At 37.3% G+C, this 255,000-nt stretch overlaps 1 protein-coding gene and 1 long non-coding RNA gene across 9 annotated transcripts; one reads left to right on the plus strand and one right to left on the minus strand.

Moving 5' to 3' along the window:
- The first annotated feature begins 14,905 nt into the window (after positions 1 to 14,905).
- LOC103104310 (uncharacterized) lies at positions 14,906 to 31,182 on the plus strand. Its single transcript, XR_470213.2, has 2 exons — positions 14,906 to 14,973; positions 30,861 to 31,182. It is a non-coding gene; the product is annotated as an uncharacterized LOC103104310 (long non-coding RNA).
- Positions 31,183 to 67,555: 36,373 nt separating this feature from the next.
- TLE1 (TLE family member 1, transcriptional corepressor) lies at positions 67,556 to 184,722 on the minus strand. 8 transcript variants are annotated; one of them, XM_056805940.1, is made up of 21 exons: positions 182,639 to 184,722; positions 182,197 to 182,280; positions 180,949 to 181,049; positions 179,406 to 179,469; positions 179,250 to 179,294; positions 148,827 to 148,889; positions 146,027 to 146,101; positions 125,623 to 125,824; positions 124,848 to 124,864; positions 111,720 to 111,836; positions 108,024 to 108,077; positions 107,219 to 107,371; positions 104,799 to 104,943; positions 103,222 to 103,412; positions 101,312 to 101,388; positions 78,541 to 78,790; positions 76,273 to 76,520; positions 71,670 to 71,817; positions 69,333 to 69,483; positions 68,323 to 68,399; positions 67,556 to 68,181 (listed from the first exon to the last, which is right to left on the minus strand). In XM_056805940.1, the coding sequence occupies exons 2-21, from the start codon at positions 182,218 to 182,220 to the stop codon at positions 68,074 to 68,076; spliced, it is 2,310 nt and encodes a 769-aa protein (XP_056661918.1). In that variant the 5' UTR covers positions 182,221 to 182,280; positions 182,639 to 184,722; the 3' UTR covers positions 67,556 to 68,073. The 8 variants fall into 8 exon arrangements, with proteins under 8 accessions (XP_056661918.1, XP_056661917.1, XP_056661916.1 ...); XM_056805939.1 differs by having other exon boundaries at positions 125,623 to 125,827; XM_056805938.1 differs by having other exon boundaries at positions 103,222 to 103,409; positions 125,623 to 125,827; positions 145,997 to 146,101.
- Between the last annotated feature and the right edge of the window lie 70,278 nt (positions 184,723 to 255,000).

The following is a 255,000-nucleotide window of genomic DNA, read 5'->3' on the forward strand; positions in this document are numbered from 1 at the left end:
GGAGAAGAAGGGAGTTTTTACTTAAAAGTTACTCTCAGGGAAATCAACTCTGAGAGGGAAGAACATCCAGATCCATTGGGATCTTGAATTCTATCTTAGCCAACAAGGATAGGGAGAAGGGAAAACCAAGGGGGGGGGAGGGGAGAGGGAACATAAAAAAGGGAAGGAAGAAGAGGGAGGTGGGGGAGGGAACAAAAAGGGAGGGGCTAGAAAGGGAAATATATCAAGGGAGGGGACAAGGGGGGCTGATTTAAAATAAATCACTGGATTAAAAAGTTAGAGCTGAAAAAGAAAGGTTAGAATTAGGGAAGGATATCAAAATGCCAGGGAGTCCACAAGTGACAATCATAACTTTGAATGTGAACGGGATGAACTCACCCATAAAACGTAGATGAATAGCAGAATAGATTAGAATCCAAAACCCTACCATATGTTGTCTTCAAGAAACACACATGAGGTGGGCAGACACCCACAAGGTCAGAATTAAAGGATGGAGTAAAACCTTCTGGGCCTCAACTAACAGAAAGAAGGCAGAAGTTGCAATCATGATATCTGATAAAACCAAAGCAAAAATAGACCTGATTAAAGGGATAGGGAAGGTAATTACATTCTGTTAAAAGGGACTTTAGATAATGAGGAAATATCACTAATCAACATATATGCACCAAATAATATAGCACCCAAATTTCTAATGGAGAGACTAGGAGAATTGAAGGAAGAAATAGACAGTAAAACCATATTAGTGGGAGACTTGAACCAACCATCATCAAATTTAGATAAATCAAATCAAAAAATAAATAAGAAAGAGGTAAAAGAAGTGAATGAAATCTTAGAAAAATTAGAATTAATAGACATATGGAGAAAAATAGAGACAAAAAGGAATACACCTTCTTCTCAGCACCACATGGCACATTCACAAAGATTGATCATAGGCTAGATCACAGAAACATGGCATACAAATGAAGAAAAGCAGAAATAATAAATACAACCTTTTCAAATCACAAGACAATAAAAATAACAATCAGTAATGGTACATAGAAAACCAAATCAAAAACTAATTGGAAATTAAACAATATGATACTCCAAAATTGTTTAGTTAGAGAAGAAATCATAGAAACAATTAATAATTTCATCGAGGAAAATGAGAATGGCGAGACATCCTTTCAAACCTTTTGGGATGCAGCCAAAGCAGTAATCAGAGGTAAATTCATATCCCTGAGTGCATATATTAACAAACTAGGGAGAGCAGAGATCAATCAATTGGAAATACAAATAAAAAAACTTGAAAGTGATCAAATTAAAAACCCCCAGCAAAAAAACAAACTAGAAATCCTAAAAATTAAGGGAGAAATTAATAAAATCAAAAGTGATAGAACTATTGATTTAATAAATAAGACAAGAAGCTGGTACTTTGAAAAAACAAACAAAATAGACAAAGTACTGGTCAATCTAATTTAAAAAGGAAAGAAGAAAAGCAAATTAACAGCATCAAAGATGAAAAGGGGGACATCACCTCCAATAAAGAGGAAATTAAGGCAATCATTAAAAATTACTTTGCCCAATTATATGGCAATAAATACATCAATTTAGGTGATATTGATGAATATATACAAAAATACAAACTGCCTAGACTAACAGAAGAAGAAATAGAATTCTTAAATAATCCCATATCAGAAAATGAAATTCAACAGGCCATCAAAGAACTCCCTAAGAAAAAATTCCCAGGGCCTGAAGGATTCACAAGTGAATTCTATCAAACATTCAGAGAACAGTTAATCCCAATACTATACAAACTATTTGACATAATAAGCAAAGAGGGAGTTCTACCAAACTCCTTTTATGACACAAGCATGGTACTGATTCCAAAACCAGGCAGGTCAAAAACAGATAGACCAATCTCCCTAATAGATGCAAAAATCTTAAATAGGATACTAGCAAAAAGACTCCAGCAAGTGATCAGAAGGGTCATCCACCATGATCAAGTAGGATTTATCCCAGGGATGCAGGGCTGGTTCAATATTAGGAAAACCATCTACATAATTGACCACATCAACAAGCAAACGAACAAGAACCACATGATTATCTCAATAGGCGCAGAAAAAGCCTTTGATAAAATACAACATCCATTCCTATTAAAAACACTAGAAAGCATAGGAATAGAAGGGTTCTTCCTAAAAATAATAAACAGTATATATCTAAAACCATCAGCAATGGGGATAAACTAGACGCATTCCCAATAAGATCAGGAGTGAAACAAGGATGCCCATTATCACCTCTACTATTTGACATTGTGCTAGAAACACTAGCAGTAGCAATTAGAGAAGAAAAAGAAATTGAAGGCATCAAAATAGGCAAGGAGGAGACCAAGTTATCACTCTTTGCAGATGACATGATGGTCTACTTAAAGAATCCTAGAGATTCAACCAAAAAGCTAATTGAAATAATCAACAACTTTAACAAAGTTGCAGGATACAAAATAAACCCGCATAAGTCATCAGCATTTCTATATATCTCCAACACAGCTCAGCAGCAAAAACTAGAAAGAGAAATCCCATTCAAAATCACCTTAGACAAAATAAAATACCTAGGAATCTATCTCCCAAGAAAAACACAGGAACTATACGAACACAACTACAAAACACTCTCCACACAACTAAAACTAGACTTGAGCAATTGGAAAAGCATTAACTGCTCATGGGCAGAATGAGCCAATATAATAAAAATGAACATCCTACCCAAAGTTATTTATCTATTTAGTGCCATACCCATTGAACCAAAAAAATTTCTTTACTGATTTAGAAAAAACCATAACAAAGTTAATTTTATATCCAGGGAAATAATGAAAAAAAAAACTACAAATGATGGGGGCCTTGTAGTCCCAGACCTCAAACTATATTACAAAGCAGCAGTCATCAAAACAATTTGGTACTGGCTAAGAGACAAAAAGGAGGATCAGTGGGATAGACTGGGGGCAAGCGACCTCAGCAAGACAGTATACGATAAACCCAAAGATCCCAGCTTTTGGGACAAAAATCCACTATTCGACAAAAACTGCTGGGAAAATTGGAAGACAGTGTGGGAGAGATTAGGAATTGATCAACACCTCACACCCTACACCAAGATAAATTCAAAATGGGTGAATGACTTAAACATAAAGAAGGAAACCATAAGTAAATTGGGTAAACACAGAATAGTATACATGTCAGACCTTTAGGAGGGGAAAGACTTTAAAACCAAGCAAGACATAGAATCACAAAATGTAAAATAAATAATTTCGACTACATCAAATTAACAAACAAAACCAATGTAACTAAAATCAGAAGGGAAACAACAAACTGGGAAAAAATCTTCATAGAAATCTCTGACAAAGGTTTAATTACTCAAATTTATAAAGAGCTAAATCAATTGTACAAAAAATCAAGCCATTCTCCAATTGATAAATGGGTAAGGGACATGGATAGGCAATTTTCAGATAAAGAAATCAAAACTATTAATAAGTACATGAAGAAGTGTTCTAAACTCTTATAATCAGAGAGATGCAAATCAAAACAACTCTGAGGTATCACCTCACACCTAGCAGATTGGCTAACATGATAGCAAAGGAAAGTAATGAATGCTGGAGGGGATGTGGCAAAGTAGGGACATTAATTCATTGCTGATGGAGTTGTGAATTGATCCAACCTTTCTATAGGACAATTTGGAACTATGTCCAAAGGGTGATAAAAGACTGTCTGCCCTTTGATCCAGCCATAGCACTGCTGGGTTTATACCCCAAAGAGATAATGGGGAAAAAGACATGTACAAGAATATTCATAGCTGCGCTCTTTGTGGTGGCCAAAAATTGGAAAACTAGGGGATGCCCATCAATTGGGGAATGGCTGAACAAATTGTGGTATATGTTGGTGATGGAATACTATTGTGCAAAAAGGAATAATAAAGTGGAGGAATTCCATGGAGACTGGAACGACCTCCAGGAAGTGATGCAGAGTGAGAGGAGCAGAACCAGGAGAACATTGTACACAGAGACAAACACACTGTGGTATAATCGAACGTAATGGACTTCTCCATTAGTGGCAGTGTAATGTCCCTGAACAATCTACAGGGATCTAGGAGAAAAAACACTATCCACAAGCAGAGGACAAACTGTGCGAGTAGAAACACCAAGGAAAAGCAACTGCCTGACTACAGCGGTTGAGGGGACATGACAGAGAAGAGATTCTAAACGAACACTCTAATGCAAATATTAACAACATGGCAATGGGTTCGAATCAAGAACACATGTGATACCCAGTGGAATCACGTGTTGGCTATGGGGGGTGGGGGGGAGGAAAAGAAAATGATCTTTGTCTTTAATGAATAATGCTTGAAAATGATCAAATAAAATATTATTTTTTAAAAAAAGAAGCTACTGCAATACTCGAAACAGAAAGGAAGGGATGAGTGAGAAAGATATTGAACCAAGACCATGAGGTGGCAACTAGAATAGTAAAAGAACCAGAAACTTACTATGAATTTTCGACTAATGACAATTAGTAAGAAAAAACAGGGATGTTTGCCCTGAAGGAGAGAAGTCTTAGGGTGTTGGAGAAGGAAAAATGTGGTCCAAGGAACTATGATAGAAGTCTTCAAATAGTTGAAGAGAAAACATACTCAGACTTGGTCTTCTTAGCTCCTGGTGGCAGAACTAGTAAGTAGAAAGGCTAAAAGTTCCAGAAAATCTTGAAAAAGGAAAGGTTAAAGTGTAATGCAAATCGTCCAAAAGTGAAATGAGTATTTATCTCTTATGTCTGTGTGTGTTTGATGGTAATTAGTTTCCTCCGTTGGAGGTCATCAAATGAAGCCTGAATGTCTACTTGTCAACAATATTATAACAGGGATGCTTGTTTACTTTCATGTACATAAAACTAAAGAACTTCCAAAGTCCATTCCATTTCTTAAATTCTTTTTTTTTTGGTAGGGGATGGAGAGGATGGTAGAGGGCAGTAAGAAAGGGGGGGGGAGGAATATATATATGTGTGTGTGTGTGTGTGTGTGTAGTGCCATGGAAAATAAAGTTTAAAAAGGGAAGTGCTTCTAGCCCTCAAAACATTGGATTTCAAAGATACATTTAAGTAAAAGATATGTCTTCTGCAAAAATAATCTCAAGGTACAAGTCTTAAGACACCTATCAGAAGTTTTCACTGGTTTCTCATTGCCTCAACTACTCTGTCTTACTTAAGACCCTCTATGATCTGATTCCTCTTTTCTTTTTTATTGTCATTTTATATTATTCCTCTTCAAACTCTCCATTCCAGTCTCTTCTGATTTGATAACAATTCAACAACCATATATTAAGTGGCTACTATATTTATTTAAGGTATTGTCCCAAGCCCTGCAGAAAGTGGATTAAAGACTACACTTGAGATTTCACTGATACAGGGAACTCTGGGTAAGTGCGCTTCTTCTGATGCAAGTTAGTACACACCCCCACCCCCACCCACAACTTATAGTCTTAGAGAGTTACCTAGAGCACTGAGAAATTTAGTCATTTTTCATAGCTGGAAAGCACTGAACAGAAGATGGGATGTGAAATCTAGGCAACTAAATCTTGAAGCCAGATTGTGGATGGCTTTAAACAGATGTGGAAAAAACACTTGCCTAGGCTGATTTCATACTTCTGGGATGAACAAGTAAATTGTATTGAAAGTGGGATTGGGAGGAAGAGGAAGATGAAAGAACAGGTATGAATGAATATTACTTTGGGGTCATGATATTCTTCATGGACTGCAACAATCAACCACTGAGCCTTACTTTATTACAGTGGCTCTCAAACTTTCCAAGGTTTAGGGATACCTTTAAGGATCAAATTTAATTTGTCAGTGACTAGTAGTAGCCATTCAATCAACATCTGTTGATTGATTAATTGATAAAATATGATAAAAATGAATAATTGTCCATTGGTCATGCTTAGTAGATTTTCAAGCCTCTTTTAACAACCTCAAATGTTCATTGCTTGGGGTCCTTTGCTTTACAATTTAAACAAATTCATACAGAAACCAGAATTGCTGACCCTGTTTGCTTTTCGGATTGAACTCCTCCGAGAAGAGATAAATAAGAATCTGCCCCTATGTAATATACAGACACAAACATAGTAACATCATTGCCATTAATAATAATTTAATTATACATACTAATTGTTATATCTTATATGCTCTAATGAAGGCAATTTAGCCATCTTTTGCCATTAAAATATGAGGATGCTGTGAAATTGCAATTCAAGGTGACAAGATTAATGACTCTGGCTGACAAAGTGGATTTATATCTGGAAAATCCAGACAGCCTATTTGGTGTGTTTTTGCAGGGAATATTTATGGGGGTTTTCTTCTCTTTCTTTCTTTTTTTTTAAGAGAAGGCAGAGGAAAAATTCCTACCACTACTATTGAGTTTCCCCAGTGGCATTTGGGGCACTAACCCTTCAAAATTAGCTACCAATCAACCCCAATTCCTCTGGTAACCATTGTAATAACATTAACATGATGAAGTAATGGGATATTAATGTGGCCATAATAGGCATTTCCATAGGAGTTCCATTGTAATTGAGTAGGTTAATAATGTACTGTAATCTGGGCTTGGCAAGAGTGATGTATGATACATGTAGAAAAGCAGGATTCTGATAGCTTTCAGCTTGTAAGTCATTTACTCCTTAAAAAGAAAGGGAGAAACCAAAAAGAAGCAGGTGCAGGAGTGAACAAGTACTCCCAAGCAAACTGAGCTCAGCCGGGTTTCAACCCATAATCCTCCTGGCATTTAGAAGCAGTGTATATATTTAGCTTTTTTTTCCTTTTAATTTAAATCTTCAATAGATTTTTGGCAGTTAGTTCTTAGGATATTTATTTATATGGTTAAATATGCATCAGGTAGTTTATTCATTTATGTGGCTTTTCCTCTATAAATATTTAACAAACTGTAATTATAGATGGCAGCGAATTGGGAAGTCAGCCACAGTGGCATCAGTGATACTTTGAAAAGAAATGGGGGATGGGGGGAGGAGAGAAACACTGAAGAGCTGGCTATTGTTTGAAAGAAATAAAGGAACTGGGCCAAGGACCTGGAAAGAAAAAAAAAAAGAAGGGATGTGGAGGTGGGAAAGAAAAAAAACGAAAAACAAAAATGCCTTTGAAAAGCCTGGCTATGCAGAGGCTTTCAGTTGCGTTCAAGAGGATACCTGCAAATAACCCTGGTTTGAACTCTGTTGAAAGACTGAGAGAGAGAAAAGAGCAAGGCCTTTGTATAATTATTTATTCCAGCAAACAACAGCACATGGCCACACAGAGCCCTCCTAGTCCCTGAGCTAATATTTGGAAGCCATTGTAACTCAAGGGCAATTTCTAAACCTTCCTCCTCCCTCCAAAATGAACAGCAGTTAGAGGCAGAGGGGGGAGAGAGGAGTATAGAGAATGGCAAATGGAGGTTTCATTCATATGAAGACAAGAACAGTGATGAAATTCCATGTTGCCCATGGCAGGCAAACAATTGGGAGGAAACTGCATCAGCTTTATCCCAGCAATGCCTGACAAAGAGAGGATGCTACTAGGTGCTCCCATATGTTTGTTTGTTTGTTTGTTTTCAAAAAGACATTCTGTTGTTTTTGTTCTCTTTTGTTTTGGTTTTTTTTAAACATAACTGTCCCTATTTTGGTAATGCTTTAACAAGGAATGCTGTTACCCATTCCAGTCATCTTAATCCTCTCTGTAGGGAAATTTTTTTTTTCCATACAGTTTAACAAATATATCAAAGAATCTAAACTTTATCCTTCCTACTGACAAGGTCCCTTCTATAGGGCCCTTCCAGAATTCTGTAACGTTAGTCTCTAGACTGTGCTTAATTTAAGTGTTATAGCCTATATAATAAGGCCATAATGGATTCCTTGCCAGGTACTGGGGCCTTCCTTTTCTCCACCAGCACTCTCAAACTACTTTGTGTTTATTAATATGTCTACATGTTGTTCTCTTCCTACTCAGGTTAAAAGCTCCTTGATGGCAGGGGTTATTATTTCCACCCTGGTATCCCCAGGCCTAGCACAGCTTAAAAGGTGCTTAGGAAATGAATAAGGAAAAGAAAAAGCATTCATAAAGCACATACTATGTGGTACCAGGAACTGTGCTAAGGACTGGGGATACCAGTACAAGCCAGCAAGGAAGCTACATTCTAATGAGGGATGGCTACCCACACTAAAGAGAGCTAGAAAGGGAAAAAAGAAGAGTGTGCCCTCTGTTGCATGGGTTCAAAATAGCCAGGAAATGGCTTACAAATCAGAGAAAATACTCATCCATCAGGGTCAGGGACTCTTGAGTTAGAATCTAGATCACAAGACCCCAGACAAAGGATTTAAATAGCTTTATCTTTTCCCTTATACTTTCATTTGAAACCTGATTCTCTAAATCTTAAAAACAGCTCCTCTCCCTAAAACAAACAAACAAATAAATAAGTAAAAAGGCAGCTTCCTAGGACATTGTTTTAATTTTAATTATATAAAAACTTTCAATTATTTAGAGTCTAACTGTCCAGTGGGCAGAATATCTCATCTCTTACTTTCCTCCATTCGTTTCACCCAATATTTCAGTGCATATTATTAGTTTTATTAGTCCTCTAGTTAAGGAAGGAAGGAAGGAAGGAAGGAAGGAAGGAAGGAAGGAAGGAAGAAAGAAAGAAAGAAAGAAAGAAAGAAAGAAAGAAAGAAAGAAAGAAAGAAAGAAAGAAAGAAAGAAAGAAAGAAAGAAAGAAAGAAAGAAAGAAAGAAAGAAAGAAAGAAAGAAAGAAAGAAAGAAAGAAAGAAAGAAAGAAAGAAAGAAAGAAAGAAAGAAAGAAAGAAAGGAAGGAAGGAAGGAAGGAAGGAAGGAAGGAAGGAAGGAAGGAAGGAAGGAAGGAAGGAAGGAAGGAAGGAAGGAAGAAAGAAAGAAAGAAAGAAAGAAAGAAAGAAAGAAAGAAAGAAAGAAAGAAAGAAAGAAAGAAAGAAAGAAAGAAAGAAAGAAAGAAAGAAAGAAAGAAAGAAAGAAAGAAAGAAAGAAAGAAAGAAAGAAAGAAAGAAAGAAAGAAAGAAAGAAAGAAAGAAAGAAAGAAAGAAAGAAAGAAAGAAAGAAAGAAAAGGTAATGTAGCTCTGGATTGGTTGAGGAGGTAAAGGAAGGTTCCAACAGGTTAGATGACTCCTTACAATGAATTTATGGAGGCCATGATTGAGAGTCCCAAAAGATGGACAGACAAAGATGGGCTGCAATTTTGGTCACTTATTAAGCATTTATTCAGTGCCTACCCAAAACCCAGGAAGGAAAATCTAGATGGCTAGATAGTCAGTATTATCAAATGTTGCTCAGAATTCAAGAAGGATGAAGATTGGGGAAATTCCATCATATTATAATAATATATATTCAATAACATAGATAATAATATTTTCCATAGAAATTTCACAACATTATCATGAAAGTAAAATGAGAAAAAATTTTAATGTATAAGTACAAGAATAAAAATTAAACATATAGTTTATTAGCTTTAATAGTATACTATCAGCTTAATAATAGCAAAATATTGCTTTGCTAATTTTTTGATAGTGTTAAAATTGGCAAAAATGAACTTTCTTTTTTTAATGTCTTTTATGTTGCTCTTGGTCTTTATTTATTCTAAGGCTTGATTAGGAAAAATTTGGAAGTTCTATTAAAGTGACTGATTCCTGAATTGAATGCTTTTTTTTAAGGTACTTTGTATTATTAAACTCTATTTTGGTCTTCTTACCTTGTGTTAAGAACCACAAATTTCTGCTTTTACTAAATTGTTAAATAAAGTTATAACAATTTTTAAAAATATACTTTCCAGGGATGTACGCATAGATAATGAGATTGATGCATGCATTACTAGAGCTAGCTCAGTGCTTGGAAGGTTCCAAAAAATGTGTGGGAGAGAAGAGGTATTAGGTTGACTACAAGAGCCATTGTACCGACCCCATTACTGAACGTCTCCAAAATCTTGGAGAGTATATCAGCATCATGTTAGAAAATTGAACCACTTCCATTTGAATTGTCTTGGGAAGATTCTGAAGATCACTTAGCAAGATAGGGTACCTGATGCTGTGGTTCTTTCCGGAGCTAATCTACCAACCTTTCAAACTCTACTGAAGAGAGACCAACTCTGATGGATTGCCTATTTTGTTTGAATGCCAAATGTATATTTACTGAAAAGACTATTTGCTCACACAAGGCAAGAGCTCACAAAGAGGTGAGAAGAAGCAATTATAAGACACTCTCAAGGTGTCTCTGATGAATTTTCATATAAATTGTGAGACATGGAAAACACTGGCACAGGACCATCTGACATGGAATGCCCACATCAAAGCAGAATTGAAGTAGTTCAAAGGAAACATGAGATGCCCAAATGTAGAGATATCTCCGCTCCAAATATTTACAAGAACTCTTTGTGACACTGTTGTCCTGAGCTCATATTAGTCTGATCAACCACAGTCAGACACAGTGTACATTGACTTCAACATCATGATGTCATTTTGTTCTTCTTGGAGTATGAAGGAGAACAACTAACTGTTCAACAAAGTATTCCTGGGTCATATTCATAAATGTGAAACTGTAAAATTGAGAAGTATTTGTACAAATTTAAACATATTTTCATTTATTTTAGGTACTCATACTTTTTCTCCTCAACCCTTACCTTCCACAGTAGAATCAATGCTGTATATTGATTCTAAGGCAGAAGAGTGGTAAAGGCAAGGCAATGGGGGTTAAGTGACTTGCCTAGGGTCACACAGCTAGGAAGTATATGAGACCAAATTTGAACCCAGGACCTCCATCTCTAGGTCTGGCTCTCAACCACTGAGTCACATGGATGCCCCCACACTAATGCTTTTTAAATTAATAATCTTTACATTCTCAACAATCTTTTTATCAGTTCTAACATGTTTCAGTTCTGTCTCTCTCTGCTCAAGGAAAAGGTCAATTAGTGGTTAATAAACAGACTAAAGGATATAGCAGAATGTCTGGGGCATCTACAGATTTGTAATCTGCTAAAAAATAAATGATCATTGGGATTAGCAACATGTAACCCTGGGCAAATCACTTAACCTCTCTAAACCTCAGTTTCCTTATCTGGAAAATGGAGATAATAACACCTTCCTCAAATGAATATATTAAGAATAAAATTAATAATATGAGCCTACATATACCTTGGCAATATACCTGAGAGTCAACTCACCCACTGCAAAAAGAAGCATTTCCACTGGCCCTTCACTGCAATAAGAATGCTACCCCAGGTATGCTTGGCCACCAGACCCAAGGTTTATGAATAAGAGGGTTCTTTGCAAACCTTAAAGCTTTATGTAAATTATTATTATTAATTATTGTAATTACAAATGCTTTGTCTACCAGACCATATTGGTATTTGAGAAACAAACCTATAAATTCAGCTATACTGCTCCTTCACTATACCTCTTGCCTTTCCTCTGTGTATTTCCTCCTCCTAAAATGTTTTCTCCTCCCCAGTCCTCTCTCCATTCCATCTCTCTAAAATTTATCTTTAAGGGTCACTTTTTCTGCAAAGTTTACCCTGTCCACACCAGAAGCCACAATTCTTCTACCTTGTTCCCCAGTCCTCCACTGTGAGCCAAGTCGAAGCTATCCTGCTAGCATTATCATGACATCACACTCTCAAAGTCCTTACCCTTCCACTCCTCTCTATCTCCAACCCTGCCTGCTAGGGTCTGGACCCTGAGGAACAATCATCTCTTCTCCCAGTGAGGCTACACCACACTTTTCAATGGTCTGTTTTGCCTCTGCCAATCCCTCTAAAAGAATTTAATACAAGTGCAAAAAAAAAAACTTAATTAAGGCTCCATTTAGGACTCATGACGTACAGCCTAGCATTGCTAATCTCAGTGTTGCTCTATATCAGGGAGATGAGGAACATACTACCTCTAAAGATTTGTTTTAATGATTATCAGATTATCACACAAAGGACAATGAGGAGGCTCTCAGAGGGTCTGGGCAGGTTGCTGCATCTAAAGAATGAGAAAGATTGGAGAATAGCAGTAAAAGACATTATGAGGAATTATGTGGCAAGAAGAGAAGATGGGTTGGCCATGTGGCAAGAAGAAATGACTAATGGAACAATAATTGCTTGGACCCTGATAATGTCGGTAGAAGGTGAGGAAGGCTTTTAGAAATCCAAAAGATAGACCTCTGGTAGTGAATTTATGAGAGGGAATGATTGAGAATTCCACAGGACAGACAAGCAGAGAGATAGGTGACAATCTGTCCTTCAGTAAGCCTTTCTTAGGGGGTTAACTCATCTCATGGCATTTTATTAAGTGCTAGAGATACAATGAAAGGTAAAAGATAGTGCCTGCCCTGCATCATTAGAGGGAACTCCCAAGCCACTGAGATCACAGTTCCATTTGAACATCTGAGAACTATTTGATCTCCCCCCTAGATGGTTAGCATCCTAGAGTCAGGATCCTTTTGTTTCTCAGCAATTATTTGTTGATTTGTTTGTTTAAAGACTGGATCTTTGATTTCACTGGAAAGCTGGATGGTGACAACTCCCAGTCAGGGAAAAATGCTTCTGCCAATGAAATATCGGCCATTGGTTGAAGCTTCCTCAATCCAGCGAGAAGCCTCAAAGTAGGAAGATAGAGGAAGGATAGAAGTTCTGTATGTCGCGAGGAGGGTGGCGGAGCCAAATTAAGAGATATGAGGTGGCAGGAATGAGTCAGAAATCCAGGCCTTATTAATTATCAAGGAGCCACAGCAGAAACTCCGATTGGTGGACTACTCAGAAAGTTTATACCCGTCCAGTGATCCAGATTTAATACCACACAGTTCAGAGATATGATAGAGAAAAGAGAGTGCCTGGCCGAAGGCCAGGTCCCAGGTGGGAGAGGTAGATCAGGAAAGGAATCAAAGATGGAGCTTGGCCAGAGGCCAAGCTCCAGCAAGGACAGGCATCAGTGAGAGCTGAGATCCAAGTGAGGAAGAGAAGAGGAAGAGAGGCAGAGCTTGCTGTGGCTCGGTATTTAATCTCTTTGATATGACACAATACATAGGGATGATTATCATTGGTTAATGACAAGGTATAGGTGTGGTTTCTCTTAGCCAGGTGAACACAAAGAAACTTGTTTTCCCACCTAACCTGGGGGAAGCTGGGGTCAAGGGTCAGAGGCTTTCCTAGCCATGCACAAGACTGAGCATGCTCAAGACTGAGCATGCACAAGACTGAGCATGCTCAAGACTGAGCATGCTCTCTTCTAAACCACTCTGTACATACTAACTGTTTCCCTTGCCCATAGCTATGGGTGGACTGCTACATCGGTCATCTTAAAAACTTTCCTGGAGTCCCAGAGAAGTTGTGATTTGCTCAGGGTCACATAGGCTGTATATATTAAAGATGGAATTTGAACTCAGATCTCTCTAATTCAAGTCCTGCCCTCCGCTCAGAAGACCTGCATTGGAATTCTAGCCTTTGTCCTTCCTTGTTGAGTTTATCATATGTGTTGTTTGGTATTATCGTTATTTGTATATTTCATATATCCCCTTACTATAATGAACTCGTCATAAGACCTGGTATTTGTCTTATGCCAGCTTTCTATCTCCTCTAGGACCTAGCACAGTGCTCTTGACATGATAAATGTTTAATAATGTTTATAGGATTTATAATTGCTTAATCTTTTGGAGCTGGGGTTTCCTCACTTCAAAATGATGATAATTCAGCAGTGAAGGAACAAAAGAGAAATGAATGTCATGTTGGAGAACCTGGTTTCAAATACTGGTACAGCCATTATCTGGGTGACTTTAGTCACATCTTTTAATTCCTCTGGACCTCAATTTCTTCATCTATAAAATATGAGGTTTGGACTAGATTATAACTGAAATCTTTTCCAGCTCTAAATCTGAAACCCTACTTGGTATACATCCTCACAGAGACTGCTGTTAGGATCAACTCAAGTAATATATGTAAAGCACTATATGTAGCTTGTAAAGTGCCTCACAAATGTGAGTTACCATTAATTAGTGCCTACTTTCTTACCATGCTAACTTTTCAACATTTACATGAGAGAAGAGGAGGCCAGAGAATTAATATGACATAAGTTTCATAGAAGGATGGACTAGGAACTGGGGTTTAAACATGTTTAAAAAAGAAAAGCAAATTATTCCAAAGGCAAACACAAAGGTAGCATACTAGATGCTAAAAAAAAAGGCATTGAATATAAAGCATCTCCCTCCTGTTTGCGGAAGTATCTCCTGTCCCCTTCCCTTATTCTGGGTTACCCAGAGATATAATTTATGATGGGTTCACAAACAAAATGGTCAATGGTTCAGTACAAACCAAACATGAGCAGACACATTTCTAAATCCAACCGTCATGCTGCTTACACAATCTGTTGATCCATTGAACAAATATATGTTGAAAGATTAGGCGGGAGTTGACTGCCATTCAGTAAGATAAATGTAGAGTAGACTCATTTTCCGCCTGAGTTAATGCTTAAGGATTTGTATGAGAAGTGGGGGGTGCAGGGGGGGGGGGGGGGGAGGATGGGAGGAAGGGAAATTCCAGTCACCTAGGTCTTTGGAATGAGATTATCTGGCCAAGGACCTCACACAGAGGCAGTTACCAGCCATCTTTCACACACTGAACTGTCTTTCTCTCTTATTCTTTTATTGTGGAAAAAAAAATCCGAGGAAATAAACCAGTGCTCTAGGAGCACTTGCCTTGGCTATTCAGGCCTTGTTGATGGAACGATAGGAGACAGAATGTTTTATATAGTTCAGTTTGAGATTTAAAAGGGGGAAAAAAAGAGTCAGCCTGTCATAAAGGCTCATTGTTACACAGCTGTCTCATAAAAGGGCTGTGAACCATTAAGCTATAGTGAGAACGGAAAGCCTGAAGCTGGAAAGGCAGTGTTCACGCTGGTGTGTCCAATGCCATCCCCTGGCAGAAAGCATGTATAACCTTTATTCAACTCTTACTTGTTGACACTTTCCTCAATTAGGGTGTGAGGCAAGTCTTCTGGAGTTGCATTTGTCCAGCTTTGCTCAGCTGAAAAAAAGACAGCACTTCACTGTTATTGATCCTTTTCTAAGTGTTTGGGCTTTACAAGAATGCTTTGTTTCAAAAAGGGGGTGGGGGGAGGGAAAAGAAAAGGGTAGAAAAAGGAGGAATTCAAAAGAAACCAGCCATTTGTACAACATGAGTGGAATTTCCTTGATTTGTAAACCTGGGGCATGGTTACAATACAATCCTGTAACCATGTGGCACTCTTGTTTAGCAAGCTGAGAACAATTTTCAGAGGCATCCAACAACTCAGACCTGGTTGGGTATATATTTGAAAAGAAAAAACCACTGAGAGCTCAAAAGACAGAGAGAGAGAGAGAAAGCTTTTGACCCACTAGAATATATGTGCTATTAAATGTACTTGGAGGCAAGTTGATTTAATGTTTATTGAATGCCTATAAGGTACATGGCCCTATAACGGACTGTTGATATTAAGAGAAAAATTGTGGTCCTTGTTATTCCAGTAGAATGTATGTTCCTTGAAGGTAGAATCACTTAGTTTTTGACTTTTTATTCCCAGAGCCAGGCACCTAGTAAGCCCTTAATAAATGCTTGCTAAATGTAATTGTCCTTACAGGGTTTATCTAAGGGAGACATAGGGAAATGTAAAGAATAAAATATATTTTTAGTGAATTGAGATTTCTCTCTCTCCTGAAGCATGGTGACAGATAGAATCTAGTTGAATTAATTTCAACAGACACTTATTGAATGCCTACTGAGCGCAATGTCCTGGAGGGAGCTCTGGGAATATAATTTAAAAAAAAGTGTTTTCCTAAAGGAATATATATGGTAGATGTAGTAATGGCCTGAGTTTGAATCCTGGATTTAATACTTACTAGTTGTATGATGTTAAGTCAGTCTCTTAACCACTCTGACTTCATTTCCTTATCTATAAAGTAGAGATAAAAATTCCTGTAGTACCTACCTTATAGGCTTGTAGGCCTCAAATGGGATGATTTATACAAATTTATACTTTTGCAAACCTTAAGACTATACATAAATAGTAATTATAATTCTATTGGAGGATAATACTTTATACGTAATAGATAGTAGGGGGTTGTGATGGTTATAGAGACAGTCAGAATTGGGAGTTCTTATACCAGAAGTAAATTAAGGAAGTGGTAGGGGGAAAGTGACGACACAAAGAACCCAAGGTAAAACTGGACCAGGAGAAGGTACAAGGGAGATAAACACAGAGAGGAGCACCATAGCAACAGGACCCTAGAGATGGTGGACAGGCTGTTGGAAGACCCCAACCTGAGACAAAGGACCTCATTCCCCAGGGAAGGGCAGCACATGTATGCCTTCATAGGTATCTGAGTCCAACTAAATATTGGTACCTTTGTGCAGACCCTTTAGTAAAGGCAATCACTAGGGGACAACTACGTTAAGAGATTAGAATGGCCAATCATCCAGTAAAAGAGATTGAGAAAGGACAGGGAAACAGGTAAGAGAACAAGATGAATATAGGAACATAGAAGGAATCCAGAGCAGGTAGGAATATATAAGATGGGTAGTGTGAAAAGTTCTAGCGAAAAAAAAGAATGGAGAAAAGACTATTCGATTCAATAGTAAAAAGATTATTGGTAACTGTGGTGTTATCCATCAGTCAGCTGTTGGGATCAGAAGCAAAATGGTAGGAGTTTAAGAAGTGAGTGGGTAACAAAGAAGCAAAGGCAGCAAACATAAACAATCTTTGTAGGAGTAGTTAGGGGTTTCTTTTTGGCACTTCAGTCCTCTCAGAGGAGAAAGGCTTTGTGGGCAGTTAGAGGGAAGAAGGCCTTACAGGAAAAAAGGGAATTGTTTTGGTGGCTGTTAAAGAATAGATTATTGTAAATAGAAATGATGGTCAAGGGATAAGTTCAAAATCAGTAGATGTAACAGAATCATAAAAAGGATAAAAATAAATCAGTGAATGAATAGATGAATAAGTGAATGAGTGAATAAAAAAAACAAGTAAATAGGTTTGCTAGGCTGAAACAATAGCAATAGATGGTGGGAGAGAGTTCAGGTATTGCTGGCTAATGAGGGACCTTGAAATTATTTTCAAGCAGGCACAGTATCCTTCACTTTTTTCGGTTTATTTGTTTTGTTTAAATGCCTCTAGCTGAAACATGTTAGAAACCAAACTGATCTACCCATGCCTCCCAGCAAGGCTTCCTCGGGTTCTCATTCATTCCTTTTTCTTCTCCTTTCATATATTTTCTGCCCTGACTCCTATCCAGGTCACCAAACAGAAGAGGTTAGTAATCAACACATCACACAGCCCACTACTTCAGGTGGTTTAAACTTCACTGTAGGTCTTAGCAGGCGTGAACGATGATGTTTGTACACCACTTGGGGAGTTAGAACGATTCCTTCAGCACAGCACCCATCCTCTCTTCAATTTCTCCTGTTAATAGGTCTATTTCTCAGGTCCACTTGTCTTGCCAGTAAAGCTAACTTTCTACCCAGCACAAGGCCTTCTCAGCAATGCTCTAATGTATGACCCTGCCTATCTGGATTTTATTTTATGCTGTTTGGTTTCTTTACCCAAATGTCAGTGACTGTATCTTAAATAATGTTAAACATCTGATCACTTCTCTTTTTGGAACAATAGTACTTGGCAAGCCCAAATTTTAACTACTAGGCAGGAAAGCTCCAATGTGGTTCTAATGAATTCACTGGAGACAGTTTGCGTTTTAAAGAAAACACATAAACTTGACCATCTGGATTAAGTTATAGTAGGTTATGGGGAAAGGATTTGTGTTTTGTTTTCTGAACTCCTGTCCATACCTCTTACTACATATGTCTGGTAATGCTGTATTGGGTATAGTTGGTGGACTCTGACTGGTGACAAGGGCTTCTTTTGTCAAGCTTCTCTCTTTTGACTATCAAACTTCAGTAATAGGTGAATAATGGGGATTGGAAAGGCTCACTCGATTTACACTATCCAGTCGTTTGTTGAACAGCCTCTAATTCATAGCCCTTTTCCTCCCTTTCTGCCCTGGAGTAGGAAGTGTGCATCTACTAACAAATCACAAGTTGACCAGCAAAGTGGCCCCATTCTCAGAAGGCTCCATTTTAGAACGTAAGGCATAAGAGAACCTGATGGGCCTTTTCACTTTGGGGGAAGAACCTGGTCCTGGTTCCTTTGCCTAATGTAGACACATTATTAATTATTAAAATTAACATAATTAATGTGGATACATTGTATACATATGTCATAGAGTTATATTCTGAATGGATCTGAGCCCAGCCCACTTTGGCTAGAATTCTAACTGGCACTGGTAGGACTTGGATGAATGGAGAACAAAGAAACTAAAGAGCTGGTTGTGATACCTTAGAGAGAATAAAAGTCTATACCACTAGCCAAAAAACAAAACAAAACACTCATTCTGTCACAGTAACCCCATTAGTACCATTAAAAGAAAAGGGAAAGGGAAAAGATACAGCCTAAATTCTAAATGCCTGAAAAGATCTGCCTCGATGGTCCAAAGTTATCCCGTTTAAGTTAATATCATGTTGTAAAAAGCAACTTAAAGGAGGTGAGTGTTTCTTCATTAGGTGAAGGTGAAAACTGTGTGTCCTCTTGGATATGAATGGGAGAAAAATTAAGCATATTTTTTAGAATATTGAGGCCCAAAGTCAAGTCTTAGATGTTATTATTAGAGATTGAGACCTGGAAAGAATTTTAGAGGTCATTGAATCTAAGCTCTCCATTTTTATAGATAAAGAAATTGAGGAACAGAGAGGTTCAGGTAGCTAGCTGGGACAATGTTGAGAGTGCTGAGCCTGGAGTTAGGAACACCTGAATTCAAATTCAGCCTCAGGCTCTTATTGGCTATGTGACCCTATGGTTAACTTAAACTCTGTCAAATGTTTCCTTGGATGTAAATAATAACAGTTGGTTGTTGAAATGATAAAGAGACAATATTTGTAAAATGATTAATACAGTGCCTGGTGATGGTTCACATCCCTCCCCTTGTAGAGTAACTTGCCTAAGGTTATATATGCAACATTAGACAAAAGACTTCAACCGTTACAAATGGTTTTTACATGTAATTAGAAAAAATAAAATATTCTTAAAAGTAAAAAAAGAAAAGATTTGAAGAGTCCTCTGACTCTAGAAGCAGTGTTTATTACTCCATACCATGCAAAGTGTATACTATGACTTACTATTTTACTATTACTTCCTAGAACTGTGCTAAGAAATGCAAAATTGAAACAGTGCTTGCTCTCAAGGAACTGATGCTTAGTTTCATTTTTATACTATTTGAAATCCTCCTCCTCAAATCATTTGGTAAATCCTAGTAATAAGGGAATTTATAAATAGTTTATGGTTTTGTGTTTTTTTCCTTGTTTTATTTTTCTACATCACACATTTTTAGGTTCTGAAAGAAAAAAATATATATTTGAAGCACCAAAGTGGAAAGTTAACTAGACAGTTCACATTTTGCATGTTTATTAATTTTTTAAGATGCAAGAACTTCTCTTTATTATTCATTCAATAACTGAATATATTGAGAAAGAGACAGAAGAGAGAGAGAGAGAGAAAATGAAAGAGAAAGAGACACATAACCATATAGAAAAAGAGGCACCAGATATGCTAGGACATTTTTAGAATTTGCTCTATACTGTTTGGCCACAATTAAAAGCCTGGTGAAAAACTCAGCTTTGATACAATGGTCTGCTGGATTTGAATTATTGCACCCATGGAGGAGCCCCACAGTATTTGAAAATACCTGAATCAGCGGAAGGAAAGGAAAAAAAGCATGAAGGCTGTATTTATTATGTCTTGAGACTACTCCATAGGTCACTGCTGCTCTCTGTATACACTGCACTGACCCTTAAAACTCCGGGAGCAGTTTATTCAGCTGTGATCTACAACCAGGAATATATGTGAGATGTCGTCTGCTTTATCTCACTGCTGTATTCATAAAATGGGCCAGTATACAGACAGAGACACTTCAGCAAGGATCAAAGAACAGTGAACCTGTTTTCCACCTCTACATGTTGGCCTCAATAATAATTTATGTGTCTCAGGACACAGGCTGAAAGAATACTCCTAATAGACTTGATGTTAACAAAGTGATTATGCCCACTCCACACTGTGGTAATTGGAAACGGAGCATAGAGAAACAATCCTATGTCTAGGTCATTATTTCACCCCATCCCAATTAGGATGTGTATATATACTGAAGTGCAATATAATCCTTTTTGTAATGGCCTCTGTCAACTTTTATACAAAGGGTTATTTGGGGTCACCAAGCTGTGATAGTAATGTAAACACAGGCAGCTTTCTTAAGGTTTAAAGTTTCTTCCTGAGCTGCCTAGCTTGGGCTTCTTTCTTGGGATGCTGAGGCCACCTGATCAGCTTACACACTTGAGCAGAAGTTGATTTACCTTGCTCTTCTTCACCTGGAAAACTTGACTCAATTGCTGCAAAAATTAATTTTCAGTGGGTCTCAGTGATGCTAGAGGTGGGTTTAAAATACTGTAGATTCTTTTTAGGGCAGCTTAAGCAAAAATGAAATCCAGTGGATACTTAGCCAGGTTTCACGCTCTAGTGGTAAACTGTAATACTTGTAAACTTGTTATTAAAGACCAATGTCTCCTGGGGACAAAAATGCCTCTGTGACATCTCTTTGTTCTCCTGGGTCCCATCAGACTACGATGGAATAGTCCCCTTTTCTTTGAGAAAGAGGAGATGTAAGGTCTCCTGACAGCCAAGAAGTCAATGGTTTGAGGGGGTATAAGGAGGTCCAAGAAAATCTTGCATGCTCCTTCACTGAAGGGTATAGAGTATAGTCTGAGGACTCTGAAGGAACCAGTTCTCATTCAATGACTATCAAACTTCCCTTAGAGTTCCTCATCTCCTTCCCTCAACCCACTTATGAAATTTTCAACTCTCAAGCTACTTCAACTCTACCCACTGTCACAGGCATAAGATAAAGTCATTCATTTCTTGGACCCTGAGGCCTTAAATACACAGTCCTCCATAGACACCAATCACCAGTGATCTGCCACACTTGAAAGATCTATTAATTCTTTGATGAGACTCCTGCTGGTGAAGGCATGATTCTTGTCCTCTACAAAAACCCTACTCAAATGTCTTACCATGGAATAGAGGTGGCACTAGGCTGCCAAAGGTAGACAATACACAATAAGTGCTCATCAGTTCTATCAACCTGAATGGGCTTCAGATAGGTCCTGGTCAGAGTACAGTAGAAATAGAAAGACTTCTGGGCTCTGGGGTCAGAGGACCTGGTTTAATTCCAGCCTCTAATGCTTATTTCCCAGGCAATCATGACCAAACCACTCAAACACCTGAACTTCAGTTCCCACAACTATAAAGTGATATTGAAATAGATATGGCACTGGAGGCACTTTCTAGCTTTATGTTTATGATCATATGACTTCCGTCAAAGAAGGAACTAGTTAAATATTGAGGGAATTTTGATCACCAATACATTGGCAATTAGATGAGAAATTCTTTGGTCATCAAAAGCCATGTTCCAGAATCATGTGTGACAAAATGATTTTTGTAAACATTTCAGTATAGATACTACATATGGTAATGCCATTAAGATAAAGAGATAGGCTAACTTTAGAGTAAGAAAGATTTGTGTTCAGAACCTTTTTTCTCTTTAAACACTTACCTTTTCTCTTAAAGTCAATACTAAGTATCCAAGGCAATTCCAAAGCAGAAGAGTTGTAAGGGCTAGACAATTGGGGTTAAATGACTTACCCAAGGTCACACAGCTGAGGTCACACTGGAACCCAGGACTTCCCATCTCCAGGACTGACTCTCTATCCACTGAGCCACAGCTGCCCCTTCAGGCTCTCTTTCGATACATACTGGCTATGACTTTACTTCCCCTTAGGGAACCCTCTATAAGTCACACATCAGTTGTTCTAAATCGGCAGAGGGAGTCCCCCTACCCAAGTTCTCTATTTCAATGAAATCAAAGGCCCAGACATTCCCATTCCCAACATTACCCCCAATATCTCAGAGATGCCATAAATCCCAACTAGGTTCTAAGGCAATTCCATGGAAAGTCTTTGAAAGCAGAGCTCTGTCTCCTACTATTCTTATTTAGTAGTAGTGACAACAAACCCTGAGCTTTGTGACCAGTGGGAGTAAATCTTCCTTCATTTGTAAGAACCTCTTGTTTCCTCCAAGTTTTTATCATGTACTATGATGCCAAGAGGGTGACAAACTTTGGCAGAGAGGTGAAATGTCATTAGGATAGAATCATCAGAGTCCTTCAGGAGGAGCCCAAAAAATACCAGATGAGGGAGAAGTTATTTCAGCAATGGAAAAGTAAATTAACATATTCCTCCCAAAAGAATGCCAGCTAATGGAATCTAGTTAATACCAACCTGACTAAAATAGGCATTAATGCAATTCTTATTTATTCCTTAATATAGTATAACTGGATAATGAAATTATTTCTTGGTCTGATTCCCCAAAAGCAAGAAAATAGTATAAAACAAGAACAAGCATTAAATGAAAGGACAATAGCTGACCATTAGAAAACACTTCCCCCTGCCCCCCCAAAAAAAGATGCTGAATAGCAGGTTTCTTTTGTCTTGGTTGTAATTAGATGTAGACGCTATAATAACACCATAATAACAATATTAACTAAAACATTTCTAAAGAATTTTAAATTTTACAAAGAACTTTACAAATATTAGTTCATTTGACCTTTCAACAACTATAATTACATCACTTTATAAAGCCCTTCCAACAGGCACAGGAGGTAAAGGTTGTAAAAGAAAATTAAATAGCCAGATTACAAGAGCAGACCATGACATGGGATGTTATCAGGTATAAATATACCTTAAATGCAGAAATCAACCCAAAATTTTATTAGCCACAAAACAGTTATTAACTTAATCCATGTTCTTTGGGGTTTCTTATCTCTTAGTAATTGTCCCAGTCTGCTTCAATTGCTTTTTGAGCAGAGGAGGAGAACCTAAGAGATTTCCGCAGAAAAATCAAACTATCCAATAATGCAAAAGGTATTTTATAGACACATGTCTTGCCCAAGAAAAGATTCTTTAGACCCTTAACTTGAGGGACATGGAGTAGAAGGAAGGAAGGAAGGGAAAAGAAGTAAAGATACCTTTGAATCAAGGTGGAGGTGTGGAACAAGGGAGGAACCCTTGGGAGGGTAGGAGGAATGATTCCTCCTTAGACCCAGCAGCAAAATGAAGGGGATAAATGATCTAGGAGATAGGTAACCTCCTCCCCAGTACCTTTAGTTTTTCAATTGAGAATGCCAGGACTATATCAGACAGCAGAATCACAGTATGTTTTACCGGATGGAATAGGGTATTATTCGGATGCATCTTATAGATTCTGAAATTGGTGCCTGTAAGCACCAGTTACCTTGGAATCTAAAAATTCCCATTAAGGAAAATTTTAGACATGGAGTTCCAATGAATCACACTAGATCAGACAATGACAGATTGAGAGGGGGAGAAAAACTGAAAGGCCATCTAGTCCAATTCCCTCATTTTATAGAGAAGAGAACAGAGGCAAGGGATGTTAAGTCAATCAGCATTTATTTATAAAAATCCTACTGTGGGCAAAGAACTGTGCTAAGCATTACATTTTAATGGGTGAGATGGAAAGTATAAGTAAAAATGTATATAGCATAAATGTAAATCAAATAAATTCAAATAGAAACCTAGTACTTAAATGCAGAATTTGGAAGGGAGAGCATTAGCAGTGGGGAAGTTGGGTTTGGAGAAGGCAAATCAGGCAAGATTTGGCTCAAAACAGCGATCGTGAGCTGTCCTCAAAAAAGAGGTACTCATTTGGGTGGAAGTAAAGAGGGATTGTACTCCAAATGTGTGGGATGGCCAGTACAAAGGTCCAAAGATGGGTGATAGAAGTACAGAGAGAAATTGCTGTACCATACTCCCTCTCTAGAACCTTGAAAAGGGATTAAACACCTCTCTTGGTCTCTGGAGCAAATGGGACATTTGTGAAGTTGGTTTATGATTGTTGTTTGTTTATTTTTCACTAGAAAAGATAAACAGACTCTTCTCTTCCCCCAAAAAAATTATTTGAAATTGGGAATCAATTTCTTAAATAAAAAGCAAAAGGAAAACCCAGGAGCAAGAAATCATATAAGCTGCAATTAAATTAAAGTTATTTTTCTAAAGGGAATCTTGAGGTCCTTGGGATAGTCAGGCAATTGATCAGCACTGAAGCGGTCTTATTGTTTAATTTCTGTTTTCTTTCATTTTGCTCCTCATAACACGAGTAGCTTCAGAGTGGTGCAATGGCCTGGACCTCCTAAGGAGCTGGAAACACGGGAAATAACTGGCAATGTTTTACTTTTGATGAAATGTCTTGCTCGTGGCGTATTTTCAGGCTTCATACCAAAGCAAAGGAAATTGCTACGGATAAACCTTAGACTTTAAAGTTGTGAAAAAAAGAAAGACATTTGCTATGTTTTTAAAAGCTCCTTTAAAAAAAGAAAAAGAAAAATAGCACAGCTGACATGTACTGAATAGTCTTGGCAGAAGAGGGTTCTAAGTTTTCCTTTATAGGATTTAACTGGGGAAAAAAAATCACACACCACCACCCCAAGCTGAAAAGGCAGCAATACGGGGCATATTTTGTTTTTGTGCTGTGCATCCGTCTGTTCAGCAAGGAAAAATAAAATCAATTGCAATACAAATAACTAAAATGGCAATGCCTTGTGGGAATAGTCAGAAGCAAGTGGTACAGCTTAAGGCTAAACTGGGAATGCAAATACTGTACCTTATCAAATAATTCCCTGAGTGCCTGAACCAACACATCATCCCTTTCTACACACTTCTCTACCCCTCCCACTAAAACACCCATCACCTCTTTCTAAGGCCTTGGTAGCATTACTAAGGACTCAAGATTGCTGTACCTCGCCCCACAACACCCCCTGAAGTGTGGTGCAATCTCATGCAACCATGATAGAATGTGCCAAGAAAGGATTTCTCTTCCAAAAGCAAATGTGATCATGTGGCACGTCAAAAAGGAGTGAGTACACATTTACTAAGTACCTGCTATGTACCAGGCACTCTGTTAAGCCCAAGGGATGCAAAGAAAGACAAAAAAAAAGTATGACCTCAAGGAACACACATTCAAAAGGGAGAGACTACATACAAGCAATTATGTGTAGATTAAGGCATCTGCAGGGTAAAAGGAGGAAGAGGAGGAGGAGGGTCAAGTTGTAAAGGGCTTCAAATGCCAAACAAGTTTTATATTTGATCCTGGATATAATGGAAACCATTGGAGCTTATTATGGCATGGTCAGCTTTGTGCTTTAATAAAGTCACTTTGCCATCTGAATGGTAGATGGACTGGAATGGCTACAAGAAACAAGGCAAGGAGACCAACCAAAAGGATGGGGGACAGTGACATTGCCCCCATCTCTCATTCAAACAACTCCTATGGCTCCCTACTGACTCTAAGATTAGATATTATTTCATTTTTATCTCATGCTTGGGTTTTATAATGTACATAATTATTAGTATAGTCATATAGGTATATAATTTATATATACGTAATTTATACATATCCTAATTATATACATGTTATATAGAGTATATATTCAAAAATGTTTTCCAGATAAGGGTGCACAACCAAAAAAAGTATTTACTCAGGAGACTAAGCCCTCATCTCTTTACATAAGGGCAGGGCAGATAACAAGTGTATTGTCTAAATAGATACAAATTTTGTAACATGGAAGCTGTGGTGAATAGAATTATGGGCCATAGAATGTGTGGAAATGATATTAATTCATATCCCTTTTTGACTCCCCAAATATACTTTTGATTTTAAAGCTAAAATGTTTTCATTTTAGACTGAAGCTACAAACTGGCTTCTCCCCTTAGGCTGAAGCCAAGAGTAGAGTCCTCCCTCCTTTTGTCTACATCTTTAATCTTCCATAAGGATTGACAAGGTAGAAACAAGTTCTTTGTTTCATCTGTAAACAAGGATTCTCATAGATAACAAAGCCAATCAGCTAAGCACCTTGCTGAGAAACACCTAGCCCTGTGGGGGTAAGTGCACGCCAATAGTTATTCTCGACATCCAGAAAACCTGACTCTTGTCCTGATTGAGGTCTGAATCTTCCAATTAGAGAAGCTCAGAAAAGGGACCTCATAAAGAACATTAATTGACAGAGGAGACAAGTGGGCCCTTCTTCCAAGAACTGGGGACTTAGGAAGGTACATAGTCTGTCTCTGGCTGGGATGCTGCAGACTACTTGCCACTATGGCCAGCCTTTCTCTCCCTTTCTCTGGCCCACTTTTTGCTAATTAATAAAAAAGTATAAAATTAAGATAAGGTCTCCAGAGAATTTTAATCACAACAAAGGCCAGATAACAAAGTTAGTACTTTGCCTAGATTGGGCCACTAAGTTTTGATATTCAACTTACGAATTTCAGTAATAGCTTGCTTTTTTTGCTTCCGTTTATGTTGTAGTATTATAGGATCATCTGATTGAGAACTGAAAGGATCTTGGGTGCTATTTGAGTACACCTTGTTCATTTTGTAGTTGAAGAAGCTTATGGTTTAAGAAGTTATGGTTTGCCCAAGGACATACACCCTGTTAGAAAAATGTCAAGATTCAAACTCAGCCCTTCTGACTCCAAATCCCCTGCTATTCTCTGCCCTCATTATTTCCTTGATATTCAAAGAAGTAACTAAGCAACCACTGGACCCAGCTCCCAGAAAAATCAAGCCTGTACTCTGCTAAATATATACATTTCAAAGAACATTCGGCTGATCTTTCTGAAGTCTGTGGTATAATGAATGCTCAGACACTTGTAGAGTCACTTTTGGAGAAGCACAGCACTGGACTTGAAGTCAAAAGAAATCAAGATTCAAATATCACTTAGCTCTCAGGGTTGTTGTGAGAATAAAATAAGACAATATTTGTAAAGTACTTTACAAGCCTCAAAGTGCTACATAAATGATAGCTATTATTATTATTGTTGTTATACTTATTGCTATTATGCTCAAGGAATCAAAGAGATGAGCTAGGGAAAGTCAGACTTGGCTGGAAGCAAAGTAACAGTAAAAAGTATATGAGCAAGGTGGTTGTGTGGATTGAAAGCCAGGGCTAGAGGCAGGAGGTCCTGGGGCCAATCAAATCTGTTCTCAGACATTTCCTAGCTGAAATGGTTATCAACATTTCTTGTGTCAAAAACCAAAGTGAATCTAGGAATGAGAAGCATGATGGGGGTGGGGAAATATAACACGATTTTCAGTTTTTGAAAACTTTTATAGCAACTAGGTATTTCTAAACAGTGAAATATTACATTGGAGGCCACGTACAGTGTTTTCATGCAATCTGTAAGTTGTTTACCTCTGAGTAGAAGACCGTATCTTGAAGTCAAGAAAAGCTAGTTTTAAGTACTGCTTTTGACATCTGCCAGTTGTATGACTCTGGGACAAGTCAGTTAAATCTAGGAAACTCTTTGAAACTTTAAGTTAAAAATAATGTTGTGTAAAACCCAGTGGAGTTGCTTGTTGGCTATGAGAGGGAGTGGGAGGAGGGGAGGAAAAGAACATGAATCATGTAACCATAGGAAGATATTCTAAATTAATTAATTAAATAAAAATTTTCAGATAAAAAATGTGTTGATCTATATCAGTGGAGGAAGTTTTTGCCTTGTGAATCTACCATGTGAATGAAGTCATAGGTACAGGCAAAAGAATATTGTTTTATTTCCAATTTATCCTGTATATAGTGTGATTATAAATAGATATTTTCATGCTATCTCCCCCACATTAGACTGGGAGTCCCTTGAAAGGAAGGACTTTCTACAGTGCCTGGTACATAGTAGGCACTTAATAAATGTTTATTGACTGACTGACCTTCCTTCCTTCCTTCCTTCCTTCCTTCCTCTCTTTCTTTCTTTCTTTCTTTCTTTCTTTCTTTCTTTCTTTCTTTCTTTCTTTCTTTCTTTCTTTCTTTCTTTCTTTCTTTCTTTCTTTCTTTCTTTCTTTCTTTCTTTCTTTCTTTCTTTCTTTCTTTCTTTCTTTCTTTCTTTCTTTCTTTCTTTCTTTCTTTCTTTCCCTAAGGGATGGGATAACCATAGTCACTTTTGTTTTTAACCATTGTCTTGTCTAGGGAATGTAGTCTTGCAAAGGTCATAACAGAATTGGATTAACCCTCTCATTTAACCTTTCTTAAAACACAATGATGAATGAAAGCACCCTAGACTGGAAGTTAGGATTCAGAACAAAAGGAAATAGAATTGTTGATCTCTCTCAAGAGACAAGAGATTGGAAAGTGTTTATTGAAAAGGAGAAGAATGGTCTTCTGGCAACTAGCATTTACTTAATTATTTGACCAATGAAAAGCAAGTGATGATCTCATCCACAGGGGCTAGAAAGCAATCTGTTTTCTCTCCTGGGACTCTGTGAATGCTCTGTCAACTACTGAGTTCCATTTATGTTTGGGGAGTGAGCAAATTTCAATCTTGACTCCGACATCTGTTATGGTGGGGCCTTTGGTAAGATGAAACTTCTCTAAACCTTAGACTTTTCAGTTGTAAATTGGAGGTAATTACCCAGCCTCATAACAGTATGCTAAGCTGAGACAGAGACAGAGACAGAGATAGAGACAAAGAGAGACAGAGAGAGGAAGAAGAAAGAAAGAAAGAGAAAGAAAGAAAGAAAGAAAGAAAGAAAGAAAGAAAGAAAGAAAGAAAGAAAGAAAGAAAGAAAGAAAGAAAGAAAGAAAGAAAGAAAGAAAGAAAGAAAGAAAGAAAGAAAGAAAGAAAGAAAGAAAGAAAGAAAGAAAGAAAGAAAGAAAGAAAGAAAGAAAGAAAGAAAGAAAGAAGGAAGGAAGGAAGGAAGGAAGGAAGGAAGGAAGGAAGGAAGGAAGGAAGGAAGGAAGGAAGGAAGGAAGGAAGGAAGGAAGGAAGGAAGGAAGGAAGGAAGGAAGGAAGGAAGGAAGGAAGGAAGGAAGGAAGGAAGGAAGGAAGAAAAACAAAGATCACAAAATCAGAAATCGTGGCAAACATTGCCACTTTGGATTTCCATGGACGTAATGAACAAGGCTGCCATGCCACACATTTACAAATAAAATTGAATTAGAAATTTGTCCTGAATGACTGTGAAACTCTTCAAAGTGATTTTTATGAGTACTGTAGAAAACGAGTAATCAAAATTAAAAAATCTTTATTCAGCTGAGCATCTCCCTTCCTTTAGCCCCTTAAGGTGATGTTAAGGTTATATAGAATTAGACAAGCTATATAGGATATCATGAATGGTCAGAAGTGACATTTAAGTGTCCTGGGGACTGTAAGAGGTTTGAGGTCTTGGAAGGAAAATAAACTTGGAAGAGCTGCAGGATTCTACAGCAGTGGGGGATGGGCAAAAAAGGAACAGAACTTTGAAGAGGGGGGAGAGAGCTCATCTAGGCTGCTGGAGAGAGACTTCGTCAGGAAAGGCACACACCAGAGAAGTAGGCTTCAGCTAAATCTCCAACTCGGCGATCTCTCTCCTTATGATCACGGACCCCAAAATCCTCCCAAGAAGACAAGCCAGTGGACAGGATTGAATATATAAGCTGTCCATAAAGAAGATCTCCACCAGCCTCTCTGAACCCTGAACTTGGGAATACTCATTGTACAGCCAAGAAACCAGGGTTTCTTACCTTGACCCCAAGGGGTTCAGGTTGACCGAGACATGATCTGCCTGACTTTGAGGGGGAGGGTATTAGACAGTTACGGACACCTCCTCCCTCCTCCCCTCTTGAACCTCAATTTCCTGCTCTTTCATCTGCCCTGTCCCTTTTTCTGTGTCCCTCAAATAAATTCAGTTAAGAGGACTCAGAGACTGTCACCACAAGCCTCTTCAAACAAGATCCTCAGAGAACCCAGTAGTTAGGAGTTAAGGCCACCATAAGGGGAGGCTTGTCAGGGAGAGCTTAGGGGGTAAAGACAAACCCATCCTCCTTCTCTCCTTTGGCTTATCAACATCACCTCCTCATTCTGTCCCTGCCTTAAAAGGAAGAGCCTCCATTCCCATTCTCCCCCATTTCCTCTATTATATTACAGGACTTCCTCCCTCTTTCCCCTACCCTGATCTCCTGCAAATTATCTGGAGGGTAGAGTCAAGTCCCAATCTGATTTTTAAAGGCATCTTTCAAACTAAATTTTGATAGAAATACAGTTTTTAGGGAAATTGGTTTGAATAAGATCTCTCCAAACTAAAATTTCTCAAGGCATGCCCAAATGTAATATAGGTTCACAAATTTGTTGCTTGAAGAGACCTTATAGTTTATCAAACCCAATCCTCTCATTTTACAGTTGAAGCCCAGATAAATAAGTAATTTGATTTAAACCCAGGTCCTCTAGACTTCAGGACCATTGCTCTACCTACTATTATCATGCTACTTCTCTATCATTAATCATTATGGGAACACAGATTGGGTTGTCTTGTCTTTGGAACAAGAACAGTTTCTTAAAATCTACCCCAATAATTAGAGGATGGGGATGGAGGTAGCTAGGAAAAATGACTAGATAGCACTAGCTGGCTGTGGTGCCTTTGTAGGTAGGACCTTCCTGAAACTACAAAGTCAGCATCACCGCCCCACCCCTTCTCCAACAGCCCTGCCTGGTGTCCTTTGGGAATGTTCCCAGAACACTGGCATGCTACCTCCTTGTTAAGGCATGCTTCTTCTTTCTGTGACTACTTAACTTAGCACAGTGTTTGGCATATAGAGTAGGTACTGAAGAAATGCTTATTGATCTAACCACTGTCTCCTTATTTGTCTTCCAGTGTCATTCTCCCCAGAAGAATCTTTGAAGGATAGGCTGCTGCCCTCCATTGTAACTAAGTCTTCTCTGATGCTAACCACTACCCTCCTAAGCTCCCACATCCCCTATCCAGCCACACATATATTGGATTGTGCTCTGTGCTCACCCTCTCCCCTTTAATGGACCGAATTAGACCTAGGGGCAGCTCAGCTCTCTCAAGGTTGCTAGTTTATGAAAACACATCTTCCCAGAGCTTTCTTGGTCCTACTTCACAATCCTTGTCCAGCCCCACAATCAATCGTCCCACCTGATTAAACATCATTCACTTCTCTGTTAACTCCTGATTAGGAAGCCTGGTCTCTTGATTTTCTTTTGTTCACACATCTTCATGTACATACCAAACATGGTTGTGCCCATAGCTGCCTCTTAGAAAATGCTGTTTGATTAATTAATTGCCTTCAACTGCAGCTTGAATACCATTAGGGGATGGAAATTACAACCTTGGGTTTCTGGGTATTTTCTGTGATGCCTATCCGGAGAATCGGGCACTTAGAGAAGGGAAGCACTGTATAATAGCGTAGGAAATGACATCAGAGGACCTGTGTTTGAATTTTAGCTCTGCCACTATTTGCTCTAGAACAAGTCTCAGGCCCTCTCTCAGTTTCATATTCCTTATCTATAAAACGAGAGACTAGAAATGGATGACATCGAGGGTCTCCGTCAGCTCTAAATCTATGAGACATGAGAAGATTATGTATAATGTTAAGATCTTTTTCTGTCTTATGATAGTTAATAGATGAGCAACACTATCTTCGGATTCAAATTTGAAGGTGATCTTAGGGTTACTTTTCCATTATCTATAGAGCTTACATATATAAACCAGGATTTATGGTGATGAAGACCTACAGCATAGCATAGCTCCTTTTCAACTCTGGACCCAGTAGCCAGCAGCACAGATGGTAAAAATGCCTTGCATGCTGCAGAGAACAGTCTATAACTTGCTGGACTGAACCCTTTTGTACCCTCTCAGGAGCAGCTGCCCAGCAGCTGTATCATTCTACAAAGATTCCTCAAGAAAGGAGAACTTGCGTCTCTGTAGGTAAGAGTGCAAGACTGTAAATCGCATGTCAGAATCTTTATTTTTAGTTAAAGAAAGTTAATGAAGCTTCAAATATGCCCTCTACAGATCCCAGTGAAACACTGTATCATCTTTATTTTCTAACTTCTGAAGCTGGTCTTTGAAGAAAATAGTTCTGAAATTAGGAGAGACAGGACAGGAGGATGAAATTAGGAGGGGGAAAATACCACATGCAGCAAAAATTAAACTCGTGCAAAAATAAAGCCATGCATGTAGGTGCTTTTTAAAAAAATTATTGACTTCAGAGATTTGGGGCAGGTGGGGTGTGGGGTGTTGTTTTTTGTTTGTTTGCTTTAGAGATTCTTCAATAGACCCTTTTGATAATTTCTGACCCAGGAAAAGGTATTTTAAGTATGACATAACCAGCCTATCATCCACTTTCAGTGTCCCAACACTCAAAGACTCCCCACCAAAAACAAACGCAAACCCCCTCTAACTAAAGTTGAAGCTTTGAAAAGCAGGTTGGCAGCAAGCCTAGCTAGGATAATCATTTGTACCCTCCTTTGGCCACATATAATACAGTCTTTATTCAGCAAATAGCCAAGTCGTTTCCTCGGCAAGTCAAAGGTCACTTTTTGCTGTATTAATAGCTGCTCTGGGAGGGTCAGTGTTGTGCTATCCCACATTTTTTCCAGGGCCTGGAGATGCAATTTCCTACAATCTGCAGGCAATTTCCCACCAATTTTCTTGGGGAGCTAATAGGCTGTGACAGGAGATGGAGCTAGCAAGCAGCAGGCGACTTCAGAAAAGACAAATTGCATCTCTGCCACCTAACTGGGCAATCTAGATCGACAGAGTTTATAGCTTTGTAGTGTTATTGGGCCCCATGCTAACAGCAAATCATTCAAGCTGCTCTCTGAATTCCATATTCCTCTCCTCCTGAATTTATCATCACCATCTCCTCTCGTTGTAGCACTTTCCTCGGAAATTTACCGTTAAAAGAGGATCGTGTATATTAGCAACTTAGCACTCTTTTAAATACCTTTGTAGAAATGATTAATATTCAAAACAGAGACATTTGTACCATCATGAATAAATTGGAGATTTATAAAAACATTGGGCAGAAAGGTGGCTGGAAGGAGAGGCAAAAAAGTTTTTGGACAGCAGGTCCAATTGAGGCCTTTGGCTAAAATAAAGAGAGCCTTGAGCATGGATGGCAGGAAAGATTCCTAATAGGGTTTGCACAGCTGCATTGTACATAAAAATGAATTTTTTTAACTGTCCAAATAAGATGAACCACTGTTCTATTGCATCACCTTCAAAAAAGGGTAGAGGAAGGGATTACAAAAGCTATAAGTGGAATTAAAACATTCAGTGTAGTACAGTACAAAAAAAAAAAAACAAAACCCAATTCTTGAGTTGGAGGCTATGGCTTCAAATCTTACCTCAAATATTAATTATTTGTGTGATTTGGGGGCTCTCTAAACCTCAATGTTCTCTACTGTTAAATCAGGGGATTGGAAAAGATAGCCTCTAAAGGTTCGTTTTAGCTCTCTCATCTTGAGTTAGCAGAATAAAAAACCATGAAAAATAAAATGCCAACAAGAATTCCTGACACTCTTCTTTTGTTGTAATCATTATTATTATTATCACAGCACAGAATATTCCCTTTGTAGTCTTCACGGATAAACAACTACTGAGAAAAAAGTGAGAAGCAATTGACTAAAATGAAAATGATGGGTAATATTTGCTGCCTATATTAAGTTCATGAACTCTCCAGAACTTGGGAGCTGTCAGGGACCTTTGAGACCCTCTTTCTAACCCCTTCATTTTATAAATGAGCAAAAAGTCCCAGAAAGGGGAAAGCCACAAATTCAATAGGGAGCTGTGACTGATACTCGGATTCCCAGATTCACAGTCTCCTTCCACTACCCAGCAGAAGTAATGAGAAATACCTTCGCCTTCCAAAGGCATTTTCACTTTAGAAATCCAACTGCTAATAGTAACAAATATACTGCTCAGTTATTTTCATCTTGAGACTATCAGTTGGAATGTGTAAACAACAATGCTTCGGGCAACATGACCTATGAAGTCACTATTATAATAATATTAGCATAATCACATAAAGTAACATAACTAGGAAGGTGTAAACAGTGCAGCAACAGGGAACACCATGGCAGCAAGGCTCTTGAGTCATCACTAGCCCTTCTCTGGCAATGCTATCAACAGGAAAGATGGAGAGGCAGGTCTCAGGACCCATCCAGGGTACAGGTATTCCCACTTCTGCCTTTGAGGGCATATAACATCACTACTCATAATTGGTGCTTGCCTTGGATGTACTTAAAGCGAGTTATGCCAATTAAGAAAATGTTCAAGCCTCTTCCTTAAAGTTGAACTCATGTGAAATTTCTTCCATAAAGGCTTCTTGGATTTCCATTCCAAGTGATTCTTTCCCCACATGGATACTAGTACTTTCTTCCTCCTTTCCCAATAGAACTTATATTTATTTTATGTTTCTTATATAAACTTATGTTATATACCCTGATAATAATTATAACAAGAATACATTTATATAGTACTATAAGGTTTGCAAAGAGCTTTGCAAATATTACTTCTTGGGTGCTATTATTATCCCCAAATTACCAAAGAGAAAATCAAGACAGACAGAGGTTAAGTGGTTCAGCTATTTCACTTCTGTCATATTTTAAGCACCTAGCATAAGCCTAATACTAGGCACTTATTTATTACTTACTTGATTAATTAATTGATTGATTACTTCTTACCCATATTTCTCAAAGCATGTTATTTCAATCTCATCTTCTCACCCATCTTTTTTTCTCTGATATAAATGGAAGTCTCCCTGGAAAAAGATGTTATATTGAATTTGGGGAGTATCCAGTAATTCAGTTTGCCTGAAATGTCAAGCATATTGAGGACAATAATATGAAATAAGTATGGAAAGGCAGGTGAGAACAAGGCTGGGGAAGGCCTCAAAGGCTGAGGAGTTTATTCTATGGGCAATAGGGAGCCCCTGAAATTTTTGAGTAGGGTAGTAAGTAACATGATGTAACCCAGAAGGTTAATAGTTTAGGCTAATGGTCTATTTCATAGTAAAATTGCCCTTGTTTCTGAATATAGGATCAATGAGTCAATGGGAGATGATGATATCACTAAAAAAGAGAACATAGAAGAGAAAATGGTCTAGAGCCTTAGGGAGACATTCATGCTTAGTGGGTAAGAGAGGATGATGATCATATAAAGCAACCTGAGAAGGCTAGGACAGATAGGATGTAACAGTTAAAATTAATTTCTCTGCTAAAAGTATTATATTTTCAGAGGTTTATTAAAGATTAAGAAATAAAGAAAATACAAAATAAGAAAGCACGTGTCTAGGCCTAGAGAGCCCATTCACAATCACTCACTCTACATCCTGCCTGGTAGAGCCATGTGTGCCCAGACGCGGAAGCCAAGAGAGAGAGTCTTTGGAAGTGGAAGCAGGAAGAGAGAGTTCAGTAGACTTTACAGCCAGTTTAAATAGAAATTTTGATCTCGCCCAAGTGCGAATCTCAGTGAGATTAGAGGGCATCTTGGGAACTAGAGCAAGGACTTCTGAGGATTGAAATCCGGGTTTCAAATCTCCATTTTTACAAGGAGAACCACAATAGAGTAGTAGCACAAAAAAGAGATGCTATCCAGGGACAAGGGGTAGTCAACAATAGCAAATATAACAGAGAGGTCAAGTAGAATGAGGCCTGGGAAAAAGCCATTTAACTGAGCAATTAAGCAATTGTTGACACTTGGAGAGAACACTTGAAGGTAAGTCAGAGGCTTGAAAGCCAGACTATAAAGAACTGAAAAATAAGAAGGAGGAGGAGAATTAGAGACAGCTAGGTAGACAACCATGTATAGGAGTTTGATTGTAATATGAAGGAGAGATACAGCATAATAACCTGAGGTCAAGCAAAGGAACTTTTTATTTTATTTTATTTAGGATAAGGGAACCAAGGGGAAGCACAACCAAGCTGGTAGAGAAAGTAAATGGATCCATCAGATGTCTACCAAATTAACCTCTAAAAAACTATGATATAACACCCTATAATGAATTCTGGAGCAGCATAACCCACAAAAAGTTGAGGTGAAGTAATTTTTTAGCCCAACTTAAAAGGCTGGCACAAGGTATCTATTACACCAGTGTTGAGGTAGAACACAGCATGAGATAGCAGACACCACTATGGCCATAGCAACTGGCCTTTGTTGTAGCTAAAGCAACAGCAAAAGCTTCCAGAGCTCTCAGACATAGATAGTAAGGGGCAGTTGGACAGCTGTTCAGAAAGATATTACAGAAGTCCCTTTGCTAATTTTGGTTGCCAGACTCTTGTTGTACTCCCCATACACAGATCCAGGAGACAGTCCTGGGACCTGCTCTGAGGGGGAGGAAGAGCACCAACGCACACCAGCACTTTCTACCACAGGAGAACAGGAGACCTTAGTCACAGTTCTAACAGGAAAAAAGTGCTTGTGGTTACTTCCAGACTGCAACACAGGCCTGGAGAGCATTAAATACACCTTTCTTTATATCATACAACCTTGGAAGAAGTGAAAGCAGATAGATACCCAGAGCTGACACTGAAGACAGCTGCACAAAGAACCTGAAGCTTGGAACAGTGTTCCCTTCATCTCAGATACAGACTCTAATTTTATCATTTTTAAAATTAAAATAAATGAAAAAGACTATAAAATGAGCAAACAAAAAACAACTCAACATAGAAAGTTATTTTTGTGACAAGAAAGACCAAAACACATACTCAGAAGAAGACAATAGTCAATACTGCTACATCCAAAACGTCTAAGAAAAATATGAATTGCTTCCAAGCCCAAAATGAAATAATGAAGGAGCTCAAAAATATTTTAAAAATCTAAAAAGATAGAAGAAGAAATGAGTGTGATACAGAAAAATCATGAAAAAGGAGTCCACATCTTGGTAAAGGAAGCACACAAAAGTACTAAAGAAATTAATACTTTGAAAAATCGAATGGTCCAAAAATCCAATGAATAGAACTACTTAAAAAGCAGAACTGGCCAAATGGAAAAAAAAGATACACAAATTCACTGAGGAAAAGAATTCTTTATAAACTAGAATTGGCCAAGTGGAAAAGGAGCTATAAAAGCTCATTCAAGACTATCATGCCTTAAGTTAGAATTGAGCAACTGAAAGCAAATTACTCTGAGACATCAAGAAACAATCAAAGTCAAATGAATGAAAAAATAAAAGAAAAATGTGAAATATCTCATTGGAAAAACAACCAACCTGGAAAATAAATCCAGGAGAGATAATCTAAGAATTATTGAACTATCTGAAAGCCATGATCAAAAAAAAAAAAAAGAGCATAGACATTATCTTTCAAAAATGATCAAGAAAACAGCCCTGATATTCTAGACAGGAGGTAGAATTGAAACTGAAAGAATTTACTGATCAATTCCTTAAACAGGTCCCAAAAAGATAACTCCCAAGAATATCATAGACAAATTCCAGAAGTCTCAGGTCAAAGAGAAAATATTTCAACAAGCAGTGAAAAGAAAAATTCACATATCATGGAGCCACAGTTAGGATAACACAAGATTTAGGAGCTTCTACATTAAAGGATTGGAAGACCTGGAAAATGATATCCCAGAGCACAAAACAGCTAGGTCTTCAACCAAGAATTACCCAGCAAAACTGAGCTTAATTCTTCAGGGGGAAAAATGAGTATTCAATGAAATAAAGGATCAGACCTGACTGGAAAATTTGACTCTCAAATACAAGACTCAAAAGAAGCATAAAAAGGTAAACAGGAAGCAGGAGTCAAAAGACATTCAGCTCCAAAGAACTACATTATTATTAGGGTAGTTAGAAGGAATATACATAGACAGTTAAATATTATGTGGGATTGATATAAGAAAAATTAATGTATGGCAGAGAAATTCATTGGGAGGAAGAGGAAATAAAAATGGGATAAATTATCTCATATAAAAGAGGTATGAAAGAGCTTTTACAGTGGAGGAGAAGATGAGGGAGGCAAAGAGGGGACTATGTGAGTCTTACTCTTATCAGAATTGACTCTTTGAGGGAAGAACATAAACAATTAGTTGGGTATAGAAATATGTCTTACCCTACAGGATAGTAGAAGGGTAAGGGAATAAGAGAATGGGGGTGGAACTGATAGAAAAGAGGGCAATTTAAGGGAAATAGTGTTCAGAAACTAAACAGGGAAATAGGATGGAACAGTAAATATAATGGTGCAAAATTGTTCTACAAGTCTAATAAAGGTCTCATTTCTCAAATACATAAAGAAATGATATGAATATATAAGAATATAAATCATTCCCCATTTGATAAATAGTCAAAGGATATGAACAGTCAATTCTTAGAAAAAGAAAATAAAGCAATCCAAAGTCATGTAAAAATGCTTTAATTAAAGAAATGCAAATTAAAATAACTCTGAGATGTCAAACCACACGGATCAGATTGGCTATTGTGACAGAAAAGGAACATGACAAAAACTGGTGGGGATGTGAGAAAATTGAGACACTAATACTCTTATGAATGAGATGTGAAATGAATCAGTCATTCTGGAGAGCAATTTGACTATCTAGATACCCAAAGGACTATAAAATAGTACATAACCTTTGACCCAGCATTACTATTGCTAGGTTTATAGCCTAAAGAGATAAAAAAAGGGGGGAAGGACTTATAAGTCCAAAAATATTTAAAGCAGATCTTTATTTGGGGTCAAAGAATTGGAAAGTGAGGGGATTACTCATCATTTGGGGAATGGCTGAATAAGTTATAGTGTATGGTTGTAATGGAATACTATTATGCTGTAAGAAATGATAGGCAGGAAGAGCTCAGAAAAACCTGGAAAGACTTACATGAATAAAACAGAAAGAAATAAGCAAAACCAGAATATTGTACACAGTGACAGGAATATTGTACAATGAACAATTGTAAATAACAGATATTCTCAGCAGTACAATGATCCAAAAATTTCCCAAAAGACTCATGATAAAAAAAAAAGCCATTTGCCTCCAAAGAAAAAGAACTGATAAAGTCTGAATCAAGACCAAAAAAACCCACCTTTTTTCACTTTCTTAATTTTTAAAAATTTGTCCTTTTCAAAAAACAATTATCATGGGGAAATGTTTTGCTTGATTACAGGGATGGGGGTGAGGTGAGAAGAATCTTGAGAGGGAAAGAACAGAGGTAAGGAGAGAATTTGAGACAACATTCTTTGAAAAATGTCAGAAATTATTTTTACATATAATTGGGAAAAATAAAATAAAATTTGGAAATCAAAATAAAAGATAAGGGAACTCTCTGAACATTTGTCAGCAAAAGGAAAGGGGCTATTTGATAAGAAAAGATTGTAGCTCTAATGGCTTACAAGAAAAACTTTATATTTACCAGTCATTTGAATAAATAATACTAATTGGATGGGAATAATTTATAAAGTGTTTTCATCTGCATTATTTTGTATGATCATAAATGAGGGTGGCTAGGTTGGTGTGAAAGGGAATTTTTATTTCCTTTGTCTATTTTAAGTTAATCAAGAACTTAAAGTACCCCTACTTAACACTTAGTAAGTCACTAACAAAGAAAGTTCACACCCTAAAAGGCCACACAAGCACTGCCTCCTCACCCCACACCATCCCCAGTGCTGGGCAAATTGAAAGGCTGTGATTGATTCCTGAGATGTGAGGAGGAGAGCTGATGAGTGGAGAAAACTGTATATAAGCAGAAGCCTGAGGGAGATTTGGGCTCTTCATTCTTGACTCTTCATTCTTGGAGGCTTGACTTTTCTTGGTGGCCTTTAGTCTAGGGAACGTGAGCTCTGGTGGAACTCTTGGTGGTTCTGGCCTCATGTACGCTAAAGTTCTATCAGTGGTTTTTCAGAGCCTTTGGCTTTTCAGATTTTGTCTTCCTGATCCAGACTTTGGATTCTGGTGAGATTCACTTTGGGATTTGAATTTGTGGTCTGGAAGCACTAGGATCAGGACTTAGGCTATTTTTTTTGGTAGGTGATATTTGCTACCTCCTTCCTATAGTTCCCACTTTACTCCCTCTACCTTGCAGTAAATAAAGCTAACAGCCTACTGACTCATAGTTTAACTTTAACTTTTATAAATGGCAACCATAATTGTTTTTTTAACCATTATTATCTTTGTCAAACCAAATTAGGCAACCAATTTTAATTATTACATTGGTATTAGTAGTTTTATTTTACAGATGAGGAAATGGAGCTTGGAAAGGTTAAGTGACTTGCCTAGAATTGCACACCTGAAAATAATAACTTCCTTTTTTATAATATGCAGAACTTGGTGTTAGGAAGGCCCGGGTTCAAATTAAGCTTCTGACTCTCAATACCCACCATTTGACCAGAAGAAACCATTTATTATTGTTCAGTTATTTTTTCAGTCATGTCTGACTCTTTATGACCCCATTTGGAGTTTTCTTGAGAAAAATCCTGGAGTGGTTTGCCATTTCCTTCACATTGTTTTACAAATAAGGAACTGAGGCACATAGGGTCAAGTAACTTACCCAAGATGACACAGCTAATAAATGTCTGAGGCCAGACATGAACACGGGAAGTTGAATCTTCCTAACTCCAGACCTGGCACTCTATCTACTGTACTATGCAGCTGCCCTTTTATCCTCTATGGGCCTCAGTTGTCTCTTAGGATTTCATCTACAAAGTCATTGATTGCAATCTTCCTAGGGGTGGGGGAGGGAATTTTCATAGTGAGAGTTCCTCACAAACAAAAATAAAATCTTTTTCATGCTATGTAGTATGACTGGCTCTCTTCTCCAATTTTGATTTTAAAGTACTTTCCTCTCAAGAACCATAAAGAAGATAAATGGTAGAATATAGATTAGAAGCCAGGGTCAAAATGAGGTCAGTGATACTTTCACTGGTCAGACTCGATCTGGAATATTTTGTCCAGTCCTAAGTATTACATTTTAAGAAGAACATTAACAAATTGGAGAGGGTCCATAGTTGGGCAATAAAAAATAGTGAGGAGCCCTGAAACTGCCATAGAAGGGAAAGGTTGAAGGAATTAGGGATGCTTTGTCTGGAGAAAAGGAGATTTTGTAAGAACATGATTGCTGTGTTCCAATATTTGGAGGGTTATCATATTGAAGAGTTATTGAAATGACTCAGCTTGGTCCCAGAGGACAAAAATAGGGTTAAAGGGCAGAAGTTACAAGGGGACATAGTAGCTCAATATAAAGGGGGGAATCTTGTTACTTTGCACACCAAAAAATGGAATGATGTTCCTTTAGTGTGCTCCATCCTTGGAGGTGTTCAAGCACATGCTTGATGACCATTTGCTGGGGATGCTCTAGAGGAGATGCCTGTAATGGGAAAATAATTAAACGTGGTCTCTGAGGTCCTTGCAGTTTAAGATTCCTTAATCTTAAACAGGTTCCTTGTTGCAACACTCTTTCCATGACATCGGACAGTCTCTACAAACAAGAATTCTTGGGAAGCAATGGCATTGAATACAAATAGTATGGCATGCCCATTTTTCATAATATGAATAAATTAGGTGGAATTAAAAATATTTCTTATTTAAATTAAGCTTCTCCCTTGGGAAAGAGAATTAGTTTATGCTTAGTATAAGGATACATAAAATTTTACTATAATTCAGCCCTAAGGAATTTTTTAATTACCTCAGTAATGAAAAATGTAAAATTACTGTGAACATGTGCAGGAATCTTTCAACACTCATTCCTCACTTTTAAACCGCTTGCCATTTTAATATCCAATTTCATAAATACTCTATTTTCCAACATGTTTAGCTGTTCAAAACAAGACAGGAGTAGCGGACAGCAGCAAGCAATAACACATGCTTGACAAGAAGGGAGAAAAAAGAGGTAAAACCCACAAGTAGTGCAAATCCAAGCTTGTTGAAAAAGCCAGCTAATCATTCCTTAATCAGCTGCCATGGCAAGATCACAAATTCCATTGCTGCTCTGCCTTCAGAATCATGTTCAACAAATCAAAAATAATGACCCCCCACAAGCTTTTATGGACTGATACCGAATTAGGCACACATCCAAAAAAAATCAAATATTTTCCCCATCAGCAAATGTTCCCATGAATGGATTACGGAATGTCACCAATTACATGTTCCTTTAAATTGTATCTTACATACAAGCACATGTTCCTTTGATTCATTAGCTAACCCAAAATACTGCTCATACTTTAATGGCTTGGAACACCTTCAGGGGATTGAGACAACTCGAGTTGAAAGCCTCGTGGGGCCCTGGTTTATTGCACAGAAAAATGATAAGTCTTTCCTGAGAAGGAATACGAGCCATTTTAATTTTAGATTTCAACATCAGAAAGCGGAATTGGTTGGGCCAAAAGTCATTAGTAATGGCTCAGAGCATGTGAAGCAAATGTAGGTTTGACATGCAGGTTATTTAAACAGCAAGTGGGAAGGCAGAGCTGAATCACAGCAGACCTTTTCCCCAGTGGTGGGGAAAAACTTTCAGAACTTGTAAACAATATGTTTTTTAAACCTGATTTAAGGGATTACTTTGGGTCAAAATGCAACACTCCTGGGATCTTTCACTAGATTTTTTTTTAAAGGAAAGGAAACGTTGGTCCTATTCCAAAATGTCTTGACGCAGTTAACCACAAAATAAGTTATTAGCTTATTGTAACTGCAGCCAGTTTTTAAAGTAATGGAGTAATCCACTGTGGATTGTAGCAAGGAAGTGGAACAAAGAGTGTGAAATGAACAGATGGATTTGATTTTAAACAAATTAGACCCGTGACAAGGGATGTAACAAGTGATTTCTTCGTTTTCTATGCTATGGGTTAACTTTCCTTTGTGACCTTTCCTGCCTGCTCTACCAGGCTCTTTCTTTTTGCTCCCCTCACTCTCTCCACTGTCACTAATACACCCCTTCAGGGAAGGCAGCTTTTCTCTTTGGCAAATGTAAACTGAACTGGGGGCCCAAAGGGTGTCCAGTTTCCATTCCACGGATGCTTAAGTGCCTACTAGGTGCAAAACACTGTTCTCAAAAGGATGGGGGGGGGTGTGAATCTCCACTGCCATAGAGATGAAAGTCTTGTAGGTATCTGAATAATAATATTTCATGACTTAATCTCCAAATTATGTGTTATCTTAATCAGACTTGAACAAGCCCCCAAATACAGATAAAAGAGTTCCCATTAGGGTATACCTGTGTAGCCTAGGGCATGGTGAGGAGGCTAGGTAATTAAGGTCTTCAATGTTGACTGATTCCACTATTGCACAAATGAAAGACTGTGACTCAGGAACGTCAATTGCACGTATTTTTAAAGCACGGAGGTGCTAGACATCTTTTAAAGTCTGAGGATACAAAGAAATTGGGAAGGGAGAGGATTCTTGGTTTCAGGATCCCACAGTCTAAGGAGATGGGAGACAATAATCGAATACTAACTATATGCATACAAGGCAGACACAGTGTAAGTGGAAGGTGATTTCAGGGGGACTGGGGATAAAGGGGGGAGAAGGAAAAAGGTGGACACCGAGAAAGATCTTTTACAGAAGGAGGGATTTGAGCACAGTTATGAAGGTTAGTTAGGTGGACAATAAACAGTTATTCCTTGTAATAGAGGGCTCACAATCTCAAGGGGGAGATATACTGGTAAATATTCTACAACTGACTCTCTAGGAGCTGGGTCAGGTGCATAGATGTTTTTTAGTAGAATCTTTAAGCACAGTATTATTAAAGCTTTATCCATCCTTTTCTTAAGTGTCACAGTCAACCAAATAATCGAACCCCATTTGGAGTTTGCTGATTTCCAAAGTGCCCTCACTAAAGATTTAACAAGTGGCTCTCTCAAGTCAGGTCAGACTGCCTCCAGCACACCCCTGCAACAAGTATGTCCAAATGACAACTACAAGATAAATTAGAGATAATCAACAGAGGAAAAAAAAACAGAATTAAAAGAGATCCGGAAAGGTCTCCTGGAGGAGAGATTTTAGCTTGGACTTGAAGGAGCACCAAGAATTGGAGATAAGGGAGAGAATTCTAGGAATGGAGTGACATGGTCAGACTTTGGCAGCTGAGTGGAGCTGGAAGAGGCTTGTGGCAAGGAGGCTGCTAGGGAAGTCTGGAGGGCAGAACTGAGAAGGGACAGCATTCCAGGTATGGAGGACAGTCAGTGAAATGGCAGTGAGTGGTGAGGAAGCCTTTCAAAGAGCCTTGCATTGGGTCCTAGATCTAGAATGGGAAGGCATCTCAGAGATCATTTAGTCCAACCATCTCATTTTACAGAGAAGGAAATGAGTCTAGGAGAGTCTAGGAGTGACTCCCAAGTTCACACAGGTAGTAAGCTTCAGAGGTAGAATTTTGAACCTGGGTCATCTGACTTCAGAAATAAAGTTCTTTCCACTGTGCCAGCATATAGCAAGATTTTCCCACTATACAAACATATCAGAAGATTTATTTAATTGTAAGTACCTTGAGGGCAGGGACTGTCTTGACTCTTTTTGCATCCCCAATGATTAGCACAGTTCCTAAAATATAGCAAAGGCTTAGTAAATGCTTATTGACTGACTGACTGAATTTTAGTAGATAAGCCCTAGGGAGTCACTTGAGGCCCACAAAGATGAAGTAATTGAACCAGAGTCACAGAGCTAGTATCAGAGGGAATTTATATCAAGGCCTTCCTGACTTCATGCCTAATGCTCTGCTTACCTACGTCATGCTTTCACATTGATATCAAATTGCAAAACTTGGTGACCAGATGCAAACCCAGGTAAAATAACAACAACAACAAAGTAGTTAATTTTATCTCTCACACTCTTCCATCTCATGTTTCAGGCGTGCAATTATCATTCTCTCAGGATATTTTGTATCTGTTCAGACCCATTCCCTCCCTCTCTTCCCCACACCCCTGCATATGGAGCCTTTCCCAGGCTTACCCATCCTGAGATCAAGTTCCAAAGTGAAATAGATATACCATCCCTCCCTTGAAACTCCGAATTCAGTGTGATAATTTCAGCTGCGTGTTAGGAAAAATGAAATGTGATAGAACTAATTCATAATAAGGTGGGGCTAATTTACATTAAAGTATAAATGACTCATTCATGTTTACTCTGGAATATTTTTATTTTGCTTTGTGTATGGGGTTTTCAGGGAGGACTAGTAGCTCTGGTATGAGGGCTCCCCAAGTCCTTTTCAGGGATGCTCATCCACCTTTGATGTCTACCTTTAACTCAACTCTCACCTGTGGCTCTAAGAAGCTGTAGCATGCACAGCAGCCACACTTGGGTAAAACCATCTGGGCAGATAAGCTAAACAAGATTGAGGATAACTGGCAGGATTCAAACCCATTACTTAGGAGTATGAATACCCCAAGCATGTGAAGACTTCCCCCGGTAGAATGGGCAGATGAAAACAAATTGTTCCAATGGCCATGAAGGCAATTGAAGCAGGTGCTGTGAAGTTCTTAGAGCTTGGTCAGATATCAAAGAGCCCAAGGTCATCCACTGAATCCCAGGTCATCTTCAGTAGTCCTGACTTCAGTCTTTTCCCATGACATGAATCTCTTTAGAAGAAAGAGTAAGGTTGATGACTTTGGGCAAATCTGTCTCACTTAAATCCAATAAACTTGTTAATGAAGACTTTACCCCATGATGTCATTGATCATATTTGGAAAAACCAAGAACAAAGAACACAATGATTTTACTATAAAAGAAGAGCTTAAAACTGCAAAGTCTCTCTCTCTCTCTCTCTCTCTCTCTCTCTCTCTCTCTGTCTCTCTGTCTCTCTGTCTCTCTGTCTCTCTGTCTGTCTCTGTCTGTCTGTCTGTCTGTCTGTCTGTCTCTCTCTCTCTCTCTCTCTCTCTCTCCTCCCCCCTTCCCCTTTCATCATGAAGATGATGAAATGCATCATGAAGAGATTAGTTTTGGTTAGCAGGTTATTCTCCTAGTCCTTTAAATCATAACACAGGAAAAGGGAGTTGATCAAAATAGTTAACTTGTTAAGCTTCCAAGGTAGTAACCCTGGTAGGGACATCTGATAATCACATTGAATGGTGAGTGTAGGTCTGCCTATTGGCTTCTTGTTAAGGCAATGGCTTCTGACTAGATTTCAGGGACTACAGTTACCTCCAAGTTGATCTGGTTGGCTAAGGCACTAGGGAAAGACTAGAGAAAGTGTATGTTTGCCCATAGATTTCTAACATATTCAAACTGAGGATAGAATGCCTAAGAGGAGACTTCCCCAGATCATGAAATGGCAATAGCCAGGATGATTAGAATTCCTACAGAAACACATGGGAAAAGCAAGAGTATGTGTTCTGAAAGAGGAATGCATGGACAATGTTCCTGAATCCCATACTCCAACATGAAGGAAGGGCACTTTTGTTTTCCTTGGCAGTTTTACCCTAGACTTTAGCCTTCCAGCCAGAGAAGGAAGATTTCCTGGGCAATGCTAGCCTACATTGTTGCCTTGAAAGTAGCCTCAAGTTCAAGAGTTTAGTGACCTGACCTTCTATAAGCCTTCTCTCAGAAGCATCTCTCTTAGAGAAAGAGTATCTCCCACAGGTCTGAGCTCCTCCAGAGTCTTACACAGCCCTTGTCAAACTCATAGAACTCTCAGTGGTTTATATTCCTCCAAGAAGGCAACCACATTTTAAATTTCCCAAACTGGCCTAATAGTAGGAGAGTTGCCAGTTTGGTGGAGCTCAGGATCCACAAGAATGTTAAAATATTGTCCCAGAAGACACCTTGAATTCAGTTCCTTAGGAGGGACGCTAGAAGAACCATTTTTTTCTGTTTTCTATTTGTGTTTATAGGTTTCTATTTACCCTTACATCTCTGGTATCTGTTCATGCACTCCAGTGAGTTCTTTGTATCTGTATTTTCTGTGGGTGAAATATACATTTATTTCCTTGAATGTTTGAAAGGAAACTGAGGACCCCTTCAACCTATATCCTTGACACAATCTAGCTATATTTGGAGATTTTCCCAGTATAAACTTCAGGACTGGGCAATAAACTAAAAAAGTGAATGTAACACTTTTAGATTAGCCTCCAAGATAGAGTGTGGTCTATATAGGAATAGAGCATGGGGACAAAGTTGTCCAGGACAGCAGATTACACACAGAATAATGCCTAGTCAATATAGTGTCTCCCTGTAGAGAAACAAGACCTTCACAGTTTAGTTACAGCTATAGCATTTACTAGCTGGGCACTCTGGGGCAATCCACTTGATTTTTCCATTCTTTTTTTACATCTGTAAAATAGGACTATAACACTTGTACTGATGGAAGTACGACTTACCTTTTGTATATCCTTAGATTGGACAGGATTAAAATTTTGTGCTGGAAATTAGGGAAATTTATCTCATAATATCTCTCACTTGTATTTATCCCAAGCGAAATAGCATATTTTGTTTGTATTCAAGCAGGTGATAATTATGGTATGGCTTTACCTTTGTATAGTGCTCTTAATAACCCTTTCCCCCAATGTTTTCATTTCTAATATATAATTTTGTCATGTGATTATCAGTATTTTAAGAATGCCAGTGTGGTTGCAAGTTCAAATTTTTCCTGCTTCCAGAAGCTTTCGCCCTCTGCTTTTAAAGATTTTCATGGGTAATCACTTGTCAGCAAGCATGATTAGTGAGTGCAAAGCCAAGCACCAGTGGAGAAGTGCCAAGCACCAAAGGAGAAGTGCCAAGCAGGAGACAAAATGAATCTAAATGACCTTCAATGAACTTGGGAGGAAGACTCTAAGTACAACAAAAAATCAATGAGGGAAAGAAATCAATGGCCTGTCCAAGGAAATCAATGCAACCAAAAGAAACTGACCACAGAACGCTCTTCTCTCACATATAAATGCCTTACCTGACCCAAGGTATGCTTAGCAAATATAATTCTTTCCCTGGATTGTTAATGAATTTATCAATCCTGCTTGTCCTAGCATTTAGGTGGTGGGTGCAATAGATAGAAGGCAGGACTCACTCAGTGTCAAGAAGATTTGAGTTCGAACTCTCCTTGAGATATTTACTAGCTATGTGATCCTGGGTAAGTCACTTAACCTCGGCATGACAAGTTTACTCATTTGTAATAGTACCTACCTCGAAGGGCTGTAAGGATCAAATTAGTTAACATATATAAAATGCTTTGCAAACTCTAAAACATCATATAAATGCTAGCTTTAAAAAACCATTATTAGTCTCCATATCATTATCCTCAACTGCTACAACTCCCAAGCAGGGATAGGGACTGGCCTTGGAATTTCAATTTTTTAAGACATTCCCAGGTGAGGAACCTCCCTCTGTTAATTCAAGTTCGCACCTTTTTTGCAACTTGTGGTCACATAGAATTGAATAGACTTGCCCAGTGACTTTCCCCAAGGTCACATAGTATATATCAGAAATAATGCTTGAACCCAGATCTTTCCTTTTTTTTGAGACTAGCTCAAACTAGGTCTTGCTGCCTCTCTAAACCCTATAATATGGATCATAATTCCTGAGCATCACAAAGCCGTGTGCTCTACTCTTAGCTCACCAGCCTTCCCTCTCTCTACTTTACCCAGCCCCACCACAACAGAGGGCTATACCAATCATATACATATGTCAGTGTGCTTAATCCATCCATTAAGGATGCCACCAATTTGCCTCAAACTACACCAATCATTTTCATCTGCCATATAGATCCCCATCTCAGTTGCTCCTCTTTTCCACTTTCTTCACATTACATTCATCTGCTCTAATCCCCCAAATGTCTTAGGAGCAAGACAATTGTTTAGTATCTTTCCACCCTCTATCCTACCTCTGCCCCCAGAAAACTGAAAACCATTTCCACCTGCCATGGGCTGATCTATTCTTTAAGACAGTTCTTTTGACTGTGTACACATCTCAACTGGCCCCCTTCCTTTATTCTCAATCACAGTTGTATATTTTATTGCCTGTTGTCATCATCAAAGTCTTATGAGATGCCTTCATTCATTTAAATTTCTTTTAACTGTTCCAGAACCTCATTTTTAATTCTTTTTTGCTCTGTAATAGAGTTATCAAACTCTTACCCCACATGTCACACAAGTAAGGTCTGAACCAGATTCCAATATAATTGGGAAAATTTGAACAAAAGATAAAAATACAATAAAACATACTATTATTTTTTATTCTTAAAACCTTTACTTTTCATCTTAGAATCAATACTATGGAAGGGTTCCAAGGCAGTAGAACTGTAAGGGCTAAGGAATTGAGGCTTAAGGGACTTGCTCAGGGTCACTTAGTAATGCTATATTTTAAAACAAAGTTTATATGAGTCCCATGGGGATCATTAAGTAAGGTTTAGTAGCTCCTTTTTCTGTTTTGCATGACTGTCCTAGAATTCCAGAATTGTGGGTGGAACAGATAGGTGCCATATGGTAAGAAAACAGATGATGTTTTGTTTTGTCTTTGTATCCTCAGCACCTAGCAAGCTGCCTTGCACAAAGCAGGTGCTTAGCAAATGCTTGTTATATTATATTGGATTGGATTACTCTTTCATATGCTGATGCTTTAATGTCCCTAATTAAACCATAAACTACTTAAAGGCAAGAATTTTGTCTTATTTGTAGAAGCAAAGAATTTTAGGGTTATAAGAGATCTTAAAGATCATCGAATTTCATATCCCAGTTTTTAAAATGAGGTGGCAATGAAGTAGCCCTTCTTTCCAAGGCCAACCCCCACTTTGTGCCCTTGATTCCATCACCTTCCATCTTCTCCACCTTATCCCCTTTCTCTCTAATCTTTGACATCTCTCTAGCTACTGATTCTTTTCTCGTTGCCTTCGAGAATGCCAAAGTCTCTCCCATCCTTAAAAAAAGCAAACAACAATAAGAATCTCCCCTGGCATCTACCATTCCCACAAGCTCTCATTGGGGGAGGTACTGGAGCCAGCTCTAGAACTCAGAGGATTGTTATATTTTCATTATCAGCATTTATATCATTTATACCTATACTACAAATTAAGATTTTATTTGTCATTTGCTAATTGTCCGGACTCAATAAAATGATTTGGAAAATGTTAATAATGCTTAAGATCAAAAGTGTGCCCTGTGTGTTTAAAGAGCTAGCTGTTAAATGTTTTCCAGCACACTGTCAATTATAGCTCTCCTCCATTTTTAGGCAAACTCCTAGAAAATAAATCTGTATTCCTTGTTTCCACTTCTCTCCTTCACTGAGTCCTCGACCCTCTGCAATCTGATTTCTAACTTTATTATTCAACAGAGACTACTCTCCCCAGTGATCTCATCTGGCAAAACTGATGGTCTTTCTTAGTCCTCATCCTTCTCCTTTCTATTGACTTGATACTGCTGACCACCTTTTCTCATTGGAGAATTCTCATACCTGGACTTCTTTGGAAGTCTGATGAAACCTATAACCCGCTTTTCAGAATAAGGCTTTTAAATCCATAAAATAAATACACAGCATAAAAGTAAATCAATTATAATGAAATACAGTTGTAAAAATATGTTTTAAAAGGGTTCACAAATCCCATGTTAACAACTCTTGCACCAATGGTCCCTTATTACCTTTTAGGTTCAAATACAGAGGCAGGATATGAACCCAAATCCCTGTGGTTGTAGAGCCAGTGTTCCTTCCAATGAATCAATATATCATGAAATGGACTTTTGTAGAAATTATTCTTGATGCATAAGCAAACATGTGTGTCTTTTAATTACAGATGACAAATTCAATCCAAACAACACAAATCCCAGCTGCGTGAAGATACAAAAATCAGAACTATGACAGTCTTTGCCTTGAAGGAACTTACATTTTTTTAACATTTAAATTGTTTTTATTCTTATTTTAATCCTACTAGAAAATCATTCTACATTGCTTTCTTTAGGATGTCATCAATGTCTTTTATTACATTAGTGATTTGGTTTATTAGATTCATCTTAAAGGTTACTGTCTTTATTAGCATTGTGGTGTTGGTTTTAGACTGAAATTAAACATTTATGACACTGATGTGTATATAGTTTGCAATTATTTTCCCATTTTCTCTTGATCTAAACCAAACTGATTTATTTTTTCCTTATTTCCAGATTTTATTTTTTTTTACAGTTAACAAAAACTTATCCCTCCCACCTCAACTCTACCCTTTGGGAGTGGGGACAAATAAAGTGCTTGTAATGAGTATTTATGTTAAGCAAAACAAGATGCTGTGATCATTTGAATAATCATTTTCTGGAAGCAGATATATTTTATACCTGCTATTTTAAAATTTAATTTTTCTTAACTTCTTCAAAGTTAGTTGTTTTTACAGTGTTGTTGTTATATAAATTGTTCTCTTTGTTCTGCTCACTTTATTCTATATCAGTTTATACAACACTGTCTTGGTTTCCCTAAAACCATTTCTGTCCTAATTTCTTACAGCTCATTAATATTCCATTACATTCATATGCCATAATTTGTTTAGCCATTCACCATTTGATGAGAACTCCATTAATTTCCAGGGTTGTTTTTTTTACCACTACAGAAAAAAGCTACTATAAATATCTGTGCACCTCTGGGTGTTTTCTTCTTTCTTTGATCTCTTTGTGATATAGCCATAGTAGTAATATCACTGGATCAAAGGGCATGGAACTATTTTGGACACAAATTAAATTGCTTCCCAGAATGGCTAGACCAATTCACAACTCTACTAACAGTGCATTCATGTTCTTTTTTCCCCATAGCCACTGGAACATTCTTCATTTTCTTTTTTTTATTGACTTTACCAATCTGATAAGAGTATCTGAAACCTCAGAGTTTTCATAATTTGCATTCCTCTACTTATTAGCGATTTGGTGTTTTTTTTTTTAATATAGTTGTTGATAGTTTTGATTTCTTCCGTTTAAAATTGCCTTTCATTTTTTTATACCATTTATCTATTTGAGAAAAGCTTTTATTCTTAAAAAAAATAGTTTTTTGGATCAGTTCCTTCTATATCTTAAAAATAAACCTTTTATCAGAGAAATTTACTGCAAAGATTCTTTCCCCCATTTACCTGTTTCCCTTTCAATTTTAGCTGAATTGTTTCCTAAAAAAACCCTTAATTTTATGTAATTGAAATTTTCCATTTAATCATGTTACATCTTATGTCCATTGAATCTGATCATCCATTTAATCCTCTCTATTCCTTGTTTGGTCATAAATCATTCTCCTATTCATTGATCTAACTTAATTTCTTTCTTGCTCCTGTAAATTTTTAATGATGTCACCCTTTTTGTTTCAGTCATATGCCCCTTTAGAATTTGTCTTAGGGTATAATAATGAGGTGTTGATTTGACTTCTAACTATTTCATACATTATTTAGTTATTTTAAATTCTGCCTCATTGTTCTGGGCTTTGTTGATCATATATTGATAATATAATACTGATGACTTATGTGCATTTATTTTGTATTCTACAACTTACTGAAGTTGTTTCAATTAATTGTAGTTGACTCTAGGATTCTATAAATAAGCCATATTATCTGCAAAAAGTGATCATAGGAAGCTATTGTTCTACAGTGGGAGATATTCCAAATGCATGTAAGCTTGTCTAAAGTATACACAACATTATTTCATGGTGAAAGGATCACTAACAACTGGGGTTATTAGGAAGAGCTCATGTAGGAGTTAGTACATGAGGTGTGCTTTGAAGGAAACCAATATATGTTTGCTGAATTGAAATGACAGGAATTTCCCCATTTCAAATCCTTTCCTTGCATTCTCACATCATAAAGTGATCTTCATTTCTTCCTTGTCAATGTGAAAAGAAATCATATTTCAGTCCTATCCCAAACTTTATATTTCTATAGGTCTCAAGCTTCTAAAATTTCAAAGGCTGCATTGGGGGTGGGGGGAAGTAGGGAAGGGAGTTCAGTGGGGATTAAACTTTAGCAGTAAATGTCTCCTGTCAAGATTTAGAAGGCAAGAAGAAAAGGTCTTCTGTAAAAGGGTGAAGGAAAAAGTACTAAGTCAAAAGTAGGCTTTCCTTTGGCTCTTGAGCAATAACAAGGGCATAAAATGACTCTAAGATGCTTCTAATTACCGTATTTTGAATGATACACTTTGCAGAAATGGTTGCTTACAAATGATCAACTTTCACCACAAATTTCCTTATTACGTTCAATATGAAAGTTCCATAGAGATCAGAAACTAGAATTTAGTCCAGAATGATCTGTCATTTATCCATATTTCCTAGTGTTTCCCTCATCTTTCATTATACAATGAAAGGGGGCTCCCAGCTTGTCCTATGCAGTCATTAAAGCGATTTAGAAGACCCCGACTATCACCAGATTCAAGACTTGAGATTCTTAAGATGTGCTGGTCACAGGGAAAAGAAGTTCAGAGTTCCAAAACAGTATGACAAGATTCATATGAAATGTCAAATGTGGAAAACAACAAAAGGACAAGTACTTTCTTTTTTTTTAACAATATTTTATTTGATCATTTCCAAACATTATTCATTAGAGACAAAGATCATTTTCTTCCCCCCCTCCCCCACCTCTCCCATAGGGACAAGTACTTTCTAGCAGAGAAGGGAACATTTTTGTTGTTTGACTGACCAATTTAGCATTCCAAGGTAGAAATAAGGCTAGTTGTGGAAAGAGCTTACATTGGTAGGCTGGTCCCATAAAGCCTCCAAAAATCATAAGTCGTCTAAAAAAGAAAGAAGACCAGAATGAAATTTGATCATTTGTAAGGAACTATGCCTAGTAGGTGTATCATTTTTAAAGTGGTATGACAGGTAATGGCATTCTACATGCTCTGGCTTTACTCCATTACCAAGGCATAATGGCAGAAGTGTTAGAAAATACCACTCCTTCTGGTAGCTCACATACCTATGAATAAACCTACCATTAAGATTACGCCCAAGGAAACAAGATGTGTGATATTCTGGTAGCATTGTACAGTTATTCAATTATTCAATCTGTGAGTAAGGTTTAGATTTCTAAACATTATAAATCCAGGGACCACGTTCTTAGAAGCCAAAACACCTGAAATCTGAGCTATCACTCCAAATTACAAAGGTAAATTAGATGGTAAAGTGCTCTTCTTGGCATTAATCTAGAAATTAGAGAGAAAAAAGTATTATACAGAATAAAGTTTTAAATCTTTATGAAAAACATAAAGCATCTGGACTTGAACTACAAAAAACAAATTCAAATCCAGATTACAACTTGACTATTTTTATGATTCTGAGCAAGTCATATAACTTTCTTCAGCCTCAGTTTCCTCATCTATACAATGGGGATTTTAATATCTAGAATATCTACTTTTAGGGGAGACTCAAATAAGACAGCATATGTAAGAGCACTTTATGAATTGTAAAATGTTATTTAAATATCAGTTTTTACTGTTTCAATTGATAAATTAGGTTTTTTAGAAGGTAACAAATATTTGGGCTCTTTTTCCACTAGAATTATGTTCATTTTATCTGGTAAAGTCAATCATGAAAATTTTTCTGATTCTAGTACTTCTGTCCTCAAAAGGATTATTATTATTATATTATTATAATATTTTATCATATCGTACCATATTATATTATATTAATTATATTATGTATTTTTCGAATAGTCCAAGAACATACACATGTATTTGTCTCTCAATATAGAATATGAGCAGCTATCACAGTTCTTGACATTAGTTCCAAATAAGAGGTGGGGAGGGAGGTTAACGAGCCCTGGGGAGCCAATACAAATTATCAGGCCAGCCAATAGTCCAGAAAGAGGGCAACAGCTCTACTATCTTGAATATTTTCTATTTTGGCTTTCTTAATAGTATTTTTATTCATGAGTTGTTTTGGGCAATCATTGTTTTAAAAAATAATGGATTTCAAAGAAAATGATAATGGTATACAAAATTTTGTCAGTTGTCAACCAATATAGACTACAATCCACCAAATAACTAATAATTACATATTAAGAATAGAATATTGTTTTATGATAATTTGTAACTATATCACATGTAAATGCATAATATTTATATTGTCTATGTATAATTTTCAAACATAATTTTAAATAATGGCTTGACAACTCATGCTATAAAGCAATTATCTCTTAGTATTTCTGACTCTGTTCTGTAATTTGACAGTATAACCACGCAGACTCTTATGCATAGTTGCAACTTCCCTGAATTGATTGTTTAAAATTTTGTCTTTTTATGAATAAAGTTTTAGTTTGGGAATTTAGGATATCTAATTTTATGGTGTATACATACATTAAAATTCTATGTATTCTTTCATTGCTAAAGATTAAATGGCCTATCTACATATTTTATCAATAACAAGTATTTTAAATACTTCTAACTGTATTTTACTTTAGTTTTCAAATAATCAAGACCTCATAAAAATTATAAACTTTAACATTCTAGTGAAAAATAAAAAGGAGTTGAATTTTGCAACTTGTTAACTTTATGTATGTTTATACATATAGTGATTTATAGCAGTTACAATTTGTAAAAAGGTCTATTTTGCAAATTTTCATTTTGCCCATATTTACTATAATAAAGTCATCTTCTATGTAATTTGATTTGTTTTTGTTCTTTATATTTTTTATTTTTCAATGTCTTTAAAAATAACTTTCTTTTTCTATTCCATGTTTAATTATATACCAGGCAAGATATATTTGTAACCCTTTCACCCATCAATGTAAATCCTGGGTAAAGATTTTTAGGTAGTCAGTGGACTGTCTTCTCCTCTTTTCACTTCTCTCACTGGAAAATTTTTTCCACTGGTCATGAACTGAATCTCAGCAGCGCTGTTTGGCCCATGGAAGAGACTTAATCCATGTTCACTGACTGTTGACTGTTAGTACACAAGAGGGCAAAGATCCATCTCAGACATTTGCCCACTTAACCTATCTAGTCCTTCCCTTAAATAAAGGAAGGTACTACGAAACCTGTGATCTGGAGTGGAATTGTATAAACTGGCATTTACAGATATCATAAAGCAGGCAGAAGCCTGGAGACACATGTGAGTTTACTCTCGGTTCCTGGTTGCCAGTGGCCTTTCTGATCCTGTTTCCATGGAAATTGGCATTAGATTGTTTGGGGGGGGGGGGCGGAATAAAGAAAGAAAAGGAAAAGTTGAGGGGTATTTTTTCTTTAAAAATTAAAAAAGGGGGGGGGGGATGCTGGAAACTCTTAACCTGTTTTGCACCCATCTGATGATGCTAGTTTCCCTGGCAACAGAATCAGAGCTATCCCCACCCATTAGCTGGGATCAGGAACTCTTATTTACTGATCTTAGTAGACAGCTGGTTGAGATGAAAGGCAGCCAGGCCCAAAGCCCCTGATAGCAGCAGAAGGAGGTGGAAAAGGGACAGTATTAAATAGGAATTTTAAGGATCCTGAAACTTTGAAAGAAGGTTCATCTTTATTTAAAGATTAAGGCAACTGATTGTTCAAGATGACTTGCTATACAGGAAACGATTGCTGGCACAGGACTTAATGCATGCTATACATATTAAATAATCTCATGGCTGCCACTCGCATCTATAATCTAAGTATGATTTAGTGCTCTTACTCAAGTCTTTTCTTGTAGATCTTAACCTTTTTTTGTATCGTGGACCCATTGGTGAAGCCTTTCTCAAATAATGTTCATAAAGATATAAGATAAAATACAAAGGTTAGTGGAAAATAGAAATATAACATTTCCCCATCCAAATTCATGGATCCCTTTTGGAGATGGCAGTCCTTGTACCCCATGTAAAGAATTCCTATTATAAGGTCACATTTAGTTTTTCTTCCCACTTTATACAAAGGTCTATTTGTTGGTCCTTATCCATCAATCATTATGTTATTACAAAGGCATTTTATTACAAGTATTGCCACTATATAGTGTGTATTAATTTTTTAAAAACCAATAGTTAGGAAATCCAAAGAGAGTAATGTGGGTCTAGACCTATGACTTCAACAGGAAAGGGAACCCATGGGGTTTTTCCAATGAGGACAACCAGTAACTCACCTGCACCTTAGTCTTAGACTTCGTTTAATTTAGACTTAGAATAGCACCTGAGGCCGCCCAGTCATCACATTGGCAACGTTCACACACACACACACACACACACACACACACACACACACACACACACACACAAAGGGAAAATAACAAATTCTGGAGAGGCTATGGGGAAACAAGTACAATAATGCGTTACTGGTGGAATTGCAAACTGGTCTGGCCATTCTGGGAAGTAATTTTAAATGGTGCTCCAAAAGCTATTAAACTGTACATATCCTTTGATATGTAGTAGTAATAATAGTGCTACTATGTCTGTACCCCAAAGAGATGAGAGGAAGAAAGAAAGGAGACACACATACATACAAAAATATTGATATCTCATTTTGTGGTGGCAAAGTATTTGGAAAGTGAGGGGACACCGATTGATTGAGGAATGGTTGAACAAGCCATGAATACGATGGAATACTATTAGAAATGGTGAAGAAGGGGGCAGCTGGATGGGTCAGTGGATTGAGAGCCAGGCCTAGAGATGGGAGGTCCTAGGTTCAAATCTGAACTCAAGACATTTCCTAGCTGTGTGACCCTGGGTAAGTCACTTAACCCCCATTGCCTAGCCCTTACCACTCTTCTGCTTGGAACCAATACACAGTATTGATTACAAGATGGAAGGTTTAAAAAAAAGAAAGAAAGAAATGGTGAAAAAGATGGTTTCAGAGAAATCTGAGAAGACTGTTAACAATGAAAGCACAGTGAAGTAAACAGAATCAGGAGAATAATTTATATAATAATAACAATCTTGTAAAGACATCAAGACGATGGTCAACCATATTTCTAAAGGACTCATGAGGAAGCATACTATGTACATTCATACACAGGTTATGGACTCACAGAACAGATTGAGGCATATTTATATATCATGGTCAATGTGAGAATTTATTACACTTATTTATTAAAACTGCACTATGTAAATTTTGACATTATTATGTTCCAAATGGAGAATAGTAACTTTAAAAGAGCCATTTGATTTAAGAAAAAAAATTCAGTTATAAAAGACATTTATTTTTATTTATTTATTTATTTATTGAGAGAGTCTGTGTACAGACTGAGTCACACACATATGTATATTATATATGTATTTATACATTTTGAACATGGCCAATGTAAGAATTTATTTAGATTGACTCTACCTGTTTGTTACTGGGATTTTGTTTTTCACACTTTCTAAATGGGAGCAAGGGGGGATGTGGGAGAAAGAGAAGGTAGGCTTTCATTGATTGAAAAAAATTACATTTATCTTAAAATATTTTAAAGTCATCTGACTCCCTGAAAATCATGATTAAAACATTTTTAAAGAAGTTATAGGAGAAGAAAAGAATGGCTATCAAACTAAAACATTAAGGATGGAGAATACTTTACATTCTAAATGTGAAGCTATGTATTAGCACCATTACAATTCCAGAGTGCTATGCAATGGATTCAGTAGGATGGGCAAGTAAATTGAAAAGCAAACTAATGTCTCTTCAGGCACTGGAACCCAGAGAGGAAATCTGCTCCCAGGTAGAAAACGTGATGCAATCAACCAATGAATCTCTCACCTAAAGAGCAGGAGCTTTGTCTTTCCTGTGAATTTTTCTTTGCAGGGGGCAGGCTATGGGTCACTTCATGGAACAGCAGGAAGAAAACCAGAAGGGCAAAGTCCAGAATAGATGAACTTCACTTTGATGCTGATGGTTTAGATTAGAGAAAAGGAAATAGTTTCTTCCTGTTCTTTTTTCTCCCCGTATAAAATACTCTCATGAAACCTTCCACCAGAATTGCTTAGTTAAAAACATTGATCGGGATGCTAGTACTAGGTGGGAACAGTGCCTCTCACTTCATGCACACAATATACAAGAGAGCCACCTTTGGAAATTTAATTGATTTTGCAACCCTTTAATTCAAGGTAGAGGCATATGAGAAAGTGGGGCAGACACCTGGCACAATGGATAGACTGCTGGGCCTGAAGTCAAGAAGGTTCCCCTTCCTGCGTTTAAATTTGGCCTGAGAAACTGATTAGTTGAGTGACATTGGGCAAGTCACTTAAACCTGTTTGCCTCAGTTTCCTCATCTGTAAAATGAGCTGGAAAAGGAATCCAATATCTTTGCTAAGAAAATCTCAAATGGGTTTAAGAAGAGTCAGACATGACTGAAAAACAGACAAACAACGAATATGAGAAAGTAGACTAACCCACAGCAGGAACTGGGTCAATAAGGATTATAGGGTGGGTAATGGGTCATGGGGTTAGAGAGGTACAGTTAATTTTGCCCCCATACTGCTGCTAAAGTCACAGTGATGGTGGGAAATACATGGAAAGGAGAAAAAGAATGAAAAAGTCCCACCACCTTTTTAAAGCACCCTTGAGACATAGCTCCCAATTCAGAAATACTTCTTAAAACCATTGTGTGTCTATCCCTTAGTCACTGCAAAAAGCTGCAAGGAAGATATCTGGATTATGTAAATGATCAAGTTTATCTAGCTCATCCACCCAAAACTAACATGAAGAAATTCAGTATCAAGGGGAAAAGTGGCCCTACTCCTAGCTGGCACAGTGGCTCCTTGAAATCTGCTTCAAATAATAATAGCAGATATAGAGTTTTAAAGTTTGAAATAGACTTTATGTGCATTATTTGACTTGATCTTCACAACTCTGTGAATAAGGTATTGTTATTTACCTTTTATAGATCAGAGAATTTAGGGGCATAAAGCTCAAATGACTTTCTCATAGAATTTGAACCCAGGACTCATGAGCCTGTTACCAAGTCTAGTCCTCTTTATGGCCATACTTCTCCTTTTGAGGGAAAATAAATGATTAGCAATCTTCAAGTTTCTTTCTTTTTCCTCCCTCCCTTCTTTCCTTTCTGCCTTCCTTCCCTCCTTCTTTCCTTTTTTTCCTACCTTCCCTCCATTCTTCCCTTCCTTCCCTCCTTTCCTTTTTTTTCTCCTTTCCTTCCATTCTTCCCCCCTCCCTCCATCTTTCTTCCTTTCTATCTATTTCCTTCCTCCCTTCTTTACTTCCTTCTTTACTTCTTCCTTCCTTCCTTCCTTCCTTCCTTCCTTCCTTTCTTTCTTTCTTTCTTTCTTTCTTTCTTTCTTTCTTTCTTTCTTTCTTTCTTTCTTTCTTTCTTTCTTTCTTTCTCTTTCTTTCTTTCTTTCTTTCTTTCTTTCTTTCTTTCTTTCTTTCTTTCTTTCTTTCTTTCTTTCTTTCTTTCTTTCTTTCTTTCTTTCTTTCTTTCTTTCTTTCTTTCTTTCTACCTTCCTTCTACTCTAGCTTCCCTCCTTTCTTCCTTCCTTCTCCTTTTTTCTGAGTTTGCATTTCCCTATCTCTCCCAGGGTGGAAGTACTCACAGGCTAATCCCACTATTGATTGACACAAAGCCTGGACCTGCAGCCTCGTGACCAACCCCCTCTTAGGGGATCCTCCTATGGGTGCCTGACTTAGTGAGGACACCTGATCATCTTTTAACTCTTCTGTCCTTCAGAACTCTCAGGCTCAAGTGATCCACCAGCTCAAGGCTCTCCGGTAGCAGTGATTAAAGGAATGTACTACCATGCCCAGCTCTCGAGTTTCTAAGAGTAATCCATCACCAGCATTCCAACAGAAACACATTTGTATTCACAGGTGCAACAAGATAAACTTTAAGGAAGGGGCCATGACATTCCCAACTTAGCCCATGTTAAAAACCGTGGTAATGCTCCCTCTAATCTTTCCCCAAATAGCCAAACGATGCCAGCAAACAGTAGACACGTCATAGTTACCATTGGCTGATGAAAATTTGAGGACTTAAAAGCATAAAAATCTGCTTCCTGCTTTATTATGGAGAAGCACACAGCATATGCTTGTTAAGTGGAACACACTTTAAAAAAATAGGCATGTTTTTAGAGGATGAAGTTAGTTTGAGTTCATTTATTTACTTCAAGGGAAAGGTGCCAAGCCAGATGGCATTGGAAACAAAGGCCAGTCTTCATAAGCACCGCCCAATGCATGCTTACCACTGAACAGACTCAGCAACAAGGGTGCCAGTGACAGCAGCGGTTTCAGTGGTGTGGACTCTTCTGTTTGAAACTGGCCAGAGACCATCTATTTCTTTTGCAAGTTACCACCATCTGGTAGCAAGTTCAGCAGCGTGCCAGCCTGGGTCCAGCTCAAAGTGGCAACTTCACAACGAGCTGTGTGTCCTAGGACAAAGCTCCACATCATCCATCTTGGGTTTTGAGGACGAGTAGGATATTACTCACATATCTTTATAGGAGGAAGCTTTTAAATTTTTTAGGTTGGTTTTTTAAAAGGGAAAAGGGCTTGTGTGTACAAGCCCTTGAATTTAACTTTCTTAACACCACTTCCTTTGCTCAAATGTGCCAGTAGCAGGGGTTTTTTCATGATATTTTTCAGCCAACCACAAGGGGCCAGAGGCCTAAAATGATTGTCAATTCTTGTTTTCCTGGCAAGTTAGGGTCCCTCATTTTAAAGCTAATATGATCTTATACAACCTAGTAATTAACTTGTGAGAAAAGTGAGATGTTATGGTGGTGTGTTAGCTGCCATGAAGAAGTTCCTGAATTCCAAAGTTGGAGGGGACTTGAGATGATCTAGGTCTAATCCTAATTTAAAGCAGGAATCCCCTCTCTGATCTTTCCAAGTAGCCATTCTGCCTAGTCATGAATACCACCCAGCGATGGGAAATTAATTGTTTTTATCAAGTGGCCCGTTCCATTTCTGGAAAGTTCATTGTAAGTTCTTCCTTATTCTATATCAAAAATCTACTTTTCAGCCAGGCTTAGAGACGGGAGGTCCTAGGTTCAAATCTGGCCTCAGACACTTCCCAGCTGTGTGACCCTGGGCAAGTCACTTGACCCCTATTGCCTAGCCCTTACCACTCTTCTGCCTTGGAGCCAATACATAGTATTGACTCCAAGATGGAAGGTAAGGATTTAAAAGAAAAAAATCTACCTCTCAAAAACTAGCCTTCGACATGTTATTTTCTCCTATTTGAATGTGAGCTCCTTGATTACAGGAGCTATATGCTTTTCTATATATGCCCAGGACAACACATACACAATCTGAATACAGATTTTTTTTTCATCCTTTCCATCCAGGGCTCAGAAAAAAAGTTAATCTAACTATAAAGTTGGTCAGTCTTGTTTCTTAGAGTAGTAATCCTGGGAATTCTAAAGTGTGATGTACTAATTCACATCACAATTGCTCAGCAATTTATAATCTTGGAAATCATTGGAGTCCTGGGGTTGAATGACTTGTCCAAGGCCATATGGCTAATATAAAGGAGGTAGGTGGTATAATGGATGATAGAACACTGGGTCTAGGGTGAACATGATCTGAATTTAAACCTGACTTCCATGCCCATGGGAAAGTCACCTGCCCCTTATTTGCTTTAGCTTTCCCATCTGCAAAATGGAAATAATAATAGCACCTACTATAGCCCAAGACTATTATAAGCATCAAATAATTGTAAAGCACTTATTAGCAAAGTGCCTGGCACGTAGTAAGCACTATATAAACGTGCATTCTTATTATTAGTGTCAAAGGCAAGACTTGAACCTAAGTTTTTCAATCTCCAAAGACATCCAACTTTCTAAACATAAGGCCACTCTAGTCTATTTTAATAGGACAAATATTTATCTTTCCATGTTGGTTTAGGTTAAGATCAGGAGATAAGTGAGTTATATGAGAACCTTTTTTTGCCCTTTGGTTCTTAGGCTTTATGGTCACTAAAATGTTAAATTAGGTTTTCAAAACCTTGAAGAAGTCGCACATTTCCCAGAGGTGACTTAAAAAAAAACCCTAAAACTTGTTTTTCTAGGAATTCACTGGTACTGAGGATTCCTGCCCTATCTTCATTTTACTTGTAGTTCTAGAATCTGAAGTACAAATATCAAGAGGCCAAGGCTCTTAGGGGGGAAAAAAAAACAAGAAATGTCAGCTATAGTTCAAAGGTGATGGAAGCTGCATCCTACACTCTGTTGCTAATTTGATCCTCTGCCCAAAGGGGAAGGGGGCCCTGAAACTTAAGACGGTGATCAGGAATCCAGGTCCAAAGGGACATCACTCAAAAGAAAGCACTGACAAAAGATCTTGTGTATCAGTTTAGTAAAGATTTTTATCTGTGGCTCAGATAAAGAGTTGAGGGTCACTGGTTAGCCAGGTGTCCAAACAAAGGACATGGCTAAAGAAGTGATGGACCTCTGACTAGTCCCAAGTTTGTTTTTCTTTATAAATTCTTTCAAACAGTTGACAGAACGGAGGAAGGAAGTGATGGCAAGCTGCAGTATCATCAAGAACAATTTCAGCAACTTGGAGGAAAAACCGAAGCCTAAAATATAGGTGGAGTTTCTGTATATAAAGCAATCCACATGCTAGGTAATGGATGAAGAGGGTTTGAGGAGCTTTATTTTTTATGACAAGAGAGTCAGGCTCACATTTTTTAAAGATTTCTTTTCAAGGAGAACAAACCCAGGAATATACCCCCCATCTCCTTCCTCTCTCCTAAACTATTGGGACAACTCAAGAGAGCCAAAAATTTATCGCCACTTTTTCATCTATAAATGGAAATCCCTGCCACTTCATAGAGCATTAATAAGAACAAATTAAATCCTATATATGTTTTGAGTGTACTGCAAGAGTACTGAAATTTTTGTATGATGGAACCAGGTAAACAGTCTTTACAGGGCTTCACTAAGCATACTTCAGGTTTCTTCACTAAGAGGTACATAATAAAAATTTATTTTAGAGATGGGAAAGCCAGAAACTATCCTATATATGAGATCATATTGAACATTCCTATTCATCGCTTGTGAATAAAGGTATTATTGAAAACATAAAAATTGTAAGTATGCATAAATGAAATTATAAATCTGATGGAACAACCTTGGGAACATATTTAAAACTAGATTTTTAAAACCAGCATTCTCTTAAGAATGATAAGAAAAGCTGGTGTAGAATTGTAGCTCTTATAAGGAAAATAAAGAAATTTGGGTAAGGAGAAAGGAGAAAGCACTGGGAGCTACTCCCAAGATATAAGTAAATATTTTGTCAGCCTGTGTTTCAAAATAATAATCATGTTAGACTCTTTAGATGACTTTCAGTATGTGGTATAACATCAAGGAGACTCCTAGCTTCAGAAAACACTGAGACTGCCATGCTGTCATTGGTATTTCTGGCAAAGAGTAACCTGATTGAAAAGAGTTAAGAGGTGAAGACCAATGAGCCTGAGTTAATCACTCAGGGCAGTAGATAGGTTGGAAAAAATGTATTACTCATTGAATAATCAAATTTATAAAGTTTAGGATCCCGTATACTTAAATGGAAGAGAAAGATAAAACGCAAATGCATGTTAAAAGACAAGAATTCTTCAAGACAGAAAAATGCAAAAGGAGGCTCCATTATGGTTTTAGAGATTGACTTGAATATAGAAGAAAAAGAATCTGTGGGGAAATTCTAATGAAGCCATCTTGAAGGATGGATAGAGTGTAAGAAACAGTGACTGGCATTAGCGTCAGAGTGGAAAAAAATTTTAAGAGCCAAAAAGGCACCAAGTTAATATCTGCTAGAGGTACTAGACTAGAAAGCTGTTGTTCTTATGTGGCAGAAAGAATTTAGATGAGCAAGAAAAATCAACTGCATTAAATAGGTGGAATCATTCCTTCACGCTTCTAAAATCACTGAAAGGAACCACAAAAGCTAGTACCAAAGTCCCTAAAAGTATTTTTAAGAAGGTAATACTTAAGAAATATAAACCTATGCAAAATTTAGAAGTGTTGGTTTATCTTAAAGTGGCAAAGCACTTGCCTAATAACCTAATGAAAACATAGAATTTCAAGTTATTTTCAGCATACTGGAAAAACCAGAAAGATGACAGACAGATATAGATGGCAGGCAGATAGATAGATGGCGAGATAGACATACATATCTAGTAAGAAGAGCCAGTTTTGGACGTTATCATACATTCTTCTATAAGGTTCAACAGTAAAAACAACATCATTATAGAAAATAAGTTAAGGAAGATGAACCTTGTGGTCCTTTTGGGCTAAGAAACACTGATTTGGGGGATAAAAGCTATTTTGTGTGTGCATTGTGATACAGCTTTCTTCAAGCTACAAGCTATGAATTTGTTTAGGTTGCTTCATGATTAAAATTAAATCAGATTTTTCTAAAGACAAATAATGTTTCCCATGGAGTTGAATGTGATGAAATTAATCATTATTTAATAAAGAAGTAATTTTGAAAGAAAAGCATGGGTCTCTTGACTTCTCTCATTTTGGAGGTTTGCTTTAGTTTGCATTCATGATGCTCAATTCCTCATTGCACATAAGCTCCAACATCCGCCTTAATCATACACAAAAATGGTCATAACCTTGATCTTGCCACCACCTACACATCATAACAGCAAAAATGTGGGGTTTCAAGACTGTGAATTGCCAAAACTGTAAAGATTTCGGCCAAACTGTAAAGACAAAAAAAAAGTCTTGATTTCTATTTAAAATAAGTGGTCGCCATGGGAAAATTCCCAAATATGAAAAATACCCAAGTCAGCTGGGTTTTATGGAGATATTAATACAAATGAAGGAGTTTAGGGAAGAGAGAGAGAGAGAAAAAGAATTATCTTCAAAGTTTGGCTGAAACCTTTACAGTTTTGGCAATTCACAATCTTGGAAACCCATATTTTTCATGGTTACAACATCTATCATATCTCTACATTCAAGAAATCTATAATCTCCTTAATGGACCACAATCAGCTTTTCACTTCTCCCTCTGTCTTTCTTTACAAAATCCTACTCCTTGTTCAACACTGGCCACCTATCCTTTGACCCCATTTGACCCCAGTTCTCTCCCATTTTCCCTGTGCTAGGCACATTCTTCTCCATCTTGATGCCTTGAGGAATCTGTTCACCCTCTCTTGAATCCCAACCCCGTTTATATCACCGCTTACACCTCACCAAGTCTCAACCTTGGCTCCTATACCTGTGCTCATGAATGAAGATGGAGAAAACCATACAATTATTCTAACTACAAACTGATGTCACACAACCTACCTGGGCCCTCACTGCTGCTAGGGAATACTACTATAACTCCCTTTACAACTCACTTTTCCACTCTCCAAGGCTTTCCATTCCTTCTCAAACCTTCCACGGTTCCCTGTCCCTTCACCTTTCAGTAAAGAAGCCTGTTTTGTGTTTTACACAAAATACTGAGGCCATTTACCCTAAATTTCCTCCTTTCCTCTTCCTCATCTCCTAATGTTCTGATGCCTTCTGTCCCTTCTCCTTCACCTCACTCATTACCAAGACTACCCCCTGTCTGTTCCAATGATCTGATGGTATCACATGCACCCCCTCCCCTAACTCCTACTCAATCACCTTCAGTGACTCCCAGAGCAAATACAAAGTGCTCTCTGGCACTCAAAGCCCCTTTGTCACTGGGCCCTTTCCTATTTCTCCATTCATTTTTCACCCCAGCAGTCTTTGATCCAGGGACACTAACCACCTGGCCATCCCACAAACGCTTTCTCTGGTTGACACGCATCCCTGGAACTGTCTCCTTCCTCAACTCTACCTACTAATTAATATCTGTACCTTCTAAGTGCCATTGGAAATCTCATCTTAAACCAAAAGCCTTTCCCAACCACTCTTCATTCCTGCACCTTCTCTGTTAGTCATTTGCTATTTGTATTCTCTATATCTTTGTCTATAGTTGTTTACACTGTCACCACCACCCCTCCATTAGATGGTGAGCTCCTCAAGGACGGAGACTTGTCATTTGCTTCTTTGTATCCGCAGTATTTAACAAAGGACCTGATGTATAGGAGGCACTCGGTAAATGTTGATAGCTGTTCCTGTAACGTCAGCATTTAGAACCTGGAATGGACTCGCTGCAACCTCCCTCTAAATGCGAGAGTCTTAGGGAGTTACCTGACCCTCGGAGAAGTGAAGTGACTTTCTCAGGATTGTATCGATAATCCATTTCAAAGGTGAGATTTGAACTCTGGTTTCCCTGACTCTGATGTACTCTTGGTGTTCAGAAAGATTAAGTGTTTATTTATTTTAATCTATTTATTTATTTAAGCCCTTATCTTCTACCTTAGAATCAATATTGTGTATTGTTTCCAAGGCAGAAGAGTGGCAGGGACTAAGCAAGGGGCATTAAGTTGCCCAGGGTCACAGAGCTGGTAAGAAGTCATACTTGAACCCAGGACCTCCCATCTCTAGGCTTGGCTCTCAATCCACTGAGACACCTCGCTGCCCCCAATAGTAAGTCCTGTTAAATTAGGTCTTCCGATTCTTAAGTCTAGTGCTCTTTCTACTCCATCACACTTGGCTCCAAGGGTCTGATCTATGAGTTCTAGTCAAGAGAATATGGTAGAGAGAATTTAGAAGAAACACCTCCAGCTTCTTCCCCCTAAAGTTGCATTTATAGTCTTGACGTAAGTCAGAGGCATGTCTGCTGGAGCCACATGAACCACAAGAGAGTTCAAGTATAAATTCATTTAAGAGAACTAAAAAGTAAGTTTAAAATGTCCGTACATATATTTTGGAGTTGCTTATAAAGCCCATATGAATACCTCTGCCCCACTCCCAATACCCTGACAAAGATTTAATAAAGAAGGGGGAAAAACACTTGTTGGTACTAAAGCCTTTACTGTAATAAACCAAATATATTTACAATTTATACAAATGTTTAACCTTCAACAAAAATACAAAAAACATATCACAAGATGCAAAACCAGGGAACAAGTTCATCGGAGACACCACTGCTCTACATAGGACAGAATGCAAGTTGAACTGCAAAGAACAGAAAGGTAATCTCACATATTCAGGCAATGAGAGCAATCTGTAGGAGGTCACAGAGAAAGAAAATAAAAGGCTCCAACATTCTTCAACAGACTCAACTGCTGAATCCTAAGACCGTGGCTATCTGTCCATTCATTTTTGCCTCCATGCTTCCTTCGGGTTTAGGCACGTGACCTATTATTTAGTTTGCCGGATGTTGCCTTCTGTTTGTTGACTTGGAGTAGTTTCATGAAAAGGTTTAGAAACAGATTTCTTTTTGTTCCTTAAGTTACAACCTTTCTACTTCTACAAATTCAAAACATTTTGGCCCAGTTCAACTCTAAAAGTTAAAACCACATCATGTTTTCAATAGATCACTTCGTAGACTGTAGCTTTCTTGTCTCCAGAGCCAGTGACTATGTATTTATCATCCACAGAGATGTCACAGCTAAGCACTGAGGAGGACTCTTTGGACTAGAAAACAAAAAAAGAACACATTACGGAAAGAAGTGGTAAGAACAGACCACATTCATGTCTAGTTCACATAGTGGGAGGCCCAAAGAGATCAGGCACAAGTTCCACTTCCGTAACTAATTCTGGGAAAGGAGGTCCTACCTGGAATATACTGGCTCCATAAGGGGTCCTCCAGGCATTAAGGAGGTTATCTTTTCCAGTACTCACAAACCATTTACCTACAAGTAGAAAAGGTACGTGGTGAGTTTTAATAAGAAAGAAGCTGAAAAATCCCAAAATCTATCATAGATAGCTATGCCAGGTTTAACCCAAGATTTACCTAAACTCATGCACATCCATTTAATACATGGCTGCAATATGAATAGGAAACTTCCTGGTGACAGGAAGGAAGATTTAAGGAGGACCAAGAGCCTATCAATCTGGGGGGATGCCCTTTGCTGAAACAAGGAAGGCTGCAGGGCAAGTTTATGGGAAAGACAGATTCTCTTTTCTGACATGTTTAATTTGAGCCACTACTAGGAGATACCCAGTTAGAGATGCAGGTCTAGAATGCATGAAAGAGATTATAGCTGGATTTGTAGTAAAGATGCCATGATATAATGCAAATTACTATAACTGTATGTGTGTGCGTGTGCGTGTGCGTGTGTGTGTGTGTGTAAGCCTTTACCTTCCATCTTAAAAGCAATGCTAGGTAATGGTTTCAAGGCAGGAGAGTGATACGGGCTGGGCAATGGGGGCTAAGTGACTTGCCTAGGATCACATAGTTAGGAAGTGTCTGAGGCCAGATTTGAAACCAGAACCTGCCAATTCTAGGCTCTCTATCCACCGAACTTCCCCCAGCCAATATATATATGTTTTAATAGAAAAAGTGAGGATAGAAAAAAAGCAACATTTGCTCTTAAAGAACACTAAATCCACATTAGGGCAATTCCATAGTCTGGAAAACATTTCTCATTAGTGAGAATGACTGAAGCAGACATTCATTACTATTTTCTGAGGACTTTATTAACACAATGGAAAAATTATTATTATTATATCCAGCTGCTCAAGAATAGCATTTGTCCTGACATGTGAGCTTCAGTTGTTTTGTTTTGTTTTGAATATAGTCTACACTACAAATGCCCTCTGGATTTGTTTTCTACTCTACTTACCACAGTAAGCAAACTTTAGTGACAATACACAGCTTTCATGAAGATGCAACTGGTATTTGTCTGGTTTATTGACATGTAACACTTCCACATTGCTGCTCTCCATACCCACTGCTAGCCATTCCCCAGTTGGGCAATATCCAAGAGAAAAGATCTATAAAAAGTCAACAAGTTGGTTAATTTTTTTGTACAGAAAGTTTAAGGGGAAAGAGGTTAAATGGTACTAAGATTTATCTATATTCATATTTCTATCCTTATATACTGATATAAATGAAAAAATCAAACTCATTTACTAATATACAAAACATAAAAATGTGTTGCTTGACCTCTAGCAGAAACTCTTTAGAAGCAGTATTAGAAAGAAAAAGGCTTAGAGGAAATGAGCAATAGCTCAATTCAAAGCTTTCACTTTTCTAAAAGCAACAAACACATGAGCATGAGAGGAACAAAGAAAGCCAGAAAGTATCCTTTTTATGTTACATTTTTAAAAAAATAAATTCAGATAAGTAAAGGGTGATGAAATGTTTACTTTGATTTACTTTCTGTTCCCTCTCCCCCACCTTCAGAAAAAAAGATAAAATTCTGGTATAAAAAATTTCACACCTATTTAATTTCTATTTCATCACATCTTCAAAAACACCTAAAAGTTTTGGTTATATTCCCACCATGAATTAAAAGTTCTGGAAATATTACATCCCCTCCCCCAACGTGATAAAGATGGTCCCTATTCCTTTTATTGGGGACAAGTCATGGAGAAACCATTAAAACAGCTGCTTCCAGTCACTGAAGAACCCCAGGATGATCATTTGGGGTCTTTTGAGAGAAGACTATAATAACCCATGGCCTCATTTTTGTTATTTCACTATTTTTGGTTTCATTGATTTGGAGATCTGTTGTAGGCAGGAAAAACTCTTCTTTGCCGGCTTTGCACAATATCTGCAGTATTCTGCTTTTGGTTGAAGTCTTCCTGTCTCATTGTTCACTGTGACTTTTAATCATACATCCATGATAAATAAAATAAATTTACTGCATGGCAAAGTTCACTACAGGGGTTGGCAAAAATAACCTGTTTTCTGCACGTGCTGTAGAATGTTCTTGCTGATGCAACGCAAACTCAAACTATACTTGAGCTAAGAGGCAAATACAGGTGGCTAAAGATAAAGTTGTCTCTCAAGGAACATGTACACGAGAGGGTGCCAATCATCTCCAAGCCTTAAAGGACAACCAGTCCACAGCCACAAATCCCTGATGGATTCTGATCATGCCAACAGCCCAGAAGAGAATACACAATTGATTCTGCAGCTGCTGCAGGAAGGTCTGTTTTATGTTTATGTAGGACTTAAAAGACCTGGTGGGAATGATGATATTGGTACCACGGAGGAAGGCTTTCCCAGCACTCTGATTAGAAAGTCCACCAAAGGACAAGTGGTCTGGGATCTTCTAGATTTGGGGAGAAATATACAGAACTCATCCCAAGAACAGGAGTTTGCTTGAACTTAGATGAGATCATCTCTGAGCACAGAGCTTCTCTTCCTACTTTCAGTCTAGACAATTTGCTCTTAAGAAATCAGGGCCAAATGTTTTGCTGGTGATAGTGTGCCATTACTTTCTAAAGAGAACTATATTTGTCATTCTAAGTCATTAAAAGTAGCAGGAGTGGCCTGGTCCTTAGCTTGAAGTTCTAATCTTCTTACTTCTTCCAAATCTTGATTTAGATAAAGACACATCTACACACCACTCTCGCCATGGGAGATATTCACTATTTAAGTAATTTTCAAAATACCCCAATGCTCCAAAATTTCCTTTTTTTTCACATTTAATTTTAAAACTTCAGTTATCTAATCAGTTACAAATATATTTTAAGGGATAAGTAACAGACTGAGATCTCCTTAGATTGCTTTGCGTTTCTTATCCTCCCTGATGAAAGCAAAATGAATAACTTTCTAAGATAGCAAATTACTTTTTCTCTCCAATGAGAACACTGTTGCATATTTTCCTAACACTATTTATACATTAATCAAATAATTGTCTTTTGACCCATATTAAAATAGAGAGCATATGTACAACAGACATTCGAATGCTACTTAAAGAAAGCAGTGTATTCTTTACTACTCAAATTCCTTGAATGAAATTATGCATAAACAATACAGAGCAGACCGGTTCAACTTGTGCTTCATGAGTCTTGGCCTATGTCACTCTGGAAACTGTAGGTGTTTCTATTTCTTAAAAAAAAAAACTAACAAAAACAAACAGCTTCACAACCTAGCCACTCCTTTGCCTGAGCCTCTATTACCCAGAAGAAACCAACATGCATATTTGAAGGAAGGAAAGACTCATCACCTGTGATGTGAAGTCATGTTGCTGTAACTGCCGCCCTTCTCGCAGGTCCCAGGATCTGACCGTATTGTCCAAACCTCCCGTCCAAAGCTTGGTGCCATCATTCGAAATGTCAATACAGCTGGCTCCATCTGTGTGGCCCTGGAATTGCCTGATAAAACAAACCCGAATGAATAATGATTTCCTGCCAGAGCTCAAGGTAAACAGTGTTGTGTTGTTAGTTTTGGACTCTGCAGGCATGTGTCATCTCTTCTGTGTCTGCCGATGTGTAAGATGAAACTACCCTTCCCTTGGGTAGGACATGAAGTTGCACCTGCAAAAAGGTTTTTGGGATGCAAGCATTAAGGAAATGGGACTATTTCAGCTAACTAAGAAGTTAATTAGTTCCTTATTAGCCTTCCCCAAAAAGTATTCATCCAGAGGTTTCCAAGCGCTCTTGTACCTTTAATATTTTTTTAAAGGGCAACATGCAAAATCCCAAGAACACGACGTAAAAGGATAAGACCTGCTTAATAACATGGATGAGATCCACGATCTCCCAACACTCCTATAGCCATCTGTGAAATGTCACATTAAATACACAAAAGGTTTAGCGACATTAACAGGACAGGGTCCAGAAAACTCAACTCTCCCATTACCATGACTGAATCAACAAAAGGATGCCCTTTGTGCCAGTGGGTTATGAGCTCACATATTTACTCAACTCTGTTTTCAGTGTAAGAGCTTTGCATTAGGAAATCCTAAATCCCAGTAACAAAGGGTCATTCCAAGTTCTATTCAGTCCTCTTGACCTCAAGGTTGGCAAAAAAGAATCAAAAGCCAAATGCTGATGAAAACGGCAGGAATCTGGGCAAGACGTTTCTTTGAGGTGGAGCACACATAGAGTATTCTCAAAGGAATCATACACACTCTCACTTAAGCACCTACGACGTATGAAGTACCATGCCGAGCCTGTCACTGCTCACCAAAATTGGATGTAAATCTACCTCTTTCTTCTCCATATCTTTAGTTACTAGGACAGCACCGTATCCATTTTTTACATTTTTATTTTCAGTTTCAAATGTTCTTCCTCCCTCCAGCTCCCCCCTCACCCACTGAGAAGACGAGCAATAGGATACCCATTATACATATCAATAATCCTTTAGACATTTTAAAAAATCATATTTATCATTTCATGAGAGTAAGCAACTCCTGGTAAGAAAATTCTCTCAAATCATAAAGAATGATAACTGTTTAGCAACTTATAACCTTAGAGAGTTGTCTCATTTACTGTGTAGTTTGCCTCTCAGAAGCGGTGACAGAAGCAGGCTGCGGAGGAAGATCTGACCCAAAATCCAGCGCTGCTTACACTGTACCTGTTCTTATCTCCTAGGACTCTGCCTCTCACTTTATGCATAACAGGAAGATAAATTATTTTTTTGAGGATGATGTCAGAGCACTAACGAACTAGGTCTTGTCATTAAAATATGGAAGAGGATCTCAAAACCTCTTCTGATTCTAAGCTCTCAACAATCCCAAAGCTCGAGAGCTGGAAGGGACCTAAGTGGCCACGTGGTCCAAACCATACAAGAAATAAATCTGTACTACAACACACCCAAGGGTCTTTGCTCAAGACTTTCAAGGGGGGATTGGGATGGGGAGGGCTGGCAGGCAACCAACTACTTCTCAAGGAAACCCATTCCACTTTTGGGCAACTCTTCAACTTCCACTGAACCTGGAACTTCAGAAAGGAGGAAAACAAAAGGGAAAAGTAAGATAACTTTTGTTTACAAATGTAATGGCATCCATACTTCAAAGACCTGTGGTTTCCGCTGGGGTGCGGATTCTCTCTCTTTTTAATAAAAAAAAGCCACCTGGGCTCTGTTTTAGGAGTCTTCATGGGGTGGGGGTCAGCTTTTCACCAGGGCCACACTACAAGCCTTGGCGACACTGCCTACACTTGGTGGTCTATTGGCATAGCTTTCAAGATCTCGAAGTCATCTCCAGATAATGATAAGGCATCAGGGGAAGATTTTTACAGAAGTGGTCTGGAAACTGAACTTCCATGGGAAACAAAGAAAGAAGATGGAAAGCTTTTGTAATTTGGCAAAAAGATCTGGACTCTTCCTTTTCAAAGCCCTTGAAAGCAGGATCAACTGGACCCTGTCACTTCCTGGGTCACATTCTATTCTCAGTATTATCACACTAAAATTGCCTCTAAGACTTATTAAGAGTCATACTTGAGGACATCGAGGTGGCTCGGTGGATTGAGAGTCAGACCTAGAGGATGGGAGGTCTTGGGTTCAAATCTGACCTCAGATATTTCCTAGCTGTGTGATCCTGGGCAAGTCACTTAACTCCTACTGCATAGTCCTTACCACTCTGCCTTGGAAACAATACACAGTGTTGATTCTAAGATGGAAGGTAAGGATTTTTAAAAAATAATCATATTCTAAGACATGAAGCAGCACGATGGATTCCAGTGAATTTGGAATCGGTAAGACTCAAGTTCAACACCAGCCTCAGGCACTTATTACATACGTGACCCTGGGCACGTCATTTAACCACTGTGGGAATAACAGTAGCACTTACTTCACAGGTTTATTGTTAGAATCAAATGAAATTCTGTAAACAAGTATAATGTGCTTGGCAAACCTTTAAAGAGCTATATAAATACTTGTTATTAATATCATCAATTATTTAAAACCTCAAATTTCATCATTTTCATAAAAGGAGAAATTCTTCCTTTCTTTGCAGTATCTAAAACATGCACAGCCTTTGCTTAGTCTTTGGATGCATTTCATTATATATTTGCCAGTAAAAAGTTTTAGTATTTGCTTAAAAGGTGTTTTTCGGGCTTATATATCCTAACTATGCCTATCTAGGAATTTATACCTGAAAAAGAAACTTTTTAGAAGAAAATGCCCATATTAAGTTGGGGGTCTCTCCCTCTGTGTCTGTCTGTCTGTCTGTCTGTCTGTCTGTCTGTCTGTCTGTCTCTCTCTCTCTCTCTCTCACACACACACACACACACACACACACACACACCTTTTCCACATCTGTCCCTGTATTTATAGTATATAAAGAAATCCCATAGATAGCCCAGAACCTGAATCTGTGATTATATGTAAACAGTCTTGTATTAGTAAAAGTCAGATATTTCTAGTCTTATTTTATAAATGCTAAAATTTAAACAAAGAGATCCCCTAAATGTAATTTTCTCTGGTTTCTTTGATTTATCCATCCATTCACCCAATAATTAGGGAGTACCTATAATGGACAGGGAATTGTTTGCTATAAACACTGAAGTAGTATCATCAACTCTCATTTGCTCACCCTGTAAATCAGTAAAATTAATTCTATTACCATGTCAGTATATATGCATAGGAATAGATTTCATGACATTTAACTCATTTCTATAGATGTGGCTTTAAAATAAAATGGGATATAAGAACTTATCCTACTCTCTGGAATATATACTTAAAACATGAGAGCCAAATCTCCAAGAGGGGGAAAGTAATAAAAAAAAATCCCATAACAAGAAATCCAAAAGTAAACATATCTCACATATTTTAATTCCCTTTTTAACGTTTACTTTATTTGAAATGTTAACAATGCTTTCTATAACATTAGGTATGTTATTGTTACTGATAAAGAACAGGGAAGCTACAAAAGAGGAAGAAAGCAAAAATCACTCACTAAAGACCAGAACAAGTATAAAGGTCAAGAGGATTACACACAGAAAGGACCTCGGACAACAGGACTTTGCTAGACATAATAAGCTTTTCATGCAGATTTTATTTAGGGCCTGAGAAACACCAACACTTAAACAAAACAAAAAAAGGGAAAAAAAATCAAACCCATGCTGGGAAGTCATGTCCTTGGAATATGTTCTTCCAGTAATTCCGGACAGTTTACACCATCATTTCTTATCAGGTAGCTTCTAATGTTTGCAATCAACAATTCCAGCTAAACCAAAAGCTCCAATGAAACCCTCTCATGACCTATGCTCATCCTTCCTCAGGCAAAACACAAATAGTAGAAAATTGCAGTGAAAAGGGTTAAGGAGAAATTGCAAAAATTCAGGGCAGGATCGGTACCCCTAGCAATCTTGTGAAGTCTACAGACCTCTCAGAATCATGCTTTTTAAATTCATACGGTAAAATACAAAGAATGTGAATTATATGCTAAAATAAAGTTATGAAAAACAAAAACCTTTGGTCTCGAGAGTGAAATCTTGAACCCCTCTGGCTATCTCTACACCTTTGCATGGGCTCCCCCATCACACACCTCCTGGAAGGCTCTCTCTCATTATTCTATCTCTTGGGATCCCTGGCTTCCTTCAGATTCCACTTAACTGCTACTTTCTGCAGGAGACCTTTCCCAATCTCCCTCTCTCTCCTTCACTCAGGATACCTGCAACATACACCTTTTTTGGTTCATTAGAATTTAAGCTCCTTGATGGCAGGAATTATTTTTGCCTTTTTTTTATACTGTAAGAGCTTGATATATGCTGTTTGACTAACTGATAACTAGCAAAGGCAACCTATGGAGCGTGGGCGTCTGGATGAGCTATTTAAATAATACCCCTCCTGAAAACCCTTCATCCAGGGCCACAGGCACTCACCTGACCAGCGTCTGGTTGTGCAGATCCCACACTGCGATGTTGCCGTCGCTGCAGCACGAGAAGCAGACCTTGGAATCGGGGCTGATCGCCAGGGCATAGCAGGCCGGAGCCGAGGATGTCAGCTCCGCTTTGATGCGCGGGGTGGGGGCTGCCAGGTCCCAAATGGATAACGTACTGGCTTCTCCACCTACTATAAGGGTGCAGCCATCAGGTAGCAATTTACAGGAACGGATGTAATTATCTCTGTTCTGTGAAATAAATACTGCTCAATTACTACAGTGCGCTACCCAGTAACAGATAATACTATGCCTCCTAACAACTAGTTTGGTTTTAGACTTCAAATTTGGGATGTCTCAAGTGCCAAAACAGTATATAAAATAGAACATTCAAATCCCAACTTCTCTTTGCCAACTTCAAAGACCATCACAAACTCACTTTAATGTATAGATATAATAGCTTTCCTGTTCTTCTCCTCCCCAGAAAAACTCAACTAATGGGTCCTCTTGTTCATCTTTCATGTAATAGATGAGGCCAGGTTTAAACTCACTTTCCCACAACTGAAGGTAATACGGCTGCATGCTTATTTCTCTAAGAAGAACTAACTCTTTACTCAGGCAATTACCCTGGGAATAATGAAGAAAAGCTACATAGCTTTTGTTGCATATTGTTGGGCTCTTACTAAAAAAATCTCACAAAGTCTTCTTAGGTAGTGATATTGTCTCCATCAAAGAGGGTATCTGATAAGGATTAGGTTCTCTTACCCTGGATGGGAAAGCTCTCATCTTTTTTCTACTCTCAATATCAGTGAGATTTTATAAAATATATTGAAAATAAAACCAAACCAAACAAAAAGAAGTGAGTTACATCAACAAGAGAAAAGGGTTTTCTCTGTATTTTAAACTACTCCTCTATCTGTTTTATCTTCAATAAATTCGCCTGTTTTTTGAAGTAATACTACAGATATTTCTGAATTATTTCAATGATTAAGAACAGTTGTTGTCAACCATTCAAAGAACCATGGAAACTTTAGCTAAGTGACTTTGTCAACATTTAAATTAAATTTACCTTACGCAGCCCCAAATACCACACACAGCATGGGTTTTTGGTTTGAGGTCTGAATTTTGTCCAGGAAAAGTAAAGAATTTTATTAAATGATCTGGTCAAAAAATGACAGGAATTCCTGTGGCTTAAATGGTAAGATAGCCAATGTCACTAAAAACAAACAAACCAAAAAACCTGTTGCTTGGAATCCTAGCAACATCTTGAACTTGTAATACACAGAAGGCAGCATATAACTTACAGGAGTCTATCTATGATAGGAGAATAACAGCAAAGTTCTCTTGCAGTTTACTTAAGGCAAATGGTATGTAGGGTATAAATCTAAGAGTTATAGTAGAGAACATTCTATCTTTTCTCTATACATATTTACAAAACAACAGTTCTATTCTTAAGATATAAGCTTATTGACTCCCTTATCTTTTTTTAAAATCACATTTTTTTAAAGTTTATGTTAATGTCTTCTTTGGAAAGACATTTCCCATTTTATAGCTCCATCCCTTAAAGTCCTCTTTTGCAACAAAGAAAATACATGAAGCAAAGTCAACTAAGACATAATCTCAACAGTTAACATCTATGACATTTCCTATTCATAGTCCACCACCTCTCTACTTGGAGGCAAGAGATTCATTTCATCAATTACCCTCTGAATGAGTATTTTGTGCTGCTTTTTAAAAGTTTTTATAATAGTATCTTATTATTTTTAACTGAGACACTTGAGAGTCTTTAAATTAGTACCTATTAGTCTTTCCTTGTCAGATGACAGTGATAACTATTCATATACTCCAAAAGTCTCTCTAGAGGTTGTCAATTTTTCAGAATGCTTTTTATACTATTTTGTTGTCCAATTTTTATGAAAAAGTCAAACAAAAATAGGAAGTAAGCTGAATAACCAAGCATTCATGATGCATTTTTAGCTACACTTCCATTCACTAAAAGGGAAACCCTCTTTTAATAAGAATCCAAATAAATGTGAATTATTGGGGGGAGGGGGTCATAGCAGCCCTGGGATTTGATTATTTTAACCACAGTAGTAATAAATAAAGCCTTTAAATTGAAGGAGGGGGAAAAGTCAAGCTAAATACTAAGCACGGGAAACAGAACTGGCCTCTATTTCCTCATAATATGAATAAAATCCAAGCCAGGACAGCTATTTCCTTATTGAGTCTCCAAGGAGAAATTACCCTTGTGCTTAAGTTCCTGCTCACTTACCAGACAGTCCAGCTGAGAAACTGGACTCTTATTGCCAGGTTGGCTGATGTCCCAGACTTTGACGCATCCCTTCCCACCAGTGTACACGTGTCTCGTGGGGTTGCTGATAGTAACTGCACACACTACTTCTCCGTGATTAAGGGTGTTGATCTGACGAGCATGTCGAGGGATTCCAGGTCCAATGAGGGCATCAGGGGGAAAAGGTACGGGCTGCATCTGACCATCTGCAGTAACGTGAAAGGAGTATGCGCTTTTGGGGAGGGACAGGCAGGGAAGAAGAGGAGGTATTGGGTAAAAAAAGCATAAGAGAAAATAAAGAGAAAAAATATTCATCATAAAGAAATCTGTCACTAAGTCAGAGTATTAACTTGAAACATACGGCGGCTAAATGATTCCTATAGTTGATTAAGCTTTTATTTTCCTCTCAATTGAAATAAATTCAAGTTGAAGAATTAAATAGTAACAGAATAAATGTAATATAGATGGCAAAAGAAATTTATCAGCTTGCAAGAAGGCCACCATACTGAGTTATGTCTTGATGAAATAAGATTAAGCAATTATTTTTGTGTGTTTGTATATTTATTTTAAAATAACACAAAACTTTCAAATCATATACTCTGACTAAATACTGTTGTCCTTGGCAAATATTTAGGGTACAATTACAAACAAAATATAAAAGCCAACATATCCACTGTCTGTTCATTCCAAAGATCATTTTGTTAAATGTTTGATTCGAAAATATGACACACAAATAGAATTCCTGTGGTTCAGAAGATAAGACATCTGCCATTCCTAAAAATCTGTGTTGGAATCCCTGGTAACCATTCACTGAGCTCTCTAGACACCAATGAAAAGACATATGAGCAATGATGCCTACATTAAAGAAGTTGCTGGGCAGGCACAGAATGGGTTATTGGGGTAACATAAAGCTGAACCAATATTTTTCTATTCCCTTTCTCTACCCTTGACCCCAATCGAAAACAAAAAACAAAGATGCCACACATCTTGTAGTTCTACTCTTGAATCTCAGAAAAGGCCAAACCACTTGTTCTGCATACCTTAATTTGCCAAAGACATTTAATACTTCCAAAGCTAAACTTTCCATGTTTAACAAGAGCCAATGATTTTATAGCAGCAGGAAGCAAGATGTTATGAGGATTGGGCTAAGATTTGGACTTGGGGTCTAGACCTACTCTGCCACTAACTTTCTGTGTGACAAGTCATTTATCATCTCTCTACCGAAAACAAACCCCCAAACCCAAGACCACAGCCTTCTGATGTTTAACATGGGTTTACTGGTTCTATGAGGATCAAGTGATGATGAAAGCTAATAGAAACTTAAAATATGAAAAGTGATTTATACATATGTATATTTACAAATACATGTTTATATGTAAATATGCCTAGACACACATATACACATATATTGTATACATAATATATAATGCATATATAGGTATGTGAGCATATAAATGTACATAAGCATAAGTATATGCTTGCAGATTATCCCATTTGATCTTGACAACAATCCTGAGTTGTAAATGTTATTATTATTCCCATTTTATGGATGAAGAAACGGAAGCAGACAAAGGTTAAATGACTTGCCAGAATGACACATCTACTAAGCGTATGAGGTGGAGTTTGAATTCATCTCTTCCTGACTCAATGCAGACAGAACTCTATTGTGCCCTTCAACTGTCTATTATTACAAGGATTTATAACTAGAGGAACTTTAACAAGGTCATTTACAAGGTCCAACCCCTTCATTTTACTGGAGAGGAAACTGAGGCAAGAGATTTTAAGAGAGTTTCCCATGATTCTAAACCTAATAAGGGGTAGACCCAGACTTTGAACCCAGGTCCCAAACCCAAATCCAATGTTTCTTCTATTGCACCAATCAGTGAATTAAAAAAATAATCTTTATTAAGCACCTACTGTATGCCAAATATTATCTTAACATATACTTTTAGAAGTATAGAACAAATTTTTAAAAGTCTCCCTTAAATCTTGAATTTTAGAGTCTTGTAGAAGCCTCTTTTATTTTTTTTTTCACTTGAAAAACTGAATAACCACCCTTCTGGCTAACTAAAATGTTTTTTCTTTCTAAAGTATATTTGTAGGTGAAAAACTGGGAGTGCCCATACAATTCTATAAAAGGTTTCTCCCCCACTCTATTTCTATGATAAAATGTTGAAAGGGCTTTCGAAGGAACATAAAAATCATTCTACTCAAGTGTTACCTATAATTTCCTAACACAAGTTGAAAAGGCTAGTCCTTTAATAAGGAAAAAAAAATCCTCTAAACTCTCTTAAATTACTGATGATACACTGCATTCTTATGTTAAAAGCACAGGAAACAAAGCTTCTCAACATACTCCTTTCCATGTTTGGTTATTCAGCTCCAAGTTTAACACTAAGCTACATTCCCATAATGTCGCTCCATCCTATGGCTTCCTGTGCTGAGCAGAGCGTGTACTTTCTTCTACTTTCTTCCATTCGTTCAGTAGTATTTGCCTGCCAAAGAGGTCTTTCCTTTCAATAGAAGTACTTAGCTCTATCGAACAAGACTTTTCCTTCTATCCAAGATTACACTCAATAATGACTTTTTTCTTCCATTTAGAGGACAATTTCCACTCATTTCAACAATCCACCCCAACCCTTTTCCTATGACAAGTGAAAGACTTAAGTATATTGTCAAACGTTTTTCACTAGAAACAATGCCCTGGGTATCTTAAATATTGAAAGGCACAACACCGCCCCCCCTCCAATAATACCCTTTAAACAAAATGCTTGTCCAAACATTTTTTTGCAAGTCAGAAGACACCTGGATTTGCTGCTTTACCAAGATCTATAACCTTAAGCCAACCTACAGCTTAGCTTCTCAAGGACCCCAATCTCTTTATCCTTAAAATCAAGGAGATAGATATAACTATATCTCTAAGATCCCTTCAAGGTTGGGCATTTTGTGAATCCATAATTGGTATTACCCAATGATTATAAAATTTTTAATAATTATTATCCAAGTATTTGTTTAGCTTAGCCCCTGTGTCTTTTAGCCCCTTTAGTCATATCTTTTTCAACCCAGAAAGAAGCTAAATATTAAATTATCTAGAAACTTTGTTCTTCGCATTCATAATAATGAAAGAAGACATTTATATGGTTGGCTTAATGTTTATAAAGTACTTTAAGAACATTATCTTATTTTTAAAAAGTAATAATAATTGGCATTTATATAGTACTTTGAAGTTTACAAAGAACATTACAAATATCTCATTTGATCTTCACAACAACCCTGTGAAGGGGGGGAGTAGAGATTATCATTATCCCCATTAAAAAGAGGAGGAAATCAATTTCCTAATTTAAGTGATATGAATTCAGAGCTAGTAAATGTCAAGAGGCTGGATACAAATCCAGACCTTTTCCAAAGCCAGAGTTCTTTCTTCTATATATATCATACTACTTTCTTTGGTAACTAACTAATCACTATTAGTTAAAATGGGTTAAGATTTTCCATTACTCTATATTTTTTCCATTTTCTTTCAAAGCTACAAATTTTCCTAAAAAGTCTTAAAATGCTTCCTTATCCAGCTAAAAGCATAGATACAATTTTACCTCTTAAAATTTATCTTTCTTACTCCAAATGTTAGAATGCAAGATATCATTTTGAATTTTAACTTTTCCAAATAACTCTAAGTACACATACTGTAACAAATAAGAAATAACAACTTTTTCTTCTTTTTCTCTTCTGTTCTGAACTAATATTACAATCTTTTGAAATCTTTGGTATTTATCACATCCCATGCACTCAAAGGTTGCCTTAATTGAAAGGGCAAAATTCAAATTTTAGATATGAATTCAAACAAGAACTCATACTTTAAAACTATATATATTTATACATGATTCATGAAAAAAAAAATTTAAATGTGAACTGGACACCTATGTATAATTGCACTTAGTTGCTGAGGACAACACAAAGATAAATAAGACAAGCCCTGCTCCATCAAGGAGCTTATAAATAGGGATGCTAGGATACATACACAAGTAACTATCATAGAAAACTGTCTCACAAAGAACCTTGTATGTGAGGATCTTTTTTTAGAAGGGAAAAAAATCATGGAACCAATGATAGTAATTGCACCAAGAGTGCCTGCTGCTATAGGAAACAACATGACAAAAAACTACTAAGAATTTTTATTTTATTAGTAACAACAGCATAGTTGAAATATCTGGGAAGATCTTTATGGCATATGAAAAGCAAGGGGAATCGTAGTGTTTGTCTCTCTAACATGGCAAGCAATTGTTATATGTATACAAAGTCTAAGTTGGTTTCCATATCATTTCAGGAATCCCTTTCCATGTTCCAAGATATCAGGGAGAAGGACATGTTCTTTACAAAAACAGAATAGAATTGTTCAAGGTCAATACAAAGGAAAATGGAATCTGAAGAATGAGAAGTGACTCCTAAGAGGTTAGAAGGTAGAAGAAAAACTAAAACAAAGGGGAGAGAAAGAAGGCCCAATAAACACTTTTAATAATAGGAATAAAGCTCTTTCCTTACCAAGATGCACTTTACCGTCTTTGACAGAAACATGTTATGTACAAGAGGATGACAGATACACTGGTGCTATAGAGGTCATCCAATAAGGCTCAGGGGAAGATAAGGCAAGGGCTAGTGGTTGTGGATTCCATGTTGAAGAGTACTAAAGTAGTTATTTATTTACTTGTCAATAACAAAAAAAAAGTCTTCTTTCTTCCTAGAGTACGAATCCAGAAGGTGACAAAGAGCCTTCTAAGCCTTTTCAAACATGAAAAAGCTAATACTCAGATTGCTAGGGATTATGGTGGGTTGGGTAAGAAATTGTTCCCCTCAGGATCACAGGTGGTGTTTTCCTCATAGTTATTGAGGGGGAAATTGGGCCTTTTGAAAAAAAAATAATAAGATTTTGAAAGGGAAAAGGTAATTAAGAAGATGGAGGATGAGGGGAGATTTTCTATTCCTGAACTATGGCTTGAAACATAGTTCTTGGTGAGAGATGGAGTGAACTGATCAAGGCTGGTTAAAATATACTTGCCTTGAAAATATAATGAAGAGGGCTTTAACCATATTAGTGTATAGGGAACAGGAGGTAGACCAGATTGTCTGCAGTGTGTGTGTGCACACGCGTATGCTATCAGCCTGAAAGGACAGGCTTGAGAGCTAAACAATGAAGGGTTTAAAACACTAAAACAAGTTTATTATTTACCTAAAGGCAATGGGGAGCCATGGCAATGCCTTGGGCAAGAAAGGAAAGATGTGGTCATACAAAACTTTAGTAACATTTATTTGGCAATTGTGGGGATTAAAGAAGGGAAAGCGTGGATACAGACTATGTAACCTACTGCAACAGGCCAGGCCTCTAAGAGGTAGCAAGGAGCTAAAGAAGGATGGCACTGGCTTAAAGATCAAAGAAAAGGACAAATGGGAGAAATGCTGAGGGGGTGTAACTGATGAAGTCCTGCAAGTGCCAGGGGAGAACAGGGATGGAGAGTCTGGGGGGAGAGAAGCTGGTAAGTGAGAGTGAAGATTTGGTAAGGATATTGGGTTGTGACCCTGAGTACCACACAGAACGGTGATGCTTGTAAAGATTAAAATTTAGGGGAGACTGAGGCAGGTAGAAATTAGTTTCTCTCTGCAAGGAGTATTACATTTTTTAGAGGTTTATTAAAAGTTAAGGATTAAAGAAAATACAGGATAAGAAAAATGTGCCTAGGCCAGAGAGGCCTAGACAAGATAATCTCACATCATGGAAGAGACGCCTCAGCTCCAATACGGAAGTCCAAAAAGAGACAGAGAGCCCAAAAGCCTTTGCAATCAGGTTAAATCCCTTCTCGATCTCGGCCCAGGTGAGATTACAAGGCATTCTGGGGAAGTGGAGCAAAGGCTTGTGGGGATTGAAGTCCAGAGTTGGAGTCTATTTTTTACCTGCTATTGATAGAAATAGCAAATTTAAGAGAAAGGAATCATTTAGGAAGAAAAATAACGAGCTTAGTTTTAGATGTTTATAATAGCTTTGGCCTGTAGACAAAGATAACTAGTAGGCAGCTTAAACTATTGGAGACAGGCTATTGTTGTGTGAGGCTAAAGCAATCATCTGCATAGACAAGACTGCTGAATACATGGTAACCAGTCAGAGTACCAGGAGAGTACAGGAGGATGCCTGCTTTAGACCACTTGGCCAGAAGAATGAAATAGATGAGGGATCTGGAAAACAAATCACAAGCTTAGCAGGAACATGTTGTATTGGTGAATGGAAGACTTTAACTGTCTAGACTTTTTTTTTTTTTTGGAATTCTTCTTGCCAAAACCAGAGCACTTAGTAAATTCTTGACTTTCTTTGATACAAATCAATGCATTTTTTCAAAAGGTAGAGGAAATGAAGAAGGAACTCCCATTCTAGATCTGATTCTAACAAGGAAGAAATTAAGTTGATGAAAGAGGAATAATGGGAAATAGTAAACACTCCTCCTTAGAACTTATGATAGAAAAGACGAAGGGTGGGCATAACTGATTCCCTTACAATTGATTCATCGTATCTAATGACAAAGTAAAAAGAGAACTAAAAGACTGATATCATTAGTGAATGATGATTGATACAATTTTTTTAAACTAAAATTATTGGCAAACAGACCATAGCAATATGCTCAAAAAATTCATTATAACCAGGTTGGAGTTAAGTCAGGTATAATTTAGTAAAACAATTAGCATGACAAATTGTATTAAGAACAAAAGAGGAAAACAATCCCTTGATTAAAACAAAAGATATAAAAAGTTCTCAAATAAGAACACACTAAAAAGAATAGAAATTAAAGTGACTTACATATAATATGCTCAAAAGCAGTAATGAAAAACCAAGAGTTAGATTATTTGTATTAGGAAAAACTAGAAACTTTCCCAGTAAAATCAGAAGTGAAGCATGGGGGAGAATGGGAGAGGGAAGAAATAAGCACTTATATAATGTCTACTACATACCAAGTACAGTGCTAAGCATTTTACAAATATTATCTCATTTGATTATCACAGTAACTCTGGGCAATGGGTGCTGCTATTATCTCTACTTTATGGTTGAGGAGAATTAAAGCACATAGAAGGATAAGTGATTCACTTAGGGTCACACAGTTTGTAAGTGTCTTAGGACAAATTTTAATTCATGTCTTCCTGACTCTAGAGCTGGAACTCTGCCCAAAGTCATCATTATTAGTTGATGTAGTATTAGAAATAGTCATTAAAGCAGTAAGATAAGAAAAAAAAGGGAATAGTCTTGGAAAAGAAAGGGCAAAAATAATTTCTATTTGCAGATGACATGAAGATTTTCCTACAAAACCTTAGAGAATCACCTCCCCCTCCCCAAGTAACCATCATTATCTATGAATTTTACTAAAAAGAATTAGGAAGAATGGATAGAAAGAGAAAATGCCATTTTAAGAGGCAACAAAATTCTCCTGGAACTCTGGGGTCTGATTGATGAGATATCACTTTATCTCCCACCAGTTCCAAGACTGTGATGCTAATTCCAGGCCACAGCCAAGTCATGGCACCATGAACATGCATACCCCTCATTGTACACTTTCCCCTCTTCCTCTCATAGGTACTATCTTCCCCTTATTAGCATGTAAATACTTGTAGGGTTCACCTTGCTTGCTCCTATTTGTTTCTCTAGCTCTTACAGAATAGCGTCCCTTATAGTATTAGTTCTTAATAAATGTATTTTCCATTCATTCACTGTATAGCTGGTTATTAACACAACTTGCATAATACAAATACAATTATGGAAAAATGCTTATTATATGTAACAGTCATTTTAAATGCTTATGTATGGACCATGCTAACAAAGATAGCAATAAGAAGTCCTATTTAAAAAAAAAAGCCATAATAGTCAGTACTTTTAGGAAATAAATTGATGAAATTAGAGATTATAGTAATAATTTATGTGGAAATGGCAAAAAAATGTCAAGAATTATAAGGGGAAAACTTTTTTTAAAAAAGAAAGGGAATATGGCATGACCATATTTCAAAATATAGCACAAAATAGTACCTGTCAAAAGCATCTAGTACAAAATTAAAAGATAGAAAAATATATCAATGGAATGGACTAGACATATAAAATTTATAAGTAAACAGTCATCAATGTAGCACATTAAATGGCCAAGAACACAACTTATTGGGGAAGACACTCTTTATTCAACAAAAATGTTCAGGAAAATTAGGTATAATATTGATAGGAAATAGGTTTAGGATGGTGACTTCTAACATATACCATAATGAATTCCAAATGAATAAACTATCTAGATATAACCAATTAAATATTCACAACAAATATAAAGTTATTTAGGCTAGAAAAAATCTGAATGAAAGCTTCTGCACAAATAAAGTAAAAATAAAATAAAAAATAAAATTAAGCTAGAATAAGAGTTTGAAAAAAATTTCACATTAAATATCTCTGAAAAAAATTCAACACAAAATCTATAAAAAATTAACACACATTCTAAGAATAAAAACATTCCCCAATAGATAAGCCAGAAAAAGATCTGAATAAGTAGTTTTTAGAAACAAAAACTATCAGACATCTAAATATTTTTCTAAGTCAAATTGCTAATAATGAGAGAAAGTAAATGAAAACAACTTAAGTATTACCCTATCCTGGTCAATATGGCTGATAAACATGATTGCTTAGAAATTTCTCTTTTATTAGTTAAATATAAAACAGTTCCAACTAACCTCATGTATCTCCTGGACCTTGGGAAGTAATGGATTCCTCCCTCATTAAGACTTCAGGATCCGTTATTAAAGATACTTTTGAAGAAGGAGCCCTATTAACATATGGGCTAGTCAAGAATGACTCTGAAGTCTTTGAAAAACTTGATTCTGTAATTCTATATAATCAGCATTTGAGCTAGGTCCTAATGAATGCGATAGGATTCCAATAGTGGTGATAAGGTAAAGGGCATTTCAAATTTATAGAGATCCTGAGACCTGAAATGTGTCATGTTTGTGAAAAAAAGGTAACTAGTCTTTTGAAGTCACAATATAGATATATAAAGGAATGATTAGATGTATATTAAGAGGAGTACAGGCTTCATTTAGCAGCCAATATGAAATAATTGATAATTGTAGAGCAGTAGGTCATGATCAGGTCACTAGCATTGGAAAGATAAATCAGGTATTTACATGAAGGATGAGCTAAAGGTGGGAGACAAGTTTGGAGGGTATTAAAAAAGTCTCATTTAGCACCCTGAATTCATCCGTTTTCTGTAATCACTGGTCTTCTGGAATCAAGGATGGTCTCTGGGTTGATCAGAGCTCTTAAGACTATTAAAAGTTGTTTACTTTGGCAGTGTTGTACAAATTATTTTCCTGGTTCATTCTTCATCAGTTCAGATGAGACTTTCAAGGTCTCTCTGAAGTCATCTATTTCTTCATTTCTTAGAACAAAACAGTATTCCATTACATTCATATTACAGTCCGCTCAATTATTCCCTAATCAATGGGCATCCCATAAACACTGTTGTATATAGAAGGTCCTTTCCTCCTCATTTGATCTCTTTAGGCTAGAAGCCTAGCAGCATTAAAGATGGTTCAAAAGGCATGCACTGTTTAGCAGCATTTTATGTATTATTCCAAATTGCTTTCCATAATGGTTGGACACATTCACAGCTCCATCGACAGTGTATTAATGCACTGCAGTAGTCTTTTGTGAGGCAGCACGGGCCTGAATCAGAGCAATGGCAGACGGAACAAAAGGAAGATGGATATAAGATATGACTAACTTGAGAATCAGCAGAATATATTCCAACTAGGACTTAAACATATGCATATTTTAGCTTAAACTTAAATAAATTAAACATTTTCTACCAAAAAAAATCAAATATACCTTTTAAAATAGCTGAAAAACCAAAGGAAACCTTTTACATGTTATCTCTTGGCAAACTGATTCTAGTAACGGACAATAAGTGGATAATCTGGCTTGAATCCATATTGTTTGTTACTTTTTACCTGAATAATTTATGTGTAATGAGAACTACACTGATCGTTTGAGAAACAAGTACAAAATGAATGCAACAAAGTCTACCATATTATGCCAGAGAGCCCAAGTTGTTGTCCTGAACTCTCCTCAGTAATATCCCATTTTCACAAGGTGCCCCAACATAAGCATATTATAGCTACTATCTAAAATGGAACATTAATAACACAGTAAACAAGTAATTAGTTTTGCCCTCAGCTAGGAGGTTTAGGCTATATAAAATATAAGCTTATTTTTCCTACAATCATAGATTACAGGATTTAGGTTGTCATATTCTAGCAATAGGAATAAACAAAAAAACAGGAAGAAATAGACAATCATCAAGTCATTTTCAGTTTAAATTCATTTGGCAAGAAAAATTATTAACCCATGGAGAGGAAAATTCTATGGTTTTATTCTCAAAAAAGCATTTGTGTGCTTTCATTTCTCTCTCCGTCCTCCCTAAAGCATGGTGGGCACCACCAGGTTTGGATTCTCACATAAAAGTTTCAGTAGTTCTTTGGACAGTTCATCTTCAAACCATTCAAACTTGAAAGGGGAGCGAAAGGGATTCAGTTTGAATTTGAACCCTGAGTCTTTGTGAGTCAGATGTTCCAGATTAAAAGAGGCCTGTGAGGCATAAATGGGAGACGGATTTCTTATGCGCGTCTCTGGATAACTCCCACTTATCTTCCAGGTGTCACATGCTTTAAATTGTATAGGAGGTCTATGATCAGAATACTGCAACTATTTTAAATGGATTCAGAGTGCACTGAGCGACTGCCAGGAGAAGCAAGCACTCCTCAGTCCCAAGGGAAACCCACATGAATGTTAATACATTAGTCACAGGGGGGCCTCAAAGGAAGCTTGAAAACTGCCTGCTGTGCTGGAAAGCCTAATCAAATGAGCACTAAGCCAGAACAATGTAACTGATTGGTGTTGTCTAAATGATGGGACAGGAACACAAGGATCAATTGGGGGCAAAAGGAGAACAGAAAAAGGAGAAAGGAAAGAGGAGAGCTAGAAAACCTGACACTAGTTACTTACCACTGGAAATAATACTGCCAGCCCTGAGAAAGGGTGTTACTGATATGATACAGATCATAAGTACTTTTAAAAAATAAAGAAATTTACATGCTTAATTAATTAGATCTAACAGGAAGAACACCAGAGGAAAAATGAGAAAGCTGTATAAATAGCAGATGAAATGCATTTCCCTGTCTAAAAGAAATTAAGCAAAACCACGAATAAAGTACTGTAGGTTTAAGTATTAGATAAAAATAATAGTTAAAAAAAGAAGCAGGAAAAGAGTGAGTGTTTCACTAAAAGTTGGAAATCTAAGTTGTTTAGCATGCCTAAACCATGTATGTGTATAGATACATATTTGTGTTTATGGATCTATCATGTATATAATGTGTAGATAGAGAACACAGGAAAAGATAATAAGATGGGTAAAGAAAAAAACGAGGTTGTGAAGCAACACAATCTGAAGCCAGGCTGGGTAGGAACAGAGAAATTTTCAAAATGGGAGATGGGAGGCACTTGGAGACACACAGGTCGCCAAAAATGAAAATCAGAAGAAGGACGTTATTGAGAGACATGTGGACAAGAATGTGGCAAACTACCAATAGATAGAATAATTTACTTCACCGCTTCTAGAATGTTGGTATTGCCAAAAGGAACTAATTGGTGACAATGCAGGCTTAGAGAAATGACACTCCCTTTAGCTTTCAGGGTCAAGTGGCAGTGGGCCAGGGTCACTTGTATTGCTGGAAACTGGATCAGATTCTGAAAAGAGTGAATTCTACCAGGCTCCTTAGATTTAAAAACAGAAATGGAATAAAACTGGTTAGAAGCAAGAGACTTTTCATTTATTAGGTACATAGCAGAAGGTGAAGTAACAAAGAGCAGATCTTCCCCCCATGGGAATTCTGGCAACAGCAGTAGACTAGAAAACAAGAATACGTTCCTAAGAAGCAGTTTATTTTTTTCTCCTCGTAGAAACGGCTACTATTAATAAGAATAAACTGTGCTCTGTGTGCAAAGAAAAAACAGGTGTTTGCCAAGTCATAGGTCTACTAGAAATACATGAATGTCAATCATAGAAAGAACTACCAGTAATAGAGAAATAACTCTATGTGGTGGAGGCCATAGTCTCAAGCAACAACAAAGAGACAGGAAATGGACCTGAGAAGTTTTCTACCTTAAATTTTTTCTGTGTGAAGAGAGATGTTATAGGTCATTGACTGCTATCTTAAATGTCTCTAAATCAGACATAATTTTTTTCTCCATCAAAAGAGGAAGAGTTTCTAAGAATTTGGGTTGAAAAGGTGCTTGTCATGTGTCTCTAAAACAGAAAAGGACAGAGAATCACAGAACTGGAGGATAAGAAGGAATTTAAGTAAGCTATCTGATTGGACCCTTAACATAGATGAATCCCCATTATGAAATATTCAACAAATAATTATCTACTCTACATGAAGACCCTGAAGAAGGAGGAGCCTATCACCTCAAGATATCTCATTCCACTTTTTAAATGGCATGATTTTATTTTTTATTTTTCCCAATTACATTAAAAAACAACTTTTAACATTAATTATCCAAAATTTTGAGTTCTGAATTTTCTCTCCCTCCTTTCCTTCCCTCCTCCCCTTTGAGATGGTGAGCAATTTTTATAGGATATATATTATAATATATATATACATATGTGTCTGTATATATATGTATATATATACACACACATATCTATATATGTGTGTGTGTGTGTGTGTGTGTGTGTGTGTGTGTGTGTGTGTATGAGACCACAAAACACATTTCCATTTTGGTCATGTTGTGGAAAAAGACACATTATTAAAAAAAAAAGAAACAAATAGCCCATGAGGAAAATAAAGTGAAAAATAGTATACTGAGAGTTACATTTGGACTCCATCAGTTCTTTCTCTGCCCATTCCACTATTTGACAGTCATATAATTGTTAGAAAGTGTTTCCTGATATTGAACCTAAACTTGTCTCTTTTCAACTTCTACCCATTATGGCTCTTAGGAAACAAATTATTTATATATGACTCTATTAACAGTATTTCTGCTTTAACAAAAATTTCAAGCGGTCTTCTCAAATGCAATCAAGAGATATTATATTGAATTATCCAAAATGGGGGGGGGGGGCAGGGATTGTAGAAGCTAGAGCTGATCAAAACCAAAATAAACAGAATTGCTTTTAACTACATATTAACTGAAATGTTATCTTGTACTATACAAAGACTTAGTGATGAATACTAATTGAATGTAATGAATAACAGGATTCACCCAGTGAGGCTCAGAAGGTATGGGCACAGGGCTAATGAGGTTGCCTGTTCAATTTGTTAATGCTAGTTTACTACTCACCACATTTGAATGATATAATTACAGATGTGTTTATTCAGAAAAAAAGTGTAGATGGTACCAGAAAAATATAATAGAAAAATGCAAGTGGAATAGACCAAGAATGCGGAAGGTTTGTGCAGGATATGACACAATTTAGAAAACACTGAGATATCTGAAAAGTAAGGCATGGAATGAAGGAAAGGAGGGAGGAAGAAAGGAAAGAGGGAGAGAGATAAGGTGAGGAGAGGAGGATGTCTACCTACTGTGGAACATCCCAAGTGATATAATCACTCAGTCTGGACCAGCTATGCAAAAAAAGAAAAACCAGTTGGATGAAGAATAGTTATTATCCCAACTATGATATGAGTAGGTTGAGTAGACAACCTAGAGATTTTATCCATCTTCAGAACTAACAGAAATGGACCATGAGACAAGGTGGGAATTGAATGGTGGGGAAACAGTCAACCAGACTCCCTTTGGGAAATGGCCAGAATTCTTTAAATGACCCAAACTTTTCTGTGAAACATAGGACAATTCTTTTTTAGCATCAACATTCTCCTATTGGCCTTGTATAACTGGTTGTTAGAGGCATGAAATAAACACTATCCCCAAAAATAAAATTGAAGTTGACAATAACCTGAATGGAGAAAGGAATTGTAGTCATGAATGGGCAAAGCATACTACAAATAAATTATATATAAGGTACACAAGAGTTATCATCAAAGGAATTTATCATTAAAAAAAACAGATAAGACTAGTTATGTGGCCAGCATGAGAGAAAGAATGGAGCTTTGTGTTTCACAGGAATCTTTTCAGTATCAAGAGAACTTGAGAAAGGGCCATAGGACACTGGGTAGCTCCTGCCCTTTAACATGGTAAAATTTTCAGGAAGACAAGAGTCCTACCTCTGAGGATAAAATGAAAAAATATTTGTAAAGTATTCTGCAAACCTTAGAACACTACAGAGAAGCTAGTTGTTATTATTTAGTTGATGGTCAAAACATCTAGACAGCCAATGTGTTTTCTTTATCAATGATATCTTACTGTATGAATATTCCAATTTAAGAATGCGTGCAGAAAGAACAGTTCTTAAAAACAAGAGATCTACATTTTAAATAATAATTTTTCCACTAATTGTGTAACTTTGGAAGGAATCTTTGAATTGCAATAGATGACCTTAGATAGCACCTAATTCAAACCTCTCATTTTGCCATTGAAGAAAATAAAACCACAATACATGCAGTGAAATGGTCAAAATCAGTGACAAACTGAGGACAAAGGACCTAGGTTTCCTTATTTCTAGTCTAGCAACTCTTACTTAACCTATATGAAGCTCAGTTTCTTTATCTTCACTCTTTCATAACAGCTCTCAAATTCTCTGATTCCAGTATTTTTTGGTTTTCACAATTCAAAAATGGCCTTTTTTGGCATCAACTGATAAAAAGAAGGCAGGAGTCACAATCATGATATCTGACAAAGCCAAAGTAAAAATAAATCTAGTTAAAAGAGATAGGGAAGGTAATTACATCCTGATAAAAGACAATGAGGAAATATCAGTACTCAACATGTATGCACCAAATGGTATAGCATCCAAATTTCTAAAGGAGAAACTAGCGGAGCTCAAGGATGAAATAGATAGAAAAACTATACTAGTGGGAGACCTGAACCTTCCTGTATCAGAACTAGATAAATTAAACCAAAAAATAAATAAGAAAGAGATAAGAGAAGTGAATGAAATCTTAGAAAATCAGAGTTAGGGGGCAGCTGGGTGGCTCAATGGATTGAGAGCCAGGCCTCGAGACGGGAGGTCCTAGGTTCAAATCTGGCCTCAGACACTTCCCAGCTGTGTGACCCTGGGCAAGTCACTTGACCCCCATTGCCTAGCCCTTACCACTCTTCTACCTTAGAGCCAATACACAGTATTGACTCCAAGACGGAAGGTAAGGGTTAAAAAAAAAAAGAAAATCAGTTAGTAGATATGTAGAGAAAAATAAATAGGGACAAAAAGGAATACACCTTCTTTTCAACAGTACATGGTACATTCACAAAGACTAACCACGTACTAGGGAATAAAAACATGGCAAACAAATGGAAAAGAGCAGAAATAATAAATGCAACCTTTTCAGATCACAATGCAATAAAAATAATAATCAGTAAGGGTACATGGAGAGGCAAATCAAAAATTAATTGGAAATTAAATAATATGATTCTACAAAGTCGGTTAAAGAACAAATCATAGAAACAATTAATAATTTTATTGAAGAAAATGACAATGATGAGAGAGCCTTTCAAAACCTATGGGATACAGCCAAAGCAGTACTCAGGGGGAAATTTATATCCTTGAGTTCATATATTAACAAATTACGGAAGGAAATAGACCAATGAATTGGGCATGCAAATTAAAAAACTAGAAAGTGAACAAATTAAAAATCTTCAGATGAAAACTAAATTAGAGATCCTAAAAATTAAGGGAGAAATCAATAAAATTGAAAGTCAAAGAACTATTGCTTTAATAAATAAGACTATAAGCTGGTATTTGGGGAAAAAAACAAAATAGACAAAATACTGGTCAATCTAATTTAAAAAAAGGAAAGAAGAAAACCAAATTAATAGTATAAAAGATGAAAAGGGAGACCTCACCTCTAATGAAGAGGAAATTAAGGCAATCATTAAAAACTATTATGCCCAATTATATGGCAACAAATATGGCAATCTAGGTGAAATGGATGAATATTTACAAAAATATAAATTGTCTAGGTTAACAGAAGAAGAAATAGAATACCTAAATAACCCCATATCAGAAAAAGAAATGGAACAAAATGGCCTTTTTTGCTTCTTCCATGGAATTAAGAATTAAGGTTGATTCTAATGTTTAGAGATAAGGGTTTTTTTGCCAGGCCCAATTACAATCTCAGAAAAGGGATACAGCAAATCAGGAAAGAGAAAGCTAAAGTTAGGGATTGAACTCATCAGGGGAAAAAAAAGTTAATGACTCACTACAGAATTCTTCACAGCCAGACTAAGTGTCCTAGTAAAAAAAAAATAATAATGTCTTTGGTCTATTAAAGGATTAAGTACCAACTTTTATAATAGCCCCTCAGAATTTTACATGATTCCCAAACCCATGCCAAACAAAGGTCTTTACCTTCCAGTGTTTGACACAATAACAAAGAATGAGATTTCCCCCTGAAATATAAAAAATAAGAGAGGCAATATGGTATAGTAAAAAGAGTCTGTCTCAAAGTCAGGATGATCAGAACTCTAGGTTCAAATCCTGCTTCTGTCCCACATTGGCTAAGGAACTCTGCTAATTAAGCATCAGAGACACAAGTCTTCCATCTCTATTTTTAGTATTTTCTAGATTGTCCTTGCTCTCAAGGAGCTCATCTTCTAATAAGAGAGACAACATACAAGGAAGGTTTAATTTTAAGTCAGATGGGAAAGTTCCATTAGAATATAGAAATAAAGTAGATGGTAATATACCTTATTTAATGTAATTTTAACTTATAAAATCACATCAGTTTCTGATGTTGAAACATTTGACAGTGCCAGGGACACTGATAAAGACTTTCTTGGGGGGAGGGGGGATTTCAATAGATGGTGGCAGAAGCAGCTTCAGTAACAATTGCCAGGCTGTTCTCCATAAAGGCTGCTTCCCAGGATGATGCCTAAGGGTAGTGGGCTGAAATTATTACTGTTCCCAAGGCTCTTGGATTCACAGTGCTGGTGAGTCTTCATTAGAATGTGAGGGAAGATGGTGGCCAAGATGATGGTTGGGGGGTAATCTGACATGCTGCCTCCTCCTGTTTCTCCCTCAAGAATGCCTTGTTATTTCAGATAGACTGGCATGCTTGCCTTTTATGTGGCAGTTGGTTGGAGAACAGCTGCAGACAACTCTCTGATATTATCAGCTGCAAAACAGTTACTAATCTCCATTGGTATAATTGCCCAATCTTTATTCTCTTAGTAATAATAGTTCCCCAAATCAATAATATCATAGGTTCTGGCCATCTTCCTAACCCTCAAAAAAAAAGGCACAGATGTAGTGCCTGGACTTGGGATTTCATTTCTCTGGGAAATTCCTGAGAAGACCTCTTATATTAAAAATTAGCATCTTATCAGCAAGTTAATCATATTCTAGAATGGCCTAGAACCTCAAAAGATTGCGACTCAGAGCTATATAGTCAGTATACATCTGGGGTAAACCTGAACACATATTTCTATTTCTATATACTACACCAATCAAACCCCCCAAAATCCTTTTGCAAACCAACCACCAAATAATTAATAAGCTCCTGAATTTTACTGCTGTCATTCAGCCTGGCTTTCCAATCAGGAAAAGGTGACAAGAAATTTATTTTGAGAGGAAGGCTGGAAGTAGTTATCCCCCTCTACTAAAAGAAAGGATCAACCAGTATAATTTTCTTCTAAAAAAAAAAAGGCAATGGAAGAGGTGCATAATATAAAATTCTGAATAACTAAAAGGAGAAAAAACATCAGTCTATTGTTATTATTTTAACTTGTCACCAAAACAAAACAGATCCTTAGTTCTATAACATGTCCAATTAGCAGAAGGCAAATAGCATTCTGATTGCCAAGTTAATGGGCTCACTTTGATATTCTTTATTTTTTACAAAAAACCACTCATTAGTATTAAGCTTTTTAATTTTTTCCAAACTGTGTTCATATTTTCTGTTTCATTCCAGTCTTAAGAAACAGGTTGAGCATAGCAATATGTCAGCCTCATTTGGAGATTTTCCACTGGTTAACATTTCTGTTAAAAAGTTTAATATTTTTCAAGTGTAAGACCCAAGAGAAGGCTAAATAGAAGGAGTATTTTGGCTTAATTTCACCACACAAAGTAATTCTTGTCATTTTCAAAAAATAAATACAGAAGCAGGCAAAGAAGGTAAATTAATCATCAAATGAGAAAAATGACTTGATAAAAGGAAATACATTGAAAATATCACTAACTTGGTAAAAAATGCCTAACTTTCAGGTCCATCATTCTAGCCACTGCATCATGAGCAGAATGTTTGCTGAACTGAAGTGAGACAGACTATTATTGTTCTACTGCCCATGAGGGCAAGTGATTTGAATTATTTCCAGCAGTGAACATGGAAGCTTTCTGTTTATCCAAGTACTTATCCTCTGAAGTTGGTGGTATATATATTGCAAGTATAGGCTGAGGTGAAGTTGTCTTTTCCTACTTTCATCATTCAGCAGGGCATTTGTATACTCTGAATTTGCCAAAACACACTGGGAGGGGAGGGAGTGGTATAAATGGGTCTTAGAGGATGTATCACAATTATCCAACAACTCAAATGCAGCAGCTCTTGGAGCAAGGCCAAGACCTACCCTACATCCCAAAGAAATTATCTACTGATTTCCAGTTTGCCAGAGGGCAGGAAAAACTAGCTCAATTAAAACCTATATAGTATCACTGTTAACTTCCCACCACTAAGACATAGATTTGCAGAAGATAATGAACAGAAAAAAACAAGAGTGCCACAGTCAGCAAAAATGGCATCATCCTAATTTTCAAATCCACTAAAGAAAGTAAGTTGGGAAGTCAAGCATGGTAAGAAAAAGAAAAGGCAGTAAAATCAGTTAACAAAAGACAAGTGGCAAAGGAGCACCTCTTCAATGAAATGTCTTTATTGCTAGAAGCCTAACACTATAATCTCTCTCTTTTGTGAAACATATTTTGCTAAGAGGCAATCTTATCTCAGATGAAGTTAAATGCTAACCCCTGTAACTCCAAGCCCCAAAAGGTACCTTTTAAAGATTTATTTAGCTGGGCATGGTGGGGCATGCCTATAATCTTGACTACTGAGAAGGCAGAGGCTAGTGGATTGCTTGAGCTGAGGAGTTCTGAGCTGCAGTAGATCAACCCAAGGCAGGGTCTGTAACAAGTTAAATACCAATATGGCAGCCCTTAAGACTGTCTAAGATTAGGATAGACCATGTTGGAAATGGAGCAGATCAAAGCTTTTGTCCATGTTAATTAGCAGTGGAATTGGAAACAGGGGTGGTCACAGCACTTTTAACCTGGGGGAGATAAGAGATTCAGTCTTCTACACTCAAAACAAAAATTAAGTCCAAAACAGTGGAGCAGCTGATTCCTGAATTACACATGTAGCATCATAAGAGAGAAGAGCAGTTATAAGCTGGAAAATCAAACCAAGCTATTATTAGTTTTTACCACTGATGTCAACAGCATCATTTTAAAAAGGCAGTAGCCTTTAAAAGCACAAATTTGATCTAATTTCTGGATTCTTCCACACATTAATATGTCAAAATAATGTTTATTGAACAAACACAATATATGTAGATCATTGTACTAAGTGCTAGGGGATGTGTAAAGCTTAAATATAACAAATTTCTCCTATTTCCTGGGAAGTTTACTGTCTAATAAATTGATCATTCATTACTTTTGCTCTGGGTGTACCCAAATTTTTCAACCTCCTCCAAATGTGCCACTTAGAAATGAATACAATACTACCAAAAGCTAAAAAAAAATAAGAAAGCTTTATATACAAAAATAACAAAATGAAGTTGGTGAGACCAGAAAAATATACACATTAGCTACAACATAAATGGAAAGAACAACTAAATAATTACACCAGTGCCACAAAACCAGAGAGGCAAAGCCTAGATCCAAACAGGAAATAAGGAAAGTCATCTCCATATGCTTATAGGCACAAGGGAGGGAGTGCAGACCAGAGGTGTGGAATATTTCACAACCAGCATTTTTGAAATATGTTGTTTAGTTTTTTTGACCTTTTACTTTTTTATTCTTTATCAGAAGAGATGGGTGTCTGTGAGAAGGGGCAGGAGTATGATAATAAAGGGAAATGCAAATAATGTAAAAACCAGAGATATCAATAATTGTTTTTCAAAAGGCAAGTGTTCTAATATTTAATTCCATATATGGGCCTTAAGTGAATCCAGCATGAATCTGAATGGGGATAGTAATAAAGAAGTCAGTTAAGGGAAAGTGATAGCTGTCTAACACATTCAAAAGCCAAAAGATGTATATACTTGAATTGCCCAAGCCACAATGATACAGACTTTTCTAAGAGACTTGCTCTCTAATAAAACAAGCTGCCCTGCTCTTTGGGAAATGAATCCCCATAGCTGAATTAGCCTTAAATATTAACTTACAAATCAAAGCTATTTAAATTCAGAGGCAATAAGGTATCGCAAAAAGCCTGGGAGTCCAAAAATCTGGGTTGGAGAGCCAATTCTAATTAGTTATGTGCATGGCTTTGAGCCTCCATGCCCTCAATTTTAATGATGACTAGATGGATTGCTAAGGGCATTTCCAACATGTAGCCCTCTGAGGAGGGGTGGCAAGATCAGCAATGGTCGCTTGCAGGTGGGGGTTTTGTGCTGAGTCTTGAAGGAAGCTGAGAACGCAGAAGGCTGGTGAGGAGGGAAAGTATTCTATCAATGGGAGTCAGCCACAGAAAAGGTATAGTGTTGGAAAATAGTGGGCCATAATTGAGGAATAGGAAGTAGTTCAATGTTACTGGATCTCAAAGTATGTGAAAAGGAGTTTAAAAAAAAACAAAAAAACATAAAACTGCAGGAAAGCGCAGATTATGAAAAGCTTTAAATGTCAAAGGGAGGGCTTTCTATTTGATGCTGAAGGCCCCTTGACCAAGTCATTTCTTCACTGAGCTTCAATTTCTTCGTATATAACCAGTATGCAGTATAGTATAGTGAATAGAAACCCAGCCTCAGAAATAAGAAGACCAGGATCAAATCCTGCCTCTGAAACTGGCTGCATGACATTGGGCAAGTCACCTAACTTTTCAGTGTCACCAGGCAACTGTCTAGGTACCCTACTGCACACTGGCAGAAAGAGTTTACTATATATATATATTTACTATATATATATTTGCTATATTTTATATGTATATACATATATATATATACACACACATACACATACTATATTTGCTATATTAACAAAATAACAGACATATTTTTAAAAATGACAGCAAAAACTAAAAACCATAAAGGATGAACCAGATGATGCCTAAAGTTCTTTCCAGTAAATCACGGTGGGAATGGAACAAGCTGGGGAATGCTCTGGGTTCCAGAGTTAATCCACCCTTGGTTAATTTTTAGGTAGACAAACAGGAACTGCCTCCATACATTTAAAATATAAGCATATCATTTATTTCATTCTTTTCACTCAGCTCTCTTCCCCATACTGAGCTCTCACCATCAAGTTCTTAACTTTTTTTCTACCTAGTGCAGACAACAGCATCATTTAAAAAGAATCAAATTTCACTGTAATAGACATTAATACACATGAAAAGTAGAGTAATGGGAATTTGATTTCTAAGGCAGGTGATGGGTCAGAGATTCAATTTTCCCCTTATATGTACGGGTGGTCTATTTGAAACACAAGCTCCATTTGCAACCACAGTTTGTGAATGGGTGTGTTTTAAATTGACCACTCAGCATAATGCAATAAGACTAATCAATTGAAACACATGAAAAGAATGGAGGTCAGAAATATTTAGCAGTAATATTTGTCATACTGTTGCTAAGTTGTATGTTACTTAAACGTTCAAGTCAAAAAACCTTTAAGAGGGTTTTAATAAAATCTAGATGAAACTACAGTTTAGCTTTGAGGGCAGCAGAAGGCACATACAATAGATAAGCTTGAGGAGAAGCTTCTTAGAACATTAACACTTAAATTTTACTTCAGGAATTTGACATTTAAAGATTTGTTTAAAAGGAATATTTGTGTCATTCTTTTTAAAAGATATCGTAACTCTTTACGTTCTTATAGTTAGATTTTGTTCTACTTTTTATAATAGAGAACATTTTTAACAATTATCTTCCCTTCCCCCCAAAAGCTATTTTACCATTTTATCTCTGCTCTTTTGAATGTGTCAAAGTATTTGTATAAAAGCTGTGAGCACTATCTAAATTTCAAGAGTATCTGGAAGCCCCACTGTCCATTGCAACTTCATTTCTGCCAAAAATAAGGTGGTAACCTGGCTCCACTATTAGCAATGAATAAAAAAGATAACCCTAAATGTTTTCAGTGTGAGGAGCTGATGACAGTTTATTACTGAAAAAGCTAACCTCTGTCCTCTGAATGAGTGGTAAAGCATCCTTCTGGGAAACTGCTTACCTAAGTACATTACATCTTCCTGCAGACTGATGCAAACAGATTCTCTTGAGAAACAGTTAAATTCATGAGGTTACCAACTAGCAGTCACTAAACTAAGACATCAGAAATCACCTAGAAAGCACAGTAATCCCTTTGGGATTTTTGTTTGCTGACACCAATGACTACATCTTCTCTCCTACTTAGAAAGCTTCTAAAGAGTTAAGGGTACTTACGGTTTTCCCCCTGGGATTCCTGCTAGATTTGGAGGGATTGTAGGTACTCTCATGTGAGGAGGGGGATCAAAACCAACCTGAAAAAAGTGGGGGAAAAAGAAAGAAAGAAAAAAAAAGAACATGTCAAACTTCAGGAAGAACTGGATTCAGCAGGTGACAAGATAATAATTTTGACAACTTTTATATGTCTTTATAAGGAAAGAAGTACATGCACATTTATTATATGTCAAGCACTGTGCTAAGCACTTTGCAAATATTATCTCATTTAATCTTCACAAAAACTCTGGGAGATAGTTACTATCCCCAAAGTGATAGTTGAGGAAACTGAGGCACATGTGTCTTGCCAGGGTCCCATAGCTAGCAAGTGTCTGAAGATGGATTTGAACTCAGGTTTTCCTGATTCTAGAGCTATGCATGCATACAGAGGACAAAATGGGATTTTCATTAATATTTGCTTATGATTTCCCCCCCTAACCCACTATGAAAATATGCCAGAGAATACTGGCATTTCTTAAGTGTTTTTTACAAGTCCGCCCACAGAGGCAATATAATTACCCAAACACCACAGGCAACAGAGTTATTTTGAAGAAAACAACCACCACCAAAAGAAACCCGTGTTGAAAATGAGAAGCAACTTAGCACACCATTCTTTGAGACCTTACCATGCTCCATTTGTCCACCCTCTCTAGAAGATGCACCCAAACCCAACCAAGGCCAGTTACATCTGAGAGATCACCTACTTTGTGAATTATCGGTGGCCAGTTTTAATCCCTGCCTCCATTCCCCGTTACCAAACATGCTCCCTGAGCCAGCATTCCCCACTACTATTACCAGAGTGTACCCATAGAATACACATTTACTTTAAAAATCATCAGATTGCAATCAAGTATTTCATACACCAGAGACCAGGGAGAGATGAGTTGGTACTACATACACCAATCCCTTCCCTTTCACTAGTGTGATCAAATCTGCCTTCTGGTCTTCTTGACTTAAAAGAGAGACAGAGAGAGGTAAGACTGGAGGGGGAGAAGAAGAGGGAGGGGAAGAAGGAGGGGAAAGGAGAGAGGATGGGAAGGGGGGAGGAGAGAAGAACAGGAAGAAGGGAAGGGAAGCAGTATAAAGATTTCCCTTTTTCCCCTAAAAAGATATCCCCAGGCATTCAGCTTCTTAAATATTTTTATCCTAGAGGCCTCGGGACACCTCATCTCCACATTCTACACAGATCAGCTCGAGGATTTTTTCTGACCGACATAGGATCTTGGTTTTAGAACTGAAAGGTACATCTGATCCAACCCTTCATTTTAAAGAAGGAATTGACATGCAGCTAAATAAGTGACTTTCCCAAGAACACACAGGCCGAGGTTGGAAATTATGGTCCTCTGACTCCATATCCCAGAATGTTTATCAAGAGTTATAACTATTTTTACTTTTTCTCCCCAAAAACAACAACAACAAGCAGGGGGAAAAAGCCGTGAAAAAGAATGAAAAGCCTTATGTGAACTTTCATTTCAGTCGTCTCCACGCCCCCACCTCTCTCACTGCCACCCCACACGGCCTGTGGTAGAGGAAAACCAGATGTCTCCCACCACTAAAGTCCCTGGTAGCTTCCTAAAACGACCTCTTTTCACCCACAAAATAAGTAAAACAAAAACAGTTTGGCATTTATTAATGAGCCGTAGCGCTGATGAAGGCTGACAGAAAGGAAAACGTATGTAAACACACGGATGCTCTTTGTTTCTGAGGTGTGGGCTTCTGCTCCTCTTGACCATGCAGCCAAGTGAGGCACACAAGGAAGCAGTCAGCCCCCGGCGTTCCTCGAGCCCGGAGTTTGACAGGGCTAAATGAAGCATGCAGCTTTTCTCACTGAACCAAAACCCATCCCACTGAGACGGAAGCAGTGTGTGGCCTACCATGGGGGAGCGTCCGTAGGCCACCACGGCAGCTGCAGCTGCGGCGGCACTCATCTGGGGAGACATGTTGTGTAAACTGGCGTAGGCCGCTCCGGGGCTGGTCAACTCGCCATTCATGCCAGCATGGGGGACCATTCCGAAGGGAGCAGGGTATGGCCCAGGTACTGCCAGGGGTGTCCTCAGGCCAGCTGCTGGAAAGGAACAAACACCAGGGGTGACTCGGTGTCCCAAACGGAATGCATCCTCTACTATCAGTCGCTTTTCCCATAGATGTGACCACTCTGGCAGGGAAGACAAGAAAGGATGCCACCTTGGAAGGTCCATGAAGTCCTTTCTTCCTTGATGCTCAAAATTAGGGGGCAGGATAAATAGGAAAGATACCCATATAAAGCCCTTTCATAAATAGTTTTCATATTCTCTTTCAGTCAGGTGTTATTTTACTGGAGAAGTATGGAAACTGCTTTCATGAAGGCCCATCAATTTGTAATTTATAATCTTAAATAGTTGTCTGGAGCACAGAAAGAGGGAACCTCCTCTCATCACGCTATGTATCAGAAGCAGAACTTGGACCCGAGTCTCAGGGATTCCAAGGACAGCCCTCTGTCCATTTTTAACACACTACCTCTACCTCTCATTTGTCTAGAGTAAGAGTTCTTAATCCTTGTCATGGACTCCGTTTGGTGGGCTGCTGAGGCCTTCTTACAATGCTTTTATGTGTATAAAGCACATGGGATTACAAAACAATTCCACAGATATACAGTTATCAAATTTTTTTTAAGTTCACAGACCTCAGGCTAAGAGCTCCTGGTCTAGACAAAATACCTGCTGACTAGGAAGGACCAAGTCTTCATTATATGCCCATTTTGCAGATGGCAAGTTTGTGGTACAGAAATAAAGTATTTACTTGACCTCATTTCAGAAGAATATTTTCATAGTAAAAATCTAACCTTTCCCCTTGTTCCAACTTTCCATACCAATGAAATGTCAACTAGAGTTCTGTGTAAACTAAAGAACGGTTTTAAAAGTGATTATCCTGGTGTTTATTTTCCTCTGTGCCCAAGCTGTTTCTTTTCTCAATGAGGATGATAAAGTTGAGAGTTAGAAGTTTATTCATAGGCCAGCTTTGAAGTTCAAATATCCCTCCCTTCCTCTGAAGGAGAGAACACTATCTCCGGAGGGACATACCTCCAGAAAACTAACCACAAAAATAGGCAGTAGGCACCCTTGAGCTGAGCAGGCCACGCCACCTCAGCAAATGTTAACCAACACACACAATAATAGATTGGTAAGGAGCTTACATTCAGAATCATTATCAGAAACTTTATTGAAGCTTCTACCATTTGGATTATTTGGAAATAAAATAAGAGCCAAATGTAAACAGTCTGAGGCTGAAAAGAGTGCAGCTGCCGAAAACCAAGAGAGAACAGCTGTTTCTTATCATGGCTTCTCAGTGATAGGAAGGAGAGTGGCAATAAGCACATTTAATATTCATGGAGAAATGACATCACAATAAGATTAAAAGAAGACTCATCAAGCACAGAAAAGAAACAGGAAAAAAAACAGGCAATGTGTTCTACCAGCTTGGTTAACAAGGGGGTCCATTGTTGGAGGCTTGCCGAGGCCTGGACGAAGTCCTGGAGTTGCGCTGGTGCCCGGGGTTGGCACATCGCTTCGAGGAGTTGGTGTGCTGGATTTCAGAACGGGCGTGCTGGCTTTTTCATGCTGGTATCATTAAACAAATTAAATGAGTATTATTTTTAATCCAAGCCATATTACACAATTTATCACAACAGCAGCTGGGACACTGGGCACCTACTAGCTACTCCCTCGGCCAATTTTCATAAATCCACACAATGTTGACAGCATTAACTTGTGAGCGAGAAATGTTGACCTTTCCTCTTCCTGCCAGAATTAAAATTCAAGCTAGAAAAGCAGAACATGATCACACTTCTTCCTCCGCAGATTTTTTTAGAAGTATTTTCCTTCGAGTCTATGTTCCCTGAATCACTGACATCTCAATTAACAACGAGTTGGAGTGATGACCCGGGACCACAAAGGGGAAATTTCACACACCCTCCTCCTTCTGAAACTAAGGCCCAGCTCCCTTTAAGAGGCAGCGCATCCCGCACATCCCTTCTCACTCGTCCCTATCAGCGAGGGGAAGGCCAACCGTGGGGAAGCTGTGGGGCAATCCACTTCGAGCAAGCACAAAAACGCCACTTGGAAAGCAAAGGGTTTGCAACCTAGATGACCATGGTAAGGGAGAGTGCTGTTGAACTAGGAGAAAAGCAGGACCAAGTCTGAAACCTGCCTCAGCTCCTTACTCTCTGCCTGTGTGAGCTAAATCAGTTAAAGGCCCGGTGCTTTAACTTCTTTGTCTATACGATAAGGAAGTTCGCAGGCACAGGATCATGACTCCCAGACAGCATATAGTGCCAACCTCTGGTTTTATATGAGGAAAAGGAGACTCCCAAAGGAATTAGGTGTCTTGCCCAAGGTTACACAGGTGGTTAACGTTAGTCTCTCCATCTTAGGTCCCTCCCAACTCGAGACTTATGATTCTATGAATATCCTGAATAGTCTACTGTGACTCTGATGTGGGAAAACTTGTGGAAAAAAACCCAAAATGAATCATTGAGACATAATAATCTCACTTAACTAAGGCAGGGACTCTTCACCTGGAGCCCATGAACTTAAAAAAAAATGTTTTGATGACTATATTTCAATATCATTTATTTTCTTGTAATCTGATGTACATTTGTTTTGTACATTTAAAAATATTATTTTGAGAAGGGTCCATAGGCCTCACCAAACTTCCAAAGATGAAGAACTCCTGAATGAGAATGATGTAGTATCAACCAGGACTAATAGTAGGAGCTTATACGTTCCCTAACTGTTCCCACAAAATATTAGCCAAGGCTGGCACAGAAAAATGTTCTAGAGCTTACCCCTCTCTAGCGCTCAATATTGGATGCTCTGAAATTGTCTGATAACTCACATTCATCACATCTACATATTCTATGTAAACCATATATATAACGTATGCATGCATATATGTATGCCTGGGTATATGTGAATGAAAGACTTAATTATCAGTAGTACAAGTACTGGCTGTGCATATTTATGTAAACCATATATATAATGTATGCATGCATATATGTATGCCTGGGTATATGTGAATGAAAGACTTAATTATCAGTAGTACAAGTTACTGGCTGTGCATTTTTCATCATGCCACAGATCTCCTCAGTTCCTTAAGTAAAGAAAACATGGTCTGGGGCTAAGACATGATGTAGTTAACTATAATATTTAAAAGAATAAGTACTTTGTTTCCCTAAAGTGGGAAAGGAAGTTTGAGGTTTTCTTCTCGGAATTTCAGAGCCCTTTGCAGACAGCACAAGTTCTCTGAGTAAGACAGCAATATAGTTGGACACTGTTTCTTGTTTTGTTTTTTAGTGTGTGATGGCATACAACTCCGATGTAGTCCTATACTGGAACCCACAGGGCATTTAGCTTGTCATGAACAGATTCCAGCCAAGGGTCCAGACCCGGACTTAAGCAGCTATTCTAATTACCTATTCCTGGAGGAAATTGACCATTACATACCCTAGACTTGGACTCTTACAGAGAAGGGAGCTTTTTAACCTCGTACAGTTTGTCTTTGAAATTTTATACCTGGAGCATCAAAAATAGAATGTAGTACCAAATGAAAATAAATAAGGACAAAAAAAACCCTGTTTGATATATAGAAACAGAAGTTAAGTGCACACAGTAGAGGTTGCTGAGAGATAAAAGTACTCTTTTCAGGGATGGGTATGGGGGTCTAACAACACAGTTCAATTCCAAGTTAGGCTGGTAAATAAAGGGTTGAAGTTTAAACATTTTGAGCCCATTCTGGTAAACTTTCTGCTAGTCAATGTTTTTGATAAGAGATCTTATGGGAAAAAAAAACAGACAAAATACCCTCCACAGAGGGTAGTTAGTTTACAAAACTTACCAAACTCATTTCTTTGGATTTCAAGGAAGTAGAACTTCCTGAGGATGCTGTAGATGCTGGACTGCTCGAGGCATCTTTTTTCAGTAGGCGGTTTTTGTCAATACCATTTTCTCGGGGTGAATGTGCAGGGCTTGCCCGGGGAGATGAGGGATCCTCCATAAAAATAACCAAAATGTTCAAAGATTTAGATGCTATATGACACTTTTAACCCATCCTTCCCATAACCAAATTAATTCCCTAGATCTAAGGGGAAAGAGTGACCAAAATGGAACATTGGTAAACTTTCTGAACTAGGGATTATGCATTTTTATAAAAGGTAAACAAAGATATATATATGTGTGTATATATATATACATATATATATATATGTTATAACTAAAAACAGCAAGTGATTAGAACTGAGTTCCCAGCCATTACTAGGCAGACAGAAAGCCAAGTATTTTACCTTTCCCTCTTATACACATGAGTACCCTTTGTGTGAGTCTAGAAAGTAGTGGTGATGGTTGTGGTGGTGGCAGGGTGGCAAAATGGGTTACGGGCTAGAAAAGGAAATACTACTACAAACCAGACTTGGAAAGCTAAAGGAACAAAGTTAGCTTTGTTTTTTAATTAGCTAAAAACTAACAATCCCATAAAATTTGAGTCAGGTTGTTATTGACTCATCCATGATTACACAATGAGCATTTTTCTTACTGAGTTAATAATGACAGAAAGCACCTTTTTAAAATTTATTTTGGAGACTTATCAAACACTTTTACTCAGATCTCAAGACATTTTTGATGACACAGATTGACAGAATAATTACCTCATTGGACACATCCACAACTAAGTTGTCATCGCTTTTATCACCATCACTGTCCTAAAAAATTATTTTAAAATAGTCCTAGTTAATAGAGTGCCAAAGGTATTCAAATCCTATAATTTAATCTGCATTACCAGAGGAATATTATTGAAGTCACAATCTCCTTTTTATAAGCTAAAAAAAAGTATAATCTGATATATCAGGGCATTTTCCCTTTCTCTTTTTATTTTAAAAAAGGATATCAAAGGCTTTATTGGATACAATACTACTCCTAAAACAGCAATAGTTCGATTCAGTAAACATTTATGAAGCATCTACTACTGTGCTCCTACTGGGGATGTAAAGATTAAAAGGCAGTCCCTCCCCTTTGAGGAGTTTAGAATCAAAATAGGGGTGGGAGAAGAAGAGAGAAATACAGCATGTGAACACATTGAGTACAACATAGGGAGAAACTGGTGGTGCAAAGAAGTGTTCCAGGACAGCCGAAAGAGAGAAAAATCCCTTTCAGAGGGGTGAAGTATTAGGGAAAACTTCATGGAAGAGGGTGTACTTGAACTGGTATTTGAAGGAAGAGAAAGATTAACAAAAGACATGGAAAGAGGGAGTGTGCTCAAGACTTGTTAGCAGGACAGTACAGAAAGGGGAGTGTAAAAAAGGTCAGGAAGGAATATTAAAGAATACAGTTTGGCTTGAATACAGAATTTGGGAAAGAGAGGTGTGGAATGAGGCTGGAAACACAGGGTGGAATTAGGTTAATAATAGAATTGAGTTATCTTTCCTCCAGAATTTTCCCCCACCTTCCTAATTTCCCTATCAAGAGAAGGACCAATTGCAGTCACCCAAGCCTGTAATGTAGGCATCATCCTGGTTCTTTCCCCAGATAGCATTTCCACCTCCATAATATCTCCTGTTCCTTCTCTCCAATAACACAACCACAATTACAGTTCAGGCTCAGATGTACCCTAATAACCTTCTAACTGATACCCCTGCCGAGTTTCCTTCCAGAGTTAGCTCAAATCTCATCTTCTTCAGGCTTTTCCAGGTGTGTGTGTTCTCCCAGCAATTAATGCCTTCACCCTTCTGACTGCTTTCAGTTACTCTGAATATGTCTGGTATGTAACCATTATCTATATGGTATTTCTTCATTAGAACATGTGCTCCTTCAGGACCAGGACTATTTTTTGCCTCTTTTTTATATCCTTAGTTAGCCCTTAATGACTGACATACAGTAAAATTAATAAAAACTTGTTGACTAACTGTGGAGGGCCTCCAACTATTAGGCTAACGTATTTTATGTGAGTAGTTTATCCTACAGAAAACAGGGCAGCCATTTGTAAGTAATCTTCCATGAAGGGGCAAAGTCACCCTCCTTTGTTTCATTCACCAAACTATTCCCTCTAGTTACTGATTGGCATGGACTTTATAAGCAAAGATAAGGAAGCAGCCTAATGTTTTGGTATTCCTTAAAGTCAATTTACATTTCCAAAAATATAACTAACTAAATAAACTTGTTCCTATTCACTTAGCATTTTAAGAGGGAAAATGGACCTTCAGTGGGCAACAAGCAGTAATGCTTTTTATTGGCAATTCAATTAAACACAGATTTACTAAGTACCTATTACATATAAAATATTAGAGAAAGCTAGGAGGAAACACAGTCCCTGGCCTCTACAAGTTTACATTCTGCTATGGAGATGTACCTCATACACATATAATAAGGCAACCAATTCAGTGTCTACATAAAGAGATTCCAAGAGGAAGAAAGCACTAAAAACTAAGATGGCTGGGGACAGGAGAATGAGGGTGGAGCAGCAAAAGGCACACCAAAGGAAGTGGCATGCCTGTGCTTTACTTTAAAGGAAGCTAAAGATTCTAAAAAGTAAAGGTGAGGAAGGAACAGAGAACAACTAATAAGCCATGCGGGAGAAGGGCAACTTTAAGGACGCTCATTCTTGTTGAGTGATTTCAAATGTGTCCAACTCTTCAGGATTTGCTTTGGGGGCTTTCTTGGCAAAGAGACTGCCTTCTCTAGCTCACTCTACAGATGAGGAAACTGAGGTGAACAGGGTTAAGTAACTTGCCCAGTATCACACAGCTAGTAAATGTCTGAGGCTGGATTTGAGCTCAGTTCTTCCTGACGCCAGGCTTGACCTTATAGCTACTGCACCAGCCTAGGAACTCTCAGGCAGGGGAATGATAATAAATAAAAGCGGAAAAGCAAGTAGGAGCTGGACTGCAGTAGGTTCTAAATTTTTGCATTATAATCCCAGAAAGCAGGGAAACAACCTCTCTATAGAGCATTAAGGTTCACCACAGGGGGGAAAATGCCCAAGTTTCTCCTTTTCAGAACCACAAATGGCCAGTGATCCAAGGACCACATATGTAGAACTGGAAAGGCCCTTAGAGATTATCTATTTCAACTTCCTCATGTTACAATGAGGAAATGAGGCCAACAAGGTTAAGAGACTTGCTTAAGGTCACAGCAGTGGTAAATAGAAGAGTTTGGGGTGAACTCCAGGCCTCTGACTCTATTCCAGAGCTTTTCCCGCTATGCCAAGGTATCAAAGTAGCCCCCCATTCCGAAGTCAGTGGAAGCTTCAAAAGCATGGTTGTCTTTCCTAATAGAGATATGGTTTGGGGGAAATAGGGTTCACCATTAACTGGTTCTCAGGCTTCAGGGAAAGCCCCTAAACCCTTAGCTAAGGATCTCCAACACCTCATCCCTACGAAGAGCCACCTATCTAGGGGAACTCGGGGCCATATACTCTAAACACATCACTTGAAGAGATGAAGAAACTGTGGCTCAATTAGGTTCAGCAGGTGATACAAATATTAAGTGGTAGAGCTAGAAAGGAAGGGAAGAAATCAGCATTTATGCAGCACCTACTATGTGCCAAGGACTGTGCTAAGTACTTTTTCAAAAATATCTCATCTGATCCTTACAACAACCCTGCAGATTTAGCACTATTATCCTTATTTTGCAGATGAGGAAACAGAAGCAAACACGTTGAATTTGAACTCAGATCTTCCTGACTCCAAGCCTAATTCTCTTGCCTCTGGAACTAGGCAAGATCAGAGGTATCAAACTCACTAGAAGCCCACAAAATTGAAGAGTGTGGTCAAACCCAATTAAAATTTAACTGGGAAATGTTTAATAAGATCAATAAAAACGTAACCAAGATAATGTTAATTTGAGGTTTTCTAAGTCAATATGCCACCCACAAAGATACAGTTCTATTTGAGTTTGACACTACTGGGATGAATAATCTCAAAAATCCCTTCCAGATCAAATAATCTAATTCCATGATTCTAATATCACTAAGCTATCATTGTTAGGTTTAGTCCTTTACCCAATTCCATTACAGTTCCAAAACGATTTAAATGAACCAGTTTAATACTGAGTAACAGTTTTTTTTTAATGTTAAAGGAAAATGCTGGGGCTTTTTCCCTAACACTGAATTTTAGTGTTGGTTCTCCTATATCTCTAATCCTGAGGGTTATTAAAGCAAAGCATTAATTAGCTGGGACAGGTGGTGTAAGGTAAATATTCTAAGGTACATTGATCAATTCCTTTCCAGAGTGCTAGGTAAACAGGGGGTATAATAATCCCTCAAAGGCCTTCTCCTACAGAGCACCTTCGCTTGGCACCAAATAAATATCCAAATAAACAGGGCACCCTATGGTAGATTATTTACTTACATAGTGACTCGAATCTTTATCATCCACCTTTCTTTTTTTGATGTCACTGGAATATTCAGGTCCATTCCTCCGTTTATCTGTTCCTCTTAGGCTATCTGGTACCAAGAGAGAATTACTCTGCCAAGACAAAAAAAAAGTCAAAAAAGGTCAATAATAATTTTATTTTTTAGGAACTCTGTACTTTCTAAACTTCAAAATGGGACATGACAGATGCTTTGGAAACATGATACCTAACAGCCTTTTATTCCATTTCATTCAAGTCATCATCAAAACACTTTCAAAGCCAATATTTAAAGAGGTTCATACATTTTAGAGAGGAGACCTTGACTTTGTCCAAACCAAGCAATTCAGCGGGTTGACTTTGCACCTATTCAGCTTCCTATTCAACTCAATTCAATTCAATGTTAGAAAGAAAAAGCTCACAATTTATTCATAAAAAATACTTTTTTTAGGGTATATTTTCAGGGATTTCCTAGTAGAGAGCAAAAGAGGAGGGGGGGAAAAAGGCAAATGAACTAAAACTTGGAAGACACAACCTTCCAAAGAATTTTCATGAACACAAGTGCTGCCAGAATGCCATTGAAAACTCTTCAAAAGGAAATGGGTGTGGCTAACAATTTAGCTTCCTAAAAGACAAATCACATTTTCCACCACAAAAACGAAGAAGCCCAGTTGAATTCCTTCCAATTTATTGCTGGAAATAAGATTTGGTGTTTTCAACTTTAATGTTCAACTCACCGACAGCTCTGGAATTTAAGAACAAAAGGAACAAAAAAAAAGTGGTTCTGTCACAGTGAATCTTAAATGAGGAGGCCAGCCTCCCCAGCACAAAAGACAAGAGCAAAGACTAATCTTTTCCACAAACTACATAGCTTCCTTTCATACAGATATGCTAAGTACAAACTGTTGGCTCAAAGAAAACAGGCATTTTAGATATTTGGGGGTCACAAGCCCAGATTCCACAGGCCTTCAATCCCTATCTCCCCTCAGGCTAAAGCATTACAACATGTTACAATGAGTTCTTTTAAAGTGCAGGATTAGCATATGCAAGGGGGCAATTTGTTCAGTGATGTGTTCAGGCCATTAACAAAGCTGAAAGAGTTGTGTGTGTGTTGGGGAGAGAGAGGTGAGAGCAAGGCCCTCCTTTCACAAAGCAGCCCCCTCCCCTTTGGAGGAGAAGGCCAGAGAATTAAGGGAAGGGAAGTGAGGTGCCAACCCACATTTGCATTGCTTTCCTCGGCCTCTTCAAAAACAAACTTTAGCTTAGATAGCATTGGCCTCCAGGGACAGGTGCATGGGGCAAATATTTTATGGTGCATTTTAAAAGTCAACAGTATTTATTCCTTTTGTTGTTCTGATCTTGAGCTTCTTGAACCCATTTGGGGTTTTCTTGGTTAAGATACTGGAGTGGTTTGCCATTTCCTTCTCCAGGTTCATTTTATAGATGAGGAAACTGAGGCACGAGTGATTTGCCCAGGGTCACATGACTCGTGTCTAAAATCAGATTTGAACTCACAAAAATGAGTCTTTCTGACTTGGGGTAGGGAATAGAGGGGTGAGAAGGAGCTAGTCTGCTGGGCTCTGAATGACTCCCCCTAGAAAATCAAAGATGCCACCACTGCAGCTTTCTAGTTCTCTTAAACATTAGCACTCAACAAGGAGGAGGAGGAGGTGGAAGAGAAGAGGAAGAAAGGGGGGAACTGAAGGCAATTGGAATCCTCTTTGGCCTACTTCAGGGGCTGTATTTAAAAAGCTAGCTTCAAACTCTTTTATTCATGACTGCTCAAGCTAAACAAATGCCAGGAGTCTTACATAAAAGCATCAGGGAGGGGGCCCAGTATGATTCAGTACAAAGAAACTCAAAGTAATGTCTTCACCACAGTATTTTGTGTCTGAAAGGTGGGCTTGTTGGATCATTGAACTAATTACCTAGATGAAATGTGTGCTGGAATAGCAGGTCTGTTGGCCAGATCTCCACCCCAAGAGTGTGTGTGTGTGGGGGGGGGGGGGTGAAGCAGGGAGTGATAATCAAATAATCAAATCCTATTACCTCAATATGCAAAGTTGGCTTCAAAGGAGTTTCTTAGTTGTAATATACCAATGTTCCTCTCCACGAGGTGATGAGTACATTTGTAGAAAATTATTACTGCATCCCGATAGAGCAAACACCCAAGATTATACCTCTCCAATAGGCACAATGAATATACAAGGGAACCTACTTGTGAAAGACTCAGAATTCGGAAACTTGGCACTGAGCAATGAGAAGGCAGAGAAGAAAGCCCAAATGCTGGTTTCCCACTAAAATAGGCCTTTATTGAACCCCTCTCCACATGCCTAAACTTAATGCTTCTTTCAGAATGGCCTAAAACTTTTTTGGATTAGAGCTAGGCTAATTAACCTCCCTAATCATCTGCAAATTGGCCATTCCCAAAGCTTTAAAAGATGACATAATCACAAAATCTTCCCCAAAAGTCAAACGACAAGATCTATTGCTAATAATGCTGGGCACATGGTAAGTGCTTTATAAATATAAATCTGATTTAGGATCTGATATAGGCTAGAAGATCCTGGGCTAAGGATTCTTGGTTGGGAGTACAGAACTCAGAGCATAATGATACCAATCCTAGCAGGAATGATCCATATGTATGAATGTCCCGTCTAAAAGTAACTGAAAGGAAACGCAGGGTTCTTTTGTCTTTTACTCCTCTATATTTCCTTATTTTTGTTTTGCATTGACTTCATTATTTTTGTTCAATTGATTTAACTAGGAACACAAAAGAACTTCAATTCACTACAGTTCTTGGAAACCAAAAGTAAATAAGAAATAATTTGTTTAAAAAAATGTTTTTTGAAAGAGGGGAAAGAGGGAAGGGATCACAGACTCGGGAGTTGGAGGACCTGGATTCAAATTCTACCTTGAAAGCTTATTGGGTTATTTGTGTAGTCTTTAAGGCAAGTCACCTTAATGGGGGGAGGGGTGGTGCTAATTTTCTCAGCTGCCAAACCAGATGGCTGGGCTCAATAGCCTCTGAGTTCTCTCCCAGATCCATTAATTATGCTATGACTCAAAAAATACCATAATAATGAATATCAAACTCCTTGTACACTTATTAATGAACTTAAAATTAAGAATTATTAATCTTTCCCTTTTTTCACAACTTGACTTAATCTGAATTGTCATTTTGAGACTTTTTACATATAATTGTGAAAACCTAAAATTGAGTATGGAAATAAGTATGCTTAAAAAAATAATTTTCCCTGAAATATTCTATACATGAGATAATAATAATAGCATTTATATTAAGTTTTACAGTTTACTAAGCACTTTTTACAAATATTACTTCATTTTATACTGACCCTGCAGAATGGTACTATCTTCAATCTCCAGATAAGGACACTAAGGCAGTTAGAGGTTAAGTGACTTGCCCAGGGCCACATTCTGGGCAATGTCCAGTACGTCATTTGACCTCAAGTTTTTTGACACCCAATTCTAGCACTCTCTCTATTCCCAGGCACCCTCATTTATAACCACGAAGATATAAATGAGAAAGGAAAAGACGAAGAAATTGTCTGTAAGTGCAAAATTATTGGAAGAAATCAATATATGAAAGTGTCTCACTATACTTCATATTCTAATGTCTTTATGCTTGGGAAATCACATTTTTTTTCATAGAAAAACTACTTAAAATCTACACAGATCTTTTATATACACACTATACTCAATTTTATAGACATCCACAGTCACTCTGGATGTGTCATTGAGTATTATAAGTGGATTAGTCACCTTCTCAAGTTGTACACCATGGTCCTGTAGGACTGTAAGTTTGCTTTGATCATTTATCTCAAAATAACCAAACATAGAAACACAGAAATCAGTATTCAAGAACTCTCACTGATAAAGGAATCATCTTACAAATCTTTCTAGCTCCATTTGGTGCCCAACATTCCCAAGGCCATACTATATGTTGGGTTTTTTTTAATTAATTGTATTTGGTACCTCTGCCAGCCTGAACCCATAAACTGTGGGCCATTTATGAGATTAGATTCAAGAGATGCTTTGGGAGGAGCTCCAAATATCAGCATTTCCATAGAAAAATAGAGTTAGAGCTAAACAGGACCATTTTGAGCTATAACAATAGTTACTAGCATTTCACTACTTAAGATTTGCAAAGACGTCATATAAAAATATATATATATATATATATAACCTCATTTGAACCTCATAACCCTTGTGAAATGGTTATTATTGTTATTCTTGTTATTAATATATTATTAAATCAGTGACTTCTTGCCCTGATGTCACAGAGCTAGTAAATGTGTACAGCAAGATTCAGATTCTGGCTTTCCTGACCCAAAGTCCAGCATTTTAAGCATCACGGCACATTAGCTGCCCTAATTGTCTCCTTTTAAAAATAGGTTAAAAACTGAGGGCCAGGAGAAGTGAACTGACTTGCTGAAGGTCACATAGTAAATAGTAGGCCTAGGATCTGAATCCAGGTTCTCCAAGTTCAGATTCAGTGCTCTTTGTACTATATTCCATTTCCTCTATTATTTTATTTTCCAAAAATCAATTTTGCCTTTAAATGAAACTATTGTGGGTCCCTTTCCCTTGAGCAATCTGAGTTTCTTTTTACTAGCATGTATGTTTACTTTACAGATAGATCTTAGATATCACTACTAAACCTACCCTAAAAAGATCAAAGGAAGAGGAAATGGACATATGTACAAAAATATTTATAGTAGCTCTTTCTATCATGGCAAAGAACTAGAAACTAAGTAAATGACCCATCATTTGGAGGAATGGCTGAACAAACTGTGTATGAATGTCACGGGATGTTATTCTGTAAGAAATGAAAGAGATGTTTTCAGAGAAGCCTGGGAAGATTTGTATCAACTGATGAAATGTAGTGAACAAAATGAAAAAAAAAAATCTATACAATAACGGCATCATCACAAAAACAGAAAAGGACTTTAGGAGATTTAAGAACTCTGATCAAGGTGATGCCCAACCAAAACTGAGAGAATCCATGATGACGATAGTCAATCTACCTCCTGAGAGGTGATGCACTAAATATACAGAATGATAAGTATATTTTTGCACATGAGCAATGCGGAAATGTTTCTCTTGGTACCACAGCTGGAAACAACTTGCTGGGCTGAATAGATATTAAAAAGTATGAATAGCACATCTTATCTGTACTGATACACATCCATACCACATGCAAAATATCATAACAATGGTGTGAATATGGGCTTGTTCCATCCATGAGAATAGCCACCTGGTAAGTAAATGTGAAATTATGGGAGCTCGTATTCAGCAGGGAATCTTTTTACTTGTGGGTTTTGTGGTTTAGGCAGAATTTCAGTCATGGAGAAGTCCAATGCCAAGGAAGCTACAGCACTGATGAAAGTGGGTGACTTGTGACACAATATAAACAGAGGAGGGGAGAAGGGAAAGAAGTTGGGGGGGGGGACAGAACAGCCCCCTAGCTAATGGCAGGGATGTGATGGATCCAAAGGGGAATGTGCCAGTTAGAAAATGGCACATTGTGAATAAGTGCATGTTTAAAATATCTTAAATGGGCTAATGTACCATACATTACAGAGCACTCTCAAAGCCATTTGTGCAACATAATTTTATGGAGACGTGTACCAGGTCCTCTTCCTTCCTCCCCTGAATGTGCTGCACTATCCAGCTCACCAATTAGGAAAAGGTTTTAATGTCCTGGGTTGAAAGGCTCAATAGATTCTCTGGTTATATAATGGAAATAAAAGTCCAAAGGTAATGGGAAATCATCATTCTACTTAAGTCATGTAGCTTTAATTGAGTAACCTAACAAATGTCAGAGCACACCTGGCTGAGTCAGAATAGGCCTTAAGTTAAACCTGGTTATTCCTTTCCGTCTCCTAGACATCTTGGGGATGCTACCTGCCTGGCTGAAATATAAAGCGGTAAAATATCTACATTAGTGGATTCCAACCTGTAAATTTGATCCTGGACAGCCAACTCAGAATGACTGCAAGGGGTCTGCCTATCCAGAAATTCATGTGTTAACATGCAGCATCAGAAAAATCATCAGATTAAGTGTTCTGTGGACTGAATAACATGCACTGAAAATAAATGCATTTCTATTTTTTGTTAAATAAGACTAATTGAGGAAAATACAAAATGACAAAAAGTTCCTTTTGATTGTTTCCCAAAACTACATTTTATTAAGCAATGAATACTAAGGGAGTAAAACCACTATTACATGGAACACTAAATGATGTTTTGATGTTAACAGGGGGTCCTCATATTCAAAATAGTTAGGAACTGTTATATCAGATGATATATAACATTTGTAAAGTTGATCCTTACATTTTATTCCTCATATTTTTACTTTTCTCCCTTCAACATTAATACTTGTACATATGGGCCAATATGCTTTTGTAAATAACTTGAGGGAAAAAACGAAGTAAACTTAATGAACCATTACTTTCTGTCACTTACCAGAATGTTTGTTCTATACCCTTCAAACATCCTGGGACCTCAAAGCAACTTTTCTGCCAACCAAATTCAAACCATGAAACCATCCGTGGCAAACATAAAAAGGAAAACTCACTCATGGGTACTCAGAGAGCTGGGCAGGTTTCCCTAATGTGAAGATAATGCACATCACTCAAATGGATTTTTTTTTACTGCCATGCTGATTACCCTTGGAGACTTTCTCCAACCCACAAGAAAAGTATCTGTGTCAGAGGTACAGATTGGGAGCTCGCGATACCTCATTTATCCTGTTATACTCAGGCAGTGGGAACTTAATTTGCTAGCACACTCTACACATCGACAATTAACTTTACGCTGAACATTATAACAATTAGGTGACAGTGCACCTCATCACATCTGTGTGCCTTCTTTATCTACACCTGGCAGCAATTAAATAATTGCCACAAGCTGCACTTTTTTTTTCAGTGTAATTGGTCATTCATAGATTTTGCTATACATTTAAAGACTAAATGATTGACTTTCTAACACATTAAGGCAGAATCCTCAGTTATCAGCAGATAGGGCAAAAGGGGAAATTAGCAGCTACAACACACCTCAAAGCCCTGGTTACCCCAATAGATGGATCTGAAAGAAATATATCTACTTAAAATACTTAAACTCAAAATATGGGAAAGTACCACTGTGCTGGTACACAGTATACAATGCTATCATGGTATATATTACTAATTCCTATTAGCTGTGAAATGAGAGGATAAGCAGAATTTTAAACGGTTATAAGAGATCTTAAGTCAACTGCCTTTTTGTGCCTTTATTAACATCCTTCCATCCCTAGCTATCTTCTTGCTTTCCCCAAATAATCCAGCATTGGGCCTTATTTAATGGTAAGCATCATATGATTTCAAAACTTTATTTTTTGTAGCATTTTGCTAAAATTCAACACTATCATTCTCCTCATCATCCAGTAAAGCATGGTTTCAGCATAATGAGATCTATCCCAAAATAGGGGATATAGTCGCAGAACTGGAGCAAGGCTGAGGGTTTTTATGGAATCCGATGTGGAGCAAAAGCTGTGAAATCTGGGCAGATTCAATAGTAGGCACTTACTAGTAAAGCACTACTTGACTGATCCAATGGAAAAGGGCACAGAGTTTGAGGTTACAGACCCTCAGTTCTCTAATGTTCAAATCCTGTTTGCATGACCCTGGTAAAGTCATTTTAATCTTTCTCAGACTCAACTTCCTTATTTCTGTAAAACAGAGAGAGGGAAGGAGAAGTGGGGAATGGGGAATGGCATAGGAGCTAGTCTGAGAAATTGGGACCAATTTCCCTGAAATTCAAGATTAATGGAACAGCTAGGTAGCACCATGGACAGAGCCTCAAGCCTGGAGTCAGGGGGGACCTCAGATACTTCCACGGTAGGACTCTGAGCAAGTCATTTAACCCCAATTGCCTGGCCCTTACTGCCTAACAACCTAAAAGAATATATTGACCTTAACTAGTACAAAAGTTTTCATAAAAGGCTATCTTTTGCCTCCATGTGTGTGCATTCTCAAATATGCAATCTCAAAAGTCTTATTACTGCATGAAGACTTTTGGGACATTCTATACCACCACCACCCCCCCAACCCACCCCACCCCCACATAAAGCAAAAGGGCTTTTAATTCCACTTGAATGTTAACCTTCTCTATTAGAAATATGGGGCCAATAATAGCATCTTCCTCTGACAGGAGTGTTATAAGAATCAAGTTAAAGTAGGCACAATTAATGAATGTTTCTTCCTTTGTCGTTCAGGAATTAAACTTAAGGTGTTTCCCTTCATGATTTTTTTAATAAAAAGAAAAATTAACCATGAAATATCTCAGGCTCTCATCTTTTTTTTCCTAGTGATTCCTTGTTATAGGTAAGTTTGAAAATTATACATAATGCTAAACATCTCTTCCTCCTTTTGTATCTTTTGGCAAATTGAGTATCAGAGTTAGTTACTGAAAAGGAGAGATCAGTGGCATATAACAAGGGTAGAACTATATGACAGTAAAAGCCACTTGTGTAAATGCATCATATCCATCACACATTTGTGCATTTCTGGGCTAGTATTGCTTGAAATGGTTTATATTTCTAAAAGCTAGGCTACAGGAAGACTGTAAAAAGAGTTTTACTGAATGCAGCTGAAGACAGTAATACTAATTTCAGACCTTAAAAATACCCATAAACAACTGTGAAATAATGGATTTAAAACAAAAACTAAATGAATCTTAAGCCCCCAAAATATGGCATTCCTGTCTTCTCTCTGAACTAGACATGGGTATTGAAAAATTAGATTACATAAACAATATAAAAAAACCAGATTACAAGCTTTGACAAGATAGCTCTTTACACTATTAATTTAGAAACTACAGAACACTGACTTTGGAATATGAATTAAATATGTTACGTGTATTTCAAGTCTGGTCTAAACTGTCCTACACTCTAGGAGAAATTTCATTTTATACTTAAAATAATAAATGTTCTTTTATTCAAAGAGCACAAATTCTGTTGTGGTACAAAGAATTCCTCTTCTGTCCACAAAAGAACTAAGAGAAATATAAACCCAACAAACAATTAAAGTGCTACTATGTGTGTGCTAAAAAAGAAAGATGAAGTCAGATCTTTAGCAACAGGTTTTTGGTGGGTGTACTTCCTAAAAAGAACCATCTTAGCAAAACTGTAAAAAGGTTTAAAAAAAACAACTTTGAAAAATAAATTAGCATGGTATAGTGGGGATAACGCTGGAGAAGTTATCCAGAGACTTAATTTCTAGTACCGGATATACCACTAGCTTAAACTAGTCAATCTCAATTGCTAAGATCCATTTTTAGCTCTAAACTTTGATTAAACTCTGTAAATCAATTTTTCACATGTTCTATACTACACTCATCAACTACTCAAGGAGAATTTTAGCTTTAGATGCTCCCCCATACAAGAATCTGGTAAGCCCTTTAGCTAAAGCACCAATGACTAACCATGTTTCCTTCTTCAAAAGTGACAGGGAAAATGCCACTAATTCTACATCTTTCTGTATGGACCTTTGTTCAGTTATAACCAGCAATCAAAGACTTGGTCTAATTTTTTTTCAAATAAAATTCTAAATATTAAGAGTTAAAGTTTTATAGTTGCTACCTGCTGCTGTAGTATTTCCTTGCTTAATGGTCCTACTCTGGTAACTTTTCAAACATAAAAACACCTAAGAAAAAATTTTTAGGTTCTTGGGCCTTTGTGAGATAAAAGAATCTTATAATCAGAGTCTCCTAAAATTCCTATCAATTCACAATTTAAAAACAATTAGATTTAGTATGGCTGAATTATGTGATCTAAAGACCTTGTCCTTGAAACCTCTTAGACTGAACAATAAAATATTTCCCTTCTAGATGGTCTCACTAACTGGTAACTTCTGTTTATATTAAATAAACTTGGTCATAAATGTGATCAAGTTCAATCTTGATTTTCTAATATAAATATAAAACTGTTCATCCTTCCTGGAAAAAATCCATTAAATATTGAAGATGATCGAATATGTCTAAGGCATTCCCTAATACACAGAACTTTGTCCCAATCTAAAGGTCCAACTTTTATTTTTTATGTAAACAATGGGCTAATATGGGGAGAGAAAGGGAAGAAAAAGCTAAAGGGTAACAAAACAGACAGCTCTCCCAAGCCCCCTGTTACTGTTAGTCATCAGTGACCCTCACAATATATATACTCATGTTTCTTTTTACCAGGTACTAGGTCTTAGAATTTCAAACTATAACATTTATTGTTTTTTAAAGTATTGATGCATATTTTCCTAATTACCTACAAATACTCTTTAATTCTTACATTCAACTTGGAATCAAGTGCAAGAATCAAAAATGTATTCCTTTAAAAAGAAAAAAAAGTAGCCAAATCATACTGATGAAAAGGAAACACCATTCATCTACTTGCTATATAGCCGCATTTAAGTCAGGTCTATGAAAAGCTCAGATTACAAAACTGTGATACCTACCTGCTTTGCACTATAAACTAATGAGCTAATGGAGTTATAAGGTGATAGGTATCCTAGCTGTATTCTTAATCTGAAAACACTAAAGCAACCAATACTATGGATTCCTCCTGAGATACAAAAAATAAAGTATTAGGGAAAAAATGCAAAGATCAATGAGCTATGATTTATTGGTTTTTTAACTTAGTTTATGCAATGTCTTTGCATTTTCATTTTGCAATACAAGGGAGCTCAATTCAATAAATTTCTAAAAACAAATAGCATATAGTTACTTTAAAATATTATACAGCTTGTCTAAAAAATTTTAAATTTAAAGTATCATTTTCAACTTTGTTAGATTTCTCTAAAACTACATGCTGTTGAAAATTCTCAATTTCTCAAAAATATATACTAACCTGGGAAATCTAGGGTAATCCCATCCCACCACTGTAAATGTGTAAAATATTTCTTATTTATGCCATTGATGCGACAAAAACAACAACAACTCTGGTTCTTAAAAATTACAGGAAATTGATCCCATCGATATGTCCAAAACCACACATAGCAGTATGTCAATCTATTGCATATATTTGCTAGATAGGAAATAGAAGATGTTACTGACTTTTGGACATCTCTTCATTTCTTCCATTTCCCCACTGGAGTTTGGTCATATTGATATGAGTATTCCAGAGATGCAAATTATAAACCATCCATACCTGCCAACACCATGCAGACCGTGGCCATTTTCATTCATTAGCGCAACACAGGGAACCGATCATTGTGAAAAGCGCCTATTTATCTTATTGGATAAGTATTACCTTTTTAGAAAATTATACAGACTGTGTACATGTACACAGTAGATGGGGCACTAGGCTTTATCTGTAAAAATGGGGGAAATAATAGCACCTACCTTTCCAGAGCTGTTGTTGGAATCAACTAAGATAATTTAGGCATTTTTTAGTCCAGTGCCTGACAGTGTCTTATGTAACTGTTATCATTATATACACATACATAGACATATAAACACACATACATATACATATGCATAGATGTGCTTCTTTATATTCAAGGACACACACATAAACAAATAACCCCTTATATGCTACTTATGTTATCTAATCTAATGGTAGCTTGTACCTTTTGACATTCCAGAACAGACATTCTTAACCTGGGAATCCGTGAATTCTTTTAAAAAATATTTTGATAACTGCATTTCACTATATTGGTTCCCTTTACATCGAGTGTATTTTATTTTATGTATTTAAGAGTATTGGTCTCAGAAGGGGTCTGTAGACTTCATAGGCCTGCCCAAAGGGTCTTTAACACACACACAAAAATCTTAAGAATCCTCGTTCTAGAACAAAAATAGGAATAAGGAAAATGCTAGCAATTTATGGAACTATCCATGGATGATAAAATGTACAGATCCTGACATTAAATACTAAAAGTTCCATTTACCGTCATCATTTGACACCATGTATGTTCCCTAGTTCAGATGTTTTCTTTGCACATTCTGAAGAGAGTATCTGACAATTTATTTTAAAGTAACAGAGGAGTTCACCAAATATCAGTCTCCCTAGCAACAATTCAACCAAACACATTTTCACAAAGATTTTCAAGAGTAACTATTGTTAACTTCTGAGCTTATGTAGAAAAGGGGTGGGGGAGGAATTATTAGGCTTTTTTTTTCATTTTTACAAGCATTTAGGGGGTCTCCTTCCTAGAGCTCCAAAGATCTTTGCTATGAAATGTGATAAGGAACAAAAAGTTAAGTAGAGTATCTTAGTTTACCCCATACAATAATTATCACACATGAGATGACCACAACTCTTCAATCTTCTTAAGTCTCTAAAGTTGGTAGAGGGGAGGTTAAATGGGACAGAGACCAAAGAAAAGAGAAGTCATGATAGTAGGCAGTAATAGCTCCTATTCTTAGTTTCTTTTTATTGTTGTTCTAGTCTCTAAAACCCATTTTCATCAAACAGTGCCAACCAGGAAGGAGACAGGGAGGTACTGTGGAGGATACAAAATGGACCAACACTAAACAAGACCCATATGCACACAGTACCTTCACCTAAACTGCCTGGCTTTCTTAGAATTTACCTCAAATACAAATTTTAATCTAACTTAACTTAAAATTGAAATTTCTGCCAGGGGTAAATACTTAAGGGAAACTATGGGGCCAGGGCAAACCGAGTAGCTAAGTCATATTACAGGGGAATAACTCAGAAGTAACTCACTCCCTATGAATTCAGATTTCTCACCTGGAGGGTTCTCTTAAAAAGAGTCTACACATCTCTTAAAGGCAACCTGAAGTCCATGTACAACTATGAGTTTATTATCCACACCAAACACTCAACAACTACAGCAAGCAATTGCCTGTAGTGACAAAGAGTGACAAAGAGTGACAAAGTGCTCTTTGTCACTAAGGACAAAACTTTTAAGACAATTAATTGTCTTGTAGCCTGACCCAACGAAATCGATCCTTTGGAAGGAAAACCAAGATTTTCATTAAAACACAAAACAAAAATGAACAAAGCAGGACGCTGTGTGTGTGAGTGTGTGTTGGGAGAGAGAAAGAGAAGTGAAGTCTGGGCAAGTGTTGGGAAAATAGATTGTTTTTATGTGAGGAGTTTCAGTACTTACTGTGCCCGGTTCTCTGTCTGATCCCGTGGTTACCAAGAAACGCACAGACATGCCCGTTCAGACACAGAGAGGCAAGAACAGAAATAAAAAAAAGGGGGGAAAAATTAGAACACAAGCCCCGAACAGTTTTAAAAATGGCTTTTATTTATATAAGTCATTGCACATTCCTAATACAGTGATTTCCTGAAAATTACAGTATTTTGTAAACATAAGATTTACAGTTTAACCATACACAAAGCCTATTTTTTAAATTTCATGACAGAATAAATTACTTTTCTTCAAAAATTAGTCAAGTGCAATTTTGCCCAATATTTAATGCATACTAGAATTAAAGCCTATGAAACTAAGTAGTAACAGATGCAATTATCTAACCTTTCATTTGAACACATTCACTTTCAAATTTAACTTTCATTTCACCCCATTTCACAACATTACTTTCTTTGAAAATCACCCAATTAAAGCAGTTAACAGTTTTTCATAATATGGTGCAGGCCACTGACATTACATTAAGCAGTTGCCAAGATGTCAAAAAAAAAAAAAGCCCCACAATCTATAGTGAGAGAAAGCCTCTAAATCCCCATCATTTCCAACACTGAAAACTTCAGTGTTTCAGTGGTTAAAAAAAATTAAAAAAAAAAAGGTTTTTGACAGTTCCTTTTCTCTCATTTTATATAAACTTGGGATTTCTTTAGGAGATGGACACAACTTTGCAGCATTGTATGAATATTCATTTGACAAAGAATGAGGTCCTAATCAGGCTTGCCATGCCTCTCACCTCTGTGGTGGTCTGCATCATGATGTTTCTTGTCATCTTTTATTGCCAAGTGAGACTGCCCGCTCAATGCACTAGAGAGGGCGAGGAGGCCAGCGCTGCTTCCGAGGGGCGGGATCCCAGGAGGCTGGAGTCCCGATGGGTGAGGTGTGAGAGGCACTGGAGGTCCATGGCCATGAGAGAGATGCTGAGCCTGCAATTGCTGCTGCTGTGGGCAGGGGGTTGTTGGCCATTCCCAGAAGAAAACAGAACCGTGAAATGAGGGCATGAGGAGAGAGGAAGGAGAGGTAAAAGAGGGGAAGAAAGAAGACACAGAGGGAAGAGGAGGGAGAAAAAGTAAACATGGTTAGCTCTATGATCAAGGATCATGAGTCATGTATTAATATTTTTTAACCCATACCCAACTCTTCCTGAACTATAATTCCTCCATCCCTAGATGCTAAATGTCACAATGGCCTAGAGTCAGAAGACCCAAAGTTCAAAACCATCCTCAGACAACTGCTAGCTGTGTGATCCTGGGCAAGTCACTTAACCAGTTTGCCTTAGTTTCCTTGTCTGTAAAATGGGGCAATAAAAGCACCTACCACCTAGGGTTGCTGTGAGAATAGCCTGAGACAATAATTAGAAAGCAATTAGCACAGTATCTGACACATAGTAAGTACTATATAAATGTTAACTAGTATTATGTCGATTTACCCTAAAAACATGTTACTTTTAATTACCACAGACCCAACCAATTAGGTTATTTAAATGAGCGAGATCAGTGGCCGGGATCTCCATTTATGAATTTGTTTTATCTCTTATCTCCTTCTAACCACAAACCTTGCATTACTCTAACACCACCGTGGCAAGCTACCAAACTGATTTTTGTCATCTGGTAAAAGGAATAAAGAAACCAGGTGGGAAAACAGTTGCTTTCTTATTGAAGGGCTGTCCTGCAGAAGAGGGGTTAAATTTATTCTGCTTAACTCCTGAGGTCAGAAGGAGGACCATCTCCTGGAAGTAGCATTGGAAGGCAGCAGCTAGCTAGGTGGCTCAGTGAATGAATTGAGGGCTGGGCCTGGGGGCAAGAGTTCAAATTCGCCCTCAGAACCTTCCTAGCTGCGTGACCCTGAGCAAATCATCTGGTCCTGACCACTCTTTGGCTTTGGAACCCATACACAGCATTGACTAAGATCGTAGGTGAGGCTTATTTTTAAAAAAATAAGTTAATAGCAGGGAGGCAGATATGGGTTCGCAGTAAGTTAGAATAACTGAAAAATTAGAACGCCCTAAATAATGGAATTGCTTCCCTGGTGAAGCGAAGTAATGTTTATTAGAAGTAAATGAACAAGAAGAAAATCTGGGTGATTCTTTCCCTGATTTTTGTAAAGAAGTCTTCCTGGCTGGGCATGGTCCCTTCCGCCTCAGAGTGCACTTCTGTGATTGGCCGCTCCCCAGGGAGTGGCCAGTGTAAGTGGTTTATCCAGGAGCCAGCATTTGACAGAGATGGGAGGGGCTACAGGGAACCTCAACCATCCTCATTTACAAAGTGCCTCGACAGTCGGTACAATCCCAGGACACACAGCTAGCGATTGGCAGGCGGGGACAAGGATCCCCCTCCCTTCTCCCCTCCAGCCACCGAACACAACACTCTGCCATCACCCTCTCTCCCCACCCCACAATAAATCTGCCCCCATTTAAAAAGGTATTCTTTTCTCTCAAATTACACTTAATAGCTTGCTGAGTGCAATGAAAAATTCTCAAGAAAAGGCAATGCTACATAAATTTAGCCACATTTCAGCTGCCAGATATAAAACTAGGTTTAGAAGAAAGTAAAAATGATTAAAGCTTAATTTCTAAGGTGCCCTGTCAGATCCCAAAATTAAGGCCCTGATTTGTGGTAACTTCCCTAGGCCTCAACTGCTTGTTTTATTGATGGCTCGCCTAGACTGTCCCTACTGCACTAAATCATGCTCGTTCTTCAGTCAGGGCCCCAAGCACTACCTTCTCACTGATTTCTAAATAGAACAATAAATACTCTCTTCAAATCTCTCTACCTTCCGTGTATAAGGTAAAATTGTGTGATTTATCATCAGAAATCAGGCAAATATTTGTATGGAATTTAAAAATCCATTGCAAGCCTCCCCCTTCCCACCCCTCATCATCTGAAAAACAAACCAGCCGTCTCGGGGAGAGGGGGCCGAGCCCCTCGCACATAAATCTCCCTTACCACCCCTGAAGTAAAGCCATGCCTAATGAGAAGAAAGCCAGGGACCAGGCCGGAGCAGAGACACCGAGGAGAGTACTCTGGAAAAGTGTATCTAAACGAGGCATTTACCATTTTAAGATCACAGTAACAATTACTTTATGCATATAATCACCTTCCTGTCGTTTCAAAGACACTAATTCCTGCTCTGTCACCTGTTAAGGGGCTCAGCAACAGCAAGACATAAAACTGGAGAAGTTGGCAGCAGCCTCACGGTCTGCTAGGCATGCTCATTAGCACTTAATTAAAAACTAGACACCTGCCATAAGAAATGTGCTCAGAGAAGGATGAGTAAAAGGTCTGTCCTAGCACCAATTACTATCATTACTGGGAGAATAAGAGCTATGTCCGGTTTGGGGGGAGGGGCGGGAGGGGAAGGAGAACCCAATGATGCATACACAAGCAACTGCAGTGGTTAATTAACCATGGCGCTGACTATGGGGGAAAAGGGCAAAGTGGAAGTTCAACTACAGTAGATACTACTTCCCTCACCGAAAAGGCTTTCAAAAAAGAACCGAGGGGTTTTAGCTCCATGTCAGCTCTGGTAGGCGTTCAACTCTTGCTTTGCATTCATTACTGTTCCAAATGCAGAAGCAGGCTCTCTCATCTCCCTATGTTTAGAAATAGGAAATCTAAAGCATAAGATGTAAATACTAATATGTCAATTGCTTCAAAATCACCGTGAGCCTATGTTCAGAGGTGGGGAACTGGACCCAATATAGCAAATCAAACAAGATTTCATTCAGTGCCATGTGAGGGCACTGGAAATATCAAAAACTATAAAATAGATATAGCAAGTAAATTAGCTGATTAAAAGTAAGTCTCTTTTTTAATTCCTATAACTAGTCTACTTTTCCCCCAATTTTGATACTGAATCTGCACTTCAATATTCAGTGAAGTTGGCCTTTTTTTAAACAAAAAGCCCATAAATGTAATGCTATACATAGTAGCAACAGAATAACTCACAATCAGTTATCAATTCATTTAAATTAAATATTAAATAGGGCAACTGAGTACATGGTCCAGGGGGTGGAGAATACAAAAAACAGACAAGAGAGAGAGATCCCTGCTCTCAAAGACTGTGTAATCAAGTAGAAAAAAAGATTATAAAATGAATAACTACAATACAGGCATGAATGTTTTTAAGTTCTATAGAGCCAGTTATGTTGTCATGGGAGAATGGAGGGAAATAAGGAGAGATTATTTTCTCCTGGGGGGATCAAAAGTAGATTCATGGAAAAGTAACATTTCGGTGAGTAGAAGACAGAAAATATTGCTAGGTTGTCACTGGGAAAAGAAAAAGAGGGAAAAAGAAAAAAAAATAGCATCCTAGATGCCTAGGAGCATGGAAGGAAGCAGAAGAATGGGAAAGTGAAGGAAAATAGAAAAAGCAATTAATTGGAATTTTTATATAGAGAGTTCTATACAAGTTTACAGACAGCTTGGCATGCTATAAAAATTAAACGGCTAACCCAGAGCACCTAAGATGAAATTTGAGGAAGGTCAAGTTTTCTACAACAAAGTACTTTCTCCATCATACAGTCAAGTTACCGTATGTAAAAATCAATAAACATTCATTATATTTAGACTACAGTACAGTACCCAATATGCTGAATGACATAATAGAAATGGCACTGAAGACAAAAAAGACCGGAAACAATTATACAGATGATACAGATAAATCCATGCTGTGATTCTCAAGATAAGAAAGATAAGAAAAAGGATAGATAAGCTATTGAACAACTTTTTTGTTAAATCACAGATCAGGACAACCAAAAGAGGTTCTGTATAAGGGGTGCTATTTCACTCTGAAGGAAGTCAAAAGACTTCCAAAAGAGATAGAATTAAAGAGTGAGGGAATTCTAGGCATAGGCAATAGGCCAGAAGTGGTGGATGAAATGTCAACTTCAAGAGACTATTTAGTTGGAATATAAAAGTCCACCAAGGAGAACAGTATGTGAGACTTGAAGGATAGTGATAATGGTACTCAATTAACTTATTTGAATAATAATGAAATTAACTTTCATAATACTCACTCACAAGTATATATCCCTTTAAGACTTATAAAGCACTTTCCTCAGAATGACTTTCATGAATTACTTTATGATCTCAATTTTACAAATAAGAAAACTGAGAGTATGAAGTTAAGTAATTTGCCCAAAGGAACAGATGGCAAGTGTTTGTAAAAACTTTCCACCCCATCTTGCTACTGACCTATGTAAGAGGGAGGCAGGAAGGGGGAATAAAGAGTGAATTGTTTGCTCTGTTACTCTGAACTTTCCTAAGGAGATGCTACAGAAATAAAGCAAAGTCTTGAAAGCAAAAAATAGATTTTAATGACTGACAGTCCAATGAAAAAAAATTCTAAAGGTAATTGAAAAACCCACATATCCTTTGAATATCTCTTTTCCACCTTTACAAAAAGGCAAAAGAATATGCATACTATTTAAAATAAATGAGGGGCAGAGAGCCAGAAGAGACTATTAAAATGATAAAAAGTACATATCTAAAACCAAAAGCCAATATTACTTATAATAAAAAAATATTAGCAGCTTTTGGAAGAATTATGAAGTAAACAAAGGTCTCTTTTCTTCACTGTTATTTGACACAGTTCTAGAAATGTTAGCAATAATAATAAAGAGAAAGAAATCAAAGGTGAAAAAACATAGTTGAAGAGGAGACAAAACTGTCCCTAAATGACATGATGGTTTCCTTAGAAAACCTCAGAGAATGAGCAAAGAAACAAGCATAAATAAACTTCCAGTAGAGTAGCAAAATAGAAAAATAATCCCATAAAAATGAAATAAGTAGGAGTGAAGATGGAACAACATTTCCACATTTCAAATACTGTGTGTTATCATCAAAATTATTTGATACTGGATAAAAAAACAAAGTGCATAAATAGAACAGACTAGATAAGGATGGTTCAGAAATGAATGAACTTGATTATTATGTTGTACCATAAACTCAAGAAACAAACAAAAAAAAAAACCTACAGGCAAGTGATTCCTTTGATTCCTAGGAAAATTGTAACATCTTTTATTAAAGGAGTATTTAGTGAATATCTCTAAAAGGGAGCCAAGTACATTAAGAAGAGGTCATGTCAAATTCATTAAATTTCCCCCTCCCCTTTTCTATTAGATGGGATCTAGTGTATGTATCTAGAATACTGAGGTTTTAGCAGAGCATTTGACAAAAACTGTCATCCTTCCTTTTCATGGGGAAAAGAGGAAAAAAGGTAGGAACAGTTATTAGGGGCTGTGTTGATTGGCCAGCCTCAGTAAATGGTTCAATGCCTATTGAACATAGGTAGCCGCCTGCTTATCACATTTTCAGAAGACACACAACTGCAAAGAAGAGCTAACTATAATGGGAACAATTATGATCCAAAGAGATCTCAACAGGCTAGAATACTAAATTAAATCTAAGATGCTGGTTTGAAAAAAAATCTACTTCAGAAGGATAATACGATTCATGTTTAAAAAAATATCTGGGTTTTTAATTGTTATTGTTTGTTCTGCTGTTAACTCTAAACCCAAATGAAGTCAGCTGTAATATGGGACAATCAAAACAAGTTAATGTGATTGTAAGCTGCACTAAGAAAAGCAGAAGGTCCAAAAACAGAAAGTGATAATTCCACTACACTTGCTATATACTGGACTACATGCATCAAAAGTACTTTCTGCATGCCACATTTTTAAGAAAAACATAAGTAAGTTAGGTGGGCATTCAGAGAAGATAAACATTCAGGAGGATGACAAAAGGAGCAAAACATGAAATGACTGAAGAAAATGAGTATCTTTGGCAGACAAGAAAAATACTTCGAGAAGATATAACTGATGTCAAGGGATGAAGTAACTATGGAAGAGAAGGTCTGGGAGGTGGTATGTTATATTTCATTAGAAATCTACAGGCAAGGGGGCGTCTGGGTGGCTCAGTGGATTGAGGATCAGCCTTAGAGACAGAGGTCCTAGGTTCAAATCTGACTTCCGACACTTCCTAGTGGTGTGACCTTGGGCAAGTCACTTAACCCCCATTGCCCAGTCCTTACCACTCTTCTGCCTTAGAACTGATTCTAAAGCAGAAGTGATTCTAAGGCAGAAGAGGAAGAAGGGAGGGAGGGAGGGAAAAAAAGGAGGGAGGAAGAGAGGGAGGAAGGAAGGAATCTATAAGCTAAAGATGGATAAGCATGCAGTATGTATCAGAGAGGAAATCCTTTTTCAGGTATGGAGTTGGATTACAAGGTACTTTCCAACTACTGAATCTGTGCAGTTTGTCTAAGAAATTAAGTAAACTGTCAAATATTATAAATCCCTGGGAAGAAGATCTAGTTCCCCTCCACTCATTTTAATTTAATAAAGAAAGGAATTAGATTTATTTTTGCACCACTTGTAGCTTTGTATAGGACAATAAGCATAATACAGTAGAAAGAATACTAAATTTAGAATCAGACAACCTAGGTTCCTATCCTGGTCCTACTATCTATATAAATTTGAGCCAGTGGATTGATCTGAGCCTCGGTTTTCAAATTTATAAAATCAGAGACGAGGACACATTTTAATCATTCAGGTCCTAGTGTGCCTATTAATGTCCAATATTTCTGGTCCCATCAAGGTTTTGTTTCGTTTTTAATTTAGCTTTTACTATTCCTTTATCCCAAATTTTTTTTTGCAACTCAAAAAAATGTACATCTACTTCCTAGAACTGACTAGTATTGTAAAATTAAAATATGAAACCCTTCACAGCCCTTCCCCCAAATAAGTATCATATTGTCCTGTGCAACACAGAAAAGATTCAAAAGTGGAGCCTTTTACATATTGATGCTGAAAGGCAATTATGAGATGGTTTGGATTTGGAATTTGATATTCTCATTCTCCTCCCCTAGCCTGTCAAATTTATGAAAGACAAGAGTAAAACATACTAAATGTTGGGTTAGTTAATGACACCTCAGACACACAAAGGAATAATGTCTCCTTGTCCGTGTCTTCCAAAGAAAACCTCACACAAACAATACTTTAAATAACTACTTCCCCAACATGGAGAAAACAGTCATGATGGTCACAAACACAGGCAGAAACAGAACCCTTGTTTCTTGCTTTAATGGCTAATGCAAGGAAGGAGGAATTTTATTTTAACCCTTAATCTTCACATAAAAAAATATTCAAGTTAAAAAAACTTACACTCATTTGTATTTTCTCCAAATCACTACACTGAATTTATTGCCAAATCTTTTTTCTTTCATTTAAAGACTTTTCACAATGCAGAGAGGGGAAACAAATGGCATGACACCTTGTACACAAATAGGGAAGAGCTTAAGTACAGTCAGTTCTGCTATAAGGCTTGTTTCAAAACAGGAATTTATTCCAACACGATTGATACATCAGGGAACATTTTGTGTTAGCTTATGTGTGATTTTGTCCTCCAGAAAACAAAGGGAGAACACAGAAAACTCAACCACTTCACAAGGACTCATTAGCTACAATCCTTTTGACACCTAATTCCATAAGCAAACTTCACATCTTTATCAAATCAAGGAGTTGCTCAAGACTGCCGGCCTGCCCTCCTGTGAACTAGAACACCAAGCAGCAGTCCAAGGCTATGGAGAACGCCACAACTTATTGTACTATTTGTGCATTTCTCAGATGCTGTGCTACTGTTTTAACTCAAGTTCTTATCTTTTTCTGTCACTGAGTTGGGTTTTTTTTGTGTGTTGGCTTTGTATTAGTGACGGGTAATTTTTGAGAACGGATATGTACTATTATTGTACTGCTTGACAGGTAGAAATCTCTCTCTCTCATCAAAAGAAAACACAGCATTTGAAGGTTTCTGCCTCACTTAAAGGCCATACTCATAAATAACTGATGAGAAACAATCAACGGGGTATCTGAGTGATTTACACATATCAAAAAGATTTCTAGGCATTAGACCTGTTATTTCCCTAATTCTGAGAGACTCTGACATGAAGAATTCTTCTCTGCCAGGGAGGGAAGCACTTTTTCTACAATTTAGACTCTTAGAGAGTCACGTGGGACATTAAGAAGTATAAGAACTTGCCCAGAATCACACAATTAAAGGGGAGGCTTGAACTCAGGCATAGGTAGGCTAGTGATCAGGGCTCTGGGCCTGGAGTCAAGATGACCAGAAGACAAATTCAGCCTTAGACAATAGCTGTGAGGCCCTGGCCAAGTCCTCTAACCTCTCTGTATCCTCATATGTAAAATGGGGATAATGACAGCACTTACCTCACAAGCCAGTTGTAAGGATAACATGAGATATCTGCAAAGCATTTTGCAAACTTTAAAGCACTAGGTAAATGCTAGCTATCATTACTTTATTATTTCTGACATTAAGGTCAACCCTCCTTTCTATTCATTATGTCATTCAATTGCAACCAAAAAAGTTGGGAATCATTAAGAATATCTTTGCAGAAAAATTGGAAGATGAGGGGATGCCCTCTGATTGGGGAATAGCTGAACAAATTGTGGTATCTGTTGGTGATGGAATACTATTGTGCTCAAAGGAATAATAAAGTGGAGGAATTCCATGGAGTCTGGAACAACCTCCAGGAAGTGATGCAGAGTGAAAGGAACAGACCCAGGAGAACATTATACACAGAGACTGACACTGGCACAATCGAATATAATGGACTTTTCTACTAGCAGCAATGCAATGATCCAGGACAATTCTGAGGGACTTATGAGAAAAGAACATAGCGCTATCCACATCCAGAGAAAGAACTGTGGGAGTAGAAACACAAGAAAAACAACTGCTCGATCACATGAGTCGAGGGGATATGGCTGGGGATGTAGACTCTAAATGATCATCCTATTGCAAATAATAATATGGAAATAGGTCCCAGTGGAATTGTGTGTCGAATATGGTAGGGAAGGTGAGGAAAAAAGCATGATTTTTGTAATCCTGGAAAAATGCTCTAAATTAACAATTAAATTTTTAAAAAAATACCTTTGCAGGACTAACTTAAAACTGACCTAAGACTTAACATGAGTCATATCTATATCAAATAACTTTTGCTTATCTATATATCGAGTCACTACCAGAACACTATGCTCTGCATCCCTTTGGGTCATTTTTTAAAAAACTTTCTGTCATAGAATTGAGACTGTGTATTGGTTCCAAGGCAGAAAAGCAGTAAGGGCTAGGCAATGAGGGCTGAATGATTTGCTCAGGGTTACATTGCTAAGAAGACCAGATTTGAACCCAGGATCTTTCATCTCTAAGTCTGACTTTCAATCCCCTGAGTCACCTAGCTGTTTCCCATTATTCTTCAGATTAGCAAACATAGTCTTGAAATCACAGCAAGTTTAGAATGTATCTTCAGAACATACATTTTTAAGAAATGAGAATCTCTAGTTTGGGACAGCAAGAATCATACTATTAATCTTTCATATTTTTAACAATTTAATTTCTAATTCAAGTAGTAGTATTCTAAAGAACTTGAAAGCAATACAAATTTTATTTGAACTTATATGGTAAAACATCTATCACAGTTTGGAAATGTTTGAACATTAATAATAATCAAATTTATAATAAGGTCATTTCTCCATTTGATAAGGTTGATGCATTTCTGTGAAGGAGAGCTACTTTGATCAAGAAAATGATCCAAAACAATTAAAAAGGGCCCACAAGGAAAAATGCTACCCACTGAGAGAAAGAGAGAGAGAGAGAGAGAGCGAGAGAGAGAGAGAGAGACATAATCAACTTTGAATGCAGACTGAAGCATACTTTTTAAATTTTATTTTTCCTGGGTTTTTGGAGGGGTCTGTGTTATCTTTTACAACATGGCTAATATAGAAATATGTTTTTCATGATATCATATGTATAATTGATATTAAAATGTTCCTACACAAGGAGAGGAGTAGAGCAGGAGGGAGGGAAAGAATTTGGAACTTAACATTTTAGAAAATTCACTCAATGTCAAAATTGTCAATGTCAAAAATTCTTTGCACATAATTGAGAAAGTTTTTTAAATTAAAAAAACATTAAAAATAAAGTCGATGCCTTAACAGAATATTGTAGAAATGTCTAAACTACTGTTAATCAACAATTAGCAAATGCTCTATAAATAAGGGTAACAAATGTCTTCAATATGCTAAAGAATGTTAATAGGAGGGGACAATTAGCATTTCGAACATATTTCCAAGGAGATCACAGAGTTAACTACTCTATATGCCTACTGGAGACACATAATATCATCAAAATAGCCTGACAATACCCTGAGAAAGAGATTAGCCATTGAACCACCATCTTATATCTGATCTCCAAATACTAATTCTCATGGTCTGTAATAGCTTAGCTGTATTGGTCAGATCACTGGCCAATTCACTCCATTCTGTTCCACATCTCTCTCTCTCTCTCTCTCTCTCTCTCTCTCTCTCTCTCTCTCTCTCACTGAATACAATGGGAATCAGGTAAAATTATTGACAATACAACTCAAATTTATCACTACCACTAAAAAATAACTTTAAAAGCAGGCTCCGCTGATTGGCTAGTAATATCTTCATATATGATGGGATGGCAAACTCTATCAATATTTATTTCTACTATTTAATGGGTATCTCTGAGAAGCATTGAGAAAATATATAAATTGATGGAAAGAGAAGTAGAAACAAACAAAAAAAAATATATATATATAATGACTCCAATGATGTAAATGGGGAAAAAAAGGTGGAATAATATGCAACTATAATGACCAATTTGGGTCCATAAAAATATACTTCCCTTCTTTCTTTGCAGAGCTATGAGTAGATAAACCTTATATATAGTGTCAAAATTAGCTGATGTGTTAGTTAATTTTCCTAAACATATACATACACAAAGACACATGCAAATACTCTTTTCTTTTTTTATTACATGATAGCCAGGAGAGAAGGAAGGAATATATTTGGAAATGAAGATAATATAAAACCAAAAGATGTAACAATTGTAGGGGGGCAAGATATAGCACTCTTAATGACTGCTATTATATCACTCAACAAACTGAGTGAATAGAGCACTAATTACCTTGGGCACTAAATCTAGAAGTTCTTGCCACTAACTAAAGATATATGCTGAATCCTGGTTAAGTTTTTGGATCTCAATGTCCCCATATGTAATATAAGCTGGTTCTACTTAATGAATTTTAAATTCCTTTTTAGAACTAAAAAATTGTGCTTTCTCCCTTCTGCCTAATGTCTGTCACACTAAGGCTACCTTTGTCAGTAGACTGTTTAAGTATGTATCAGAGAGTTCTGCTTTTTCCTATCTTTATTTAACTTGTACTTCAGATGCTCTCAATTAAGTGTCCCATCAGAATTTATGTCAGGCCTTGCCCAACAACCTTCCAACAAGAAAATGTACAAAACCCCATGGAATAATTTAACGCTATGGAAGAATACTGAAGATTTGAAGCAAATCCCAACACGAGTTAGAGAATGACTCTTAGCAGTACAATTTCATGTTTCATTCCACTCCACCCCGAAGTAGGATGCATCAAAAGCTTTTTGCAGTTTCTTCCTTTTTCTTTTTTTGAAATTTAATCAATCATCATCCTATTAAGATATATTCATATAAAGGGCTTGGCAGCAAATAGATAACAGCTGACAAGGTTGACCTTGAGTGTTACCATAGCCATTTAGCACATTCTTTATGGTAGTTGTGTGTGTTGTTCTTTTAGGCTGTATTCCTGGCTTTTTTTTTTTTACAAAGAAACACATACAGTCCAGGTATTTATAGGCTTTTCAAGGATTAACTGCATACTCCTAAGAATAAACCCTCAAGAGGTTAACCTCATCCTCTTAAACTTCACACACTACAATCCAAGATAACTGTCAACCATGTCCAAGGGGGGAAAATAATCCAACATTTTGCTAATCCTTTATCCAATCAACTCATGCAACAATAGAAGGGCCCTTTAGGAAGCCTGCCACTCGATCTGTCTTAAGCATGTAATCAGTTAAAAGCATGCATTTTCCAAAAAAATATTAAAAACCTACACAGAAGTTCCTCCCCAACTTGAATAATAAATCAAAAAGCTTTTCCACCCCAAGTACTACGTGAGGCACTGTAGATCCAAACATGAAAAACAAAAGCCTCTGCCTTCAAGATGCCTACATTCTCTCAGAGAAAATAGCAGGAACACAGATAACTACGTACAAAACCTATAAAGCTAATACAAACAATTTTGAAGAGGGAAGCACAATTTTGAAGTTGGGGAGATGAGAAAGGTCACATGTAGATACTTAAGCTGATTTTTGATGAAAATAAGGGATTCTAAGAGGTAGCAAAGATGTGAAAAGGGTGTATTTCAGTCATGGGGGATGGGCTGTGCCAAGAAACAAAATTCCAAGGTAAGTTTAGAGGTTTTGTGCATCACCTTTTATATATGCCTTTATTATTGAACATAAAAAGATGCCCATCTGCCAAACAGTTCATGCTCAATATACCTTCAGGGCATCAGCAATCAATAAGATTTCCTCCAAATTTGGCATAATAAATGAGACTACTGATTAGCAGTGTAGCATGGACTAGCCCTGCCTGACCCAGGGCCAGAGAAAACAAATAGATCAACCCTTCAAAGAAGGTAGGCTATTATTAAATAAATCAGAGTATGGTCAGAGTAATCACTGAAGCTCATTGCCATCCAGACTCTGTGTATCCGCACTAGAAGGATGACAGGTTTTCTGGTGACTATGGTGAGCATATCATGCAGTGGACACCTGGTTTTTCTGGCTACACAGCCAAAACACCCCAAGTGTACATGCCTTTTGCCCTCTTGTTCTTCTCCCTGCATGCATATACACTATGTCCTTCAAATCCCTCCTTGAAAATCTATCTAATTGCTTTGTAAAGGGAACCTGACTATTCTCTCATTGAACATTGGATCCTGAAATCAATGATTCCTTTTTTCAAACATGATCCCATTTATGAATTCTAAAACTATTCCTTTTTGGTCAAAAAAAAAAAAGAACTTCAGAATTTTTTTAACCTTGCTTATAATAGAGTTTGCATAATAGAAAGTGCTAAATGGCTATGCTTTTCTGATCATATGTACCTAAAAAAAATCATTCGTGCATGAAGAAAAGCATCTGGCTCAAACACTCAAATATATGTAAACCCTGTCTAAGAAAATATAAACAGTAGTCTTCAAATTCTAGTAACTGGAGCTTAGAACATTCAGCCAATTACACTCATATTATCTATTTGTGGCACTCAGCAGGCCTGGAAAGATCATGATGTATTTCCTGATATGGTCCCAAAAGGCCTCCCCCCTGTCACGAGAGGGTTGATAATCCCCAGACCAATAATAGCATAAACACAATGGAAGTGTAGCTGAAACTAAACTGAGACTAGGCTTAGAAATGGACAAATGCTACTTTATGTAAGGGGGGCAGCTACGGAGCACTGTGGATAGAGCACCAAGTCCAGAAATGGGAGGTCCTGGGTTCAAATATGGCCTCAGACATTTAACCCTCCCCATTGCAGAGCCCTTGTGGCTCTTCTGTCTTAGAACTCTTAAAAAAAAGTAATGAGACCAATTTGCCTTGTGGAAGGAAAACTCAAATTCAAATCTTACCTCAGACCCATTCAACTTTTAAATTCTGGGCACTGTGGTAGGTGCTGGAGATTCAAAGCACAGAAGAATTTTTTACCCTTAAGGAATTTATATTCTACTAAGAAGACATGACAAGGTTTTATATATATATACATATATATATGCTGAAATAAACATATATATATATATATATACATATATATATATATGCTGAAATAAACATTAAGCAATTTCCAGGACAAAATGAAGGGTAGTTTGTTAATAGAAATGGGATTCCCAAAGTGGCAATGAAAGAGTATTGAAGCATGGAAACCATTCTGGACATCAGACCAGTGTCAGAGGCAACTCTAACAATGTTATAGACTAGTTGCTGATCTACACTGGTAGAGGGAGATAGGGATAAAAACTGATAAATCAACCAGCATGTATTGAGTTCCAGGTATTGTGCTAGCCCATTGAAGCTTAAAGTGCTTAAAGACAAAAACCAAACAGTTCTTCCTTTCAATCAAGCTTACTGTGGCCTATTGGAGGATGGGGGTAGGGGGTGGGGTAGAAAGAGAGAGACAGAGACAGAGAGACACACAGACAGAGAGACAGAGAAGGAGAGAGAGAGAGAGAGAGAGAGAGAGAGAGAGAGAGAGAGAGAGAGAGAGAGAGAGAGAGAGAGAGAGAGAGAGAGAGAGAGAGAGAGAGGGTAAGAAATGGATGTATGAAATAACAGGAAAACACCTCAAGTAGTTAAAATGAAACTGACTATGGGCACATCACATACCTCTGGGGGTTTGCTTCCTCATCTGTAAAAATAGCAAGGATGAGCTAAATGACTTAAGAGTAGTTAGCCAGCAGATTATTTAAAATTCCAATTCTGATCCAATCCAATCCCTTCCAATTCCAAAATTCCTAAGATTCAGATTCTGTGATTTGTGGTAGAAATGTAGAGGGGAAAAAAAGCAGCTTTTGTTCTTGTACATGTAGGATCAAACTCTGAACTTTATGCTTTTCTGGTTGGCTATCAGTCAAGTCAATGCCTGGAGGCTTTTTAACACTGTGAAGGAACAACTGGGCAGAGATCAAAGGAATACTTTTTTTTTTTAATAGAGAGAGGCAATAAGGTTTGGTTCATGTATTTCAAAAGGCAGGTAAGCCTTGTAAAACTTTGGAAGCCCAAGCGAGCCTATTTCTAGAGTGGCTGAAATGCCAAAAGCCTGATCTATGATGTCTATAGAGAAATTTTCAGGGAGGAAAAGACAACAGTTAAACAGATAATCCCTAAATTTCTTTAAGAAGTGGCCCCAAATCCTTCCTAGCTCCCAATCTCAAAAGTTCCCCAAAGAATCCCATGGCATGGACGAAGGTGTTTTTCTTCTAATGTCACAAAAAATGAAGCCACACTAGGAAAGAATTTTGAATCATACAATAATGCTTCATTTTAATATGCATTATAACTGCATTAATCCTGATCAAAGCATATGTACTTTTAGAAAGTTTTTTCATGATAAATTTTTAAGAATGCAAAAGATCAACTAATGTAGGTTTCTTAAACCTTTTGTGGGTCATAGACCCTGTTTGTCAATCAGGTGAAGCCTATGGTCCCTTTTTTTTCAGAAGATTTTTAAATGCATAAAATATAATACATATGTTAACAGAGAAAATCAATTATATTTAAATATATAAAAAATTTTAATTCACACACCTGAGACACATACTTAGGTTTAGCCTCACTTAAAAATATTTTACATGTTTTTTTTTTACAAAAACAATTAGATAAAAAAAACACAAATGGGAAATTTATTACCCTGAGAACATACTATAAAGGGAAAAAATAACTTACTCTAAAGAGAAAAACAGTGGTATAGTGGAGAAGGAGAAGAATTGCCAACTAGTCAGTATATGATCAACTTGGTCAGTTTTTTTTTAATCACAGAAGCCAAATGTTCTTATTAATATGACTTTTTAAAAAATCTTTATTATGGTAACCCTAGCCAAGACTCAGCAGGGCTATGTCAGCTGAGGTTGGGAGCTGGATATTACAAGGATAGAAATAGCTAGGGATACTTTTTTTTTTAAGTCAAGTGAGGACAAAATCCTGGAAAATGGGGTTTCCTGATATTGGGAAATTGTGGGGGGGAAAGTGAAAGAAGTGCTGAGTTGAATAGTGGGGTGATAATCACTATGGTGGGATTGTGTAATGCTAGTTAACTGGTCAAAATATAAGTGGCATTACAGTTTCTCATTAAACTTACATTTGTTTTATCACTGAAAGTTTAAAAAATGTTCTTCACAATGATCTTTGGCAGTGTATAGTACAAATATTGTTAGTTCTTTTTTATCAGATGAGAAACCAGACTCAGGGAATTTAAGGGACTTCCTCCTAGTCCCACAGCCTAATATCAGTGACAGAATTCAGTCAAGCCTCTTGATTCTAAGAACCAGCATTCTATTCCTTTGCCTTGCCACTCAAAGTGAAGATGAAGTTTGGGAACAACTTGCTAACAAAACAAAGCAAGATGGGTTAAAGCCACAGAGATGACTGATGGGTGACTGTCACTTTGCCTGGGGATACCAAATTTGGCAAGGCCTGAAAGTTGCAGTTTTCCAGCAACATAAAAATAGAGCGTGTCAATTAGTAAGCAGTAACACTTAAGATTTTTAAAAGGAAGATACAGGAAGGGAGGATGAGGAGAGTTTCTCTCTTCTCCAGCCTTCTTTACTGCCTCCCTTACCCTCCAACTGGGGACCCATTTATTATTCCTTGGTCCAGGTGCAAAAATGTAACATTTTGCTTTAAGGATTGCAAAGAGCTTTACATGCATTATCTTATTTGATCCTCACAAGCCCGTGAGGTTCATGCTATTGTTGTTTAGTCATTTTTCAATACCGTTTGACTTTTTATGACCTCGTTTGGGGTTTTCTTGGCAAAAATACTAGAGTAGTTTGCCATTTCCTACCCCAGGTCATTTTACAGATGAGGACACTGAGGTAAACAGGGTTGAGTAACTTGCCCAGGGTCACACAGCTATTAAGTGTCTGAGGCCAGATTTGAACTCAGGAAGATGAGTCCTTTTCTGACTTCGGGATATTAATACTTACATTTTATAAGTGACAAAAACCAAAAGTAAGAGATTAAAATTTGCTCACACAGAAAATAAATGTTTGAGTTGAATTTGAATTCAAAGTCTTCCCTACTTCCAAGGACAGCTCTCTACTATATTAGCCAGCTTCCTTTATATATATGTCTGTAGTTATCTATAAAAAATTGAACATCAGTCATGTATATAAGCCCCATTCTACTACTGCTTCCATGACAAAAATTTAGATTTGACTCATGTCAAGTTTAAAGTAGTTTTTCCAGGAATAATAACCCACTAAGTGTGAGGACGGCCTGTAGAAATCTGATACTAAAGTGCTCACATTCATATATATTCATTTCCCAAAGCTCATCTTGTTCCACTAAAGCCCCAGTGGTTTGTGTGTCAAAGCCGACCAAACCCTGAGTTCATTAAGTACTCTGTATTATTAAATAGCCCTTTTATGGTTACAAGAACACAACCCATTTAATAACAAATAGCTTTTAAAAAGCAGCATTCAACAGGTAAACATGCAATCATTATTCTACTGAAGCCATCAAATTTACTTTCTCTCCTTCACCACTGAAATAGTCAAAGCCAAGAAGAGAAAAAACAAAAGCCTTGAATATACATTTTCAAGAGTCTCTCTTGTCAAAACAGGGGGCGAGGAGAGGCTAACAATAAAAGAGAAATAAGTGAACAGATATTGTCCTTCCTGTGACAATTGAGTTCATTTCCAAAATAACATAATAATAATTTGATTCATCTAGAAAGAAAAATTAAAAACTTCCCTTCTCCCCAGAGTGCCGCGTGTGAGATTCAAGTATACATAGATGCTTAAATGGAAGTTTTCTGTTGCTAAGAAAACCTAACCTTTTTCCCACAAGTTTACCTTAAGAGTAACATCTTTAGCACAATTGAGCAGTAAGTTCTTTGACTGCACCTTAAACTGAGAATTTTTTCGCTCATTTGCATTTTAAAGAGTACTCTTTCATGATCCTTCACACTTGTAATAGATGTCTAAACCGTTAAATTACTATTTCTTTTCTTAGCCTGAAAGACGATGCAGTTTAAGGGCATGGCCCCTTCTATTGTTCTTTACACTAAGTCAGGTCCCTGAACAATACTGACAGCTGCTATCAAACCAGGCTGCATTTACTTTGGTGTACAGCTGCTGCTTGTAGGAACAGACAGCCTCCTGATGCCTCCTCCCCTCTGGGGAGACAGGTTGACACACTGCATGTTCAATGAATGGGGTGCAAAGGTCTACTGAATTGTCAACCCAATTTTATGCTGCTCTGATTTTCCAGGATGCACACAATCCCTTTCAAGTAAAATCAGGCATATGTCAAGAGCATGAAACTTACAGTTTAGGATAGGATCATTATTGATCACATCCAACTATAAAAAAAAAATCCCCCTGACAAATTAATACATATGTGAAATGATCCATTATAAAAAATTAGATTGCTAAGTGTACTGAAGATATCTGGCTGTCAGAGGTCTTGTGTATGGCCTGGCTTTTCCTCTTCTTTGTTACCACACTCTATATTTATGAAACATTAAATGCTTTAGAACAAAGTTAAAAAGTAGTAACAAAGAACTAAGTCCTCCACTTCTGAGAAGAACTCTAAACACTGACACCTTTTCTTTTTTTTTTGGAGAAATTTTATTCAAGATTTGACTATTTTTTTTTCTGAGCTTGAAATACACTGCCAATAAAAAACAATTCTTTAGATCTAGGATGACTTTTAAAAGTTTTATGGTTAGTAAGTGGCACTGAAACATATGGATCTTAAATGTATTGAACTCCATACTTGGAGAATTCTTTGCCTACATTTTGCTTTAATCAAAATAAATTCTTATTCTTTTTTGGAAAGAAGTTGTGCTCAAACCAAAAGTAAAATCCACTGTTATTCTTTGAGATAATATTTGTAAAGGGCACAGTTGGCTTACTTAAGTACCTGGCACATAGTAGGTACTATATAAGTACTCATTCTCTCCCCAAATCAAACATTGTACATGCTAGAGCTCTATATGAATATCTTATTTGAACTCTAGAATAAAGCAATTCATTCCCCAAGAAAAAGGTATAGAAGGTTGCAGACAAATGCATATGTAATTGTGTTTTTTTGTTGAATGTGATTAGAGAGCCGACTAAGTAACAGTCAAAATGTGATACTAAGGGGGGGAAAACAGGGCTTGGATTTGGGGGAAGGGGGAATTGTTTATGCAGAGCTAAGCTGTCAAGTGTAATAAAGCAGCTTGAATAAAATTTAAGCTGAAAATCCACTGAAGCTCCCCATTTCAGGGAGGAAAAAGCTATTAAAAGGGAATGAAGGTCACCCTCCCAGTTTATTTCACCTAATTGACTGCCAATAGCTTACCACGGGCAAACCGACTGCAGATCTGCAATTGAGAAACTGATGAAAGGAGAATTTTCAAGCTGAGGCTCATTCTTTTAATCCTCCCTGGCTCTTATGTTTTTTCTCCATCTCCAGTTGGGATGTAATTTTAAGCACAGATGGATCAACTGGTCCCATTGTCTGCAGACGTCATTGGACTATGGCACTGCTAATCCGTAGAGCAGCATGTCTAATTATCATTACAAAGTGTCTGAGGGAACCATAAAGACCAGCAGGGCATCTTCTCACAAGCAATTAACATAAATTGATAAATGAGTAATTTGAATCCGCTCGGGGCGCTCACAATATGAATAAAATCAGAAAGGACGGCTCCTTGTTTCGGCTACTTCTTTCACTTAGACTGGAAGGGCAGAAAACATGAGAAACATTCTGGAGACCCTGTGGCTGGGGGCTGGGGGTGGGGGAAGATGGACTCATGCAGTGGAGGGAATGCATGGTTCACCAAGTTCATTAATGCACAGCCAATGACCTGTGATTGACAACCAGTCACAAGCACAGGAGTATTAACTGATCTCAGCATATTTAAAAGCAAAAACTTGGTGAAAGGCTATTAGAACACTATGTCAGACAATTAACACTTCTTCAAAAGCAATAGACATTTCTTTTCACTGATGTGCCCCTTTAAAATTCATGAAAGTTGCACAAGAAAGAAAGAGGAAGAAGGGTGAATAGTTATACAGGTTCCAAGTAGTTTGAAAAGCAGAAGGCAAAAGCAAAGATAACTAAAGGAACTAAGGCAATATAAAGCTCAGCCTTAGCCTCACTCACTGATCCCATGCCACAGGAGCAAGGGAAAGAAAAACATTTAGAAGGCTGCCTATCTGGAAGCTTTTGTTTAACTAATGTAATACTAAAAGTCTTGTTATTGCTAATGCAATGAATGCCTGCATGGGAGCCAGGAACAAACCACACTGATTACCCCAATACAGAATGTAGTTGTTTTCTTTCCCCTCCCCCTAATCCCTTCCTCCCCCACCAAAAATATGTCTCTAAAAATTCATGATCTATATACAATAACATCAAGCATCAAAAATATCTTTATGACAAACTAGTAATCAATAAGAAATGAAAGCTTTATACACACTGTAGGAGGGAGCCCTGGAAGGCCACGTACCCCGATGATGGCATTCAACTCAGCCATGGTCACTTGCTTGGCACGTTCAACTGCTTGAGCCACTTGTTGCTGATGCTTTGGAAATAAGGAGAGAAGGCAAGGAGTTAAGCCTCAGATAAGTAAGCCAAGAACTCTATTTGTTCCTTCCTAAAACCTTTAAGCATGGAGAAAGTAAACAAGAAACACTTGCTAAACATTGCAGAGAATAAAGGCAGAGATTTTAATTGAACCACTACACTCACAGGCTCTTTAACCTGCATGCTACTTTATAGATGAGAATAACTAGGCAAAGGAAATCTAAAAATGACTTTTATTTAAGAGCCTTATAGGGCAGGGGTACCATGATCTCTGATACCAAGTGGTGATTTTTAGATCAGTATGTGGGAAAGATGTTAGAACATTGGGCATGAATCAGCTATGATGAAATATCAAGACATAAATGTAAAAAATCCTACACTTGGGCTCAAAAAATCAACTTGACAAGTACAAAATAGAGAGGAGGTATGGCTGGACAGCTATTCATTAAAAAAATAAGAAGATCTGATTTTGTAAATGAACTAAATGAATTTCATCTTGGGCTATACATTTAAAAGGGCAGAGCCTCCCATGAACACAGAGGATAATGCCTCACTGTATTATTTCCTGGTCAGACCCGAAGTCTGCAATATTGTTTCAGTTTTAGGTACCATAAGAAGGACTAAGCTGGGAAATTTCACAAGGGTGCCACAGGAGAATGAATGAAAAACTGGGGATATTTAATCCAGAGAAAAGACAACTTGAAGGGAGGGCTTGATAGATATTTTCATACATCTGAAGGGGTGTGCCTTAAAAAAGGAGTTGTATTTGGTCCCCAAAGTGAAATGGTGAAGTGGACAAAGATTTAAATTTGGGCTTACTGCAAGGAAAATGTTCCTAACCATGAGAGCTATGCAAAAATGGAACTGGTTACTCCTGGAAATGGTTGGGTTCCCTTATTTGAACAAATATTGTATGACCACTTTTGGGGCATATCACAGAAAGGATTCTTGTTTAGATATGATTTGGGCATGAAGATGACGATGATGTTAACCATGAACTAGCATTTAGTAGTACTTTAAGGTTTACAAAGCCCTTTATATATGTGATCTCGTTTGATCTTCACAAGGTGGGAGTTGTTTTACCAACTTTACAGACAAAAGTAAATTGTCTGAGGTCAAAGAAATAGCAAATGTCTAAGGCAAGATTTCAATTTAGGTCTTTTGGACTCCTAAGCCCAATACTCTATCCACTGACACCTCAAGTTTCCCCAAAGCAAAAGAATTCTTAGGGTTCAATATTCTGAGGCCCTAAAATATGTAGGAAACATCAGGCAGAGGTGACCTAAAAATGACCCACATTGAGTCTAATTTATTAGGCAAAAGATAAAGAATTGAAACCAAGTAACAGTTCTCAAAAGGGCAGATTTAACTGTTCAAAGATAAAGAATTAAAACCTAGAGCAGTATGTTCTAACAACTCCCAATCTACCCATCGCTTTAAAAAGTTGCCTTGTATAGACTTTCTTTTTATTCTTATGCTTTCTCCCCACTCTCCTAAGAAGACATTTATATATCCATCTCAATCCCCATAATCACTTTAATTTTGGAAATATATCATATTACCCTCAACAGTACCACTTAATAAAATCTAGAACTGTTTTAGAATGGGGGAGGGGGGAGAAGGGATATGAAAAGAGAGGAGAAAGACAAAAAAGCAATGACCAAATCATTTTTAACAAAAGGCTCCTTTTAAAAAAATATATTATTACAAAACTTTTGGAGCTAAGTAGAAACCAGTTAGTTCAAATCTACCATCTTACTTAGGGATGAGAAAAAGTCACATCCCCAGTGACTGAGAGACTCATAGAGTTAGTTAAAAACAGAGCCAAGGACTAAAATTCAGGTATCCTAAAATAATACTTTTTTTTAAACATTATCAAATTTAAAAAGCAAATATAAGATGCCCAATAAAAAGCTCATTTTAATTAAATCAATGAGTGTCATCTATCAAGACCTATGACTTAAAAGGAGGACACTCATCTAGATACTATTAAATTTAATCTAAAAAATACTGGGTCTTTGTCATCCAGTCCAACTCCATCCTGTCAAACTGAGGCCCAGGGTTAAAGTGACTTCCCAAGGTCAGAAAGGCAGTAAAACAGCAGGGTCAAGAATGGAACCAGACCATCTCAGTCCAAACCCTGGATTCCTTCTACAGCACATGTTGTTTCCAAGTATTAGACTTTCAAAGTGCCTTCATGCCCAGTATCTTTCACATGACAGTCAAGTCTATTTTGTAAACAGTGCAGTTATATAAAAGTGAGTTGCCATTATAATTTCAGATGCATTTATACTCTTTAACATTAAAGTTCAATCTGGAATTTAGTAAAATGTTTGTTCACTGCCTATATATATGGAAACAAAAGGCTTTTAAAGCTAACATTAAAGAACAAACTTTTTTTTCAATTAAAAAAAACAGGAGCACTTGTGTGATCAGTAGCTACTACTGCTGCTCAAAAAAAAAAAAAGAAGAAAAGCCTTATCTTGATAGTCATTTTGCAGTTTCCTTCTGAAAAGAATTAATTTGAAGTTGAGCTATTGTCGCCAGTTCTGCAGTTTGCCTTCAGATCTGTTCAACCGAGTAGCAGGGGGTTTGCACACTTCAGCTGTAACAGATGTTCTTCACACTTGTGCGTTGTGATAAAATTAACATCTTAAAACTAGCTAATTTGCAAACAGAGAAGCAACATAATTGCACTTTAACAGCTGAACAGTTTTACTTACTTCCTGAGACAGAAATGGGATGACTTGTGCACAAATTGTATTCAATCTCTTGGCGATTTCAGTCTGTAAATTAAAAAAAAAAAAAACACAATAGCATACAAACAATTAGACTCCTTGGTATCAGTTTTAAAAAATGACAACCACTTCCTAGGAAAGTTATGTATCCCCAAATGCTTTGTATTTCTATATCCTCTCTTAATTTGAGAATCTAAAAATGCCTCACAAAGTGGCATCATTAATCTTTATACCCTCCTAATGAGGTTAAGTGGGTAGCTGAATTTAATCCCACTTTACAGAAAGATAAACTGAGCTATTATGGTTTGCATAGCTTTAATGGTCATTTAATAATAGCAGACTTAAGAATGCTATACTCATGGCTTGCTAACTCTCACTATTTTGCACTAACAAATGGTTAATGTCTAAGGCAGGGCAAAGGGAGACTGGCTTATTTAACCAAGTGATTCTCAACCTTTTGAGAATTAACGACTATTGTCAGATTTCACAGTATATCATTATAAAATGTAGTATACCAACATGTTTTAAAATGAATTATAAACCACCTAAATGTTTCAGTTTGACAATTTTGATACCCCTTGAAGTAACTCAAGGCACCAGGGTGCACCCAAAAAAGTAGTGGAAGAGTCAAGTTCTTTTTATTTTTTAAAACTCTTAAGTAATATATCTAGCCAAAGGAAGTCAATCATTAATAAGCCGAGCATTTCTTCTCCACTGCCTACAGCGAACACAAATCCAGTACAAGATATGATTTAAGGTTCTCACCTGTGGAATAAGAGTACCTGACAAATGAACCAACCACCACACTCTCTCCTATCAGCTTTGTTCCTCAGTGACTTATCAAAATCGGGTGAACTTGAGATTGAAGTTCATCAAATAAGGCCATACACTTAAATACTTACTGGAATGGCTCTAATACCAATATGGTCAATCCAACTTAAAATATCCTCATTACTCTGGTTACAGCATGTTCCTCCAAAGCTGATATGGGAAACCAAAGCATTTTAAATCATTCTTGATGTTGGAGCTGCAAGTGACCTTGCACATTTCATCTAGTCTAACTCCATCAATTTACAGATGAAGAAACTAGGCCCAGAGAAGTAGCACGTTATCTAGTTCGTGGGGAAGGCCCAGCTTCTCTGGAATTTAGTCCAATGATCATTTGAATCATAGCAAGAGGGAGAGGATTACCTTTCTCTCCCAACAAACATTTTCTAACCACCTCCACTCCCCATAAAAAGAAAAAATAATAAGTGTCTATTATGTGCAAGGCACATAACAAAATGCTTTATAAGTATTATCAAAAGCAATAAGATAATTAAAATTAATTTTATACCTTTTTCAGTTGGTTCAGAACAGCTTGGGTTGTCCTGAACTGAAGGACTGAAAAACTTTTTGAATGCTACTCATCTCCATAGAGAATTTGAACTCTCAGTGCTGACTGGAGCATATACTTTTGCAAGATTTCATGTGTATAATCAACATCATAAAGGGGTAGAGATGGGGCAAAGAATAGGAATTGCTAAAAACTTTTTTAAAACAGTGGGAAATATTTAATAAAATAAAAATATGCTAAAACAAAAAAAATTGAGGTGAAAAAATATTGTTGCCACAAAGTCTTGACTCAGGGATTCTTAACCCTATGAAGGTCTGGTGAAACTTACGGACCACTTCTCAAAATAATGTTTTTATAAGCATCAAATAAAATACATAGGATTAAAAAGAAACTAACTGTATTGAAATAAAGATGTAATTTTTATTCCCATCTAAGTTTATAGGCTCCCCAAAATTTATTTGTGGTCTCAGAAGATCTATCGACCCCAAGTGAAGAATATGTTTTATCTGTTTGATGATTTAAAACTAAACCTGAGAATTACAATCAATTAATCAACAATTATGTGTTAAGTACCTATGCTATATAAGACATTTTGTTAAATGCCAACAATAAATTTCAAGCAATGAAACATTTCCTATTAGAAGCTTACATTCTAACAGAAGAGAGAAAATGCATATATAACTAGATGGAGCATAAATATAAGGAGAATAAATAGAACTATCTCCCAGGAAGTTAAATACAAGATATTTTGAGGTAGAGGATTCTAGTAGTTGGGTGACCAGGAAAGGTTTCATCTTAACCCCCATCTTAAAGGAGGAAGACAAGAAGGAAATGCATTCCAGACATATGAGATGGTCAAGTCACTGAGAGGAAGGCAGAGATGGGCGGAATGGCAAAGGAAGAATGGCTCTCATTTAAGACTGAAAAGAAAGAGGGCAGGTTGTATAGGGGTTTTTAAAGCTAAAAGGGGATGGTTATATTTTATCCTAGTGACCCAACAGGAAGCCACTGACTTTGGTTGAGTAGGGGAATCACATCCTCAGATCTGAGCATAAGGAAGGATGCTTCAGCCACAATGTCTATAAATTAACAACGGTGAGTCACTGGCACAATGCTTTAACCAACAAAGGTAACCAGTAACCGCACTGGTCCAAATTTATAAGCTGGCATATAACCCTAAACTACGCTTAAATGATTATTTATTTGAAAGAAAAACTTCGTGTGTGCTTACATGACATTATTTTTAAGTCACATTTTTGAAAGTATACAAACCAGCTCTAAGAGCCATAGAGACTGGGAGGCACAGAGTCAGAAGTCCCAAGTCAATGTCCTGCCCCTCCCCCATAGTGGCCTGTATAACTAAGGGCAAGTTATTTACTATCTCGGGCCCTAGGCAACTCCTGGTCTATACGTTAAAAGCAAATTATTGATCTCTCCCCACGCAGGGAGTCTCTACACTGGGAGCTCCTTAAACCATCGAAAACCCAAGTGGGGAGTGGGAAAGGGTTATCAGTGCCTACATTTTATTTAGACAGTCAGTAAAAACAAAGAGTGCAGCTGCACCAGCTCCAAGGCAGAGATGGATTGGCCCTTACCTCCTATGTGGCCACATATCCCTCAAAGAGGGTTTCTTTACAATCCAGGTTCTCCATTTCTTTGGAAATTGGACATAGGCCCAAGTACAGTGTTCCACAGGTAGTATGTTATCCATTAAAGCTTAATCACTGGAAATGTTCAGTGTACATTAATAAGCTGGGGTGGGGGGGGGGGAGTAAAAAGAACATCGGGTTTTTAGTTTTTGTATATTTTTAGGTGGTTAGCAAGGGAAGCAATGCTTAACATAGGCATGCCATCCCAGAGAAAGAAGACTGAAACAAGGGGACAGGGGAAATGCAGTTATGCTGCAGTAACCAGTATCAAGTGGGTCTGAACTAAAAAAGCCTTAAATGGGAAAAATGAACCAGTAAGAGTTTTGAAGAAGAGAACAGTACCTGACACTTTACAAGAAAGAGTATGGGAAAGAACACTGGATTAAGAAGCAAGAGTGCTGGGATCTAGTCCAAACTACTCCCATGATTAGTGACACCTTGGGTAATCATTTTGGCTCTCTAGAACTCAAGTTTCTTCAACTATAAAATTAAGATGTTAAATGACATGTCTTCTAAAGTCCTTTCCAGCTTTAAAAAGCCTAAGACTTTATTAATATATTAAATGTAAATTAAATAGAATAAAATAAATTAAATGTATAAGAGGATTTTAATATGGGAGCATACAAGGTTTTCTGTTCCTTAGGATTCAATGATCAATGATTTAGAGAAGGAAAGAATGTCAGGCCTCATAGTCCAATCCCCTCATTTTGGCCCAAAGTATGAATGTGACTTGCTCAAAATAAAAAAGAATGAAAAAATATGTATATGCACACAAGCCTGACAGCATTAAGTAACCCTTAAATTAGTAGGTAAAGCAAAAATTAAAGGATGATATTAATCAAGGAAGAGGCTGGACATAATAGAGTGGAAAGCAAAAACAAAATATATTTCAAGTTATGATGACAATGTAAGATGGAAAGAATACTGCCCTGGGAATTAGGAGTCCAGGGCTGTCAGCCCGGTTTGGGCATTTAAGCACCCTGGTGACCCGGTTCAATAATCGTATTACCATTATTCTCATCATTTACAAGAACCACTCACATTTATGATGCCATTTTAAGGTTTACAATCAATTTACCTTGCCTGAGTTATCTCATTATTCTCAAATGATAAATGGAGGGAATTGTGCCCAACACAGTCCCCTTTAGGTCTGATTCAATGACCACAAAGGTTCCTTCCAACTATATACTTAAAAGCAACGGAGCATGTTTGGCCAGAGAAGGTTACTTCTTCTAGGCCTTTAAGTTCCCTTCAGGCATAGCTATGGCTGCTAAAGCAGCCAAGAAACCCAGAAAAGAAGTGTTGCTTGAAGGGAAGGAAAGAAAAAGAAGTAATGACATGTATCATAACTAAGACTTATCAAAAGGTCAAAAGCTAGGCGTCTGCTACAGATGAGACATTAGGTTTCATTTGCTGGATAACAAATGAGTAATTCCAAGTTACCCCAACTTCAGTCCTAGAGAATTCTCCTAAGACTGCTGGCTCATTACAAATTAACAAGGAATTATCTATACCCTTATGATTCTAAATTAGATCAAGTTTTTTAAAAGGGGTGATCAGAATTCCTGACCTGGGTGAAATACCAGAAGAAAAACTGTGCTGCCTTTTGTCATTGTTCTGAAAAGCCCCCACCTCTTAAGAGTTTTTCAGTAGGAAATTATTTAGCTTAATATAAGAATTTCCCCCGAAGGCTTTAGTTTCTCCAAACTAGAAGTCTCAGGGAAAGAAATGTTTTCCCACGAGGGTCAGGCAAGTGTTTACTGCTTGCTACTGATATATTTATTTTATCTTTCTCACATGCCTACATTTTTTAATAACACGCTCAATCCTCAGTATCTATGAACTATTAAGAAACTAGTCCTCCAAGACCAACTGGGCCTCGACTATAGTTCTAAGTACATGAAGACCTCAGCACTATCTCATCTAAATCAAAAATAATTTAAAAAAGAAAGCAAAAATGGGCTCCTATGTAAGCAGAACTCCAATGTTACTAATTAGCCAAGTTTTGAATATCCATCCCAATATCACCCTCCTCCCAACTCTTCAGGTAGAAAGTCACGAATTGATTATAACAATGATAATGATAATAGCTAATGTTTATATGGTGCTTATTTTGGGCCTTACCTAGTTTTATTAAGCTAAGCACTTGATAATTATCTCATTTAAAATCCAAAACCCTAGGAAGAAAGTCCTATTATTATCCCCATTTTATAGATGTGGAAACTGAGGTAAAAGGAAGTTGAGTGACTTGCCCATGGTCACGCTAATAACACGTGTCTGTGGTGGAAACTGAACTCAGGTCTTCCTGACTCTAAGCTCAGCACTCTGTCCACTAGCTGCCTAAGACTACAATAAGATTATTTCTAATCAATACACAAATTGGCCAAGTCTGAGGACTACCTTTCTAAGGACTCTATCTCAACAGATTATAAAACATATTTATTTCCCTTTCCTCAGCGTAAGCATGGGCGCACAGTATGAGCTGGAAGTGTGAAGGAATATGGCGGGAATGGAATAACATTACATACATCATCAGATGCAGCGGCTCTATCTCTTAATTTTGCTGAAATGTTTATCTTTGTTGCAAAGGAGTGGCCAAAAAAGTAAAAAAAAAAGGAGAGTGAATATTCACAGGAAAATAGTGTCATATAATAACAAAAGGGGGAAAATAAAGCATTTTAAATATCCTCTTTCAATACTTAAGGTCAAGAAAAATTTCTCAATCCAATCTCAGATTTTGTCACCCATAAGGGAACATATTATTTCAAAGCTCAAACTGGTAATGCATGTGCCACTCAAGACCAAATTGTCCATTAGTCTTTCTAGGACTTTCTAGAATTTCCAAGAGCATAAAGTGACAAAAATGGCAGCTTCCTAGAAAGTTTTATTCAAAGACTTTCCAGTGAGGAGAAGAAGCTATGGTCTCTATTATGCTATGTAATTCTAACATGAGCACCTTTACCAACGGGTCATTTGTAATATCACTTTTTTCATTTTTTTAAAAATTTGTGGCAAGATCTTAAAATCTGGAGGGCAGCAAATTTCAACATCCATAAGAAATATTTGTTATCAAGTAGAAAGTTTAAATAAGGCAAAATTTATTTATTTATTTTAAACCCTTACTTACTATCTTAGTATCAATACTAAATATCAATTCTAAGGCAGAAGAGCAGTAAGGGAGAAGCAATTGGAGTTAAGGGACTTGCCCAGGGTCATACAACTAGGAAGTATCTGAGATCAAATTTGAACCCAGGTTCTTCCAACTCCAGGTCTGACACTATTCACTGTGCTACCTCGCTGTCCCTAAAATGTATTTTTTATCTTCAAAATATTCTGCAAAATGAATGGCCACTATCAAATTATATATAGAAAAACCCTAAGGGTGAGGCCTTAAAAAATTGCTCAATAACAAAAATGGATAATATAGAAATAGGTATTAAGTGACAACATTCGTACAACCCAGTGGAATTGCTTGTCAGCTCTTGGAGGGGGTTGGGAAGAGGACAGGGAAAGAAAATGAAAAAAGAAACAAATAAAAGAAAAAAGAACAAGCTTCATTATTAATAAATCAAGTGACACAGTAGGTAAACAAATAGTCAAAGGGGTTTTAACCTCTGTTTCTTTGCCAACACTTTCTCTTGGTGCATGCATGGGAGTCTTACTAGCTAAATGACACTTACTAAGTTAAGTGGCAGATACTAGCTAAGTGACACTGAGCAAATCATTTAATGCAGAGCCTTAGTTTCCTTATCTTGAAAATGGATAGGATCATCTAGTACCTACATCTCAGAGCTGCTATGAAAATAAAATGAGATAGACCTTTTTTTCATAGATCTTAAAGTACTACATAAATGGCAACTGTTATTAGTAGCAGTGTTGTTATTGTTGGACTTTATTATCTTAATTTTAAAAGGAAATACTGAATGAAGGAATGTATAAAATATGAAGAACCTTAAAAGAAAGCTGTTAAAATTAGGTTTTAAGGGAAAAAAACTGTAGATAATTATACAAGAAACAAAGGCAAGAGGAATTCTAGGTAATACACATAGCCATCCCTTCCAATCTTTAGCAAGCTATATTCTGAGTGTCCCATTGTACACTTGCTACCTTAGAAGAACAGCAAGATGAATAATGATGACTCCATCTTATTCTTTATATACCCTTCCATGACCCTGGTCTGTTCAATGTAAACAATTCTCATTTATAAAACTTAAATATCTCTACCCAACACTACCCTAATCCTAACTTTAAGCACAGCAACTACTATTGCAAAAAATAATTGTACCCTTTGACCCAATAATTCCATGATTGAATGAGTAATTTTTTAAAAAAGAAGCCTACATGTTCAAAGATTTTCAGAAAAACATCATATATACTTTAAAAGACCTGGTAACAACCTAGATGTCCAAAAAAGTAATGCTTAAAATTATGGTACACTGATGTAATGAAATTTACTTAAAACTGACAAACGTGAAAAGAACAGAAAAGTGAAAAATAGTTTTATGAAATAATGCAGAATTTGGGGGAGAATCAGAACCTAAAGAATGGGAAAATGAATTTTGAAAAAATGAATGTTACTGAATAAGGAATGACTAAAAATGTTACATGATACTTTAACACAGAAGTACTAAAGAAAATCAGTTTGTTTCATTGATGTTCAGTGTTAAAAGTTTTAATAAAATATTTAATTTTTTTAAAAAAGAAATTAAGATATTGGCATATTATCTCTCTCCCCTCCCACTCTTTTAGTTCAACTATGTGGTCTTAGAGACAAGTATCTATAAAATATCTCTGTATTTCCTGATCAATCTAAGTTCATCCATGTTTACACAAGCAACAAATATACAAAATGCTCAACTATGCAAAAAATAGTAAACTTCCTATAGTTTTCCTTCTTTTTCCTGAAAAAAAAACCAAAACTATTCCATTTAACTGCGGATATTTAGATAAGCATTGCTGCTGAGCTAGAGCCCCAATTCTCCTTGCCAATCTGATCCCTTGGGTCATAGAAGCTTATCAGATTGGTTAGGATATGGTAGGACAGGCCACAAGAACCTATTCTCTTGCCTTAAACAAGTCATCTCCTTGAAAATTCAATTCAAAATCTTTTAAGCATGTGTTAAATGATAAGCACTAAACTTACCAAAAATAAATCAGAAACATAATCCGTGCTTAGAGGGATGATCTAGCATAAGGCTAAATAATAATAAATAGCTCACAAACACATACCTCAAATCACACTTTTAAATGCCCTGAAAGACTTGCTATTTTTTTAAAATCCTAAGGTGAAAGGGGGCAGCTGGGTAACTCAGTGGTTTGAGAGCCAGGCCTAGAGATGGGAGGTCCTAGGTTCAAATCTGGCCTCAGACACTTCCCAGTTGTGTGACCCTGGGCAAGTCACTTGACCCCCATTGCCTAGCCCTTACCACTCTTTCTGCCTTGGAGCCAATACACAGCATTGACTCCAAGACGGAAGGTAAGGATTTAAAAAAAAAAATCCTAAGGTGAAGCCTTCTGATTTGAGGGAACAATTATGCCCTAAACTAGTTTGCATATGAAGTTTTGTTTTTGTTTTTTCCTTGCTAGGTTTGTTTAAGACAGAGTACAACTATAGACCAGATCCCATCACCCAGGAAAGAATTCCAACCAACAGTAGCCAGAATGCTCTCGTCAACTGTGAAAATCTCAACTGAGAGTCAAAAGACTTCAGTTTTCATCTTCCTCACCCCCTTCCTTAATACCTATCATGGAAGAAGCCTGCATGCCAAAACCAAAACCCTCCCTATAACTCTGCATGGCTTAACTAATCACAACCCAAGTCCCCTATTACACACGATCATGGGTTTGTTTTCTTTTGTTTTTAATGTTCCATCTCTTCCATTTTTGGCAAGTTCTCCTAGCATTCTCCTATCTGAGCCATCTCCAACTGGATGAAGGCTGCCTTCTAAATGCAGATCCTTCACACACAGCTTTATCTGGAAACAAGGAGGGGTTAAAAGCAAGGCCCCAATGCCCCACACTGCTGAGAGCCTGCTTAGGCAGAGACAGCAACACTAATTGCCCAGCTCACTGGCAAGGCAGATTGCAGAGGCCTGCTTCTCACGAGAAAGCTCTTGTAGTATCTGTATGGCAGCTCTTAGCAGAGCATCTCAAGTGCCCTTAATTGTTTATGTTCTTAATGCAGAGTCTCTTGAATACATTCATTTTTAATAGCAGGCTTGAGTGTGGGGCCTATCAAAGAATGACAAAGCAACTCTATTCATTGGTTCCTGCTCCTGCAATGATGGTCTTTTGATTTATTTGCAAATGACAAGCTTGGCAGGCCCCAAGACTCAAGAGCAGCTTCTTTTTATTTTCCTTGAAGCATCATTAAAATTAACATGAAGGAATTCAGCTGCATTTTGCAAGATGAAGTTGAGTCTGCAACATCGTGCAATTGTGTAATTCTTTTTTTTCTTTTTTTTCCCTTTTGCCTCAGTTCTTTCTAATTAATGACTTAAATGTTTTGACCCAACTGTTGCCAAGCAGAGTGTTTGTGCTTTAATTTGTCATTTCAGTAAAGTTGCATCCTTGACAAAGTGACAAAGGCAAAGCAGCTGTTTCAGTCCATAAATAGCAGATTTCCATTATTCAGACACCCTTGTTGCGCAGTTCAAGAAGTGCTTGTACACATATGATCTTATTGATTTAGTTCCATGTTGTAAAAAGATGGCTTGGTCGGCTTAAAAGAAAGATACAGATTATCTAATGCTGCAATTCAGTTATATAATGGGCTCTTTTCAATAAAAACTCTGTAGGGCAAATCATTAACTATGATGCCAAAATTCCACTATGAATGCAAGACGTATTGCCTGCTTTTTGATTGTGCTTACAAATATTTAAGGGGGCAGATGGAAATTAGCTGTCACATTATTTAAACTAAATATTATGAGCTACATTAAGTTGCCATAAGTGTTTCTACTAAATGCTACATAAAACCCATCATGTCTGACCTACTCCCTAACCCACATACTCACTATCTATAAATCAAAAACATAAATACACAGACTTACACAAAATCCTTTTTTGTGGTTAGCATAATGATAATGACTGATGATGATGACACCACTGGAAAATTTTTGAATGTTTGTGGAAGACGGAAATCTTGGTGCAATATAAATTATCTGAGAAAAGTTTCTTATAGGAAGAAAATTTTAAATAATAAATGAAGGAGGGATAAAAGGAAAAAAGTGATAGAAGGTGTCTTGATACTAGCAGGAGCCTGGCTACAAGAAAGAAAATAAATAAGATAAAGAGATGTCACAGGGACACCAAAAAGTATGGAGGAGGTAGAATAAGCTTGAAATAAGTTCAAGTCTGTGACGATGTAGAAGAAAGATATGAGTATGGTCAAAATCAACAGCTAGCAAAGTATATTACAAAATAGCATTTCAAACTCATCTAAGAACAGCAAAGTCAGAGATAACTGAAAATGTGAATGGCATAATCTTTGTGAAACTTAAAGGGCTTTTGAGATAGCTGTTAAATACTTATGGTCTGCACTACACCAAGGCTTCAAAATAACCACAAGGAAGGAGACTTTTAGTAAGAAACCAAATTTTTCTATAAAGTTATACTGGAGAATAAAAGCACCCCCAGATCAAAATCTGGCTTGCTTTTTGTCTTTGTAGGGCAGGATTAAGCTGCCAAAGTGCCAAGTCAGCATTTCTGCCCAGATCACCCAGCACATGACTTTCACAACAATGCAGAAAAATCACCAGATCAACATCTGATGGGGAGAGCTAAGACAAAGTTACCAAGAGTCATTTCTCCAACACAGGACAGCTTAGGAAGATGGACAGAAGTCTATGGACACTGGGGTGGGGCTAGCAGGGGTCATTTTGTCATGCAAGACTGGTAAGGAGGTGGAAACTGAACACCAAGGCAGGAAGTACCAGACAGAAAGAGATACCAGCGATCCCTGAATCAGCAAAGGGGTACTACTAACAGGTGCCAGCTGACACCTGTTTCTTAGCTCTGGGTCACAGTTACAGGGTGGAGAAGAGTGGTCACAAGCAAGAGAGGTTCAAGCTATATACAAAGAAGGAAGCAAATCTCAAGGTTTTAACTGTGTGGCTCTGAGCCCAAGAGCAAACTAGGGACATCGTTCTAACCTTTAGCCCTGAACATAAGCCTTGGGTGGAATAAACAGCCTAAAAGAACAAAACCCAAGGGAAACCAGCAGTTTAGTCCTAAATCTATAGAATCTTCCAGCAGGTAACAATGGCTGGGTCCAGCAGTAGTCTACTCAGATTCAATTAAATTAGACATATGAGAGGAAGTCAAATCTTTCCCTGGGTCATGCCACTTCATAAGCCCCCAAAATGTATGGCCTCTAAGACTGAACTGTGAAAACATTTGAAGGATTTTTTTAAAATGCAAAAGCCCAGGTCAGACATGCCTCAACCTCTTCCCCTCCCCTCTTCCCCCAACATAAATTTCAAAGAAACAGGCTATAAATATGCTGGAGGGAGGGGGGGAGAAACTGACCATAAAGAGTTACTACAGGGAAGCTCAAGAGAAATACATAAGAAGAAAATGACTTTAAATAATTTACAAGTAAAGCCTCAAAGAATAATGAAGACTGGACATAGGCTTAACAGGAATCCTAAGAGAATGTGAAAGAGATTTTTTAAAAGATCAAAAAATAAAAAACCAAGTAAGAGCAGAAGAGGAAAAAAGAAATGAGAGCCACACAAGAATGTTATGAAAAGAGAATTAATAACATTATTGAAGAAAATTACTTTTTAAAAATGGGGACTGGCTGAATGAAAGCAAATAACTCCATGAGACATCAAAAAATAATAAAACAAAGTCGAAAAGACAAAAATAAAAAGAAGAAATGCTTAATATCTCAAAGGGGGGAAAACAGTTCCTAGATAGAAAATAGATCAAGGAGAGATAACTTAAGGCTCATTGGACTCCTTAAAAGCCATGAATCAAAAGTAAGAGCCTAGATATCATGTTTCAAGAAATTATAAAGGAAAACTGCCTAAATACCTTAGAAACAGAAAGCAAAATAGAAACACAAGACCTCATTGGTCATCTCTTGAAAGAAATCCCAAATTGTAGCCCCTGAATCCAATGCAGCAACTCTCATGTTAAATTCTTAATAAACGTTTGCTGAATTAAATAATGAGGGAAGTCAATTCAAACACAGAAAAGAATGTGAGAATACGTGTTGCATATATGTGTATAACCCTAACAATAATAATGCCTTGGGAAAAACCCACTAGAAAGAGCCTATCCAAAAAAAAAATCATGGTTAAAAAGTCAACTGGTCCTATAAAATGACTACCAATCTCATGTTTACATAAGTTTGAAGTTCTAGTTAATTAAAAAAACTGCTAAGTAGAGACCCCTCAATTGGAGAATGACTGAAAAAAATGTAGTTTTTGTCATGGATATCATCTCAATACAATGTTTTTTAAATGCATAATACAAAATACAAAACGATCATCCTAATGTAAATATTAATAATATGGAAATAGTTCTTGATTAATGACACATGTAAAACCTAGAGGAACTGCTCGCTGGCTACCAGAGGGGGGTGGGAGGAGGGATGGGAAAGAACATGAATTATGTAACCATGGAAAAATATTCTAAATCAATTAATTAAATAAAATGTTTCAAATAAAAAAATAATACAAACTATATAGGTTACAAAGGAAACTAATTATACTGAGTGCAGTTATCAAAAGAGTTTTAAAACAAGTTCATGGGCTTGAGGCTAGGAACCCAGTATAATCAAATATTGTATAATAAGAAATGACAAATATGAAGAAGTCATATGAACATAAAAAGACATATCAACGATTAGAGTGAAGGAAGGAGAAACTGGAGAACATACAAAAGACTACAATAATGTAAATGAAAATAACACAAGGCACAAAATTGCATAGTTGAAACAATCAACTTTGGCCCCAGAGAAGAGATGAACAAACACGTCCTCCCTGAAATACTGATGGGAAGTTACTGGTACAGAATGTTGTACGTATAGTCAGACAAATTCAATACCCGCTGGTTTCTCTTTCCAACAAGGGAAGGGAATAGGGTGGCATATCCAGAAATGACTTCCCTTAATGGAGTCATTGAAGAAAATAACTCCCAGAAAAAAAAAGGCATCAATAAATCTTACTGAAAAGAAAAAAGGAAGCCCACTATCTAAATGACAGAAAAGAAATTAACTTAATTGCATAAATTAGTCAATAAATTTAACTTAAGTTTCATTTTGGGACACTTATAATTATAATTAGAGAACACTTCTTCCCAGTGATGGTAGCTTCTAATTTAAAATTATCTATTTTACTGTAATAGATTCCAGGAAGAAGCAGAGGGTAACTCTAAAGAAAGATGTAATCAAGAACAATTTCTAAGAGTAGGAACCATCCTTAAGTAAATCTCAATAGCTGCCAAAAAGTATCTGCTAACAGAAATTCACATGTTATTTTGTTAGGGGACAAGCCAATTTGCTTTTCTTCTAAGAAAAAAAAATATTGCTTGACCATCTATGATTAATTGCCTAAATACAAAAAGTGTAATGGGGGGGGGGGGGGGTTAGACATGTCAATTCACATTTCTCAAAGCAACAGAAACCAAATTTAACCCAAGATTGTGTTTCACTGGTCTGTACTTGTATGGCTCCCACAGGGGAGGCCTTGCTCAATAATGCTGAACTCCTCCTGGAAGAACAGAATGGACTTCCTGCCATTTATACGGTGAAACACAGTAATCCACCAGGGAATAAAGGTCAATGTTGCACTTTGGGTCATTACTGAATCATTTGAGATGATCTGTGGTGAGGATGAGAGGAAAATCGAAGGCTGTGAGAATGCTGCAAATGGCTTGACCTCAGACCAATTTTCATCTCCATCTGTCTAATAGACATGGGATAAAAAGCTTTCCTTCTGGGCCACCCCGACTGTTTTAAAATCCAACTTACAAGCCAGGAAAATCAGTTAAACGACACATTAATGAGGGAATATAAACCTTTTATACTCCATCTCATTTCTAAACCGATTCAGATTTCCAGCTGAAATTTAGTTTTCTGGTCCTTCAAGCAGTACTCTGGAGAAGTAAACTAACAGAAAAGATTTCAGGAAGATGGAAATGTTTCTGCAATGCAGAGGTGTATCCCCCTACCCCACCCCTACCCCCTGCCAAAAAATGGAGGAAAAAGAAATCTACTTTTACATGCAAATATAGACATGCTTATACCTCCATTCCCTACCAAAAGACAGTTACACAGTTTCCATTTCATCTGTTTACATATACACTGCTATCCAAAGGGGGGAAAAATAGCAGTCTTGAAAACTGAATATAACTCCTCAATAAATCTTTGTTTTTCAGATGTCCTATTAAAGCAGTTTAATCATTTTAGGCATTCCAATCCTTAGAGAACATTCTTAGAAACACATTATAATTAAGTCATGGTCTAACCTTAAAACACTTACACTTTAAGCAGAGCCTCTATTTGGGGGGATTTGACTGGAAAAGCTTTTCCCCCCTTTTTTTCAAAGGCAATGTTGTGCCTTTTAAAAGTTTAGGCCCCCGCAGTATATCAATGTCAAACAACATCGTGTCAAGCCAAGATTCAATTCAGGTAAGTGCCACTGCCAAATTTTCTTGTTCCCAGACGTGCTTTAAGATTATTTTATTGCTTAAAATTTAATTTGTTCCAACTCGTGTCTCCATGACAACGTTGGCTAACCCTGCAAATCATTTGGGTAATTGGATATCTTATCTTTCTATTGCTCTCAAATCGAATGATTCTGCTAGAATTGTAACAGCCAATCAAATTTACAGTCCTCCTGAGTAATAGAGTCAGAAAAGTAGCCACATTCATCTCCTCTTTACAGCCATATTAAGCAGTATGCGACAAACAGTAGAATCTGGCCTTCAAACTATATCCTAAATTATAAACCCTGTCAATACTAATGTTCTCACCAGTAGGAGGTTTGCTCAGAAACCCCCTTTTTTAATGCACCAGAAGACAGGTTTTGATTTAATCTGATAAGCAATTAGTACTCATTCCAAATAAACTTTGAACAATCTCGGCACTAGAGGGAAAACTGACAGACTAACATTACATGATAATCAGAAAAACAGCTTTTTAAAAAATTTGACCTTGTGATAAAATAATGAGCAAATGGATGGTTGCACATGATTAAAGTACTAAATACAATGAGATTGATTTGTGTGTGGCTCTCTGTTTGCAGTGAGTGGGTAAGCCATACTTACAAATTAATTAGGCAGGAAATGGGAGAGTGCAGATTCTACATCTGAATCAAAATCTTTGGATATTCCATTCATTCATTTTTAAGCACTCCTATACTACAGGACACCCAAATCAGTATAATCTCAATTGAGCAGTCCCCTTCCCCTGACCCCCTACACACAGCAGGCACTTAATAAGAGTTTAATGAATTGAATACAGAGGCAGAAAGTCAACCATCCCAGTCAACAGCTGAGTCCAGCTCGGGACTTCGGTCAGCTCCAGAATGCTGATGTTAGATAAATTCCGCGTAGATCATTCTCATCTTCTGTGTATCACTACAAGACTAACCCCTCTGGATCTGACCAAACATTGTAAAACAGCCAGCCCGCTTGTTAATGTAGACATTGCTAGTGAACCTAGACCCCCTGGCTGGACGGAGGAAGCTGTTCAAAGTTTTCTGGGCGGCTCCTTTGATCCCTTTGCTAGTTAGCTTCCTGTACTTTCCTAATATTTCCAGCAGGACTCGCCTTAGAAACTGCCACCTACTCAACTGCCTACCACTTTAATGGGAACATGAGTAGATCCAAATGCACGCACACACACATATGTGCATGCACATGTATGCAGAGTTCTACTACTATTCCCATCCCAAAGAAGTTAAAACACAGAAATTATTCTGTAGCATGTCATCCTTTACCAAATTCTACCAGCCTCAACTGCCACAAGTAATCTGAAGTCTCCTTCCCTCTAAGGTATTTTTATGTTTGTTTCATTATAATATTAGCAATATAACCAGGAGCTCTAAATGCAAAGCCTTTTCCATCTACCTGTATCATCTGACTGAACTTTTCAATAGTGGTAATCAAATCAGGTTTTCCTGTGACACTAACAGGATTTTTTTAAAGGATCCCAGCACTATCATCTGTGAAAATAAATTGGCTGCTCTTCCTTCTCCTAAAACTAAGAAATAACTACAAGTATCTAATTAAATTCAACTACCACTGAATACAGTTTATGGGGCATGCGGCCCAGGATGACTGACTACTATTGGTAGGAGATGAAATAATGGCAGGCACATTTCCTGCCTCTTCATTCCGCCAAAAGTTTTTCCTGCTAGTCCAACAGAGAAAGTTTCCAACTGAGACCTTTTAAAAAGAGTCACCATCTGGGCCCAAAGATAAAATACTGATACTCAGAAAGAAACTGACGCAAGATGAGAAATGTTAAGTTCTTCACTTGAAGAGAAAAATTAAAGTTAGAAGCAAACAGATACAGGAAAGAAGTTCAGCCAAATGGGAGCTATATAGAGAATGGGTAAATACCCCAAGAAACAAGGCAAAATTTGAAGGAGAGAAGCTGGTCAGCCCAGATCTCAGGATTAACAGTAGGTGGAAATTTCAGTGCTAAAAAAGTTACAAGAGAACCTTTAACATTCATGCACATATATGCTTGCTGCTCTTTGCATGGAAAGATAATAGAAATGGTGAACTGGGTTTGAGGATATTTCTGCAGGTGTGGCAATATCAAGCGCGATCAGGTTAATGGCAAAGGAGATAAATCGTCTGATGCGTCAAATGAAAGACTAGATGAAAATTCTGCCCTGAACCTGACTACAATAAGTTATAAAAGAATAGGGTGAAATAGGCATGGATTTAGAGTTAGGGTGAACCCTAAATTCGTGAAATTTTTTTTTAATGAAAGGAGGAAGAGGGTGCCAAGAGGTGGTCAATCAGGGGATCTTAGCCAAAGTATCTCCAACCTTGTAAATACTATGTACCAGGCTGGGCTAAGCATTGGGGATATTAATATAGGAAAAAATAGTCATTGCCCTCACAGAAGCCTACAATCCAGTCACACTACAAATAGGTAGTGGGGATGCCATTTGAACCCAAGTCTTTCTGACTCTAAGTCCAGCTCACTGGACATGATGTCTCTAGTAGTGTGGTAGTGGTATGTAAGATGAGTTGGAGAAAGCGACAGCAGGAAGACCTATGAAGTGGATGGAATGTGGGACTGTGCAAGCTAGAATGGAAGACTATTTGGCAGTAGAAACAAGAGCTAGGTGGTACAGTTAAGAGAATGCTGGGTCTGGAGATGAAAAACCTGAGTTCAAATCCAGCTTCAGATACTTTCCAGCTAGGTGACTCTGGGAAAGTCATTCATTTCTATCTTATCTGTAAGAGAAGGTTGTTGTGAGGACTAAATGAGATATTGTAAAGTACTCTGTAAGCCTTACAGTGCTATATAAATGCTATTCATAGGCCTAGGGAAGTGATTAAATGTGGGGAAAATGATGAGGAAAGAGCAGACTTAAAGGAAATGATGAGCTTAGTGTATTTGAGGCATTTTGTGGGGTCATGGAGACAGAAACCTATAGGTAGGCAAGAGAAGTCAGAGTTGAAGACAAAGGTTTGGGAGTTATCTACATAGAGGTGACAGCTGAAGTTATGGGATCAAACGAGATGGCAAAGGGTTTAGAAAAGGCCTCTCAACAGTTTTCATTAAAGGACTGGGCAAAAGCTCAGGTTTCCCAGTGCATCTGACTTAAATACAGTTACTGAAATGAGTTTCTGAAGCCTCACCTTTTCTTACTTCTATTTCTGCATCACATCCACAGTGTATTCTAGGGTCAAGAAATAGATTTCACAGAGAGGCATCAGCAGGGTGGGCAACCCAGAACCGGTGGAGTTCATTTACAGGAAATGAGGATGATGAGGTCAGAGGTCCAATAAAGATCAAGCCACCCTTTGGCTTGCCTGTTACCTTGGGGAAAGAATGCCTGTGACCAGATTCTGTGAACCCCTTTCTCTGGTCTGCCCTTAAGATATATAGACTAGGAATTATCCTAGCTCTCCCAAGTTCTAATAACCTTTATGGGTTCTCATAATTTCCATCCCTCTCTCCAAACTTACACCTGGCAAATTCAGCATAGGCAACACTTATCCCCATGCAAGGAAGACTTAAAATACAAAGAGAGACTACTGCAGCACATTAAATAACAAAACCCAACTGGAAGAAGCTTTCCATAATTTACTCTATAACCGTAGAAACACTGCATTCAGCTTGCTTCCTCCTTCCTCCCCTCCCCTTAGTTTATGGATTTACTCTCTTCTCACAAAAGCTAAGAACCTGGAGATAAGAAGAGAACAACACCTAGGGACCATAAAATGTGGTCTTCAAAGCTCTGCTCTTTCGATGGCTATTGCCTATATTACCTTTATATCTAGGAGATCTCTTTTACCCAAACCCCTTACAAGTCACTAATTTACATAATTTTTATGACTTCTAACAAAGCAAAACTAATGCTTAGATAGGGAGTCTATCAAGAAGTACCAGGAAGAAAAGGCACAATAGAGTAAAACCTGACTTGCATCAGTGAAGTTCTAGTTATGGGGTTTTTCTTTGAATGAATGAGAAGCCATTGTTTATGAAGCATTTACTATATGCTAAACACTGGGGATACAAATAAAAAAATGGGGGCAGTCCCTGCTTTCAAGCTGCTCACACTCTAACGGGGAAAGACACCACCACAGCAGGGTCAACTGCAGGCTGGCTAGGAAGGCCTCCAAGCCCTAAGGATGCTGGGGCAGGGCATGGCCAGATTAAAGGGTCCTCGTGGTGCACCAGCAGGTCAGAGAGCAGTGCCTGGAGGCATAGAGGGTGTATCACCAGGACAGATGGCTGAGGCCCAGAGGACGAGATGGTAGAACAGATGGTAAGGTCTGGTGGTCTTCCATCTTACTGGAAGGATTAGAGCAGTTCGACTCCCAGCTCATCCAAGCACTGTTTGTTTTTTTTTAAAGAATTGCCTTTTCATTCAAATACATTAAAGTAACTAAAGCCAGACTAACAAGGTGTTGCCTACTGGAGGTCCTTAAGGGACTAGTTTTAATGGATAAGAATGATTCATAATTAGTAAATTGGTTGTTTGCATGTAAATTGGTACTTTTAAAATGCTTGAGGTGCTTCAGACATTTTATTTTCTAAACTAGTTTAACCCTCCCTAACATTATTTGCACTATTAATTAGCTCATTAAACCTTCCCTTTACAGATTGACCAAAGGTCAATTTCCAATTTAGTGTAAGCCAAATTAACACATACTTTCATGTTAACAAAGCATACTACATTATTACACTTTAAACTGTTTGAATGCCTCAGAATGTATACAAGTTTCAGGGAGGCACTACAAATGAATATATGACCTTTTTACCCAGAGCCCCATTGGTGCTAAATTCACTTCCCTTTTAAGAATCATAAAAAATATTAGTTTGTTAGTAAAACATGGAACCATCCAATGTGGGATCCCTGTTATCATTTAAGTCAAAACCCCTCATTTTACTTTCCTACTGTAATGTCACAAAGAGCAAAAAGCTACACAGACTACTCTCCTCCAACAGTTTTATTAGCCAGGCAACAATGACAGTGCCCAAGATCTGGAGGCTCTTTCCCCATCCTGCCTCCTCAATCTTCATACTGCTAATGCCAAAAGACTAGACCAAGATGCAGATAAATAAGCTCCCCTATTTCTCCTAATGCAGAAAGCTACCTTTTTATTTTCACTCACTAATCCATAGCAGCCTTTAAAAATGGCACAAATAAAGGCAGCAGCATTTTGTTCTCTAAATCAATTTTCTCCTCAGCCATCAACGAGATGTTCCAGCACAGAGAAAGAACAGTCCTTCCCTTCTAATTCAAAAATCCATACTGCCATTGCCCTTGCAAACTGCTAAACAAGCAGTATCGGCAATTCACTTGTGTTCTGTAATATATTTACTGCAAATCCCAATGGCTTGCCTCCTAATGCAGTTTTCTATTGTGTCTGTTCTTGTCAATACACTGACTGGTCACCTTACTTGTAAGCTGCTTTGACCGACTGTTTACCCAAGGCATCAAGAGGCTTCTGGAGAGCCCCAGCTTCCTGACCAAGGCCTTTAAGCAGCCTGACTCCATAGGCTAACCACTACACAAACTCGAGATGCTTTGTAGCAGGGACACTTCCAAGCAAAAGGCCAGACTATACTTTACATCTGCAATGACTCCCAATAGCCTTCTTCCCAGGGAACCTAGACTGTCTGTATCATATCTGCAAAGTGCACAGATTTTTGGACTAGCCTTTTGATTTACAAATCTACTTCTTGATGTGTGCAAATGCTCTCGTCTCAAATTCCAGTTAAGCTGTTTTCTAAGAAACAATCATCTATAAGAGTCTAGGGTTAAACCACTAACACCACTAGAATTCTTTGATTATTATATTATAAAATGATTATTAGTCTTGTGGGGGCAAGGGCAAAGGATGTTCATCCATATTAAGAATTTATCTTTACTAGGACAGCTAGGTGGCTCAGTAGATCAAGAGCAAGCCAGGTCTGTAAATCTGGCCTCAGACCCATCTTAGCTGTATGACCCTGGGCAAGTCACCCCCATTAGCTAGCCCTTATTGCTCTTCTGCCTTGGAACAGGCAGGTGAGTGTTAAAAAAAAAGGATTTATCTTTTCTTTGGGGCCTTTCCTGAAGAAAGTTCTTCAACACCCCCACCCCCCGTAAAATTCGTATTTGAGGCCAGAAATTGAAAGGAACTGGCCACATTTTGAATTTTAAACTGAAGTACATAGTATTTTTCCTATCAGTAAAACCAGGTGGAAACAATCCTTTCTACTTCAAAATAATCCTTTAACATTACATAAGCTTATGAATGGAGAAAGGACATCTAACAAATATACCCTACCAATTTGTCCAATAAGATATTTTCAGTGTAAAAAAACAACACCAACACAGAAGGCATAGCAATAAACTTTATGTAAATAACAAACAGAAAAGCATAAAAACTTAGTAAAAACAGTCATTCAGATTGCCTACAATCACATTTTAGTAGATATGATCACCAAAAGCCAGTATTGGACATTCAAAAATCATTCTAGTGTATTCAGTTTGAAAAAAAAAAAAGATTATAGGATAATAAATCTAAAACCAGGAAATCTTCTGTTCTGGTCCCCTCAAACCAGAGATGAAGAAACTGATCCTCAAAGACTTACTGAAGGTCATTCAGATAGTGTGCATGAGAGACTGGATTGCAATGGAGGTCCTTGGACACAAATTCAGAGCTCCTTCTACTATCCTTCACAACCAAAATTCATCACGCAAAACTCCTAACCATGGGGCTTAAAAGTGCTCATTTAGGAGATGACTGCAAACACAGGTCAAGTCTAACATTTCTAACTCAAAGCTCCTTAATGGAAACTCTACACCTCTGACAACTCATAAATTGCTTAATTAATACTTGCTTTCAAGGACCTCAACCCTCTCCCATCTTTTTATCACTAACAGCCTTCTTGTGCCTACTATATGACTAAGAATCACAGGATAGAAATCTCTCAAAAATCAGAATCCCAGGTCACCAAGAGAGAAATGGAGAGAAGCCCAACTGACATATAAAGAATGTAGCATGTCCAACACCACCAATAAAAGGTATACAAGAAGCAGCATCTTTCTGTACATAAACATTTAACTTCTATTTAAAGAGTTCATCAACAGCCAATTAGTAAATGTTTACTACTTGTCAGGCTCTATGCTAAGTGCTGGAGATACAAAGAAAGCCAAAACAAAAGAAAAAACTAATTCCGTGCTCTCAAGACTAATAATAATAAACACATCCACAGAAGCCAAGTCAAAACAAACAAACAAAATGATAAGCATCAATTCATATCAATAGCCAGACTTCCAAATTTCTTACAGAATCTCAAAATTTCAATACTCTAAATCCTCAGTATTTGAAGGGCAAGGTCAAAATGAGATGCAATTTTTTCCATTTTTTAGAATTCTTTTTCTTTTTGGCATGTCTGTATTGGGGGGGGAGGAATATAGAATTATACAGTGAGGAAATTTTGAAATATATACAAGATATAAAGATATTTTTAATATGTGTATTTATTTTCCCCTGCCATGCCACTTCTTTCCAAGAATAAGTTGGAAATAAAGCTTCCAATATATACAGGATATAAATATATTGTTAATAGCTTTTAAAACTTATAAAGTAACTTTTTAGTTTAGTAATTCATAAGCAATAAGCAAAACTTGGCTTGTTCATATAAATCGGTCCCATTTTAAAGTACAGGGGCAGCTAGGTGAAGTGGAGAAACTGCTGGGTCTGGAGTCAGGAAGACCAAAATTCAAACTCTGCCTCAGGGCACTGAATAGCCCTGTGTCTCTGGACAGTTCATTTAACCCTGTTTGTATCAGTTTCCTCATCTGCGAAATAAGTGGGAGAAGGAAAAAGTAAACCACTCCAGTATCCTGGTCAAGAACTCCAAATGGGGTCACAAAGAGACACGATTGAAATGACTAAAAAAGAAAAATTTTAAATGGCATTTTTACTAGCAAATCATTTTAAGTATGCTTAACACAACAAATAGAGCCACAAATAGGGAATGAGATATCAACTAATATTGTTTGTCCCCTGCACTTGTGAGAATCAAGCAAAAACGAACATTGAAGTAAAAACCAAGAAAGTTATTGCAATGTTTTCTGAATTTAACACCTACCATATGAAACTTATTCTAAACACATTAATTTGTAGACTTCTCATCAACAGTAGCTACTATTGTGACATTTCAATGTCATCACTCAAGATTTCTGAAAAGAAAGGCTGACATAGGTCGAATCTCTTTACCAAACCTCTTTATCCTTCATATTACTAAATTTCTTGATTTAATGTTTCCTTAAACAGACCTATTTCTTTCATGTTATGAGATGCAGAAATATGGAGGCAAGAAGAGTCAAAAGCAATGCAAAATATTGCTTTCGTGTTGGAAAAGGTATAGAACTGACAGAATTCTAACCCTAACTTCTACATCAAGTTCCTAAAAGGTTGTGGGTTTTGTTTTGTTTTTCTGAATGATCTCGTCTGCTCATCGGCAAACTTGAGGGTTTACTGGAGTTCTGAAGCCCAGGGACGAAAAGCTTCTCATGCAAAAGATGAGCTAGAGTCATTTTTAGCCCCTTATGTCAGAAGTTACAAGGAAGCCAAATTTTAACTCAACGTTAGGAAAGACTTCTTAATAATTTAAACTGTCCAAAAATGGAATAGGCTATGTTTCAATAGAAACTGTTCTTAATAATAATCATAGTAATGATAATTAATATTAATAATAGCATTTATATAATGCTTGAAGTTTTGCAAAGTATGTTACAAATATTACCTCATTTGATCCTCACAAGAACCCCTGGGAGGTAATGATTATTATCATCATCCCCATTTTACCGATGAAGAAACTGAGGCAGAGAGAGATTTAAGTGTCTTACATATAGTCACACAACTTTTAAGTGTCTGAGAATAAGTTTGGAACTCAGGTCTTCTTGGCTCCAGGTCTAGCCCTGTACCCACTGAACTAGCTAGCTGCCTATTTATTTGTTATAATTCAAGATTTCCATCACATGGTCAGGGATATTATAGATGTGACGAATGGTTTATGTAACCAGTAGACCAGCTCTTTGAGGATCTTTTACCTGATGAGATTCCATGATCCTAAAACTCAATTATGCATCAACACTCTATTCACCCCTAACCTAAGGCCTAAATTTAGGTTCAAGCATTTGTATTTTCAGTCTAAAAAAGTTTCCTTTCCAAAGCTGTCTGAAAGTTCACTTAAAAACTAGTAAGTTGGGGGAAGCTGGGTAGCTCAGTGGATTGAGAGCCAGGCCTAGAGAGGGGAGGTCCTGGGTTCAAATCTGACCTCAGACTAGCTGTGTGACCCTGGGCAAGTCACTTGACCCCCATTGTCTAGCCCTTACCACTCTTCTGCCTTGGAGTCAATACACAGTACTGATTCCAAGACAGAAGGTATGGGTTTTAAAAAACAAACCAAAACAAACAAAAACCAAAAAAAAAAAAAAACTAGTAAGTTGATCATACTTTGAAGCATGAGAACAAAAGTTCCTTGAAGGCAAGGATTCAAGGGTTTTTTTTAATCATCAATATTTACACCACAAGAATTTAATAAAAGTTATTCTAATTTAGTTGAAAGTAAGTCATTCTGACAGTTTAAACGTGGGTCTTAATAATTAAATATACAAAATTTTTTAAAGACCCTCATTGAAAACATTTTTTCCAAAACAACAATCTATTAAAGGATCCTATTAACCAATCAATCCCTGAGATTCAACTCAAACCATCTCCAGGAGACTACAATGTTTTCATGAGAAATCAACAAAACTTCAACCAGTTTCATGAGAAAAAATAACTAAATAAATAGGTTTGCCTTTAGCCTCAGTATCATTCAACAAGGCTTCTTTACATAATATTTACTAAAGGGACAGGTTTTCTTATGGGGCTTATTACTCAACATTAGTTAGGAAAACATTATCTTAAGCCCCCTGGCTTAAGCCTAGCTTCATTGGCATCTGGCTTGGACTAACAATTTCCATTCCGTGTTCCTTTTTAAAAGCTTCTCTGTGTGCAATGTTAGTTTTTACCACTCGTGATGAGAAAGACTCCTAGAAAGTTAGAGCTGGAAGAGAATAAATAGTATTTTATATTCTTCTCTCCACCCCCCCCCCTTTGCAAATGAGGATAGTGAAGCCCAGAGATACTCTGCTAAAGGTCTTGCTTGAGGTCCCTCTCCTGGCTGCTCATAAAATTAAGAAAAGATGTCTCAATAAACCATCCAACCCCAAGAAACAAAGACCCGTCCTCTCTCAACTTCTGGAATGGAAGCAAACACATATTGTTGGTAGCTTATGGTTTTGTCAGTGGGTTCAAAAGTGATGAATCTTTCTCTGGCTGCTTGCCACTGAACAAAGGCTAATCTTACCCCTTAACAAACTAGGCTTTAAGGCACACTTGGAAGCTTTATTTCCAACTTATTCTTTGAAAGACGTGACATGACTGGGGAAAATAAATACACATACACACAATCCCCCCCCCATTCTTATACTTGATGACAGCAAGCCATCTTGTACCACTCTCCTATTAGCACCTGATGGAGTCTAATCCTTGGTGCCAATACTGTGGCATGCAATCATTTCCTAGACATAGATTTCTGACCTGGAAAGCGATCTTACTCAAGTGTGAAACCAAAAAAAAAAAAAGACTGAATAAGTAATAGAAGGAACAACTTTCAGGTAGTGGAAATAAAAATTCACATTCAAGGAATGCATCTATAGGTGAAATCAAAACATATATAAGAAACGTCCACAGAACTCATCTAACAGCTAGCTACATCTGAATGCTTAGTCTAGTCCACTGCATGAGTTATTACAGAAATGATCTCTAAAAGAAAACAAATATTGGATCATGTCTTTTTCCCTGCCACTACCCCAAAAAGCTGCCCTATGGACCCTTTTCCTCTGAAGGGCAATAGTGTCCATAGTCTGCATCAGAGGTTCTGAACCAGGAATCCACAGACTTCGTAGGGGGTTTATAAATAGATTTCAGGGGATCTGTGAACCTGGAATGGGGTGTGTGTGTTTGTGATTAAATCTTTATTTTTACGTCTAAACTCTGAAATTGAGCGTTCCCTTTCATTTTTATATTTTTCAAAAAAATCATTGTGAGAATGGCTTCAACAGACTATAAAAGGGTGACACCAAAAAAACAAAAAACAAAAAAACCCTCTCTACAATTTCCTCAGCTCAGCCACACACATAAAAAAAAAAAGGAATTGTCAACATTTTCTCATGAAGACAGGGACAAATATTATCATCCTATTTTTTGTAAATAAAAATAAAACTGCTCTGTGTCACAGGAAGGGTCACATGGTCGGCAGACCTTCAGCCTTGGGTCCTTTTTGTTCATGTTTCTCATGATGCTAAATTTTAGTCTAGAGTCAGCTTGCTGGTTACAACACTGCGCTCGTGAAACCAAGGTCATGGACCGGGTCTCCTGCAGGCCAGATAGCTGGCCTTAGTCCATAATAATACCCCTAGCTCCATCCTGTCCTCACAAATACCTACCCACTATTGACTCAAAAGGGGAAGAGAGGAAACAAGAATAGAAAAAGGGGGAGCGCGCACGTGCACACGTGTGTGTGTGTGTGTGTGTGTGTGTGTGTGTGTGTGTGTGTGTGTGTGTATGGGGCACAAAGAGCACTCGGTGTCCCTGGCACCAGACCACCTGGACTTGTGTCCTATCCCTGCAACGCCCTAACTCGTTGCCTTGGAGGAGGACCTTCTCCTCCGTGGGCCTCATTTTCAATCTGTGAAACAACGGGGTCGAGTTAAGTCATGTAAGGTCACTTCCAGAGATAACATTCTGTGACTGCTAGATAATCTATCACCACCACCAGAAAAAAGGACTTTAAAAGTTTTTGCTTATCGATATAAGTAGATCAATAGCCTCAGCATCATTCAAAGACAATTTTGCCATCTTCCTCATGGCTTCTTGTTGAAACATGCCACCAAGACCCTTTTGGATAAAGAGCACAAAAATACAGGAGGAACACCCCTGCCCCAAGTTTGTCACATGAACTCACTGCACACAATCCAAGATCATTGACATTTTTAGAAGATTTAGAACATTTAGAATGCTTTCAGGTTTACAAAGCACCTGGCAGGTCCCCTGCCATGAGCAAGTCTGTCAGGTAGATACAAGGATCATCCTCATTTTACAGATGACGGAGGTTGTCACACATAGCTACACAGAACCAGCAGTGACCAAAAAACAGCAATCTCCATTTTTGCTCCTCCTCCTTTCACATAAGCTTTTCTTTATGCCTGTAACAGAACTATGGTATGAAATAATCCTTTTCATATCAAAAGATTCAAATATAAAACAGGGCTCAGACTTCATAAATTTTTAAAAACTAATAAATGGGGGAAGGGAAAAATGTTGACACAATATTAACTTAGATTACCCACAACAAACCAGGTCCTTCACAAGTAGCCAAGCCACAATTAGACCATTCTTGATTTGGATGACAATTCCATTTAAAAACTGCCAGACTTGTGATGACACTGGAGAATACAAAATCCAAGAAATCCACTGAAAGGGGTAGGGGGTGGGGAGAAGCAGAAGGGGAAGAGAAGCAATTTCTCACACAGGAAACAACCCTTAAGAACATTAAAGCCTGCTCTGTGCAAAGTTTCCCCATCACTGCATTTTTCAGTAACAAAGATGTTGTCAGAAATGACAATTTTTTGTGTCCCCTGATGATGCCTTGCTAGCATTTGGTTATAAGCCATAAAGCGGGAATAATTTCAGCCTGTCAGGAGTCTAGCTAATGCCCAGTTTCCCCCTAGAGAGAATTCCTGTCAAACGTAATGAGAGCTCCAAAGGCCTCTCTACAACATAATGAGCACTTAGGCCATGCTGGTGATCAGGCAGCAAAAAAGCATCAATTTGAGCCTGGCTACACCCTAGGGGCTAGACGTCACCAGTTTTAATAAGAATTATGATTACTAGCTACCCAATGTCTACTCAGAACTTATTATTAATGTGTGACATTCAGAGGGTGTTTTTTTTTTTTAAATGTAAGGCCACTTTAACACTAAATCACAGCAGAGTCCACCCTTCACCACTATAGTTGAGGGTCTGTCATCATTTACAATACAAACTGAACTTAAAGGGGTTCAAAATTTGGCTATTTAAAAATATCAATCGTATCAGCCTTTCACATTTTTCAAATTATCAAATAAGCTACACAAAAATATCACATTTTTGTACATGTGCATGTATTATATATAGACATAGACCCAAAATACACATGTTCTCACACATGTTTGCCCATGAAATACATGGACAGAGACATAGTTCTACTCCCAAACACATTTTTATCCCCATCGCACATACTTCTGACACTTTTTATTTCCTTTCTCTTTTAAGGAAAAAGGAAAGGTCATATAATTAAGCATGGGCACAAAAATAACAACAATGCATATACTTTAAACTCTCCAACAAATCTAGTATAAGCATAGTGATCTTATATTCTTGGAAAATGGAAGAGCCAAGTGGAGCCTCTGATTGTATGAGTTTCAAGTAAAACTCAACCTTTTATTACTCATTCTATTCAGTATACAAATCTTGTCTCATTCCATTCAAAACCTAAATTGTCAAGTATTTCAAATTCTATGGCAAAAGTTTGTGAATTCCCAATTATTACCAAAGAAAGACCCCTCCCCCCAAAATGAACCAGGGATCTTTCTAACCAGTACTGTCAATGAGTTTACAATCCCTCTTGATGAGGCAGTTACAGCAAAAGGCCCCAAGAACCCTAAATACATTAAAAAGAAAGTTTATGGCTTTGAAAAAAACTGAAATGAAATTACTTAGAAAAACAATTACAGTCTAAGTAAAGAGACTTAGAATGTTTCCTCCCAAATACAAGCAAAAGCAGGATTTCCAAAACAACACCTCAGCATTATCAAATCTACAACGAATTAAAAAGAATCAAAGAGTTCAGAGTTACAAAAGCAGAATTCAACTCTGAAACACACTTGCTTAATGAAAGTCTTTGAATATAGTGAAGATCTGAAGCCTGAACTAATCAATTTCTCCACTGTGCCCTAGTCGGTCAGCCATGCTCTTTAATTTAATGAAACAAGAGTTTTAGATGAAATAGCACATATACATCAAGCAAGAATTGTATTGTTGCACTTTGAAATGTGTCCAACTGTGCAACTTCATCTAATGATAATTTTTTTAAGAGGCAATCGATTTCTAAAAGACTTATTGTACCAGTCTCCTGATGAAAAAGTGAACGTCAGCATATCTCCCGAATACTTACACCCTGCCATTAATGCTTTCTTTGGCAGACAATGACTACTCAATCGAGGGTCCTTTGGGCTGAGCAATCATTTAGCTTTTCTTCTCTTATGAGGTCCTTAGTGCCTTGTTCCAGTTCAATACTCTTTTTATTCACCATTATAGTAGCCATAAGTGTGAATTTTATGGGAACTTGCAAACTCATAGTCATAACCAGAGCTTTCCCAGTCACTAATCTTTTCAGGCTTTTAAAACCACTAGGAACTCAGCTACTATCAACATATGCTACACCCTATAAAAGGAGTTTTTTTTTTCTCTCTCCCAGATTCAAGACTCCATCTACTAAATTATTTTTAAAGATGTTTACCTACAAACCATTGAACTGATATCTTTATGTGGATCTACACAACTACAAAAGAAAATCAGTGTTTGCTGTACAGATCTTCATATACCTTTTCTACATTAATTAGAAGCTCTTTTACATAATTTACTCTACCACATTTCCAAGAGGATACAAAACTGCCTACAAGTTATAATGGGAAGGTCACTGAAATTAAGAATCAAAAGATATATCAAATCCTTGATCTGCTGTGTGCTATCTGTGTGACTCTGGAGAAATCACTTCCTTTCCCCTAGACCCTTCATTTCCCTCCCCTAAAAATGAACTGAGTATAGTAAATGAGCTCTAAGGCTCCTTCTTGTTCTAGATGTTGTACTACTATTGCTTTTGGGTTTGCAAAGAGCTTTAAATAATATAAAGTTGTCTTTATAACCATTCTGTGAGTCAAGTGCTACAGCTATTATTCCTTTTTTTAAAGATGAGCTAACTAAGACAGAGAGGTTAAGTGATTTGCACTCAGGCCTGGTGAATAGGTATCAGAGGCCAAATTGAACCCCATGTCCTGAGCGCACGTTTACCTTTCCTTCTATTCTGCCACACTGACTCTTAATCCTATGATTCAATGATATGTATATATCATTGAATTCAAGTCTATACACCCATAACATTCAAATAGTCAACAAAACCTATCCATGCATTAAAGTATAGTCAATTTTTATCTTCCTGTAAACAGAAGAGCTTACATTTCCATATCCCTTATCTAGTGATTTAAATTTTTCTGCAAATATTCTGAGCAGCAGAACTTCTGCCAAGTAATTATCGGGACACAGTATGGCACAGAAGAAAGAATTATGAATGTAGAGATTGTCTTAGAAGTAGATTCAAATCTGAATTCTGGGCAACCCACTTCCAGGTCTCAGTTTCCTTATCTGTAAAATGAGGCTGTCCATCTGGATGACTTCTAAAGGGCTATTCTAGCAGTAAGCCTGTGATTCTATGATAAATTGGGAAACTGAGACCTTCGAGACACATATTACCAAAAGCTTTAAGTCACCTATTACTGAAAGCAATATCATGATTACAACCATGAACTGATTCTTGGTCTCAATTTGGGATTTACATAAAAATCTTACCTGTTTATGCATTTCAATGTTTAATCCATATGACATTTCATAATACTATGAAGGAAAAAAAAGAATGAAAACTTTCATTAACTCATGTTTATTAAGTTTAAGAAAATATATTTGTTATGTTGTATGAAAAGAAAAAAACAGATCTTTGATACCTACCATCACATAATGCCTCTGCATTTCTGTCTTTTCACTTGCCAGTTTCTCACATTCCAATTTAAGGCTACAAAAACAAAACAGGCAACTTCATGTAAACATTATGTCACTTGTTTTAACATCTGCCTCACATATTTGCACTTCAAGTAAAAACACAGACCAATTTGGAAAAACTATAAACTATCAAAGTAAATAACCCAAAGCTTTGTCCTTGTATTTAATGGAGTCTACAAGTAAAATGAATTATATGGACAGTTCACCCCATTATGATTCATTCTTAGGATATATACAATCCCTGGAAAAGCCTGGGAAATGAAGTCTGCCCTCAAATTACTAACAAGTAATCTTATCTGTTAACTCTTGGTCGGTTAAATTTTAATTTAGATTCACAGTGTGGGAGAACTGGCCTCTGAACAGAAACCTGAGCTTCAAACTACATATACTGTGTTTGACTTCGCTGATTCAAACATCAGTCTAAGTTTTTTTTTTTTAATTTTTAAGTGAAAAATTAGCATTCCATAATGTTTATCTTTAAAGCATACAGTAAAACATCACTTGAGGCAGCCAATAAAATGGTATAGCCTAGGAAATAGTGTGATTAGATAAGTGTATGCCCTAAACAGAACACAAAAATTGTCCATTTCTAAAACGAAAAGAAAACTGATTGCTATTTCATAAAAGCCATGTATAAATTACCTTGTGCATTCTGCTGAATTTAATTTAAACAGTGATGGACTATACCTGTAAAGTATAAAAGCTAATTTCTGAATTTTGAGGATTATTTTTTTTTAAGCTGTGAACAACTAGCAGGCCACAACATCAATCACTTCTCGCTGTTTAAAATTCCCACTGACTTGGACAGTAAGTCTATACTTGTATTCAAGTGCGATGATGAACTTCATATGCAGAAGCCTCCGTTCAATGAGGCTCGGATGTTGGGAACATGAAATTCTATTTATATTTTGATCCCCAGAGTCCGCCTCAATGTAAATAGCCCAACAATTATAGTTTAAAAGGAGTAAGCTTTCCACAATGAACTTTGCTTTGTACAACTTTATCTTCCAGCATAACCAAGTTATTTCAACAGTACATTTGTCTACTGCATTCCAAGACTAAGACATTGACTGAGCCAGTGTTTTCGGCTCAGCCTGTTACAAAATAAATAAACGAAGGGCAAATATTGACGGTTCTCATGCTATCCAAAACACAAGAAAAAGAGTTCATTTAAACAGGGGCAAATGGGGAAACAATAGGAGGAGGGGATGAAAAAAGGAGAGGAGGACTGAGAAAAGCCAAGAAAATAAAAAGGGGAAAAGTGAATGACAGGTTTTAACTGTGATTCCACACGCCACCGCCTGGACATAAGTACTAAATACAGCTGCCACCCCAGAGATAGGACAGACTGATGAGGAGAAGGAGAAAACCACAAAGCCCCCCCAACCCCCCACCAAGTCAAATACATTCCAAGCTGACATCCAACCCCCAGGCCAGGGACGTACAGGGTCGGCTCAGGACTTAATGCACCCGCTGCGCCGGCTGCACGCACCTGTGATACTGAGCCTGCAGGAACTGAAACTCCTCTTTGATCCGATCCAGGGACTCCGGGATGGTGAATTTAAAGGGCTGACCTGCAGCCTGGTGCGGCGTCTGGAAGGGGTGCAGAAAGGGTATGCACAGATATAAAAAAATAAGAGGAAGAGGGTGCAATATTGCCGGGGAAGAAAAGTGAGCGGGAGGCAAAGGGGAGGGGAGAAAGAGATATTTGATGAGATGAGACGTAACAACAAAACCAAAGCAAAACAAAAGTTACCAGCTATCGCAGGTACAAAAAGAAATTAATTTCTTTTGGTTTACTTTGGGGGAAAATAGGTGGTAACAACCATTTCTCTCGGGCCCTATCTCATTTGCTAAAACTCCCAAAGGCTGCAAGAAGCTGGGTCAAAAATCTATCTCTGTACCCACCCCTCAATCATACTCCTAGGGACACGGAGAGGGGTCTGAAAGAGGTATACCTCAGGAACTTGGGCAGAAGTAGCCCATTTCTCCTAAAGGGCCTGGGAAGGTAGTAGAAAGATGGGTGCCCGCCCCTCCCTTAGGCAATAAAGATAATAGCCCTAGGGAGAGAAGTGGAATAACAAGACACCCCCGGCTCATTCTCCCAGTTCCCAGAGTCGCCACACAAGACTCCCGCCAGCCTCAGCCCCACAGGATCCAGGACTGCAATTGACATGTAAATAAGACAGTGAACAAAGCAGGTACTGAGTGGGGGCCAGCAACTGGGGGAGGGGGGAGGGAGAGCTTAGCACCTCCCTCTCATGTAGGGGGTAGGAAAAGGGATGTGGATGAGAACAAGAAATTTAAGAAGCTTCTCTGTCCCCGTTCCGTCCTCCTACCCCGATAATCTATGTGTCTCCTTTAGAGGTGACAAGAAGGGAATTAGGGGGGGGGGGGGCGCGTCCGGGAGTAAAAGGTGTCAGAGGTTTGAAATCGATTTGAAAACAAAAACACAAACACAAAACAAAACCCACACAGCATCCTCCACCACTTTCCCTACCCCCCCCAAGTGGGAAATAGGGGCCGAGAACTGTACAAGCCCAACCTAAATAGCCCCGATTGGGGGAGGGGGGCGGGCAGGGCAGATATTGGAGAAAGCCCAGCACCTCCCAGCACTGCCCAAGAACGGTACCTTCCCCCAGCCGCAAAAACATTCACCTAACCTCCCCCCCCCATACTCCCCCACCCCGTCGCACCCTCAAGCATACGCCCAGGGGCCCAGGGCCCAGCCGTTCCTTACCGGGTGCCGGCTTTGCGGGAACATCGCTCTGACGGCAGCCGCTGCCTTGCTCCTGGGCAGCTCAATTCTCCGCTCAATTTCCAACTTTAATCCCGCCGAGAAAAATTAAGACAGGAAGAAAGAAAGAAGATCCAAGCGGGGGGGGGGGGGGGGGTGCGAGTTAGACATGCACACACAAGCGCGCGCGCACAAACACTGACATTACACGCACATACAGACACGCACGCACAACAGCCAGGCAGGACCAGAGCTGGAGTTGGGCCACTTGGGCTCCCCAAGGCCGGGCCGCCGGATGGGTCGCTGCCTCCCCGAGCTTAGGGCCACATTTCCCTCTCTTCCTGCTCACCGCCCCCACCTCCCACAGGGGCCAACGTCTCCCGCCCGGACTCAGAGAGTGGGGGGAGGGAAAGAGTTTCTGGGCTTCGAGAAGAAAAGGACGGACCCGAGATGGACAATGGAATCACCCAGTTCCGGCGGTGAGGTGGGAGGGTGGGAGCACAGGTCTTCCTCCCCTACGGCCAAAGCCGGGACCAAGGTTAACTCCCCCACCAGCAACCACTCCCCTCCGAAGCGCGAGCTGCGCAGGTCCAGGGCAAATCAATCCAGTCTTTCTCCCCACTACCCGCCCTTGCTCCGTAGGGGGCAACTTGCAGGTGGCAAAAGAACGCTGCCTCACCCCCAACAAAAACAAACTAACAATCAGGGGCCCGGAAACCCCAAGCAAGCCGGTGACTTCTCTGGTTGAAGACGAGATCCAGGAAGAGCAGCAGGGAGACTAAAGGAAGGAATTGTCAACCCACGCCGCCCAGAAAGGGGTTGGTGAGTGCAAAAAGGAACACAGGATCACTCACAAATAAGCGTAAGCATATATACTTGGGCTGGCTAGGCTCAAAGGTGCTCCCGAGAGGAGGTAGAGGAGACACACACACAAACACACGCAGCCCCGGGTGGAGGCTCAGAGCCAAGTGATCACCAGCAACCACAGAGAGAAGGGTAATGATGCAAGGAAAGTGCACAGAGAGAGAGCGCGCGCGCGAGGAGGGGGTGGCCACGCAGCATATGCACTCAAGCAGTCTTAGAGTGAAGATTGAAAAAAAAAATCCCAACAACTAAAACAAGCCGAGGCGAGGGACGAAGTGGTTGGTGCTGGTAGGAGGCAACAGTCTTCTCGTGCCTTGCACAAAAATCCTCGGTAATAGCAGAAAGAGCAAACCGGCTGGGGCAATTCCCACTGTTACTCAGAAGGGTGCAGTCCTCCCGAGTGCAGCAGCCTCCCAGCAGCCGCCGCCGCCACCACCTCCTCGCGCCTGGAGCACATCAGGGAGCGACTCTCACACACACCCATGCAGCAGCCGCCGCCGCAGCCGCAGCATCTCCTCACAAACATAGACACCCGCACGGCCCCGAAGCCCTGGTGCCTTCCGCCGCTAATCCTTTTTGGTTTTTTCCTTTCTTTTTTCCACCCTTGATCCCCCCTCCCTTTTCGTGTTTTCCTTTTAACAATCCACAGTCCAGCCACAAGTAAAGTTCCCCAGGAATCCCGGGGACAACATCCATAAACCAAGGGGCGATGAGGGAGAATCCACGGAGCGAGCCTCTTAGCTTCCTCTCTCTCAGATAATCTCTGCTCCCCCTTTTTTTCTTCTTTTTCTTTCCTTCCTTCTTTCTTTTTCTTTTTGCAAGCAGACAAACTCCAAGGGGCTATTGGGAGTCACAAAGTGAACAGGAGGGCCGAGCCTAGATGAATTGGTGTGCTCCTCTGACCAAGGGTCTAGACAGCCCGTGACGCCACTGCCACTGCCGGCCCAAGGCAGTGGCACCGAGGGGGTTGTAATCAACTGCCTCTCTAGAAGCGGGACACAATGTATCAGCCGCTGCTGCCTCGGCTCCGGCTCCAGCTCTTGCTCTTCTTGCTCTTCTTGCTCCTGCTCCTGCTCCTGCTCCTGCTCCTGCTCCTGCTCCTGCTCCTGCTCCTGCTCCTGCTCCAACCCCAACCTCCGCCGCCACCGCCACCGCCTCTCGCGCTGGTAACATTAACACGCGGTTTCACACTCCTCTAGCTAACCAGGGCCCGGCCCCGCCCACCCTGGCGCGGGCGGGGTGGGTGGGAGGGGGGCGAAAAGCTGAGGATGGAGTCCGGGTGGATGTAAGGTAGGAGGAGAAGAAGGGGGGGGGAGACTAGGCCCAACCAATCGTCCGTTCCAAGACCCAACGTGGGATCTTGACGACATGCCTCCCATCGTCCTATGGCAGGGCATACTAGGCTCGTCCTTCCGCACCCCCCCCTCACTTCACCATTCTCCCCACCTTCTCTCTTCCATCAGCACTGTCTCCCCTGTCTCCCCTCCCGCCCCCCTCCGCCCAGCCTCGTCCTCCCCGGCTTCGCGAGGAAGCGTTCCTGGAGAAGCTACGGGACGCCCAGGCCAGCCAATGGGAAGCGGGGGAACGCTGAGATTGGCACGGAGGATGGGAAGGTCGGTGAGAAGGAGAGCGGCAGTACTGAGATGTCAATCAAAGTAACGTGGGGAGAGTGAGCGCGCCCGCGCGTTCTAGAGAGAAAAGGGAGAAGAAGGGGAGAGGGGGCGAGGAGCAGTGTCAGGAGGAGTGTGTGGCTTTAAAAATTCTATCGTTTTCTTCTTTTCACTTAAAAAAAAAAAAACCTTCAGATATCTGTGAAAGTAACCCAGTGAGGCAAACCATCTCGTTATGATTGGGAATTGAGGGTAGTTAAAGGAAAGCACATTTTTTCCCCATGGAAGTCACTCGTTTTGATATTATTACTTTGAAAGCCAGGTCACATTCAAAAATGTCTTTAAGGTTTGTTTTTACCAATAGTTACCTTTTCATGGACACACAAAAGAATAGTATGTGCACTTGATGAAAAGGCAGAGTGAAGAAGGCTTGGCGGTGCGCCTCACTCCTAGGCACTTTTACATAAAACACCCACGCACGTTGAAATTGCGTAGCTGTGTGTGTGTGTGTGTAAAAGCATTCTTAAAAGCCACAGTGGCTTTATTTAGCAAAAACCTAGAAAAAGGGCAAGTGACACAAATCACACGTGTCCGAAGAAAAGTCCTGTTACTTGGTTAGTATGAACTCCCTATTTGAAAAATTTAACCAGCCTATGTTGTGAATCAAACTCCAACTATTATGTGTACTGAAAAACCTGTTTTTCTGAAATATTTCAGGTAATACCTGGAGAGTGCTGGGTAAGTGACATAGCTGGAATTCATAGAAGATGGAATTTCAGCTCAGAGGTCTGTATATAAATAGGATGCCCTGGACAGTTCTATCAGTTAATGTAAATTTTTGTATACAAATTGAAAATCTTTAATTTTGCAAATAGTTTTTACTTTTGTTTAAAGTATAGTTCAGTGGAGTTGTTGCACATGCCCCATGTATGAATGTTATCTTTGTCAAATGGTGACATATTCTTCAATTGGAAATGTGCTTCTTTGACAAACATCCATCTTATCTTGGAATTTAGTTAATGAGTCTTTAGCATTAATGACTGCTTTATACCAATTATTGTCTTCTTTTAAACCTCAAAGACAAGTCTTTTTTTAAAAAAAGCATTTGCTATTTAAACAGATGCACTTTATTTAAAGATTCTTGCTTTTACAAAGATCATTCTTCTTAAAATATTTAAAGGATCATTTTATGCTACATTTTTCACTGTTGCAGTTTTAAAACATTTATAAGATTGATTTTTTTCATGATTGTATCAAGCCTCCAACTTCAATTACAAATGAAAAACAAACATTTTTAGGCTGTGTATTTGAAGACTATAGTAAATTCTTAAACAGGTCCAGAATTACATCTCTGCAATCTACTAAATAAGTGGAATTTTTGCTCACAATAATCACAAACATTATTGTTTGTCTTGTTTACATGAAGGAAAAAGGCTCAGGAAGCACTTCCTCTTTTTGTCATCCCGTAAATCAGGCTTGCTCCTTCTCCCCTTTTAGGAATACATTTTATAAGCAACTATACATATGTGCATATCCATATCCATATATATGTATATATTGTGGACACATTGATGTTTTCATGAGAGTAACATCTGGTAGAGGTATTAAAGATCCCCTTTAGTTTGATGGACAATGCCTATATTGTGCCCCATCATGTTCACCTAAAACAAGAAAATCTGCACTCCTAGGATTTTGTTCAGTTTTGTGTAAAAAGTGTGAACACATCACAGACATACATGCATATAGGAGGATAACTGATGAGGGAGACAACCACACACCTGCTTACCCAGCTTTGGCTGGTGTGAATTTTAACCTGCTGGCACAAACTGGTAATTAGATATAAACAGACAAATTAAAACAGTGTATTTTGGAATAGGAACAAAACATTGCTTCTTCCCCCTCTCTATTACCCCCACCCCAGCACAATATATCTAAATGTTCTATAATTTTTTATTAACTTAAACATGTTTTTAATCACTAAGTTTTCCTGTATATATTGGAAAAAACTCTAGGTTTCCCTTTTGACAACTACTTTGTGACCTATGAGAGTCAAGACACCAGGATTTTCAGATTTTCCTCTCTTGTGTTATCTAAGGAAAATTATCTTTTACAATTGAAAGTCTCTAATTATGTGCCCTAATGATGGCTACTTTTCACCAGTTTCTTCTTTTCTCAGAGCAGCATCCCTGCAAGATGTAGAAGGCTCTGCCCCTTTTCAAGGTCATATTTTCTCCTTGATTGTCAGACTGTAATAATTATACTGCAAAACTCTCATCAAACTGCATTACAAATGATGGTGTTTAAACAATCAAGCTGCTTTAATCTTATGTTTTAAATAAATAATATATGTGCAGATTGCCTACAGTATTATTTAAAAGAAAATAGAGAGTGCCTACTTATCAAATCCATAATTTCTACTCTTCTATTTGAAGTCTGTTAAGCGTAATCTTCTTTAACCTTAACATTCATATATAGATGATATTTTTACTTCAAATAATATTAAGTGCAGTTTCCATATAAAACTGAGCTTCTGATGAACAGTACCTTTTTTTTCCCCCTCAGCAAAGGAAACAAAGGATTGTGGTACTGTTCGTTTTACCATGGATGCTCATGTACGGTTTTTTTCCATTCATGTGTTGTTGATTATCAAATCTTCAACCTACCAATAACACAAGTATTTCCACTACAGGTCCAAATGAATACTAGATGTTACAGATACTAGATAGTATTGTTTCCTTAATAGGAGAAAATCTTTTCCTGTGATTTATTCCACTGTTCTGCATTGCAGAGCAATGAAAAAAAAAAGTTAATTGAGGCAGCTAATCATAGAATCCAAGAAATTATGTATCTTCTTAAAACGATTACCTCTTTTTTATGAAACAAATAATAATGGGGTCAGGCTTTTTTAAAAAGCCATTTTCATTATCCTCTCTACTTTCTAGTTAATAGTTACTGCTTTCATTATTCATCATTTAATTTTTTTAGCTAGGAATTTTTCTTTGAGCCTAACCCTGTCAAAAAGGCTCCAGAAGGACTTTTCTCAGCATTACTTTATAACCTTTTACTCACCATGCTCCTTTACTAAAAGAGACAGAAAAGAGAAAAAAGAAAGACTGCAAAGTAGAAAAAAATCAGTAGCAGATCCATGCAGCAGTAAAACCTCAAATAAAATCAGATCCAAAGAATCTCTTGTGGTTTCGCACAATATGGTAAAATTAGAGATTGCAGGAAACCAACAAAATTAAATTGGGAGCATTTGAAGAGAAACGACTAGACTTTATGAAAATGACACATTGACTGGTCAGTATGTTTTTTTTTTATCAACAATTTCTTTGTTAAGGCATAGATCAAAGAAACCTGCACATGTTTTCATTTTATTTTAACTAGAAAATCACATCCAGATGTTTAATAGGCATTTGGTTGGTTTTTCAGCATTGATTAGATATGTTGGTACTGTTTGCTTACAAGTGTAGCCGGATCATTAGCTAATGCAAAGAAATGTTTGCTGTGAGTTGCTAATTAGGTCTTTTGGAAACCCTCCATGCTCAGGAACAATTTGTACAGTGGCCAGAAGAATTTGTGGTACTTGAGAAGTTGTTTTCGTGTGTATATGTGTGAGTGTTGGGGGAAGAGGAGGAGGGGTATAGGCAAGTGAGTCCCTCTCCCTAATCTCCCCTTGCCTACAGGGATTGCAGTTTGATCCCAATGGGTTGAAGTGCAAATAAATTAGGAAAAGAGACCACACATGCACTCACACACACAAAGATAAATGTACTCGTTCTGCCTGTAACTACCTCCATGCTCTTTAAAAAAAAAAATAGCATCTGAAATGCTTAGCACTAACGGGTGGAAAATTCTCAGTGTTAATGTTATCAAATACACAACATTTTAAAGCATACTTTAGAGGCAGATGGGGAAGCCTTTTATGATAAATGAGTGTACTTGAATTCATTACTGTAGTACTTATAATTAAAAATGTCTCCTTTGCAACTTCAGTACTTGTATTGGGTACAAGAAACAAAGCTTAGGAGGAAGGAAAACTTAAGGATGGAAAAAGGTATGAAAGGAAAGAAAAGAAACTCCACAGAGAGGAATGAGACTCTGAGGAAATCCAGAGCTTGTTTTCATAATTTATCCTTTTGTTTACAGTTTAAAAGATGAATAAACTTGCCGGAGATTATCCATTCGCCCAAAGAAATTGTTTTAGGCTCCTTCCCTGGAATTTGATAAGACTCTTGAGGTCGAGGCATCTCTTTTCAAAAGATGCTTGACCATGGCAATGACCTACAAAATAAAGACCCCTACCACCCCCTCAGAATGCCATCTTTTGGCCTTCTTTGAGGGGAATTTTTATGTATTTTAAGGCATAAATCGTAACAGAAGGAATATGTATATATAAGCAATAAGCATAGACACACAGCTATAAATACCAGCACAGCATCTTAATGTGTCTATATATGAACAATATAAACGTATTTACATATTATACACATGGCTGAGTAACTTCTAAGTGTTAATATATTCTGATTAATTTAAGATTTTTTCACACAAATAGAATAGAGACATGATTAGTCTTCTTGAAATAGTTCAAGCAGAGTGCACTTCTACCAGAGCTCTCCACATCTACAAGTGAGATGTCCTTGAAAGACAAGGACAGGATTTGGGCTTTGTAGGAAAAAATGCCATTTGCGCAGACCATTAATAATGGAGCTCACTGAAGTTAGGCACCTTTTCTGAACCCATTCCAAAGACTGATGATAGTAACTACAATGCCCTCTTTCCCTCCACCCCCTCAATTTAGCATTTAGCTCAACAGAAACTGAAAAGCTTTGGGCAGAATAAAGAAAAGTAGCTAAAGAGAAACTCGTTGGACACTTGTTCTGGGGAACTTAGGCCTGCACATGTCCCAAGTGAGTGCAGACCTTGGCCCCTGGAGTTTGATGTAATGAACCTCCTACTCTAGAAGGTCAGCAACATTCTATTTAACCACCATTGTTCAGATATGCCTGTTTTCTGTTAAGTGAAAAGAGTGTTTATGCAATGGGAATGTCACTTTAATTACCTTTTCCTTAAACTTTAAATGCAAAATGTGTGGTTTATCAGTTCTGGAACCAGACAAAACTTTGGTTGAACTTTCCCACAAAAAGTTCATATTCAGTAACAAATGGGTGTTGCAAAAATTCAGATCAGTTTGTTGGACCCCCCTCATTTTACAGAGAAGGAAACTGAGGCTCACAGGGACAAAATGATTTGCCTGAGGTAGTTAAATAGCAGGACTTGTCATGGAACTGAGGCCCTTCTGACTCCAGATCCTGCAAATCATTGCCTCATGAACCCAAGGAACAGATAGAGAAACATATGTTGGGAGTGGTGTCATAAATCTGAAGTTTTAGGGTTTGGGGCTTTCATCTCTCATTTAATTTATATGTTAAGTGGAATTCAGTTCATCTAGTTCAAAGACCAGACTAATAGTATTTTAAACCAAAAAGATAGAAAAGAAATAAGAATTATCTTTTTTTTTACCACATTTAAAGTTCTTACTGAAACAAGCAAATACTCCTGTCAAATTACCATTCTGTTCTCTACCTTAATAATAACTAGCATTTATATAGCACTTTTTTTTTTTTTAGTGGGCAGCTAGGTGGTACAGTGGATAGAGCATTGGGCTTGGAATCAGGAAGATTCATCTTCCTGAGTTCAAATCTGACCCCAGACACTTGCCAGCTTAACCCTCCCTCAGTTCCTCATCTGTAAAATGAGCTGGAGAAAGAAATAGCAAGCCATTCCAGAATCTTTGCCAAGAAAACCCCATATAGGGTCACAAAGAGTCAGACTTTAAGGTTTGCAAAGCATGTTACAGATACTGGCACACTTTATCCTCACCATAACTCTGGGATATAAGTTCAGGGAGCCCCATTATTAATGGTCTGTGCAAATGGCTATTTTTTTTTCTACAAATCCTAACAGAAAACAGAAAACTCTGACTATTATTATTATTCCCATTTTATAGATGTGGAAACTGACTCAGACAGAGATGTCAGTGACACTTCCCCAAGTCCCCACAGCTATTAAATATCTGAAGCTGGTGGTCTTCCCTGCCTAAAGGCCTAGTATAATCAATCCAGCCAGCCAGTCAGATTCCCTTTGGATTCTTTGTTTCATTTCTTATATTTTGATTTTTCATAGCCCATTTCCTTAATTCTTCTATAGAGATTATTTTACCTCCAATGGTTATCTACTAATATAAAATGGAAATCTTTAAATAAATCAGGGCATTACATTGGCATTCCCCTCGTGTATTGTTACATGGAGCATCAAGCTCAAAATCACCAGCAAATCCACAGTAAAAAGGAAGAACAAATTCTCTGGATATTAAGTATTTGGAAACCATGAGATAGTGGAAAATAAAGTTTATTTTCTTCTCAGAGCTGCTCCTCTGCATAGTTGCTTTGCTGGCTTTTTTTTTTCCCTCAGTAAAACACATAGTAAATTGATTTGGGCCGGGTTAACTTTTTCCTCAGTATTTGAAAGACAGTGCAAAAACAGATTATAACTCCTTGTCCTGAGATCTAAAGGTTAATATTGGATAGAAGAGAAAACAGACCTTATTAAATCTTGGACTCTGATGTTGTGTTTATTCAAGATCTGAGAGGCGTATATTGTGTGCTAATGAATGAATATTTCTGCTGCAAAGCAGTGGAAATGACAAGTTTCAAGTGATGAAAGTTGGGGTACCCCACCCATATATTTTTCTAGCCAGATGTTTCCTTACAGCATACTTGTAATTTTTTTTTCCATTCCAGAAGAATATTTTTCCCTAAAGTAATCCCTAGAGATCCCTTTTAGCAAGTAAATTGCAGTTGCACTATCAAATGCGGAAAATCAAGATAAAAATACTTCCAATAGGTGTGGATTAAGAATAAGAAGTGGGGGATAATGGAAAACAAGCACTTTTAATGCACACTGACTAATCAGGACTTAATAGATCTGTCCAGTGCTTCTCACTAGTCTCCAAATACCTAATGATTATGCAAAATGAAAACACTAAAAAGAACTTCTGCATTACAATGACAGAAAAAGCCCCAAGGGAACCTGGTTACCATTCTGGTTTCACCCATTTACAGCCTCTACACTTCAGAAGAACTGGCAAGCTACAATTGGCACTTGAGAAAGTGTTTCAAAACACTGACAAGTATTAGAGAAATGTTGATTCATGTAAACAGCCTGCCTCAAGGAATAATACCTTTCTTTAGATCATTGGCTTTCAAATTAGCGTTTCTATGGAGACAAGTACCTTCAGGTAACTCCTACCAGGATATCCTTAAGAAGCTCCAGAAAAGTACTGGCATGTGGGGAAGAGTTACCTTATTTACTTCTTAGTAGCTAATAGGTAGATGGAACTTCAGAGATCACCTAGACAGAGGGATTGTGTGTGTGTGTGTGTGTGTGTGTGTGTGTGTGTGTGTGTGTGTGTGTGTGAGAGAGAGAGAGAGAGAGAGAGAGAGAGAGAGAGAGAGAGAGAGAGATAGAGACAGGCAGACAGACAGGGAGAAGTGGGGAAAGAGAAGAACAGAAAGAGAAAGAGAGAGAAACAGAAGGGGAGAGAGAGAAAGAACAAATACAGAGGGAGGGAGGGAGGGAGAAGGGAAGAGAGGGATAGAGAGAAAGGGGAAAGGGGAGAGACGAGAGAGAAGGGGAAAGGGGGAGAGAAAGGAAGAGAGAAAAGGAGAAAGGAAAAGAAAGAGACAAGAGGGAAGAGAGAGAAAAAGAGGGAGGAAGGGAGAGAGAAAAAGACAGACAGAGAGAGAGAGCCCATTTTTTAAGTCTTACTATCTTCCAGGAACATTTTCTAAATGTTGGGAAATCAAATGTAAGCAATCAAAACTGACTTCAGAGAACTTACTTCCTAATAGGGAAGACAATGCATAAACAAGTCATTATCATAAATTATCAGAGTTCTTCTCTTTGCTAAATGGGATCTTGCTGAGATGGCAATGTGATAGAGCTGGGCCTATAGTAAAGAATGCCTGAATTCAAAACCAGCAGCAGCTGTTTATTACCTAGGTGACCCTAGGCAAGTCACTTAACCTTGTTTGCCTCAGTTTCCTTAGCTGAAAAATGTAATAATAGGTAATAATAATACCTACCTCACAATGTTGACAGTAGTACCTGGTACATAGCAGGCCCTGCATAAATGCTTATTTCCTTACCTGTCCCTCATACAAAATCTGGAGAAAAACAGTAGATAACTGGCACATTAAATACTCCGGTTTTTTTTTAATAGAGTATTTCCCTAGGACATGTTTTAATAATAATAGTAAACAAAAACTTTTTTTCTAAAATAATTAACTAGTAACTGTGCAAGGGGGAGCAGGAGAATTCTTTTTCACAGAATTACAGACTTGTGAATTCTGATGTGATTTATTGTAGGGTAGACATTGTGTGTGTGTGTATGTGTTTTCACAGCAAAATTGATACTCCCAAAATGTGAAATGCCTGCAAACAGTGCTATGAAACAAGTTTTGTTTGGTCCAGATTGTGATTTCCCCAGTGTAAGGAATTTTTGAGCCAGTCAATTAACATTTATTAAGCACCTATTCTCTTTCTAGCATTGTGCTAAAGCACTGGAAATAGAAAGAAAAGGAAAAAACAAAATGAGAAAATCCCTTTTATCACTGCAGATACAGATCCCCAGCAGTAGAGGCTCAGGAATGGTATGAAGACCAAAACAGAAATTCAACTACTTTGGAGGGTTTGTCATTTAGCATAACAGGACAGCATTTTGTCCAGTATAAATTCACAAAAGAAGATAATCTCTTCCATCAATGAACAACATGAAATTACAATCAAGAAATATTTATTAAGCACCTTCTGTGTCCTGGGCTCTAGGGGTGCAAAGCCTTCAACCTGACTCCCCAAAATGACAACAACAACAAACAATCCTTATTCTCAAGGCCTTTATACCTTCTGGAAGGGAAACTGCATAGAATCAAGAAAGGCTTTAAACAGAAGAGTCTGGCAATTAAGCAGATCCTTGAAGGGATCTAGGTATTTCAAAAGGTCAAGGTGATATGAAAAAACATTCTAAGCATAGCTGATAGAGCCCATTGCAAAGGCTCAGAGGTGGGAGATGTGTACTTTTAACAGGCCAATTTGACTAGACTGTAGAGTACATGAAGGAGAGTAATTAGTCCAGAGAGATGGTCTGGAGCCAGATTGTAAGTAATGATAAATGATAAACATAGAATAATAAATAAGTTGTGATTTTTAAAATTCCTTTATTCCTAAATCTTAACATTTATTTGCTACAATGAAAATTTGATCTGGTTTATGGCTTATTAAAGAAAACTATTCACGTTTCAAAAGTATATTTGAATTTCTTTCTTCCATTTCACACCAAGAAGTCTAATTCAATCAAAATAGTTTATGTACCAGTTATTTTGGTGGTCTAACCCTGTGATTTCACTGGTGTAGGGAACTGCTAGCAACACATCTGTAGCTTATGCTTTTAGATCACTGTCTGAAGGCCTGAGAGGTAAAATGATTTGCCAAGAATCATACAGCTAGTTAGTCTTAAAGGCTGGCTGTGCCAGAGATAAATGTTGAACCCAGGCTTTCATCTAACTCATCATTCTATCCTTTAAGCCATATAGAATACTATTTTTTAAAGAAAGATTTATTTTTGAAATAAAAATATAAATGGAAGAAACCTTCATACAGTTATTAATTATATACAACCAAAAATCAGTAAAGCCTCCCTGACATGATAGAATCTGGAAAGAAGAGAGTTGGGTGGTATCAATCTACAGAGAGCCTCGTGAGGAACTGAGCTTCGAATAGCATTTTTTAAATGTATTTATTTGTTACATTGAAATTCCTATGTATCTCCTTCCCTCCCCTCCCTGCGATAAAGAAGGCATCATTTAACAAAAAGTTTTATATGAATGTATATGTATACATACAGGTGTATATTTACACACGTAACTGAATGGGTATAGATATAACATATATTTTAAAATAACTACGTCGAACTTGTTTCTATCAGTTCTTTCTCTGAAGGTGGACATATGCAGTTCTTCTTTAAACAATATTTCTGTTGCTGTATATAACATTCTCTTCAATCTGCTGATATTACTGTTTTTATGTAGGTATTTTCTGGTTGGCTGTTTTTGGTTTTGTTTTTTTACATTAGCCTGCTTGCCATAACTTATGGAGCAGTAGTATTCCACCACATTTATATACTACAACTTGTTTAGCCATTCCCTAGTTGATGGGCATTTCCTTAACTTCCAATTCTTTGCCACCATGAAGAAAGCAGCTTTAAATATTTTAGAATATAAAGGTTCTTTTCTTTTCCCCTTGATCACCTTAGGAAACAGATCTAATAGTGGTATTGCTGGATCAAAGGGCAAATATATATTTTTATAACTCTTTGAACTTAATTCCAGATTGCTTTAAATGGTTAGATCAGTTTACAGTTCCATCAACAGTGTATTTAGATTTTTGAAAGTGAGAGATAGGTGGCTTAGACGAGTGAATTAAGGAGATGTCCCAAATTTGGAAATGCCATATCTGAACATTTGAAGATTTGAATGCTGAGACAAGAAAAGAACCGTGCAGCAATATAAGAATGTTTATATTTTGTTGCTTATCCTTATATAAATAGATTTCCAGATTCCAAATCCAGTTTTATATTTGAAAATATTTTCTAATAACCTACCTTTTGTGGCTAGGAAAAACTCAACTTTTGCCAACTGTGATGGCTCATTCTTTGTGTATTTTACTGTTTGTTTGAATTTAAGTTGCATACATTTTGGAACCTGAAGGAACCAAGATATCATATTGTCCAATCTCTTTAGTGTTTTATGTGAGAAAAGAAAAGTGAAGTGATTTTTCTAATCATGTTTTATTTTTCTTCTGATCTTTTATGACCTTCTTTTTGTACATGTCTGTCTAGAAATAGAATCCAGAGAATACATTTAAAATTTTTTTACATATTGATACAATTTTTCATTTTTTCTGACATTTTGCAATCCATGTTCTTTCCTTCCTTTCCATCCCACTCCCCTCCCCATAATACCAGATAATATTATATAGGTTGTACATGTGTTACCATACAATACATATTTCCATGTTCATGTTGTGAAAGAATATATAATATTTATGACAAAATGCCTGTATAGAAAATGTGATAATTAATCCTATTTTCTCATTTATTTTTATAAAATTGGGGGTATGCCTTTCAAGGAAAAAAAATTTGCTTCTAAGATATAACAAAATCATGCTTACAATGCAGCAGACCTAATAAAATAATACTTTTACTTATTGCTTAACCATTTTTCTCCCAATGAAATTCAATAATATAATAGGTTTCTGCACTCATGAGTAACATATTTGAATAGAATGTCAGCTGTAGAATAGCAGTGAGTGCTTTTTCCTTTTAGGCTGCATCATAAAAATTTTTTCATTGATTCACTTATTCAACATTCATTCAATGAACATATATTTTGTGTCTTCCATGTACACAGGGCTATGTTAAGAGTTGAAAAGTGATTAAAACTAAAATTGCCATCGTTGGCTGCAAGAAGTTTATCTTCTCTCATACCAAAGGTCCTACTAAGTTCTAATGAAGAAAGAATGGATCTTAAAGTCAATGGAGGCTGTCATCATAAAGGGGAAGAGTAAAGATGAATCGTTTCTTGGGGATGAAGACTGGGATTGGACCTGTGATTTCAAAGGTTTAGGGCACTCCCTATATCAAGGCAGAATGGTACCTTCTCTGCAATTTATAATCTGGGAAAGTCTTCTAAAGCACTGAGAAATTAAGTGACTTCTTAAGGGTTACAAAGCCAGTATATATCAAAGGGAACCTTTGCATATTGAAGGTAAAGAAAGATGAATCAATAGTAGTCAAAAGAAACTGCCCATTGAACTTCATCTCTTGCTCCTCTTTTCAGTATTCCCTCTGTCTTTCACTTTCTTGGGGTAAATGCCTAATAGTGATACCAATAAGCCAAAGCATATAGATAGATAGCTAGGTAGATAGTCTGGTGAATTATCTATTATGATGGCATATCTATATATGCTCACACATAAGCTATTCCCTCTGTCTTTAGCCCTCCTGGGGTATATGCCTAGTAGTGATATCATTAAATCAAAGGTCTAGTGAATTTTCTAATATGATGGCACATTTTTTCTCCAAATCATTGGACTAACATCTTCACCATCAGTGCATTAATTTGCCTGTCTTTCCATATTCATTCTTCAGTGTGTTAAATATTAGAGGTACAAAGACAAATAACAAAATAATCCCTACCTGAAGGGTATGAGGCAAATTGAGTTGTTTTAATATGCATTTCTCTTTTTATTTTCATTTCCCCAGTCTCTTAGACAGAAGATCTCAGGGTCCTTTTATATTTTGGGTCCCTCACACTCAATTAGTCACTGTGTTCCAACAGTGTTACTTCTTACATAGTATTTTTTGAAGCCCTTCTTCCTTTCAGTCATCATTGCCACCAGCTTTTTTCAGATCCTTATCACTCCCTACCCAAGTTATTACAATCTATTAACTGATTTCCCCAGTTTTCACCACTATTTTACCCAATTCATTTTCCATGCCACTGCCATAGTATTACTTTAATCAGTCACTATCTCTGCAATAGAATGTCATGGAATATAACATAGCGTTATATATATATATACACACACACACACACATATATATGTATGTATGTATGTAAATCCCCATCTCCACATTATTGCACATGCATTTCTCCTAAAAATGCCCTCTGAAACCCATCCAGCCTTAAAGACTCAGTTGAAGTTCTGACATCCATTAGACCTTGCTTGACCGTCCCACCACGATCTCTTTCTCCTTCCAAAAGCCTTTGGCTCATTGTTAGGTAAGAATCCATGGCCTGGCATTCTAGAGGAGAAGTCAATCCAGAAATAATATATATCTCTGAAAAATGAAACTCTGAAATTTCAAAGAGAAATAACATGAACTCAAGATGAAACTAAAATGTAAAAGACACCTGCTGAAGATGGATCAATTCCTGGTAAAAGTATAGTATAGTTACTTGATGATAACACCACCACCACAACAGCTAATCTATACCATGTTTAAAATACTTTACCTATGTTTTTCATTTAGTTTAGAATGAGTCTGATGAGGAAAATTAAGGGGGAAAACCAGGGTATTATTACTTTTGTTATAGCAGGTCAAAGAGAAGGAACACAAAATTCATGGTAGAAGGACCAAAGACAATTGAAAGAACGGGGTGCTGCTAAAATCTTATTTTGTGTCTTTTTTCTCTGTCAAAGAAGAATGATGTTTGAACTGGGAAAGAGAATAAAATTGTTTAATAAGGAATTTGTAAATAGAGTGAATAGATCTGTAATTTAGTCACCTTCTCTATCAACAACACAGGTGGGCACCTTTTCTACAACTTATAGAATTAGAGCTTTGGCTACAGCATTAAGAGTTTATGTGGCTTGTTCAGAGTCACATAGCCAGTATGTTTCAGAGATGAGATTTGAACCCAGGTCCTTTGTGTTTTAATTCTAGCTCTCTATTTACTCTGCCACATTTCCTCTATACCCAAGATAAACAAAAAGATAGTAAGACATCACCAAGCAGTCCTTGTTGTGATGGTCAAATGAGATATTTATAAAATACTAAAATAGTGCCTGGTACATAGTAGGTGCTATATAAATGCTTATTCTCTTCCCCTACCATGCATCCAAATTACCTGGAACAGGTGAACTACATGACAGGATACTTAAAGAACTAGTGAATGTGATCATTGAGGCACCATCTTTATCATGAGATTACAGCGAATAAGACTGGTGCTGCAGAACTGATGAAGAGAAAACCTTTTTTTTCTGAATTTCAGAAAAGGGGAATAATGTGGATTCTAAAAAACACAACCACTAGAAAATACAATTGAAGGATAGTTCCTGAAAGTCTAAAAAAAGAAGCAGGTATTACAAAAAGCCTGTTTTGTTTTAGTAAGAAAGGGTCATATTGGATTAATCTCATTTCCTTTTTTGGATAGGGTTACTAAAATGTAGACCATTTTTAACATAGAATTGAAAAATGGAAGAGACATTTGAGGTCAGGGGAATGGTTACAGATTGCCTAGTTTTAATGTCTTAATGTTAATTTTGAAATGCATCCTTGTATTTTGTGAAAAAATGTTATATCACAGTTTTTTCCAGTAACTACTCCTTGACTACACCTCAGATGAGTTTAAATGTTAGCTTTGAATAAAGTTTCCTTAATGACCTTGGGCTATTTACTTAACCTGTATTCTGGCCCCTGTTTCCCCTTCATAAAATGGAGGACTTGAACTAGGCAAGTAGTTTTCAATGCTTTTTATTCAACAGATCGCTTTCAAGAACAACAAAAATGTTTTGTGAACCCCAGGTAATTTAATATATTATATATAATATTCTTTTAGATTTTTTAAGATGTTTTCTATAGCTCCAATGATAAATTTTGTCCAAAAACTCTTTAATTTGAAATTCATGTCTTTATTATATAATGATTATATAATCATATCCATTATAAAATAAATGATCAAAAAGTTATGTAAATCTAGATTTATGTAAATATGAATTATATAAGATCATATGAATATGAAATATTAAATGTAAATGTTTAATTATATACTTTATGAAATTAAAATTTTATTATGTAATTAAATTATGAGGTATCAAACTTATTTTGTCTATAATTATTAAAACTTTATATATAAAACTAATATAAAATATTTTATGTGAGAGATCTTATAAGTAATGAAAAGAATTAATCTATGTAATACAGTTACACTATTATATATAAGAATTCATATTAAATTTTTTTATTTTACAAATTTTGTTGTGCATAAATAACATTCAAAATATTTAACATAATATGATAATTATCTATGAACTTAATTCTAATCTTGAACTTTTTTATCTGAATAAAAGTTACATTTGCTTCAACATGAAACAGATTTAAATCTTGATCTATACAGAGCTTATTTTTTTGTTTGTTTAAAATAACAAAAAATTGAAAATGCTTACTCATACAACTATGTAGTAGAAAATGTTAAGACTTAGAAATTCATTAAAAAAATTTTGGCTACCTATCCATTCAAGGAAAATGAATAGTTAATTATCTAAAACATTTGCTGTTCTATTGGCTAATGATAAGTACTATATTAAATGATAAACTTAAAGCACAATTGTATGTATTGTTTTGTTTTAATAATGTTTATATAAGCTTCCAGATAAACATGGCAGCAGTCTAGATGCAGGTCTCTTCCTCTCCTCACCACCTACCACTATAGTACAGTACGTAGGATTTGGACATTTCCACACCATAAGGGGGTGAAAAAGCTTCCACCAAAACTCAAGTTGATCTACCCTCCCCAACCTCACCAATGGAGCCAGAGTCAGAGCCAGTGTGGGCTAGAATCAGAGAGTGAGCAAGGGGCACCTCTAGAGTGAGTGAGGGGCGTGTCTAGGTTCTTGACAGCTGACTAAGACAATCAAAGACCTACCCCTGAGAGCAGCTAAACCTGAAACCCCAGCAGGCTGAAGGGCGCCCACAGGGAGTTAGCACAGAGAAGGGCAGCAAACAGCAGAAGCTGCAGAGAACCGAGAGCTGGCCTCAGGCAAAATCCTTGCTCCTTAGCTTCATACACAGAGAGCCTACCCTCCTCACTCAGATTTCTGACTGGAAGGGGAAGGAAAAACAACCATAGTGATGGCAAACAGTTCCAAGGAACAACTTCCCAACACCAAGAAAAACAAGAAGAAGGCATTGACCCTGGATAATTTTTACAGAGGAAAAATCCAGACTACAGAGGAAATGACAGAAGAGGAAATCCAAATAAATGCACCAAAACCTTTCCCAAAAAATGGTAATTGGCCACAAGCTCTTGAAGAATTTAAATTGGAGATTACCAAAAAGAAGGAAGCCTTCTGTCAAGAAAAGTGGGAAATGGTTCAAAAAGAAAATAATTCTTTAAAGGACAAGAACTCCCAATTGAAGAAACAGCTGAAAGCCATGAAAAGAAGGATAGACAAAACTGAAAAGGAAAATCAAAAGATTATAACCAAAAACCAGGCCTTAAAGACCAGAATTGGGCAATTAGAAACCAATGATCTTGCAAAATATCAAGAATTAATAAAGCAAAGTCAAAAGACTGATAAAATAGAAGAAAACATAAAATATCTCACTGACAAGATGATGGATCAGGAAAACAGATCACGAAGAGACTGATTTGAGAATCATTGGTCTACCTGAAAACCCAGAAATAAACAGAATCTTGACCTCATACTACAAGAAATTATCCAAGAAAACTGTTCTGATGTTGTTGAACAAAGGGGCAAAATAGACATTGAAAGAGTTCATAGAACACTAAATCCTCAGAAGACAACTCCCAGGAATGTAATTGCCAAATTCAAGAGCTTCCAAGCTAAGGGGAAAATTTTACAAGAAGCCAAAAAGAGATAGTTCAGATATCAAGGAGCACCAATCAGGATTACACAAGATCTGGCAGCATCCACACTAAAGGACCACAAGACTTGGAATATAATATTCAAAAGGCAAGAGAATTAGATCTTCAACCAAGCATCACCTACCCATCAAAATTGACTCTATACTTCCATGGGAAAGTATGGGCATTCAACAAAATAGAAGATTTCCAAGTATTTGTAAAGAAAAGACCAGAACTAAGTGGAAAGTTTGATATCCAAACACAAAGATCAAAAGAAACATGAAAAGGTAAATAAGAAAGAGGGAAAAAATTTTATTCAAACTTTCTTATTTAAGGGCTTTAACAAGATCAAATTGTCTATATCAGTATATGGGAAAATGCTATTTGTAACTCAAAAATTATATTCGTCATTATAGTAATTAGAAGAGTCAGTGACAGGAACAGATTGGGATAAAAAATGATATAAGATGATATACAAAAAACAAAACAAAACAGGGAGGGGGGAATCAAAGATGGCACCAAGAGAAACTTGAAGAAATAAGATAAATAGAATAATCTAACCACACAGAGAGGCACATGGGAAGGGGAGGGGAAAAATACTATTATAAGGAGAGGAAGAGAGTACTAATAGGTAATATCTAAAACTTACTCTCAGTAAAACCAATTCTGAGAGGGAAGAGCATCTAGATCTACTGGGGTATTGAATTCTATCTTACCCTGAATGGAAAACTAAGGGGGACAGAGGGGAAAGGAGTTGGAAAAGGGAAGGAAAGGGGGAGGAAAACTTAACAGACCCTAAAAAAATAAGAAGGGAACAAAAAGGGAGGGGAAAGAAAGGGAAGCATATTACAGGTGGGGTTTGGGGGATTGATTAAAAACAAGCCACTGGCTTAAAAGGAAATAGCAAAAGAAGGACAGAACTAGGAGAGAATATCAAAATGCTGGGGAATACACAAGTGTCAATCATAACTTTGAATGTGAATGGGATGAAATCACCCATAAAACAAAAGCAAATAGAGTGGATTAGAAACCAAAATCCTACCATATGTTGTCTACAAGAAACACACATGAAGCAGGTAGACATGCACAAGGTTAGAATTAAAGGTTGGAGTAAAATATATTGGGCCTCAACTGATAGAAAGAAGGCAGGAGTTGCAAACATGATATCTGAAAAAGTTAAAGTAAAAATAGATCTGATTAAAAGGGATAGGGAAAGTAACTACATCCTGATAAAAGGCAATATAAACACTGAGGAAATATCAGTAATAAACATTTATGCAAGAAATGGAATAGCATCCAAGTTTTTAAAGGAGAAACTAGTGGAATTGAAGAAGGAAATAGATAGTAAAACCATACTAGTGGGAGACCTATAAATAAAATAAAAAAATAAGAAAGTGGTAAGAGATGTGAATGAAATCTTAGAAAAATTAGAGTCAATAGATTGATGGAGAAAAATTGATAGGGAAAAAAAGGAATACACCTTCTTTTCAGCAGCACATGGTACAGTCACAAAGACTGACCATGAACTAGGGCATAAAAACATGGCAAACAAATGCAGAAAAGCAGAAATAATAAATGCAGCCTTTTCAGATCATAATGCAATAAAATAATCATCAGTAAGGGTACATAGAGAGCCAATTCAAAAATTAATTGGAAATTAAGTGACGATTAAAAAAATCAGTTAGTTAAAGAACAAATCATGGAAAGAAGAAGAAAATCTATGGGATAGTAATACCCAATGAAATTGCATGTTGGCTGTGGGAAGAATGGGTGGAGGGGAGGGAGGGAAATGATGTGATTATTGTAACCAAGGAATAATGTTATAAATTGACTAAATAAACTTATTCAAATGAAAAAAAAAGAAATTTTTAAAAAATCTATGGAATACCTCCAAAGCAGTACTCAGCAGGAAATTTATATCCTTGAGTTCATATATTAACAAATTAGGGAGGGCAGAGGTCAATGAATTGGACATGCAAGTCAAAAAACTTGAAAGCAAACAAATTAAAACCCCCTAGATGAAAACTAAATTAGAGATCCTAAAAATTAAGGGAGAAATAAATAAAATCAAAAGTGAAAGAACTATTAAATTAATAAATAAGACGAGAATCTGGTATTTTTTTTTGGAGTTCTTTGACGGCTTGTTCAGTTTCTTTTTATGATATGGGGTTGTTTAGGTAATTTAATTCTTCCTCTTTTAGTCTAGGCAATTTATATTTTTGTAAGTATTCATCCATATCATCTAGATTGCCATATTTGTTGTCATATAATTGGGCATAGTAGTTTTTAATGATTGCCTTAATTTCCTCTTAATTAGAGGTGAGGTCTCCTTTTTCATCTTGGATACTGTCAATTTGGTTTATTTCTTTCCTTTTTTTTAATTAGACTGACTAGTACTTTGTCTATTTTATTTGTTTTTTCAAAGTACCAGCTTCTAGTCTTATTTATTAAATCAATAGTTCTTTGACTTTCAATTTTATTAATTTCTCCTTTGAGTTTTAGGATCTCTAATTTAGTCTTCATCTGAGGATTTTTAATTTGTTTGCTTTCTAATTTTTTTAATTTGCATGCCCAATTCATTGAACTCGGCCCTTCTTAATTTGTTAATATATGAACTCAAGGATATAAATTTCCCCCTGAGTACTGCTTTGGCTGCATCCCATTGGTTTTGAAAGGATGTCTCATCATTGTCATTTTCTTCAATGAAGTTATTAATTGTTTCTACGATTTGTTCTTTAACTGGTTTTGGAGAATCGTATTGTTTAATTTCCAATTAATTTTCGATTTACCTCTCCATGTTCCCTTACTAATTATTTTCATTGCATTGTGCTTTGAGAAAGTTGCATTTATTATTTCTGCTCTTTTGCACTTGTTTGCAATGTTTTTATGCCCTAATATATGGTCAATTTTTGTGAATGCATGTGTTGCAGAAAAGAAGGTATATTCCTTTTTGTCCCTATTTATTTTTCTCCACATGTCTATTAATTCTAATTTTTCTAAGATTTCATTTACTTCTCCTATCTCTTTCTTATTTATTTTTTGGTTTGATTTATCTAGTTTGGATAGAGGAAGGTTCAGGTCTCCCACTAGTATAGTTTTTCTATCTATTTCGTCCTTGAGCTCCTCTAGTTTCTCCTTTAGAAATTTGGATGCTATGCCATTTGGTGCATACATGTTGAGTACAGATATTTCCTCAATGTCTATGCTGCCTTTTATCAGGATGTAATTACCTTCCCTATCTCTTTTAACTAGATTTATTTTTACTTTGGCTTTGTCAGCTATCATGATTGCAACTCCTGCCTTCTTTTTGTCAGTTGGTGCTCAATAGATTTGGGTCCACCCTCTTACTTTCACCCTATGTGTATCTACCTTCCTCACGTGTGTTTCTTGTAGACAGTATATGGTAGGGTTTTGGATTCTAATCCACTCTGCTATTTGCTTGCATTTTATGGGTGAGTTCATTCCATTCACATTCAGAGTTATGAGTACTAGCTGTGCATTTCCCAGCATTTTGATTTCTGATCCTTTACCTACCTTTTCTTCTTTCACTATTTCCTTCTACACCAATGTTTGCTTTTGAACAGTCCCCCTTGTTCCCACCCTTATTTAACTTCCCTTTCTACCCCTCTCCCTTCTTATTCCCCCCCTTATTTTCCCTGTAGTCTTTCTAAAATTAACCCCCACCCCCTCCCTCCCTTGTACTGCTTCCCTCCTCACCAGACCATTTGTTACCCTTCTACTCCCCGATAGAGTGCAAATCTATTCTCTGCCCCCAATGGATCGGATTGTTTTTCCCTCTTTGAGTCAATTTGAAAGCACTTAAAAGTTGAGTATTTCTTGTCTCTGACCTCTTTACCCTTCCAGTGTATTGATGTTCTCCTCCCTCCCACCACGAGCTTCTTTTTGACATATAAATTTCCCCCTGTTTGTTTCTTTTCCCATTTCTTTTAATATTAACCTATTTTTAAGCTCCAGTTATTTATATATATATGTATCTATTTTTTGTTTTGTTTTGGGGCTGTCAGTCTCCCCTCTTGGCAGATATCTTGGTACAGTCTCTAGGGGAGGAATGTTAGCTTCCCTATCCTCTGGAGGCTTTTGATCAGATTAAGTTCAACTGGGTTGGGCTATATGTGCTCTGAGGCCGAAGACTCTTGGAAGGCTGGGCTGCCCAGGCTCTCTCCCTAGAAGCTGGTATTTTTGAAAAAACAAACAAAATAGACAAAGTACTGGTCAATCTAATAAAAAAAAGGAAAGAAGAAAACCAAATCAACAATATCAAAGATGAAAAGGGAGACCTCACCTCTAATGAAGAGAAAATTAGGCAATCATTAAAAACTATTTTGCCCAACTGTGGGAGTAGAAACACTGAGGAAAAGCAACTGCCTGACTACAGCGGTTGAGGGGACATGACAGAGGAGAGACTCTAAACGAACACCCTAATGCAAATATTAACAACATGGCAATGGGTTCGAAGCAAGAACACATGTGATACCCCGTGGAATCACACGTCGGCTATGGGGGGTGGGGGGGAGGAAAAGAAAATGATCTTTGTCTTTAATGAATAATGCATGGAAATGATCAAATAAAATACTATAAAATTTAAAAAAACTATTTTGCCCAATTATATGGCAACAAATATGGTAATCTAGGTGATATGGATGAATATTTTAAAAAATATAAATTGCCTAGATTAACAGAGGAAGAAATAGAATACCTAAACAACCCCATATCAGAAAAAGAAATTGAACAAGCCATCAAATAACTCCCTAAGAAAAAATCCCCAGGACCAAGTGAATTCTATCAAACATTCAAAGAACAACTGATTCCAATACTATACAAACTATTTAACAGAATAAGCAAAGAAGGAGTTCTACCAAATTTGTTTTAGGACAGAAATATGTTAATGATTCCAAAGTCAGGCAAGTCAAAAACAGAGAAAGAAAACTATAGACCAATCTCCTTAATGAACATAGATTGAAAAATCTTTTTTGACTTTTGATTTTGATTGCTCTTTTGAGCAAAAAGACTCCAGCAAGTGATCATGAGGGTTATTCACTATGATCAGGTGAGATTTATACCAGGAATGCAAGAATGGTTCAATATTAGGAAAAACCATCCACATAATTGATCATATCAATAAGTAAACCAACAAAACTCACATGATTATCTTAATAGATGCAGAAAAAGCCTTTGACAAAATACAACACTCATTCCTTTTGAAAACACTAGAAAATATAGGAATAGAAGGGTCTTTCCTAAAAATAATAAACAGTATATATCTAAAACCATCAGCAAACATCATCTGCAATGGGGATAAACTAGATGCATTCCCAATAAGATCAGGAGTGAAACAAGGATTCCCATTATCACCTCTATTATTTAATATTGTACTAGAAACACTAGCAGTAGCAATTAGAAAAGAAAAAGAAATTGAAGGAATTAAAATTGGCAATGATGAGACCAAGCTATCACTCTTTGCAGATGATATGATGTTCTACTTAAGGAATCCTAAAGAATTAACTAAAAAGCTAGTGGAAATAATCAACAACTTTAGCAAAGTTGCAGGATACAAAATAAACCCGCATAAGTCATCAGCATTTCTATATACCTCCAACCCATCTCAGCAGCAAGAATTGGAAAGAGAAATTCCATTTAAAAATCACCCCTAGACAATGCAAAATACTTAGGAAACTATCTGTCGAGACAAACACCGGAATTATATGAAAACAAATACAAAACACTTTCCACACAATTAAAACTAGATCTAAACAATTGGGGAAAAAAAAAAACAGCATCTGCTCATGGGTAGGATGAGCTAACATAATAAAAATGACCATCCTACCCAAATTTATTTACTTATTTAGTGCCATACTCATCTAACTACCAAAAAAACTTTTTTACTGAATTAAAAATAAACATAACCAAAGTTCATTTGGTAGAACAAAAGATCAAGGATATACAGGGAAATAATGAAAAAAAAATTGCAAAGGAAGGGGGCCTTGCAGTACCAGATCTCAAAGTATACTATACAGCAGTGGTCATCAAAATAATATGGTATGGGCTAAAAGACAGAAAGGAGGATCCATGGAATACACTTGGTATAAGTGACCTCAGCAAGACAGTCTTTGACAAGCCCAAAGATCCCAGCTTTGGGGACAAAAATCCACTATTTGATAAAAAACTACTGGGAAAATTGGAAGGCAATATGGGAGAGATTAGGTTTGGATCAATATCTCAAACCCTACACCAAGATAAACTCCGAATGGGCGAATGACTTGAATATAAAGAAGGAAACATTAAGTAAATTAGGTTAACCCAGAATAGTATACATGTCAGATACTTGGGAAAGGAAAGATTTTAAGACCAAGCAAGAGTTAGAAAAAAATCACAAAATGTAAAAAAAATAATTTTGATTACATTAAATTAAAAAGTTTTTGAACAGATAAAACTAATGCAACCAAAATTAGAAGGGAAGCAACAAATTGGGAAACAATCTTCATAACAAAAAAACCTCTGACAAAGGTCTAATTACTCAAATTTATAAAGAGCTAAATCAATTGTACAAAAAATCAAACCATTCTCCAATTGATAAATAGGCAAGGGACATGAATTGGCAATTTTCAGTTAAAGAAATCAAAACTTGTTTTTTTATTAATAAGCTCATGAAAAAGTGTTCTAAATCTCTTATAATCAGAGAAATGCAAATCAAAACAACTCTAGGGTATCACCTCACACCTAGCAGATTGGCTAACATGACAGCAAAGGAAAATAATGAATGCTGGAGGGGGTGTGGCAAAGTTGGGACATTAATGCATTGCTGGTGGAGTTGTGATTTGATCCAACCATTCTGGAGGGCAGTTTGGAACTATGCCCAAAGGGTGCTAAAAGACTGTCTGCCCTTTGATCCAGCCATAGCACTGCTGGGTTTGTGCCCCAAAGAGATAATAAGGAAAAAGACTTGTACAAGAATATTCATAGCTGTGCTCTTTGTGGTGGCAAAAATTGAAAAAAGAGGGGATGCCCTTTAATTGGGGAATGTGGTATATGTTGGTGATGGAATACTATTGTACTCAAAGGAATAATAAACTGGCGGAATTCCATGTGAACTGGAATGACCTCCAGGAATTGATGCAGGGTGAAAAGATCACAACCAGAAGAACATTATACACAGAGACTGATATACTGTGGTACAATCCAATATAATGGACTTCTCCATTAGTGGCAATGCAGTGATCCTCAACAACTCTGAGGGATCCAAGAGAAAGAGCACTATCCACATTCAGAGGAAAAACTGTGGGAGTAGAAACACCAAAGAAAAACAACTGCTTGATTACATGGGTTGAGGGGAATATGATTGGGGATGTAGACTCTGGGTGAACATCCTAGTGCAAACATCAACAACATGGAAATAGTTTCTGATCAAGTGCACATGTAATCCCCAGTGGAATTGCGTGTTGGCTATGGTAAGGGTAGGGGGAGGGGAGGGAGGGAAAGAATATGATTTTTGTAACCAAAGAATAATGTTCTAAATTGATGAAATAAAATTAAAATGAAAAAAGTTTTAAAAATAATGTTTATATAAAATAACTTTAATAAGGTGTATTAGAAAAAGGATAATCTGTGGAGAATATTTCTAGGTGCAGTAAAGGGATACTCTGGCTTTGTTAGAGAGATACTAGGGGAACCTGAGAGTACCTAGTTATAATGGAGGTAGAAATACTTCTGAGAGATAAAGAGATGCTACGAGATGGGAATACTCTGGGGTTGCCTATTGATCACTGCTGATGGTTAATAGATCAAGATATTTCCTACCCTTCCTCCTCCCTTCACCTCCCAGTTTCCACCCACGCCCTTCTGCCTCCCTTTCCCCTCCCCCTGTCTTAGTTCTTAGCCACCTTCTAAGTAACTCAGGGGAACTATGAGCTTTCAGAGAAATATTCTTTACTCTTCTTTTCTCAAGTAAGGGGATTTTTGGGGAACAACAGGATGGAGAACTGAGGTAGAATGAGGTGAGAGGGATGAGTGTTTCCCTAATCTATAATGAGGGATAGGAGGATTTGGGGAAATGTCAGTCCTTTCACAACTGTGACACAAAAGTCTGTCAGGGAGATGGAGGACAACTGGTAAATCTTCTTTCTTCTTCCAATTACACAAAACCACCATCAAAGGTTAATTTCTTCTCAGCCTAATTCCAGAAGCCCCCCCAAGGGTCCTTAAATCTGGAACAGAAGCTAACAGAGATCAGTTTCTCAGCTTCTTCCTCCTTCAGCCAGAAGCCAAGGAAGACTCTCTCCCAAACCAAGAGAAATAGTTAAAAACTAGAAATCCCAGCTTCTTCTCCACCAGCCTCTCAGAGCCACCAAGGTCTCTCTTTGCCTAGATCAGGAAAAAGCCAGTCTCTCCCTTGGTCAGAAAACCCCAAGAGAAGAAGACCCTCAGGTCATCTCCTCTGGCCAGGCTCCAACTGCCTTTCCTGGGAGCATTCTATTTTGGAATCTTCACCTTGATTGACAGATCAGGTCCCCAGCTTTCTATCTTGCATGTATGAAAATTCTCTCTTCCTTCATGCCTCTTCCACAAAGGAAAGAATATTCAGATACAGCTTTCTTTTGATCTATTTCTGACTGCCATACCAACTACACTTTTATAGAAACTTACTAAATTACTGACCTGTGTTGCCAACCTTCATTGACAAATCTTCCAAATAGAAGAATAGTAATATATGTAGAAGATCAATTTAAGTTGGAAAACAGCTTTGATGCTGCAACAAGAGGCAATATAAAATTTGCTTTGCAGAAAGTTTGTGATAGTCCACTATAGTTTCTAGATGGCTTGTAATGTGCATGTGCAGTGATCATGATTTTCAAACAGCCTGCCATTTGCACTGCAAGGATGTAAACATTTGTAATATCTCAATCATGCTATTTTTCAGCTGATGATATGGTTACAGGGTAACAGAGGAGAAGCTATTCTGATGCAGTGTGTAGAATGCCAAAGAGGCAATGAGCACCTACACCGGGAATTGTGATCTAATGTTGAATCCCAATGATGGTTTGGAAATAATTTGATAATAGGTTGAGAAATTATAAGAATGTGTCATACTTACTCAAAAGTGGTTAGATTTTGATGTAATTGCCACACAAACCCTAAAATCATCATGCACATGATGCTTCAAACATGCATATAATTGTTGACAGAGAGGAAAATTTTATTTCTACCATTTAAGACAATCATTTACTATATGAAGTTCCACTAAAGGAATTTTAATATGATCCCCATTGGATCTTCATGAATCCCATAATTATGATAATCACTTAGCGGTTCACAAAAAAACTAAATAGGAAATACTGAACTAAATGATCCATAAGGTCCCTTTTAGTTTTTACATGATTCTTCAGGGATAGCAGAGAGGGAAGTGTGTTTGGTTTCAAAATCTTTTTCAGTTTTCTCCCAAAAATATTTAACCATTTGCGTAAAGTCTACCATTCCCTTTACTATTCCCTTCTCCCAGGCTTCTTTTATTCAAAATGTAAAGAAACAACTGACTTGAGTACCCAACAATCAGATCTTGTTAATTAAAATAGAATGCCTGCAAATGACATCCTTCTTGGAAAGTAATCAGGCTTCTCATCATCTGCTCATGCTTCTATTGGGTAGTACGCCACCAAAAAGTGTTTAATAAATAAATTCTCCTTCTTTCCTTTTTCACTCCTCTGTTTCTCTCCTCCCTCCCTCTTTCCCTTTCCCCTCTATCTCTTCTTTCTTTTCTCCTTTCTCTTTTCACCTCACTTCCCTTCCTTTCATAAGTAGGCACACTTTTGGAAAATATTCTTTATAGCACACTGCATCTTTATCACCAGGAAGTGTAGAAAGCACAAGATTTAGTTATTCACAAAAATAATTTGACTTCCTAGAATAATACACGACCTTAAAGGCCATCTAACAACAAGAACTCACTCATATAATATGTTAAGCACATACAAGATTTCTTGAGATTCCTGCTTAACAGCCTTCTTTTTTTTTTCAGATTTAAATTGAGTTCATTTATTTAATTAATTAATTTAGAATCTTTTTCCAAGGTTACATGATTCATTCAGCAACCTTTTGATAATTGTCAAGTGATGAATTAAACAGGAATATATATGCTTTCCAAAAGGGTTCACTGTTGTCATGGAGAATATCCTACAGAAATGGAAAAGGGATTCCAAGTAGATAATGAGGTTCTCTACAAGCTTCACTTTTGTGAATTGTATTATGTTAATTGAATCCAGCCCTGAACTATTATAGGACCTCCTCAATACAAAATCATGAGTACTCAAAAGAGATTGGCTGAAAAAAACACAAGGAAAATCTTACATGGATGAAAAATGACTATTGACCAGATGATGCCATACCAATTCATTGACTTAGTATCTCAGTATGTATATATGTATTCATTTTGTGTGTATATGCATGCATATATGTAAATGAAATAAGTAATGCAAATGAACAGTGACTTGGGACCGTAGTCAAAAAGGAGGACAGTAACTGAATTATATTTGAGAACTTGCTGCCATACTTTCAAACATCTCCACATTGCTCCCCAGAGCAAAGACCCATTTTTTTAACATAAAACTTTTCCTAGTCATTCCATTTAGTTGCAAGTCTTGGAACTACATGACCTCTAAAAATTATAAATTGCTTGTAACCCAAGGGGCAATAGAAACATGAATTGCAGGAAAAGTAGGTGGCATCCTATTTACAATAATGACCTAAAACAAGAAATGTAAAAGGGCTTCCCTAGGATTCGTGGATTCTAAGGGATATTACAGAGGAAATGAATGATTAGAAAAAGAGGTAGGATAATCATATGATGAGAAAGAGATTACAAGTAAAGCAGTTCATAGTTTTAAGGGTACTTAATTGTGAAAAGACATAGAAGAAAGCTTCTATCGTGTTAGATCTATTGCTTTTGCATGATAGATGGGAGAACAGGAAATGAAGGATATAAGATGAAAAAGCATGGATGAGTTGCAGTCTCTACTGATAGAGGAAATATCCACATCAAGATAATCACTGATTCCCTGAAGTGTTGAATCATAACCCTGGCCATCAGCCAGTGCTTACTTGTACAATGATTTTACTTCTATTTGTGCCCAGAATGTTCTGGCTGAATCCTCCTGTTCTCATCCTCTTCCCTGAAAACAAGAGAGTTGGTTAGCAACGTGAAGCCTATATAGACAGAATGCCCATTGTGGATGACCTCAGTGTTGGGTTAATCTGCTTCATTTTGGAGAGAGAAGATTTGACTACAACTGTACAGTGAGAAACCATTCTTGAAATGAAACAAGTGTTTTACCTCAATGGGTTACTGTGGCAGTCTAACAGGTTAAATGATATGAAAACATCCTAAATTAATAATAAAGGCAAAGTATTATAATTGCACAGATAAGACAGGTAACAAACATTTATTAAGTGACTACTTTGTGCTTCCCAGACATTATGCTAAATGCTTTATAAATATTATCTCATTTGTTCCTCACCATGAACCTGGAACATAGATGCTATTACTACCCTCATTTTATAAGTGAGGCAACTGACATGAAGGTTAAGTGACTTGCTCAGGATTATATAGTTAATAAATGTTTGAAGTCAGATCAGACTTAAATGTGGGTTTTCCTAACTCCAAGTTTAGGGCTCTATCCACTGTACCACCTACATACTGTTCTATTATTATCATCATTGATAGTGCTTCCTTTAATACTTTAAGAATACTTGATTTCATTGGTATGGGCACTCCTTCCTTAATAGAGGCTTTTCAGGAATGTCTGTGGCCAAAAAAATCACTTTCTAGTTTTCTGGTTTTGAGCTAAAATGTGAGTTTGGTCCTCAAATGATTACTGAACTTGTACTTTTTCTTTTTCTTTTTTTAGTTTGGTATCTTCTTCCAGAGTTTGTGCTCTCATGATTCCTTTGAGAACCCTGGTTAACCTCTGCATCTCAGTGGGGCATCAGAGTAAGACTTTAGTGGATTGTAATTGTTATTACTATTGACTGGTCTAATAGTTTACACCTGGTCCAGGAAGCCAGGCACATGACAGCCTGAGCTGTGACACACACTCTTTTCAAGCTTTATTATTTAACAGTGAACACCCAATTAGAAAAGGGAATGATTCCCTTCCATTTTTCTTTTGACCCTTTCCTTCCAGTTTTATTTCTTCCTTTCTTTTCCCTTTTCATTCCACTATCCTCCACTTTAGGGACTGTATCTTTGCCCAAGGGATGAGCCTAGATCTCAAGAATGCTCATCTACATTACATGTGGCATAAATAATTATGCAGGCTTTCAAAATATTTTTGCAAATGCATTGAATCACATAACACTGTATCTCTTTTTCTTTTTTTAGTTTGGTATCTTCTTCTTTTTCTTTTTTTAGTTTGGTATCTTCTTCCAGAGTTTGTGCTCTCATGATTCCTTTGAGAACCCTGGTTAACCTCTGCATCTCAGTGGGGCATCAGAGTAAGACTTTAGTGGATTGTAATTGTTATTACTATTGACTGGTCTAATAGTTTACACCTGGTCCAGGAAGCCAGGCACATGACAGCCTGAGCTGTGACACACACTCTTTTCAAGCTTTATTATTTAACAGTGAACACCCAATTAGAAAAGGGAATGATTCCCTTCCATTTTTCTTTTGACCCTTTCCTTCCAGTTTTATTTCTTCCTTTCTTTTCCCTTTTCATTCCACTATCCTCCACTTTAGGGACTGTATCTTTGCCCAAGGGATGAGCCTAGATCTCAAGAATGCTCATCTACATTACATGTGGCATAAATAATTATGCAGGCTTTCAAAATATTTTTGCAAATGCATTGAATCACATAACACTGTATCTCTTTTTTCACATAGCTTTCTTAGTTTCCCTCTTCATTTCTTAGAACAGTGCACTCCCCAAAAGAGTAATTGAGCTGAAATAAAATGGAGTGAAAGAAGATTTAGAGTTTAGGGAAAACAAAAATGAAGGATGAAATTAAAAGAACCGAAAGAAAGAAATTGGACTATAAGGTACAAAGGAACAAAGGAGATGAACAGAGAAGAAAAAATAGGAGCAATTATTAAACCGGAGAGAATCATAGCAAAGAGATACTTAACATTCAGCTCATGATTGTAGGCATTCCATCTCTCTATGCTGATTGCAACCCATTCATGTTTTCTCAAACTGTTTAATAAGAAAGATAAAGGAAGAAGACCATGTCTTAAATTTTAAATATATACTTCCATTAAGAAATTTCAGAAGGGGGCAGCTGGGTGGCTCAGTGGATTGAGAGTCAGGCCTGGAGACAGTAAGTCCTAGGTTCAAATGTGGCCTCAGACACTTCCCAGCTGTGTGACCCTGGGCAAGTCACTTGACCCCCATTGCCTAACCCTTACCACTCTTCTGCCTTGGAGCCAATACACAGTATTGACTCCAAGACGGAAGGTAAGGGTTTAAAAAAACAAACAACAAAAAAACAACAACAAAAGAAATTTCAGAAAAGACCTTCTTATGCTTTGTGAATTAAAAAAAAAAATCTCTAGAGAAAAAAATTGTCTTCCCATTTCCCATCTCCTACCATCCCTTCTCTACCCTTCTCAATATATCAACTGCTTGAGTAGTATTTGTATGTATGGAAGAAGTCTTAAAAATTTTTTAATTTAGAAGAAGACACAAATTTTGAGGCAGGGGAGAAGAATGAAGAAAACAAACAACCCTGAAACAATGAAAGGCAAACCACAGCCCCCTACTTTTATTGTCTGAATGCTTTACACTGCCCATTTATATAATTTAATTAGAAAAATAATGACAAACATGCATAAGGTTAATGGAATGGGATCCCAATTTTGTTCTATTTGAATGTCACACTATCTCCCCTCTCCTCCCCCAGCTATGAAAGTCTGTGTTTTAAAGATCTTGAGAAATTATACAGCTTCATTAGCCATTCACATGGCTGTCTTTAGGATGTTGATCAAGTCCAAGGTTATTTTTTGAAATCTGGGAATTTCCAGTTTTCCCTGGGAGATTTTTTTCTTTTATAGTAGCTATTTTATTAGCATTAGCTGAATCTTCTCAACTCTGTGAATAAGGTTTAGTGAGAATTGATGAGCCCTGGTTAAATAAGAATCCTAATGGCTGTGGGTTGCTGTTCTATGGTGGAAGTCAAACTCAATTATCTTTAAATTCAACAATTCTGTGTCTACTGAGAGACTCTTTAGAACCTCTTCTACATGTCTCTCTTCATTTGGAATCTTTCATTTGAAATCTGGCCTACTTTGGAAAGATGCAAAAAAAAATCCTCAGTACTCAAAAAACAAAGACTGTTTCATTACAGGCTTGGCTCTTTCCAGTAAGCAAAAAAATGCAGATTGGACAATCATGTTAACTCTCTTGACTTTTCAGGTCAAGCACTGTTTTTGTTTTCAGAGATTTATGAAATACTTACATTGTATAGGAAAATTCCACCAACTTTTATGTGAGCAGACTTTACAAATTTCCTTCCCTTCCCCTATTCAGGCCCCAAATGCCCCTCATGCACCAGCCATGTCAGATATCAGCAAACACTTGCAATGGGAAAGGACAAAGTCTATCTTTATGCTGTGAACAGTGCCTTTTTCACTAGGGGGTTGGGTCCGTTTGTTATTTATTTATTCACTTAATTGCACCAGTTCCATGAATTAACTCATTTATTCATTCTATAAATTATCTCTGAGTACCTAGTATGTGCAAAGCACCATGAGAGAAACAAAGAACAAGATACGGTTATTGCTGCCAAAGAGCTTATAACCTAATGGGTGAAAGAAGACATACACCAATAGCTATAACATAGGGTAGGACAGGAAAATGCAGGAAGTCCCAAACGGCTAGCTCAGAGCTACCTCACTGGTAAAATAAGGGAAAAATTCATGGAAGAGGCTTCCTTTGAGCTGGGCCTTTGACCTCTTAGGAAATGAATAAGCAAAGCAGGAAGAAAAGAACATTTTAGCTAGAAAGAACAGAGGGATCAGAGGTATATTTCAACTCTTCCCACAGTCAGTGATCTCATCTTTCCTGGTTCCTAACAACCCATCCATACACATAACTCATAAATCCTCCATAGAATACCTATCTAACATGTCTAAGACCTTCTAACACCTTTTACGTTTTATTGAAACTAATGACACTGATGCCGTCCCAACAATTATTTCTCACTTTTGATATTGCTGTACATTTTCCAAGTATTTTTTATGTCACTTCTAGAGCAAAAGTCATCCTTGGAAGTGTACTGTAGCTTGCTTATCCTCGTCTCCCCTTTTATCCTTTGGGATCTCTATTAATTTTAATTCTTCTGAGACTATGAAGTTTCATGATTCATAGCTATATTACATCACTGAAAGAATATTGTTATAAATTTCTGTTTTTATGTCAAGATAAAACTTGAGATCATCAAAAGTGCTGTGAGATTTCCCAAATGTAATTCAATTTGTTTTCTTCCTAGTCTAATTCTTTAATTTTATTGAGGAAACTGAGACCCAAGATTTAGTGATTCATCCAAGGCAACATTCGTGATATTTGTGTTCAAGTAATTGGAAAACTGACACATGACAAAGGGAATAGGAGATTTGTTCTATTTGGTCTCAAAAGGCAGAGTCTGGGGGGAAATGGCAAAGTTGATTTTAAGAAAAAAAACTTCCTAACAATTAGAACTATCTAAAAGTGGTGGTGGGTTTTTGCCCTCAATGGAACTTTTCAAGTAAAGGCCAGGTGACTATGTATTGTGATAGGAATCTTTCAGGAAGGCTGATCCCTTCCTATTCTCAAATTTGGTGATTCTGTGAAGCAATAGGTCTTCCACATTGCACGTGAAAAGCAAAAATGGTAAGGCAGCTACACTTTTTAGACCTGACAAAACCCAAATGGATGTAAATTGTGGGACTTTACCTCTGATCAAAACTATAACGTTTCTCTCTCTCTTTCTCTCTTTTTTTTTTTGTCAAATTCAAAAGAGCTAGATTAGAAGTTAGAGCCCCTGTTTGAATCTTGTCTTTATCATTTGCATGATCTTGAACAAATCAAACATTTATTAACTTCCTACTATGTACCAATCTCCTCAAGGAACTTTCTATGGAGGAGAGGGATTCAGGAGGGAATGGCATATACACTTATAAGCAAACTCAAAATATATACAAAGTAAATTCCTGGGGAATGGTAGAGATCTAATTATAGTAATTCTTTACCTAGGATCTGAGAACTTTTTACATAAATATTTTGATAATCATATGTTGTTATAATTTAGTTCCTTTGTGAACCTATGTTTTATTATTAAATTAATTAATGAAATTAGTATTAAAACATCACTCTGGGAAGGGTCTACAGGCTTCACCAGACTTTCAAAGGGGTCTACAACACAAAAGAAGTTAAAAAGCCTTTGGTTTCATAGGAAGGATAATTTGTTAACAATAAAAATAGGAATTCTAGAGGGCACTATGGAAAGACAGTAGAGAATGGGTTAGGAATACCAAGGGATAACACTGGCATGGATAACTATGAGAGAACAAGGAAGGAATTGTTCCATGGCTTAGGCAGTCTGTAAATCAGGATTACAGGGATTCTGAGTGGAGCCAAAGGGCAATATATTGTCATACCTTTCAAAAGAACACAGGTGGGGTTGATTTAATTATCAATTATTCTAAAAGGAGGAAATGGATATAGCAGAGAAAAGTAAATGGTCCTGCCAGATTATCAGGGGTTGGGTAGGGGTTAGTCATGTCCTGGAGGTAGGCTGGTTATGGAAGAAAGAGTCATGTGCTCTCTCTTAGCTATACCATCTTTGCCTTGGGATTCACAGTAGGCTCCAGTGGATTATGGCAGTTTCCTTATCTGTAAAATTATAAATTTGGAGAGTACCTCTAAGGTCCCTTCATGAGTGAAATCCATAATCCCATAAATCTTTTTAGGGTTGAGGACATTGATGTTGCAATTCATTTCCCCCCACCTTCAATGATTGAGTTCATATTCCCAGAATATTTCTCAATGCTTTGGTCCTTTCTTTCAAAATTTATTTCTTCTAGGTTAATTCCCTTTAAGCACTCTCCTAGATAATCTGATGAAACAATTCATGCAGCTTCAATCTGTGTTTCTGGTTTAAGGCATTCTCCCTTACAGATAACAGATCAGTACCTTCTCTCATAAACATTTATCAGCCTTAATATTAATGCAATCACATTTACGTAGAACATAGCTGTGATTTCCTGAGAACAACAACACAAGTTGTTGAAATATTCAAGTTTTGCTGCCCCCATTTTATGGAGGAGGCAAAAGAGAGATAAAGTGACTTCTGTATGTCACACAGCTACAGGGCATCAGCCAAAATTCAAATACCTGTGTCCTGACTCAGTACACTTTGCACTATACCTCACTGCTAATAACAACTTGTCTTCTGAAACCCCCAGATTGACCCTTGTCCTGGGTTGAATAATCAGCTTTAAAGTACCTTTCAATTGCTCAATCCAGAACTAAAGACATTCAAAACCTAAATTACTTGTCCAGATAACCTAGCCTCTGGCTACCACATCTAGGCCTTTTCCAACCACTTTACTGTGGCTAGTGCTTTGTTCCCAAAGGTGACAGCACCTATGCCCCTTTCCCTGCTTCACAAATCTATTTAAGCTCCTTGTCTTCTTCAGTTTAGGGAAATTCCCAGCTGCAGCATCTTTCCTGAGACTGTGGTTGTCCCAGAGCAGTTGGTTCTGTGTGGTGCCTGGGATCAAAGTCTCCCTTGTCCTGAATAAAGTCTTGTTCTAATATAACGAATCTGGTAGTTATGAGTTATTCTTCAGCTTGTCACCACTTTTAAAATGAAAGAAACTAGAGTTTTACAATGTGATCCCTGCCTTCATAGAAGTGATAAGCTAATTGGAGAAAGAGTTTAATAAGCAATAATCCAACAATTTATAAATTGCTAGTCTAGTCTGGTTTCTGTGCAAAAAAATTGTGTAGTAGGTGCTTTTTTTACCCCTTTGAGGAAAATGTTGTCTTTTCAGTAAGATGAAAATAAAAAAGATAAATAACAGTATTAAGGAGCAAAGGCTCATTGCCAAATAAATTGTGTCCAGAAGAAATCTGATGGCAGTGAGAAAGAAAGAAGAGAGAGACAGACAGACAGACAGAGATGGGGGGAGTGGGGAGGAAGGAAAGACTCACTTTTTCATAGAATTAATTTAATGATAATGGACTTTAATAGAATATAAACTCCTTAAGAGCAAAGACTATTTTTTCTTTTTTTTTTTTATCATTGGTGTCTGGCACAAATATCTAGAATGTAGAAAGCATTAAGTATATTTTCAATGAATTAAATTGTTTGTAGAAACATTCTCAGTAACTTATAATACTAAGCATAACTATTGGTGGAAATTTCAGGAAACCATAAGAGAGGATAAGCCAGCCTTTGGTGCCCCTCAAATCATAATATATAGATTGCTGTTGACTCCCTTTATCTCAGAAATATTACTGCCAATATACTAGTGGATTGCCCATTTGTAGGTGTGGGTAAGGCAAATATAAGGCACAAAACAGTAAGGATCAGAGGGAAATTCTTCCTTCTCCTACCACCTGCCAAAGCATTTACAGCAAATTTTGGACCAGAGACAAAGTCTTTCAGGTTGGCCAGCCTCTGAACCTCCTTTTACCTGGAAGCCATACCTTTATACAGCCCTTAAGAATGCTTTAATAACATAGAAGCAGTATTTTCTTGCCCATAATTTCTGGCCACTGGCCTGTATTACTGTTTTTCTATAAAGCTCCTGCAAGGGTCCCTCAGGTTCTTCCAACCCCCCCCCCCCCCCAGAGCAGGATAGAGCAGCAAAAAGGTACTTGGCCACAGCCTAGATCAGGGGTAGCAATGGGGTGAGGGCTGGAATAGAGAGTGGGAAGATGACTAGTCAAGAGATGTCAAGTGGCTAGAGGAAGGGGTCTAACCTGACAGACTGAGAAATATTTGGGTACAGTTCTGAGTTGAAGCCCTGGTGGCAAGTTACACCATCTCTCTATTTGCTCCTCCCTCCCCCCACCCCCAAATCTGGACTTCTGAATATTTGCACAATGAAGGGTTGAACTAGTCCATCCCCAAGTTTAGTGCTCTACAATGCCTTCCAGCTCCAAATTCCATAATCAATGGAATCTCTGGGGGATGTTCAGGATGAGCTGGGTACAACTAACTCTCTCTAGCAGCTCAGCTGCCTGGCTGTGATACTGAATAATTTCCTTACAAGGCAACCTCTGACCTTGGTAGCCTGGTTCTAATTCATTTGATTTGGTCATTGGCAACCTTCTACTAATCAGTCCTGCCAGGAGGCTCCTGGAAGTGCAAGCCAGAGAGGTTTCACTTGTTAAAAGTTTCAAGTTTTATTTCTTTATATTTATAGATGTACACTTTAATAAAGAAAACTCTACAAATATCTAATATTGACTCAAGAAATGGCATAGGCCTATTCAATGCTCTTCGTTTAAATAGTGCAAATCCCCATACTGTTACTTCAATTGTTCAAATGTTCTTATAAAAAAAGGTTATGAGAAAGTTACTGTTCATACAGGTACATGGATAATCTTAAACACTGATAAGCTGGCTGTTTTCCCTCTAGCTTGAGAACAGCAGGCAGTTCATCTTGTAGAAAGTCAGGCCAGCAAATTACAAAGCCAGTTATGAGTAGCAGGAATGCAAATAGAGAATTGGAATCCACCAACTCCTTTTATTCCCGTCACAGACTTACATAATTCAGATGAAGCAAAATGGATTGTTTAGCAGTTGTTGAGAGAGAGAGAGAGAGAGAGAGAGAGAGAGAGAGAGAGAGAGAGAGAGAGAGAGAGAGAGAGAGAGAGAGAGAGAGAGAGAGAAGAAAAAAGAAGAAGAAAGGAAAGAGGAAAGAAAGAAAAGAGAATATTGTCTTGTCTGGCAAAGGTTTTAAAATGGGGTGGGGGTGATTTAAAAAAAAATTTTTTTAAATAAAAAAGTGGGATATATAATGGCAGCAGAGCCTGAGTTCACAATGGAGGCTTGAGCTAGCCTCTGAATGCTCTCCTTGTTGTTAGGCAATGCCTTAGATATAAGGAGATCCATTGTTTTCCAAATCAGAAGTTATCACTCTTTCCTTTATCCTTTCTCTTGGCTCAGTTAGTGTTTGCTTAATCAGAATATTTTAATCTCTAATGTGGTGACTTGTAATTTATCTCGTTAAGCCACTTTTATTTTCTCTTATTTACATGACTAATATTATTGTGTTTTATAGACCTTATATCAACAAACTGGCTCCTTTGTCCCATTGTTTTTAGTTCAGGGCAGAAAAATCAACAAATGAAGGTTTATCTTTCAAATCTTGGACTTCACCTACTTGTCTCAGTTTGTATAGATTGAATGAAGTGTATGTTCCTTTGAAAACAAAGCAAGAATTCATTTTTATGACCTAAAAACAAACAATTAGCAACCTATAAAGGTCCAGGTCATCTGTTTTTATGAGTATAGGCTGAAAAAGACTCACCTTTGAGAAGAAAGGTGAGGGGGGAATACACACACACACACACACACACACACACACACACACATATATATATGTATATATATATATATATATATATATTTACACACACAAACACTTATGGATAGGAAACCCAGAGTCCCTCAACAATAATAGTCCTTCTCTCTGACTTATTTTCTTTCAAAGCATGTACAGTATTACAGAGGAAGAAAAACCTAAGTCTGGGACCTTGAGACATTATCTACTCCATCCTTGTGCCTTCAGGCAAGAGACTATATACCAAAACCATTCCAGATAGAGGAGAATGATATTTTTAAAGGCATCCAAAGGCCTTCCTTGAAACCCACTCAGATATATTTTAAACTGTCACTGTTAGAAAATCTGTCCTACCTAGTTAAATAAATTCTTCAAACTGAAACTGTCATTTCTTCTTTTAGTACTCAGTGGAGATTGGAATCTCCTGCTTAACACCCTCATTTGGTCGAATAATAAATCATTTTTAAGCACCTACTACATGTTGGGCACTTACAGAGAATACAAATATAGGCAAGTCATGATCTTTGCTCTCCTGAAAGCAGTGTTCTTCACTTTTTCGGGTATACCCTGGACCGTTTTGGCCATGTGATGAAACTTATGAATGGACTTTCTCTGAATTATATTTTTAAGTGTAAAAAAAATCAGCTTTATAGAATTACAAAGATAACCAAATATCTTGAAACACACTAATCATAATACATAAAAAAGATTCATGGAAACTCCTTGAAATTTATCTGAGAGCTTCTTGGAGAATTCTGGGATCCCCAGGTTAAAAATTCTCATTTTCAAGTGGAGTTGGGTAAGAAAAAAATACAGCCTATAAAACTTTCAGTAATAATAAAAGCCAGCACAGGAAAAGTGCCACTTTAAGAAGTACCATAGAGCTTTAAAGGCAGGAGGATTTATAGTGGGTTGGGATAAACAAGGAAGGCTTCATAGAGGTGAGCTTTGAAGGATGAATTTGGGATTAGAGAGGTGGAAAGGAAGAGGGACTATATTATACATAGGGGAGGAGTCTCATCCGTGGGAAAGGGAAAGGCTTGTTGGTTGGAGAGTGAAGAAATCAAACTGGCTAGTGAAGAAGCTTTGTGTAAGAGAGGAATATAAGAGGCAGTTGCAATGTTGGCTGAGGCTTGCCTTTAGGTACCCAGTCATTAAAAAAAAAACAACGAAATAGAATTGAGTGCTAGGCTAAGGGGTTTGAGCTTTATCTTAGAGACAATGGGGAGGCATTGAGTGTTTTTAAGGGTGTGTCTGGAAAATTGACGAAAGTGATATTTTAGGAAGAATAATATTCCTACAAAGGGCAGAAGTGTCTGAAATTGCCTGGCACCGCTGCCCCCTCACTCCAGCCAGGTGTTGTTACTTGCCTCTGCCTGCCTGTTCATGCTGGCCCATGCTCTGAAACTACTTCAGCCCATACGTACAGAAAGAACCTGAACCTCACAAAGCAGCTAGTTCAAAATCAAGCTTTGTTTCCACTTTGTCAGTGCCCACTAATTAGACCCATTGCTTAGATCTGGACCTCTCTTGGCCTGTGCTCCCGATACAGTTTTTATAAGAGAAGCAAGACGTCATGGGGATAGAGTGCTGCTGAACCAAGAAGACTTAAGTTTCAAATCCTCCTTTGGATACTAGCTGTGACAATAGGCGTCACTTTGAACCTCAGTTTCTTCATTTAGAAAACAGAATTAATAATGTCCGTATACTTGCCTCACAGACTTATTTTTAAGACTTATTGAGATCAGATAGAAAATACTTTGCAAAACCTTAAAGCACCCTATGAATATCAAACGCGGTTAGTTCCTCAGTCTCCCATTTTGGATCTCTGGTCCCTATAGTCTTCTTCTAGTAAGGTGATCTTTTTTGGCACCTTGATCATTTTCTTACTGTGCTTGCTACTTTACTTGATTACTTTCTGGGGACTTAGTTCACTCGATCTGTATCTCAGGTTCATCTGGAAAATGCAAGTGTTGACCTCCCAAACTCTAAATCTATGAGCTTATTTTCTGTGTCATCCATGCTTCTGTCCACCTGAAATTAGGGCCTTGGACCCCCTTGGCTAGCTAGCTATCACAGCCTCACCTGAAAGAGTTTTTAAAGTAGAGAAGCAGGGGACCAGTTAGGAAGTGATTAGAAGAGGTTTGGGCTAGGCAGCAATGCTTCTCTCTGTCTTTCTGTCTCTCTGTCTTCCCATCTCTGCACCATTTCTCCTGGCTGTGGGTCAAAGTCAGGTAAAAGGATTCCAAACCCCTTTTCAACCTGAAGCCTCTGTGTAAAAGTTCTCCAAGTCTTCCCTCCAGATCTTTAGGTTTATCATTGACATTCAAATGGAGTACAGTGGGTAAGTGCCTCAAGGTAATTCTTGTTTAGACATCCCCAGTTTAATGCTTGCAATAGTCACCTTTTTCCTGTAAAGATTTTTGACTTCTAAAAAAAAGAGCTGACTGATGGCTTTCTTCCATTTTGCCATGGGGCAAGCTCTCTTTAACTTAATGTTGTGAAAACAAAGTGTATATTTAGCCAACACCCAATTTGTATTTTACTCTGTAAGAGTAACTCCTGAGGTATTTTATTTTTTTTTTGGCCTGAGAGATTTTTTTTAACAACTTTTTTTTTTCCATAACAAAAATAAGCTGAGGAATATCAATGCCTATAAAAGTAGTCATTTTGAAGGACCATAGGATAGGAAGGATACTGTATTGGGAACTAAGATACCTCTGCTCTCTATCCCCATTAATTTCAGTGAATGATTTAGATTCAGCAGCTCTTTATAATTTATAACTAGAAAGGACCGGAAGATTATCTAGTCTAACTTCTTCATTTAACATGAGAACATCAAGGTATTAAAAAGGGTAAAATGACTTGCCCAAGATCACCTGGAAATTTAATGACAGAGTCAAAACTAGATGCCATGTCTTCTGAATTTGTGTAACCCCTCTAATTCACAAGTCTGGGTCAGCTTTTCTGGGAGATCAAACTGGGGACCTGTAGTGCTGTCTAAGTGGATCGTCTGACACAATGTGGAGCACACATGATACTATAAAGGAAATTGTTGGAGAAAGACTTAAGAGACAGGCAGCTTGATAGGCAATGCAAACTTTTGAATCACTCTGGAACCCTCAGAACTTCTGATGTGTAGAAAAAGCTGGTCTTTTCTATTAGTCCCTTAATTTCCTACCCATATAACCTTAGAGACTGCTAAAAGTGAACTCCCAGGGTAAGATCTTCTTCTGTCCTTGGCTGAGCTGAGATGTAACTTTATTATTATGTTTAGTAGACTCAACTTTATTAACTTTATTATTATGTTTAGTATACTCAACAGATCTCAAAATTTGGATCTGAGGACCCCTTTACATTCTTAAAAATAATGAGAACCCCAAAGAGCTTTTCCTTATGTGAGTTATAGCTAGTGATATTTATCATATTAGAAATTAAAAATGAGAATTTTTAAAAAATTACTAAATCACTTAAATAAAAATCCATTGCATGTTAACATAAATTATTTATTTTTACAACATTTTTCATGAAAATTTTAGTGAGTTAAACAATCTAACATCGTCTTACATCATTTTGTAAATCTCCTTAATGTCTGGCTTAACGGAAGACCACTAAATTCTCATGTCTGTTTCTACATTCAAACTGTTAGGATATGTTATTGAAGCATATGAAGAAAATTTAGCTTCATACAGATATGTAGTGGGAAAAGGAAGGAACATGCTAGTAGACAAATGACATCTTAGTATTATTATGAAAATAGTTTTGACCTAATAGTTCCCCTGAAAGGGCATTGGTGATCTCCAATTTCCATAGACCATTCTTTGGAGAACAGTTGGTCTATTAAGCATTAACTTTACTTCTGTAACTTCTGTTTACTATTTTCCTTGAATAAATAGATTTACTCCCTATTTGCTGTTTGTGATTATCTTTTGTGTAATTGGTGTGTGGTAGGAAGGAACAAAGTTTGTGATATTAAGTCATTACCTTTTTTATTTTTTGAAAACAATCAGGGAAAGTGGCGTGTATCCTATATCCTGGACTTCCCCTAAAATGTTATATAGACCTTTTAAACACTCACAAGGCAACATTTACTTTTTAAATCTCTAAGTGAGAGTATAAGCCATCAAAACAATCTGGTACTGCCTAAGAGATACAGTAGTGGGTCAATGGAACAGACGAGGCACTCAACATAACGTAATAAATAACCACATAGTTAAATTTGAGCTGTAGAGGATAGATAGAGTTCCATCTCAATGCTCCTCTTTGAGATGGGGAAGGGAAAGAGCAGCTATGACTTCCTGGCCCCCTCAAAGACAGAAATCAGTTTTCCTTGGAGAGGAGTGGACCAGACCCCACATCAGCTATTCATCAATGTCACATGTGAGCCAGCCATATTTATGTATTTGGACAGAACATACTTATCTACTTGATACCAGTCTAGGCCTCTTGCTTACACCACACTGACTGTTTCGACAACATAACAGAGGTTCACTCTAAACACTATTTGCTGTAGAATGGGCATGAGCTTACTCTACCTTGGGCTCTGTCCAGAGGAATTTAATAGCCAAAATAATCAATAGAGGAGCAAACTGGACACTTAAGGGCACGCAGCTAGTGACGGTGGGAGCCAGGTATCCAACACATGCCTTCAGATTCAGATTCAATCCCTTTTCTTTTTCACCTTCTTGGAGAGAAGAATCAGGGCAGACTGCGTCTTATGGACATTTAGCTATCTCCTTCTTGACAGTCTCTAGTCAGACTCTCCTAGGTGTAAAGGGTAAATGAGCTGACTGCCAAGGCTTGCCTCACCAAGTTCTTTCTTGAATGGAGGGGTTACCAGGGCAATCCTAAGAGCCCAAGTTGCAGGGCTCAACTAAGCTCATGCGCTTAGGCTGTGACGGGACAAAGAGTTATTGTCTTTTGCTCTGAATTGATCCTCACTAAACTTTTCTTTTGGAAATTTCATTAAGGTCAGTTCACAAACCCATCTGCTTTGGCCTATGGTTAAAACTAAACAATGACGATGATGACGACAAAAATAGCGTTTCATTAATTTTTCTTTGAATGCCGTTATAACATTAGATTTTCCTTTTTAGGCAACAGCCATTTGCTTGTATTTCCCCCAAGAACTGTTTCTAAGACATTTATAACTTGTGCTTTGGTTGCATGTTAGTATGTGGTGCGCGAATGATTAGTGCTTTGTCTCCCCTCAGAATGAACAAGCCATTGTTCCTCCGAGGATCTTTGTTTTTCTCTCTCCCCCAACAATACCTTCCAAGAAGGGCCTCCTCCATTTAGCGTGAAATAACGCATTCACCATTTCCCCTGTGCTACAATTTTTCTTTGCTGCACATGGCCTCTACAACATGCCACAACCACTCAAGTTGGAAGCTCCACAGTTATCCCATTGTGTAAGAGGGACTACGCTGAGGACTGGGGCTCTGATGTCAGCCCTTTCCCCCACCTACTTAGGTTTACCTATAATAACAAGAGCATTACAAAAGACTGCTGAGGGTGTAGTGTGTCTAGGTAAGGTGGAGCGTTTCAGGGGATTAAAAAAAAACACCCCAGTGGCAAAACCAACTCTGCCTTGCTAGACTCTTGATGCAAACCCAAAGTTCAAGCCTATGCCTCCAGCCATTATTCTTCATAGACCCACCCTAAGAGATTTAAACTAGGAAAAAGACTCGGTCAGGACCATAATCTCCTGCAGAGCTCTTTGAAAGAAGGGAGCTAGAGAATCTCTCAGGGAATGCTGCTGAATTGAAGTACAGGCCGCGAGTGCTAGAATATTCTTACTTTGCAACAGATGGGCTAACAGAAGGAAGGAGTGGAGATGATTTTTCCTTCCATGTTTGAGTGCTCTTGCCAGCTTAGTTTCTCCAGTAATTACTTTATGAGCTTTCCCTCCCGTAGGACAATTATTTATTATTATTATTATTCTAAATTTGGTCAACAAAAAGAAACATTCAAATAAATTCAGAAATTTAGTGAATAAAACAAAACAAAAACAAACATCGTATATGCTTATATATGATTCAGTTTATATATATATGTATATATAAACTGAAAATTTCAAGTTTTACAGTTTGTTAAAATGTGAAGGGCCAGCAAGGTGCTCAGTGGATAGAGATCCAGCCTAGAGATAAGAGAGTCAAATTTGGCCTCAGACACTTCCTAGCTGTGTGACTTTGGGCAAGTCACCCAACCCCAATTGCTTAGCCCTTAACTGCTCTTCTGCCTTGGAACTGGTACTAAGTAAGGTCTTTTTTTTTTTTTAATGAGTATATTGATTTTGACAAGACAATAACAATAGCATCCTATTTGCTTCCATACTCCCTTTGAAAATTTTCCACCTTTTATTGTGCTGTCATAATATATTCATTCATTTTCTTATCTATCATTTCTCTCTTTGTCTCTACTTGCACAATTCTAGTTCTACTATGGGATTACTTCATGCAAGTCTTCCCATATTTCTTTGAATTCTTCATATTTGCAATTTCTTATGGCACTCAGTCCATAAGCATTTATTAAGCACCCACAATGTCTGAGGCCTTGCGCTAAGTGCCAGAGATACCCTCCAAAAGGCAATAGAGAGTCCTGGCTCTTGAGCTCACAGTCTAATGTAGGAGAAACAAGAGGAAAACAACTAGAAATAAGGCATAGAAAGTTAAATTGGAGACAATAGAGGGAAGGTATGATTTACTTCTATTACAGCCATCTATTACTGTTTGTTTAGCTATTCTCCAATTGTCTTTTTCTGTAGCAATAGCTTTATTCTGTAGAAATGGCAGCTAGATGGCACAGTGAAAAGAGTGCTGGACCTAGTTCAAATCTAGCCTCATACACTTACTGTGTGACTCTGGGTAAGCCGCTTCACCTCTGTCTGCTTTGTTTTCTCATTTGTAAAATAGAAATCAACTGCCTAGAGTTGTGAGGATTAAATGAAATAATGATAAATAAAACATTTAGCATAGTGCCTGACATGGTAATCACTATATAAATGTTAGTTTTTTAAATTATTATTAACAACACATCTTTAAAGTATCATCCTAGCAAAATCCTTATTGGGTCAAAAGAATATGGCCAGTTTTGTGGCTCTTTGTATGATACTAACTTGCTTCTTAAAAAGCCTACAGAAATTCATGGATCTTCCTGCATATACTAGTCTTGTGGTTTCTGCAAAGCCTTGGCACCATTCAATTTTATAATTGACCTCTCTTTGCCAGTATAATGGGTCAAAGGTTCTTATGTGAAATCTATTTCTTCTTTCTTTGGGGTTTGAAGAGACTCAACAATAAGTGGTGTTAAACTAAAATAGAAACTGACCCTTGAAGGTCACATCGTGGCTTAAACACCACAAATTAATCTATGTTATTTTCTATTTTATTTATTTTGTTAAACATTTCCCAATTATGTTGTCTGGTTAAGGACCTTACCTCTGATGTATATTCACAAATTTTAAATTATTTGTGTTGCTAAACTGCCTAAATAGAAGTTAAATTCTAAATCTATTTATGTAATTTTCTGTACACAAATAATAAAATGTACTATTAATATGATTATGAACCATGTTTTAAAAATATATGTTTTAATGAGAAACACAATGATACAACCTCTTTAAAACTTTCCAGAGACTTTTATAGCTTTTCAGCTCAGCCAAAGATTTTGATTGTTTTGGAGGATAGATTCAGAAATTCAATCATGCAGAGGCCTCCTCAAGAGATAATCCATATTCTCCTCCAGTCTATTATTCAGTAGGAAGTCCTTTAAGGCAAAGAATGGAAAATTTTCTCCTTTGACTGTATGGATGATAATAAGCCCATTTAAAAGCATATTCAAGAACAAATTAACCATCAAATAGAGAGGGCAGGGGTCATATCTGCTGGCTCACAGATCAATATAGAAAATTGTCTTATGATAACCAGATATTTACTTCACACAAAAAATTAAGAGACTCCATTGAATATAATTTGCAATGATAATACCGGAAAATCCTAGAAGGTGTGAGTTGTAGGTAAAGAAAGCCCTCCTTTTCCTTTACCCTGCCTGAATGAATCAACATCAGTTTCTGTCTCCAGACTTTAGTTCAAACATTCCCTGGTCTGGAATACAATTCTGTCTGTTAGAATCTCTACTTTCATTCAGAGCTCAGAGCAAATAGCACCTCCTTTTTTCTTTTAATTTTATTTTTATTGTCACACAAAACTCACTTCCATATTGGTCATTTTTATAAGAGTAAACTCATATATAATCAAAATCCCGAAAATAAAACCAGAAATATACTGATGTGAAAGATGACTCCAACAGTTCATTCTCTGGAGGTAGATAGCATTTAAATGTCTTTTAGGATTGCCCCAGATCATTGCATTGCTGAGAGTAGCCAAGATGTCAGTCTATCACCATCAATATCGCTATTATTGTGTACAGTGCTTTTCTGGTTCTGTTTGTTTCACTTTGCATCAGTTTATGCAGATCTTTCCAGTTTTTTCTGAAATCATCTTTCTTATCATTTCACAATAGTATTCCATTACCACAATTTGTTCAGCCATTCCCCAATTAATGGACATCCCCTCAATTTCCAATTCTTTTCCACCACAAAAAGAGTAGCTATAAATATTTTTGTACAAGTAGTTTCTATTCCCTTTTTAATTATCTCTTTAGGATACAGACCCAATATGGTCTTACCAGATTAAAGGGTATACACAGTTTTATAGAGTTGTCACTTCCTTCCTGAAGACTTTCTTGATCCTGGCTACTGGAGTCTCCCCCTTCAAATTCATTTTGTCTCCCAAACAATTTAAGCTCCTTTAGGGCAGGGGCTATTTAATTTTTATCTTTTTATCTACAAAGCCCAACAGTCTCTGATACATAGTGGTTGGCTAATATAAAATGCCTGTTGATGGATTCACTGATTTCATTCATTGACTCATTCTTCCTTGGTGAATATATTTTAGCTTATCAATCCATCAAACACCCTCATCTAGAAATTGGTCTGACTGAATAAGGAGAGAAGAAAATAAACATTTATTAAGCAACTACTATTTGTCAGGTACTGTGCCAATTGCCTTATAAAAGTTATCTCATATAATTTTTACAACAATCTTGGGAGGTAAGGGCTTCTATTATTCCTATTTTACAGACAAGGAAACAGGCAAACAAGTTAAGTGATTTGCCCAAGTTCACAAAACTAGTAAGTATCTGAGTTCATATTTGAACTTAGGTCCAGCAGTCTATCCATTTTAACTCCCTTCTGAATATTAAATTTAGTTGCATTTAAACATTAAGAGAATTTGGATACCTTGCTTTGGAGCTAGAGGTTTTTAGACATCTTAGTTGAATATGTCTCCTTCCCCCCCCCTTTTTTTTTATGGATAACTCTTCCATTTTCTTTCTTCTCCTCCTCCTCCTCCTCCTCCTCCTCCTCCTCCTCCTCCTCCTCCTCCTCCTCCTCCTCCTCCTCCTCCTCCTCCTCCTCCTTCTTCTTCTTCTTCTTCTTCTTCTTCTTCTTCTTCTCCTTCTTCTTCTTCTTCTTCTTCTTCTTCTTCTTCTTCTTCTTCTTCTTCTTCTTCTTCTTCTTCTTCTTCTTCTCCTTCTTCTCCTTCTTCTCCTTCTTCTCCTTCTTCTCCTTCTTCTCCTTCTTCTCCTTCTTCTCCTTCTTCTCCTTCTTCTCCTTCTTCTTCTTCTTCTTCTTCTTCTTCTTCTTCTTCTTCTTCTTCTTCTTCTTCTTCTTCTTCTTCTTCTTCTCCTCCTCCTCCTCCTCTTCCTCCTCCTCCTCCTCCTCCTCCTCCTTCTCCTCCTTCTCTTCCTTCTCCTTCTCCTCCTTCTCCTCCTCCTCCTCCTCCTTCTTCTTCCTCTTCTTCTTTTTTCTTTATTTATTTCTTCTTCTTTCTTTCTTCTTCTTTTCTTCTCCTTCTCTTCTTTTGCTTTTTCCTTCTTCTCCTTCTCCTTCTCCTCCTCCTTCTTCTCTTCCTTCATTTAAGTAATAAAGACTCTTGTTTTCTCTCATCTGAACTATAATAGTCTCATTTTTTTGGTTTTCTTGCTGCTACTCTCTCCAGCCTCCAAACTTTTTCACAAGGTTGACCATATAAAAATTATTTAGTGATCTTCCATTGTTGCACATACAAAGTATGAAGGTTTCTTAGTCTGATACTTAAAACCCTTCACAATATGGCTCCAATCTACCTATATAACCCAATTACAAATACTTCTCCTTTTACTTTTCTTTCTATCTTCTACAAAGCAGTCAAATTGGACTGCTCTTCACTAGCCAGTCTTGTCTTCTCTGCCTGGAAAAGATTCCCTCTGTGCTTCTGCCTATTGAAAGCCTTCACTGACTTAATCACACAGCACAGATGCCACCTCTTTTGGGAAACGGAGACAGAAGACTTGGATTCAGGTCCTACTTACTGCCCACATAAACTTGGGTAAGTCCAAATAAACCTGGGTCTCGATCTTGTCCTTAAAAATTAAGGGTGCTAGAGTAGACCTTTTTATAGCCCCCTCTGACTCTAAACCTATCATACTAGAACCTTGTCTTTTCCTTGTTTAATCCCCCACTCTGCTATCTGTAGCCTTTCTACTTCTTTAATTAATAATTAGCCAGATTTTATAGAGTTGGTAATGCTAGAAAATAGCTTGACTCTTTCAGACCTCCAACACGACCATATTTCACAAGTTATTATTTCAGGGATGCCTATCAACGACAACTTGTATTGGAAACTTATACTGTCTTGACATTATTCCTCTTGAATTTAGGGTGTATGCATGTAAGTGTATGAACTCTTTTAGGTCTCTAGGTTTATGCTGTATGTGGTAAGAAGCTATTTTTCAATGTTGTAATTGGACGCCTAGAGGCCTGAAAGATTTGCTACAGCTTCCAACCTAATTTAGTAACCTAGACACTGGTATTATATGAAATATCAATGCAATGTTAAGTTCCTTAATGATGCTGTCTGAAATTGGCCATAGAAAATGATGACTTCCTACAACTAGTTTTGTTTCAGCTTCTCTCCAATGTAGTATTAAACTGTTTGTTCAAATAAGCTCAATCTACTTACCCTTTAGACTGTAAATTTCTTGCAAGCAGGAAATGTTTTATGCCTTGTGTTTGTGTCTCCAGAACCCTAGCGTGGTGCTTGTTACCTAGTAGGTGCTTAAAAAATGCTGTTTTGATTGATTTGCAAAAGAATTCAGGATTTGCCCTCATCTTTTCTCCTATCCATATACTCAGAATTAATACTTCTTCATTAATCAAGTTCTTTAAAGTAAGGTGCATTGTAGGGGGAAAAAAGATCCAAGTAGCCTGCTTTAAAAAATATACCTAGTAAACCCAAAGGTGAATGAAATAAACATTAATCTAAGGGCCCAGGTTGCATTGCAGCTAAATTTATATAAGATTGGAAAACCTTTGTAAAATAAGCTAGAAAAATTACCGAGATGTAGGTCACTAGATTGAATTCTTGAAGTCTAGTCCTGCCTCAACATCATTATCTCTGCCTCCTAAAACAACAACAATTATACTACCTAAATTAAATAAGTATTTATTGAGATTTTTATTTTTTAATTTGCTGATTTATTTATTGGCAAAATACCAGGAGAAACTCTAGATTACCTTATAGTTCTCCTCCCCTTTCTCCTTCTCTTCGGTACTTGAGCAGTACCTGCAAATCATGCAAAAGTGGGCCCAGGAAAACATCACTCCCCTCCTTAACAGGAATGGAAAGCTATTAACAAATGACTCTGAAAAGGCAGAGGCTTTTGGTGTGATTTTAAACCATCTTTACAACAAAAAATTCAACAATGATAGGAAAGATAGGAAAGCAAGAGTAAGTGCCATCTGTGATGGGGTAAGAAGCCAAACTAAGAGAGAGAAGGAAGTGATTGAAGAGTACTTAAAAAACCTGAATGTATTCAAATCAGCAGGGTCTGATTATGCTCACCCTAGAGCACTTAAGAAATTGGCAAATGTCCTTGCAGAACCACTAGCCCTTATTTTTTTAAACTTGTGTTGGGGCCTGAGGATGGGAAATGGGCAGAAAGAGTGAGTACCTACCTTTTATAACAGAGAACAGGACAACTGGAGTAATTAGAGTCTATTCAGCTTATCTTGGCTACCTGGGAAGATACAAGAACAAATCATACAACGATCAATTTACAGCCATCTCAAAGAGCACGAGGTGCTAGGTAGTAATCAACATGATTCTGTGAAGAACCAATCATGCCAGACCAATTTAATTTCCCTCTATAGAGTGATGAGCCTGCTTGAAAGGGGGTAGCTGTAATTTATCTGGACTTCAGTAACAATTTTGATTCTGCCTTATCACAATATCAACAAGCTAGGACAAGATGGCCTGGATCATGCCACTGGTAGATTGGTGCACTTGTCATCTAGAGGGTGGCAAGAAAAGTGTCATTAGCAGAAGTTTAGTATCAAGCTGGGACAATCACAATGTATTGAGCTGCGGCCTGATGGAGAAAAAGATGATGGTGATGAATCAAAGATGTGGCGTCATGGACAGAATGTTGGCTTTGGAGTTCCCAAGACCTAGACTCAGATCTCACCTCTGACCCACTTACCACTTGTGTGATCATGGGCAAGGGATGTTGATTTCAAAAAGCAAATTAAATTAATAATTAATCTCTTGTCCCTCAATTTCCTCCTCTGTCAGAGAGTCATAACAATAGTACCTTATAGGGTTGCCAGAAAGATCAAATGAGATAATGTATATAAAGCTCTTTGTAAATCTTTAACTGCTGTATAAATGTCAGTATTACTGTGCAAATGTATATTACGCTGTATTCTACATACTGTATAAATGTATAAATGCCAGCTATTGCTATTGTTTATATTGAGGCAAATGGGAATTTGGTCAGACATAGAGAAGATGTATTTCTGGATCAGAAGGAAAATGAAATACTAATGATCTCCCAGTAAAAATTATGAACTCTTTATTTCATTCTGAACATTTCTAGAAAAGAGGACCACCAGATTCTTGGACATGGGCCTGTCTAAAGGCAAAAGGCTGGATCCCATAACCTCTGCAGGTACCTTCTAGCCTTGTGGTCCTATGGGATACCAACAGTTTAATGTATAGCTCTCTTTTCTTTACCCGAGTCAATGGCTGATTTCCATATCCCCACCCCCTCCCCACTTCTGCTACTAATTAAACTCTCTCATGTAATGAAAATCCAAGAAAAGGAGTTCAAGGAAAATATTTGGCCTTGATCAGTCAGATAGCATATGTAAGCCTTTGCATGAATAGTCCCATTGGAAGTTGCAACAACTTTTTTGCAGGTCCACTTAAGCTTTGCCTCCTCTTTAGTTTATTAGCTCGAAATAAATTCACTGTTTTAAAAGTTATGACCAAGATCAGAGCTTCTCAAATTATTTGAGGGAAGAAAATTATTTTGATAACAATCCATTTTTTTTCTTCACTCTTGTACTGGCAAGTGATATTGATTTCAGCTTTTAACCTTAGCCAATAATCTTGTCAATAAGTATGAATGGTAACCTTTAACCTTCTGAGGTCTTAATCTTCTACACCAATGTTTATTTGCATGTGTCAATCAGAGCCCATGTGCTCTATACCTTAACCCTTTACTGTCTTGCTCTTTTAATTATATAGGGATGTTGATTCCTTTGTGAGCTGAGAACAAACAAGTTGAAAGTGAAATTGTCAAAATATTGACTTGGAAAACAAAAAGGAAATGTGGTTTAGTTATATATATACAGGCATTTTTATTTCCATTTTACCAAAAAAAACCAGATTCTGAAATGTTAACTGGATTACTTGGGCAGGGTCACATAATTAGCAAGGCATCTCAAACTGAACATGTCCAAAACAGGACTTATATTTCCCCTTCAATTCATTCTTCCTCTAAGCTTCACCATTTCTAATGATGGTATTTTACCATACTTCCCATGAATCTGGTTCACCCCTCCCCTTCAAACCTTTTTTCAATTATTTCCCAAGTCTGGTCAATTCTACCTCTGCAACATTTCACGTCTTCTTTCTCACTCACATAATCTCTCCCCTAATTCAGGCCCTAATAATTTCACACAATGCTAAGTGGTTCCCTATTCTTTATGGGACAAAATAAATAATTGTCAGCCTAGGATTTAAAAAACCTTTCAGTTTGATTTATCTATATTTTAGTGTTATTTAATATAAATTATTTTACACACTCTGCATTCTAGTTATAAGTTGTTACTCTTACAAAAAATTCCATCTCTTACTTATATATTTCTTTGCATTAATAGCCCTATATGTCTTGAATGTACTCCCTCCTCAACTCCACTTCCTAGAATTGCTAGTTTTCTTCAAAAAAACAACATAAGTTCCACTTCCTACATGAAGTCTTTCCTTATTGCCTTTGATAGCACTACTTCACTTTTGAAGGCACTTTATACTATTTTGTTCTATATAAAGAAGTGGAGATGGCACCAAAGAAAATGAATTTGGGAAGGACAATTAGCCTTTCCAGAAGAAATCAGTGCTCAGAGCAATATACAATTTTCAAACTATCTTGAAGAAGGGAAGATACAAAAATAAGGTGGGGGGAACTCATTAGCATCATTTCCCTCCAAAAGATGTCATGTTGGGAAAATGTGTTTCTTAATGAGAACTATGCTAGTGTATTACCAGAAATTATCATTTAACTATTATAATAAAGTATTGGCAATTTCTCAAAAGATTTGAAAAAAGTTAAGTATTCTATATTAGCCAGTCTGGTAGGTGTGAGTTGCTACTTCAGTGTTGTTTTAATTTGCATTTCTCTAATGAATAATGATTTGGAACATTTTTTCATATGAATAATGATATTATTAATTTCTTCACCTGAGAATTGCCTATTTATATCCTTTGACCATTTGTCAATTGAGGACTCCTTTGTATTCCTATACATTTGATTTATTTCTCTATGTATTTGAGAAATGAGACCTTTGTCAGAGACAATTCCTGTAAATTTTTTTCTCCCAGTTTGTTTCCCTTCTAATCTTGATTGCATGTTTTGTTTATGCAAAGTCTTTAAAATCTAATATAGTCAAAGTTATATATTTTACATTTCATAATGTTCTCTTTGTCTTGTTTGGAAGTAAATTCTTCCTTTATTCATAGATCTGACAACTAAACTATTCCATGTTCTCCTAATTTGTTTATAATATTGCCCTTTATTTATAAATCATGTATCCATTTTGACTTTACCTTGGTATATGGTGTTAGGTGTTGGTAAATACCTAGTTTCTGCCATACTATTTTCCAGCTTTCCCTGCAGTTTTTGTTGAATACTGAGTTCTTCCAAAAGATCTTTGAGTTTATTAAACACTAGGTTACAGTGGTCATTTATTACTTTATGTTGAGTGCTTAATCTATTTCTTTGATTCACTCCTGTATTTCTTAGTACCAGATTGTTATACTCTAGCTTAGAGGTTTAAGACATAAATGTTGCAATGTTAGTGTTTAAATGTCTGATTTTGACTTCAAATCAAATAATATCTCTTAGAATAAATGTAAAAATTGATTCAATTCAGTGGATCCTGAATTCTTCATTTTCTACCTTTTTTTTTTTAACAACCATGCTCTATAGAACATTTACAGAATCTCCTAGATGAGATACCTAATCATTTAAAGGAATTTGGTCTAATCATCTACTCAAGAATTGCCCAAAGTTACCCAGGAAGTAACAGTACCAGAGACTGACACCAGGTCCTTTCATATTAAATATAACATGAAAATTTGCCAAGTGATTTGCTTTTGAGAAGGGTTTCATTTTTTGGAAAATACATGTTTTGAAGGTAAAATACTTTAAGGTATTTAGTCAGGTCTCTATTAGTGTGAATAATGAATACCATAAAGTGGTTGCACTATTCAAATTTGCACTGCATATTTTCATTGGGCTGAAATCAATTGCCATATTTTACATAATTATAATGCTGAATAGTGCAAATTTGATTACCTGCGACCACTTCACGACATTCATTATTCACTCTAATCAGGACCTAGCTGTACTATTATATTTTTATCTTGAATATATTTGCTACTCATAGATCTCTTTCCTTGATTTAAAATACCTACATGGGAACCTAGTTTCTTGGAGAGGCAGCATGATACAGGGGCAAAGGGATTTAATTAGGAGTCAAAGAACCCAAGTTTAACATCCAGATCTGTCTCATACTATTACCTCTGAGACCTTTCTTTCTGAGACTTTCTCTCTAGACCTTGGTTTTCTTAATTGTTTCTGGGATGACCAGACTTGATGACCTATAAGAACTCTTCCAGCTTTAAATCTATGAAATATCATTTCCTTTTAATTTCCTGAACTAATATAAATTTCAAGGACTCTCTACACAAGTTGAAAAAGAATCAGTGAAACTATTTCCATTTACCTGCTAACTAATTTTTGGCTGGCATGCAAAAAGTTATGTCTCTTAAATTTTTTATTTTCATTTTTTCTAGATTACATATTGATACAATTTTAAATGTTCATTTTTATGACATTTTGCAATCCATGTTTTCTCTCTCCCTCCCATCCCAACCCTCCCCCTTCCCCAATAGGCAGGTAATATAGGTTATACATATATTATCATATATATGATACATATTTCCCTATTTGTCATGTTGTGAAAATGTGTTCCTTAATGAGAACTATGCTAGAGTATTACCAGAAATTATCATTTAAATATTATAATTAAAGTATTGGCAATTTCTCAAAAGATTTGAATAAAGTTAAGTCTATTTAGGCTACAAGACATTTCTGAGGTACACACAGCACATTCATTGTGTCAGGAGTAGGGGCTGGACCTGTCCATCAGGGTTTATGTAATTGTGCATTCGTAATCTATTTACCGTGTCTCCTGCTTTTACAACCTTCTGCATTAACAACAAGATGAACATATTCCACAAAAAAGCTGTGCTCCCTTTCATCAAACACATTTGACACAAGGGGTTAATAACGGTTTGGGAGGCCAGTGTGCTTAACATATAACTACCACGAAGCAATGTTGCCTTGATTAATGAATTTGCATGAGATGAACCATTATCTTGTGAGTGCTTCTCTTCCTTCTCTTCACCTGTAATTCCTCTCTGATTGCCTGGTCTTTAGATTAACTCTATAAATTCTTTCCCCACTTCCTAACTTGCCCTTTGGAAGTAGCATCTCTAACCTTGATTCAGCATGGCACCTAGCCGGCTTGCCCTGGGCATCCTGAGCACACCATGGACCATTTCTTCCTTCCCTGGGAAAGCTTTTTCTTTGAGGTTTTTTTTTGGATTGTTTTTAAGGACCAGCATGAGATATCATGAGAGATGACTTGATATAAGTGACAGAGAGCTAGCCTCACAAGACCTAGGTTTCAGTTCCATTTCTGACACATGCTGACTTTGTGACCGTGGGAAGTCAGAAAAAAGGTTTCATAACAGATTCCTATTTGCCCTGGAATAGAAAGTTTCCTTACCAGGAGTTTCCTACAGCAAGGAACTATGTTGAACTCATTCTCCGGGAAAAAGAAGAGCAGAAATATGACTTCAACATAACTTATTCTCTTATCTAGGTAGAATGTTTTATTATGAGGCAGCTAGGTGATGCAGAGGATAGAGTGTCAATCTTTCTGAGTTCAAATCTGGCTTCAGACATTCACTAGCTGCATCACCCAGGACAAGTCACTTAACCCTGTTTGCCTCAGTTTTCTCATATGTAAAAGGAACTGGAGAAGGAAACAGTAAGCTACTCTAGTACCTTTGCCAAGAAACCTACAAATGGGGCTATGAAGAGTCAGATATAATTAAAAAAATGACTAAATAATGCTTTATTATTGTTTTTCCTTTTTTTCTCTTTTTGCTACTCTTTTTCTGATAATATAGCAATTTATCTTATTGGGTGTTAAATAACTTAAAGCATGGCTCTTCAGAAGCAAGATATACTTTTAAAAGTAGCCCATAAGAACTGCTAGCTCAGTGTATTTGGTATCTTTGTTGTGGAGGATGGCCATCACAAAAGTGAAGAAAGGAAGATTTCATATAGATTAAGGTTTAATTTTTTTTTTTGTATGATAGATTCCTTTGGCAGTCTGGTGAAGCCTCTGAATCCTTTCTCATTATCATTTTAAAAAGGAGTAATGATTAAATAATAAATAATAATTGAAAGGCATAAAATACATAGGATTATAAAGGAAACCAATTATAGTAAACAATTTCTTAAAGAGTTCACAGACTGTAAGGATCCTTGCTACTGAACTAGGAGCACAATTTATACAATAACAACATTATGGAGAAAAATAACTTTGAAAGACTTTAGCATTCTGATCAGTATTTGAGAGTCTAACTTAAAATGTAAACCAAGTCATACATTCTCAGATGTAGCTAATGTGGGAATTTGTTTTCCCAGGTTATACAGATGTGTATTGAGGGAGTTGGGTTTTTCCCTTGTTTGTTTTTACGTTTGTTTAATTTATTACATGAAAAATTTTAATATAAATTAAATTATAAAAATTACCTGAAAAATTTTAATCTAAAATAAGTAAAAATTTAAAAGAACCCCTGCTATAGATAGTGAAAGTCTCAGTTTTTTTTTTCTTTGCAGATGACATTATACTGATTGCTTCAAGGCTAAGAGTGCTGCAGAGCCTCCTAAATGAAGTCCATCACCATTCAAAAGTATTTTGGCCTAACTGTCCACATGGGAAAAACAAAATGTATGAAAAATACCTATTTTTCAGACTATGATGTTTAGGTAAGTAGGCAACCCACAGAACTAGTTCAACAGTGTTTGTATCTTAGACAGACCCTGTGGATGTAATTAAATGGAAGAGGGAGAGTGCGGTCTAGACTGCTTTTTGAAAACTGCAATTCTTTTTCCCCCCTCTTTTATATAGAATATTTTTCCATGGTTACATGATTCATGATCCCCCACCTCCTTTTCTTCCCCCTCCCAAATCCAACAAGCAGTTCCACTGGCTTATACATGTATCATTGTTCAAAACCTAGTTCTGTGTTATTCATATCTGCAGTAGCACGATCCTTTAACATCAAAACCCCAATCATATTCCTATCACATTACATGATCAATTACACATTTTTCTAATGCAGAAAACTGCAATTCTTAAACAACAACAAAAAAAGATTTATTTAAACTTTCATTTTAACATTAAAGTTAATTACCTGCCCTATCCATCTCTCCCTCCTTTGTTATAGAAACCTTCCTCATGACAAAGGAACACTAGAAAATCAACTCAATATAACCAATGGACAGTGATGATATATGACGATATACAAATATATGTATACAGATACATGTATATGTGTGTATACGACATTAAGTATCATTATTTCTTCTTTCCATTTCTGTTTCCCAATCCCTAAGGAAAGGAGGAATACTGGTCATGAACAATATTTTTAGTAACACCAAACTTTTCTGTGAGAGTGGCCTGTTTTTTGAACAACAATATTTTTCCAGTGATGTTATAGTACCATAGAAAAACAATAGAATTTCTAAAGAAAGTTAAAAATCAATAAAAAGATGGAAATATATATTAAGAGCTATAAAGCTGTTCACATGCATTGACCTAGGGATCCCATTACTAGGGTTAGGCCCTAAGGGCATCTTTAAGAGGGTAAAAAGTTGTGTTATATATGAAAATATTCATGGAAGCTTTGTTTGTTATGAAAAAATAGCTGGAAACAATACCAATGCAATGAATGGGAGAAGTGGCTGGAATAGATTGGATATTTGAATGTAATGGATTATATTATACTATTAAAAATGACAAATATTGGAAATATAAAGAAAATAAGGGAAACATATAAAGAAATGAAAAAGAGAATAAGAACAAAATATACCATGATTACATTTTTTTTTAAACCCATACCTTCCATCTTGGAGTCAATACTGTGTATTGGCTCCAAGGCAGAACAGTGGTAAGGGCTAGGCAATGGGGGTCAAGATGTGACTTGCCCAGGGTCACACAGCTGGGAAGTGTCTTGAGTCCATGATTACATTTTTAAAGAATAGCCACAAATTCAAGAGAAAAAAGTATCCAAGTAAAACACATACAAAGGGAACTCAAAAGCAGAGAATAGTTATATTAGCATACAAATATAATTTACATAATTTTAAACAAATTATAAACAATATGGAATTTGTGGTCTTGCACATGATTTTTTTAATACATTTGTTTACTTATAAAGTTTTTTTTTTGGTGGTGGTGGTAGTTACTAAGTACATAATAAAAATAAATAAAAAAAGAAAGATATGGAGGGTATGAGTAGAAAGTCAATACAGGACAGTGGAAAGATCACTGAATCTGAAGTTACAAGGTCTTGGTTCAAATATCAACTCTGTCACTACTGGATAATCTTGAGGAAATCATTTAGCTTTTCTGGGTCTCAGTTTCTTCTTATTTAAAACGAAGGGGTAGAATTGCATAATCTCTAAGGTTCCTTCCAGCTTTCAATCTATGATCCTAAGAATGGATCACAGCATTAAGGGTATCATTGGAGAAATGTGTGCCTGGAGAAGGATACAGATCAGCTATGTAGCAAAGAGGAAGGGTAACTGAAGGAAAACACATATATTTCGTACAAAGGAGATATCCTTAGAAAGTCTGCATAGCACAGAGGAAAGATTACTAAATTTGGAGTTGAAGTTCCTGGAGAGAGCTAGAAGAAGGTCCCTATTATATTAGGTAACCCACCTTCTATCCTGCCAGGAGGATGTAGAAAAGAGTGATATACAAAAAGGAAAAAGTGGGTTCTAAACTGTACTATTGTCAAAAGTAAAGTTGCATGATACAATGGAAACAACATGACATTTGGAAGCAAAGAACCACGGTTCAAATCCCTATTTTGCTACTTATACCTGGGTGATGGTGGGCAAATTGTTTGACCTCACTGGACTTTAGTTTCTTCTGGAAGATTATGAGATTGGACCAGAATGATGCCCCAAGATCCCTTCTAGTTCTAAAGTTATATTCTAATGAGATCATGGATCCATTGAACTATTAAGTTTAGACCACAAAAATGAATACTGGATTTTAAAATTAATCTCCTTGAGAATTTAATCATTTATTCTGATGATGATGTTGGCATTTCTCAAATTATTTTTGGAACTTTATTTCACAGACACACACACACAAATCATTCTTAGGAATTTACATTCACACCTTTGTTTTCAACCCAAGCTGTGTTACCCAGCTTGATCATCCACTTTAATCATGAATTTTGGCTCTGAGGGATTTCTGATTTGCCATTGTTGGGGATTTTTTAAAAAATGTGTTATGGAATCTGAAGCTAGTTTCAATTTTTTTAAACAATGGATGTGTAATTGAAATAAATGGGTACTTCTCAAGGTAACTATTTGAAGAGGACAAATCTCATTTACATGTAGAAGTTCTGTCTTAAAAAAAAGAATGCAGTTATATTTCTTTTAAAGTCACTCTTCATATATTTTATAAGACTTTCAAATGTGGAAAGTGACCCATTTAAAATATGGTGCACAGGACCTGTTTAACCATAGGGTAGTAAAACCTATTTAAGCTTAAAAACAATGACATTGAATTAAAAAATTTCTGAGAAAATATAAAAAATAATACATCACAAATTAGGAAACAATTTAGTAAATTGAGTCACATTAATTTTCAGATTGAGCATAAGGCTTTAATTGATTTTAGGCTGTTTGATAAATAAAGTATTTTAACATGAACTTTCTTTTTGCCCCTCACTTCCCCTTTGAAAAAACTGAAAAAATTATTTTCTGTGTTTAAAATCTGGTCATAGTTATCATAGTATCTGTATCTGATATAGTAGAAGTAGTCTCTCGGTAACCGAGGTTGATGATTGTCTTTGTGAGCTTTCATCTGTGATGTAGCTGAGTGTGCACAAAAACACTTGTGTGTGAAGGAGATTTGAGTGGAAAAGTCGATGCACAGAGACAGTCCCACTCTCTTGGCATTGGAAGCCTGGGTCCAGTGGCACGAACAGTCGTTACACCTAGAGACTTCCTCAGCTGCAATGGATGGCCGTGTTGTCCTTTGTGCTCCAACGCGCCCTAAGCACTCCACAGTGCTTTGCTGAGTCGCCCTCTCAGTCGTTGAACCTTCTTATTGGTTTCTTCTGCCTGTTCCGCTGAAGCAGTCTTCACATGCTGGGTGAGCAAAGCCCTGGTTCACCAGGGGACGACCCGATGGCTACCCTCACAAGGGTTAGCCGGCCTGTTAAAGCTGTTGCCCGGGGTGTGGCCACTGCCGCATGTTAGCAGCTACTGGGAGCCACAAGTGAGAGCTGGGTGTCAGAGGCTGGAGAGCTGCCCTAGGAGGGTACAACAAACCTTCCATACCAGAGATACTACTCCTCCCTGAGCACCCCATACACCCCATCTGATATATAGTGGATTATAAATAAATGTTTGTAGGGTGATATATATACATGTATGTGACATCTATGTATGAGCACATATATACACACACATATACATATCACAATACTTTAAAGATCTATTATATCATTGGTGGGTTGCATTGCACAAAGGTATTGAATTAGATGATTTTTAAGGCCCCTTCCATTTTGTTTTCTGTGATTCTGAGATACTTTGGTGGAGACAAACATTATTTTCCTGGTTGCTGTATTTGTGGAAGGTGTGATGGAAGAACACATAATTTTTTTGGAAGAAAGAGCAAAAAACTATTTGAAAACATCATCTGCCTCTCTACCTCTGCAACCTAATATTATCTAAGCCTTGTAGTTAATTTTAAGGCTATCCACCTAATCTCAAGATTATCTAGATAATCTCAATGTTAGCTCACATACAAACTTTGAATATGAATCAACAAATAGCTATAGCTATGACACAAATATGTATGTGTATCCTTTGGAAGTCAGAAAATGCCAGGTTCTATTTGAAAGTCCCAGAACAGATGCAAAGTATAAAAGTTCAAAATATAGTATAGTTGGGTAGAAGTCTGACTAGTAATAATTACCCATAATGTGTTAGAAAATAATCTTTTGTTAGTTTTATTATTGGGTTTTATAACTATATTAAAGACTGAATTCTAGTTAATAGTCATTTTAAGGAAAAGTCAGTCAATTCATTTTTGTTTGGCCTTTATTCCATAAGCTTTTCTTTTTCCAGGGTAAAGGCTTTACTTTCATTAGGGCTTTTTGTATATGAAAGCATGTTTACATTTGTATAATCATGTTTGTGTTCCTCTTGGCTTACATTTCATATCTAGGGAACTAAGTTTAGCAAATATATTTTCATGTGCAAATGTCCCTGATAAAGGCAGAAGCTCATACTTAAATAAAGGATTGCCTTTGGGAATAGACAACTTTTTGACTCCCATTTTTTCAAATTTATTAAAAATTTTTTTTAACACAGGAAAGGACAATGAAGAAGTTTTTCTCAACAATAATTTCAAGTTAAGCAATGCCAAATACTGATTCTCTGGATGATGATAGCCTGGAAGTAGAATTTTCTCCTCTAGTTACTCCTAGCTCCCCCTTCTTTATAGGGTAAAGTACAGAGTTTTGCCTCTGAAAGTAGCACCAATGTCCTAAGAGGCATCATGGTTTGAATTAGTTTATTTGTTTAAAACAACAGTTCTCAAAATTATTTGATCTCTCATGTCTTTTTTATCCTCTTGAAAATTATTGAGAACCTCTTCCAATAGCTTTAGTTTATGTGAGTTGTATCCATTAATATTTACCATATTAGAAATTAAAACAACTTCATATTATTATGAAAATGATTTCGATCTCACAGACCCCTGAAAGGATCTTTTGAACCCCTAGAAGTCCCTAGAATAAACATTGAGAACTGAGAAAAATCTAAGTGAGCCCCAAGTTCAAGTTTTAGTCCTGCTTCAGAGAGTTATAGGATCATTCAGAAAACTAGCTTGTGACTTGATAGTACTCAGGGTGGTATTTAATCTCCTAGCTGAGAGCCGTAGAGTCTTATCATAGATAGACTGTGAAATACAAAAACCCTCAGGGCCAGTCTCCATACACACTCTGATTGTAAGCTGGCATCCCCACTGTTTCGCTTCCTCAGATCATGTAGCCTTGCTAATGGTTGGACCATGTTCATGCTGCTGGAGCCTCCTATACAGATGTTTTCTGTTAGATTTGTATAGCTCAGGAGGCTATCTTTGTTGACTTTCTCTTCAGAATGTACATGCCCAGGAACACACATACAAGAATACACATTCTCTAAAAAGATATAAACTCCATCTTTTGTCACTTGGGCATAGGGAATGCACCCATCCTATGCTGTGCCAGCCTAGCATCAGGGGAAGTAAAACAAAGGATCATGTGGACAGATGGTTTCTGATTCAATAATAGACAATGCTAGCCCATTGATTGGCTAATCCTTGCACTCAGCATATTCCTTCTAATTACATATCAAATTTCTTAAGAGGCAGCCTCAGTTTTTCATATAAAAATTTCTATACCACTAAAGAATTAGGTTCCTCAATTCTTTGTCATTTACTTTCCACTTCTACTACCCATCTAACAAGTATCTTTTTTTTTTTAATGGTATCTCCTGCTCCTGTATTGGAATTTGAACTTTTTGAGGGCAGGGAGCAGGCTTTTGCTTTTCTGTGTATTTATCTTCAGGACTTAGCAATAAGCCTGGCACAAAGTGAGCTCTAAATAAATTCTTATCAATTGACTGTAATAATAGGAACAAATTTATTTACAAAAAATATAATTAGACTTACAAACTATTATCTGCATCTGAGATAGCACAATATGATACAATTAAAAATTTTTTTGTTATTGTTTTTTTTTCAAAAGTATCATGGAGAGAAGAGAGAGGTAAGGAGGAGGGAACAGTCCTCGACTTCTTGGGAAGAATCCATTGCTGCTTAGGCTTTCTTCCAGTTCTCTGGCAACACTCCTGTTATCTGGCCATGGATGACTCTATCCACCCCAGGCTGCTTTCCACCACAAAGGCCAGGCCCTGCTTTGCTTCTCTATGTTAGTGACAACAGTTCCTACTTCTCCCTAGTCCAGCTGCATTCCCAGCCTGACCCTCTTCCCTCAAGCCTGATGATCTTATCCCAATTCCCCAAATTTTGTTTGAGGTTTCCTTCCTTGTCTCGTAGGGTAAGGAAAGGGTAGGAGGAATCTGGGGAAAACTTACTTTCCTAAAAGACCCAGAAGTCAGAGTTCACAACATTTGTCTTTGAGATTTTCAGCAGATGGGGTGTTACAAGAGACACATGCTAAAGGAAGCAGAATGACAAATACAGAACATTCAATTTTCAATTCTATTTTATTTCTGATGCCTTTCTTCTTCCCAAACTCATTTCCTTTATCAGAAGTATGGCAGTGATGGAGAAAGGATATATAGCGAGTTTTAAGAAAGACATTTAAGGCAGACAGATTAGGCTTTCCTTACTCTTGGAGGCAATGAAAGAGGGAGAGGAGAGAGGACAGAAGAGAAGAGTTTATTTTCAAAAGAAAGACAAAAAGGGGGAAAAAAACTAATGTTCTTCTGTAAGAATGGAAAGAAGGATAGAGGAAAGAAGTGGGAGATAGAAAAAAGGAAACAAGGGAAAGGAGAAATAGGATGAAGGAGTGAAGATAATAACTTTAAAGACTTAAAAAAAAAACCCTTACCTTCCGTCTTAGAATCAATACTATGTATTGGTTCCAAGGCAGAAGAATGGTAAGGGCTAGGCAATGGGGGTCAAGTGACTTGCCCAGGGTCACACAGCTGGGAAGTGTCTGAGGTCAGATTTGAACCTAGGACCTCCCGTCTCTAGAGCTTACTCTCAATCCACTGATCTACCTGCTGTAAAGACTTTTAACAGTGAGATTCAAGCAACTTCCCTGACATTACTCTTGGGTCCACATTTAAAATAGTATATATTTATTCAAAAATCTTTTTTGAATTTTTGTTATCATAGTTGTTAATACTGGAGAGGGATGAGTAAGATCTCCAATAGTAATATTTTCACAATTGGGGATTGTATTTATAATAGAATCCTAGAAATACAATTTCTAAATTTTCTAGCACCTTATGTTTTGACTGAAGACATATAGAGTCAGTCTTCTCAGAATAACATTCTGCCCCCAGCTAGGGGGAACATCTATCTCCTACCTAGATATCTTTAGTCTGCATGCTAAAAGCAAGCTAACAAGGCATGGAACACAGGCAATATATTATACTCCAAAAGAATAACAAAAGGAGTCATAGGCAAGCCTGTTAAAGATTAAAAAAAACTTTTTTTTTTTCTGGTGAATCCCCAGGAGGTTTCAGTTGCTTCAGAGTTATAGTGCCCTACTCATGTTGAAGACCTGCCAAGGGGGAAAGAACCTGAGGTTTCTACAGAATCCAGATGACTTCCCTTCTGGTAAGTTCTACTTTCCCACAGTGTATAGAAAATTCCCATGATTCAGCACTAGTGAAGGGTAAGGTGTGCATTTATTTGTTCATACCTTGGCTCTGTGCATTGTGCCATGTCTCATCAGTGTCGTTCAGGAACTCCCTTGCCACTCCGTGATGGGCTTCTATAAAGTTTGGAGATGTTGCTTTTTTCTTGATACAACTGCAGTCATCTCTCAACAGTTATAATAATCGTTCAAATGAGATTGCCTGTGGTCAACATGCCTTGGAACCAGTCAACATATTTCCAGTTATTTTGTTGCCTCAATTCAATAGTGTATTGATTAGTGTTTAACAATTGGCTCTCTGGGAAAAAATGTACTCAGAACACACTGATAATTTTAATCTGCATTGTTATCAATTTCTTTAGCACTATCTTAAGTGTAGACAATCAACAAAACAATAAACTAATATGTGGTGTTTGCAGTTTGTAAACCTTAAAATTTCCCAGACCCTACTTTATAGGATTGGATTAAGACCATTCCCCATTTGGGCAGTGAACTCTACTTAAAGCAGGAATGTGAGAATTCTACTTTACCTACTTGGGTCTGCCCTAGGGGAAGATAAAGTTGTAAACTCTTTTCTGAACAATGAAAAGTACTAAAACCCATACTTTTCTTAAGCTAAGTACCTATAAAGGTCAAGCAACTTGTGAATTTACAAGGAACAAAGAACTGGAAAACTTACTCAGAGCTTTCCTGGTGTGAATTACTCAAAAATCCACACCTTCTGAGGTGTGGACTAAGAATGGGCGGTCCTTTAGAAACATCTACAGTGATTGGTAGATGTAAGGACTTAGGGGAGGTGACAGAGGAAATTTTGCCCTTAAAAATAAGAGCTCAGAGAAGAGCGAGGGATCTGGTTTCTGATTCTCATTCTGAAGGAGAGCTCCTTGAGGAGCTCCTCTGAGGGGCTCTGTCCCTCTGGGGTAGGAGCTCTGGAGGCTCTTGAGAGAGACCCTTTGAAACAATCTCTGGCTGGAAGACTCTTTGAGGAAGAATGCTGGCCTGGTGTCATTAGAATTCCTTACTTAGACAGATCTTATTGTGAGTTATAAAAAACTGACTGATTTCTCTTTTAAGACTCAGGTCTAGCCTGAACAGAAAATTCGAAGTCCAACCACAGAATTCAAGAGAATCATCAAAAGGTAATTAAAAAAGAGGGGAAAAACAACAACAACAACAAAGGTTTTTTTTAAGAGACTCAATAAGTTAAAATGATATGTATCCCTATAAGAAAAGAGGTCATTGGCAACTCTTAAAAACTGTTGCTATCACCTAAGCAGCTAGAAGAACTACACTCAGAGGGAACAGTGACAAACTGTATAGGATGAAAGGACAAGACATAAATAGGTATATAGAGATATGCATGCATAAATACATATACATGTGTATGTATATATATATACATATATATACATGACTAAAGCTAAAAAAGAAGAGGTTATGACTAAAAGAAATGGGAAAAGAAACAAATGGGGGTAAATTTATATGTCACAAAGAAGCTCATGGCGGGAGGGGGGAGAACATCGATACACTGGAAGGGTAAAGAGGTCGGAGATAGGAAATATTCAACTCTTACGTACTTTGAAACTGACCCAAAGAGGGAAGAACAATCCAATCCATTGGGGAAGAGAATAGATTTGCGCCCTATAGAGGAGTAGAAGGGTAAAAAACAGACTGGTGGGGAGGGAAGCAGTACAAGGGAGGGAGAGGGTGGGGGGGGGGATTTTTAAAAAGACTACAGGGGAAAATAAGGGAGGGAATTAGAAGGGAGGGGGGTAGAAAGGGAAATACAAGGGGGACTGATTTAAAGTAAATCACTGGACTAAAAGGTAGAGCTGAAGAAGAAAGGTTAGAATTAGGGAAGGATATCAAAATGCCAGGGAGTCCACAAGTGACAGTCATAACATTGAACGTGAATGGGATGAACTCACCCATAAAATGTAAACAAATAGAAGAATGGATTAGAATCCAAAACCCTACCATATGTTGTCTCCAAGAAACACACATGAGGCGGGTAGACACCCACAAGTTCAGAATTAAAGGATGGAGTAAGACCTTCTGGGCCTCAAGTGACAGAAAGAAGGCAGGAGTGGCAATCATGATATCTGATAAAGCCAAAGCAAAAATAGACCTGATCAAAAGGGATAGGGAAGGTTATTATATTTTGTTAAAAGGGACTTTAGATAATGAGGAAATATCACTAATCAACATATATGCACCAAATAATATAGCACCCAAATTTCTAATGGAGAAACTAGGAGAATTGAAGGAAGAAATAGACAGTAAAACCATATTAGTGGGAGACTTGAACCAACCATTATCAAATTTAGATAAATCAAATCAAAAAATAAATAAGAAAGAGGTAAAAGAAGTGAACGAAATCTTAGAAAAATTAGAATTAATAGACATATGGAGAAAAATAAATAGGGATAAAAAGGAATACACCTTCTTCTCAGCACCACATGGCACATTCACAAAGATTGACCATACATTAGGTCACAGAAACATGGCACACAAATGCAGAAAAGCAGAAATAATAAATGCAGCCTTTTCAGACCACAAGGCAATAAAAATAACGATCAGTAATGGTACATGGAAAACCAAATCAAAAACTAATTGGAAACTAAACAATATGATACTCCAAAATCGTTTAGTTAGAGAAGAAATCATAGAAACAATTAATAACTTCATCGAGGAAAATGACAATGGCGAGACATCCTTTCAAACCTTTTGGGATGCAGCCAAAGCAGTAATCAGAGGTAAATTCATATCCTTGAGTGCATATATTAACAAACTAGGGAGAGCAGAGATCAATCAATTGGAAATGCAAATAAAAAAACTCGAAAGTGACCAAATTAAAAACCCCCAGCAGAAAACCAAACTAGAAATCCTAAAAATTAAGGGAGAAATTAATAAAATTGAAAGTGATAGAACCATTGATTTAATAAATAAGACAAGAAGCTGGTACTTTGAAAAAACAAACAAAATAGACAAAGTACTGGTCAATCTAATTAAAAAAAGGAAGGAAGAAAAGCAAATTAACAGCATCAAAGATGAAAAGGGGGACATCACCTCTGAGGAAGAGGAAATTAAGGCAATCATTAGAAATTACTTTGCCCAATTATATGGCAATAAATATACCAATTTAAGTGATATGGATGAATATATACAAAAATACAAACTGCCTAGACTAACAGAAGAGGAAATAGAATTCTTAAATAATCCCATATCAGAAAATGAAATCCACCAAGCCATCAAAGAACTTCCTAAGAAAAAATCCCCAGGGCCTGATGGATTCACCAGTGAATTCTATCAAACATTCAGAGAACAGTTAATCCCAATACTATACAAACTATTTGACATAATAAGCAAAGAGGGAGTTCTACCAAACTCCTTTTATGACACAAACATGGTACTGATTCCAAAACCAGGCAGGTCAAAAACAGAGAAAGAAAACTATAGACCAATCTCCCTAATGAATATAGATGCAAAAATCTTAAATAGGATACTAGCAAAAAGACTTCAGCAAGTGATAAGAAGGGTCATCCACCATGATCAAGTAGGATTTATACCAGGGATGCAGGGCTGGTTCAATATTAGGAAAACCATCCACATAATTGACCACATTAACAAGCAAACTAACAAGAACCACATGATTATCTCAATAGATGCAGAAAAAGCCTTTGATAAAATACAACACCCATTCCTATTAAAAACACTAGAAAGCATAGGAATAGAAGGGTCATTCCTAAAAATAATAAACAGTATATATCTAAAACCATCAGCTAATATCATCTGCAATGGGGATAAACTAGATGCATTCCCAATAAGATCAGGAGTGAAACAAGGATGCCCATTATCACCTCTATTATTTGACATCGTACTAGAAACACTAGCAGTAGCAATTAGAGAAGAAAAAGAAATTGAAGGCATCAAAATAGGCAAGGAGGAGACCAAGTTATCACTTTTTGCAGATGACATGATGGTCTACTTAAAGAATCCTAGAGATTCAACCAAAAAGCTAATTGAAATAATCAACAACTTTAGCAAAGTTGCAGGATACAAAATAAACCCACATAAGTCATCAGCTTTTCTATATATCTCCAACACAGCTCAGCAGCAAAAACTAGAAAGAGAAATCCCATTCAAAATCACCTTAGACAAAATAAAATACCTAGGAATCTACCTCCCAAGACAAACACAGGAACTATATGAACACAACTACAAAACACTCGCCACACAACTAAAACTAGACTTGAGCAATTGGAAAAACATTAACTGCTCATGGGTAGGACGAGCCAACATAATAAAAATGACTATCCTGCCCAAACTTATTTATCTATTTAGTGCCATACCCATGGAACTCCCAAAAAATTTCTTTACTGATTTGGAAAAAAGCATAACAAAGTTCATTTGGAATAACAAAAGATCAAGGATATCCAGGGAAATAATGAAAAAAAACACTAATGAGGGGGGCCTAGCAGTCCCAGACCTCAAACTATATTACAAAGCAGCAGTCATCAAAACAATTTGGTACTGGCTAAGAGACAGAAAAGAGGATCAGTGGAATAGACTGGGGGAAAGCAACCTCAGCCAGATAGTATACGATAAACCCAAAGATCCCAGGTCTTGGGACAAAAATTCACTATTTGATAAGAACTGCTGGGAAAATTGGAAGACAGTGTGGGAGAGATTAGGAATAGATCAACACCTCACACCCTATACCAAGATAAATTCAAAATGGGTGAAAGACTTAAACATAAAGAAGGAAACCATAAGTAAATTGGGTAAACACAGAATAGTATACATGTCAGACCTTTGGGAAGGGAAAGACTTTAAAACCAAGCAAGACATAGAGAGAATCACAAAATGTAAAATAAATAATTTCGACTACATCAAATTAAAAGGCTTTTGTACAAACAAAAGCAATGTAACTAAAATCAGAAGGAAAACAACAAGTTGGGAAAAAATCTTCATAAAAACCTCTGACAAAGGTTTAATTACTCAAATTTATAAAGAGCTAAATCAATTGTACAAAAAATCAAGCCATTCCCCAATTGATAAATGGGCAAGGGACATGGATAGACAGTTTTCAGATAAAGAAATCAAAACTATTAATAAGCACATGAAGAAGTGCTCCACATCTCTTATAATCAGAGAGATGCAAATCAAAACAACTCTGAGGTATCACCTCACACCTAGCAGATTGGCTAACATAACAGTTATGGAAAGTAATGAATGCTGGAGGGGATGTGGCAAAGTAGGGACATTAATTCATTGCTGGTGGAGTTGTGAACTGATCCAGCCATTCTGGAGGGCAATTTGGAACTATGCACAAAGGGCGATAAAAGAATGTCTACCCTTTGATCCAGCCATAGCACTGCTGGGTTTGTACCCCAAAGAGATAATGGACAAAAAGACTTGTACAAAAATATTCATAGCTGCGCTCTTTGTGGTGGCCAAAAATTGGAAAATGAGGGGATGTCCATCAATTGGGGAATGGCTGAACAAATTGTGGTATATGTTGGTGATGGAATACTATTGTGCTCAAAGGAATAATAAAGTGGAGGATTTCCATGTGAACTGGAACAACCTCCAGGAAGTGATGCAGAGCGAGAGGAGCAGAACCAGGAGAACATTGTACACAGAGACAAACACACTGTGGTATCATCGAATATAATGGACTTCTCCATTAGTGGTGGTGTAATGTCCCTGCGCAATCTGCAGGGATCAAGGAGAAAAAAACACTATCCAAAAGCAGAGGACAAACTGAGGGAATAGAAACACCGAGGAAAAGCAACTGCCTGACTACAATGGCTGAGGGGACATGACAGAGGAAAGACTCAGAGCGAACACTCTGATGCAAATACTAACAACATGGCAATGGGTTCAAGTCAAGAACACATATGATACCAGTGGAATCACGCGTCGGCCACGGGGGGTTGGAGGGAGGAAAAGAAAATGATCTTTGTCTTTAATGAAAAATGCATGGAAATGAACAAATAAAATACTATAAAATTAAAAAAAAAAAAGACTCAGGTCTAGGCCATATTGGCTTGAGGCTCTTCATACTTATTCCTTTCTTACTCTCTCTCTCTTTCTTTGATTTCTCATTGTATTGTTAATTAAAATCTCTATAAAACCCAATTGACTTGGGTATTTGAATAATTGGGAATATTTCCCTGGCGACCACCTTATATTTGATTTTAAACCCAAGACACTGTAGTGAAACATATTTCTGCGGTCAAATTTACTCACCCTCTCTTATATCTATCATATCTTCCACTATTTTTATCACTACAGTTTAAGACCTCAACCATTTTAAATCTCACAGTTTATGGCGACCACTCTTTTATCTACAACAATTTAAGCCCCACAACTAATTTAAATACTACAAGTTTCAGGATATAAATAGCAACTGGAAAAACAGCACTAAGTGTAACTGGTTGGCACAGTGGATAGAGTGCCAAGCCTGAAATTGGGAAAACTCATCTTCCTGAATTCAAATCTGGCCTTAGATACTGTCTGAGTGGCCCCAGGTCAGGCACTTAACCTCTGTTTGTCTCAGTTTCCTCATCTGAAAAAAAAAGAGGGGGGGGTTGTAATGGCTTCTATCTTCTGGAGAGATAATTGTAAAACTCTTAGCATAGTGCTTTGCATAACGAAAGTACTGTATATATTATTGTTGTTTTGTTGTTATTATTACTCATGCTGAAAATTTAACAGTTGGTCCTTTGCTCAGATGACACAAATTTGAATGCCTTAGTAACATCATCAAGATTTCCTTTCCTTTTTAAGGGAAAGTGCCCTTGCCTTAACTTTTTTTTAAAAAATAAAACACTTACCTTCCATCTTGGAATCAATATTGTGTATTGGCTTCAAGGCAGAAAAGT

This window comes from Monodelphis domestica, chromosome 7 (genome assembly GCF_027887165.1).
Source record: "Monodelphis domestica isolate mMonDom1 chromosome 7, mMonDom1.pri, whole genome shotgun sequence".
NCBI classification, from domain to species: Eukaryota; Metazoa; Chordata; class Mammalia; order Didelphimorphia; family Didelphidae; genus Monodelphis; species Monodelphis domestica.

Coding starts and splice junctions, on each gene's coding strand:
- TLE1 (XM_056805937.1), bottom strand. CDS start 182,220: ATGTTCCCGCAAAGCCGGCACCCG. Junction 148,890..179,249: donor ACATTGAAATGCATAAACAG/GTAAGATTTTTA, acceptor TTTAATTTACAG/ACTGAAATCGCCAAGAGATT. Junction 76,521..78,540: donor TTTCTCAGCTGGACTGTCTG/GTAAGTGAGCAG, acceptor TTTATTTCACAG/AACAGAGATAATTACATCCG.